We start from the raw sequence: 233140 nt of genomic DNA, 5'->3' as shown, positions 1-233140 counted from the left end.
TGGTTTTTATGGCTTCTCTGAAAATTAGGACCGTCTTTACTTGCCATGGTAACTTCCTGATGCAAAATGTTTTTTTGTCTTTCCATTCTTTTTTTTTTCTTTTTTTTTTTAATGTAGTCTTGCTCTGTTGCCCAAGCTGGAGTGCAGGGGCGGAATCTCAGCTCACTGCAGCCTCTGCCCCCCGGGTTCAAGCAATTCTCCTGCCTCAGCCTCCCAAGTAGCTGAGAATATAGGCCTACACCACCATGCCCAGCTAATTTTTATATTTTTAGTAGAGTTGGGGTTTCACCGTGTTGGCCAGGCTGGTCTTGAACTCCTGATGTCAAGCAATCTGCCTGCCTCAGCCTCCCAAAGTGCTGGGATTACAGGCATGAACTACTATTCCCAGCCTTGTCTTTCCATTCTTACTGACTTCTCCTGATTGTCCTGAAATCCCACCCATTAGTCATTCCTCGCAGTTAGTGGATATAAGTAAGTTTGTCTAATAGAGATCATACCTTAGTCAACACCTCAATGGTATGAAGAAGAAAAGGGAGGAGGTTTGGTGTGGTGGCTCATGTGTGTAGTCGCAGCTACTCAGGAGGCTGAGGCGGGAGGATTGCTTGAGTCCAGGAGATCAAAGCTACAATGAGCTATGATGCTTCATGGCACCACTACACCAGCCTGGGCAACGGAATGAGACTCTATTCTAGATTAAAAGAAATATAAGAAATACAAAAATGCAGCATGGATGATTTTAGCAAACCAAATATACGAAGACTTTTGTATACAGGAAAATTGTATTATGTATTGGGCATTAGATGATACCAAGGAATGGCATTTTTGTTCAGTGTAAAACATGATTATGTAAGAAAACCCATTTTTTAAAATAAAGATGCAAAACTGACAATAGCTGCAATTTCCTTTAAAGTAGGAACTAAAATCTTTTTAAAAAGTAAATAATGCAGCCACGCACGGTGGCTCACGCCTTGTAATCCCAGCACTTTGGGAGGCTGAGGCAGGCGGATCACCTGAGGTCAGGAGTTTGAGACCAGCCTGGCCAACATGGTGAAACCCCGTCTCTACTAAAAAACAAAAAATACATGCAAAAATTAGCTGGGCATGGTGGCAGGCAGCTGCATGGGAGGCTGAGGAAGGAGAATCACTTGAACTCAGGGGGCGGAAGTTGCAGTGAGCCAAGATTGTGCCACTGCACTCCAGCCTGGGCAACGAAGAGTGAAACTCTGTCTCAAAAAAAAAAAAAAAAAAAATCAATAATGCACATTACCAATGAAGGTTATTTACTCTTCCTACCAACAATTAGCGAGTAGGTGTCCACTGGTATATCTGACCTCAAGGCAAGGGACCGTAGTAAAGAAAGCCCAGGGTATGAGCAGTGGTAACTGCTGCAGCCATCCCTGAATGATTATAAATTCTGGACTGGGAATTACAAAACTAGCCCTGCCATCTTTATCAACTACCTAGGCCTACCCTGCTCATAAGCAATAGGGTACATTCTGACCTCTTGCGCTGAAACAAAAAAAAAAAATAGAAATTTGGTTTTTATGCCCATTAGTGCTTCAATCCCAATAACCAGCTAATCTTCAGTAGTTAATTAGTAAATCCCCTTGCCTTGCAGCAAGATGACTCATTCAGTAAGTGGCTGCCACCCTTATTTGGAACACCTGCCATACAAAAAGGGGACTTGTCAAATACCCACTGAATACCCATTGAGTATTTGCTAAAGAAATGTATTGAGTACTTCCCATATGCACAGCCCTGTAGAGGACAAAGAGTTAGAAAATACTGGCTCCACCCTCAGTGAATTTTAATTCTGGAACTTGACAGAACACTAAACAGAATTACCAAAGAATTTTTCAACCACACTTGTCCTCAGAAGAGCAAGGAGCAGTGAGATGGTATCCAAGGAAGACTTAACCTTGCCTGGCTGGTCAGGCTTTCCTGAGGAAGTTGCATTGAAGATAAAACTTGAAAAATGGGGGAGGGGGAGAGAGGTGTGTGGGAGACAAGAGACTTGGTCAGAGAAAATAGAATGTGTGAATTCTCTAAGAGAAGAAAGCCTGAGGTGTGGAAACTGGAAGTTCATTAAGACTAGAGGAAAAGGAGTGAGACAGTGGCTTGAGATGCACAGCCAGATAGATCATGGAGGCCTGTGGACCGTGCTTAAGTGTTTGGATTTCATTCTGAAAGTAAAGGGAATGCAAAGAAGGGTAGTAAGCAGTGGAACGAAGGGCCCAGATTTATGCCTCTTGGGAGCTGATCATAATCCCAAAAGACAACCCCAAATATTGAAATTCTTAAAAAGGTCTGGGCGCGGTGGCTCGCCCCTGTAATCCCAGCACTTTGGGAGGCCGAGGCGGGCGGATCATGACGTCAGGAAATCGAGACCATCCCAGCTAACACGGTGAAACCCCGTCTCTACTAAAAATACAAAAAAAAAAAAATTAGCCGGGCATGGTGGCGGGCACCTGTAGTCCCAGCTACTCGGGAGGCTGAGGCAGGAGAATGGGTGAGCCCAGGAGGCGGAGCTTGCAGTCAGCCGAGATGGCGCCACTGCACTCTAACCTGGGCGACAGTGAGACTCCGTCTCAAAAAAAAAAAAAAAAAATTCTGAAAAAGTTCCAAAGATATAATTTTGGGGAAAAAACTTTAAATTCTTTAAAAGACTTTTATTTATTTATTTATTTATTTTCTTCAAGACGGAGTCTGGCTCTGTCGCCCAGGCTGGAGTGCAGTATTGTGATCTCAGCTCACTGCAACCTCCGCCTCCCGGGTTCAAGCTATTCTGCCTCAGCCTCCCGGGGCGCACGCCACCACCCCTGGCTAATTTTTGTATTTTTAGTAGAGACGAGGTTTCACCATGTTGGCCAGGATGGTCTCAGTCTCTTGTCCCTGTGATCTGCCCGCCTCGGCCTCTCAACGTGCTGGGATTACAGGCCTGAGCCACCGCGCCTGGCCCTATTTAAATTTTTAAAAGGAGATTTAGGGCCAGGAGCCGTGGCTCACGCCTGTAATCCCAGCACGCTGGAAGGCGGAGGCGGACGGATCATCTGAGGTCGGGAGTTTGAGACCAGCCTGACCAACTTGGTGAAACCCCGTCTCTACTAAAAATACAAAATTAGCAGGAAATAGTGGCACATTCCTGTAGTCCCAGCTACTCAGGAGGCTGAGGCAGGAGAATCGCTTGACTCGGGAGGCGGAGGTCACAGTGAGCTGAGATCATGCCACTGCACTCCAGTCTGGGCGACAGAGCGAGACTCCGTCTCAAAAAGAAAAAAAAAAGGAGAAACAGGAAAACACGACAGCCTGGGCAACAGTAAGACCTGTCTCTACTAAGTGTGGTGCATCCCTGTAGTCCCAGCCACTCGGGTGACTGAGGCCAGAGGATCACTGAGCCCAGGAGATGGAAGCTGCAGTGAGCTATGATCACATCATCACACCAGTGCACACCAGCCTGAGCGATAGACTTGAGACCCCGTCTCAAAAAGAAAAAAAAAAGACAATACTTCATAGGTCAATTTACATAATAAAATAGGCAATGATATATTTTTATTTAACAAACACGGATATAATAACAGTCTCATGGATGTAACAGTTAAGAGCAGACGAACCATGTTTATAAGTAGGTCAAAAAGCAAAATGTATAAACGCATATCACTGGATGGTTATGCACCCAGCATTATAATCGCAGTCATATGAAATATAGTGGCAGACGACTCTAAGAGTTGACAAAATCAATCAAAAACTACAATGAGCTGGGTGCAGTCGCTCACATCAGTAATCCCAGCACTTTGGGAGGTTGAGGCAGCTGGATCACTTGAACCCAGGAGTTAGATACCAGTGTGGGCAACATAAGGAGACCTCGTCTCCATAAAAAATAGAAAAATTAGCTGGTCGTGATGATTTGCGCCTATAGTCCCAGCTACTGGGGAGGCTGACGCAGGAGGATTGCTTGAGCCCAGGAGGTCGAGGCTACAGTGAGCCGTGATTGTGCCACTGCACTCCAGTCTGGGTGACAGAGTGAGACCCTGCTTCAAACACACACACACAATGGGTCACCACTGCACATACAGCTGCCCCAGAAGCTGAGATCTTGAGAAATTTCACCTTTCATAAATACGGATGTACAAGAAAACCTCTTCCTTTATCAAAGAAGTTTCAACAGTTTTACATTGAGAACCAGGGAAGTGAGAGCCTCAAGACCTAGAGGGTCTCTGGTTTAAGTCCTGGAGTCCAAAGGCCTGTGAGCTTGAAGTGTTTTTTTGTTTTTTTGACTTTTTTTTTGAGACAGAGTCTCGCTCTGTCGCCAGGTGGACTGCAGTGGTGCCATCTCGGCTCACTGCAACCTCCACCTCCCAGGTTCAAGCAATTCTCCTGCCTCAGCCTCCTGAGTAGCTGGGACTAGAGGCGCCCACCACCACGCCCAGCTAATTTTTGTATGTTTTTTTTAGCAGAGATAGGGTTTCAGCATGTTGGCCAGGATAGTCTCAATATCTTGATATCGTGATCCGCCCCCCTCGGCCTCCCAAAGTGCTGGGACTACAGGCGTGAGCCACCGCACTCAGCTGAGCTTGAAGTTCTAATGTCCAAGGAAGCAGAAGAAAAGTCTGTCACGGCTCTCAGAGACTTCACCTAGTCCACTCAGACTCACAGACAAATGTCCTTGGGAAACACCCTCCCAGACACACCCAAAATAATGCTTTATCAGGTTTGTAGGTGTTCCTTTATCCAGTCAAGGTGATACTAAATTAAGTCCACAAGTCTACCTATTGTCAGCCTGGCACCCATGATGCATCTCCTTAAACCATACTTAATTTCCTGCAGCCTCAACCTCCCAGGCTCAAGTAATCCTCCTACCTCAGCCTCCTGAGGTAGCTGGGACTACAGGAATGCGCCACCAAGCCTGGCTACTTTTTTGTTTGTAGTGACGGGGTTTGGCCATGTTAGCCAGGCTGGTCTTGAACTCCTGAGCTCAAGTGATCCGGCTGCCTCGGCCTCCCAAAGCACTGGGATTAGAGGCGTGAGCCACCGCATCCAGCCTCCCTTTGCTATTTTTCTTTCACCACCTACAACTCCCCAAACTAATATAAAAGCAACAAGCTTTGACCCCACACAACTCTCTGTTGCTCATCCTCCAAAGAATACCCTTGCCCAATGTTTCCGTTCATACGAAGTGTCAATTCTTCTGGATGAGTAAGCATTTTTTACCTTACTTGATAATCTAAACTTTCTATTTGGGAGGAATTTAAAGTGCTATATTTCCTGTTATTAAGTTAGCAGAACTACTCTGGACCTGGATTTTTTTCAAACATGAATGTTTATCAAGTACCTGGTACATCCAGGGCTCCGTGCCGTGTGCACAGGACATGTTCAATAAATATTTGCTGTTTTGATTTGGTTTCCCTGAAGCCAAAACTGAACTTCCTAACAGGAGGATTTGGGCAAATTCCAATGAGATGCCTTGAGAGCCTCAGCTAAATGTTGCCAAATGATAATGTAGAATTTATTTTGGTAAGTTTAATTTCACCTTAATTACAATGTCATGTTCACCTAGTAAACTGGGAACCCAAGGGAGCTGGAGACTGCTGTTTGTACTAAATGTTTTGCCAAATTTCCATGGAAGGGTTAAGCTTTGAGTTATACAATAATCACGCAGGAGCTGGGTCCTATCTCTTTCCTGCCAAGTTCTTACTCTTGAGTCCAAAGGAAAGAACAGAACAGCCCAGGGTATGAGGCAATGGACATGGACTTGCTGAGTTACCTGCTCATAGAAGTTACTACCGAACTGGAAGCAGGGCTAGAGAAAGAGGAATTTTATCACTGATCTTGAAGGAAGAACTAAAAAAAGAGAGGGTAATAAAATGCTATGTTCTCTCCTCTTCATGGTTCCTCGAACCTTCTCCTGACACAGCAAAGCACAAGCCTTCCAATCTTGTTTTCACTCAGGATTGAGAAAAACAGTGCCGCACAGAAGTAGGGAGTCCTTTTCAAAAACTAATTTTTTTGTGATAAAAGTTCTTAAGATAGCTATCTCTTTCTAATATTTCCTGTTCTAGAAATATTAGAAATTTCCATGAAAATATTAATTTAAAGAAATATAAATCATTTTTCTTTCTTTTTTAGAGATAGGGCCTTGCTCTATTGTGCAGGCTGGAGTGCAGTAGTGCGATCATAGCTCACTGCAGCCTCAAAATCCTGGACTTAAGAAGTAGTTATGGCTACAGGTGCACGCCACCACACCTGGCTAATTTTTTAATTGTTTGTAAAGATAGGATCTCACTATGCTGCCCAGGCTAGTCTTGAACTCCTGGCCTCAAGCCATCTTCTAGCCTCAGCCTCCCAAATCATTACAAGCATGAGCCACCACGTCCAACCTAAAATGTCTTTATTATATTTAAGTATACACAAAAGTACTTTTCAGAATACCTGTGTGTGTGTAAACACACACACAGTCACAAATTAGTTTGCCCAGCATACAAGCTCTTTTTTTCTTTCCCAGTCTAACTGGTCTAAGATGAACCAAGAGGAAAGGGATCTGGGATCATCCAAACCTTGACAGTATAATAAAAGCCAAGGCTGTGTGCAGTGAGTACCAGAGACTAGGATGGTGGTAAAGACTCCCAGAGACCAATGAGAACTCTTGGGAGACCTGCTGGAGCAGGGTAGTGGAGAGGGCAAGGCAGCCTGGGATCCAGCAGATGATCGCTGCACCCACTGTCCCTTGACTGTTTCCTGACTGTGTCTTCTTCCAAACCACTGATGGCAGTGTTGGATAGGACAGAGTGAGGCACATTGCTTCTTGGTCGGGAAACATGATTATAGGTCTGTTTCTTTCATTCCAGGGCATGGGATCTCAGTTTCCCAAATGTGCTGGGTCCAAGAGGTGAGAGGCAGGGAATAACTGGGCTGATAACTTCCAGGGCTTAGGATCAGCCTCATCTTCATCACGTGGCTTATAGACTGACCTATGGAAAAAGAAAGAGCTAGTGTGCCGAATGCCCAGGCTGAGCTGTGAGTATGCTCATTTGGGATGTGCATCAAATAAAATATGGATAGACCAGCCAACTGTGGTGGCTCATGCCTTTAATCCCAGCACTTGAGGAGGCAAAGGCAGGAAGATTGCTTGACACCAGGAGTTCGAGAGCAGCCTGGGCAGCATAGTGATTTTGATTCTACAAAAAACAAATTAGCCATGTGTGGTGAAGCATACTGTAGTCCCAGCTGTGGAGGCTGTATATGTATTTTATGTAGATAGATAGATAGATAGATAGATAGATAGATAGATAGATAGATAGATAGATAGAGACAAAGAAAAGGTGGTAGTTCCTGGGTTCATTTCTGGGCACTGGTTTTGGAGGGAATTGTGAACAAGTTTGACAGAGACTACCCAGAGGAGAAACAGATGAAAAGCAATTGGACACTGGGTTGTAACATGGAAAGTCCCGGATATTTCTTTCCTATCTATCATGCTGGGACACAAGAGCTCTGAGAAAAGCAGAAGGAGGTTTGAATCTCAGCTCTGCTAGCTTTGCGATTTGGAGCAAATAACCCTTGTGAATAGTAGTGTTCTCATCTGTAAACTGGGCATAATTATTATCTTCCTGGTAGAGTTGATGAGAGAATTATATAAGCTAATGCCTGGGAAGCATTTAGTATAGACCCTGGTATATAGTGTTTTTAAATAGCACCTATTAAGATGGCACCTATATGATCATAAATCATGTTCAAATATTTAAAGAGTCTGACCTAAGCTAATGTCTAACACTAAAGTAATGGTTAAGTTATAGACTATTAAATATTATACAGCCATTAGAAATTACTTTCCCAGGTAGGGCACACCTAAACACCTCTTTCCACCTGCAGACTCATTCTCCTTTTCTCCCCTGTCACCAGCCAGGCGCTCAGCCTGCCTCAGGTTCCTCTTTGGTACTGCCACTGCCCTCATCCTGCCCTGCTCCTCTTCTCTCCCTAAGCCTCTGTGTAAATCCAACACTGACACCCTTGTGTCATAAAGTCAAGACGTATTGAATAGGTGATACATGGACATGTTCAAAATTAGAAAACTAAATGAGATGGTACATATTGATAAGTCTACTCCCACCTGTGTCTCTAGCCACCCCTCACCCCATCATCCTCACTTTGTGTCACAAAAACCGAAGCATACGCGGGCGCGGTGGCTCAAGCCTGTAATCCCAGCACTTTGGGAGGCTGAGGCGGGTGGATCACGAGGTCAGGAGATCGAGACCATCCTGGCTAACATGGTGAAACCCCGTCTCTACTAAAAATACAAAAAACTAGCCGGGCGTGGTGGCGGGCGCCTGTAGTCCCAGCTACTCGGAGGCTGAGGCGGGAGAATGGCGTGAACCCAGGAGGCGGAGCTTGCAGTGAGCTGAGATCGCGCCACTGCACTCCAGCCTGGGCGACACAGCGAGACTCCGTCTCAAAAAAAAAACAAAAAACAAACAAACAAAAAAAACCGAAGCATACTGTGAACACTTTCTGCAGCTTGCTTTTCCCCCGCAGAATTCTCTTAAGGACGCTTCCACATCAGTACATCCATATAGAGCATCCTCATTCTTTTACACAATGGCACAGTCTTCCATTGTGGGGATGTGCCTTGGTTTATTTAACCAGTCTCCTACAGATGGAAGTGGTGTCCAACTTTTTGCTATTCTGAATCAGGTTGTGACAGCTAACCTTGTTGAAACCCACGCAGGTGTAGCTATAGGATGAATTTCCTGAAGTGGAGTGTCCGATTCACAGGGTACATGCATTTGTCATTTTGGTGTTTCCACATTTCCCTACAAAGAGTTATGGCACTTTGTACCCCGAAGAGCAATGGATGAAACAGCTTGTTTCCTCGCAGCCTAGTGTATTGTCTAACTTAATCTCTTTTAATTCTAATGGTTTTTGTGAAAATCCTTTTTAGAGAAACACGGAAATAACAGGGAGGGAGGAGTGCTTTGAAAGTCTTGCAGGGTCTGGATGTGGTGGCTCACACCTGTAATCCTAACAGTTTGGGAGGCCAAGGCAGGCAGATCACTTGAGCTCAGGAGTTAGAGACCAGCCTGGGCAACATGGCGAAAACCCATCTGTACAAAAAGTTTTTAAAAATAAATAAATAAGGCCGGGCGCGGTGGCTCATGCCTATAATCCCAGCACTTTGGGAGGCCGAGGCAGGCAGATCATCTGAGGCCAGGAGTTCAAAACCAGCCTGGCCAACATGATGAAATCTCGTCTCTACTAAAAATACAAAAATTAGATGGGCATGGTGGCGCATGCCTGTAATCCCAGCTACTTGGGAGCCTGAGGCAGGAGAATCGCTTAAACCCAGGAGGTGGAGGTTGCTGTGAGCCGAGACTACATCACTGTACTCTAGCCTGGGTAACAAGAGTGAAAATGCCTCTTAGAATAAATAAATAAATAAATAAATAAATAAATAAATAGCCAGACACAGTAGCACACACCTGTAGTCCCAGCTACTCGGGAGACTAAGGTGGAAGGATTGTTTGAGCCCAGGTTGTTCAGGACGTCAGTGAGATATGATGGTGCCACTGTACTCCAGACTGGGCAACAGCGAGACCCTGTCTCAAAAAAAAAGATGAATTTAAAACAAATGTTTAAGTCTTGCAAAGGGATCACTGAGGCATGCTTAAATTAGCAGGTGAAAATTTGATGGAAAACAATGTATTTGCATAGTCTCAAGTATGTGAAGTATTCCCACAAGACATTTAACAAAAGGGGGAATATTGTAGTTTTACAGCAGAGAAACTTGGCAGACACAATCCTGTAATCCAAGTTAATACCAGTGATAGGACAAATTACTGTACCTCCTGATGCAATACACTGAGAAGGATACAGTATTACCTCTGTTGTATTCCCGCCCCCAAAAGGATAACTTGAATCTAATCCTGAAGACATTTTAGACATACCAAGTTGAGAGACATTCTTCAAAATTAATTGGCCTAAATCAAACAAGCCAAACAAGCCAAAATCATGAAAGAAAAAGAGAGAAACTCTTCCCATCCAAGTACTAACCAGGCCCGACCCTGCTTAGCTTCCAAGATCGGACGAGATCAGGCACGTTCAGGGTGGTATGGCTGTAGATGAGTGGAACTGTTCCACGCCTCAGAAGATGACAGAGACATGACAACTAAATGCAATGTGTGCTCCTGCCCCAGAGAAAGGAGAAAAAAAAAACTTTTCTTTCTTTTTTTTTTGGTTATAAATCAGTGCTTCCCAAAGCGTGGTCCAGGGACCCTAGGAGATTCAGAAAACCTGTCAGTAGGTATATGAAGTCAAAAGGATTTCATTTTATTTATTTACGTTTTGAGACAGGATCTTACTCCATCACCCAGGCTGGAGTGTGGTGGTGCCATCACGGCTCACTGCAGCCTCAACCTTCCAGGCTCAAGTGATTCTCCCACCTCAGCCTCCTGGGTAGCTGAGATTACCGGCACATACCTCCATGCCCAGCTAAGTTTTTGTATTTTTTTTATAGAGATGGAGTTTAGCCATGTTGCCCAGGCTGGTCTTGAACTCCCGGGCTCAAGCAATCCTCTTGCCTCAGCCTCCCAAAATGCTAGGATTACTAGTGTGAGCCACTGAGGCTGGCCAAAACTATTTTAGTACATAACTATTTTAATAATAATATTTAGATGTTCTTTGGCAAGACTATAAAAGGATTCTGAAACAAAGAAGGTGAAAACCACTGCTTTGATAACCAGGTGTGGTGGCTCCTGCCTGTAATTCCAGCTAGTGGAGAGGCTGAGGCGGGAGGATTGCTTGAGGCCAGGAGTTTGAGACCAGCGTGGGCAGCAGAGCAAGACCCCCGTCTCTAATGGCAACAGAGTGACAACCTGTCTCTAAAAACATTAATTGGATGATTGGCAAAATTAGAATAAAGTTTAGAGATTTTAAAATAGTACTATATTTGAAAATAATGCTGGGCGCAGTGGCTCACGCCTGTAATCCCAGCACTTTGGAAGGCCAAGGCTGATGGATCACTTGAGGTCAGGAGCTTGAGACCAGCCTGGCCAACATGGTGAAACCCCATCTCTACTAAAAATACAAAAAAAGTTGCAAGGCATGGTGGCAGGGGCCAGTAATCCCAGCTACTCAGGAGGTTGAGTCATGAGAATCGCTAAAACCTGGGAGGCAGAGGTTGGAGTGGGCTGAGATCAGGTCACTGTACTCCAGCCTGGGCGACAGAGTGAGACTCCATCTCAAAAAAAAAAAAAAAAAAAAAAAAAGAAGAAGAAGAAGAAGAAGAAGAAAAGAATATGGGCCAGGCACAGTGGCTTACACCTGTAGAGTCTCATTCTGTCATCCAGGCTGGAGTGCAGTGGTGTGATCTCGGCTCACTGAAACCTCCACCTCCCATGTTCAAGTGATTCTCTTGCCTCAGCCTCCCAAGTAGCTGAGATTACAGGCGCACGCCACCATGCCCAGCTAATTTTTTTTTGTATTTTTTAGTAGAGACAGGGTTCCACTGTGTTGGCCAGGCTGGTCTCAAACCCCTGGCCTCAAGTGATCTGCCCACCTCAGCCTCCCAAACTGCTGGGATTACAGGTGTGAGCCGCCATACCTGGCAGAACACTTTAAAAAATACATACAATTTAATTTTTAACATTTGAGACAGGGTCTCACTCTGTCACCAAGGCTGGAGTGCAGTGGCGTGATCACAGCTCACTGCAGCCTGAATTCCTGAACACAAACAATCCTCTCACCTCAGCCTCCTGAGTAGTTGGGACTACAGAATCAGGCCACCATGCCCAACTTATTATTATTATTTTCCGGAGATGGGGGTCTCACTGTGTGGGGTCTCACAGTTGGTTTTGAACTCCTGGCCTCAAGTGTTGGCCTCCCAGAATGCTGGGATTACAGATGTGAGCCACTGCATCCAGCCTGGATGAACAAATTAAACCCAAACCCTGATGTTATAGTTCTTAACTCCTTGACCTGGTAGTATCTGCATCCTAATCTTTTCCAGCAGATGTTCACCAAATCACCTATATTTCTGCAGGGCCCCTCATCTGCCCTCCTCCAAGGACCTTCTTGGCAAGACACAAACCTCACAAATCCTATAAACTGGAACAGTAGGTCTCAAGAGCATAGTCCTGAAACCTCAAGGTCTTTGTATTTCTGATTTCTTCTATGGATGACTCTTCCTAAGGATATTCATATGGCCCCCTCCATCATTTCATTCTGGTTTCCTAACAACGATTCCTAAGGGAGGCCTTTCCTACCACATGTTCTCAGATGGTTCCCTACCCATTTCCTCCCACTGCTTCCTATATACCCTTGCCCTGCTATAGTTTTCTCTATGGACCTTATTAACATCTGACTGGCACGATACATATTTATTTTTTAAATACTGATTTTTTTGTTTGTTTGTTTTTTTGAGACTTGTTCTGTCACCCAGGTTGGAGTGCAATGGTGCGATCTCGGCTCACTGCAACCTCTGTCTCCCGGGGTCAAGTGATTCTCCTGCCTCAGCCTCCTGAGTAGCTGGGATTACAGGTGCCCGCCACCATGCCCAGCTAATTTTTGTATTTCTAGGAGAGACGGGGTTTCACCAGGTTGGCCAGGCTGGTCTCAAACTCCTGACCTCAGGTGAACTGCCTACCTCAGCTTCCCAGAGTGCTGGGATTACATGTGTGAGCCACCACGCTCAGCCCAAGATACTGATTCTTTAAGTGATTGCTGCATGTCTCCCCTGAATGGAATCCCAACTCCAAGAACAGTGTCTGCTGGCACAGGTAGCACTTATATGTTTGTTGAACTCCAGTGGTTGACCAGGAGCCTTTTCAATAGTCTTTAATCTAGGGTGACAGATGAGCCTCTGGGCATTCTGGGGCCCTTTGGGACAGTTCTCGGCAACTGTTCACACAGCACATGGAGGGCTTCAACCGATCCAGGGTCTGAATCAGCCAAGAACTTAGACACGGCTTCAGCCCAGGAGAGATGTCCTCTCTCATGAACGAAGAGCTCTCTAAAATGCCTATGACTGCAACAACAACAACAAGGAGTCCTTGATCACACAGCAGGAGGCATACGCGCCCTGTGAACTCGGTGGCTGCAATCCTTGTGATGGTGCTTTTGGCTATTTCAGAAGAGGGAAATGTAAACAAACCTGCCCTTTATCTCCGTTAGTTTGAATTTACCCAATATCCCTCATAACTAATAAAAATAACAATACACATAAATATAATTTAGTTTGTTTTTATTTCAGCAGTTGTATGTGGGTTTTTTACCTGCCCCACATTCTGTCTCCCGATCCCCCAATAGAGTTTTGCTAAGTATTTCTCAGCTGCTCACACCCCTTAGAAACACACTTGGCATGCACCCCCAGGCCCTGCTCTTCTGTCCCTGTCCCACCACTTCAGGGCTGCTGGGGAATGGGTCTCTCTGTGGGCCACAGGTATAACCACTGTATTTTCCTTGTCTGCACCAGGGACACCTTGGCGCTCAGATGTCTGAAGGTAGCAGCTTGTCCCTCTTCGCCTCCTCTAATTAGATATTTCTTTCTTTCTCTCTCTCTCTCTCTCTCTCTCTCTCTCTCTCTCTCTCTTTGTCCATAAAGAAAACTATGAGAGAGGGAATTACAGGTAGAGGGCTAGAAGTTTTTGGACATTAGCTATTTCTATCTTCTGATATGGTTAACCAGAAAGAAAAAATCCTGCAGACAAATTTCTCCTCAGTTAGGTATTTCCTAACCAAGTTTGAGGGGATGAACATGCTCTCCTTTTCCTTTTCTATAAAGCTGAGGAGGAGAGTGAGGGAGTGTGGGCAAGAGAGGTGGCTCAGGCTTTCCCTGGGCCTGACTGAACTTTGAAACTTCTCTACTAATTAAACAACACTGGGCTCTACACTTTGCTTAACCCTGGGAACTGGTCATCAGCCTTTGACCTCAGTTCCCCCTCCTGACCAGCTCCCTGATGCACCCTGGCCTCTGAAACCTCTGTGAGATTAAGAGGAAAGAACCAGTTTTCAGACAGATTGCCTCAGACCAACCATCTCCACTTGCCCAGCCCTGTGGAAGATTAGCGACCATGTATTCCAATGTGATAGGAACCGTAGCCTCTGGAAAAAGGTAAGAGGGGTGAGCTTTCCCCTTGGCTGCCCTCACTGGGTTTTCCAACCTCCAAAGGACTCACAGGAATGACCTCTAACACCTTTGAGAAGAACAGGCCCTCTCCCTGGTAGTTACAGTCAAAGACCTGTTTGGAAGACGTCATTTCAAGCGCCCTCCCTCCCACCCCCCTCTTGGGGTAAGGCCTTTCCTAAGCCACACCTTGGGTCCCTAGCCTAAGAAACAAGGGGGATGTCATCCCTGGTGTAAAGATGCTGTGCAGGACGCCAGCACTCACAGAATCCAGGGAATGCTACAAGGGGAATCCCCAGGGCCTGCCGTAAGAGAGCAAATCTAGGAAGAGAGCAAATGTTACCCACGAGGACCTCCTCACTCCCTTTTTGCTCCTTCTTCCACTCAGATCCACTCCACTCTGCCCCCACCCAAGATCCCAGTGACCTTTGACTAAAGGGCCGAAACTGCTTCCTTTTCTCACAGTGAGAGCTGTCCCTCCCTCAATGCCACACACACTCCCTTCTTCATCTGAGTTGTCATAGGAGGCTAGAAATGGGGTGGTGGCACAACTGTCTTGGTTTTAATTTGTGCTTCATAGCCCTCCCAGGGTCCGCTCAGCCTCGAATTGTATTTCCAAATGTCGCTGAAGGACAGAGTGGGCAACCGAAGGCAGTGGAGATGGGAAGATGAATGGCAGGGTCCTCTCCTCTCTCTCTCTCTCTGCTACTTCAGCCTGCCTTCCACATCTCCCTTGGTGCCTCTGCTTCTTTCCCGCTTTGCACCTCTGTTCTTGAAAGGGCTGCAGAACTGGACTGAGACCACGTAAGAAGGCAAGTACCCCTCAGCTGCCCCAGCTTCCAGCCAGTCCCACGCTTGCCCAGCAGACCACATCTGTGAATCTGCACTGGGCGCCTCTCTTTCTCTCCCAGGAGAAGATGGGAAGATCCAGTACCCACAGACGGACTCCCTTCTGTACACCCAGGGACCCTAAACCAGTTGGAGGCAGCCCACCCTTGTCTTATCTACAAAAAATATGACAAGAGACTTTATCTCTTGATTTGCTTCATCCAGTGTCCCAACTACCTCATTTTTAAAAAATGTGAAATTAACTTAGTTTACCTTCATTGAATCCATGTTGGAGACTATTAAAACTTCCAGGCAATAAAAAAGGATGAGAGCCTGAACTAAAGCAGTGGCAGTAACTGGTGAAAGAGTAAAAAAACAGAACTGATTGACTTTGGGGTTTGACTAAATGAGGAGGAGAGAGAGAGGAATCCAGGGTGATTCTCGGCTTTCTGTACTGAATTCACTGAGCCCATTCACTGAGCTGGAGGACACGAGGAGCAGGCACCTCGGGGAGAATTAATTACCAGGTCACTTTGTCCCTGGTTCCCTAAAGAACTTGTAGGAGTTTCTGGTGGAATTGTCCAGCAAATAGTCAGTCTGGAGCTCAGTGGAAGGGTTAGGGCTGGAGCTAGATATGTGGGAATCTTCAGCACACAGATGTTGCCATTGTTTTGTTGTTGCTGTTGTTGTTGTTTTGAGACAGAGTCTCACTTTGCCCACCAGGTTGGAGTGCAGTGGTGCAATCTCAGCTCACTGCAACCTTCGCCTCCTGGGTTCAAGCAATTCTCCTGCCTCAGTCTCCCCAGTAGCTTGGGACTACAGGTGTGCACCACCACACCCAGCTAAGTTTTGTATTTTTAGTAGAGATAGGGTTTCACCATGTTGTTCAGGCTGATCTTGAACACCTAACCTCAAGTGATCTGCCTGCCTCAGCCTCCCAAAGTGCTGGGATTACAGGCGTGAGCCACCGCGCCTGGCCAGATATTGCCTTTGCTCCATCCGTTTCTTCTTTCCTCTCTTGTGTTGCTGAAATCTCTCTGTTGCATCTATCAGAGCCCTTCCCCAAACAGTTTCTGTAGGTGGCACCCCCTACCGCCCTGACTCTTCACTGGGCACTAAAGTTCCCAGCCAATTTTTTAGGCACGTGTGTTCCATGTCACAAACAGGAAGCTTCGCATTCTTTTTCTCCCAGCATGGGGAAATTGAGCACATAATAATACTTCAAATAACTGTCAGTTGATTCTAATTCCAACATGACCATGTCCAGGCAACTGAACTATCCCCTGGCAAGAAGTCTAGGACTGAACCTGTTCTAGGTTCAGTCTGGGCCCTTGTACTTGGTTCAAAGACTTTAGCCCTTCTCTTGGCCACACCAGGTGGGCTGGAATCCTCTGCTTTACTGAGGCAACCCTGTGGTGGGCAGTGGGGCTAGGGGTTGCAGCCTAGCTTAACTCGGCATTTTGCTCCCTTGCAGGAAGGTTTATCTTCTGTCCTTGCTGCTCATTGGCCTCTGGGACTGTATGACCTGTCACGGGAGCCCTGTGGACATCTGCACAGCCAAGCCGCGGGACATTCCCATGAATCCCATGTGCATTTACCGCTCCCCGGAGAAGAAGGCAACTGAGGATGAGGGCTCAGAACAGAAGATCCCCGAGGCCACCAACCGGCGCGTCTGGGAACTGTCCAAGGCCAATTCCCGCTTTGCTACCACTTTCTATCAGCACCTGGCAGATTCCAAGAACGACAAGGATAACATTTTCCTGTCACCCCTGAGTGTCTCCACGGCTTTTGCTATGACCAAGCTGGGTGCCTGTAATGACACCCTCAAGCAACTGATGGAGGTACGACCCAAAGGTCTTCTGCCCAGCCACCTTGCTAGGAGCACCTTTGGGGCTTGCATAGGTCCAAGTCCAGTGACTTCTCAACCAACACTGCAGGCCACTAAGGGCGCTCTTTATGCATTACGATTCCTTTTGAGTCACTACTTCATGTGTTATAATTCCCTTTGAAAACCATTTTTTAAAAAATTAGCCAAGGAATTACCACCTGGATATCTGCTTTTTAAATCCTGGTTTCCTCTTTTGAGCGACCTTACAATGGGGGAGGGCTTCTATCTCTTTCAACTTCTCTCTTTAGTAATTTTTTCATCTATATGTTTGCTCATTAATTTGTTCATTTATTTATTCATTCATTCAGCACTTCCTCTGTGCTGGGCAATGTGTTGTGCCAGTCCCTCCTCCGGCAGAAGAAGGGGAGCTTTACCATCTGGTGACATCCGGCATATGGGCTTTTGTGGAAAAAAATTCTAGGATATTATTATGAGTATTATTATTTTTTTGAGATGGAGTCTCACTCTGTTGCCCAGGCTGGAGTGCAGTGGTGCAGTCTCGACTTACTGCAACCTCCGCCTCCCAGGTTCAAGCAATTCTCCCACCTCAGCCTCCTGAGTAGCTGGGATTACAGGCACACGCCACCACGCCCAGCTAATTTTTGTATTTTTAGTAGAGATGGGGTTTCACCATGTTGGCCAGGCTGGTCTCAAACTCTTTTTTTTTTTTTTTTTTTTTTTGAGACGGAGTCTCGCTTTGTCACCCAGGCTGGGGTGCAGTGGCGCAATCTCGGCTCACTGCAGCCTTCACCTCACAGGTTCAAGCAATTCTCTGCCTTAGCCACCTGAGTATCTGGGATTATAGGCGCCCAGCACCATTTTGTATTTTTAGTAGAGACAGGGTTTCACCATGTTGGCCAGGCTGGTCTTGAACTCCTGACCTCGTGATTCATCCGCCTCGGCCTCCCAAAGTGCTGAGATTATGGGCATGAGCCACTGCGCCTGGCCTCAAACTCTTGACTTCAAGTGATCTGCCCGCTTTGGCTTCCCAAAGTGCTGGGGTTACAGGTGGGAGCCACCACACCCAGCCTAGGATGGTATATTGAGACCAGGGGCCCAGGAAAGCCAAAAGAAGCCTCAAGGACGTGAGAGTGTTTTCTGGCTCTGGGAAGTATGGATCATTTCAGCTCAGTGACTTAGTTCCCACCCCCTTTCCCCCACTGCCTTTTCTGGAAGGGAAGTAGGGCATGATAAGATGAAGCGTCATGGATTGATTGATCACTATTGGCCTCTGGGGCTATGATAAGTCATGGATGGAAACCCTAGATCTTTAATCTGTCCTTGGCTTGGCTGCCTGACAGTCTTTCTTCAGGTTGGATCACACTTTGGAAGCAGAGTTCATCAATAGGGAGGCATGAGTCCCTTCAAGATGGTATATGGTGCTTATTTGGACCTTGGACACTAAAGTCTGTGGGTCTTAGAAGGGTTCCTTCTATTCTAGTGGTCAGTTTCCATGGAACTTCATCACCTTTGCTCAGGGCTCTGGGATGAGTTAACCCAAGTCTTCACTCTCCGAAAGAAACTGTAGGTTTAAAAACCCCTAAGACACTTAGTACTGCCTTCTCTGGGCCCTTCAGTCATTTTTGTATACATTGGTACTGGTCTCAAAGCCCTTCCATATCCCTCATGTCTCTGTCCCGAAGTAAGATCTTAAATGTAACCCTTCCTACAAGAAGAGCAGAACACTGCTTCCAAACCACGCATATTCCTTGGGTCCTCCCCTCTACACAAACGCCATGTGTTCGAAAGCAGGGTGAGACTGAATCTCTCTGGAGAAAAGAGAAATTCAGCACCAAGCTTTTGATCAAAAGTATAACCCCCCCCCCCAAAAAAAAGTGCCTGTTGGAACAAAATCAGGAAAACCAAAGGCAGAGAACAGATAAAACCAAAAGGCCTTTTGTAGCCTGAGGAGAGAGCACGGGAAGGGCAGGAGGGGAACAGCCTCACCCATTTGCCTTGGGGATGGTGAAGGTGGGCACTGGGGGATTCCATCTTCAAAGCATGGATGACTTCTAAGTCGTTTTCAACCCTGAGACTCTTGGGTTCTGGGCCTGTTTAATCCCTTGCTGATAGATTCACTCTTCCTTTTTCACCCCTACCACCAGTATCCCAGAGCCTCCATGAGCAGCTGGCCCCAAGAGATGCCACAAAAGTGTTTGCTACAAGAAAGGACACTGTCCTGATTCTCTTCTCTGTCCAGAATCACCAAGAGGACTTTTCCCATTCCAGCAAGAAAACATCTGTGTGTTGATCTAGAGCCCTTTAGAGACTTTAGGTGGTGACCTAGTCTCTCTTTTTCCCTTTATCCTTCCTACCCTTCATTCTTCTTTTATCCCTTTATTCATCAGAACACAAGGGTTGAGCATTTATGCTGTCCCAGGTACTGTGCTTGAAGGAGTTCACAACTGAGGTGGCTATTAGTCAGAGACTGACCAGTCTATGCTCAACACCCATGTTAGCCAGGCTGCCCACCAAACCCACCACCATTTTTTTTGACTTCTGTAGGTATTTAAGTTTGACACCATATCTGAGAAAACATCTGATCAGATCCACTTCTTCTTTGCCAAACTGAACTGCCGACTCTATCGAAAAGCCAACAAATCCTCCAAGTTAGTATCAGCCAATCGCCTTTTTGGAGACAAATCCCTTACCTTCAATGAGACCTACCAGGACATCAGTGAGTTGGTATACGGAGCCAAGCTCCAGCCCCTGGACTTCAAGGTGAGTTGCAGATGTTACCCCTGACCTCTGAGTTCTTCCTTTCCACTCAGAGATTGAGGAGGGGGAGAAACAGCACCCAAATTCACACTGCTTTGCTGCTGAAGACTGTCGGAGGGCTGGCTACAAGTCAGCACCCCGGGAATAGTTATTCTTACTGGAAACCTGTGAAATCAATGGTATCCATGCTTAGATTGTAGTGACTGCCCAGGAAAACGTGAACAAATAATCAATTCTTCATTCCATCCACCAACTTCAAATATATACCAAAGGATGTTTTGAAGGTGCCAGTCCTACAAGATATCTTACTTAATTTGAACAGTTATCACGGTCAAATAAAGTTGGTACATGATGCATGTCATATTCTCCTTTTGGAGATTCATGAAGAACACGGGCCTATGAAGTTTCAGAGAAACTCCGCAACAAAGAAATCTGTTGGCGTTATTCAATCAGCATTCCTCAAATGTATTTGACTGCATGGCCATTTCTCTCCTCCATATAACCTGCCAACCCCGTATAACCTGCAATCATTCATTGCTTTCCCTGGAACATGCCTTGGAAACTCTACTTTTGTGAGTTCAGGTTTTCCAAAGTCAGAGAAAATAATATTTTATCTTATTTTTCCCAGACTGTTTTCATCTTCCTTCTTTTCCTTGATTTCTTCCTATTTCTTTTTGTTCTTTTTCTTCTGATAATATTTATTAACTACAGGAAAGATTCATGGAACTACATTAGATATGTGAGGTTTCCCCAATTTGGATTAGAGCGATGGCTTCTTAATCAAATTGTGGGAAAGGGCAGAGGGATGGTGAGAAAAATAAAACGCGGCCTGGGAAAATGGGGAAGCCAATCGAATAGCACAGGTGAGTAGGTTTATTTCCTGTTCTCCTCAGGAAAATGCAGAGCAATCCAGAGCGGCCATCAACAAATGGGTGTCCAATAAGACTGAAGGCCGAATCACCGATGTCATTCCCCCGGAAGCCATCAACGAGCTCACTGTTCTGGTGCTGGTTAACACCATTTACTTCAAGGTACTCAGAATGACCCTGGGGAGACCCCGGGGACCTCCTCTTGCTCTTCAGCTTACACCCCCCCCCTTTTTTTTTTTTTTGAAACACGCATCTCGGCTCAGTGCAAGCTCCGCCTCCCGGGTTCCCGCCATTCTCCTGCCTCAGCCTCCCGAGTAGCTGGGACTACAGGCGCCCGCCACCTCGCCCGGCTAGTTTTTTGTATTTTTAGTAGAGAGGGTGTTTCACCGTGTCAGCCAGGATGGTCTCGATCTTCTGACCTTGTGATCCGCCCGCCTCGGCCTCCCAAAGTGCTGGGATTACAGGCTTGAGCCACCGCGCCTGCCCCCGCTCCCGCCTTTTTTTTTTTTTTTTTTTTTTTTTTTTTTTAAAACGGCGAGACCGAAGCCCTGAGAGGGCAAATGGACTGCCTGAAGCTACACAGGTCAGCAGGGCAGGTCAATCTAAATGGGTAAAAAAAGCCTAAGGACTACATGAACAGATTCCGACAGTAGAAGGCAGAGAGCTGAACCAACTTCTCCAAAGCGCCTGCTTCTGCCTCCTTGTCCCTGCCTTATTTCCTCGTCGCCTCCATTTATTTTATTTTATTTTGTTTTATTTTATTTTATTTTATTTTATTTTATTTTATTTTATTTATTGTTTAAATACAGAACCCCACTCTGTCACCCAGGCTGGAGTGCACGGGCACAATCACAGCTCGCTGCAGCCTTGACCTTCCAGTGATCCCAGCCATCCCAACGATCCTCCCACCTTGGCCTACCGACAGGTGCATGCCATCATAGGAGGTGAAGTTTTTTATTTTTTTGTATGCCACAGCCCAGGCTGGTTTTGAACTCATGGGCTCAAGCAATCCTTCTGCCGTAGCCTCCCACAGTGCTGGGATTACAGGCATGAACCACCATATGCGGCCAGCTCACCCTCTTTAACACTACTGGGCATGTGTAGGTAGATCCTTTCTGAGAAATGGTCCATGCATAGTCTGGGCAGACATAAACATTTGCTGAGAGCCCAGAACCGTTTGAACCATGGCTGCTGGGCTACCGTCCAGGGAGGTGTGGTAGTGTCCCCAGGCTGATGGCAGAGTGGGCATGCAAACAAACCCATCATGTCCCACTGCAAGGTGTGCACAGTGACAAACTCTTATATATATGTGATTCTGCTGTCCACTTAACTCCATTTTGAAAACTGGAATGAAATGACAGAGTCAATGTGTTCACAATCTTCAGCCCTGCAATTTTTTTCCCATCACCTGGAGCAGCTTCTACAATGAGTCAAAGTTCCCTTTGCCTAAATTTTAGTTTTTAAGGCCGGGCGCGGTGGCTCAAGCCTGTAATCCCAGCACTTTGGGAGGCCGAGACGGGCGGATCACAAGGTCAGGAGATCGAGACCATCCTGGCTAACACGGCGAAACCCCGTCTCTACTAAAAACACAAAAAATTAGCCGGGCGAGGTGGCGGCGCCTGTGGTCCCAGCTACTCGGGAGGCTGAGGCAGGAGAATGGCAGGAACCCGGGAGGCGGAGCTTGCAGTGAGCTGAGATCTGGCCACTGCACTCCAGCCTGGGCGACAGAGCGAGACTCCGTCTCAAAAAAAAAAAAAAAAAAAAAAAAAAAATTTTAGTTTTTAAAATTTATTTTTATATATTTTATCTTTTGTTTTTTGTTTTGAGACAGAGTCTCGCTCTTGTCGCCCAGGCTGGAGTGCAATGGTGCAATCGGCTCACTGCAACCTCCGCCTCCCAGGTTCAAGCAATTCTCCTGCCTCAGCCTCCCAAGTAGCTGGGATTACAGGCGCACACCACCATGCCCAGCTAATTTTTGTATTTTTAGTAGAGATGGGGTTTCACCATGTTGGCCAGGCTAGTCTCGAACTTCTGACCTCAGATGATCAGCCTGCCTCGGCCTCCCAAAGTGCTGGGATTACAGGCGTGAACCACTATGCCTGGCCTATTTTATCTTTTTAAAAAATGTTTTCTTTCCTGTAAAATCCAGTTTTAGCTTAAATCTTCTGAGCTTCTAGGTGACAGGCTCACCTCAGACTTAGGGGAGGTGCTATTATTTACCGATGCAGAAGGCCTTGTTTTCCTCAGAGTAATGTTCTGAAGACTGTGTCAACTTGATTACATTTGGGAAGGAAAAGGAAGAGGGGAGTGGGAATAAGCAGACCGCTGACACTCAGGAGACCACCAGTTTAAGGCGGGTAGAATTGTGGCATATTTTGCCCATCCTGGGATGTGCCTCCCGGTACATTCTTCCCTCCCACAGGGCCCAGGGGACTAGCCAGTCGCTGCTGCTGTCAGTCGCTCTGTCTCTTACGGTTTTCCCCTCTCCAAGGACAGAGCAGACTGTATTTCCACCACGTGAATTTGCCCTTTACAGTTTGCAGAACAATTTGACATTTATTAGCCCTCTTGATTCTCACATCACAAATGAAACCTGGGCCACTCGGACAGATTACTTAATTTTAAATACTGACTCTTCCATTTCTGACCATGTGAACTTGGGTGAGTTACCCGAGATCTTTCTATGCTCCAATTTCTGCATCTATAATGTGGTAATAATGATACATCTACCACATAGGGATACTGAGGTAGCTACTGCATGTAAATAAGGTATAAGTTAATACGTCCAAAATGCTTAGAAAAGTGCCTGGCATGCAGTAAGCATATTCTATAAATATTAGCTATCACCAGCTCTTAGTTTTACAGATAAGAAACCACTACTCAGAAGAGTTAAATGGGCCAGGCATGATGACTCACACTTGTGATCCCAGCACTTTGGGAAACTGAGGCAGGAGGATCACTCAAGCACAGAAGCTCAAGATCAGCATGGGCAGCACAGGGAGATCCCATCTTTACAAAAACTAAAAAAGTTAGCTGGGCATGGTGACACACACCTGTAGTCCTAGCCACCTGGGAGGCTGAGGTGGAAGGATAGCTTGAGCCTGGGAGGCTGAGGCTGCAGTGAGCCATGAGCTTGCCATTGCATCACTCCAACATGGGGCACAGATTGAGACCCTGTCCCCCGACCCAAAAAAGAAGAAGAGTTAAATGGCTTGTCCCCAAATTACAGAGCTAGAAAGTGATAAAGAATGGTAATGTTCAAAAGTGTGTCTTCTATCTCAGGGTCCCTCCCAGTTTGAAGAGGAAGTCAGTCAGGGCGCATCCTCTGTTATCTGTGTCTGTGTCTGGCAGAGCCCAGGACTTTGGAGGTTGGCCCTTAGAAAAGAGGTTGGTGGGGCCAGGCGCAGTGGTTCAGGCCTGTAATCGCAGCACTTTGGGGGTGCCAAGGAGGGTGGATCACCTGAGGTCAGGAGTTCGAGACTAGCCTGACCAACATGGCGAAATCCTATTTCTACTAAAGATACAAAAAGTTAGCCGGGCGTGGTGGCAGGTGCCTGTAATCCCAGCAGCTTGGGAGGCTGAGGCAGGAGAATTGCTTGAACCCTGAGGCGGAGGTTGCAGTGAGCCGAGATTGTGCCATTGCACTCCAGCCTGGGTGACTAGAGTGAAACTCCATCTCAAAAAAAAAAAAAAAAAGAAAAGAAAAGAAAAGAGGTTGGCGGAAGGCAGACAGCACAAGGCAATTAGATTTAAACTCAAGAAGAGACTTGCAGAGAGGACTGTAGATTGTTCTTGGTTTTGGTTTTGGTTTTATTTTTCTGATTATAAAAGCAAATACTCACTGCTGAAAATCTGGGGAATACAGAAAAGTACACAGAGAAAAACCTACTCATAATTCCATCATTCTGACACAGTCATTATTAACCTTTTTGTGCATATTCCTTATATATTAATGTAACACTTATATATTAATGTAACACTATAATATGAATATATCTTGTGTCAATAAATATCCTCCTATGAAGGTTTTTGTTCTCACTTTGTGATTCTCTTCCAGGGCCTGTGGAAGTCAAAGTTTAGCCCTGAGAACACAAGGATGGAACCGTTCTACAAGGCTGATGGAGAGTCGTGTTCAGCGTCTATGATGTACCAGGAAGGCAAGTTCCGTTATCGGCGCGTGGCTGAAGGCACCCAGGTGCTTGAGTTGCCCTTCAAGGGTGATGACATCACCATGGTGCTCATCCTGCCCAAGCCTGAGAAGAGCCTGACCAAGGTGGAGCAGGAACTCACCCCAGAGGTGCTGCAGGAGTGGCTGGATGAGTTGGAGGAGATGATGCTGGTGGTTCACATGCCCCGCTTCCGCATTGAGGACGGCTTCAGTTTGAAGGAGCAGCTGCAAGACATGGGCCTTGTCGATCTGTTCAGCCCTGAAAAGTCCAAACTCCCAGGTTTGTCTAGGAAGGCGTTTCCTCCCTGCTCTACCCACAAGGTAGTCTGACCGAAAGTGGAAGAGTTGGAGAAAGAATAGAAAGGAGCAACAAGTCAGGACTCCTGGATTCTGATCCTAGTTTCTACTGCTCACTTGTGGACATCTCTTTTCCTTTTGAGGCCTCCGTTTCCTCTTCTGTAAAAGGGAAGTTTGTTCTTGGATCTCCATGGGCCCAGCCATCACTGGTGCCCTGTGAGTCTGTATCAGGTACAGGAGACAGGACCAGGTGGAGAGGAATTTGAAAGGGCATTGGAATTCAGAGCAAAGACACAGATATTAAGAGCTGGGGAAATTTGGTTCCCATTACACAGGCCTCACTGACGTTTATTATTATTATTATTATTATTATTATTATTATTTGAGACAGAGTCTCACTCTGTTGTCCAGGCTGGAGTGCAGCAGTGTGATCTCGGCTCACTACAACCTCTGCCTCCCGGGTTCAAGCAATTCTCATGCCTCAGCCTTCTGAGTAGCTGGGATTACAGGCGTGTGCCACCACGCCTGGCTAATTTCTGTGTTCTTAGTAGAGACGGGGTTTTACCATGTTGGCCAGGATGGTCTTGAACTCTTGACCTTGTGATCTACCTGCCTCGGCTTCCCAAAGTGGTGGGATTACAGGCATTAGCCATGGCGCCCGGCGCATTAAAGTATCTTTTAAAGAAGTTGGCTGGCCACGGTGGCTCACACCTGTAATCCCAGCACTTTGGGAGGCCGAGGTGGGAGGATCGTCTAAGCCCACGAGTTTGAGACCAGCCTGGACAACATAGTGAGGATGGTCTCTACAAAAAGTAAAAAAAATTATCCAGGCACGGTGGTGCACACCTGTAGTCCTAGCTTCTTGGGAGGTGGAGCTGGGAGGATTGCCTGAGCCTGGGAGGTCAACGCTGTAGTGTACTGTGATCACACCACTGCTTTCCAGCCTGAGCAACAGAGTGAGGCCCTATCGCTAAATAAATAAATAATATAATATAATAAGCTTCTGATGTTAAGTAATTAGATTTATCTTTTTTTTTTTTTTGAGATGAAGCCTCACTCTTGTCCCCCAGGCTGGAGTGCAGTGGTGTAATCTCAGCTCACTGCAACCTCCGCCTCCTGGGTTCAAGTGATTCTCCTGCCTCAGCCTCCCAAGGAGCTGGGATTACAGGCGCCTGCACCATGCCAGGCTAATTTTTGTATTTTTAGTAGAGACAGGGTTTCACCATGTTGGCCAGGCTGGTCTTGAACTCCTAACCTCAGGTGATCTACCCGCCTCGGCCTCCCAAAGTGCTAGGATTACAGCTGTGAGTCACTGCGCTATTGGGCTCTCTCTAAGCTAGTTTAGAAAACTAAAAATGTTGCCAGACTGGAAAGAAAGATGTTCCTTCTGGATGGAGTGAGTTTTTTTCTGTAAGAAAAGAGTCTTGCCCTTTCTCTCTCCCACAAAGAGCTGAAGCCTGAGAATGAATTATCAGGAGCCATGCTGAACAAGCCCAAAGTAGTTTATTATTATTATTATTCTTGTTTTTTGAGATGGAGTTTTGCTCTTGTTGTCCAGGCTGGAGTGCAGTGGCGCGATCTTGGCACATTGCAACCTCCGCCTCCCAGATTCAAGCGATTCTCCTGCCTCAGTCTCCCAAGTAGCTGGGATTACAGGCATTCGCCACCACACCTGGCTAATTTTTGTATTTTCATGGTAGAGACAGGGTTTCATCATATTAGTCAGAGTGTCTCAAACTCCTGACTGCAGGTGATCTGTACGCCTTGGCCTCCCAAAGTGCTGGGATGACAGGTGTGAGCCACTGCACCTGGCCCCCAAAGTACTTTATTATTTTTAACACATATTCATTGTGAGAGTATGATTAGGTGAATATTTAGGATTTCTTCTTATGTTTCAAAAAGCCCCAAAGGATCTCTTAATTCAAACTGAATTCCCATCTGTGAGTTGAAGCCAACTTTCTCCCATCTCACAAAGCCTTCTCCGGCCTTCCTTCCAGGTATTGTTGCAGAAGGCCGGGATGACCTCTATGTCTCCGATGCATTCCATAAGGCATTTCTTGAGGTGAGTACACCTCCCGACTCTCTCTTCCTATGCTACTTTTCTGCCACTTTATTATCCAGTATTTCATGTGATTTCTAACTCTGGAGTTCTTGCTCCACGAGCTCTTAGGGTACAGACAGGAGATGCATGAACAACAGAACACACATGTGGAAAAGGCCTGTTTCCAGCGTTAAGGCCTGCAAAAGGCCTCCACAAGGCCTGCTATAATACAGCCCTCCCCGAAACCCTCATGGTGTGATTGTTCTGCCTTCCCTCCCACTACCTCTTCTGCAGCAGGTCAAGCGGGAACACAAATATTTAGGAGGGTGATATAGGAAAAGAAGCCAGCAAAGCCCATCAAGAAGGAATTTACAGGATGGGGGTCGCAGAAACCCAGGGAGAAGGTTTTTTTTTTTGAGACGGAGCTTCGTTCGCTCTTTGCCCAGGCTAGAGTGCAATGGCGCGAGAGCTCACTGCAACTTCTGCCTCCCGGTTCAAGCGATTCTCCTGCCTCAGCCTCCTGAGTAGCTGGGATGACAGGCATGCACCACCATGCCTGGCTAATTTTTGTATTTTTAGTATAGACAGCGTTTCTCCATGTTGGTCAGGCAGGTCTTGAACTCCCGACCTCAGGTGATCCACCTCCTTGGCACCCCCAAAGTGCTGGGATTACAAGCATGAACCACTGCACCCAGCCAACCCAGGGAGAAGTTTTAAGAAAATGGATAGCATCTAGTAAGAAGACTCCAGGGCTGGGCATGGTGGTTCACACCTGTAACCCCAGTACCTTGGGAGGGTGAGATGGAAGGATCACTTGAGCCCAGGAATTCGCAACCAGTCTGGGCAACATAGTGAGACCTTGTCTCTACCAAAAAGTCTTAAAAAAACTAAAAAGTTTGGAGACTGCCCATAGTTTACCTTTCCCTGACGACAGAATAGTGTGATCACATGCCTAATTGTAATGGATGAAGAGCAAATGGAAGGTAAGAAAGGGAAGCTGGTGAGTGTGCATCAGTGTCTTAAAGTGTGCTCCAGACAACTAGAGCACTAGACTACACTGGAGGCAATGAAAAGGTGGTCAAATAAATGTATATCCTCTCGTGAGAGATGAACAGTACACACTGGCAGGCTGAGGTCTGAGACGTCCCACAGTAAAGAAAACGGTTGAACATCACTTAACCTAGTGTTCCCCCAGTTGAGGTGTGCATGGAACCCTGTGTTAGAGTAACAGCTGTGTACAGCCTGTGGAACTTCTGGTTCTAGTTGTTCTCAAGCAAACACTAAACTACGGACCAACAGCAGCAGTCATCTGGGGAGCTTTATCTTTGGAGATTCTGGGATGGGCCCTGAGAATCCGTGTATGTACTAAACTCCTCAGGGGATTCTTATGCACAATGAGATTTGGGAACCACTGGTATAGACTATTCTTTGCGGGAGCCAGGCTGTGAGGGAAAGGAGATGGGACGATGGTAGAGAAGTTTCTAGAATTGAAGAAATCGAAAAGAATGAAGGTTGTAGTCAAAGAGAAAGGTTTCGGAGGATGGTGCTAGTAAATATAGAGCCAGGGATCAAGCTCAGTAGGAAATGCCTGGTTCAGAGGAAAGTGGAATTTCAACGGGAGTGAGGAAATGTGATAACTTGAAAGAACACAAGGTTATAGTCTGAGAAAAGGATGCTATTAATATAATTTCAAAGGTAGAGCAGTTCTGAGATGGCAAGTCCAGGGTGTAGCCATGGACAGGTTTGCTTACGTGGTAATGCTCATTAGGTGTGACGAGATGAAAGAAATGGGAGGCTACGGTGTTGAATGGGTCTCCTACCGAGATTTTTTTTTCTTTTTTTTCATTGAGATGGAGTTTTGCTCTGTCGCCCAGGCTGGAGTGCAGTGGCATGATCTCAGTTCACTGCAACCTCCGCCTCCTGGGTTCAATGGTCTCAAACTCCTGACCTCAAGTGATCCACCTGACTCGGCCTCCTAAAGTGCTGGGATTACAGGCATGGGCCACCGTGCCCAGCCTACTGCGATAATTTAATTGTCTCAAATGATAGCAGGAGTTGGGGTGGACAGAAAGGCTATGTGCAAAAATCCTCATTGTGGGCATATAATCTATAAGACAATGAATGTCAACGACCTTTAAGACAATAGCAAGAGTAGAGGTATTGAGATCAGAACAAGGGATTTTACCAGTGCTGCATTAATGGTTTTGGAAGTTAAGATGACACTGCTCACACCCTCTTTCATATGGATTTTTGGAAGAAAGAAAGGAAGACTGCAAGGGAAATTGAGTCCTCAGGGTTTTAACTCTCATTGAATATCCCCTTGTAAGGACTCCAATTAGAAGTGTCAACTCAGACCTCGAGGGGCTTGAGTTACTATTAGGAAGAAGCAGAGGTCTGGATTCATTTTATCCACCTGAGCCCAGTACACAATGATGTAGATTTTTCTGTGGTTCTCACAACAAAGCCATTTTCTTTGAAAACCCTGGCCCTTAATAAACCCAACTAATTGTAGATCTGAGAAGCCATTAAAAACCAGACCTGATTTGAATAAAAGGATCCTGGTCATGCAAACACTCTAGAGTCTGCTAATAAACTTAGTCCTGGAATGAGCATGAAATAGACATTATTGGGAGAGAGAGGGTAAGGGAGGGAGGAACAAAGGAAGCGGAAGGAAGAGTGAGAGGGAAGAAGACATCATTAGCTCCAGAAAACCCAGGCAGCTGGTTAATCATGTGCTTTCATAAGAGCAGAAACAGAGTTCTAGTGATATTCTGGGTCCTGAGGCAACATTTTCTGAAGGTGTTTCCCTCTAGACCTGCTTATCAACCATATTCAAATACCACTGTTTCAGTCTGTTACTCCAAAAAAATGGCATCTCGTCCAGCCAGACAACCCACCTCTTTTCACAGGCCCGAGGTCCTGAGTGGCTCTTTGGAGTAGCTGTATCTTGGATCTTGATGCTCCAAGAGTGAAACAGTTTCAACTATGGAGTTCAGATCTTGAGCCAAAAATCTTTCAGCAGCTGGTACAAAAAAATCTGCTGTAAAACCATTTACAATGGTACCAGCCAGAAATGTGATAACTTGTGTACATTAAGATTTCTGGGTTACCTTAATGGAACTCTTACACTTACTACCTAGCACAAGGCTTGGACAAACACAAGTACCTTACATTATCTGCATAAAAGAATGAGTAGAAGTAGAATTCTGGAGGGAATCCAACCTGACCCAAATGTACTTTTTACTGGAAAACAAAAGCATTTGAGGAAATGCTGTGTCTGTGGATGATTTACCTGCCAATAATGAACGGCAGAGTAAATAATGTAGTTTTATTTCCCATGTGACCTGCAGGTAAATGAAGAAGGCAGTGAAGCAGCTGCAAGTACCGCCATTGGGATTGCTGGCCGTTCGCTAAACCCCAACAGGGTGACCTTCAAGGCCAACAGGCCTTTCCTGGTTTTTATAAGAGAAGTTCCTCTGAACACTATTATCTTCATGGGCAGAGTAGCCAACCCTTGTGTGAGCTAAACTGTTCTTATTCTTTGTACCTCTTCCTATTTTGGTTTGTGAATAGAAGTAAAAATAAATACAACTACTCCCATCTTACATTATAAATGGACTCTGCATCTTAAATGAAGACAAGGAAAGGGGAAACATGCTATTGGGGCATTTGGTAAAATGATGCCTTCAAGTTGTTCTTTGCCCAGTAACCACATCTGGATCAAGAAAATGAGGGAGACAGCGATGAAAGATGGTAGACAGCCAGAAAGGAATGGGAGAGTGAATTCTCAGGATTTCCACGACACTAAAAAATATCAATAAAAACAAATTTAAACAAATTGTTTCTATATATGAAAAAGACAGATTCAAACCTGAGTATTAAACCATTTAATTCTCAAACCACTCACATGCATAATGTTCTTTTACACAGTGTTAAAATAAAGAGGAAAATGCATTTTTATACAAACAGAATTTCAAGTATACATTAATAGACTTTTCAGATTACTAACCAAGTTGCTAAGATTTCATTCACATTGTTCTTAAAGCTGTTCAACGAGAAAGCTTTTGCTAAACTGTTTTAAATATGTTTATATAAACCCATATTTTCACTCTTTCTTTGAATCTCCCTCCCCCAACCCGAGTCTCTGCCCACCCTCCTGCCCTCCCCCCTTCCCCGACACGACAGGGGTCCTGGGGCTCTAGGAGACATGCAACCCCACCAAGAACTATTGGCTCGTCATCAGGGGAAGGACAGAATCTTACAGGAGGAGAGACTGAGAACATCTGTCAAATGCAGGGAGAACAAATCTGATACTCAGAAATGACACAAATCAGGACCATATTTTAGATCTTTGTGTTTTCACTTGATTTTTAATTTAAAAAATCTCAGCCTCCCACAAAACACCACCAAAGTTTCTGACAAATTGCTAGCTGTGAAAATGATCTTAGATAGTTTTTCCTCAGTGAAACTTCCAAAATCAGGACAGGTACTTAGAAATCTTTTTTGATTTGGTGGTTCTTTTCCCCTTTGGCATGGAGTGGGGGCCACTTAAAAGTGGATGCTATTACTTGTGTGTTTACATTAAGAAATTTGGTTAATTTCACAGGGTCTGGCAAGAGTTCTCCCTCCTTAACTCTCCTCCTGAAGTAATCTGGCTTCAGGGCCAGGAACAGCCACTCTCCTTAGGAATTAAAGTGCATTTTTTTTAAGTAAAGGAAAAGAGGGGGAGGTGGTGGTTTACACTTAAGTGATAATGATTAAAGTAGGGTTGGGTGAGAGAAAATCCTACTCCTATATATAGGTATTTATAATTAAGGTCATAATAAAAACTGATATTCTTAGGAAATAAGATGCACAAAGCCAGTCTAGCACCCTCAGTGGTGCAAGAGCACTATCCTGCTTCACTGACTTTTCCGAGGCATCTTTACTATTAATGGAGTAACTGCTTCAGATGAAAGACACAAATTTCAAACATTAGTTTTTTCAAAGGGAAAAAACAGACTGGTAGGTTCTTATAGCTAAAAATACTCTATTCCATTCCCTTTCAGGGATAACATTTTAGAAACTGATTGTCTGTTTTAATATGAATCCTCCTTGATTAGCAAGTTGTAAAAAATGTTAGATAAATTTGTTGCTTACAAATATTATGGTAGCCTTTAAAAACTTAGGAAGAGGTGGGCGTAGTTGATCCTTGCTATCAATCAATATCAACTGAGAGGAAGTGAAATTTTCCTATCATCTCTTTATTTGATCGCTACCATCAGAATCTTATTTTCTGACTAGTTTAAATGCTTTACAATTTCTTCTTGGGTTAAAAACCCAAGAGTTTCCCATAAAGAAGTAAATGCTACATTAACAGCTATACAAAGACGTGATGGGCTCAAGATGAAAAGGGGGATTTTGTCCTGGATTCTGGCCTCTGAGTCCAGTGTGATTTGCTTTTCACAGTGACCAGTGGGAAGGCACAGTGCCAGGGACAGGTAGATGGGGACAGCTGTCACCCATCATGTAAGCACCATAGAGAACAGTTGGATAGATTTCTTTCAGACTATGTCCATCTGAAGGAAATCAAATTTCTGCTACATTGACTTTTCTATATTTGAACCCTCAGCCTTTTCTTCTTTCAGAGGCAGAGCAGAGCGGGTCCCCTTCAGAAATTATGAGGAGCCTGGAAACCTAATGTTCTTCCAATGTACTCATTTAGAAAGAAATGCCAAAAATAGAGTTCTAGGCCAAGCACAGTGGCTCACACCTGTAACTCTGGGAGTCCTAGGTGGGAGGATCACTTGAGCCCAGGAGTTTGAGACCAGCCTGGGCAACATAGTGAGACTCTGTCTCTAAAAGAAAATAGAAAATTTAGCTGGGTGTGGTGGCACGTGCCTGTATTCCAGCTACTTGGGAGGCTGAGGCAGGAGGATAGAGTCTGGTAGGTGGAGGCTGCAGTGAGTTATAAGTGTGCCACTGCACTCCACCCTGGGTGACAGATCAAGACCCTGTCTCAAAAAAAAAAAAAAAAGTTCTAACTTTAAGGTTTCTTAAAGGGAAGGAAGCCATTAGTTCCTGATGTTCTGCTATCAGATCACAAAATAATGCAATGTGCTAAAACTGTGAACACAGATCATAGCAGATGAAAAATTAATGGACTGAGATAGAACACATTTCTTTTGCCTATAGTTTGGGAATGCTTTTCTTTTGTTGAGAGTAGGGGGATGGAGCAGGGTGGTGAAACAGTACTCAAACTAACGTTTGTTTTGCCGTTTTAGAAAGGATTTCCTAGAGGTTTAAGAGGAATCAGCAAGCCAACCCATTAGGCCGAACTTGACCAAACTTCACAGTGCTGAGAGGGAATTCCTGCGAGGGAATTTGTTTCATTCCTTGCTTAAAATATAGTACAAGTTTACGTATTTATCTTTTGTCATTACTTCCCCATTCTCCTCTACTCTCTCCCCCATAAAATCTTAAAATCCAGTGCAGTATAATTTGCATAAAGTTCAACAATGTTTCACAGTACTCCACAAGGTTCTTCAGTATGAAAACCCTAAGGGGGCTACTCTCTTTGGAGTCTCAAAGGCTACTGCTTTTCTATTCCACCAGTAACAGGGAGCCTTCAGCAAATTTTCTAAGGCATAAGAGGCATTTTCTCTGACACTGCAGCACTTACATGCTAAGCAAACACCCAGGCCTTAGTGCTACTTTAATGAAATTTCAGACTGATGCTAATTCAGCCCTCTGCACTAACCAACTTTCTCCTTGACCTACTTTTTCTCTTTGCACATATTACCTACTGAAGTTCAAATTACCAATTACTTGTAGGCAATATATAAGTGAAACTTTCCGTGGTATCCAGAATACTCTCAGAAGAGAGACTACTACATTTGAACTTGCTCTTAAATACAAATTTTCTTCATGAGTTAGAAGTCTCTTGGTAGCTAGTTAGTTTGAACAGTGGTTCTCACTTTTTTAGGGTAATAAAACAATTCTCCCCTCTCTATTACCATGTGTGAGGTTGCCATGGGCAAGTAACAAACCCACTGAAACACCTTTACTACCCTGGATGAGAAGAATGAATCTGGAACCTCATTTGGGAAGTACTTGGTTAGGTCTTTGACATTCCAGAACAAAGATCCTAAAATGACTCATTTCATATTTCATATATTATTCAGAAATACTTAAGCCTTAGCTAGTTCATTTCATTCACAAAAAAACAAGCCAAGAAAAGTGAAGTGAACTGACACTGAAATCCCACTTAGAAGACAGGCTAAGAGACAAATAATCAAACATATTACCATCACCCCAAGCAGGATCCTTCCTTTTCTCCGTTAACAATGCTACCTGTTTATTTTACAAATAGAAATTGCTGTAAGCAGTTTGGGATCTTTTAATAAATTCAAGTTCTCCATTTCAGCTAGTTGAGAAATCTCCACTGAAATTACATATACAAAGGAACAAGAATTCTAGAGAAGGATCTTTGAAAATTTGTTTTGCTTACTTATGTGTACTTTGTATTTGGTATAGAGAGGAAACTGGACGGATGACAGTATCTCCCTCCAGAATTACTCTGAGGACAAATGGATGATCCATTTTACTACCTAAGCCTTGGCCCACTGTACACTTTGAATTGAGAGCCTTGCATGGAATATCAATAAAGATATTTTCAGGTCAAAGAGAACTGCATTGATGTTATCCTGCTAAAGACCATTAGGGATTTCATAGGGAGCGATTCTCAACCTTGGCTGCATATTAGAATCATCTAAAGCCCAGGTAGCACAACAGAGCAATAAAATGTAAATGTCTAGAGGGGGTCCTATACAATTCTAATGTGCAACCAATATGAAGAACTGGGTCAACTAGTCCTGTAATAGAAAGCATAAGGCCGTTGTTCATCCAAGCCAGACAGAGAAAAGGTAAGACTTCATGGCTTCTGTCCAGATTTATGGGTTTAGCATGCTGCAATCAAACTACCTAGGCATTTTTTCACTTTCTTTCTAAATAAATAACTGGCAGCAACACCAATAGTAAAGTATTGATTTAGGAAAGAAGACTGCACCTTAAGTATATGTTATAGCAAAAGATCAGGGGACAGGCCTAGGACAAAACTCTGGGCACAAACAAAAGATAAGCCAGAAGAAAAAATTTTCCTAAGCAGGAATTAATTCCTGGGTCTAGGATATTCGCATGGCTTTATAGGCAGAGAACTATGCTACAGTTAGGAAAAAAAAAAAAATAGTCATGGTAAAAAGATTCATGTAATTTTACCACTTTATCTCCCTACAAGATTCTTACTGCATTTGGGCAGAAATTACTGCATAAGTTGTCATTTGTGAGTAATGCTGGCCTTATTATCTGGAATTTCACATTCTCTGTATCTCCACTTGCCCTATCCAAAGTTACCAGGAAACTAAATACTTATCAGCTAGTACCTAAAATATGGGAGCCAACCTCTAAAAATCTGAAAATGGATCACTCTCTCATTTCAGTTCTAACCAGAGAATCCCTGTTTAGACATTTAGACAATATAATCCGTGTATTAAGGTGAAAAGCATTTCCACAAGGTAGAAAGCATTCTAGGATATCAAAGGACCAACAGTTCCTCCTTAGCTGTAAGAAATATTAGAAAGGTGGGCAAGTTGACTTGGCTCAGTGCACTAGTGCCGCAAACAGAAAGTAAATTGAGTGCTACAACTGGATTTAAAGATTAGGTGGTCTGCCTAGTGGCATATTACTACTGAAACAATTTCTGACACCTACAACATTCAGGTGAGGCCATCTTGACTATTATAACAATCTTGACATTAAAAACAAGAATCTCTCTCTTTGGAGAGACTAAAAGCAAAAGAGGTCATCTGAAAATCCATCATGGGCCAGGAGTGGTGACTGGCGCCTGTAATCCCAGCACTTTGGGAGGCTGAGGTGGTAGGATTCCTTGAGCCCAGACTTTCTTTTTTTTTGAGACGGAGTCTTGCTCTTGTTGCTCAGGCTGGAGTGCAATGGTGCGATCTTGGCTCACTTACAACCTCCACCTTCTGAGTTCAAGCGATTCTCCTGCCTCAGTTTCCCTAGTAGCTGGGATTACAGGTGCCGCCACCATACCCAGCTAATTTTTTGTATTTTTAGTAGAGACAGGGTTTCACAATGGTGGCCAGGTTGGTCTCAAACTCCTGACATCAGGTGATCCGTCTGCCTCGGCCTCCCAAAGTGCTGGGATTACAGGTGTGAGCCATTGCACCCAGCCAAGCCCAGATGTTTAAGACAAGACTGGGCAACACAGGGAGACTCCATCTCTACAAAAAAAAAAAAAAAAAAGAAAGAAAGAAAAAAAAGTTGGGGATTCAAACAAATGTTACATATCATTAAAAGGAATTAGGTGTTTTAGTCTTTAAAAACAGACTTGACCTCCACTGGCTACTCCTGCCAAACAGAAGCCAGTGGATAAAAGCACTAAACTAGAAGTTTGTGGGAGAGAGGAAAAAAAAAAAGCACTAAACCCAAGTGTTCTGACATTGTTTGATTTGGGCAACAAAATCAAATATTATCTGAACATGATAAGAATTTCAGATACTGCAGCCTCTATATTTTGGGTCTGGCTTTCCTTTGCTTGCTACAGAAAGCTATACTCTTTCTTCAGCCAAGTGCTCAGAGGTAGAGGAGCTGAAGTGAGTATAGAGAAGAAGGGGGTAGACAGTGGCTGAGGAATCCAGCTTCCTGCCCAAGGGATTACACAGCAATCTTGAATATGCTGTCTCTAGTGGGAGGTAGGATATTCTACACTGACTTTTATGCCTTCATGAAATACCTTTTTCTCACATACACACATAAACTTACAGACACATAGCTGGCAACTCACAGCAATACTGCGATTCACAGCAACAGTATACCTATCCCAACAGCTACTTTTAACCTAAGTTTTATATTAATCCCCAACCCTACTCAGGTAGATGGCAAGCGAAATTTATTTTTTTGAGGTCCCTCCTTTTGCCAGGTTTTAAAACATACATTTCACTTTTACACCTACATCTTTTTTCTCTAAAGAAAAGCTACACTAAGTGGGTGCATTGTATTATAACATCTTTATAAATAGAAAGTGCAAGAAATAATTTTCTTAGCCAAAATACAAAGTAACAAAAAGCTCTCATAGCCTACTATGCCAAGAATTTGATTTTTAGAATTAATGATACAGCTAACAAAATGCTTCTGTGCTACCAAGGTCACAGTGGATGACTAAATATATTTATAAACATATATTTATGAAAAAATAGCCAAACTTCCCATAAGTTATTTGCATGAACTATCTTTAGTATACCCACTCTGGGTTCAATGCACATGCATATACAATTGAATTATATTAGTGTTATTTTTTTGGTGCCAGTTTTCCAAAAAGAAAACAGACTTAAAAAAAAAGATTCGACTCCGTCTCAAAAAAAAAAAGAAAAAAAAAAAGAAAAAAAAAGATTCAAGTTACATGATTTAAAATTATTTTTGTAAAAATATTAGAAATGCCATATACATTCTAAATACTTCTGCTATCCGATAGCCATTCTAGAGGTGGACTTCAGTCACACTTTAGTGACCCCTTTTTTAGCATCTTGGCTTCCAGAGGAAACACATTTTAAGCTTTGTTCCCTGCACTGCAATTCTGTTTTTTCAGTGGTTCTTAAAGAACCACTATAGCTAGGATTCTATTACTTTATAGGAAACTCAGTGGATCATCTTCAAATAAGTCATAAACATCCGCTTCAAGATGTGACTAAAAGCAGAAATCTAAACCTTAAGGAATTTCTACTCACTCAGGTTGTTGTATTAGCTTGAAATGGTTTAGATTTGTGATGCTGAAAATAAAGAATAAATATTTGGTCAATCTACAAGGTTCCCTTTTTTTATGCTTTGTTCTCTCTTGCAATTTAAGACCACATTTAAGAATTATTTAAATGAATAGTAAGAATTATTTTTCATGCAAACACCAAATGATTTCAAACTTAGATTCACAGAGAATCTACAGGAGGGCCCAAAGGGCTATAATAAAGAATGAGAGACATTTCCATAGATGATCATAAGATTTTTCATTCTCTGGGACAATATTTTCAAAGGCTTTCTCTGTCATAAAAGGCAGACTACACCAGAGTGGATTATACCAGAGTGGAAATGTGAATCCAAAAGAAAGTTTTAAGGCCTTTAAATTTTTATTCATTAAAATTTGCCCCTTAACATGTTAAGAATGAACTAGAAAAAAATAAATTAATTTGCCCTAATCTTTATATGATAAAATCTAATTAATATTTACGCCTAAAAGCCTCAAACATTCCATCTCTGGTTATTCAACTACAAATGCCAAGGTCTTCTTTTTCCCTTCCCAGGATTTTGTAGGTACCCTAAATTAAGTCTTCAGCATTGAGTACCCCTTTATTTCCTGTATTTGCAATTGCTGAGGCCTGACCTAGGAACAGAGATCTCTTTACTGTGATAACTGCAGATGATCAGTAGGAAGCCCATACAGCCAATGCTCCCAGAATTCACTGTACATGGATTGGATAATCTCAAACCTTTCTTAAGAAGTGTATTGATTTGGGGTTCATCAATATGGACAGTGAAATTCATTCTCTGTCCATATTTCTTCTCAGAGCAGAACAGTTTAGTAAGTCAGCACGAGTTTAAATCAGGCATCCTAAATCTGACACATCTAACCAAATATCAAAAGACTTCAATGATCTGTTAAACGAGAGAGGCTGGTAACAACTGCCAATTTTAAAAGATTAACAACATATAAAATTGGGCAATGCATTTTCCTGTGTGAAAGGTAACAAGAATGAAAGGAACTGATTCATCTTCTAGCACAAAATCATACTGGAGGAAGTATGGCAGAGGTAGAGATGGGATTAAGTAGGTAAAACTTTTCACTATCTCAAGAATATGATCCATGTAGCCACCAAATAGAAACTCCTGTTGAAAGAGATTCAGTAGCCATGTAATGTTCCCATACCGCAAGAGTATTTACCTATTTGTACACTTAAAATACAACTGACATCTCTAATAAATCAAATTATTTAATAGTAAGCTTTTGGGGCCAGGCACGTTGGCTCATGCCTGTAATCCCAGCACTTTGGGAGGTCGAGGAAGGTGGATCTCTTGAGTCCAGGAGTTCAAGACCAGCCCAGGCAACATGGTGAGATCCTGTCTCTAAAAGTATACAAAAATTAGCCAGGTATAGTGGCACACGTCTGGAGTCCCCGCTACTTGGGAGGCTGAGGTGGGAGGATTACTTGAGTCCAGGAGGTTGAGGCTGCAGTGAGCTGTGATTGCACCACTGCACTCCAGCCTGGGTGACAGAGTGAAACTCTGTCCTTAAAAAAAAAAAAAAAGGCCGGGCACGGTGGCTCAAGCCTGTAATCCCAGCACTTTGGGAGGCCGAGACGGGCGGATCGCAAGGTCAGGAGATCGAGACCATCCTGGCTAACATGGTGAAACCCCGTCTCTACTAAAAAATACAAAAAAATAGCCGGGTGAGGTGGCGGGCGCCTGTAGTCCCAGCTACTCGGGAGGCTGAGGCAGGAGAATGGCGTAAACCCGGGAGGTGGAGCTTGCAGTGAGCTGAGATCCGGCCACTGCACTCCAGCCTGGGCGACAGAGCGAGACTCCGTCTCAAAAAAAAAAAAAAAAAAAAAAAAAAAAAAAAAAAAAAAAAAATTAGCTTTTTAGTCCCTCTAGAGTATTTCTGGCTCCGCATGTAGTTATAGTGGCTTCAGAGCAAAAACAGGCAACTGTTCGCAACTTGGAACACAGTACAAAATGAAAATTTTGCTGTAAGATAAATGAAACTTGAGAGGGCAGGGAATGAAATATGCTCCAGGTATTTGTCTCATTCTCCTTCTAGCTCCTTTAGTGACCCATGGTAGACATAATAAATGGTTTCTACAGCACAAACAACTGACGAATAAACACCAAACAGTCAAGACAAAAAATAAATAAAAAATAAAATAAAATAAAAAAACATTAACACATTAAAAATAGCCCCAAGTCCTGGACATGCCTTCCATAAAGTTGCAGGGTATTTCTTCTCTCCTTAGATTTGGGCTGACCATTGAGTTCTTTTCTCCCCCCTCATTCTTGCTGTCATCTTACCATTAAGTTCTTTGACCAAGAGTACAGTGGTGACTATATGATAGTTCTAGGCCTGGCCGTTAAGTTGACTAGCATCTTCTGCCCAGCCTTTCAGAGGCCTTAGTTATCCTTGTAATAAGTCTGACTACCTTGATGAAGAGAACACATGGAGAGTCCTTGGACTTCATGGAGAGAAAGAGGAGCCCTGCTGAGCCCATCCTTTTAGTCCCCCCACCAAAGTGTCAGGTATGTAAGTAAGGTCATCTTGGACACTCCTTCCAGACTTGTCTAACCACCTGCTGAATACCATTAGGTGACCTGAGTCATTGCACAGGGAGCAGAATTGCCCAGACAAGCCCTTCCTGAATTTTCTGATTCACAAAATCATGAGATACAGGAAATAGTTGATTTTAAGTAATTAAAATTACTTAATTTTAATTAAGTTTGTTACACAGCAATAGGTAACTGGAACTCTATCTTCAATTTTTGCCTTGATAGTACCTCACTCACTATTAGACCTAACCACACGGGTGACTCCTCTGAATCAGTGGGCAACATCCACTGAAAATATTCACTATTCAACTCTGCTCAGAGATGAACTGCATCAGCTTTTGAAGAACCTTCTAATCACTTTCTCTTCAATTATACATTCACTAAAAGCAGTACTGCTCCTGGCTACTGTATATTCCAGTCAACCTCAACTCTTAATAAGCAAATGGAGTCAATATGATATCATGCAGATAGTCTGGGCTTTGGAATCAGATTGGTAAATACTGGCTCTGTAATTTACCAGTTATGTAACCTGGGTTTCATCAGTTTCCTCATCTATAAAATGTGACATAATTACACCTACTAGAGGCAACTCTAGTGTCAGACTGCCTGAGTCATCTGTGTCTGTTTCTTCCCCTCTAAAATGAGGATAATATGTTATCCACCCTCATGGGATTGTCATAAGGATTAGATGAGTTAATCAATGTGAAGCACATAGAACTGTGCCTGGTACATAGTAAGCACTCAAAAAAAAGTTAGTTATTTTTAACATTACTGTTATTACCTCATAGTATTATTATATTAACTGCAGTTATGACAATAAAGCACTTAATACAGCTAATTCTGTCCCCTTTTTGATCTTTTATCTCTACAGTAAAAAGTGGAGGCTTTTCAAAAGCAATACATCCCAGACGCCAACCAAGTAGGCTTAGGACTCTCAAGTATAGGAAGACACATTATATCTAAACTACGTCTAAAGCCAGTTTTATTATACAAATTCCAAGCATGTTGTCTGGTATCAAAAAGTACTTAATATTTACTTAATGAAACAGATTCTCCTATACATTACCTATCACTGCAGACAGGTGATTTCATAGAAGAGGAAACATGTTCCCATGAAATACTTTAACTCCTGGCATTATGGATTAACTGAAATCCTAAGATTTGCAGTATATTAAATCATGGTGTAGTCCATATGAGATGCTGAACATAAATCTCTCTTAACTGAGGCTGGGTGCAGTGGTTCATGCCTGTTAAGTCCAGTACTTTGGGAGGCCGAGGCGGGAGGATCAATTGAGGCCAGGAGTTCAAGACCAGCCTGGCCAACATGGTGAAATCCCATCTCTACTAAAAATACAAAAATTAGCTGGGCATGGTGGCACACACCTGTAATCCCCGCTACTCAGGAGGCTGAGGCACGAGAATTGCTTGAACCAAGGAGGTGGAGACTGCAGTGAGCCAAGATTGAGCCACTGCACTCCAGCCTGGATGACAGACCAAGACTCTGTCTCAAACAAAACAAAACAACCCCTTTCTTAACTGGATGGTGTATTCTAGCATCCTCAACAGGACCTACTGAGTAGACATGAAAGAAGCAGGCAATAGACAAAGTCTTTTTCATTAACTGCTTTGCTTTTGTAACTTACTTTGTTGTTTGAAGCTTCCAGTATTTGAGCTAATGGGCTTCTTCTATGTTAAGATGCGAGCTACTGATACATTGATAATGGGAAAAATGTCAGGTAGGAAATTTATTTATATACGTACCCTCTATAAAGATAATGTGGGTTTCAAGTAATATTTGCCTTCTCAAGTCACTGCTGTGTGTCACAATTGAGGAGAAAGATAGTCTGCCTACACAACTAAACTGAATAATCTGTACCACTATCTTTCAGGTTTTGATAATACTATCGTTATCAGTAATTACATACTTTGGAATGTAACATACTCAGATGTTTCAAAGTATTCATAATATCTAACTCTGGCTTATCCTGAACAAAAAAGCCTGCTTGCTTAGAAACTAAAAAGACTGGCCCTGGGAAAAGCACCATGTAAGAGGAAGAAGACTAAAGACAGGGAAAGAGACTAGAAAATAAGAAAAAAGATAAGACTGAGACTTATCAAGGATGTCATAATGCTTGGAAAACTTCATTGCTTTCAATAGATTCATATTTAAATTGACATCTATTATTAAGACCTCAAATAGAGTGGGATGCAGATGATTCATTAGGCTAACAAAATCCAATTCTTTCATAAATCCTACATTCCAGCTTAATCAGAATCCTAGGTTAATCAGAAAAGTAATACTCCAAAATCTCAAAAACCTACTGTTACTATAGGTATAACTGCTCTAAGCCAGGGCAGATCTAACCTAGGCAAATATTCCGAATTTTATAGATGAGGAATATCTATTATTCAGGGGGTATATCATATAAAACTTACTAATATCCAATTAGAAAGAGGCAACTTTAAAATACCTAGTGAAGAGAGTCCTTATTATAGAAAGCTAGTTACTCACCTGAACTTTGTCTATGTTGACAGAGCTCACAACAAAGAATCAAACTCCCTATACTGTTATCAGCACAGCCTAGACGACTTTGTCAAGACAGATCTAATTCAAAAGTCCCTATATCACTTCCAAATGGGAAGCAATTATTCTCTCCTCTTGCAAGGATTTGTTTTTTTGTCTTAGAGATGAGGTCTATGTTGCCAGGCTGGTCCTTCAACTCCTGGCCTCAAGTGGGACTCTCAACTTAGTCTCCCGAGTAGCTGGGATTATAGGTGCCTGCTGTCACACTCGGCTTCCTGCAACGATTTCTGTTTATTAAACCCCTAACATTTCCCATTTTCCCCACATTAAATATAAGTAGGCTATTTGAACACTAAGAGTGAACATTCACAAAGCAAACATGTTCCAATACATATTTGGAAGAATTATACACAATAACAGAAATGGGAAGATATGTCTAAAAAGAATTTGAAATCCTCAGATGTTTCATTATGTTTCAAAACATCCAGGAAAAAAGGGAGAAAAACTTGGCTTTTTACTGCTCTACATGGAACAGAGTGAGTTTAAAGAAGTTAAAATTAAGAGGGAAAAGGTAGGGGTTCTAATCTAGAAAAACAGTACTTTGGATATGAATCAAAATACTTCTTCATAATGAAATTAGTTTTTAATCCACTTGGGAAAAAATTTATTCTTGTCACCATTATGCAAACCAGTTCAAGTTAACTCAGAGTAATGGCAACACTTACTTATAACTAAACTTTAAAATACCTGCACCATTAAGGCAAGGACAAACCATAAGGCCAATTCTAAATGATTTTAAAGCAATGGGAATCATGAAGGAGCACAAAAAGAGTTATGAGAAGAGGATGTAGAAAATGTTGGCAAACTCTTTCAAGAAACATGCGTATGTGCCAACATGAATTTAAAACTTCAACTAAACTATTGTAAAGGCAAAATGTGAGGAGTAACAACTTTAGGAGGTAACTCTTTCTTGGAGTTGGCAAATTTTTTCTAACAGATACCAGACAGTAAATATTTTCAAGCTTTGCAGCCACGTGATCTTTGTCACAAGTACTCAATTTTGCCAGTATAGTAGAAAGAAGCCATAAACAATACTTAAGTAAGTGCAGCCCTATTCCATTATAATTTTCTTTACACAAGCAAGTAGCCTCAGCATTTGGCCTGCAAACTATTGTTTGCTGAACCCTGATCTAATTCAGTAAGTCCTAGGGGTATATTTTGCTGAGGACATCTTCTCAAACCTAGGGATTTGCCTGACAATTGCTTGTTCCTTTTCTAAATCTGCTTAGCAACCAAAGTATTTCAATAAACTCTTTCACATATAGCCTAAATAAAGAGCTCAATTTCCAAAGACTAAGTTCAACTAAGACTCATTTGTTACTCCTTGAACTAATAAGTACACAGATAAGGGGAAGAACATTTTAGGAAGAGAAAAAAAATGCCTGTTGTACCTGAAAAAAGAAAAACTTCCAGGATTCCAACTTCTTCCTGATTAAATGCCTTTCCACTATGATGAACAAGACTTTTGTCTTTGTTCAATTTCCTTTCCATTATCCACTGCTTTCATTTACATTAATTAGATCGTCTAGTCAAACAAAATATAGTTTTCACCAGTTAAAAGAAACACAATTAATGTCAAGTAACAGCTAAAACTCTGGAAAAGTTACTTCTTGACCAAAGATTATTCAGCTATTAAGAATGACATTTACAGCCAGGTGTGGTCACGCGCCGTCCCAGCTCCTTGGGAGGCTGAGGAAAGAGGACCACTTGAGCCCAGTAGTTTGAGACCAGGCTGGGCAACATAGTGAGACCCTGTCTTTAAGAAAAAAAAAGAAGTTCCCTATTTCACTCTGCCACCAGACCAATTCCAACCAATGCCAGATGTCAACTATGAAGCTAGGGGGGAAAAGTTTTTTTCTATCTTCAAACCATCTTTGGAAAACCGTTTCACTGACGTAGAGGGAACTGGAAACATTTAAAAAATGACAAAAAACAAAATTTTCCTTAACTGCTCTCTTCTTTCCCAATTTTTATCCTTTATGAACTAATTTACCTTTATGTATCTGAGGTTAGATTTAACCCTTTAGTATAATAAAAATGGCATGGGGTAGTTTGCAACTTGAATAAAATAAAATTCAACTTGGTTCAGAGGTAAATACGGTTCTGAGTAAAGAGAGAACAAGTCATTAGAAAGAGCCTTTCTGCCTAAGTACAGCGTTAACTGTTCATGCCAATGCTATATTTTATACTGGTATTAGAGTTCAGAGAGAATAAAGGAACATCTTAGAATGAAAATAGATTAATATACTTCCGTCTCTCTTCTTTGCTGAGAATACTGGATAGCTCCTTTGCTACTAAGTGCCACTCAATAAATGAAAACAGTCCCAGTGTTTGCAATCTCATGGCATTAAAGTACTTCATGATGATTTAGCTCTCATTGCTAATGCAGTTCCCTTCACAAGGTAACATGTGCAAGTTAAGATTTGGTAATGAATTTCCAGCATCAGCCAAAGTCCATTTAGTACATCCTTAAGAGGTATCCTCTGTGCACACACCAATAGGCGTTCATTAATGTAGATAGAACATCAGTAACTCCTATGACCAACACATCAGTGTTGTTAGCTAAGAACTAGGACAATGTCACAGTGTACCTGGGTAAGAATCTTGGACAGTTTTTTAGAATAATGATATCTCTTCTAACTAAAAGGCTGAAATTGTTTTCAGAAGTTTTAATTTGTTTAAAAGCTAGCCTGCCTTAAATTTTCATGAATTTCATGGCTCTGGCTAGGCCAATTGAGAGAACCAGCAAACATGATTGTGCTAAAGTGGTCCTAGATGACCAGGAAGCACCCTATTCACAGTATCAATATAGGAAAAAGCTATTTAAAGTGAAAGAAAAGAAAAGGGAGGGGAAACCCACCAAACATTCATAGCATTTCCACATGAATGAGATAGTCCCTACCTCATTTGTTTGTTGCTAACCCTGGATGGAGAACTGACAAATGCTGTAAAGTTTCTCTTTATAGAAATTACTGCACTTCACCTTTAAAATTTGGTAATAGTTTAAAAAGCTCCATTTTCTCACATACAATCTAAAAAACTAACAAAGCAACAAAGAATTTTCCAGGCCACGTTCACTGGCTTATGCCTGTAATCCTAGCACTTTGGGAGGTCAAGGTGGGAGGATTACTTGAGGCCATGAGTTCAAGACCAGCCTAGGCAAATTTTGTAGAGACACTGTCTCCACAAAAAAAATTTAAAAATTAGCTAGACATGGTGGTGCATGCCTATAGTCCTAGCTACCTGGAGGCTGAGGCAGGTGAATCGCTTGAGCCCAGGAGTTCAGGATTACAGTGAGCTATGATTGCACCACTGCACTCTGGTTTGGGTGACAAGAGCAAGACACCATCTCTAAAAAATACAAAAAAGAAGAAAAAGAAACAAATAACTTTCTAGCATACTATTTTCAAAAGTAGGATGGACTTAACGTTTTTTGGTAGGCTTAAAAGCTCCATCCAAAGCAGCATAATCTGTACTTCTCACCTCACAGTAATGGCAAAATCTGTCCACTGAAAACCTTACCAGTTGTTCCCCTAAGGATTTTAGTGTAATTCAACTTTACCTTTTCTATGCCACAGACCATAGCCAGTCCCTAAAGACGGCTTTAGAAGACAGTTTTTTTCCTTATCATGCTGTTGCCCAACTAAAAAGGAGGATGCACCAGTCTATGTCTTCTAAAGACAAAATAGTTTCAATGCTGCCTTTAAGGGTAGGCTCTTATTAAATGGTAGCAACATTATCTTCCCATAAAAGATGCATTTCTATGCTTTTTCAGAAGAGAAAATAACCTTTCTCTTGTAAGAGGGTGCAACTTTATGCACATGTACAATTTTCAGATTGCTTAGGATCTACCCTTTGCATTCTAATTTCTTATCTCAAAGAAATTTCATTCTTTTCTACCCACCTTTTCACATACCACAAAGCAATCTCAGGAAAGGAGCACATGACTAACATTCTCACAAATGGTTCACCAGTACAGGTACAACCTGCCCCTCTCCCAAATCTCTTTTACAATCATCTATGCCTCTGCACTGAAACAATTTCTTAAACCATTACATACTTAAATACTTAAAAGAACCCCAACAACTAGTGCTCCATCAAGAGAAGCTAGGGATTTTTCAACTTGCACTGTAAGTTATAAGCATCTATTTGCCCACAACCCTTAATATTCCTCCTTCTCTCACTGCATGAAAAGACAGGGTATCTAAATCTCTACATGTTTGGTAAGTTCTTTCTCTCAGTGCTGGATTAAGAATCTTAGAAATACCCAGAACTACTAAAAGGGTCCCTTGAAGTTTTAAAAATCTTAGGAATGACTAAGTAACCAAACCTGATCAAAACTGATCCTTTGATCATTTATTGCAACATGATTCTGCATGATGTTTTCTGATAAGTGCCCTGTAGTATATTATTAAAAAGCAAAGCTCTTGGAGTCACCAGCTAGTTGCTGATGGTTGGTTTATGAATTACCAGGTTTGCAGACCCGAGACATAGGTTTAAGTGAGGTTCTTCTATATGCCTGAAAATATAAACTATTACATATGTATAAGGAAATGAAATTGTGGTTGCAGTAAGAACCATAGTGTTGAATTTCTTCAACCACAATACTGCAGAAAAAACATGTTTAAAACTTCATATAAAAGTTATCAAATATGACCTGTGGATTTAAAAATACAATCCAGGCTCATTTCACTGGAAAGTGACATTTCTGATGTACAATATTGCTGAATGTGAAAACAGGAGCCAAAGAGACTGGATGAAACTTTGGTAGTCAGCCTAACACATTAATTCACCTGAACGAGAGCCATTACCCAAGGATGTGTAGCACTATGGTTTACAAATACCAGTCAGGAAGTTGCAGTACGGCTCTGTGCTGTTTGATATTTGCAAAACATAAAAACACTTCCCTCCCTGCTCTTCTCTTCCTCAACACAACACTCAAGCCCCCAAATGTAGCAGTACCTATTGCATACATTTTGCTGCTCATTTTACTTCCAGTTGCCAAGTGCTTCAGGTGATGCTGTCTACTAGAATACTGCTTCAAGATGGCTGATTATATGAAATAATCAGGCAAAGTATTATATGCCTAGCCAGGGGAAAGATAAAGTCTAACCTTTCAAAATAAGAACCACCAGTATTGATTTGTTTTTTCTTGAAACACAAAAATGCATGTTATGGCAGGGAAGGAAGAGGAGAAATTTCTCCTTTTCATCACCATCATGACTACCTCCTTCTGTCTTGTGGCTGGCTGCTTCGGATGGTCAAGGCTCCTGCTGCATTTTTTAGATCTGGGCAATTATAGCCACCAAGATGATATAGACCAAAGTACAGTGTTCAAACATGACTGGTGGATAAATGACCACGTATCATCATTTTGTTAAAAAACCTTTTTTCTTATAAAGTTAACAAACCAAGGCTGTTGATCCCTGAATTAGAAAGTTGATTTGCTTGATTATTTTCCAAAGTGTGAGGCGGGCAATAAGAAGGGAAGAGCCTTTAGTGCTTTTGTGTATGTTGCTGATCCTCCAGTTTGGCAACATCTTGGGAGCGTCTTCTGGCCTAGTGATGTGGCATTTTGTGAATCTAAATATCAGCCCATGGCTCTGATGCTGGCTGCTTATGGCTCAAAGGGGAAGAGGGTCAGCCCCCTCCCCCGGATGTTTCAATCTGGCCCAGTGGTGGACACAGAGCCCTGGGCAGCTTCCCCAGGAGCAAGTGTCTCTTCCTGTGAAGGTGACTCTTCCTCGGCTTGTCCTCGAGATGTGACAGTTGTTTCCGGGGAGATGCTGTGAGGCCCCTCCAGAGGTATACAGCCAGGGTGGTTTTTGCGAAAGTGCTGATTCAAGATGGCCTGGAAGGGGAAACTTTTGCCACAAACATGACAGTGAAAGGGCTTGTTGCCTGTGTGCTTGCGGATATGATACTCCAGCTGATCTTTCCGGGTATACTTCTTGCCACACATGCGGCAGACGAAAGGTGTGATCCCCATGTGTAGGCGCATGTGGCGGTCCAGGCTTCCCTTCTGGTTGAAAGATTTGGCGCAATAGATGCAGGTGAGACGAGGGTTGTACCGGAACCACCGCTCAGATACTTCCTGCTCTCGGAGATACTCCACATAGCCACTTACTCCCATCATTGCTGATTCTTCTACCTGTACCAGGTAAGGAAAATAAACAAGAAAGAACAAATATTATTAAGCATACATATTAAAAGCAATCAAATCTATTTTTACTTGTTACTAAGATATATGTATATTTTCAGTGGAGAACTAAACAGAAAATTATTACCAAAAAGTAAAGATATTACCATAATAATTTTTTAAAAATTGAGAATACTCTATTCCATTACTATAAAAGAACAACACAGTAAAGTTAATGTCTGGCTAACAAACTGGATGCTTATTAAACCCCTGCTGAATGTACTACTTTATAGTAATCTGAGGAGAAACTGAGCCTACTTACACCACACCCTGGATCCTAATCTTACAATTATATTCCAGACAATCAAGTACTTAGGCAGTGCTGGTCTAAAAGAACTATGTTTTTGTTTTGTTTTGAGACAAGGTCTCTCACTCAGGCTGGAGTGCAGTGGTGTGATCACGGCTCACTATAGCCTAGACCTCCCCAGGCTGAGATGATACTCCCATCTCAGTCTCCTGAGTAGCTGGGACCACAGGCACGCACCACCACTCCGAGATAATTTTTGTACTTTTTGCAGAGATGGGGCTTTGCCATGTTGCCCAGGTTGGTTCTGAATTCCTGGACTCAAGCAATCTACCCACCTCAGTCTCCCAAAGTGCCGAGATTACAGGTGTAAGCCATGACTCCCAGCCAGAACTATCTAGGATGATGAAAATGCTCTATAACCTACCCCATTCATTACAGTAGCCACTAGCCACCTGTGGCTATTGAGTATTTGTAATATGGCTAATACAACCGAGTAACTTTTACAATTTTAAGTGCTTTCAATTAATTACAATTTACATTTAAATAGCCACATGTGACAAGTGGCTAACGGCTACCATTTACTATATCAGATAGTATAGAATATATAATGGCAACATATTATAAATTATGACGTTCTCATTAATACCACATTTTAATCTAGCAGTAGGTAGCTTTATAAAAATGTATACAATTTGTAAGTGACAGTATTCCTTTTTATGTAAAATATTTCAGTATCATATGAACATATTATTTTCACTCTGAAGACTACTGAAAGTTTAACTGACTTTAGAGTAAACTGTTTGAGGGCATGGGTGTCTTTTATCTGAAAACTGGGAGGCAGTATGAACATATTCCTTTCAATAAATTACTTAAAAATCTTGGATTTAAGGCCAGGTGTGGTGGCTCATGCCTATAATCCCAGCACTTTGGGAGGCTGAGGTGGGAGAATAACCTGAGCCTAGGAGTTTGAGACCAGCCTGGGCAATATAGCAAGACCCCATCTGTACAAAAAATAAAAATAAAAAAATTAGCTGGGTGTGATGGTGCGCACCTGTAGTCCCAGATCCTTGGGAAGGCTGAGGTGTGAGCATCACTTGAGCCTGGGAAGTCATGGCTGCAGTGAGCTGTAATCATGCCACTGCACTCCAGGCTGGGTGACAAAGCGAGACCCCATCTCAAAAAAACAAACAAAAAAATCTTTGGCTTTAGAAATGCTTTTTGTTCAAAATTCTATATTTTAAAAAATCAATTGGAAATTGTTTTTTTACCCTGACTTAATAATGACTGACTTCTGAAGTCATTATATTAGGGGGATAAAAACCTTTTTAAATATGTAGGAGGGAATTACACGTTTAACAAAAGATCAAGTCCCGGAGAGAAGAAAATGTCAAAGTTGACTCTGGAGTAACTGGAGCAAGATTCATCTAGTTAGCAATTAATTTTGTTGCCTGTGCTTTTCCCCCTAAGATAGACACTATAGAAGATCTTTTGCTCTTTTAATTTCTAAAGATGTTTTGTCCCCTCCTATGCTGACGGTGCTATTCAGCATTTCCAACACAGGCAGTTCTCAACAGGTTTGGGAGGCAGTATGTAAAGTCAAGTGCTGAATACTAAGACTGAGGTTTTAAGACTATTTTATTTGTTTTATATCAATATTTCTTTCTGCTTCATTTCCCTGGATAATAAAAACTGAATTCAAATAAAGAATGAGGAATCTTCCCACTAAAAGTCTTGGGTGACCAAGGACAAAACATCTAAGGCTGTCTTCTCATCCATAAGGTACAAAGGTTATCATATGATTTGCCAGCTTTAGAGGATTCTCATGAGAAATGAACATGATAACAGTATCCTTTTTTTTTTTTTTGAGACGGAGTCTCGCTCTGCCACCCAGGCTGGAGTGCAGTGGCCAGATCTCAGCTCACTGCAAGCTCCGCCTCCTGGGTTTACGCCATTCTCCTGCCTCAGCCTCCCAGCCTCCCGAGTAGCTGGGACTACAGGCACCCGCCACGTTGCCCGGCTAGTTTTTTGTATTTTTTAGTAGAGACGGGGTTTCACCGTGTTAGCCAGGATGGTCTCGATCTCCTGACCTCGTGATCCGCCTGTCTCGGCCTCCCAAAGTGCTGGGATTACAGGCTTGAGCCACCGCGCCCGGCCAAACAGTACTCTTTTTTCTAAACACAATGGTAACTTTTAGGACCTTCAATGGTCCTAAAATATTATGCAATGAATGCATAATATTACATAGCAATTAAGGATGCTGGAACCTGTGTTCAAATGTGAGTTCCATTTATTGTGTGACTTGGAGCAAGTTAGTTAACACTTCTATTCCTCAGTTTCCTCACCTGTAAAGTGAATATAGTAACAGAATTTCCCTCACTAGTTGCTCTGAGCATTGAATGAGTTAATACACTAAAGTGCTGAATAAATGTTAGCTATTATTAAACATTACAAACTCATATTATTTATAACCTTGAGGGTAAAAATACCCTAAGAAATCCCCCCAACTCTGAAAGGATTGCCTATTTAATAAGTGGGGCTGAGAAAACTGGCTAGCCATATGTAGAAAGCTGAAACTGGATCCCTTCCTTACACCTTATACAAAAATTAATTCAAGATGGATTAAAGACTTAAATATTAGACCTAAAACCATAAAAATCCTAGAAGAAAACCTAGGTAATACCATTCAGGACATAGGCATGGGCAAGGACTTCATGACCAAAACACCAAAAGCAATGGCAACAAAAGCCAAAATAAACAAATGGGATCTAATTAAACTAAAGAGCTTCTGCACAGCAAAAGAAACTACCATCAGAGTAAACAGGCAACCTATAGAATGGGAAAAATTTTTACAATTTACCCATCTGACAAAGGGCTAATATCCAGAACATACAAAGAAACAAATTTACAAGAAAAAATCAAACAACCCCATCAAAAAGTGGATGAAGGATATGAACAGACACTTCTCAAAAGAAGACATTTATGCAGCCAAAAGACACATGAAAAAAATGCTCATCATCACTGGTCATCAGAGAAATGCAAATCAAAACCACAATGAGATACCATCTCACACTAGTTAGAATGGCAATTATTAAAAAGTCAGGAACAACAGGTGCTGGAGAGGATGTGGAGAAATAGGAACACTTTGACACTGTTGGTGGGACTGCAAACTAGTTCAACCATTGTGGAAAACGGTGTGGCAATTCCTCAAGGATCTATAACTAGAAATACCATTTGACCCAGCCATTCCATTATTGGGTATATATCCAAAGGATTATAAATCATGCTGCTATAAAAACACATGCACACGTATGTTTACTGCAGCACTATTCATAATAGCAAAGACTTGGAACCAACCCAAATGTCCATCAATGATAGACTGGATTAAGAAAATGTGGCACATATACACCATGGAATACTATGCAGCCATAAAAAATGATGAGTTCACGTCTGTTGTAGAGACATGGATGAAGCTGAAAACCATCATTCTGACCAAACTATCACAAAGACAGAAAACCAAACACCGCGTGTTCTCACTCATAGGTGGGAATTGAACAATGAGAACACTTGGACACAGGGTGGGGAACATCACACACCGGGGCCTGTCGTGGGGTGGGAGGATGGGGGAGGGATAGCATTAGGAGATATACCTAATGTAAATGACGAGTTAACGGGTGCAGCACACCAACATGGCACATGTATACATATGCAACAAACCTGTACGTTGTACATATGTACCCTAGAACTTAAAGTATAATTAAAAAAAAAAAAAAGAAAAAAAAGAAAAAATATCTCCCCAACTCTAAGGAAGGTAATGTTGTATCAGTATTGTCCACATGCAGAAAGTAAATGCATTTTAGTAATCAGTGATAAACTGTAAGCACAAACATCACATATTATGACCAGCCTCATCCAAAAAATTATTACAGTGAAGTTCCAATAGAAGAATGAACACCACAAAATGTAATTGGGTCCTTGTTAATGGCAGCAATATACTTTTTATAGTTTCATTGTTTTAAACTTTAAAAAGAAGCAAAGGCAAAAGTCGCTTCCTCCTGGTTCTCTCTGTTGCCAAGAGGTGGATTATTTCATTCCTCTCACTTGGCAATTACCTATTCGATTGTAAACTCTGCTGTAAGCACAGGGACATTCTGCACTGCCAAATATCTAGGAATTTGATCAGTGCCTGGCTCAATAGCTATTTCTTAATGAATTATTCCATATAATTTATATGAAACCTCCATATACACGGAAGGTTTCCAAATTTTCTAAAACAAACATCAGTCTAGATTGCTTACATGGACTTCAAAGCCTTCTACCATTCTAATTTTCAGTTACTAACCACATACCCAAAGTTAACTGAAGGGCCTTAAAAAGTCATCTGATTTGGTGTATTAGTATTTTTGAAGGATCTCCAAAATTAAGGATTTTACAAGTAACTAAATAACTCCCTATTTAGTAGGTGCCTATTTATTGGGCAACTACTAAGTAAACTTAGTTACTTAGGATTACTTAGAGATAGCCGGGCATGGTGGCTCAAGCCTGTAATCCCAGCACTTTGGGAGGCCGAGACGGGCGGATCACGAGGTCAGGAGATCGAGACCATCCTGGCTAACATGGTGAAACCCCGTCTCCACTAAAAAATACAAAAAACTAGCCGGGCGAGGTGGCGGGCGCCTGTAGTCCCAGCTACTGGGGAGGCTGAGGCAGGAGAATGGTGTAAACCCGGGAGGCAGAGCTTGCAGTGAGCTGAGATCCGGCCACTGCACTCCAGCCTGGGCGACACAGCGAGACTCTGTCTCAAAAAAAAAAAAAAAAGAATTACTTAGAGATAAAACTCCTATTAATTAGGCACCTAAGAAGATAATGTCAGAGATACAAAGAAGGTAAGAAAACATGGTCTCTCAAATGCAATAAAACGCACTTGGGTTGTGTGTGTCTGATCCCGTGTTCTTGTTTCCCCTAAATGCTTTCCCCTACACCCCGTTAGTCATTGTATTTGTCTGGGCTTTGGAGGACTTCACTGAGTTGGTCATTGCTAAGTGGCCTAGTTTGTGTAAATATAATGTGCTGGTCTTTCTTCATGTTCTTTTTTGAGACAGTCTCGCTTTGTCGCCCAGGCTGGAGTACAGTGGCATGATCTCAGCTCACTGCAACCTCTGCCTCCCAGGTTCAAGTGATTCTCCTGCTGCAGCCTCCCGAGTAGCTGAGATTACAGGTGCCCACCACCATGCCCGGCTAATGTTTTACTTTTAGTAGAGATGGGGTTTCACCATGTTTGCCAGGTTGGTCTCGAACTCCTGACCTCAGGTGATCCACTGACCTGGGCCTCCCAAAGTGCTGGGATTACAAGTGTGAGCCACCTCACCCAGCCGATAGTTGGAAATTATTTCTCCATGTTCTTTTGGGGTCTACAAACTTCTTCTTGTATTGAGAGAAAAACTGGCAAAGCATCTTTGACAGAAGCTTCTGTACCTGGTAAAAAATCTGAAACATTAGATTGGGGAGCTCTCTTCTTAAAAGTGGGGATCTTGAACCATCCTTTCTCTTGTGTTCTCCTTTCCCTATTACCTATTGGGCCAGATCTTCTGTCCTAAAAACTTGTCCCCTACCCTTCTCCCTCTATTCCATTGACCCCCAAAAGAAAACCTACACACCCATGCATATACATATTTAATTTTTAGGGCATCTCCACAACTCTGAAATGATTTATGCAAAAATCCTGAAGAAGCTAGGAACTTTCCATCCCTTGTTTGCAATCTCCTGAGTCAAGACCACTTTTCTTGATGTGATTCATGCTAAACCTTTAAGACACTGTGGATTTTGGATGCATTAAACCTACTTAATCTTTAATCCTAAAGTACAGAGAAGCAATGGGGGGCTTTTCATGTAGAAAGTGGGGTCAGGAAGCCAAGAAAGAGAAAAAGTGCTGAATTTTTTTTTTGAGATGAAGTTTTGCTCTTCCTGCCCAGGCTGGAGGGCAATGGCATGATCTTGGCTCACAGAAACCTCCGCCTCCCAGGTTCAAGCGATTCTCCTGTCTCAGCTCCCAAGTATCCGGGATTACAGGCACCTGCCACCATGCCTGGCTAATGTTTTTGTACTTTTACTAGAGAAGGGGTTTCACCATGTTGGCCAGGCTGGTCTTGAACTCCTGATGTCAAGCAATCAGCCCGTCTCAGCCTCCCAAAGTGTTGGGATTACAGTTGTGAGCCACTGCACCTGGCCTAAATGGTGAATTTATATCCAAGTAACTCAAGAACTTTTATACAGGCGCAAGAAATTTATGTCAAAGTGGCCACAAGATTGCTTAATAGGAGATGAACAAATGTAACTTCATGTTTACCACTAGAAACTAAAGCTTTATGTGAAATCTTGAATTTATGAGAGGGAGGGAAGGTAGGAAAGTCTGTACCTGTCTGTTCTTTTCCTGGTCCCTTCCCCTCATTCCTGCACTGCAGGAGACAGAGCCTCTTTGGGCATTGGTGACCCCATCACTGGGGTGTGTTTATTTGATGGTTGATTTTGCTGTACTGGGTACTTCCTTGCCCATTTTCTAATCATTCTGTAACACATGCTGACTCTTTCCCCTTCCCTTCTCCTTTCCCTGGGAAAATACAATGAATAAACACTTATTGGTACTAAAACTGTCAAAAGACAAAAACAAAAAGAAGAAAGAAAATGTGGTCTCTGCTCTCAAGGAGATTTCAGTTTAATAGGAAACACAAAACTAATGCAAATAAAAAAGGAACAATATATATGAATCTAGAGAATCAGGAAAAATTGTACTGTACCATGCTATAATAGTATCATAAAAAGGAAAAATCAAAGAGGACTGGAGCAGTTAGGACAGATAAAACTAGGAGTTGGGCCTTGGCCGAACCCAGACACCTGAAAACAATGAGGCATTCAGAATTTAGATGCAGAGAGGGAAATAAGTTTAATGTGGTTCTGACACAGGGAGAGTCTGGTTGTTTGAGACAGTGAATGCTGATGAGCAGTGGGAAAAGTTGGGTTAAAAAGACTGTAAGTCACTTGGAAAATTAGACCAAGTATATTAACCTTCATGTCACAGAAAAAGTTACAGAATGTTTTTAAGTAAAGGAGTAACTTTATTAGTGTGTTCCAGTTTAATCAACCCCATAATCAGGAAGTTCTTCAAGTCTATCAATATTCATTCTTACTGTAAGTCCTTGCCCTGTTTTAGTTCCCTGTAGTAGCGGAAAAAAACGGGTGAGTAGACTTACCATATTAAACTTTCATATCCATTAAGGCATATATATCACCCTTAATATCATCTCCACCTAATCTTACTTATCTCCTATTTCATTATAGCCGGTCTGTACCTTTTGCTTCAAGAAGGTAAATATTCTTACAGAATTCTAATTCTTACCCCTATTCTATCTATAAATGGAATAAATTATCCCTTCCTAACTTATTTAAAAACTGCATTTAAAATATCCTTGAGGCTGGACGTGGTGGCTCACATCTGTGAGGACTGCACCTTGGTCTTCTAAGTGCTGGGATTACAGGTGTGAGTCACCATTGGAACTCAGGAATTTGAGATCAGCCTGGGCAATACAGTGAAACCCTGTGTCTATAAAAAACAAAAAAATTAACTGGGTGTGGTGGCACATGCCTGTGGTCCCCACTACTCAGGAGCTGAGGTGAGAGGACTGTTTGAGCCAGGGAGGGCAAGGCTGCAGTGAGCCATGATCGTACCACTGCACTCCAGCCTGGGGGACAAAGCAAGATCCCGTCTCCAAAAAAAAAAAAAGAAAGAAAATCTTGATAACACTTTCCTTAAGTGGACACTGATTCCATTGTGTTTTAAGCAATCCTAGTCCCACAACACTGTCACTGAAGTTTATACTGTATAGTCTTACATTTTTTTGTGTGTATTTGTTAGTCTGTCTTATGCCCCCATTGAGTTGTAATGTCTGTCTCATTACTGAATTTACAGTTATGTACCACATAACATCATTCTGGTCAATGATGGACCACATATGTAACTGTGCTTCCATAAGACTATAATGCAATATTTTTACACTATCGTTTCTATGTTTAGATACACAAATATTTTACTATGACTTTATAACTGCCTACAGAATTCAGTACAGTAACATGCTATACAGGTTTGTAGCCTAAGAGGCACAGGATATATCATATAACCTAGGTGTGTAGTAGGTTATACCATCTAGATTTGTGTAAGTAAACTCTATGTTTGCACAATGACAAAATGGTCTAGCATTTCTCAGAACATACTGTCAATTAGTGACACATGTCTGTATCTGCATAACAGCCTCCTCTGCATTGTTATCATACCATATTTGAGAGACGAGGAGAAAAAGGGCCCTAATAATATGAGTGAAATTACTTTTCCTCCAAGCTCCTAATATTTTATCTAACATCTTATCAAAACTAAAAAACACAGTTTGTAACAATGTCTTACTGCTATTACTACACCATGCACACAATAAATATTCAGTGGTTTAGGCTGGGCGTGATGGCTCATGACTGTAATCTCAGCACTTTGGGAGGCCGAGGCAGTTGGATTACCTGAGGTCAGGAGTTCGAGACCAACCTGACCAATATGGTGAAACCCCGTCTCTACTAAAAATACAAAAATTAGCTGGGTGTGGTGGCATGCGCCTGTAGTCCCAGCTGCTTGGGAAACGGACACAAGAGAATTGCTTGAACCAGGGAGGTGGAGGTTGCAGTAAGCCAAGATTATGCCACTGCACTCCAGCCTGGGGGACACAGCGAGACTCTGTCTAAAAAAAAAAAAAAAAAAAAAAAATCAGTGGTTTAGTTAAAAATTAGACAAGATACTATCAGTGTAATGCAGAGGCTAAAAACATGAGCTATGTAGTCTTAATTCAACAGTGTTTATTTTTTAAAGACAAAAATGTTCACAATTTATTGTCTTCTACTTTGTGAGTTCACGAGCTTTAAAAAAAAATCATTCAGGCCGGGCGCGGTGGCTCAAGCCTGTAATCCCAGCACTTTGGGAGGCCGAGACGGGCGGATCACGAGGTCAGGAGATCGAGACCATCCTGGCTAACACGGTGAAACCCCGTCTCTACTAAAAAATACAAAAAAAAAACTAGCCGGGCGAGGTGGCGGGCGCCTGTAGTCCCAGCTACTTGGGAGGCTGAGGCAGGAGAATGGCGTAAACCCGGGAGGCGGAGCTTGCAGTGAGCCGAGATCGCGCCACTGCACTCCAGCCTGGGTGACAGAGCCAGACTCCATCTCAAAAACAAAAACAAAAACAAAAACAACAACAACAAAAAAAATCATTCAATCAGACCTGTGAGAAAAAAACAAAAATATCAACCAACTACTCATACTAGCTGCTAAGGAGAGTTGTAAAGAAAATATTCATCATTCTTATCCTTTCTAGAATGTGCTAGTCTAACAAAATATTCAGGAAGAAAATAAATGACAAGATACAGTACATGAAATAGCAAACACAAATAAAAATGTGTAAGCAAGTGGGCACAGTGGCTCACGCCTATAATCCCAGCAAACTGGGAGGCTGAGGCGGGCAGATTGCTTGAGTCCACGAGTTTGAGACCAGCCTGGACAAACTGGTGAAATGCCATTTCCACTAAAAATACAAAAAAAAAAAATTAGCGGGGCATGGTAGTGTACACCTGTAGTTCCAGCTACTCAGAAGGCTGAGGTGGAGAATCACCTGAACCTAGGAGGTTGAGGCTCAAGTGAGCTAAGATTGTACCAGTGCAATGCAGCCTGGCCAACCAGAGTGAGACCCTGTCTCAAAATAGAAAAAAAAAAAAAAAAAAGCATAAGCAATAAGCAATTTGTTTACAAATATATAATGCAGGCTGGGCGCGATGGCTCACATCTGTAATCCCAGCACTTTGGGAGGCCGAGGCGGGCAGATGGCAAGGTCAGGCATTCAAAACCAGCCTGGCCCACATGGTGAAACCCTGTCTCTACTAAAAATACAAAAATTAGCTAGGTGTGGTGGCGGGCGCCTGTAATCCCAGCTACTCAGGAGGCTGAGGCAGGAGAATCGTTTGAACCCAGGAGGCAGAGGTTGCAGTGAGCCGAGATCGCACCACTGCACTCCAGCCTGGGTGACAGAGTGAGACTCTGTCTCAAAAAAAAAAAGAATATATATACACACACATAAATAAAATGCTATAAATTAGTAACTTGGCAAATGTGTGTGTGTATACTACACATAGTATATGTAGTGTGTGTATACTATAGTACACATAGTGTGTGTATACTACATATACATAGTACACATGCGCGTGCACACACACACACACGTATAAAATCAGACTTTCCATTCCAGGTCCTAAATTACCTGCAAATTACCTGCATGTAGTTTTCTGGGGTTATTTTTTATTATTATCAGTTGTACAGTGTGGTTATTATAATCAGGAAAGGGTTCCACAATCTTATTTTTTTATACTTCCCAAACTCTGCTGACACCAAAAGTGTATTTTCCTGCACGCCCATAAGCAAGAAAAAAAAAATAATCAAATACAGTATTCCACTTTGCATTTTTTACATAACAAGTCAGGCTGTCTACTAATAACAAAAGTTCTATTTCTTTCTTTGTTATCCTTATGCTATAAATTTGTATTTCTTGCTTTATTGCACTGATTAGGACTACAAATAAAAAGCTGGGTAGAAGTAGTGGTAGCAGACATTCTGTCTCATTCCCAATCACACAAGGGAAGCTTTCAATAACTTACTATTAAAATATTTTCTCTAGATTTTTTAGACAGATACTTTCAATCAGATTAGGAAAGTTCCCTTGTATTTCTTTTTTTTTTTTTTTGCCACGGAGTTTCGCTCTTGCTGCCTAGGCTGGAGTGCAGTGGCGCGATCTTGGGTCACAGCAACCTCCGCCTCCTGGGTTCAAGCTATTCTCCTGCCTCAGCCTCCGGAGTAGCTGGGATTACAGGCGTGCGCCACCACGCTCGGCTAATTTTCTATTTTTAGTAGAGATGGAGTTTCTCCATGTTGGTCAGGCTGGTCTCGAACTCCAGACCTCAGGTGATCCGCCTGCCTTGGCCTCCCAAAGTGCTGGGATTACAGGCGTGAGCCACCGTGCCTGGCCAGTTCCCTTGTATTTCTTGTTTGCTAGGAGTTTTAGCCAATTGCTCTTTTCTGAATTGCTCTTTTCTGTATCTATCAAAATTGCCATATGTAATTTATCACTTTTTCCTTATTAATGAAACAGATTACAACGATTAATTTTAAAATGTTAAACCAGCTATCACTGTTAATTTGTTAATGTTCTTTTCAAGATATTTGCATCTACGCTTGGGAGAAATACCAGTCTGCAATTTTCCTTTCTGGTGATGTCTCTGTATAATTTTAATATTAAACTTCTGCTACCCTCAGGGAAAAAAAAATACAGTATTTCTTTAACAGGGCCACTGTTACCTCTCCTACATCTTTCCTTTTTCATTATTTTCTATTCATACACAGTAGCAATTCCTTCAACACCACAGCAATTCTAAATCCACAACTCCATACCTGGGAGCTGGGTTGCTTAGGCTCATCCATTCTCCCAGGAGACTCACTTCTGGCTCTGTGTCTCTCTGTCAAGGGAACAACACTGCCGGAGGGGCTAAATCTGTTGGAAGAGGAACATAAAGGGGACTAATAGAAAAGCAGCATCAAAGAACCTGAAAAATGGTGATGTCGCCCCTCTTTATTCTATGGCTAAAGAAGGGGGAACAAACCATGCAACAAATAACTGAGAAATACTTTCATGGAGTTAATACATAATCTGATTTGAAATAATAGGTTAGCCCTAGTAAATTTAATGAACACAAAATGACATAACAGACCATATGAGCTGGTGAAGCTAAAGCTAAATATAAGCTTTCTTCCTTAAATAAATACTGGGAGACCATAAAGGAATAAATTAAAACAGGGCCTATAATTTTGTTTCTTCTATGTAATTGCCAGGTTTTTGGCTGTTTCTTCTCCAAGGTCCCATAATAACCTGTACTTTAGACTACTGATACAGATCATGGAGATTAAAAAATCTTTGCATTTAAAGTTGATATTACTTTTTTTTTTTTGGAGACAGAGTCTCGCTCTGTTGCCCAGGCTGGAGTACAGTGGCGCAATCTCAGCTAACTGCAACCTCCACCTCCTGGGTTCAAGCAATTCTCCTGCCTCAGCTGCCCAAATAGCTGAGACTACAGGCGCGTGGCCACCACGCTCAGCTAATTTTTGTATTTTTAGTAGAGATGGAGTTTCACCATGTTGGCCAGGATGGTCTCGAACTCCTGGCCTCAAGTAATCCACCCGCCTCAGCCTCCCAAAGTGCTGGGATCACAGGTGTGAGCCACCACACCTGGTTCTGCTATTACTTCTGATAGTTTTGTTTTTTTAATTTTTTTTATTTCCGTAAGTTATCAGGGAACAGGTGGTATCTCGTTACATAAGTGAGTTCTTCTGTGATTTGTGAGATTTTGGTGCACCCATCACCCAAGAACTTCTGATACAGTTCTAACATAGGAGGACAAGTTCTATGCTCAAGATTATTTTAATAAGGACACAGGAAGACAATACTCAAATCAAGATCACCTGAGGCCAGGCACAGTGGCAGGAGAATCACCTGAACCCTGGAGGTGGAGGCTGCAGTGAGCCGAGATCACACTACTGCACTCCAACCTGGGCAACAGAGTGAGACTTCGTCTCAAAAATAACATAACATAACATAACATAACATAACATAACATAAAAAGACCACCTGAAATGGATACAGTATACACTAACTGAATCTCTGTGATATATTTGTTTCTCAAGACCAAACCAAAATAACAGTTCTTTAGTTTTCTCTGCTCATAGTCAATTTAATTTTTAAGAGAGAAAAAGAACAAATATTACCAATCTAAATTAGTAATATTTCTTTCTTTCAATTGAGACTTTCTCTTAGTTGACTGAAACTCATGGTATTTCTACCAAAAAGAAATGTTCTAATAAATACAACATATTAAAAGAGAAAAGTGAGGTGAAAAAAGGGAGATTGTCAGGCCTGTGGTAGCAGCAGTCATCCATGAAAGACAACAGGGAAGATACCATCACATAACAAGGGAAAAAAAGAGATGAGAAACATCAGTAATGCTTTTCTTCAGAATTACTATTTTACTAATTTGAAAAGAACAATTACTGCTGGTACCATACTTCCTCTAATTTGGTAGTTGGGGGCAAAGAAAAGGAAGCAGTGCCACAAAGGAAAGTGAGGCTTCCGGAGGCCACCTACCTGTGTGATAACACACCAAGGAAGGGCAATGCTGCCAGGCTCCCAGCTGATGATCGGCTCCCTGCCTGGAATCCCGAGGAAGCCCTGGCAATTACTGATCCTATCCTAGTGTGGCTGCAGATGCTATTATGATTCATGGAAGTGTCTAACTTTACCACAGTTCTCACAACACTGTGAATACTTCAGGAATGGAGCTTCCTGCTTTAAAAAAACAAGAATGCAAGTCTTTTGGCACACCTCCCGTTTCCCCAACATCAACTTATTTTGACCAAGGAAATCAGGTAAGGAAAATGCTCTCTGTACTACACAGGACCTATTTTAGTGATGTCTACACAATAGCCATTACATGGGAAAACAAAATCAAACCAAACCTACCTGTCAACTTCACTGCTTGTTGGCCGAGCCACCTTGGCTCCTGAAGATCCTAAAGTGTAATTTTCCTGTCCTACAGAACCATGGCCTGTGGTATCAATTACCATGGCTGTTACTTCCTCTGCACTACTCCCATCTTCTCCAGAAGGCTGATTCTCAGGCCCAAGCCACTCCTCCAGATTTTCAGTTTTGATGTGTACTGCTCCAAGAACTCTAACTTCATCATCACTCCGACTCCCACGGTCTGCCACTCCTGTCTCCACATACCACTGTCCTGCTCGGTTGATCCGAAGAATGGGCTCCCGGCTCTCTACATCAGAACTTGGTTCAATGATCTGAGGGCTGGTGGACTCCTCAGGAGGACTTAGCTCTCTGATATCCAGCACAGCACTAACCTGACCTCGCCGGTTTCCCTTTGGGGTATTATGTCGTGGGCTAAGGGAGCGGTTGAGATTTGGTGTAACCCTGTGAGACTCTGGAGGTCTCTCTTGATGCTTTGTCCTTGTTTGACTTAATTCTGCTTCAACCTCAGATACATTAATTTTGAAATGAATGCCCTCCAGGATCTGTGTACATTTGTCTATAATATGCTGCATCTGCAGAAAACTGGCAGCTGTTAGGTAGCTGATGATATCTGCCAGTTGCAGGCATATCCGCCCTGTGTAACAGAAAGAAAGGAGCTGTTCAAAAACAGTAGGGTTCTTGATGACTGAAATGGAGACTGTACTCATCTCATTCAAGGACATGTGATCCCGGAAATAGGGGGAGCTGGCAGCCAGCACCACTTTGTGAGCCCGAAAAGCTTGTCCTTGCACATTGACCACAATATCACAGAGACGGCCCTGCATGCGCAACTGGTTTAGATGGCTCAAGACAGAGTTGCTGAAGTCAGGAATCTCCAATTGTATGTTCCCACCTTTCTCCATGATCGTGCCTGAGGGTACATTCAACCCTGCTGAAAAAAACCATATTCTCATTAATAATTACAATATTACTTCCGGGACGTTTTCAATTTCAAAAGTATTTAAACATAGTTATCTGGTAAAATTTCAAAATTTTCAGGTAAAAGAAATACCTTCCTTATGTTTAGATGTGGAAACAGAACTACCAACAGGTTTTTAGTTTAAGTTTCACAGGATTATACAGTTAAAACTAAAAAGTGATCTGCAGACTCCTAAAAATTCATGTTATGACCATGCTTTCCTTACTAATAAGGTATATAACATCAAAATAAAGTTCAACAGAAGGTAGTGGGAAGCACTAAGTGTTAACTATAAGGTATTTGCAGACTGAACATAAAATCTCATAACAACTTTACAACTTTTCTCTGGAGGAGGAAAGCTTTCTGAATAAATGCAATTCTACAGAGATGGCTTGATATCCCTCTTAGTATTCTACTACCTGCTGCAAGAATTACTATTTTATAGAGGGACTAATATTACACATGAATGTAGGCTAATATTTATAAGCTTAAGAGTCAGAGCCCGCCACAAAAAGACTTTGGTTATAGGGCTGTGAGGCAAACTCTAGGTTAGAAAAAATCCCACAGTTGTGCCAGGATTCAACCACGATGCAGAGAATGTGAAGTTCAGTTGTCAAAATTAGCAAAGCTGGGTATCTGCCAAAATCGAAGTTGGCAATTTCAAGGTGGTGGTGATACTTCCATCCTGAAACTTAGTTCTCCAGATCCGATGAAAAAATCCAGCATTTACCAAGTATGCCCAACATTTTTCCATTATTTTTTAAGAATGGTTGAAACACTAAACCTGAAGCTGTATACAAGAGAGCTGAAAGTACAGTTTCAACTACTGAAAGTAGTTTGTATAAATCCGAACAGGAAGACATTTACTTGAGCCCAATGTGCATCCACTTATCTATATATTACATAGTTACACCACACCTGAAACTTCAGGAACTTATTCTGCCAAGTTCACAGTACTGCCCCGCATTAACAACACACTTATTAAACAGGGAAGTGTATACACTGTTTTCAACAATCAACTTTAGCCAATCTGACCTTTTTCCAAAGCGTTATTGTTTGTTTTGAAACTTTTAATCCAATAAGAGCCTCTGTCGATGCCATCATGAATTCAGATGTGTTTATTTTGGAGCCTACACCAGCGCCTTTTTTGTTTGCTCTTTCCGGCAACTCCCCAGTGAGGAAGCCCCTGGAGTAAAGTCTTTCGCTACCGTCGGCACTGGAGGGGTGAGAGCTGTAAGAGGGAGAATTGGGAACGGCATGGGGTTGGCCACTCCAGCACTTGAGCAGTTTTCTTCTGCGTTAGGAAGCATGAGGAGAGGGGAACTAACTAAAGGGTAAAATGTCACTGAGGAACTTTGGAGAAGAGGGGGACAAGACGTCGGGCGGGGGAGCCAGCGCTCAGGTGAGAACTAAGAAGGGGGCGGCGCCCGGGGACCGGCTCCAGGCGGCGGCGGGCGGGGAGCCGCCGCGAGGTGGGTGTGCGTATCTGGGTGTGTCCCGTCTGCGGTGGGGGAGGGGGCCACCCATCCCGGGGTCCTGAGGGAGGGGCCCCGCGAGGGGGCGGGTCCGGCAAATCAGCCCGGCCGGGGGCCAAGGGGGTGGAAGGTCGCCCGGTGCCTGGAGGCGGGATGAAGGAAAGTAGCTGAGCGCCCCAGGAGCGCGCTGCGGCGGAGGGCGGGCGAGGTGACCCCGGTGCAGGGAAGTGGCACTGGGGTGTGGGGCCCGAGTCCAGTCAAGGAGCAGCACCTACCTCCGGGGGTGGAAATGGGCCGGAATGGGCCGGAACACCGTCCCGGAAGTGAAACCCCCCACCCCCTCCCACGGAGCGGGCGACGTGCCGGAAGGAAATCACTCAGCCTTACACCGCCCCCCTTCCCCCACCCCCAGAGCTTTCCTTGCCTCGCGCCCCCTCCCCTCTCTGCTCTTCCTCCTCAGTCGGGAGGAGGACGGGAGCACGGCGTCACGTGGGCGGTCATGTCTCCGCCCAAAATGGCGAGGAAGGGCGGGGAAAAGGGGCGGGCTTAGGGGGCGGGAAGAAGGTGGTGCTGGAGGAGGGAAAGATTGAGGGGGGTTAGGGGGAGGAGCCGAAGCGGACGCCGCCGGGAGCGTGCGTCGTGACGTCATCACAAGAACTCTTATATGCGGGAGCCCAGGCACCATATTGTCTTTTCGAGGTGGGAGCCGACTGTTGTGAGGTATGTTTTATCTTTGCGAATGTTGCGGGTTTTGGGGCCCTCCATCCTTTGTCAGCTAAGGTCACCCTGAACTGACTGGGCCTTCTAAGCCAGTCGTGCGCCTTTGCAGGGCGTACAAGTTGAGGATGGTGGGGGATTGCACGTTTGGTGCATCCGTGACCTAAGCTGCGACTATGTTGTTCGGGTAGAACTGCGGAGAAGCCTCGGCTCTCGTGCCCTGCCTGTGATGAAGCCTGTGTTGGTAGGGACATCTGAGAGTAATGATGAATGCCAACCGCTCTGATGGTGGCACATGCCGAGTCACCCTAGTAAGCTATTGTTAAGGGCCGTGACCCGAGCCTCCATCAGCCGCCCGCCCTCAGGAAAGGCTGGCGGTGGGAGTCCACGTGCTTCTCTAAGTGCCTGCATTCCGAGATGCCGTCCACGTGCTTCTCTAAGTGCCTGCATTCCGCGCTGCCACCAATATTTCCATTAGTGTTTCTTTTTCCTTTTTTTTTTTTTTTTTTTGAGACCGAGCCTCATTCTGTCACCCAGGCGGGAATGCAGTGGCGCCATCTCGGTTCATAGCAACCTCGGCGTCCTAGTTCAAGTAGTTCTGCCCCGCCTCCCAAGTAACTGGGACTACAGGCGCGCGCCCCCAGGCTAGGCTTTTATATTTCTAGTAGGTCTCATCATGTTGGCCAGACTGGTCTTGAACTCCTGACTTGGAGTGATCCACCAGCCGTGGTCTCCCAAAGTGCTGGAATTACTAGGCGTGAGCCACTGCGCCTGGCCGTTAGTGGTTCTTAACTGCGGGTGCAGTGCTCCTTTGTAACATTAAGTGTATTCTATACCTGTCGCTAGATAATGATATGTTACCTGCATCATTGATTTAAAAACGACATAAAGAAGCGTGGAACAATGAATGAAAATCTGTACCCGATCTCTTTAGGTATGGTGCTGGGTGTAGATGCAATGTGGCTCTCGATAGCACCTTATGGACAGGTAAGAATCGGGGAAAGTATGGTGGGAGAATGAAATCTAAGAGATGGTTTTAGCCTGTGATGCTTTAAGAGTAGTGGACAGAAGGGATTTCTGAAATTCTATTCTGAGGCTTTAATATTAACAGCATTGATATTTAGCGTGACTGCAGTAAGGTTCATTCTCACTGTTCTGCTTGCATCTTTTTGTTTTCTAGTTGTGTCCCAAAGGAGGGATGACAATAGCTACTGAAGTAAGTTGAAAATTCCTTCAAAAAGATTTAAAGTCACTGGATGTGCCACAATGATGACAGTTTATTTGCTACTCTTGACTGCTAGAATGATGAGGAGCTTAACCACCATTATCTTAACTGAGGCACCCAAAATGGTGATTTGGGGAACATAGAGAGTACACCTAAGTTCACATGAAGTTTCTTCCCAGGTCCTAAAGAGCAAGCCTAACTCAAGCCATTGGCATACAGGTGAGAAACCTCTATATTGTACTTCTCACTTTTTGAGGGATTAGAAAATAGCCAAATGAATGATTTTATATATATTAGTGTTTTTCTCCCCACTTTTCAAATGAGAGTTTTGCTCTCATATTGATACTAAATTTAATACTGAGGAAAACGTCAAACCAGATACTATGATGGTTGCATAGTTCAGCAGATTGAATCATGAAGAAATGTACTGTGTGTCTGATGTGTCTGGGGTGGTTGCGGTTTGCTGTTACTAGTTAAGCAGTGTACCACCAATCTACCATTAAAATATTCTTTACTGACAATTTTGTATTAAAATTACAGGCATTAGACAGAAAATTAGAAGAAGTTGAAATGGTAAGTAAAATTATATCCAAGTAAACAGGTAACTGGGCAAACTGCCTACGGCACAAATGGCTTTTTAGAATTACCTCCTACCATTGCTAAATGCATTAAATAAATGGCGGGTTCTTGTCCTGTTAATGATTAATAAGAAAGTTTGTAAATGCAGCCTAGATGATGATAAGCAAATACTGACTGAACATGAAGGTCTTAATTAGCTCTAACTGATTAAAGGCATTTGTTAGTTTTGGCAGGTGGGGGGAAACTCATCTGTGGCTATTCTAAGACCACTCTTAATTTTTAGGTGGAGTCCAACTTGTCTGGACCAGCTTTATTTTTCTGGTAAGTATTAATGAAAATGCTGATAGTGATATGCTTACTGCTGAGCTAATGGTGTAAGGCTTGGCTGATGAATACTGACTGTTTTCCTTGAACATGTTTGGAACAGTGTGTATTTTCCTTGAGCATGTTTGGAACGGGGTTTGTGTAATGATGTTGATCAAATGTCTGACCTGAAATGAGCGTGTAGACAGAAGGTAACACTGAAGAACCCTGTGACAGACAACTTTGAAAAGAGTTTAATGATGTTTAGCATTTTAATAGAAGGCCTCATTTGTATTCCACCTCCCGGTAACATTTTTATTTGTGGATGGCTTGCTTGGGTAAGGACATGAAGATAGTTCCTCTAGCTTGTTTGTTTCTGAAATGTGGTCTTACTAATTGATGACTGTTACACAGAGTCGTTTTGTTAGAAAATTTTGAAAAGTAGGCAGTATGAAAGTACTGTATTAAAGCAGTTATTTAAAAGCATTAGATATTTGAAAGTAAATATTTGAATATTGTTTACTTTGAAAAGTAAATGATATTCAGTGTAGGAAATGGTGTGAAACTTTTTCAGGTGCCGATGTTTGGAGACCTTTTAAAGGTATGTTTTATTGATGTTAACATGTTTATTGAGTGAGCTACTGTTAGTGATGATTTTAAAATTAAAGCAGATGGGAATCTCTCTGAAAGAAAATGGAGATTAATCTTAAACTGAAACAGTAGTTGGGAAATCTTTTAGAAATCCACCTATTCTACCTGTTGGTAAAGGAGATTAAATTTCTGCAGGTATGGAGAGTTGACTTGACTACACCGTGTGGAGCAAGTTTTAAAGAAGCAAAGGTACAGCAGTCCCAAGTTGTTGTTGTTTTTTTTTTAATTGAGGCCAGAGTCTAGCTCTTGCCCGGAATGGAGTGCAGTGGCACTATCAGCTCACTGCAACCTCTGCCTCCCGGGTTCTAGGGATTCTCTTGCCTCATCCTCCTGAGTAGCTGGGATTACAGCCATGTGCCACCACGCCTGGCTAATTTTTGTACCGCCATGTTGTTCAGGCTGGTCTCCAACTCTTGACCTCAAGTGATCTGTGCGCATTGACCTCCCAAAGTGCTGGGATTACAGGCGTGAGCCACCGGGTCCCACCTCAAGTCTGGTTTTTCAAGTGTTGTAAAGCCGATACAATGATGATAACATAGTTCAGCAGACTAACGCTGATGAGCAATATTAAGTCTTTCGCTCCTATCTGATGTATCTGGCTGTAACATTCTAGTTTATGCCCTGAAAAGGAGAATATAGTCATTCTACAGTGTTTGGAGATTTTGGGTTACCCTTAATTGTATGCAAGTTGTCTTACTGTGTATTGTCCCTTAATTTCAGGACTCAGAATTCATGCTTGAAGAAATGCAGGTTAGTTTAAACTTTTAAGGAAATTTTTAAGGTGGCAAAAGGTTTTAGTGGCATATACACCTTAATCTGTAGATGGGAGTGATTAGCTGTTTGAAAGTTGAAATGTGACTGAAAAGGAAATTGAGTAGGGAAATTTTAAATGGGATTATTTTTCATCTTCAAACAGGCAGACCTGTTATCCTAAACTAGGTGAGTCAGCTTTTGGTACATGTGATAATTTTCAACGTAACCAATGATGTAATGATTCTGCCAAATGAAATATAATGATATCACTATAAAACCGTTCCATTTTGATTCTGAGGTTACTCTACTAACAAGCATCACACGTTTGTTTTTTGCCGTGATTAATATGTTGTCTTTGCTTTCAGGGTTTTTAATGACCACAGCAAGCAAGCATGTAGCTTTACCACTTGAAAGGTGAGGATTGGAAATATTGGGACTATTATAATTGCAGAATACATGATGATCTCAGTCCAGCTTGAACTCTCTCACTGATTACCTGATGACAATAAAAGATCTGATATTCTGCATTCCCATGTAGCATTTTAATTGAAGTCTGGAAATGTGGCTAAAAGTCTGTCTTATTTTTTGAGACAGGGTCTTGCCTCATCCAAGCTGGAGTGCAGTGGCCCTTTGAGGCTTACTACAGCCTCAGACTTCTGGGCTCAAGTGATCCTCAGCCTCCCAATGGTCTTTGTAGACAGCCTGATGGAGTCTCATGGCACAAGAAGATTAAAACAGTGTCTCCAATTTTAATAAATTTTTGCAATCCATTTGGAGTGTATAGTATTTACTTTAAAAAGCACAGTGCTTTTCATCTGTTCATTCGTTGTAAGCATAAATCACATTCAAAGGCTATTATAACTCCATGGCATTTAACACTGCAGCCAGTTAAAATTTTATGGGTGTGGGGAAAAGAGATCAGACTGTTACTGTGTCTATGTAGAAAGAAGTGGACAGAGACTCCATTTTGTTTTGTTCTAAGAAAAATTCTTCTGCCTTGAGATGCTGTTAATCTGTAACCGTACCCCCAACCCTGTCCTTGCGGAGACTTGCTGTGTCAACTCAAGGTTTAATGGATTTGGGGCTGTGCAGGATGTGCTTTGTGAAACAAGTGCCTGAAGGCAGTATGCTTGCTACAGTCATCACCATACTCTAATCTCAAGTACCCAGGGACACAAACACTGCAGAAGACTGCAGGGACCTCTGCATAGGCAAGCTAGGTATTGTCCAAGGTTTCTCCCCATGTGATAGTCTGAAATATGGCCTCCTTAGGAAAGGAAAGACCTGATCATCCCCCAGCCCAACACCCATAAAGGGTCTGCCTGTGCTGAGGAGGATTAGTGAAAGGAAGGCAGGCCTCTGTCTCCTGCCCGTCCCTGGGCAATGGAATGTAAAACCCAATCGTATGTTGAGGTGGGACGTGCTAGCAGCAATGCTGTTCTTTATGCACTGAAAATGTTTATGGAGGTGTTTGTATATATGCACATCAAAGCACAGCACTTTTCCTTACTCATGACACAGATCTTTATTCATACGTCTTGCTGATCTCCCTACTATGACCCTATTGTCCTGCCACTTCCCGCTCTCTGAGATGGTAAAGATAATGATCAATAAATACTGAGGGGTCCCCGCGGGTCCTCCATATGCTGAGCGCTGGTCCCCTAGGCCCACTTTTCTTTATACTTTGTCTCTGTGCCTCTCTTAAGTCTCTTGTTCCACCTGATGAGAAACACCCACGGGTGTGGAGGGGCAGGCCACCCCTTCATATGGGTATTTTACAAGGTGTCTTATGCGTTAAAGTGCAGTATTTCCTAATTCCCCATATGAGCAAATTGTCAGGTTTCATAGGCCTCTGTGCTAATTGGTTTTCAGCTTAAAGTATTGATGGAGCTACTTTTGAGAAAGTCATGGTGAGTCTGAGACTGGGAAAATAAGCTATAGAAATGCCCAACTAGTGATAGGAATTAATGGAATTGGGAAAATCTACAATGCATAGCCATGGTGATAGGTTTTTGGCAAGCAAGTGTTTAGGGATGCCAAAAGTGGGTATAAGGGGCACAACTGGTGTTTAAAGCAATCTGCCTCAGGGAAATGTAGGACCAAGGGGCCAAAATTCCAAGGTGGGTGGATTTTTGAGTGTCAGTACAGCTGTGGTTATAATGATGTTAGCAGTAATGGTTTTACAAATCTGAGTTTCTGGACTAAAGCGCTTTAGTCCCATTAATGATAATAAAACTTGTTTCCACTTACCCTCTGAATTCCTTTTTTTTGAGACTGAATCCCTGTTGTCCAGGCTGGAGTGCAATGGCGTGATCTCAACCACTGCTCACTGCAACCTCCACCTCCTTGGGTTCAAGCGATTCTCCTCAGCCTCTGCCAATTGCAACAGGCTCATTTTGGTATTTTTAGTAGAGACGAAACCCCGTCCTCCCAAAGTGCTGGGATTGCAGGCCTGAGCCAGTGTGCCTGGCCTCTTCTGGCTTTTTATACTTGATATTTTCTTCAGGACTCTCCCCATTGTGGTCATTTCACAATCTCATTGAAATGTCAGCTTATGCACTAAATGCATATAATTTTTGTAGATGGGGAATACATGTAAATTTTGTCTAAGAAAAAAGGCCTCCCCCTTCCCCAAATAAACATTCTTTCATTTCCTGGGGCCCACTCAAATGTTTCACACAGGTTGTAAAAAAACTAACACCTGGCTTGGTGCTGAGGTGAGCGGATCACCTGAGGTCAGGATTTCAGGACCAACCTGGCCAACATGGTGAAACCCCATCTCTACTAAAAAAAATTACAAAAAATCTAGCCGGGTGTAGTGGTGGCCTCCTGTAATCCCAGCTACTCCGGAGGCTGAGGTTGCAGTGACCCGAGATCGTGTCACTGCACTCCGGCCTGGGTGACAGGGTGAGATTCCGTCTCAAAAAAGAAAAGAAAAAGGCTGGGCGTGGTGGCTTATGCCTATAATCCCAGCACTTTGGGAGGCCGAGGCGGGTGGATCACATGGTCAGGAGTTTGAGACCAGCCTGACCAACATGGTGAAAGCCCCATCTCTACTAAAAATACAAAAATTAGCCAGGTGTGGTGGTGTGCACCTGTGATCCCAGCTACTCGGGAGGCTGAGGCAGGAGAATCGCTTGAACCTGGGAGGTGGAGGTTGCGGTGAGCTGAGATCATGCCACTGCTCCAGCCTAGGTGACAGAGCAAGACTGTCTCAAAATAAAACAAAAAACTAGCACCACCTACCGCAAATGGTTACCCTTTACTCTTCATGCGACCACCATTATCTGTGTTTTTTTCTTATTTCCCCCACAAGAATGTAAGCGCTTCAAGTTTATTCCTTAATGTTGAAAAAGATGAATGAAACTGCAAATGTGGTAGATCAGTTTTTGGGGAGGTACCAAAGACTGAAATTGGTAAAATACCTTGATTTAGAAGTGAAAAACGATGTTACATTTCAAAGTATCTTTTCACCAGGTGTGATGGCTCAGGCTTCGATACCAGCCTGGCCAACATGGCAAAACCCAGTCTCTACTGGAAAAAAACGAAAATTAGCCGGGTGTGGTGGTGTGGGCCTGTAGTCCCAGCTACTCTGAACCCTGGAGGTGGAGGTTGCAGTGAACCAAGATCGTGCCACCTCACTCCAGCCTGGGCCTCCTAGGCTCAAGTGATTCTCGTGCCTCAGCTACCTGAGTAGCTGGGATGACAGGTATGTGCCACCACACCTAGCTTTTTTTTTTTTTTTTTGTATTTTTAGTAGAGATGGGGTTTCACCACGTCAGCCAGGCTCGTCTTGAACTCCTGGCCTCAAGTGATCCAACCACCCCACCATCCCAAAGTGCTGGGGTTACAGGTATGAGCCATTGCGTCCAGCCAAGTTCTATTTTTGTTCCCTCTTTTTTTTTTTTGAGATGGAGTTTCGCTCTTGTTGCCCAGGCTGAAATGTAGTGGCACAATCTTGGCTCACTGCAACCTCCGCCACCCAGGTTCAAGCGATTCTCCTGCCTCAGCCTCCCGAGTAGCTGGGGATTACAGGCGTGCGCCACCATGCCTGGTTATTTTTGTATTTTTAGCGGAGAGGGGGTTTCACCATGTTGGCCAGGCTGGTCTCGAACTCCTGACCTTGTGATCTGCCCACCTAGCCTCCCAAAGTGCTGGGATTACAGGCGTGAGCCACCACATCCAGACTCTTGTTCTCCCTTTTATATATAAGTGTGATTTTCTGAATCAGAAAACTTTGACAGGCATATTAAAGGATTTAAGTTGTATGTAGTGGCTCACGTCTGTAATCCCAGCGCTTTGGGAAACCAAGGCGGGGGGGATTGCTTGAGTCCAGGAGTTCAAGACCAGCCTGGGCAACATAATGAAGCTCTGTCTCTACAATTAAAAAAAAAAAAAAAAGTGAGCCGGGCATGATGGTGCATGCCTGTAGTCCCAGCCACTCATGAGACTGAGGTGAGACAATCGCTTGAGCCCAGGAGGTTGAGGCTGCAGTGAGCTGTGTTCACACCACTGGACTCCAGCCTGAGTGACAGGGTGAGATGTTGTCTCAAATAAAATAAAATATTTAAAAATTGGATTACCTTATTCAGCAGTTGTTTAGCAGTTTTGGAATTTTAGTTGTTAGTAGACCTTGAGTACATGTTATTTTGATATGCTGTGTGACAAAATGGGAAGTATGCATGAAGCACGTCTGCCACAAAGTATGGATTTCTAGATATTTTTTCCCCTAGAAAAAGTAGTTACAATTGTTTGAGATACAAGCTGAACTAGCTGCTTTTTTCACAGAACATTTTTAGTTGAAAAAAATCTGACAAATTACTCATATTTTAGGGGTAATTTTGGCAGAGACTTGCTCAAAAAAGAACAAGTAAGCTTGGAAAAAACTGATGGTATTTGTTGCCAATGATAAAACTCAAGCTTCCAAATGAAACTTAAAATTTTGGAAGGCTTGTATACACCTCTGTGCCCTTATAGCTTCCTCAGACTTAAAAGATTTTTGTAATGAGATTGATGATAATATTAATTAATGGCATTTTATTTTAGACATTGTATATCCAAATGTGTCAACATTTGGAAGATTTGCATAACTCAGTGAACCAATTATTTTCCAAATGATCAATGACTGGACTGGTGTTACAAATATCACACATAGGTAAAAATTATATTTAAATATAAGGTACACCAATGGGCTTTAGAAAAGCTCATCAATATGATTTCAGAATCCACATTGCAACTAACCTTTAAGGAACTCTACTACTTGTCATATTTTGGTGTGGTATCAAAGAGAATATCCATAATTATCAGAGAAAGCTATTAAAATACTCCTCCCTTTTCCAACTTTATATTTGAGTGGGGCGAGATTTTCTTCATATACTTCAACCAAAACAGCATATAACAGATGGGATACAGAAGCAGATATCAGAATCTAGTGTCTTCTATTAAGCCAGAAAAAAAATATTTGCAGAAATACAAAACAATGTTACTCTTCTTTTTTTTTTTTTTTTTTTGAAAATACTTATTTTTAAAACAAAAACATGGCTGAGTATGGTGGCTCACGCCTTTGTAATCCCAGCACTTTGGGAGGCTGAGGCAGGCAGATCACCTGAGGCCAGGAGCTTGAGACCAGCCTGGCCAACATGGCAAAACCCCATCTCTACTAAAAATACAAAAATTAGCCAGGCGTGGTGGTGGCCACCTATGGTCCCAACTACTCAGGAGGCTGAGGCAGGAAAACTGCCTGAACCTGGGAGGTGGAGGTTGAAGTGAGCCGAGATCGCAACACCGCACTCCAGCCTGGGGAACAGAGTGAGACTCTGTCTCAAAATAAAGTAAAAACTTGCTATTTGTGTTAACATGTAATGGGTTATTTTAAAATGAATTAAACTTTTTAAAATCATTAAATCAATAATTAATTAAATAGGCTGAGGCAGGAGAATCACTTGAACCCAGGAGGCAGAGGTTGCAGTGAGCCAAGATGGCGCCACTGCACTCTAACCTGGGCAACAGAGTGAGACTCCGTCTCAAAAAAAAAGAAAAAAGTTATAAATCAAAAGAATTTCAAGGCAGAAGTGAAGACTGAGTAGAAGAAAACAATTTCAAAATCACTGATCAAGACCTTGTTCTCATTTTATATATTTTTTTGAAATGGAGTCTTATTCTGCCGCCAGCCTGGAGTGCAGTGGCGTGACCTCGGCTCACTGCAACCTCTGCCTCCTGGGTTCAAATGAGTCTCCTGCCTCAGCCTCCTGAGTAGCTGGGACTACAGGCATGCGCCACCATGCCTGGCTAATTTTTGTATTTTTAGTAGAGATGGGTTTCACCATGTTGGCCAGGATAGTCTCGATCTCTTGACCTTGTGATCCATGCGCCTCAGTCTCCCAAAGTGCTGGGATTACAGGCATGAGCCACTGCACTCAGCCTCATTTTATAATTATTATTAAAACTTTTACGTGTATGATTAGAACTTAAAATCACAATGAGTTTTGGTGTTCACTTTTTTGCACATTTGAGGTTAATCTAAGGTGGATTAGAATTTTCAATTACTTATAATTGAGATAAAATAGTGTTCAGTGATTAATAATATCTTTGTTATCTTTTTTTTTTGAGATGGAGTCTTGCTCTGTCACCCAGGCTGGAGTGCAATGGCACCATCTTGGCTCATTGCAACCTCCATCTCCCAGGTTCAAACAAACCTCACGCCTCAGCCTCCCGAGTAGCTGGGATTACAGGCATGCGCCACCATGCCCTGCTAATTTTTGTGTTTTTAGTAGAGACAGGGTTTCACTATGTTGGCCAGGCTGGTGTTGAACTCCTGACCTCAAGTGATCCACCCACCTCGGTCTCCCAAAGTGCTGGGATTACAGGTTTGAGCCACCACTCCCGGCCAATAATATCTTTAAAACTAAAAATGTAAACAGAAAATTGGTAAGTAAAATGACTTTGACTATTGATGTCAGTTTTGTTTAATCTGAAACTAAATATATAGAGATATATCTACCTATTTATGGATGGATAAGATCATCTCACATTTCTGGAATGCTTTATAGTTTTTCAGAGTACTTTTATTCACTTATCTTCCATATATGTTATCTCCTCTGATTCCAGCAATAAAAGCCCTGTGAGGTAGCCAGGGCAAGTATGTATTTTACACATTAGCAGGAAGAGAGGCTAAGAGAGGTTTATGTAACTTGCTCAGGCTGAAAAAAAATTTGTGACTCTCATTTCAGTGATGTTTTCTGCATTATTATAAAATATGCTACTCATTACATTATGTTGATGGTTGAAATGTCATTATAAAGCTTAATTTATATGATTCTCTTGATGAGGATTATGAAGCAAACTATCAACTCACTAGTTTACAGGGGCAAGCATTTTCCCACATTTCACACATGATCTGATTACCTCTGTCGTAAGTGAATAATCTACTATCTGGGTATGAAAAACATGATTTGAAAACACTAAACCACTATATTATTCCAACAAAGAACCATCTTTCACACCTAAGTAAAAAGGAACTTCAAAAAAAAGTCCTAACCAAAAAAAAATCCGAATGATGCATGAGATCAAGTCAAAATTGGGTATCTTCTGTTTCTTCATTGTGGCGAAGAATGTTGCCTGGATTCCTTCCATCTAAAGACTTGATTGTCAGACCTGTGGCAGAACTCTAGATCTGATTTTAGCCTTGGGGAAGCAAAGAGGACAAAACCTAAAAGCTCAACTTCCTGCGTGGTATACAAAACCTAAAAGCTCAACTTTTTGGATGGTATGCATGACTCAATGAGCTCTTTCTGCTTTGGAGTCTGTTGGCCAGGAGACTCGGATATGATAGGGCTTCAGTTCCTCAGAAGGGATAGAATCTGGGGCATTACTCATGAGGTCATGTCCCCGAAAGGACTTTGGGAAGGCTATGACATCTCTGATGCTTGGAGATCCAGTGACAAGGCATATCAGTCTGTCTAACCCTGTAAGTAAAATACAAAGATAACAGATGAGAAATGTAATCTAATGTTGGAAATAACTTAGTTTTCTGTAAAAGTTGTAGAGAACTTTTAAATAAGAATATTTAACAAACTGTAGTCAACCATAGTTCCCTACCTTTTTAGAGACCTTTTGTTTGTTTGAGAGGTTCTTTTCTATCTCATTCTGGAAAAGTATTCAGGACTAATGTTCACATGCTACTTGGATTGTCACAGTGATTAGCGTTCCTAGCAAAGGCTTACTAAGGGCCCTAAAACAGATTCAACAATATATTTGGTGCTTGGCAGGGAACTCCATAAACACAGAAGGAAGTCCCTATTGTTGGGGCCTACAATCTAGGTGAGCTTTCTAGAATTTCTTACTCTTCCTTGCTTTGACAAAACAAGCAAAGTGAGTAACCGTGGCAATCAGAAGGACACTGGCATATTCCTGTTTTCATACAAGCTGAACATTACGGAGCAGTGCTTTCCAGACTCGAATGAGTGCGTCTGTGAGGCCATGGGATTTGAACAATATTGACTTAAGATCTGCAGTTTTAAGCTATTAATGATCTTTCAAATGCAAATTATCACTTAAATTATATCTTTATAACTGTTAAGATATATTTTAAAAATATATTACTGAAATTTCAACAGAAACTTACATTCTCATAGAACTCTTGGGCTCATCCCTCCACCTCTACCAACACAAACTGAGAACCTGAATTTGAGACAGTGCAATGGAATTCAGTTTAGCTTATAAGAGGAAAAGTTGTTTACCTAAGGCAATTCCTCCATGAGGGGGTGCCCCATAATCTAAAGCCTGGAGCAGATGGGAGAGCATTTTCACATCCTCCTGAAAGTCAGAAGATAATTCAGTGTAAATATATTTTGAAGGTCCACTAAGTGCCACCATGTAGGCTTAGATGATAAAGGGGAAACAAAGTTGAGTTTTAAAACACCCAAACCTGACTTAACCAGTCATAAAAACTTACTGGAAAAGTGTAAAGAAAAAAATTACCTTAAGTGATTTACAGGTTAGCAAGGGAAAAAGACAAGTCATAGATGATTATAACATGTACAAAAATGCCTGGTGTTCAGTAAATGCAGCTTTTACTGTATTCACAATGCGAACAGAGTGAGACCAAACGAGGACATGGAGATGAAAAGCAGGAAACTCTCCTGTCACAGAGACCAAGGGAAGAGAGCATTACTAAGTGGGCAACATTGTCAAATGCTGCTGGGAGGAAGGAGAGCTTAAGGGCCAAGAACAGGACACTGGATTTGGTGATTTTGTGAGTAACTTTTGTGGGGCAGTATGTGTAGAAATGTTGAAAGTGTGTTTGGAAATGGTTCTCCAACCAGGCTACAAATCAGGATCAAGTGGGAAGCTTCAAACAGAGGCCAAAGCCTCATGCTTAGAACTTTTTTATTCAGTTGGTCTGATGTGTAGCCAAGGCACCAGTGGTTTTTTTTAATGCTTTCCAGGTGATTTGATTGTAAGGTGCAGCAGGGTTGAGAACCACTGTTTAGGGAAGCAACAGAAGTAATGTATTCTAGGCCAGGTGCAGTGGCTCACACCTGCAATCTCAGCACTTTGGGAGGCCGATGCAGGCAGATCACCTGAGATTGGGGGTTCAAGACTAGCCTGGCCAACATGCAAAACTCTGTCTCTACTAAAAATACCAAAAAAAAAAAAAAAAAAACAAAGCTGGGCATGATGGTGTGTGCTTGTAGTCCCAGCCACTCGGGAGGCTAAGGCAAGAGAATCACTTGAACCTGGGAGGCGGAGGTTGCAGTGAATCAAGATCACGCACTGCACTCCAGTCTGGGTGACAAAGTGAGACCATCTCAAAAAAGTAATCTTACTGACTCTTGAAAAGTTTGACAATGAGAGGAATGAAAAAGATAGGCTGAAAACTGCTGACTGGAAGCTGGGCTGGGCAGGAGGAACGCTTGATCCCAGGAGTTTGAGGCTGCACTGAGTTATGATCATGCCATTGCACTCTAGCCTGGGTGACAGAGTGAGACTCCATCTTTTTAAAAACAAACACACAAAACCCAACGGGTGATCGGAGGCTTTGACTTGGCAGGAGAAAAGTTAACAGATTTCAGCTGGGTGAGGTGGCTCACACCTGTAATCCCAGCACTTTGGGAGGTCAAGGCGGGTGGATCTCTTGAGGTCAGGAGTTCGAGACCAGCCTGGCCAACATAGTGAAACCCCGTCTCTACTAAAAATACAAAATAGCCGGGCACGGTAGTGCGCACCTGTAATCTTAGCTACTCAGGAGGCTGAAGCAGAAGAATCGCTTGAACCCAGGAGGCAGAGGTTGCAGTGAGCCAAGATTGCGCCACTGCACTCCAGCCTGGGTGACAGAGCAAGACTCTGTCTCAAAAAAAAAAAAAAAAAGTAACGGATTTCACAATGCACATCAACTTTAAGGACACTGAAGGCTTAAAGCTAAAGGAGTCATCTCATGGTCTGAGTTCCCCAATCCTGCTCTTACATGTGAAGTTCTATCCTACCTCACACTTGTCAGTTAATCCCACAAAATGATCTTTCAGGACCAGACTCTCTCAGACCTTTCCCTTTCTGAAACCTACCCAAGCCTTCTACAGCATCACCAACAAACTTCAAATTCTTAGGTCTTCCCCTGTACAGACTCCTCTTTTTCTTTTAAAAATCCTGATTACTCCATTATCACTAAAATATATCCCTGCCTTAAATATAGCTAAAGTAGTATCTAATTAAGTGATATAAAATCTTTTCAAACGTCTCTTTCTCTAACATTATCAACATTTTTAGTTACTTCAGACTGCATGGTTTTCATTTGATTTGATTTTTTATTTTTTTTAAGCTGCATGGTTTTTTTAAAGCAGGGTAGTGGTTAGGAACATGGGCTTAAGAGCCACCCCGCCTGGATTCAAATCCTGACTCTGCTTACTTTTGTACTGTCTACTGTCGCTTTGGCAAGTTAAGTAAGTTGCCTCAGTAAATCTCATCTTTAGAGTGGGCAGAAGAAAGATATTTATGTGTTCTATTATAATAAGGGTATTTAATATGCACTATTAATTAGTACTTAAATAGTGCTGTTTAATAGTGCTATGTGCCAGATACTATTTAAGCATTTAATATTATTATTTACTTTTAATATTATTTACTTTTCCAAGTCCTACATTTACGGTAGAGAGAGCTGATGCTTTTTGTATCTTGTGAATCCTCCATTCATAACAAATGTTTAATAAAATAGGCCAATTTAAGTCAGATGCAGTGGTTCATGCCTATAATCCCAGCACTTTGGGAGGCCGAGCTAGGAGGACTGCTTGAGGGCAGGAGTTTGAGAGCAGTGTGAGCAACATAGGGAAAACTTATCTCTTCAAAAAATTAAAAAAATCAGCCAGGCATGGTGGCATGTGCCTGTAGTCACAGCTACTTGGGAGGCTGAGGTGGGAGGATGGCTTAAGCGCAGGAGATTGAGATTGCAGTGAGCTATGAATGCACCAGTGGACACCTGCCTGGGTGACAGAATGTCTCAAAAACAAAAACAAACAAGAAAACAACAACAATAACTCAAAACTGAAAAATATTCTGGTAAAAAAAGAAGCCCAGGACAGCAGATGATGTTTGTTACCTTTAGTAAAGTTGCCAGGATATAACGCTGTAGCTCTGCATTGTGAATTCGAATCGAACCACCTCCTATTTCATTGCCATTTAAAACCAAGTCATAGTGTTGGCTACGGGCCTAGAAGATTCACAGAGACTTTATGTTAGATAAAATGTCTGGTTTTTTGTTGTACAGGTTAAAGACCCTGTAGATTCTTAAAGACAATGTATTAACTACTAATTCAACTCCACAATTTCTTCTGGGGCTTCCAAAACTAGGTCCTATCTTTCATCAGACCTTGAAGACTGAAGATCTTTGCCTTTATATACACATTTCCTTTTAATTTGGAAGTATAGATATACCTTTTTGGGCTCAGTGTACAGGAGGTGTATGTCACTGGGGTGGGGAGCAGTAAATGGGTGGTGGGCCGATTCCAGCTCTCTGGGATTTTCCTCCTTGGGGAGGAAGAGTGGGAAATCTACCACCCAAAGAAAAGAGAACAGAGTGGGGTCACGGAGCACCATTCCTCTTGTTTCTAGAAGGTCAGCACATTCCAGTCGTAATTTTCCCAACAAAGAGCACTGCAAACAGAAGACATAAACATTGAGTTAACTTCTTTACAGAGCAGGCAGGAAAAGACACAGCCTGGATTCTGAAGCCAGGCCATTCTCTAGGAAAGGATTAGCCAATTAACAGGATGCCCTTTGCCTCTCAGGACACAATGATCTGAGGATGAGTCTGATTGCAACAAGGTTGAGAACAATCATCAGACGCAACTAATTGGGTGAGTACCGAATAACTCGGTGATTAAGAGCACAGGGAACAGCACTTCGTAGACCTGGGTCTGAATCTCAGTGTGGCTGATTACGAACTTCTCTGTACCCTTTTTCATTGTAAAATGGGGATAAAAATATCAACTCCAAATGACTGCTGTGAAGCTTAAGTGAGATAATGTACATAAGGTGCAGGACCTGACAAAGTATGTGAGTGGTAGTCATTCTGATTATTCCTCACTTCTCTTGAAGGAGTTGGTAAGTGTCTGGCACACTGTTAATGTTCAGTGAAGGCTGGCTATCACTACAGGTAATGCGGATTAGAGGTCCATTTAAGAGTGTGGCTGGGTGCAGTGGCTGACACCTGTAGTCCCAGCACTTTGGGAGGCCGAGGTGGGCAGATCACAAGGTCAGGAGTTCGAGATCAGCCTGATCAACATGGTGAAACCCCATCTCTACTAAAAATACAAAAATTAGCCAGGCGTGGTGGTGTGCACCTGTAATGCCAGCTACTCGGGAGGCTGAGGCAGGAAAATCGCTTGAACCTGGGAGGAGGCGGAGGTTGCAGTGAGCCTAGATTGTGCCACTGTATTCATGGGTTAGAAATCCGACTCCACTTCCTAGCTATGTGACTGTGAGCAAAATTTTAAGCTCTGTGCTTTACTTTTCTTATTTTTAAAATAGCAACAGTATCAGAACTTCTTTCATAGGGTTGGCATGAGGATTAAATGAGTTAATATATACAAAGTGCTTAGAACAGGGCTTGGCAAATACTAAGTGCTTAATAAGTGCTACCTATGTGGTGCAGGACGTCCCTGAGAAAGGACAGCTGGTTAGAACAGTGACATATGCCTAGAGACATGATAGGGTGTTATCTTGCAGCCCATTCTATCTTACATTTATGTCTACATAAGGGACCCTCATTGTGACATTTTCAGAATGTTAATGTTATTCCTCAAAAGTCTGGTTTCTAGCTCTCTTTCAAGGAGGGCCTTGTAGGAATCAGACCTATAACTTCCTGAGAATGAAACACCAGCTTGTTTAGTTCATACCAAGAGAATGTTTAATAATCAAATCAGTTTAGAACAAAATCTCATGTTCTTTTTTAAGAAATGCATTCATGGCCGGGCGCGGTGGCTCAAGCCTGTAATCCCAGCACTTTCGGAGGCCGAGACGGGCGGATCACGAGGTCAAGAGACCGTGACCATCCTGGCTAACGCGGTGAAACCCCGTCTCTACTAAAAAAAATACAAAAAAAAAACTAGCCGGGCGAAGTGGCGGGTGCCTGTAGTCCCAGCTACTCGAGAGGCTGAGGCAGGAGAACGGCGCAAACCCGGGAGGTGGAGCTTGCAGTGAGCTGAGATCCGGCCACTGCACTCCAGCCTGGGCGACAGAGCGAGACTCCGTCTCAAAAAAAAAAAAAAAAAAAAAAAAAAGAAATGCATTCATAATAAAATTTGGAAATAAATAGCTTTCTTCATTTTACTATTGTAGGGGAAGGGGAGACGGGGATTACATTTAGCTTTGAAGATGAACTCTGAAACTTTTTCTTTGCAAGAAACAATGATAAATGAAAATATAGATTAGAAGAAAGAACTTGATGAAGTACTAGTTAGACACACTATCATTTGGAAAAAAACTATATACTAAAGTGAAAAAATAAATTTATATCATGCTTGATCTTTACAGTACTTTTTTAATATTCACGTTTGACTTTGTGCTATACTTTTCTATATTTTACAAAGATTCCTAAAGCTAATTCAGTCTTCCATATCCCCTGAAGACTCATGACTCAGCCAGTGCATGATAGCACTCACCACCTACAGCTGCTGTTCTTGAGGAAAAAGGGGCCCACTTTGACCAAGTTGGTCCGGGGTGTCTGCCAGCCCACCAGCTCTCCAGTGGTCTGATCTGTCCTTCCACAATTTAGGAATGTATTATGTATAAAAGTTTGAGACTCCTAATTTTCTTCATTTGTGAAATCTTGACTCTGAAAATATTTTTTCATGATTATATGACTAATTTCACTACCCCTTAATCTAAGTGGCTTTTCTAATTAGAGTCAGGTCTAATCTATTTAATAAAGTAATGCCAATGGAGGCTGGCAGCTAATGAAAAAAATCCTTAGTGTTTTTTTTTTTTTTGAGACAGAGTCTGGCTCTGTCGGCCAGGCTGGAGTGCAGTGGCACGATCTCAGCTCACTGCAACCTCCGCCTCCCAGGTTCAGGTCATTCTCCTGCCTCAGTCTCCCGAGTAGCTGGGACTACAAAATACAAAAATTAGCCCACCACCATTCCTGGCTAATTTTTGTATTTTTAGTAGAGATGAGGTTTCACCACGTTGACCAGGCTGGTCTCGACCTCCTGACTTCAGGTGATCAGCCCACCTCAGTCTCCCAAAGTGCTGGGATCATAGGTGTGAGCCACCATGCCCAGCCAACCCTTAGTTTTTATACAGCGCATTATAAAGTACTATAAGATTTATGCAGGCTGGGCGCGGTGGCTCACGCCTGTAATCCTAGCACTTTGGGAGGCTAAGGCGGGTGGATTGCCTAAGCTGAGGAGTTCGAGACCAGTCTGGGCAACACAGTGAAACCCCGTCTCTACCAAAATACAAAAAATTAGGTGTGGCAGTGTGCGCCTGTAATCCCAGCTACTCAGGAGGCTGAAGCAGGAGAATCTCTAGAACCCGGGAGATGGAGGTTGCGGTAAGCCAAGATCCCACCACTGCACTCCAGCCTGGACAACAGAGTAAACCTCTGTGTCTTTAAAAAAAAAAAAAAAAAAAAAAAAAAAAGATTTATGCAGAGCAGCTTCATTTTATGAATTAACAGTCTATAGTTCAAACATATACTATATACATAGGAGAGTAAGGCATTGGTCAGCATCAACAGCACTGATGGTTGGAAGTAATTTTTCTTACTGCTTTATTGTGCTCTCCAGCAGTTAGTAGGACCACATCTTCCTCTTGGGTGTCCATTAGTCTTATTAATTCCAATCTTTGCGATTCCATTATGAAGCTAGCAACTGGAGAATTCCAGTTTCTATTGGCGTTAAGGAATACAGGTAAGATTTCCTGTGTAAAAGAAAAAGACATATTTGTGTTTGTTTTTTTTTTCTTTAAACAGTAGGATTAATTTATCTTCTTATAGTACAAAGATTTCTGGTTCCCAATAGAAGAGAATTTAAAAGGGATTATCTCCCTGAACCCACTCAAAATGATACTAAGAGAATTTTATAAAGTGCACAGTGGCTGATGCCTGCAATCTCAGCACTTTGGGAGGCTGAGGTGGGTGGATCACTTGAGGCCAGGAGTTCAACACCAGCTTGGCCAACATGGTGAAACCCTGTCTCTACTAAAAATACAAAAATTATCTGTGCCAGTTGTATGCGTCTGTAATCTTATCTACTCAGGAGGCTGAGGCATGAGAATCACTTGAGCCTGGATGGTAGAGGCTGCAGTGAGCTGAGATTGGGCCATTGCACTCCAGCCTGGGTGACAGAGTGAGACTCAAAAAAAAAAAAAAAAAGTCATTTCAACATAATGAAAAAAAGGGGGAGGGGATGAAGAATGGAGAGTAATAGCACATGATGGATTTCTGCGAATTTTTGGCAGATTGCAAGTGAACTGAGTAGGAATGATTAAAGAAGCAAGGTGCAGGAAGGTCTCGCATAAAGAACAATGGAGGTGGCCTCAGCACAAGAAGGAACTGATTTTACGCTGCAGAATTCTGGAGAGGCTCAGGACTCTTAAGCCTTGAGTGCCTAGGATAACAGACAGCGGCCTTGCTGCTCATGCTAAACTAAACCTAACCATTTACAAAGTCTCTGTAAGGATCTCGCGCTTCCAACCAGCTTTTTATTCTTTTTGAGATGGAGTCTCGCTCTGTCACCCATGCTGGAGCGCAGTGGCCTGATCTTGGCTCACTGCAGTCTGCCTCCCAGGTTCAAGCAATTCTCCTGCCTCAGCCTCCCTAGTTGCTGGGATTACAGATGTGTGCCACCATGCGCGGCTAATTTTTGCATTTTTAGTAGAGACGGGGTTTCACTATGTTGGCTAGGCTGGTCTCAAACTCCTGACTTCAAGCGATCTGCCTGCCTTGGCCTCCCAAAGTGCTGGGATTACAGGCATGAGTCACTGCACATGGCCCCAACCAGCTTTTAAAATGCCCCATTCTTGAATATGTACAGATAACCAACAATCACTGCACATTGAAGAAACTCTGCAGCATTAAAAAAAAAAAAAAAAAAAGACCAAGATAAACCCAAAAAATTAGTCCCAGAGAAAACATAAGTTAGGGACCAAAAGAGAACTTGAATCCTCAAAGGTACTCAAAAAGATATTTTATGAATAAAACCAGAATAAGATGCAGTGAAAAAAGCTCCTGGGGGGAAAAAAAAAATTCAACAGAAGAGTTGAAGAAATCTCCAGGAAAATAGAACAAGACAAAGAAAATGGTGAAACATGACATGCCAAAGAAAAGAGGTTAAATTGGTTCAACATACAACTAGTAGAAATTCCAAAAAGAGGCTAGAAAAAATGATGAGGTCAAAATAGTTAGATAATAAAAGAATTTTCTACACATAATAAAAGAATTTTCTACACATAAAAAGACATAAACCTTCATACTGAAAGGGCTCTTCAAGTGTATAACACATTGAATGAAAAATGATCAAAAGGCAAATGAACTCTGAAATTTCAGAACATAAAGAATCAGAAGGCAAAATCTTCCAAAGAGAAAAAATCAGGTCTGCTATAATGGAGTAAATTCACACAAGCATCAGAGCATCAGACTTCTCATCAGTAGCAATACACGGGAGAAGAGAGTAAAGCAATGCCTTAAATGTTCTAAAGCTGTGCTGTCTAGTGATGCACTGTGGCTATGTACATTTAAATTAATTAAAATGAAATAAAGTAAAAAGTTCAGCCCTTTAGTTGTACTATCCTATTTCAAGTGCTCACTAGCTACATTGGCTAGCAACGACTATACTGAACAATGCAGACATAAAATGTTTCCATCATTACAGAAAGTTTTATTGGACAGCACTCTTCTAAGATGATATGGCTGTCAATTCAAAATTTTGTACTAAGCCAAATTATTATTAATCAAGTGTGAGGTTTTAAACATAAAGACATTTTGTAAGAACTCAGTAAGCTGATCTCTCACATGCTTTCTTAGGAAGTTACTTGACTACATACTCCAACACAAAAAAGAAAGAGGAAAACCTGGGATCCAGGATGAGTTAGTTCAACTCAAAAGAATGAAGAAAAGGTTCAGAAAGACAGCTGAGCAGAAGGTACAGAGTAACTAGGTGAAGTCTGTTTATGTGAGCCTTATCTCTCATCACAGGAAGTTAACAAGGTTTAAATGAATTAAGTAAAAAGAAGAAAGTATGTAGAGATATTTCCAAAAACAGAGATACTCTGGCAGAATACTAGGATGGATGTGGCAGGCTAGAGCAAATGATTATTGCATTTCATCATTAATGCTTCTTTATTTTTTGAACCATGTCTATGCCATATGTTGCTAAAAAACACGTAAGATCTTCTAAAAGCAATCAGAAGCCAAATCAAGTTAAAACATTAATAAAAATAGTAGTAGTAGTACCCATTTCTTACATAAAAGTTCAGGGAATTAGGAAGGAAAAAGAAGAAAGAGAACAATGAAAGAAGAAAATGTAATAATAGTCCCATCAACTGAAGGCTGCCAAAGTTAACCTTCAGGCTTATTTCCTGGTCCTATGGTTCTTAGATGCAGATTTTATACACTAATAAAATAAAAATTGGAAGATAAAGGGTTGCCAATTTTTAATTTTATAAAGAAACGGCATATTTCATCCCCCCACTCCCCCCACCACCAACAGAGAGATAAAGGATAGTTCTTTAAATTTGTTTAACTTTATGAAGCTTTATAAAGCTTGTTATATTGCCCTGACTTTTCTGATTTTGTCTCAACCCATTTTGGAAACCACTATCCCAATCTTTTTTTCTTATATAAAAATCTACTTATTGTTCTTTGTGCTTGAAGTATGAGGCTTGGGAAATGGTGGTAGAGGTAGGTAGTCCATTTTCAATATACAAATATAATGTTTTTACATGGTTATAATCAGTATAAATATAATTCTATAGCCTCCTTTTCTTACATATCATTATAAGAGCATTTTTCCTCTATTAAGTCTTAGAAAACAAGATTTTAAAAAGGAACTTTAATATTAATTCCTTTGATTATATCATACTTTATTTAATTACTCCCATATGGTTTCATTTTATTCCTGTTATCATACCTAAGATTCTTTCCTTTTTTTTTGAGACAGGGTCTCACTGTGTCACCCAGGCTGGAGTGCAGTGGAATGAACACAGCTTACTGCAGCCTCCGTCTCCTGGGCTCAAGTGATGGGCTCAAATCCTCCCACCTCAGCCTCTCAAGTAGTTGGGATGATAGGTGTGTGCCACCACGCCCAGCTAATTTTTTTTCTGTTTTTTGTAGAGACGAGGTCTCACTATGTTGCCCAGGCTGGTCTCAGACTTCTGGGCTCCAGTGATACTCCCACTTTGGGCTCCCAAAGTGCTGGGATTACAGGTATGTGCTCCCATGCATGGCCGGATCCTTTCTTTCTTTTTTTTTTTTTAAGAGACAGGGTCTCACTCTGTCACCCAGGCTAGAATGCAGTGGCATGATCATAGCTCACTGCAACCTTGAACTCCTGGGCTTGTGAGTCTCCTGCCTCAGTCTCCCAAGTAGCTGGGACTACAGACAGACATGTGCTACTATGCCCAGCTAATATTTATTTATTTATTTAGAGACTGTGGCCCAGGCTGGAGTACAGTGGTGTGACCTCAGCTCACTGCAACCTCCACCTCCTGTGTTCAAGTGATTCTCCTGCATCAGCTTCTCAAAGTAGCTGGGATTACAAGTGTGCACCACCACACCTGGCTAATTTTTTGCTTTTTTTTTTTTTTTTTTTGAGACAGAGTCTTGCTCTGTTGCCCAGGCTGGAGTGCAGTGGCCCAATCTCAGCTCACTGTAAACTCTGCCTCCCGGGTTCACGCCATTCTCCTGCCTCAGCCTCCTAAGTAGCTGGGACTATAGGCCCCTGCCACCATGCCTGGCTAATTGTTTTGTATTTTTGGTAGAGATGGGGTTTCACCGTGTTAGCCAGGATGGTCTCGATCTCCTGACCTTCTGGTCTGTCTGCTTCGGCCTCCCAAAGTGCTGGGATTACAGGCATGAGCCACTGCGCCTGGCCAATTTTTTTTTTCCAAGATGGAATCTTGCTCTGATGCCCAGGTTAGAGTGCAGTGGCACAATCTTAGCTCACTGTAGCCTCAAACACCAGGCTCAGGTGATTCTCCCACCTCAGCCTCCTAAGTAGCTGGTACTAGGGGTGCAACAGGGCAGCATGGTGGCCTGAGCCTGTAGTCCTAGCTGCTTGAGAGAGAGGCAGGAGCATTGCTTGAGCCTAAGAAATCAAGGCAGCAGTGAGCTATTATGGCACCACTGCACTCCAGCCTGGGCAACAGAATAAGACCACATCTCCAAAATAAATATATAAATAAAATAAAAAATAAATAAAGGCAGAAGAATGATCTGAAATAACAAGATGCTCAAAACTAATGATAATGATAGTTTAGTTAACAATAGTTAAAAATATTGAATCTCTATGAGGAAAAAAACCGCTCTAATTAACTCCTTACCTGATTAAAATGGTCAGCTGCAAATTTTCTGATGGATTCAATGTCTTTCCTTTTTAAGTATTTCTGATGAAAGAAAAATCAAAGTAAACTTGTCATTATGACACTTAGCTTCATAAACATGGTTATGCGATCAAATGACAAACAAATATATTTTGTGTCTTCCTATTACAATAGTAAGATTTAATAAAAATTCAATGTCTGGGCTGGGCACGGTGGCTCATGCCTGTAATCCCAGCACTTTGGGAGGCCAAGATGGGTGGATTGCTTGAAAATTGGGAGTTCAAAACCAGCCTGACCAACATGGTGAAACCCCATCTCTACTAAAAATACCAAAATTAGTTGGGTGTGGTGGCAGATGCCTGTAATCCCAGCTACTCGGGAGGTTGAGGCAGGAGAATCACTTGAATGCAGAAGGCAGAGGCTGCAGTGAGCCGAGACTGTGCCACTGCACTCCAGCCTGGGTAACAAAGTGAGATTCTGCCTCAAAAAAAAAAAAAAAAAAAATCAATTTCTGCTACCAAATGACACATTTTTAAAGCTTGTTACAGTGCTTATTTTTTCCAGTTATGCAACTTTTTTTTTTTTTTTTTTTTTTTTTTTGTGATAGAGTCTAGCTCTGTCACCCAGGCTGGAGTACAGTGGCGTGATCTCAGCTCACCGAAAACTTCACCTCCCAGGTTCAAGTGATTCTTCTGCCTCAGCCTCCCAAGTAGCTGGGATTACAGGTGCCCACCACCACGCCCAGCTAATTTTTGTATTTTTAGTAGAGATGGGGTTTCACCATGTTGACCAGGCTGGTCTTGAACTCCTGACGTCATGTGATCTGCCCGCCTTGGCCTCCCAAAGTGCTGGGATTACAGGTGTGAGCCACTGCCCTGGGCATGCAGCTCTTATTGCAAATAGCTGTGAATGTATTCCACAGAAGACCCTTTATATCTAATATGCAGGATAAATGTTCAACATGAATGTTTACAACTGAATTGTGAAAGAAAACTTTCAGATCAATAAAAGGATTCAGAATTTGATTATTTGAGGTTTCTTAAAATTCTATCTTTTTTGAAATTATCTCAATGTCTTTCAAATGAGACATTATGGTTATCATGTTACATAACTTGGAAGCGATCCAAACACTTACACAGTTTGATGTTTTGGGGTGTATTCCCCCTCCCTTCGAGAGCATGATGTCTTATCAGATCCCCTATGTGAGAACTTGGAGTCAACTCCCTCTTCCCCCCAGGAATGTTACCTCAAACCTTATCATAATACCCATGTGTGAATTACTGACCTCAACTACTGGACTTCAAAAATACATATAAACTTAAGAGTTCCACAGACACTTTGATAGCACATGCTGTGATGGGATATACTCTGTCAACTGCTTCTCCTACAGCCAAGAGATGGGTGACACCGTTAGCCTTGGAGGTAATCTCTGAAGCCTCGCCCACCCACACTGGCACTGCCCTCTAGCATCGAGGGACCTTAGGTGTAGTCTATACTGTGGTGGTCAAACCAGCTTCTCCCAAGAACTGCTCATATAAGAGTACACCTCAAACTTTAATTAGACTTTACTTTCCCCAGAGGACTACTTCCATCCTAATAGAGCAAGTGGACTTCAATAATTTTGGAACTCACTCGCTATGTGATTAATGCCCCTCAGCTACTGTTTTCCCTGTGAGGATTGTTCATGTTATTCTCTTTTTTTTTTTTTTTTGAGACGGAGTCTCACTCTGTCGCCAGGCTGGAGTGCAGTGGCGTGATCTCGGATCACTGCAACCTCTGCCTCCAGGGGTCAAGTGATTCTCCTGCCTCAGCATCCCGAGTAGCTGGGACTACAGGTGCCCGCCACCACACCTGGCTGTTTTTATATTTTTAGTACAGAGGGGGTTTCATAGTATTGGCCAGGCTGCTCTTGATCTCCTGACCTCGTGATCCACCTGTCTCGGCTTCCCAAAGTGCTAGGATTACAGGCGTGAGCCACTGCGCCTGGCTCTTATTTTCTCTCTTTTAAGTATTGTGAACCTAAGAAAATATTTTCTTTGTATGGCAATAAACCATGTGATTTGTGAAATCATATTTTAATCGTCTTATTTCTACCATAAGCCATGCATCATTAACTATATTCATGCGGCATTTAACTAGGTATGGGAGGTATAAAAAGATGAAAACATGATCCACACTCCTGCAGTTCTTATATGTACTTGAGAAAGAACAAACTTGAAATGGTATACATAATAATAGGCAAAATATCATACTGAGCTTACCTGAACATATTTCTTATGCTTGGACTATAGTATGCACAATAAATTACTCTTTTTTTTTTTTTTTGAGACAGAGTCTTGCTCTGTCACCCAGGCTGGAGTGCAGTGGTGTGATCTCGTGCTCACTGCAACCTCTGCCTACTGGGCTCAAGTGATTCTACTGCCTCAGCCTCCCAGGTAGCTGAGATTACAGGCACCCACCACAATGCCCAGCTAATTTTTTTATTTTTAGTAGAGACAGGGTTTTGCCTTGGCCTCCCAAAGTGCTGGGATTACAGGCGTGGGCCACCGTGCCCAGCATGACAATAAATTACATTTTACTGGATATGTGAAGTAAATAAAAAGTAATGAGAGGCCAGGCATGGTGGCTTACACCTGTAATCCCAGCACTTTGGGAGTCTGAGGCGGGTGGATTACCTCAGGTCAGGAGTTCGAGACCGTCCTGGCTAACATGGTGAAACTCCATCTCTACTAAAAATACAAAGAAAACTTAGCCAGGCGTGGTGGCATGTGCCTGTAGTCCCAGCTACTCAGGAGGCTAAGGCAGGAGAATCGCCTGAACCCGGGAGGCGGAGGTTGCAGTGAGCCAAGATCGCAGCGCTGCACTCCAGCCTGGGCGACAGAGCAAGACTCCGTCTAAAAAAAAAAAAAAGAAAGTAATGAGACTGAGTTCTTACTCCGTTCTGAATATACTGCTTACGTATCCAAATGAGTATAGACTTTCAAAATCACAATCTTATTTAAAATATAACTGGAATGCTTCTTATGAAATTACTTTTAAAGCAGATGTACTACCTACAGAAAAGAGGTGTGTACCATTGCTTTAGTCAATGCTTGCTCAGCCCAACCATTCTCTCTCTCCCTTCTACCCCCTCTTCCCCTTCCTTTTTGCTTTTTTAGCTCCATCTCCTTTTATTTCCCTGTTATTAATGCAATTGAGATGAGAACTCTCAGAAGATCAAGAATCAACATAGAATGGCCATGCTGGCACTGATACAGGGCTAAGAGATAGACAACTGAGGCTGCAGACAGAATACTACGTATTATTTTATGCTCACACAGTATCCACAATGAAGTACAGGAGTACTACATAGCATCGTTTATTACATATTTTAATTTTTTTTTTTGAGACGGAGTCTCTGTCGCCCAGGCTGGAGTGCAGTGGCGCGATCTCCACTCACTGCAAGCTCCACCTCCGGGTTCACGCCATTCTCCTGCCTCAGCCTCCCGAATAGCTGGGACTACAGGTGCCCGCCACTGCCCCCAGCTATTTTTGGTATTTTTACTAGAGCGGGGTTTCACCGTGTTAGCCAGGGTGGTCTCGATCTCCTGACCTCGTGATCCGCCCGTCTCGGCCTCCCAAAGTGCTGGGATTACAGGCGTGAGCCACCACGCCCGGCCTATTACTTATTTTTGAGACAGGGTCTTGCTCTGTTATCCAGGTTAGAATGCAGTGGCACAATCATGGCTCACTGCACCCTTGAACTGTTTGCCTCAAGTGATCCTTCAACCTCAGCCTCCCGAATAGCTGGGACTACAGGTGTGAGCCACCATGCCAGGTAATTTTTGTAGAGACGAGGTCTATGTTCCCCAGTGCAGGGGCCTTTGAAAACAGTATGCTGAGAATAGATAGGGCTCAAGGACAGTATCTCCAATTGAACTTTTAATGAACTCCCGTAGGCGCCAAGAAGGCGGGCAGATAAGGAAGAGCATAGAAACAAGGAACTGAGTAGAAGGTTACATCTGGGAAAAGAAAGTTTGTTTTGCATTGCATTCTTTCTGCTGACGTGGGGTTTATGGGGTATAAATAAAGTGAGGCGGAGGCTCTGAGTGCGGCCGCCATGTTCTCTGTGTGTCTTTGTCTTTTGTGTGTTCTTTCATTCTCCACCACCCCCGGCACGGACCCCAACAAGTGGCACAGCGAGCAGGGTCAGCACGGGTGAGTAGGGGAGAACAAGAAGGGGAACCCCCTAGGGGCGGGTAAGGCTTGGATATTGTTAAGGGGAACCTTCTTAAGCTTTCATTATGGGAATTCCATCTCTCTGGCCTCAGAATATTTACGCCTGTTTTAAGGACTGTTGCTGTCTATAGGAGTAGAAGTGAAAGAAAAAGACTTTGAAGTGATTGTTTGCCCATGTTGAACAACATTGTTACTGGTTTCAGTATCAGACTAAAGTGCAGCTGAATCGGAGAGAATGGTTACAGGTAGTAAAAGCTCTGCTTAGAGCTCTCCAGTTAGGGGATATTATGCCTCTAAAATTGTGGACCTTGTGTAACTCTATCACTCAGACATTTGAGTTACTTGAGACTGATTCAGAGTGTGGTAATGTAGCCACAGGAGGAAAGGTATCTGAGGATTTGGGAAAAAATAAATCTGAAATGGAGCCCATTTGTGCCAGGGTAACAGAGGATGGGGGGGTAGCAAAAGGGGGAGAAGAGAAAAAGCCAGTTCTTCCTTCTTCTAAGGGAAATTCTGACATGCAGTGTATTATGGAAATGCTTCAACAAATATTACAGATACATTCTTCTAATTCACCTTTGCGAGCTTTCCCTGTTTCTTTTCCTTCTGCCCTGTTAAAAGAGGATTTTCCAGTGCCTCCAACCCCCTGGCTTCCTTACCTTTACCTTTGTCTGGCAAAGTTTTCTCAGTGCCTTGCCCGCCATTGGGGGACGGAGAAGAGGAAAGATAAAAAAATTTAAGGAGCTGGATCTGTTTCCAATTATTTGTGCTTCTTTTGCTCCTAATGCTCAGTTTTTAAATGGTGGCAATAATATCCAATTTAATCCCTTACAAATTAAATTTTTAAAAGAAATGAAAGCTGCCATTTCTAACTATGGATCTCAATCTCCTTTTATCCTTGGTCTTCTTGATGTGTTTCATCAGAAAATTTGATGATTCCTATAGACTGGAAGACTTTGGGGAAGGCTTTTCTTGATCGTTCTCAGTGGTTATAATTGCACAGCTGGTAAATGGACAAGGCGCATGTACAGGCTAGAAAAAATGTTATGTGTGATCCCCCAGGACCTACTGAGGAACAACTCACAGGCACGGGCCAATATGCTACTCTTAATGCTCAGGCTGGTTTAGATGATGTTGCCCTTACTCAAATCAAGACTTTGTTTTTAAGGGCCTGAAATAAGGTAGAGATAACAGGAAAATCTTCCCTTTCCTCTGTGAAGATTTTACAGGGCACAAATGAACCATATCCAGATTTTGTAGCCCGTCTTCAGGATGCCGTATTGAAAATTGTGAGTACTGACCTTGCTTAAAAAATTTTGTTACAAACATTGTCTTTTAAAAATGCTTATGCTGACTGTCAAAAATTGTTAAAATCGTTAAAGGCCAATGGGGCCAATTTAGATAAATATATTAAAACTTGTGTTAGTGTTGGAGGGGCTATTTATAATGCTCAATTATTTGCTGGAGCTTTGTCTAAAGCCTTAAAAGGAAATAACAAACAAGGTGTTTGTTTGCAGTGTGGTAAACCTAGACATTTCAAAAAAAGAATGTCATAAAAATTGAACACTTTTATCCCTCAAGGCAGAAAGCTGCCTTCAGAGGTGTACAAATGTTGTGGTAAAGGTCGACATTGGACAAATAAATGTCGTTCCAAAACTGATAAAAGTGGAAATTTACTGTCTCCTCTCCTGGGAAACGGGAGTTGGGGCCCACAGGCTTGGGGCCCCAACAATTACAATATAAGTCTACTACAATACCCAGTGAGCAATGACCTACAACATCAAGGAATAAATTCAAGTCCTCCTTAAGGATCCTACACCTTACCCCCGTTTCTCAGCTTTATGCGGCAACTAAGCAGAGCGCCGCTGCTGACTTAGCTATTACTCAGCCTTATACTTTGTCTCCTAATAGAGGAGTATATAAATTAGCTATTCGAGTGTGTGGCCCTTTGCCAAAAGGACATGATGTTACTAATAAAATTCTTATTATGGTACAAGTCTCACAATTTATACGCCTAGAGGCAGGGGAACGTATTCTCAATAGGGAGGGTTTGATAGCACAGGAAAAACTGTTTTTTGGGAAACTTTAGTTTCTAATCAAAAGCCCTTATGTTCATTGCGTATTAATGGAATAGTTTTTAAAGGGTTAATTGATATGGGGGTGAATATATCTATTATTTGTTTAAATTAGTGACCTATACAATGGGAAAAAAGACAAGTTTCAGTTATACTCACTGGCTTGGGTGCTGCTTCTATGGTTTATCAAGACGTAGAACCTTTAACCTGTGTCGGTCCTAAAGGTCAACAAGGTCAAGTTTTTTTTTAATATTATTCCTATCAATATTAATCTTTGGGGACAAAATCTTTCATAACAATTTGGTGCTTTTTAAAACGTTCTTCATATTTCCTCAGCTGCCAAAAATATGATGTTCAAAATGGGCTACAATCCTTTAAACTCACAGCCACTGTTCACCAGCCTCAAGTTTTATAATTAAAGTGTAAAACGACCACTCCTCTTTAGGTGAAACAGTGGCCATTATCTAAAGAAATACTTAGGACTTTAAAAGAGTAAGTCAAAAAACAAATGGCTGAGAGGAATCTAAAGCCACGTACTTCTGCATGGAATTCCCGTCTTTGTCTTGTTCTTAAAACTGTAAATGTTTACATTCAACCTAGGGAAAGTTTACAGCCTGGTCTTCCTAATCCTGCCCTTATCCCACAAAGTTAAAAATTAATGGTCATAGATCTCAAAAATTGTTTTTTCTCTATTCCATTACAACCTCAAGATTGTAAAAAGTTTGCCTTTATTATTCCTAAATATAATAATGGACAACCTATTCAGAAATATCAGCAGAAGCTTCTTCCCCAGGGTATACTTAATAGCCCTACTATATGTCAAAAATTCGTACATAGGACTTTAAATCCTGTAAATAATCAGTTTCCAACTGTGTTAATTTATCATTGTATGGATCTTCTCTGTCCCTGTTTTTAATAATTTTCAGCCACTTTTTCGATATCAATGGAAAGTTTTACTTCAAGGTATGTTAAATAGCCCTACCTTGTGTCAAGAATTTGTCCATAGAGCCTTGGATCCTGTTCGAAAGCGTCATCCTTCTGTTCTTTTATATCATTATATGGATGACATTCTTCTTGCTGCACCCACCAGAGAAAAGCAGCAAGATGCTTTTGTATCATCACAAACTCAGCTTTTCTTTTACTCACTTAATATTGCTCCAGAAAAAATTCAACTGGATTTTCCTGTTCAATATTTAGGTTATACCTTAAGAACACAAAATATTCGACCCCCAAAAAACTCAAATTCGACGTGATCATTTAAAAACATTAAATGGTTTTCAAAAGCTTCTAGGAGACATTAATTGAATGCGTCCTGTTTTAGGAATACCAACATATCAGTTACAACATCTTTTTTCTATTCTAGAAGGAGACAGTCACTTGGACAGCTCACGCCATTTAACTCCTTTGGCTTTACAGGAACTCCAGCTTGTAGAAGAGCAACTTCAAAAGGCCCATTTACATTATCTCCTTCCCGATGTTCCCCTTTCCCTTTGTTTATTTCATACTTTACATTCTCTTACAGGAATGATTCATCAGACCAATCGGCTGCTAGAATGGATCTTTTTGTCCAATAAAATATCTAAATGCTTGGCTACTTATATCGATCGTTTAGCTGAGCTGATCATCAAAGGACGACATTGTTGTCGACAACTTTAGGGAGGAGATCCTTCCTTAATTATTTCTCAATTCACTCATAATCAGATCACTTATCTTCTTGCGACTTCTGATTCTTGGCAAGTTGCTTGCGCTTCCTTTGTTGGACAATTTTCTACCAAATATCCTAAGTCTCCGATCTTTTCATTTTTTAGACAACATTTTGTGTTGCCTTTCTCACTAATTTCTGTATTTCCTGTTCAAGGTCCTACCTTTTTTACCGATGCTAGTAGCAATGGTAAGGCTGGATATTGGAGTGTTCATCAATCTCGAGTTACAGTTTATCCTTATCCCTCGGTGCAACAGGGAGAACTGTTTGCTATTCTCATGGTCTTACTTGATTTCCCTACTACTAGTTGTAATATTGTTAGTGATTCTCAATATGCCGTTTATGTTACTTCTTATATTTCTCAGGCCACTTTACCTCTTTGTGCTACTTCTTCTCTTCAAAAACTCTTTTCCTTATTATCTTCTACTTTGAGCCAACGTCGAGCTCCTTTATTCATCACTCATCTTCGTTCTCATTCTCAACTTCCTGGACCATTAGTTCATGGTAATACTCAGATTGATTCGCTTTTAATCGGCCACCTACATGCTGCAGAACAAAACAAGCTCGTTCTCTTATTCGAGCTTGTCTTTCCTGTGCTCCTTTGAGCATTCCATCCTTCCATCCTGGGCTTAATCCATGAGATGTCCCTTCTTTTGGACGATTAAAGTATGTTCATCATACCATTGATACCTTTTCTCATTTTCAATGGGCCACTCAGTTGCCATCTGAGAAAGCTGATTCTGTTATTACACATCTCTTAGCTTGTTTCGCCATCATGGGCATTCCTCTTATACTTAAAACTAATAATGCCCCTGCCTATGTCTCTCATAAATTACAAGTTTTCTTACAGCAATACAATATTCAACATATCACCGGTATCCCGGGCAACAGTCAAGGTCAAGCCATCATTGAGCGTGCAAATTTAACTTTAAAAACTCAACTACTAAAACAAAAAGGGGGAAATGAGCCCCCTAGAAACCAGATTTTGAAGGTTCTTTTTACCTTAATTTTTTTGAATCAATGGAGACAATTGCAAGACTCTGCTGTCGTAACCCATCTTTCCTCACCTCCCTCGGTGATAGTCCCCACTGACAATTTAAAGGTTTGGTATCCTAATGAAGAAGGTAAGTATGTTCAAGGGCAAGTTCTAAAACAGGGACGGGGCTATGCTCTTGTCCTTACAGGGAGCGGACCTGAGTGGTTTCCTACAAGATGATTGAAACCCTGTTGAAAAGAAAACTGGATTCAGCATGCATTTCTTCCTTTGTTAGATGTGCCTCGGCGGGGGACTTATTTCTCTTAGTGAGGCTTTGTATGAATATTGGACTTATATTCCCTTTCCGCCCTTGTATCAGGGAGTCGCCTGGGGGGAGGCGGAAATTAAGGTTTTCACCAATGACATTACTTGGATGCCGTCCCCCTATATAGACAAGGACAATATAGAACGGGAAACAGGAATTATAATCAGCACATACCAATTTGGAGAGGAAGGACTTCCAATATGTATGGGAAATAGTCCTCATTGTCTCCGAAAATCGCATGAAGCTTGGGCTATTCACTATAACCATAGTCATGTGGCTGCTAATACTGTTATTATTGTAACTAGAAGCTTTCAGTATAATCATACTGTATATAGTAATGAAACTATTCCTAGTTCTTTACCTTTTTGTCCTATTCCAGAGGTTTCTCCTAATATTGAGGTCCAATATTTCTCCAATATTGCTAGAGTGGCAACAATGTCGGGGAACTAAACCCTGGATTTTATTAGAATATAATGGGATGCAAATAACTGATTGGAGTGTGCACGGTGATTTTCAAATAAAATTTAGTCATATACCTTTGAAATGGCACCGGGTAAATAAAAGTATTGCCGCTAATAGTAATGAAACCTTGGTATGGCGTGAAGGAGGCCTGAAGTACAGAGTCATCTTTGGAAGTTGTTAGCTGCAGGCGATGCCATTAGCACTTTTGTGGGGAATATGTCCCTTAATCTTTCTAACCCAAATAACTCCTTTCATATTCAGTTATATCGGAATACCTCCCGATATATTATTGCTTGTGTCCGTAAGCCCTACCTATTATTAGCGGGGAATTTGACATGTGATAATAATACGGGAATTGTTAATTGTACAGATACGTGTACATTTTTGTCTTGCCTCAATCATTCTTGGTGGCACAACTTTACTGGGGATATTTATATCCTCAGGGCTCGTAAGGAAATTTGGCTACCTGTTAACCTTACGCGACCATGGGGGGCATCACCTCTTGAAACTTATATTTGGACTTCTCTCCAGCGAGCCCACCGTGCCCTTGGACTTATAATTGCCTCGGTGATGAGCCCTGTCACAATCATCTCCACTGCAGCCATAGCAGGGCTCACTCTACATCAAAGTATACAAAATGCTGAATTTGTGCAGCAATGGCACGAACAATCTCACCGGTTATGGCTTCAACAACAAAACATTGACTCTCAACTTGCTGAAAAATTGGACAACATGGAGCAAGCATTGACATGGCTTGGAGATCAGCTCACTGTACTCAGTACTCGGATGACATTACAATGTGATTGGAACTCCACTCAATTTTGTATAACGCCTGTGCCTTTTAACATCTCTCAAAATTGGACTGTAATCCGAAAATTATTAGTAGGCCATCAAAATATTAGTTTGGACATCCAAGAGCTCACTCAGAACATTTCCGAAGCATTTCGACAACAATTACATGTGTTGTCTGGAACCGTAACCCTGCAGAAGCTGGGTCAGCGCCTTGCTGCCTTTAACCCATGGACCCAGATGAAAACATGGATTTCTACAATCTCTGGAAGTATATTGCTTTGGGCACTTGGATTGGGTCTACTTCTTTTGGTGATTCGATGCTCCCTCCGTCGCCTCCAAAAACAAAAGAAAACACAGGAACAAATATGGGCTACCTTTTTAGGATTGAGGCAAAACAAAAACAAAAAGGGGGAAATGCGGCCGGGCACAGTGGCTCAAGCCTGTAATCTCAGCACTTTGGGAGGCCGAGACGGGCGGATCACGAGGTCAGGAGATCGAGACCATCCTGGCGAACACGGGAAACCCCGTCTCTACTAAAAAATACAAAAAAAAAAAAAAAAACTAGCCGGGCGAGGTGGCGGGCGCCTGTAGTCCCAGCTACTCGGGAGGCTGAGGCAGGAGAATGGCGTAAACCCGGGAGGCGGAGCTTGCAGTGAGCTGAGATCCGGCCACTGCACTCCAGCCTGGGCGACAGAGCCAGACTCCATCTCAAAAAAAAAAAAAAAAAAAAAAAAAAAAAAAGGGGGAAATGCAGGGGCCTTTGAAAACAGTATGCTGAGAATAGATAGGGCTCAAGGACAGTATCTCCAATTGAACTTTTAATGAACTTCCGTAGGCGCCAAGAAGGTGGGCAGATAAGGAAGAGCATAGAAACAAGGAACTGAGTAGAAGGTTACATCTGGGAAAAGAAAGTTTGTTTTGCATTGCATTCTTTCTGCTGACGTGGGGTTTATGGGGTATAAATAAAGTGAGGCGGAGGCTCTGAGTGCGGCCGCCATGTTCTTTGTGTGTCTTTGTCTTTTGTGTGTTCTTTCATTCTCCACCACCCCCGGCACGGACCCCAACACCCCAGGCTGGTCTTGAACTCCTGAGCTTAAGCAATTCTCCTGCCTTGGCCTCCCACAGTGTTGGCATTATAGGCATGAGCTACTATGCCTGGCTGATAGCACCGTTTAAAAGGGGGGAGGGGGAGAAAAACACCCTGGGATCTGGAATGTAAACTCACATTCATAAGATTTTATTGTTCTCTACTTATAATTTTAGAAACGCTTTTTGACTCTGTATAAAAATACCAATTTTTTTTTTTCCCAGAGTTTTGCTCTTGTTGCCCAGGCTGGAGTGCAATGGTGTGATCTCAGCTCACTGCAACCTCCGACTCCCAGGTTCAAGCAATTCTCCTGCCTCAGCCTCCCAAGTAGATGGGATTACAGGCACCTGCCACCACGCCTGACTAATTTTTTAGTAGAGATGGGGTTTCACCATGTTGGCCAGGCTGGTCTTGAACTCCTGACCTCAAGTGATCCACCCACCTCGGCCTCCCAAAGTGCTAGGATTACAGGCGTGAGTCACCACGCCCAGCAAAAATACCTATTTTTATTTAAAAAGAATTGTTCTTTCTGAAGTTTAAATATGACAGTATTGAGCAAAGTTACTTCCAAAGCATACATTCTAGAGAAACACAGAACTTCACTTACTGCTCCTTCAGGGATACATATGGCTTTCACAGTTCCAAGGGGCTTACTAAGTGCATCTTGAAGAAATCCAATCTCTGTGTTTCTGAACACATCACTGATATCTATAATCTGGAAAATGGGTAACAAAAAGAGATAACTAAATATGAAGTAATTTTTATCTGAAAACATTTTACAAACAAGATTTTAAAGAAGAGAATAGATCTTGATAATTTAACATTTATAGACTACATTCAAAGAGTGTTTACCATGGGTAAAGCAATATGACCAGTGTTTTACATATACTCATTCATTTAATCTGCATAAAACTATGAGGTTAGCACTCTTTATTATCCCTATTTCATAGATGAAACCAAGACACAGAAATAAGGAACTTGCCCAAGATGGCATAGCTAGTAAGTGGCAGAGTCAGAATTTAACCCAAGCAGTCTGATTTAAGAACCAGATTAAGATTCCAGGCTTGGTGCAGAGGCTCACGCTATAATCTCAGCACTTTGGGAGGCTGAGGTGGGCAGATCACCTGAGGTCAGGAGGTCAGTCTGGCCAACATGGCAAAACCCCATCTCTACTAAAAATGCAAAAATTAGCCAGTGTGGTGGTACGCACCTGTAGTCCCAGCTACTTGGGAGGCTGAGGCAGGAGAATCACTTGAACCCAGGAGGTGGAAGTTGCAGTGAGCCAAGATCTCACCACTGCACTCCAGCCTGGGCAACAGCGCGAGACTCCATCTCAAAAAAAATAAAAAAAGAACCATTATTCCATATTACAAACGAAGGAACAAGAATTAGTTGAGTTGGCAGCTATAAGTTGGTAGTTATGACTTTTTGTGTATTGTATTTTTTTCATTCTAAGAATTGAGCACTGACTATTCACAGACCAGGCAGGACTCAATTTCTAAAGAACGTGCACTGAGAACTGAGATATAGAAATGTCACCGGCATTATGAGGATCAAGGGATATTGCTCTTTAAGAGCAAACAAGTAGAGGTCTGGTAATGAAACTGTTCTATATAAATTCTACCCCTGCCTTAAATACTTACAGATATTAATAATTTGAATAAACATTGTCATATGTTTGAGATTTTTATGGACCAAGGAAACTTAGTAACTCCTTGGCTTTAAAAAAAACTGAAAAGGAAAGAATAGTTATTTTTTCTTTCAAGTTACCATTCATATCCATATAATCAGTAACTTGCAAGTAATAAAAACTTTATAGCAAGAATGTTGCTCTTGGAAATGGATCTTGGAACATGATAGATAGAAAGCACTGTATTGCTAACATGCTATTATTCTCTCTTGCTCTAGCTCTGTAACAACAAAGGTAACAAGGTTACAAAAATATCCTCTAACAGTGTGTAACACTTGTCAATTTCAAAGTGGTTTAAAAAGACTGCAGGATTATTTGGGGACAGAATCCTAGAAAAGTGAAGATAAGTACCTTCATTCCAAAGCGAGTGTCGGGTTTATCAGTTCCATAGGTGGCCAGCGCCTCAGTAAAAGTCATAGTGGGAAAAGGAACAACCACAGGATCTTTGTCATTGGGCCAGGAATATTGGAGCAAACCCTCAATTAAACTCTGGATCCCAGTCTGGTCTACAAAAGACATCTCTATGTCAATCTGAAACCAAAGTAACATATGGAAACTAATTTAGCCACAGTATATACACGTTTATGTATTTTTCTGCTTTCAAGTTACTATAGAATTTTGCACATAAATAATACATGCGGAGAGTATAAATATTATTGTACATCTCTTTTATGTCAGACACTGTGCTAATGGCCTTACATACATTAACTTGTTTAGTTCTCACAACTATTGCATGGCTGAAGGCTCAGAGAACTAAGTTACTTATTTGCGTATGTGCAATTAGTAAGCAGCATAGCTACATCTGATCCCAGGTCTGTCCAACTCCAAAGCTCATAATTTTTTCACTTCAACACATGATTAAAATGCTATTGGCCAGGTATGGTGGCTCACGCCTGTAAACCCAGCACTTTGGGAGGCCGAGGCAGGCGGATCACGAGGTCAGGAGATCGAGACCATCCTGGCCAACATGGTGAAACCCTGTCTCTAATAAAAACACAAAAAATTAGCTGGACATGGTGGCACACACCTGTAGTCCCAGCTACTTGGGGGGCTGAGGCAGTTGAATTGCTTGAATCCGGGAGGTAGAGGCTGAAGTGAGCCAAGATTGTGCCACTGCACTCCAGCCTGGGAGACAGAGCAAGACTCTGTCTCAAAAAAAATAAAATAAAATAAAATAAAATAAAATGCTATTATACAGAAAGCCAATCATAATAGCTTTGGTAAGTCCACATATTAGATTAAAATATCAATATATAAAATTATTCGTTCTTAATATATAAGAGATTTGTTTTAAGGATTTTATCATGAACACTAGAACATGACTTAAGGACTTTATCATGAACATCAGAACACTTTAGGAATTTCTGGCATTCCTTAGTTGCTGACCACATTCTTTATGAAAAGGACATATGCTCGCTTTAGCAGCACATATACTAAAATTGGAATGACAGTGTGGCCCCTGTGCTATCCAAGGAAAGAAAAAAAATTTTAAAAAAGGACACATGCAATGGATAAAAAAACTGAATAGTTTCTCAACTGCAGGTGAGTTTAATTAACTATCTGATGGATAAAATGTAATGAGAAGTAAAGTATTAATACTGCACTGGTCTTGAAAATATTATTTTAGGCTGGGTGCGGTGGCTCACGCCTGTAATTCCAGCACTTTGGGAGGCCAAGGTGGGTGGATCACAAGGTCAGGAGATAGACACCATCCTGGTGAATATGGTGAAACCCCGTCTCTACTAAAAATATAAAAAATTAGCCAGGCATGGTGGTGTGCGCCTGTAATCCCAGCTACTCAGGAGGCTGAGGCAGGAGGATGGTGTGAACCCAGGAGGCAGAGCTTGCAGTGGGCTGAGATTACGCAACTGCACTCCAGCCTAGGTGACAGAGCAAGACTCTGTCTCAAAACAAACAAACACACAAAATAACAAAAAAAACTATTTTCAAAATAGTAAGCCTGAATTTTAAGAAACAAGTGAATATAACTTTGTACCTGAGTAAATTCAGGCTGTCTGTCTGGTCTTGAACCTTCATCTCGATAACATCGGGCAACCTGAAAATATCTACAATTAAGAAATAGCATTAATTGAGTCATGATTCTAGGAAGACATATACACTTTTTCCCAAAAGTTTAAGGCAATGCAAGTTATAAAACAATGATACTTAAAAAATGTAAGAAGGGCCGGCCATGGTGGCTCATGCCTGTAATCCCAGCACTTTGGGAGGCCGAGGCGGGCAGACTGCAATGTCAGGCATTCACAACCAGCCTGGCCAACATGGTGAAACGCTGTCTCTACTAAAAGTACAAAAATTAGCCGGGCGCGGTGGTGTACACCTGTAATCTTAGATACTCGGGAGGCGAAGGCAGGAGAATCACTTCAACCTGGGAGGCAGAGGTTGCAGTGAGCCAAGATCGCGCCATTGCGCTCCAGCTTGGGTGACAGAGCAAGACTCTGTCTCAAAAAAAAAAAAAAAAAAGTAAGAAATACTTTTATTTTTATGACACTTTAATAGAATTAGATATACAGCTGACCTATGAGAAGTTGTTCTATATATTGTTTTCAAAATAAACACTGGCATCTCTGGATGTTCGTACATTAGACTGGCATGCAAATCAGTCCATGCCAGTTCTTTTTATTAAAACATTTTTTTTAGTCCATGCTTCTTCATATATACTCTTTTGCTTTGACCAAAGTGAAATACTTACTGTACCATGGATACACATGAGACTTTCTGTGCTATGCCATTCCAACTCTCATCTTCAACTGCTGAAATGTAGCTCTGTCCTCAAAGGTCTAGCTCACAAAGTTTTCTAAATTTCCTCAAACAATATAATTTTAAAGCTCTTAATACCTAATTTGCAAATCTCAATACATTTATATTTGGTTTATATCACAGTTGGTTTTATTCATTATCCTATTCTGGCTTACTAGCCTTAACGCCTTGAGAGCAGAACCTATTTTTTTTGTTGTTGTTGTTTAAATCCCCTCTCACATCTACTAGCACAGAGCTTTGTATGTGGTAGCCACCCAATAAACCTTTAATAAAGGATTATTACGAATTATGAGGGTATTTTATAAGTATTCTCCAAACTCTCAAAAATTTTCTATCCTTCTCTTGAGAACAGAGAGGATTTTGTGTTTCCTTTTTTCCCTTTGTTTTTCTCTTTTCCTTCTCTGACAACTGCTACCATAAAAAAAAGCTCACCTGTCTAAACCGCCAACCATCAAAAGTTGCTTAAACTGTTGAGGACTCTGAGGGAGAGAATAAAACTTTCCAGGTTCCCTGGATGGTACTAAAAACTCTTTGGCACCCTTTCAAAGAGAGAGAGAGAGAGAGAAGACAGATTATTAAAAAACAAAAACAAACCCAAGGTATAACTGACTAGTAGAAGCTGTTACTTCAGTTTATCATTGAATGACTAAAGAACAAAGTTCCTACAATGACAGAGATAATTTCCCACTTATCTTTGAGTCCCTAAAAAGACTTGCACATAATAGGCTTTAAACACCATTATATATTGTAGGTGTTAAGTTTATACTTGTGGAATTGAATTTCCAATTCTGTTACTAGATGAATGAATTTTGTGTATCATTTCCTATCCAAGTAATTCCTAATTGCATTTCCAAATTAAACTGTAGTTTTATAATTTCATAGACTGTATAAATCGAGTAAATATTAATGTTTAGAAATGTCATTTTTTTTTGAGACAGTCTTGCTCTTGTCGCCCAGGCTGGAGTGCAATGGCACAATCTTGGCTCGCTGCGACCTCCGCCTCCCGGGTTGAAGTGATTCTCCTGCCTCAGCCTCCCAAGTAGCTGTGATTACAGGCATCTGCCACCACCACACCCCGCTAATTTTTGTATTTTTAGTAGAGACAGGGTTTTGCCATGTTGGCCAGACTGGTCTTGAACTCCTGACCTCATGATCTGCCCACCTTGGCCTCCCAAAGTGCTGGGATTACAGGTGTGAGCCACTGCCCCTGGCCAGAAATGTCCATTTTTATTTATTAAAAAGAATTTCTTTTTGAGAGAGAGTCTTGGTCTGTCACCTAGGTTGGAGTGCAGTGGTACAATCTGGGCTCACTGCAAACTCCGCCTTCTGGATTCAAGTGATTCTCCTGCCTCAGCCTCTCGAGTAGCTGGGATTACAGGTTCCTGCCACTGCACCTGGCTTTTTTTTTTTTTTTGAATTGTTGTCTCACTCTGTCTCCCAGGCTGGAGTGCAATGGCATGATCTTGGCTCATTGCAACCTCCACTTCCTGGGTTCAAGCGATTCTCCTATCTCGGCCTCCTAAGTATTTGGGACTACAGGTGCCTGCCACCATGCCTGGCTAAATTTTTTTTTGTACTTTCAGTAGAGACGGGGTTTCACCATGTTGGTCAGGCGGGTCTTGAACTCCTGATCTCAGGTGATCCACCCACTTCGGCCTCCCAAAGTACTGGGATTACAGGCATGAGCCACAGTGCCCGGCCTAATTTTTGTACTTTTAGTAGAGACGAGGTTTCACCATGTTGGCCATGGTTGGCCAGGCTGGTCTCTAACTCCTGACCTCAGGATCTGCCTGCCTCGGCCTCCCAGAGTGCTGAGATTATAGGTGTGAGCCACTGCGCCTGGCCGAAAAATGTCAATTTTTAATATATGAGAGACTTATTCTTCAATTTTTTTTCCTCTTCCATTTTTTTTTTTTTTCTTTAAAGAGAAAGGGTCTTGTTGCCCAAGCTGGTCTTGGACTCCTAGAATCAAGTCATCCTCCTTGCTTCAGCCTCCCAAAGTACTAAGACTACATGTATGAGCCACTGTGTCTGGCCAAGAGATTTGTTCTTAAAGAACCAATTCATTGGCTGGGTGTGGTGGCACACACCTGTAATCCCAGCACTTTGGGAGGCCGAGGCAGGTGGATCACCTGAGGTCAGGATTTTGAGACCAGCCTGGCCAACATGGCAAAACCCCGTCTCTACTAAAAAAATACAAAAATTGGCCAGGCACGATGGCTCATGCCTGTAATCTCAGCATTTTGGGAGGCCGAGGCGGATGGATCATGAGGTCAGGAGATCGAAACCATCCTGGCTAACATGGTGAAACCCCATCTCTACTAAAAAATACAAAAAGTTAGCCGGGCATGGTGGTGGGCGCCTGTAGTCCCAGCTATGCAGGAGGCTGAGGCAAGAGAATGGCATGAACCTGGGAGGAACAGCTTGCAGTGAGCTGAGATCGCGCCACTGCACTCCAGCCTGGGCAACAGAGCGAGACTCTGTCTAAAAAAAAAAAAAAAAAAAAAAAAAGAAAAAATACAAAAATTAACAGGGCATGGTGGCACACACCTGTAGTCCCAGCTCCTTGGGAGGCTGAGGCAGGAGAATCGCTTGAATCTAGTAGGTGGATTCAAGTGACAGAATGCTTTTTTTTTTGGGGGGGGAGGGGGGACGGAGTCTCGCTCTGTCACCCAGACTGGAGTGCAGAGGCGCAGTCTCGGCTCACTGCAAGCTCCGCCTCCTGGGTTCACGCCATTCTCCTGCCTCAGCCTCCCGAGTAGCTGGGACTACAGGCGCCCGCCACCACACCCAGCTAATTTTTTGTATTTTTTAGTAGAGACAGGGTTTCACCGTGTTAGCCAGGGTGCTCTCGATCTCCTGACTTCGTGATCCTCCCACCTCGGCCTCCCAAAGTGCTGGGATTACAGGCGTGAGCCACTGCACCCGGCCTGACAGAATGCTGACAGAACGAGACTCTGTCTTAAAACAAACAAACAAACAAACAATTTATTAATGATTTACATCTTTAAACCTCAAACAAGACCGGGCAAGGTGGCTCACACCTGTAAACCCAGCACTTTGGGAGGCCGAGGTGGGTGGATCATTTCAGGTCAGGTGTTCGAGACCAGCCTGGCCAACATGGTGAAACTCTGTCTCTACTAAAAACACAAAAGTTAGCCGGGCATGGTGGTGCCTGCCTGTAATCCCAGCTACTCAGGAGGCTGAGCCATGAGAATCGCTTGAATCCAGTAGGCAGAGGTTGCAGTGAGCTGAGATCATGCCACTGCACTCCAGCCTCATGATGGAGTGAGACTCTGTCTCAAAAAAGAAACCAAAAAAACAAACCCCAAAACAAACCAAAAAACAAACAAACAAAAAAATTCAAAGGAAAGAATACTTATGTGGAATAAAATGATTCTGACTCAAAATACCCAAATAATTTTCTCAATTCTTCAGAAAAACCTAGTTAATATGACCATCCTGAGGCAGTAAATAAAATAAAAGTGGACCAAGTGAATATAAAGGCAAAGTGGTCTAGCTTTATAACTAATAGAACATATTTAATAGACTGATTGAAGGAATATACATACCCCTGGGGTCCTCTTAAACAATGTGGGGGTTTCTATATCCACAAACCCTAAAAAGAGAGAAACATTATCACTTAGTAGATAGGAATGTGAAATTTGTCATATATGATGTCCACAATATAGTACAACAAATCTGAGGCTTCCCTTTAATTAAGAATTTTAGCAGAAATAAGCTACCAAGTCTACTGGTGCTGGTTTCTACAAATCTAAGAAGGAAGCTGAAGATTTTCATAAATACTATTCTGTTCATAAAGCATACTGTCCACATAAAATAATTCTAAATATTTAATGGATTCTTGTCTACTGAACTATTCTGATTTTTAAAATGTTCTATTAGTGTAGAAATAATACAAATGTAGCAGAAAAAGTCCAGGACTGAATGAGATGTCTAGTTTAACTCACATGACATTTTGAGCTCCCAATAAATGATGTATGCACATGATAAAGAATTAAGAAAACTGGCTGGGTATCGTGATTCATGCCTGTAATCCCAGCACTTTGGGATGGCTAGTGGGAGGATTGCTTAAACCCAGAAGTTTGAGACCAGCCTGGGCAACATAATGAGATCCTGTCTCTACAAAAAATTTTTAAAAGTTGGCTGGAGGCTGGGTGCGGTGGCTCACACCTGTAATTCCAGCACTTTGGGAGGTGGATCACGAGGTCAGGAGATGGAGACCCTCCTGGCTAACACGGTGAAACCCCATCTCTACTAAAAATATAAAAAATTAGCCAGGCATGGTGGCAGGTGCCTGTAGTCCCAGCTACTTGGGAGGCTGAGGCAGGAGAATGGTGTGAACCTGGGAGGCGGAGCTTGTAGTGAGCCGAGACCATGCGACTGCACTCCAGCCTGGGTGACAGACCAATACTCCGTCTCAAAAAAAAAAAAAAAAAAAAATGGCTGGGTATGGTGATGCTTGTCTGTGGTCCTAGCTACTTGGGAAGGTGTGGCGGGAGGATCACTTGAGCCTAAAAGGTTGAGGCTGCAGTGAGTTGTGGTCATGCCACTGCCCTTTAGACAGAGCAAAACTGTCTCAAAAGAAAAAAAGAGAAGAAATATTATAGAAAAAGCCAAAGGGCTGTCCTGCCTTTGATAATGATGGGAAATACTATCATACATTAATCAATGTAATAGCCACTATCATCTTTAAAATAATGTTAACTTTTCTTCAAAAACTATATGACACATTGAGTGAATTCCAGACTTCTGGCAACATCTGACCTGATGCTAAGGAAAATATACAACAAAACTGCTGAATAAAATAGAAGAGATGCTAAAAAGCTCCAAAGAGCATCCAGGCATTTCTCTTACCATGCAGATTACAGAGATATTCCCGCATCTTCATGACCATCTGGGACCTCAGTCGCAGGTTATATTGCATTTGGAAACTACGCAAATCTAAGTAGCGATACTGCAACCGAAGAGCCTCTGTTTTCTAAAGAAATTGAAAGATTTTTATATTTAAATATTTTTCAATATTAGAAAGGTATTATCTTTAGAAATAGAGTTTGAATTTTCAAAAACTTTAGCTCTGTCTTTAGTTTCTATCATCAAGTAGCCCACTGTATGCTGTTAATTCCTACAACTTCTAAGTTTGTCAGTAGTGCAGATTTTACATTTTTTTACTATTCATTATTATTAATATCACTCTTCACTGACTTGAATTTGCCTACTTGACTAAAAAGTAGCTCCATCAACCCCTTAAACTTTGGCAAAGAACATTCTAAATTATAGTAATCCTACTTATATTTATATGCTTGGGAAGTCAAGAGTTGCTCTAAGCACACATTTTATCACTTAATAGGTACAGGATTCCCTGTCCCATTTGGCCATTTCTAAGCTAGACATAATTTCCTTTCAAATGTTAAACAATAGCAACAAAAAACCTGAATAATATAACACCTCAAGTTTTAAAGAGAGAATCACATTTTAATCTGTCGGAAAAAACAGTCTAGGTATTTAGGGACTGCAACAGTTTATTGAACCGTCACTATTTCAGAACAGTTTGTCAAGAGGTTGTACAACTAAGCGAACACTTCATGATGTGTCTACAATAAAATGTTTAATTTTGTAGAAGTTCAAGTTTTCTTTAAAAAAACTCTGAAAATACTTGACTAGTCATCAACATTTTCTAGATACTCTATTTTATTAATAACAGAGGATGGTACCTTCATGAAGTCCTTAATTTCAAAGGGCAGCTTCTTGCAGGCATTCAGAAGTTCAGCTGTTTTAACTTTGATTTCAATCTCACCTGTTGGCATTTTCTTGGAGAGTGAGAAAGGAAGTGTTTTAAAAATTACTCATTAGGATATATACAAAATACACATTTGTAGAACATATGCATTTATTTACATATGGAAAATGTGCAAAGTCCTTCTAGTGTATAGTGTATAGTATGAAGTATACGTGTCTGTGCATGATTTTGACATTCTTATGCATGTCTGTGGCTGATGTGTTCAGACATCAACAAATGTCATGGCATATCCTTGCAGTTTGATACTTGGGAGGCTGAGACAGGAGGATCACTTAAGCCCAGGAGTTCAAGAGCAGCCTGGGCAATACTGCAAGACCTCTGTCTCCAAAGAAAAAAAGGGCGGGGCACGATGGCTCACGCCTGTAATCCTGGCACTTTGGGAGGCTGAGATGGGCAGATCATGAGGTCAAGAGATGGAGACCATCCTGGCCAACATGGTGAAAGCCTCTCTTTACTAAAAATACAAAAATTAGCTGGGCGTGGTGGCACGCACCTGTAGTCCCAGCTACTGGGGAGGCTGAGGCAGGAGAATCGCTTGAACCCAGGAGGCAGAGGTTGCAGTGAGCCGAGACTGTGCCACTGTACTCCAGTCTGGCGACAGAGCAAGACTTAGCATGCATATTTACATAGATGTGTGTGTTTATAGTCAAGATTTTGAAATTTGTCAGTTCATTTGTAGAATTTATTCAACTTTAGTGCCTAACGTCCAGTCACGTGTTGCCAGAATGTGTACACAGACAGTGCAAATGCATACAACAAAAATTACACAGTTATCTTCGAAACTACTTACTGGATTCTCCTGTCCTGCAGGACGGGAAATGACTGTACCAGACACTTGCACCACAGATTCCACAGGGGCTTCACATAAAATCTTCCTCACAGAGGCTGCCGACTACAGAACAAGGGGGAAAAGAGTTCTGAGAAACAAATGAACTTACAGGAATCTTCAGTAATTGTAAGTCCTTGGTTTTTTTTTTTTTTTTTTTTTTTTTGAGACGGAGTCTCGCTCTCTCACCCAGGCTGGAGTACAGTGGCCGGATCTCAGCTCACTGCAAGCTCCGCCTCCCGGGTTTACGCCATTCTCCTGCCTCAGCCTCCCGAGTAGCTGGGACTACAGGCGCCCGCCACCTCGCCCGGCTAGTTTTTTTGTATTTTTTTTAGTAGAGACGAGGTTTCACCGTGTTAACCAGGATGGTCTCGATCTTCTGACCTCGTGATCCGCCCGTCTCGGCCTCCCAAAGTGCTGGGATTACAGGCTTGAGCCACCGCGCCCGGCCTAGTCCTTGGTTTTAAAAACGTTAATAGTCACAGCTTAATTACCATACAGGCTGGGACTGCTCCTTAATGACTTTATTACCAAATTTAGTAAAAATTGCATCCCCATTTTGACTCTATATAATACAGCAAGTAAAGCTACTAGTTAAGAGCTTTAAAAACTTTCCTTAAAGGAAAATAAGGATAAGAGTGACTGTTATTAGTGTAAACAAGTCCCAGATACTTGAAAAGCAATTGTCTCCAGGGTTAGTCTTACGGACAGTGAAATCCAATAGCAATAATGAGTCAAAGTCAGAGGAGTTCTCCAGGGTTAGCTATACTCATCTCTGGATGTTGATCCCTAAAAGATAATTCACTGCTCTTTATTTATTTCAAAACTTAAGAGCTGAATAATTAATATTTTTCTTAGGCATACAAGCATTAGTAAAAATTACAATAGAAACCAACTTTGCCCAGTAAGTGTGATAGAAGTTCCTTATTTTATCTAATTCTTTAATTTTTTTTTTTTTTTGACACAGGGTATCACTCTGGTTGCTGAGGCTGGAGTGCAGTGGTGTGATTTTGGCTCACTTCAGCCTCAACCTCCTGGGCTCAGAAGATTCTCCCAATTCAGCCTCCCAAGTAGCTGGGATTATAGGCGCACGCCACCATGCCCAGCTAATTTTTTGTATTATTATTATTGTTTTTGAGATGGAGTCTTGCTTTGTCGCCCACGCTGGAGTAGAGTGGTGCAATCTTGGCCCACTGCAACCTCTGCCTCCTGGGTTCAAGTAATTCTCCTGCCTCAGCCTCCTGAGTAGCTGGGGTTACAGGCGTCCACGACCACACCTGGCTAAATTTTTGTATTTTTAGTAGAGACAGGGTTTCATCATGTTGGTCAGGCTGGTCTTGAACTCCTGACTTTGACATACACCCGCCTCAGCCTCCCAAAAGTGCTGGGATTACAGGCGTGAGCCACCGCCGGGCCAATTTTTTGTATTTTTAGTAGAGATGAGGTTTTACTCTGTTGCCCAGGCTGGTCTCAACTCCTATACTCAATCTGCTGGCCTCGGCCTCCCAGAGCGCTGAGATTACAGGTGTGAGCCACCACGCCTGGCCTTGAATTTTTTAACTAAAAAAATTGTTTTTTCATAATATCACTCTGTCATATTGTATCTAATTTCAATGGTAATTAAATTAAATACTTTTTGAGCAGTTAGTACCTTCACATGGCTTCAAATTCAAAGGGTACAAAAAGATACAGTGAAAAGTTTCCCCCCATCCTTGTTTTCAAGGCCCTCAGTTCCTTCCCCCAGTAGCACCCAGTGTTACCAGATACTTAGGTATCCTTCCAGAGACATTTCATAACATATATACAAGCAAATACACACACACACACACACACACACACACACACACACACACACACACACAAACTGAGTATATATTCTGCCTCCTTCCCCTAGTTTTTATACAGAAGACAGCACTAGAGTGCTGGAGTTTAATAGCTGCTCTTCTGTATACTCAAGAATACCGGTTCTTCACTTAACAGTATTCCTTGAATTTTTTTTTGCTATTAGAATAGAACTTCTTCATTCTTTTTTGTATGGCTGAGCAGAGTATCTTATTGTAAGAATATACATTATTTTTTAAGCCAGTCTCTTATTGGAGGACATCTGGGTGGTTCCCAATTTTTTCTATTAAAAAGAATCCTGAAATGAATATCCTTGTACATATGCCATTTTGCATCTGTATAAGTCTAGATATAAGATAATTTACCAGAAGTGAAATTAATGGCTCAAAGGATATATGCATTTATAGTTTTGATATTGCCAAATTGCTCTCCCTTCAGCTAGTGCCAATTTGTATTCCCTCCAGGAATTGAGCACCTGCTTTCCCAAACACAGTGTGTTGTCAATCTAATGTGTTAAAAATGACAATTACATGCAGTTTTAATTCACATTTCTCTACCTATGAGTGAGGCTGGGCATATCATTATGTCTACAAGCCATTTATATATTTTTTTCCTCTAAAGTTTTTGTTCACATCCTAGGTTCATAATTCTACTGGGTCACTGGTCTTTTTGCCATGTCTTAACATTGCTTATGATATTTTTCAGTTTTCATTAACAATAAACTTCTGAATTTAAAACCTCTAACATATTCATCTAACTACTTAGCTTACCCTAGGCACAGCATCAAAGAGGCTTTTAGATAATAACAGGAAATTTTATATTACCTCATCCTGGGGAATGACAACTTGAACAAGCCCATGGAAATCTCTTAGGACCAAGAATGTGTTTTGCCTGATTAATGGGAGGGGGAAGAAAAAGGAACATTTTAAGATAAAATCTCTAAGTCCAAAGTTTAAGCAGACAAAATAAAAAACAAAAATCCATGCAATTTTTCATGTTTCTTTTTTATGATAATTACAATTTTTCATGTTTCTTTTTTATGATAATTATGTATTTTCTTTACATTCATGCAGTTGTTATCTATGTAGCTCATTGATGAAAAAATATTGTTTTTTATTTCAGTTTCAATTTTTATTGTTTACTTATCTGAAAATTAATCTTATACAGATGGCTTATTAATGAAAAATTATTATAGATGAACAATTAAAAAAATTTTTATTGGCTTAAGTCCTTATAAGAAAATTTTATTAAATTTGGAAACTTTGCACATAGTAAAATCCAAAGATAATATTTTAGCATAATGGAAACATCTGATGGATCATTTTTGAAATACAGCAATATAAAGTCTTTTTCTAAAAAAAGATACAATCTAAAATTTTCTGGAAGAGTTCCAACTACTAATTTAATACCTCTATGAATCATCAAAAGGTCCTAGAAATGCCAACCTCTATTTCTCATAGTGTCCTCAGCACCAGGAACAGGTACAGAAACCCTCTTCAGATTTGGGTTCAGGAAACAAAGTCACTACACTTACGGGAAAACTATCCACCTACTTGGGACAAACTCCTTTTTTTTTTTTTTTTTTTTACCTGAGACGGAGTCTTGTTCTGTCGCCCAGGCTGGAGTGCAGTGGCACGATCTCAGCTCACTGCAACCTCTGCTTCCTGGGTTCAAGCAATTCTCCTGCCTCAGCCTCCTGAGTAGCTAGGATTACAGACGTGCGCCACCCCTCCTGGCTAATTTTTTTGTGTTTTTAGTAGAGATGGGGTTTCATCATGTTGGCCGGGCTGGTCTCGAACTCCTAGCCTCGTGATCCGCCCGCCTCGGCCTCCCAAAGTGCTGGGATTACAGGCTTAGGCGCCAGGCTGGGACATATTCTTTAAGAAGGTCATTGGCCGGGCGCGGTGGCTCAAGCCTGTAATCCCAGCACTTTGGGAGGCCGAGACGGGCAGATCACGAGGTCAGGAAATCGAGACCATCCTGGCTAACACGGTGAAACCCCGTCTCTACTAAAAAATACAAAAAACTAGCCGGGCGAGCTGGCGGGCGCCTGTAGTCCCAGCTACTCGGGAGGCTGAGGCAGGAGAATGGCGTAAACCCGGGAGGCGGAGCTTGCAGTGAGCTGAGATCCGGCCACTGCACTCCAGCCTGGGCGACAGAGCTAGACTCCATCTCAAAAAAAAAAAAAAAAAAAAGGTCATATAACCTATGTATTTTGGATCTCTTCCATGTGAATTAATGTACTATTCAGGAATGTTCTGGAATAGAGAGATGAACAACAACAACAACAAAAAATGGGCTCTGATCTTAAAGAATCACTGTTTCTGGGCTTGTTCTCTACCTAAATGGAATAAAACGAGCTTTCTCCCCCATGCTATTGGAGTTTAACAGCTGGTTTATAGGAGACTGGCCCATTTTTAATTACTGGTCATAGGAACTCTTCAGTCTTAGTAAGCCCAGTATCATTTCAGTCCATTTGGTGGATCAAGCTTCATTGTTATACCCTTCAACAGATGTTACTGGTACCTACTGAGAATGACACTTGGGCCTTTCAAAACAAAGTTGAAAATTCAGTAAATTCTTAAACCTGCAGGAGTTGCAAAACGTTTTATTTTTCGGACTGGTTGTAAATTAGTAAAGGTTTAGAATTGCCCTGGGAAAACCACCACCATGCATTCTTAGACTGTCTTCCTCAATTTACCTTCGGTACTGAATCCATCCACACAAGGTTACTTCTTGGCCTAAGTGAGACGAACGCAACTCTCCACATGTGTTGGTCCGGACAGCAAAGCTACTGAATTCTTTTTTTTTTTTTTTTTTTTAAAAAAAGAAAAGAAACTTTAAAAGGCAAGATTAAAAATACATCACTTGCAGGTTGCTTAACAATAAAAATTCTCAAAATACATCTTAGTTATGTCAGGGAAACAGGTCATTCACTATTAAATTTACCTGCAAATGTGTCAAAAGCCAAGTGAATAACCGTAAATTTCTGTCTTGTGTTAGGAAATCAAAATTTTTTTTGATCTTCTAGTATTTGCATTTACCTAACATCCTAATTACCAATTCTTAATACTGCACATTTCTTCCCCAAATGAAATAGGATTTTAGAAACTGTAGAAATGGATGGTGCAGGAACTATTTAGTTTTAATATGAATCTACTGTTTAACAGCCACTTGTACACTAGAAAACACTATTATATTCTGTGAAAAATGATTTTTCTTTTTTTTTGAGACGGAGTCTCGCTTTGTCGCCCAGGCTGGAGTGCAGTGGCGCGATCTCAGTTCACTGCAAGCTCCGCCTCCCGGGTTCACGCCATTCTCCTGCCTCTGCCTCCCCAGTAGCTGGGACTACAGGCGCTCGCCACCACGCCCGGCTAATGTTTTTTTTTTTTTTTTTTGGTATTATTAGTAGAGACGGGTTTCACTGTGTTAGCCAGGATGGTCTCGATCTCCTGACCTCATGATCCGCCCGCCTCGGCCTCCCAAAGTGCTGGGATTACAGGCGTGAGCCACTGCGCCCGGCCGAAAAAGGATTTTTTAAGGTATCAACCAAAAGCAGAGTATTCTATATATTACGTGGTTACCTTTTTGTGGTCTTTCTAAAAACTCAGGGAAAAAATCTGCCTTATAATGAATGAAAAGAGTGAATGATCTGCTTCTACACATAAGGCTATCCAGTTAAGAATGGGGGGAAATATGGAATAAAAGCTCTCTGGTCGTAGATAACAGGTTGAAGTACTGTTCACAGGACAGATCTCTTCGCTATTTTCACCTGGATTTCTCCTCTGTGAACTCTGCACCAGACTTCTGTAGAGAGAACCCCAGATCGGTTGGGTGGTTCTTCGGATGGGTCTGGATAAACCCCTGCACAGCTGACTTAACCAAGAAGGGAAGGTCATGTTGGAGCCACACGATGGCGAAAAACAATCACGAATCCCACGCTGCCGGTAGTTAAAAGTCAGCTTTGGAAATACACAGAAATCTCTTAAAATTCCAGGAGTTCCCACTCTCTTCTCGAATATTTAAGTCCTCCGCACAACATTCGAGTACACGTGTCTAGAAACAAGACAAATCTCTAAGGTCTCTGGGGTGCTTGATGGGGTGGAGATAAGGGAAAGACCTTTCCCCGAGTCTTAAAGCATCAGTCTGCACTTCTACTCAACAAGTCTGCAACCAAGTGACGAAAAGAGAGCGACTCCACGTAGCGGCGCCAGCCGCGAGCCCGACAACCAGAGGCGGTCACTAGGCATACGCCCTACCCTTCTTTCCACGCTTCCCGAGAGGCTCCCGCGGCCAGAACCGGAAAACAAGGAGTAACAGTCGCGTTTCAAATCTCGCAGACCTGCTGGCCGATCTCGAGTCTTCTGAAAGAGGAAGGCGAGCAAAGCCAAAATCCTCCCAGAGTCCGAACCCAAACACAGATCGACGTGGGGGTCCAAGCGCCCTTCAACTCCGCCCTCTAGTGCCCAAGATTACGAGGAAAGAATTCAACGAATCAGTGGTGAGGTGCCGCCGCCATGCTTACTACGGGCGGAAATTTGAGAGAAAGCTTCCCACCGGTAGGGAAACGGACGAGCAACCGAGCACGGTTGGAAAGGTTGACGATAGCGGTTAAGTGGCTCGGCCTTGCCCTCAGTTAAAATGGCAATTTTAGTTGCTTCACTGATACGGAATCGGCGAGGCGCTAAGGAGGCTTCCTGCGTGGAGCCGCAGAGCGAGTCGGGAAACGATTTTAAACTGAAGAGGCGGCGGAGGACCGAATTGCCTTTTCACAGCGGCGTGATTTCAGAGCTGGGCTGGTCTCTGACAGGCTCAGCTGAAGAGGGACGGGTTGGGACGCACTGTCCTTTTGCCCTTCCCCCTTCGCCAGCAGAAGCTGACTCGGCAGGAGCGAGGGTCGCAGAGCTGGGTGAGCGGAAATGTCCCTCCCAGAGTGAAGTCGCAGGGCCCGCCCCGCGTCTGAAGGAGTGGAGGTCTTCCTGGGTGCGTTTGTGTCTCTTGTGAACCCACTTGTGGTGGAGCGAGAGGGAATTTGGGAGGGCCAGGGGTTAGTCTGACCTCTCTCTTAGCTGTCATTTTGGCGGGTTTTTTTTTTTTTTTCTTTCTTTCTTCAGGGGATTTCAGTCTCGACATAGTTTTGGAGCCGGACTTTTGAAGAATGATTGATGAATCCGGAATGGGTGACAGCGTCATCACGGCATTTTATTGGTAAAAATGCTTTGTATTGGTTCCGGACCTGCTTTAACTTTGTATTTGCCCTGCTCTGTGGTCATTATCTTCACAATACTTGTGTGTTGAGGTGTGTTTAAGCACTACGTGCATAGTACCCGACCAAGTATTGGCATTAGGGCGGTTGGATTTAGGTATTGGTGGCAATGTAGAAAAGTGATCAAGTCAGAGCCCCTTCACGGACTAACCACTAGAGAAACAACAAAGCTTTACTTGTGTGCTGTGAACTACAACTGCAAGTGGAATTGTCAAGAGAACTAGCTCTGCCAAGCTCTGGAAAACTTCTGAGGAGATGGCACATGGAAAATGGATAAGATTTGCTCAGACAAACGGGAGTAGAGAAGTATTTTTAATTGTCGATAAGGTGAATAAAAAGGCAGGGAGAATAGTAGAGTGATCATCTCTCTAGAGTAGGGGGTGCATGTGTGGCTATACGGCTGTGATTTAACCTTTTAAAGAATTGTCTACTGGAACTTTCTTCACTCCCACCTCCCCTCATCCCCCAATGTTGTATACAAAACCTTAGAGGAAGTGTATGTAGAATGTTGGATTTTGGAAAGGCTACTTAGGGTAAGAACTGAAGTAGTAGAAAATGAACCTGGATAGGATCAGATAATAAGATCAAATACAGTAGTGCCTTGAAAACCAGACAGGAATTCTGATTCGACTTCATAAAGCTGTGTGGGAACTGTTATGGGATCTCAAGCAAGGTAATGATAAAAGTGGTGACAATGAAAGACATGATGGATTAGGGAAAGGGGCTAAGATTGGGAACAAGATAAGTACCTATAATTGAGAATGAGAGTGAAGCCCACATCTAAGAGGACAAGTGTATATCTTTTTAAGAAATATGTCAGAGGCCAAGTGTGGTGGCTTATGCCTGTAATCCCAGCGCTTTGGGAGGCCAAGGCAGGCAGATCATCTGAGGTCAGGAGTTCAAGACCAGCCTGGCTAACATGGTGAAACCCCATCTCTACCAAAAAATACAAAAATTAGCCAGGCATGGTGGTGCACGCCTGTAGTCCCAGCTACTTGGAGGCTGAGGCAGGAGAATCACTTGAACCTGGGAGTTGGAGGTTGCAGTGAGCCAAGATCGCACCACTGCACTGCAGCCTGGGAGACAGAGTGAGACTCTGTCTTAAAAAAAAAAAAAAGAAATATGTCAGAATTTGATGATAAAGTTAACAAAGTAACAAAGTTAACTTTTTAGATGTAAAGGTGATGTTGAAGGAAGAGTAAAAGATGATGAAAGTATTTTTTTAGTGGGGAAAGAAAACGGAAGAATGGAATTATTACTGAGCAAAACAGAGTACAGTAGTTGGCAAAGAAAGATTGAATGAGATGTGAAGAGATGATTAGTTTTGAACTTAATGAGTCTGACAACATGAAAGTTTAACATCTTATAGGAAGTTGGAAATGCAGGACTGGGTTGCAGCTGTAATGGTCTGAAGGTAGAGATTTAGGAGTCACAGAGAATGATTATTTTCCTATGTAGAATGAATGATTTTCAGAGTCTGGGGCCACCTATTATTGGAACATGAGGGGAAAAAAGAATCAGTAAAGAAATTGGAACTATAAAAAGTAAGGAGGAGAAAAGCCCCTAAAAAATGGAGTGTCAGGAAACAAGGTCCCAGAAAGTTTAGAGGAGGAAGGATGAACAAACTTGATGAACAAAGTATTTGGCCATGGTTTTGGCAAAAATAATAATCTTCAAAAGTGCAGTTTCTTTATAGTGATAGATGGAAAAAAGAGATTGCTGAAGATTTCTAGTAAAATATTTATTAGTAACTGGAGGCAATAGGTGTAGACCACATTTCCAGGAGATTGGTCTCAGAAGGAATGAGAGGAATTGGATTTAAACACAAATTTTTAATGTTAGAAATACTAGAATATGCTTGGCAATGAAAGAAAAGGATCCTGTATAGGAGTGATTAAAGATAATAGAGAAGTGAAGTACAGCCTGGTGTGGCAGTGCATGCCTGTAGTCCCAGCTACTCAAGAGGCTGAGGTAGGAGGATCGCTTGAGCCCAGGAGGTTGAGGCTGCAGTGGTATCGGGCCACTGCACTCCAGCCTGGACAACAGAGTGAGACCCTGTCTCAAAAAAAAAAAAAAAATTGAAGTACACAAAGGAGATGGTGTCTAGGGGAGATACAAGTAAGAGGACCTTTTTGCTTCTGATTGGAAGGAAGAGTATTGGGACAGTAATATATTGATTCAAGGTATATTTATAACATCTTGATTATTGTGCTGGGCAAAATTATACATTCTTGAGTGTGAGATGAGAAGGTAAAGTAAATATAACTCATTTGCTAATCTTTAATTCATGGATTGGGCTATTTTATTTTACTTTAACATTAAATACTCAACGGACATATTTTTTCAAAACCATCCCTCTTAGTGCTGATAGTGTTTTTCTCATCTCATTTATTGCTAGACTTTTTAAAGTCACCTAGACTTTAAAATCTTTTTGGAATTCATAGCATTTCTCTTTTAAGGAGTCAAATTCAGCAGGGCTTATATTGCCTCATAATTGATCCCTGTTTAAAAGGCAACGTGAAAGAAGTAGCTAAGTGCACTCATTGCAGAGTTAGACTGTCTGGATTCAAATCCTAACTCTTCCACTCTAACTGGCTGACTTTGGTAAGTTACTTAACTTGTCTGATTTCCTGTTTGTCAGCTGGGAGCATGATCTACTTCATGGGGTTGTTTGAAGATTAAATGAGAAAATATAGAGAGCTTAGAAGAGTACCTGAAACGGGATGAATGCTCAATAAGTGTTAGCAATTATTGCACCAAGTAACAAATTTGAAGGAAACATTCTGTGTAAGTAGTACTGATTAAAATTCCCTTTGAAATAGGTAATTCAATGTGCATGTAAAGCTAGGATGCTTTAGAGTAGCTGCTATTTAAATTGTGTGGTGTCTAATGTAGACTCCTGTATTCACCACAGTGAAGATACAGTTCCATCACCACAAGGAATTCTTGTGTTGCCTCTTTATAGTCACATTTATGTCCCTCCCACCCTCTTCCCTTTCCCTAATCTCTGTCAGCCATTCATCTGTTCTTCATTCCTTTAATTTGTCATTTAAAAAATGTTAAATGTATGAAATTTTATATGTGACCTTTTTGGATTGGCTTTAACATCCAAGTTGTTGCATGTATCAATAATTTGTTTCTTTTCATTGCAGAGTACTATTACATGGTGTGGATGTACCACAGTTTATTTAATCATTCACCCACTGAGTCATTTTCAATTTTTGGCTATTATGAATAAAGCTAATATGAACATTTGTAAAAATAAATAAATAAATTGTGTGATATATGAACTTGCTCTGGACATTATTTGAGCTTTAAGGACAAATAATGCTACATGTTTAGTTTATGTATTTATTTATTAATTAGAGAGGATCTCACTCTGTTGCCCAGGCTAAAGTGCAGTGGTGTGATCATCGCTCATTACAGCCTTAAACTCCTGGACTCAAGCAGTCCTCCTGCCTCAGCCTCTCAAGTGGCTAGGACTACCACCATGCTAGGCTAATTTTTTTCTTTTTTTTTTTTGAGAGATGGGGTCTTGCTATGTTGTCCATGCTAGGACTACATGTTTAATTTATGGAGTTTTGTGCAAGATATAAATGGTGTCCTAGTCTAACATATTGAAATTGAAGATACAGGTTGAGCATCCCTAATTAGAAAATCTGAAGTCTGAAATGTCCCATAATGTGAATCTTTTTGAGTAGTGACATGATGTTGGAAGGAAATGTTCACTGGAGCATTTTGGATTTCAGATTTTTGGATTAATGATGCTTGACCAGTGTGATACAAATATTCCCAAATTTGACAAAATCTGAAATCCAAAAACACTTTTGGTCCTAAGCATTTCGGATAAGGGATGCTCAACCTGTACTATTTTAAATATAATACTATTTAAATATGGACCGAGTGCGGTGGCTAACGCCTGTCATCCCAACACTTTGGGAGGCTGGTGGATCACCTGAGGTCAGGAGTTCAAGACCAGCCTGGCCAACGTGGTGAAACCCTGTCTCTACTAAAAATACAAAAAAAAAAAAAAAAAATGAGTGAGGCGTGGTGGTGGGCGCCTGTAATCTCAGCTGCTTGGGAGGCTGAGGCAAGAGAATTGCTGGAGCTTGGGAGGCAGAGGTTGCAGTGAGCCGGGATCGTGCAGTTGCACTCCAGCCCAGAAAACAGACTCCATCTCAAAAAATAAAATAAAATAAAATGAGTAAATATAGTAATATAACTTTTTATTCATAAAAAACTTTTCAAAGGGGTAATTGTGTAGTAGTTGAGACTAATCATAACTTTGTTGTTGTTGTTGTTGCTGAGATGGAGTCTTGCTCTGTCTCACCTAGGCTGGAGTACAGTGGCGTGATCTCGGCTCGATGAAGCCTCCACCTCCCAAGTTCAAGAGATTCTCCTGTCTCAGCCTCCTGACTAGCTGGGACTACAGGTGTGTGCCACCATACCCAGCTAATTTTTGTATTTTTAGTAGAGACAGGGTTTCACCATGTTGGCCAGGCTGGTCTCAAACTTCTGACCACAGGTGATCCACTTTTCCTTGGCCTCCCAAAGTGCTGGAATTACAGGCGTGAGCCACTACGCCTGGCCGAGACTAATCATAACTTTGAAATGATAATTCCTTTTAATGAAAATTTGTATTTTAATTTTGTGTGTCTTTTTTTTCTTGAGAGGGTCTTGCTCTGTCACCCAGGCTGGAATTCAGTGGCATGATCACATCTCACTGTAGCCTCGACCTCCTGGGCTCATGCAGTTCTACTTCAACCTCCTGATTAGCTGGGACCACAGGCCTGCACCACCACACCTGGCTAGTTATTTTTCATTTTTTGTAGAGATGGAGTCTCACAGTGTTGCCCAGGCTTGTCTCAGACATCTGGGCTCAAGTGATCCACCTGCTTCAGCCTCTCAAAATGTTGGGATTACAGTCATGAGCTACCATGCCTGGCCCTAATTTGAAAGTTCTATGAAATACTTCCATTTAATTGAACCAATACTTGTTTAACAATTAAAGGACACTCAGCATTGTATTTGGGTAATTATACATACATTGGGAAATATAAAGCATGGTTTCAGTGACAGTAGCTTAGTATTACTGGGGATACAAGAAATACACACTAAAAAATGGTATAAGGAAGTATATGAACAGGGGCTAAAATGAGTGGTACAGACTGGGTGATTGAGGAAAGTTGTGTGTGCTGATATATCTCCAAGGATGTTGTAGAACATTCTTGAGGGATTTTTTCAGACTTAGAGATGAGAGCTCATATAGCATACACACACATGCATACTCTGCTTCCAGGAATGAGCCACTGATAACAGATAACAGATAAAAGTCTATGTCATAGGTATTTCAGGACCGAAAGGTTAAAAACACCCTATTTTGAAAGGGGATCAAATTTCTAGCATGGTCTTAAAGGAGGTGAGATGGGAAAAGGATGCTTAAGGTAGGGAATATAGTTGAGAAGCAACCACATGAAGATAAGAATATGTTTATGTCCCAGGTTGGAGAGGAGAATTAGGAAGATAAGGAGAAGCTGAATCAGAAAGACCTTAAACCTAGCAGAAGAGTTTAGGATTTGTCTTGTTACTGTAAAGGTTGTTGCACAGATAAAAATCAAGTCTATTTCTGGAAGAATGGATTACTCTTAGATACGGAAAACTCTTAGTTGTGGCTAAGGAATTAGCTTTGTGAAGGGATGACAGATTTTTTTTTTTTTAACATTTTTTTAAAATTTATTTTTTTGTTATACTTTAAGTTCTAGGGTACATGTGCACAATGTGCAGGTTTGTTACATAGGTATACATGTGCCATGTTGGTTTGCTGCAGCCATCAACTTGTCATTTACATCAGATATATCTCCTAATGCTATCCCTCCCCCAGCCCCCGACCCCCTGACAGGCCCTGGTGTGTGATGTTCCCGCCCTGTGTCCAAGTGTTTTCATTGATCAGTTCCCACCTATGAGTGAGAACATGCAGTGTTTGGTTGTCTGTCCTTGTGATAGTTTGCTGAGAATGGTGGTTTCCAGCTTCATCCATGTCCCTGCAAAGACATGAACTCACCCTTTTTTATGGCTGCATAGCTTTCCGTGGTGTATATATGCCACATTTTCTTAATCCAGTCTATTATTGATGGACATTTGGGTTGGTTCCAAGTCTTTACTATTGTGAATAGTGCTGCAATAAACATACGTATGCATGTGTCTTTATAATAACATGATTTATAATCCTTTGGGTATATACCAAGTAACGGGATTGCTGGGTCAAATGGTATTTCTAGTTCTAGATCCTTGAGGAATCGCCACACTGTTTTCCACAAAAGTTGAACTAATTTACACTCCCACCAACAGTGTAAAAGCATTCCTATTTCTCCACATCCTCTCCAGCATCTGTTGTTTCCTGTTGTTTTAATGATCGCCATTCTAACTGGGATAAGATGGTATCTCATTGTGGTTTTGATTTTCATTTCTCTGATGACCAGTGATGATGAGCATTTTTTCATGTGTCTTTTGGCTTCATAAATGTCTTCTTTTGAGAAGTGTCTGTTCATATCCTTTGCCCTCTTTTTGATGGGGTTGTTTGTTTTTTTCTTGTAAATTTGTTTAAGTTCTTTGCAGATTCTGGATATTAGCCCTTTGTCAGATGAGTAGATTGCAAAAATTTTCTCCCATTCTGTAGGTTGCCTGTTCACTCTGATGGTAGTTTCTTTTGCCGTGCAGAAGGTCTTTAGTTTTGTTTTGTTTTGTTTTGTTTTGTTTTGTTTTTTCAAGACGGAGTCTTGCTCTGTCACCCAGGCTGGAGTGCAGTGGCACAATTTCGGCTCCCTGCAACCTCCACCTCCCTGGGTTCAGCGATTCTCTTGCCTCAGCCTCCCAAGTGGCTGGGATTACAGGCACACGTCACCATGCCCAGCTAATTTTTGTATTTTTAGTAGAAACGGGGTTTCACCATATTGGCAAGGTTGGTCTTGAGCTCCTGACCTTGTGATCCGCCTGCCTCGGCCTCCCAGAATGCTGGGATTACAGGCATGAGCCACTGCGCCCAGCCTGGTCTTTAGTTTAATTAGATCCCATTTGTCTATTTTGGCTTTTTTTGCCATTGCTTTTGGTGTTTTAGTCATGAAGTCCTTGCCCATGCCTATGTCCTGATTGGTATTGCCTCGGTTTTCTTCTAGGGTTTTTATGGTTTTAGGTCTAACAATTACATCTTTAATCCATCTTGAATTAATTTTTGTGTAAGATATAAGGAAGGGATCCAGTTTCAGCTTTCTACATATAGCTAGCCAGTTTTCCCAGCACCATTTATTAAACAGGGAATCTTTTTCCCATTTCTTGTTTTTGTCAGTTTTGTCAAAGACTGTCAAAACAGCATGGTACTGGTACCAAAACAGATATATAGATGGTTGTAGATGTGTGGTGTTATTTCTGAGGCCTCTGTTCTTTTCCCTTGGTCTATATATCTGTTTTGGTACCAGTACTATGCTGTTTTGGTTACTGTGGCCTTGTAGTATAGTTTGAAGTGAGGTGGCATGATGCCTCCAGCTTTGTTCTTTTTGCTTAGGATTATCTTGGCATTGTGGGCTCTTTTTTTCCATGTGAACTATAAAGTTTTTTCCAATTCTGTGAAGAAAGTCATTGGTAACTTGATGGGCATGGCATTGAATCTATAAATTACCTTGGGCAGTATGGCCATTTCACAATATTGATTCTTCCTGTCCATGAGCATGGAATGTTCTTCCATTTGTTTGTGTCCTCTTTTGTTTTGTTGAGCAGTGGTTTGTAGTTCTCCTTGAAGAGGTCCTTCACATCCCTTGTAAGTTGGATTCCTCAGTATTTTATTCTCTTCATAACAATTGTGAATGGGAGTTCACTCATGATTTTGCTCTGTTTCTCTGTTATTGGTGTATAAGAATGCTTGTGATTTTTGTGCATTGATTTTGTATCCTGAGACTTTGCTGAAGTTGCTTATCAGCTCAAGGAGATTTTGGGCTGAGATGATGGTTTTTCTAAATATACAATCATGTCATTTGACTTCTTTTGTTCCTAATTGAATACCCTTTATTTCTCTCTCTTGCCTGATTGCCCTGGCCAGAACTTCCAACACTATGTTGAATAGGAGTGGTGAGAGAGGGCATCCTTGTCTTGTGCCGGTTTTCAAAGGGAACGCTTCCAGTTTTTGCCCATTCTGTATGATATTGGCTGTGGGTTTGTCATAAATAGCTGTTATTATTTTGACATACGTTCCATCAATATCTAGTTTATTGAGAGTTTTTAGCATGAAGGGCTGTTGAATTTTGTCAAATGCCTTTTTTGCATCTATTGAGATAATCATGTGGTTTTTGTTGTTTCTGTTTATGTGATGAATTACATTTATTGATTTGCATATGTTGAACCAGGCTTGCATCCCAGGGATGAAGCTGACTTGATTGTGGTGGATAAGCTTTTTGATGTGCTGCTGGATTCAGTTTGCCAGGATTTTATTGAGGATTTTCGCATTGATGTTCTTCAGGGATATTGGTCTAAAATTCTCTTTTTTTGTTGTTCCTGTGCCAGGTTTTGCTATCAGGATGATGCTGGTGTCATAAAATGAGTTAGGGAGGATTCCCTCTTTTTCTGTTGATTGGAATAGTTTCAGAAGGAATGGTACCAGCTCCCCTTTGTACATCTGGTAGAATTCGGCTGTAAATCCATTTGGTCCTAGACTTTTTTGGTTGGTAGGCTATTAATTATTGCCTCTATTTCAGAGCCTGTTATTGGTCTATTCAGAGTTTTGACTTCTCCCTGGTTTAGTCTTGGGAGGGTGTATGTGTCCAGGAATTTATCCATTTCTTCTAGATTTTCTAGTTTATTTACGTGGAAGTATTTATAGTATTCTCTGATGGTAGTTTGTATTTCTGTGGGATTGGTGGTGATATCCCCTTTCTCATTTTTTATTGCATCCTTTTGAGTCTTCTCTCTTTTCTTCTTTTTTAGTCTTGCTAGCAGTCTATTAATTTTGTTGATCTTTTCAAAAAAACAACTCCTGGATTCACTGATTTTTTTGAACGGTGTTTTTGTGTGTCTATCTCCTTCGGTTCTGCTCTGTTCTTAGTTATTTCTTGCCTTCTGCTAGCTTTTGAATGTGTTTGCTCTTGCTTCTCTATTTCTTTTAATTGTGATGTTAGGGTGTTGATTTTAGATCTTTCCTGCTTTCTTTTGTGGGCATTTAGTGCTATAAATTTCCCTCTACACCCTGCTTTAAATGTGTCCCAGAGATGCTGGTACATTGCATCTTTGTTCTCATTGGTTTCAAAGAACATCTTTATTTTTGCCTTCATTTTGTTATTTAACCAGTAGTCATTCAGGAGCAGGTTGTTCAGTTTCCATGTAGTTGTGTGGTTTTGAATGAGTTTTTTAATCCTGAGTTCTAATTTTGATTGCACTGTGGTCTGAGAGACAGTTTGTTGTGATTTCTGTTCTTTTACATTTGCTGAGGAGTGCTTTACTTCCAATTATGTGGTCAATTTTAGAATAAGTGTGACATGGTGCTGAGAAGAATGTATATTCTGTTGATTTGGGGTGGAGAGTTCTGTAGATGTCTGTTAGGTCTGCTTGGTGCAGAACTGAGTTCAAGTCCTGGATATCCTTGTTAACCTTCTGTCTCATTGATCTGTCTAATATTGATGTTGAGGTATTAAAGTCTTCCAGTATTATTGTGTGGGATTCTAAGTCTCTTTGTAGGTCTCTAAGGACTTGCTTTATGAATCTGGGTACTTCTGTATTGGGTGCATATGTATTTAAAGTTAGTTAGCTCTTCTTGTTAAATTGATCCCTTTACCATTATGTAATGACCTTCCTTGTCTCTTTTGATCTTTCTTGGTTTAAAGTCTGTTTTATCAGAGACTAGGATTGCAACCCCTCCCTTTTTTTTGCTTTCCATTTGCTTGGTGGATCTTCCTCTATCCCTTTATTTTGAGCCTATGTGTGTCTTTGCATTTGAGATGGGTCTCCTGAATACAGCACATTGATGGGTCTTATCTCTTTATCCAATTTGCCAGGCTGTGTCTTTTAATTGGGGCATTTAGCCCAGTTACATTTCAAGTTAATATTGTTATGTGTGAATTTGATCCTGACATTATGATGTTAGCTGGTTATTTTGCCCGCTAGTTGATGCAGTTTCTTCTTAGCATCGATGGTCTTTACAATTTGGCATGTTTTTGCAGTGGCTGGTACCGATCGTTCCTTTCCATGTTTAGCTCTTCCTTCAGGAGCTCTTGTAAGGCAGGCCTCGTGGTGACAAAATCTCTCAGCATTTGCTTGTCTGTAAAGGATTTTATTTCTGCTTCACTTATGAAGCTTAGTTTGGCTGGATATGAAATTCTGGGTTGAAATTCCTTTCTTTAAGAATGTTGAATATTGGCCCCCACTGTCTTCTGGCTTGTAGAGTTTCTGCCAGGAGATCTGCTGTTAACCTGATAGGCTTCCTGTTGTGGGTAACCCAACCCTTCTCTCTGGCTGTGTTTAACATTTTTTCCTTCATTTCAACCTTGGTGAATCTGACAATTATGTATCTTGGGGTTGCTCTTCTCGAGGAGTATCTTTGTGGTGTTCTGTGTATTTCCTGAATTTGAATGTTGGCCTGCCTTGCTAGGTTGGGGAAGTTCTCCTGGATAATATCGTAGAGAGTGTTTTCCAGTTTGGTTCCATTCTCACCGTCACTTTCAGATACACCAATCAAACATAGATTTGGTCTTTTCACATAGTCCGTTATTTCTTGGAGGCTTTGTTTGTTTCTTTTTACTCTTTTTTCTCTAATTTTGTCTTCTCGCTTTATTTCATTAATTTCATCTTCAGTCACTGATATCCTTTCTTCCACTTGATTGAATTGGCTATTGAAGCTTGTGCATGCATCATGAAGTTCTTATGCCATGGTTTTCAGCTCCATTAGGTCATTTAAGGTCTTCTCTACACTGTTTATTCTAGTTAGCCACTCGTCTAACCTTTTTTCAAGGTTTTTAGCTTCCTTGCGATGGGTGAGAACATGCTCCTTTAGCTCAGAGAAGTTTGTTATTACCGACCTTCTGAAGCCTACTTCTGTCAACTTGTCAAAGCCATTCTCCGTCCAGCTTTGTTCCGTTGCTGGCGAGGGGCTGTGATCCTTTGGGGAAGGGGTGCTCTGGATTTTAGAATTATCAGCTTTTGCACTCTGGTTTCTCCCCATCTTTGTGGTTTTATCTACCTTTGGTGTTTGATGTTGGTGACCTACAGATGGGGTTTTGGTGTGGATGTCTTTTTTGTTGATGTAGATGCTATTCCTTTATTTTTGTTAGTTTTTCTTTTACCAGTCAGGTCCCTCAGCTGCAGTCTGTTGGAGTTTGCTGGAGGTCCACTCCAGACCCTGTTTGCCTGGATATCACCAGTGGAGGCTGCAGAACAGCATTTTGCAGAACAGCAAATACTGTTGCCTGATCCTTCCTCTGGAAGCTTCATCCCAGAGGGACACTTGCCTGTATGAGGTGTCAGTTGGCCCCTACTGGGAGGTGTCTCCCAGTTAGAGTACACGGGGGTCAGGGACCCACTTGAGGAGGCAGTCTGTCTGTTCTTAGCGCTCAAACGCCATACTGGGAGAATGCTGTCTTCAGAGCTGTCAGACAGGGACATTTAAGTCTGCAGACGTTTCTGCTGCCTTTTTTTCAGCTATGCCCTGCCCACAGAGGTGGAGTCTATAGAGGCAGTAGGCGTTGCTGAGCTGTGGTGGGCTCCACCCAGTTTGAATTGCCTGGCCACTTTGTTTACCTACTCAAGCCTCAGCAATGGTGTATGCACCTCTCTGCCACCAGGCTGCTGCCTGGCAGGTCAATCTCAGACTGCTGGGCTAGCAGTGAGCAAGGCTCCGTGGGTGTGGGACCTGCCGAGCCAGGCACGGGAGAGAATCTCCTAGTCTGCTGGTTGCCAGGACCATAGGAAAAGCGCAATATTTGAGTGGGAGTGTCCCGGTTTTCCAGGTACAGTCTGTCACGCCTTCTCTTGGCTAGGAAAGGGAAATCCCTGGACCCCTTGCATTTCCTGGGTGAGGCAATGCCCCGCCCTGCTTCGGCTCACCCTCCATGGGCTGTACCCACTGTCCAACCAGTCCCAGTGAGATGAATCAGGTACCTCAGTTGGAAATGCAGAAATCACCCGTCTTCTGGGTCGATCACTCTGGGAGCTGCAGACCAGAGCTGTTCCTATTCAGCCATCTTGGACAGTGAGAATTTGACAGATTCTTGAAAGAAAAACTGAGTAGAATGTGCTTAATGACTGTATGTTAAAGAATGAAGGTGGGAGACTACATGAATTTAAGTTAACTTAGCAAATTGACAGGAATTTGAAAATGGATCAGTTAGCTTTTTGTTTGTTTGTTTGTTTTTTTGAGACGGAGTCTCGCTCTGTCGCCCAGGCTGGAGTGCAGTGGCGCGATCTCGGCTCACTGCAAGCTCCGCCTCCTGGGTTTACGCCATTCTCCTGCCTCAGCCTCCTGAGTAGCTGGGACTACAGGCGCCCGCCACCGCGCCCGGCTAATTTTTTGTATTTTTAGTAGAGACGGGGTTTCACCGTGGTCTCGATCTCCTGACCTTGTGATCCGCCCGCCTCGGCCTCCCAAAGTGCTGGGATTACAGGCGTGAGCCACCGCGCCCGGCTCAGTTAGCTTTTTGAAGCAGGAAAAGAAGTTGAATTTAGTTTTGAACATACACTGTGTTTGAGGTGTCTGTAAGATATACGTAAAAGTGGGCTATAGCCAATAAGGAATATAGGACTTGGTTTAAAACTGGGAATAGGGAGGGGAAAAGAAAGAAAGAGAAAGGATTCCTTTAGAGTGAGGAGAGGAATCAGTGAAACTGAGCATCAGTTAACTTTTTAGTGCTTAGAATTCTGGTTTTATTTCTTCTTTTGTAGACAGACCATGGATTCTTATGATGTACCAGAGTCAACTCCTAGTGCATCCTCAAGACCTGAAGATTACTTTGTAGGTGCCACTCCTCTGCAAAAACGATTAGAATCAATCAGGAAACAGACTTCATTTATCCCGACTCCACCTCGGAGGAAAGTTCCCCAGTGTTCACAGTTGCAGGTATGCTTTTTGTATCCCTTTGTGTTAGTCAATAATTGAGAATATCTGTGAACAAAACATTTCAATTTTTGTAACTATAGTATTCTTAGTATCTTCTTAACCCATCAACTAATAAAATAAATGAGAAACAAAGAAACAATTTCATAATGACCAGTGCTACCTCTTTTATGTCTTTTATTTGTTTTTTATATTTGTATTTATTTATTTATTTAGAGACAGAGTCTCGCTCTGTCGCCCAGGCTGGAGTGCAGTGGCGCAATCTCTGCTCACTGCAAGCTCCGCCTCCTGGGTTCATGCCATTCTTCTGCCTCAGCCTCCCCAGTAGCTGGGACTATAGGCACCCGCCACCACGCCTGGCTAATTTTTTGTATTTTTTAGTAGAGACGGGGTTTCACCATGTTAGCCAGGATGGCCTTGATCTCCTGACCTTGTGATCCGCCTGCCTCGGCCTCCCAAAGTGCTGGGATTACAGGCGTGAGCCACCAAGCCTGTTTATGTTGTTTATTTATTTTTAAAGTAATTTTCAAACATACAACCCATATATATACCAGGAATTTTTATGTATTCTGACCTCCTTTAATCTGAATCATGTCCACGGTATTTTTTTTAACTTTTATTTTAAGTTTAGGGGTATATGTGCAGGATGTGCAGGTTTGTTACATAGGTAAACGTGCGTCATGGGGGTTGGTTATACAGATTATTTAATCGCCCAGGTGTTAAGCCTAATACCCATTAGTTATTTTTCCTGCTTCTCTCCCTCCTCCCACCTTCCACTCCCTGATAGGCCTCAGTGTGTGTTGTTCCCCTCTATGCATCCATGTGTTCTCATTGTTTAGCTCCCACTTATAAGTGAGAACATGTGGTATTTGGTTTTCTGTTCCTTTGCTAGTTGGCTAAGGATAATGGCCTCCAGCTCCATCCATGTCCCTGCAAAGGATATGATCTTGTTCATTTTTATGGCTGCATAGTGTTCCATGGTGTATATGTACCACATTTTCTTTATCCAGCCTGTCATTGATGGGCATTTAGGTTGATTCCATGTCTTTGCTATTGTGAATAGTGCTGCATTGAGTATAGCATGCATGTGTCTTTATGGTAGACCGATTTATATTCCTTTGGGTATGTACCCCAGTAAGGGGATTGGTGGGTCAAATAATATTTCTGTCTCTAGGTCTTTGAGGAATTGCCACACAGTCTTCCACAGTGGTTGAACTAATTCACACTCCCACCAACAATGTATAAGCATTCCTTTTTCTCCACAACCTCACCAGCATCTGTTATTTTTTGACTTTTTATTTTTCTCCACAACCTCGCCAGCATCTGTTGTTTTTTGACCTTTTAATAATAGCCATTCTGACTGATACGAAATATCTCATTGTGGTTTTGATTTGCATTTCTCTAACGATCAGTGATGTTGAACTTTCCTTCATATGATTGTTGGCCTCATGTATGTCTTCTTTTGAGAAGTATCTGCTTATGTCCTTTGCTGACTTTTTAATGGGGTTGTTTTTTCCTTTTTTTTTTTTTTTTTTGAGAGAGAGTCTCGCTCTGTCACCCAGGCTGGAGTGCAGTGGCATGATCTTGGCTGACTCCACCTCCCAGATTGAAGCGATTCTTCTGCCTCAGCCTCCCGAGTAACTGGGATTACAGACATCCACCACCATGCTCGGCTAATTTTTTTGTATTTTTAGTAGAGACGGGGGTTCACCATGTTGTCCAGGCTGGTCTGGAACTCTTGACCTCAGGTGATCCACCCTCCCTGACCTCTCAAAGTGCTGGGAGTCTTGCTCTATCAGCCAGGCTGGAGTGCCATGGTATGATCTTGGCTCACTGCAACCTCCGCCTCCTGGGTTCAAGCGATTCTCCTGCCTCAGCCTCCCAAGTAGCTGGCACTACAGGTGCCCGCCACCACACCCAGCTACTTTTTTTGTATTGTTAGTAGAGACAGGATTTCACCATTTTGGCCAGGATGGTCTTGAACTCCTAACCTTGTGATCTGCCCGCCTCGGCCTCCCAAAGTGCTGGGATTACAGGCATTAGCCGCCACGCCCGGCCTGGCCCATTTTTTTCTTGTAAATTTGTTTAAGTTCCTTACTGGTGCTGGATAGTAGACCTTTGTCAGATGCATGGTTTGCAAAATTTTTCTCCCATTCTGTGGGTTTTCTGTTTACTCTGTTGATAGTTTCTTTTGGTATGCAGAAGCCCTTTAGTTTAGTTAGATCCCATTTGTCAATTTTTGCTTTCATTGCTATTGCTTTTGGCGTCATTGTCATGAAATCTTTGTCTGTACCTATGTCCTGAATGGTATTGCCTATGTTGTCTTCCAAGGTTTTTATAGTTTTGCGTTTTACATTTAAGTCTTTAATCCACATTGAGTTAATTTTTGTATATGGTATAAGGAAGGGGTCCAGTTTCAGTTTTCTGCGTATGGCTAGCCAGTTATCCCAGTACCATTTATTGAATAGGGAGTCCTTTCCCCATTGCTTTTTTTTTCAGGTTTGTCCATAGTATTTATTTGTCTTTAATGACATTGACATTTTTAAAGAATACAGTACAGCCTTCTTTTCCTCTTTAAAGTAGAATATTCCTCATTTTACATCTGTCTGGCGTTTTCTCATGATTAGATTGAAATTAGTATTTTTGGCTAGAATATTGCATAGGTGCTGTTGTGTCCTTGTGAATCACATCTTGAGGCACACAGGCGACATTAATTTTGATCATCCTGTCAAGGAGTTCTCCAGTTTCTTTACTTTGTTTATGTACTGTTTTTTCCCTCTCTGCAACTAGTAAGCAGTTTGTGGAAAGACAACTTTAAGGCAGATATTCTGTTAATTGTCAAAATTTCTTCTTAGACTTGGTTTACACTAGTAATTTTTTCCTGTTCTCATCTTTATGGTTTTTCCTGTTCCCATCTTAATGGTTTTTTTTCTGTTCCCATCTTTTCATTTTTTCCTGTTCCCATCTTAATGGTTTTCCAACTCCAGCACTCCTTTCGTGTTTACCAACCAGCCTTTGATATTCTATTGTAACCCTTCTCCTTTTTTCTTCATTTATTTATCTATTTATTATTGGTATAGGCTCATAAATTCCTTTTTTTAAGGATTTTTAATTTATTACTAAATTATTTTGGTATTTAAATTGTCCCAGATTTGTCTGGTGGCAGCATGCTCTGTTTTGATCATTTACAAACAACCCTGAAGGTATATAGCATTAATAATTTCTAATTTTACTGAAGCAGGAAATAAAATCCTATTCAATAAAAGTTTGGTGTGTGGTTTTGAATCACTTAGCTAGGGGCCTGGCTGATCAGTCACTCTCATTGTAGCTTTTTCTCTGGTCAGTAGTCTCATATCCCAAGATATGGTTGTATACGTAGTACTGGGGATATGAAACAAGTTTTATTTCTTTGTGACAATTTTCTTTTTTAAAAAATTTCTTCTTAGAGACAGGGTCTTGCTTAGTACAGGGCCTCACTCTGTCACCAAGGCTGGAGTGCAGTGGCACAATCATAGCTCACAGCAGCTTCTAACTCTGGGGCTTAAGTGATCCTCCGAAGTATAGCTGGGAATAACAGGCACGTGCCACCATGCCTGGCTAAGTTTTTAAAGGTTTTTTTTTTTTTTTTTAAATAGAGATGAAGGTCTCACTATGTTGACCAGGCTATTCTTGAACTCCTGGGCTCAAGCAATCCTCCTGCCTCTGCCTCCCAAAGTGGTGGGATTACAGGTGTGAGCCACCATGCCTGGCTTTCTTTGTGACAATTTTCTTAAAGAAAAATTTCAATTGCTGGTAATGAAAGTGTTGATTCTTAACCAGAAAACATAAATTTTATATAAATTGAATATTGGAATGTTCACTTCATTGCTTCCTCATCTCTATGTATTTTAGTCATAATAATAAAACAACTTATAACATTTCAATGAATGCTTTAGTCAGAACAAACGTTTTTGTCAAGTAGACAACTGTAGTGAAAGTTCTAAAAGGTTGTTGGAGCTGTGAGACTATGTTGGGAAGTATGGACTCTATAAAAAAATTCGGTTTGGAAGGAAACTAGGAGCCTATATGGCGGCATATATGAAGGCCCTGAACGATGCCATGGGGCCAATACAAATGAAGTGTTTTTGTTTTTAATGGTACCTGTGGTTCTAATAGAGCATAGCAAAAAATATTCCCAAATATCTTTTTTTTTTTTTTCCAGGCTAGTCTAGCACAGTAGTGAGAAGGGGGAAGTGGGGAAGAGTAGAACAAGGAGTTGGAAACAAGGAGTTTGATCTATAACTGATTGTGTACAATCAACTGAGATAACTCATTATCTTTGGACAAGCCCCCAAGTATCTTTTTATTTAATCTGTTGAATTGGGCATGGTGTCATAGAGTAGATTTGCTGCCAAACAATTTTTTTTTTTTTTTTAAAAGACAGAGTCTCGCTCTGCCATCCAGGCTGGAGTGCAGTGGAATGATCTCAGCTCACTGCAACCTTTGCCCTCCAGATTCAAGGAATTCTCCTGCCTCAACCTCCTGAGTAGCTGGGATCACAGGTCCACACCACCATGCCCGGCTTATTTATTTTTGTATTTTTAGTAGAGATGGTGTTTTACTGTGTTGGCTAGGCTGGTCTCGAACTCCTGACCTTGTGATCCACCTGCCTCAGCCTCCCAAAGTGCTGGGATTACAGGCATGAGCCATCGCGCCTGGCCCAAACAATTTTTTTAAATTAGGGCTAATCAAATTAGATACTTTAGGAATGGTTACTATTTTTGAAATCTATAATTTGAAGTTTCTAAAAGTGAAACATAAATTTTATGTTAAATATTTATTGGACACTTGTTCTAGATAGCTTTGTTCTAGAGAGAACTAAATAGACAAAATCACTGCTGTCATCAAGCTTATACACCAGTAGACAGATAATAAAAATACAAAAAAATTGCAGACAAGAATATAATGTTGAGTAGTAATAAGTGCTGTGAAGAAAAATAAATCTGGGTGAGGTGATAAAAACTTGGAGTGCGTGCAGGTGCTACTTTAGATCGAGTGGCCTCTTGGATTACATCTGGGTAGAGAACTGAATGAAGTGAAGGAACTTGCCGTGTGAACACTTGGGAGAAGAGCATTCTAAAGAGAAGTTACAGAAAGGTAAAAGTCTGTTCAAGGATCTGCAAAAATGAGTCCTGCAAACTCACTTGGTTGGAGTGCAAAAATCAGGTACCCTATAATATATTTGTATTAGATGTTTTAAATACTGTGATTAAATTCTTATTAATGTTTCCTCATTCTTAAACTTCTTTTGTCTTGATTTTTTTTTTTTTTTTGTAGGAAGATGTTGACCCTCAAAAGGTTGCATTCCTTCTGCATAAACAGTGGACTTTATATAGTTTAACTCCCTTATATAAATTCTCCTATAGTAATCTCAAAGAATATTCTAGACTTCTGAATGCTTTTATTGTTGCTGAAAAGCAAAAAGGACTTGCTGTGGAAGTGGGAGAAGACTTCAACATCAAAGTGATTTTTTCTACTCTCCTAGGAATGAAAGGAACACAAAGGGATCCAGAAGCATTTCTTGTCCAGGTATAGTACATAAACAATACTTGCTTCCTAGGAGAAAAGAATCTGCATTTTCTTTGTTTGGAAATTGTTGTGATATTTTCTTAACTGTTTTAAAAATTTCTAAGTTTGTGATTTATAATGTATTTTATGTCTTGTTTGACTAAACTATAATAATTAGATGTAATCAACTTAAAAATTTTTTTCCTGCGTATGTAGGTAGTTTGTGTACAAAATCATATTTATTTTTGAAAACTGAGGAAATACATGAAAGTACAAAAAAAGTTAAAAATTATAGTTTTAACATTTTGGTATATATGTTTGGTTATCTGTATTTATATAGTCTTGAAATTGGGATCATATTGCCCATACTTGTACATTATATTTTTACTAATATTGTAGATAATTACTCATGTCATTAGGAATTCTATATTTTTGTGAGTTTTTCTGGGATTAAATTTCTATAAGTAGAATTTTAGTATAAAAATATGTATCATTAAATATTGTGATACTTCATGCCAGGTTACTTTCAGAAATGTAACATTTTAAAGCCGGGTGCAGTGGCTCACGCCTGTAATCCCAGCACTTTGGGAGGCTACGACGGGCAGATCACCTGAGCCTAGGAGTTCGAGACCATCCTGGGCAACATGACAAGATGCCATCTCTACAAAAAATACAATAAATAAATAAATCTGGTTTCTTAATCAATCAAGATAGTTCTATTGCTCTTATATACTACTTACAGAAAGGAATATAAAATGTTGCATTTCTTTTTTTTTTTTTTGAGATAGCGTCTCATTTTGTCACCCAGGCTGGAGTGCAGTGGCACGATCTTGGCTTACTGCAACCTCTGCCTCCTGGGCTCAAGTGATCCTTCCACCTTAGCCTTCCAAGTAGCTGGGACTACAGGTGCATGCCACCACACTCGGGTAAATTTTGTATTTTTTGTAGACAGGGTCTTGCCATATTGCCCAGGTTGGTCTCGAACTCCTGGGCTCAAGTGATCCACCCACCTTGGCTTCCCAAAGTGCTGGGATTACAGGCATGAACCACCACACTCAGCCTCAGATTTATTTTGTTTATTATTCATGCCTGCTGCTTCTGTTTCTTTTGAGCTAACTAATCTTAATAATGGATAAGGAAATTAAGTTCTCAAGCAGTTGAAAAGGACTGACTTTTTGTTTGTATGGATTAGGGGTCAGTAAATCATAGGCCAAATCTGACCTGCTGCTTGTTTTTGTAAATAAGGTTTTATTGGAACATAGCCCCTTTTATTTGCTTATATATTGTCTGTGGCTGCTTTTGTGCTGCAACAGCAGAGTTGAGAAGTTGCAACAGAGACTATATTGCCAGCAAAGTCTGAAATGCTTACTAATTGGCCCTTTACAGAAAAAAATTGGTGACCCCAGATATAGGTCGTGGTATTGGCAAAGATCTCAAGATGTTCTAGGATTAGGGTTAGCCTAAAAAATAGTGAATTAAACAAGATAGTGGTATACTGTCTTCTTTTTTTTTTTTTTTTTTTTTTTTTTTTTTTTTTTAAAGTGCATGGATGTAAGCTGTCCAAGGCTGGTATGATGCTTGATGAAATAATTAATAATCTAAGCTCTTCCTTCTCCTTAGTGCATGACTTTCATCCTAAAAGTTACCTTATGGTCTAACATAAGATGTCTCCAGCAGCTCTAAACCTTATATTTAAGTTCCAGGCAGAAAGTAGGAAGAAGATGGGAAGGACAAACAGAACCTGATGCAGAGTAAATCTTGCTGAGACCCAACAACTTCTGTTTACATCTTAGTTGGAAGGGAGACTAGAAAAGAATGTTTTTTCAGTGAGTACTCTGCCAACTTAACTAAAGAGACTTTTTTTTTTTGAGACAGGTTCTCACTCTGTCACCCAGGTTGAGTGCAGTGGCACTGTCTCGGCTCACTGCAACCTCTACCTCCTGGGCTCAAGTAGTCCTCCCGCCTCAGCCCCCGAAGTAGCTGGGACTATAGGCATGTGCTGCCATGCCAGGCTAATTTTATATTTTTGTAGAGACAGGGTTTCACCATGTTGCCCAGGCTGGTCTCAAACTCCTGGGCTCAAGTGATCCACCCGCCTCGGCCTCCTTAAGTTCTGGGATTGCAGGCATGAGCCATCTCGCCCGGCCATAAAGGGACTATTTTATTGTGGAAGGAAAAATGGATACTCAAGAGACAACTAGCAGTTTTTGTCAAGTGAAGCACCTGATGCACAGAGAAGTTTTGTGACTTGCATATTATGAGGCAAGCATCTACCCTTGTGAGGATTAGAAATGACCTCTTGAATTCCTGGTATAGTGTTCTAATAGTTTTCAAATTAAATCTCATTTCTTGATAGGATTACAGGACTCTTAGGTCATGAAAGTGTGATAAACTTAATATATCTAAGCTTCCAGGTATTTGAGGGTGTTTCAAAATTTCTTGAATAAGAAGGAGAAATATGTTAAAAGGACTGTGTAAATGATCATTTCTGAAAGGGTGTGATACAAAGCTGTGATCTTAACCTTGGTCTGCTTAATGCTTTAACAGAGTTCTTTGAGTATCTGGAAGGCATGTTTGTCATGTAACTTAAAATTTAAAGTTTGAGGGGTTAGGCAATCAGCTAAAAATATAATAAAAGATCCTAAATTATCTGAATGGATTGTCCAATGAGCCAAATTAGAAGAGATTAAAATTTTAGTAGGAATAAATTTACAGCCTCAGTATAAGTTGGGAGAGATTTACCTATAAAGCAAACATGAATATACAGGGCTAGTTTATATAAAGCTGTCAACTAAAAACCAGAAAACTGCAATCTGAGATTACATTAATAGTATAATCTAGGTTAAAGGTGGTGGTTAGCCTTGCAGTCAGATGTTTTCCCCCCCTCCTTCCCCGAATCAGACCTTTTTAAAGTAATTATGTTCACTTATGAATGATTCCTATGCAGAATAATTTCAGGGAAGAGTGACTAGAATAGTGAGAGAATGTGAATGTATGTCTTAGGTGAATGGCTGAAGAAACTGGAAATGTTGAACTTAGTACTATGTATGATGGGGATCATCAAATATCTGAAGGACTTTTCCTGTAGAAGAGAGATTAGATATGATTATATTCTACATGCCCAAAAGGAAGAAAGCATGACCAGTGGGTAGAAAATGTAGGGTCTAACATATAAAAGAACATTTTTTTTTTTTTTTTTTGAGACGGAGTCTTGCTGTGTCGCCCAGGCTGGAGTGCAGTGGCCGATCTCGACTCACTGCAAGCTCCGCCTCCCGGGTTCACGCCATTCTCCTGCCTCAGCCTCCCGTGTAGCTGGGACTACAGGCGCCCGCCACCGCGCCCAGCTAATTTTTTGTATTTTTAGTAGAGACAGGGTTTCACCGTGTTAGCCAGGATGGTCTCGATCTCCTGACCTTGTGATCTGCCCGTCTTGGCCTCCCAAAGTACTGGGATTACAGGCGTAAGCCACCGTGCCTGGCCATAAAAGAACATTTTAAGTTGATAGTGCTGCCTTAGGAAATATTAAAGTCTTCCTTAATGAAAGAATTCAAACATGTTGGATTTTTTGATCTTTCACAGTTCTTTCTAAAGTTGAGGGGTTTTTTTGTTTGTTTGTTTCAGGGTACTACACCTAGTTATGCCATATTTGGTAGCTCTTATTTTGCATTTTGGTTACACCAAGGTCTTGCCATACATCGTGTTTCCACTGTATAAGAATATTGGGGGCCGGGCATGGTAGCTCACGCCTATAATCCTAGTACTTTGGGAGGCCAAGGTGGGCAGATCACCTGAAGTCAGAGGTACGAGACCAGCCTAGCCAATGTGGTGAAACCCCATCCCTACTGAAAATACAAAAATTAGCCGGGCATGGTGGTGCATGCCTATAATCCCAGCTACTTGGGAGGCTGAGGCTGGAGAATCACTTGAACCCAGGAGGTGGAGGTTACAGTGAGCTGAGATCGCGCCACTGCACTACAGCCTGGGCAACAGAGTGAGACTCTTGTCTCAAAAAAAAAAAAAAAAAAAAAAAAGGCCAATTATTTTTATACGTCCTGTTAATCATTAGGGAGACTATTCCCTCTATGTTTTTTTGCAGGTATTACATTGGCTCGTCTTATTTTTAATGAACTAATTTTGAGAAGATGGAATTTAGAAGTAAATGTACTTTTGAATTTAAGGGACCTGTTTACTTTCTTTGTAGATTCTGTCAAAATCTCAATTACCATCTGAGAATAGAGAAGGTAAAGTGTTGTGGACTGGCTGGTTCTGCTGTATTTTTGGAGACAGTCTTCTGGAGACTGTTTCAGAAGATTTCACCTGTCTGCCCTTATTCCTTGCAAATGGAGCAGAGTCTAACACAGCCATAATTGGAACTTGGTTTCAGAAAACCTTTGACTGTTATTTTAGTCCTTTAACAATCAATGCATTTAATCTTTCCTGGATGGCTGCCATGTGGACTGCATGCAAAGTGGACCATTATGTGGCTACTACTGAATTTCTTTGGTCTGTACCCTGTAGCCCTCAAAGTCTGGACATTTCTTATGCAATACATCCAGAGGATGCAAAAGCTCTATGGGACAGCATCCACAAAACACCTGGGGAGGTTACCCAGGAAGAAGTTGACCTATTCATGGACTGCCTTTATTCACATTTCCATAGACATTTCAAGATTCATTTATCAGCCACAAGATTGGTTCGTGTTTCAACATCTGTAGCTTCAGCACATACTGATGGAAAAATAAAGGTTAGTTTGAACAATCTAGTTAAGTAATTTTTCCTCATTTTATGGTTTTAAAAATGTATGATGATTGTATTGTCCACATTGAAGAAACATACTTGAATGTATTCAAGACAACAGAGAGCTTTTATGTTATGGTTTATGGTTTACTAAAGTCTTTAGCCTTCTAGATATAGCCTTATAATGGAAGGACACTATATGCTGTGTGCTTCAGCCTTTGGTAATAATATGAATTATTATTTCGTAGTAACTTTGAAACTTTGAAAATTGTTTCTTGTGAAATTTTGAATTAATTATCAGAGTAATAGAGAATTTTGTATGTTAGACAAAATTATAGCCAGAAACACAGGACTAAGATGTCATCTTTATATTCTAGGCTTTTCTATCCTTATTGGGAAAGAAATAATACAGACATTGTTTTATTCTCTGCAGAGTGATTTCTGATAAGAAGTATCAGAAATAGGGCAGGCACGGTGGCTCACGCCTGTAATCCCAGCACTTTGGGAGGCTGAGGCGGGCGGATCACGAGGTCAGGAGATCGAGACCATCCTGGCTAACACAGTGAAACCCCATCTCTACTAAAAATACAAAAAATTAGCCAGGTGTGGTGGCAGGCTCCTGTAGTCCCAGCTACGTGGGAGGCTGAGGCAGGAGAATGGTGTGAACCCGGGAGGCAGAGCTTGCAGTGAACCGAGATTGCGCCACTGCACTCCAGCCTGGGCAACAGAGTGAGACTCTGTCTCAAAAAAAAAAAAAAAAAAAAAAAAAAAGTATCAGAAATAAACTGAGAATTGGCTCCCAAAATGTGTTAAAATATACAGCCATAATATACATTCAGTAAATGTTTCCTGTGATCTTGTTACCGTGCCAAGAGTTTAACAGACCTTAAATTCTAATCTTTAGAGCAACCCTGTAGTTAGGTGTTTTTTGTGTGTTTGCTTTTTGTTTTTTTTGAGACAGAATCTTACTCCATCACCCAGGCTGGAGTGCAGTGGTGCGATCTCGGCTAACTACAACCTCTGCCTTCTGGGCTCAAATGGTTCTTGTGCCTCAGCCTCCTGAGTAGCTGGGACTACATGTGCCTGCCACCATGCCCAGCTAATTTTTGTATTTTTAGTAGAGTTGGGGTTTCACCATGTTGGCCAGGCTGGTCTTGAACTCCTGACCTCAAATGATCCACTTGCCTTGGCCTCCTGAAGTGTTGGGATTACAGGTGTGAGCCACTGTGCCCGGCTAGTTAGGTTTTATTATTATTATTATTATTTTTCCTTTGAGATGGAATCTTGCTCTGTCTCCTAGGCTAGTGTGCAGTGGTGTGATCTTGGCTTACTGCAGTCTCCACCTCCTCGGTTCAAGCAATTCTCCTGCCTCAGCCTCCCGAGTAGCTGGGATTACAGGCGCCCACTGCCATGCCTGGCTAATTTTTGTATTTTTAGTAGAGATGGGGTTTCGCCATGTTGGCCAGGCTGACCTCGTGATCCAACCGCCTCAGCCTCCCAAAGTGCTGGGATTATAGGCGTGAGCCACCGTGCCCGGACACTTAGGTGTTTTTATCCATATTTTATTTTAAAACAAGGAAACTGAGACTAAGACAGGTTTAAATGACAAGCAAGATAGCTTATCAAGAGGAAGAATCAAGATTTGAACTCTTATCTCTTAGATCCAAGAAGTCAATACTCTGTAAGCACTATATTCATGCTTTTCAAACTGGAGGTCACAGTGCAACAGTAGGTTGGGAAATAATTTTGATGAGAAGAGACCAGCATTAAGAAATAAAAAAGAAAAGAAATAGAAAATATAAAAATGAGAGGTTTGTTTTTTGTTTTAGAGACAGAATCTCACTTTTTCACCCAGGCTGGAATGCAGTAGCGTGATTATAGCTCACTATAACCTTTAACTCCTGGGCTCAAGTGATCCTCCTCCCTCAGCCTTGTGAGCAGCTGGGACTATAGGTGTATACCACCACACCTGGCTGTTTTTTACATTTTACAATTTTTTGTAGCGATGAGGTCTCCCTTTGTTGCCCAGGCTGGTCTTGAACTCCTAGGCTCAAGTGATCCTCCTGCCTCAGCCTCTCAAAATGCTGGGATTATAGGGATAAACCACTGTGCCTGGCCAAAAATGAGTGTATTGCATTTGTTAAACTTCATGAATTAAATCCAAAAGTTAGACCAGTATAACATTGATTAGTCAAATATCAATCTGCTTTGTTATAATTAATACTATTCTAATTATAAATGTCTTCTTCTTTTTCTTTTTGCAGATTCTGTGTCATAAATATCTTATCGGAGTGTTAGCATACTTGACAGAACTGGCAGTTTTTCAAATTGAGTGAAGCCTTATGTGGACTATAAGTTATAGATTATATACTCTTTTTCTTATTGATGACTTGCCTAATTGCTATGCTGAAAGAGACTGCAGGAGACATAGGCATCTATCTCTGCATCTGTTTTCCCCACCATGCCTTTGGAGTTGCCAAGATGGAAGCCAAGAAGGATCTAGAAGTACAAAGAATATGGTAGTAGATGAGCCACAGCCAGGTGCCCATGTACTAATCATGATAACCTGGCATGCCAGTCTCAAAATGCTGAGTTGTTAATTTCTTGTCATCTTTAAATATATATATATATATAGGCTGGGCTTGGTGACTCACACCTGTAATTCTAGCACTTTTGGAGGCTGAGGTGGGTGGATCATTTCAGGCCAGGAATTCTAGACCAGCCTGGCCAACATGGTGAAACCGCTGCTCTACTGAAAATACAAAAATTAGCTGGGTGTGGTGGCGCATGCCTATAATCCCAGCTACTGGGGAGGCTGAGGCAGGAGAATCGTTTGAACCCAGAAGACAGGCTGCAGTGAGCCAAGATTGCACCACTGCACTCCAGCCTGGGCAACAAAGTGAGACTCTGCCTCAAAAAATAAAAAAAATAAAGTAAATAAATATAGTGTTTATTGTGTTTAAACTCTTAGGATTCAAATGAGATATATCTAATGGATATTTCTGATTTGAGTCTTTAAAACCTTTAATCTCTTTTAAGCATTTTAGACTTGCATTCAGAAAGAATTCTGTCTTCTAAAGACATTTTCCTAGCATTTCACTGCAGAGAACTGGCAATCAAAATCCCCTCAAAAGGGAACTAAGGATTAATGTACACATTTTTTTTAGTCACTAATATGCTTCTGTTTTAAATACAGTTCAACTCCTGTTGCAATGTTGAATTAAATGTTCGTTTTAAAGTGAACCAATGTGTTTATCAATGTCTTGACATCTTTTAATTAACATCTCAGTAGTGGAAATTGGTAGGCTTTTTCTATTAACACAGAGGGTGTGGACTAACAATTATATAGAATCATGCAAATTATAGAGTTGAAAGGCACCTGTGAGCCCTTTTTGAGGTCAGAAATTATCTTATTTAAACTTCATGTCCCAGTTTAGCATAATGCTTGATAAATATCTGTAGATTAAATCAATTTTTATCAACCCTTTCTTTTTACAGATGAAAACTGAGATCGAGCAACTTAAGAGTCTTGCCCATGATGTTTTATCCAAATCTCTTCTTTTTACTTACTGAGCGTAAGATTTTCTTTTACTTTAAGAATAATTTTTGGCTGGGCGCGGTGGCTCAAGCCTGTAATCCCAGCACTTTGGGAGGCCGAGATGGCGGATCATGAGGTCAGGAGATCGAGACCATCCCGGCTAACACGGTGAAACCCCGTCTCTACTAAAATACAAAAAAAATTAGCCAGGCGAGGTGGCGGGCGCCTGTACTCCCAGCTACTCGGGAGGGTGAGGCAGGAGAATGGCGTGAACCTGGGAGGCGGGGCTTGCAGTGAGCTGAGATCCGGCCACTGCACTCCAGCCTGGGCAACAGAGCAAGACTCCGTCTCAAAAAAAAAAAAAAAATAATAATAATAAATAATAATTTTTTTAAAATCTTGATTGGAAGAAAATTAATAGGCTATCATTCTCAAAAAAACAAAGATTAGCTACTGGAATGGGATATTATTTCAGATATACTAGGAGCAGCAGATGTAATGGGAAAAGCATGGGCTTTGGAGTGAGACATTCATCCATTCAACTAATATTAAACTCCTACCATATGCTTAGAATTGTATTGTGTAATAGGAATATAGCAGTGAAGAAGTGAAAAAAAGGTCTTTGTTCTGAGGAAATTATATTCTAGTGAAATAAAGCAAAAAGTAAATAATTTCAGAGACAAATGCCATGAAGAAAATAAGGCAGTGCAATATGAAAAAGGGTGACTGGGGTGGGGCCTACCTTTCATACAGTAGTCAAAGATCTATCTGAGGAAGTGACCTTTTGAACTGAGTCCTGAATGATGAGATGGAACAAGCCATGTGAAGATCTGAGGAAGGGTGTGCTAGGCAGGAGAAACCTTGAGATAGGTAAGAGTTTGGCAGCTTTGAAGAACAAAGGAAGTTTTTTGGCTAGAGCATAGTGAATAAAGGGTGTATGGCCTATTATGAGCTGAAACTGAACAGGTTGTGCAGCAGAGCCTTCTTCCATGGCATAATATCTCCCAATTTTTGGCTGGGGCACCTGGCTGCCCAGAATAAAGATGATATTTTCCATCCTTCCTCGTAGGTAGGTATAGTCATATGAATATGTTCTGATTTGAGATACAAACTGAAGTGTCATGTAGAGCTTCCAGGAATCTTACCTATAATAAAAAACAGCTGGCATCCCCCTTTTCTTACTTTTCCCTTCTTCCCACTTTGCTGCCTGGAACATTGAAATTATGACTAGTACTATAGCTATTCTCTTAGGTCATGGGGATGAGGAACAAGTCCTAGGGATGACAGAGCATGGCCTGGGAGGAGCTTGTGCCCTGAGGTTTTCTTGAAGGTGAACTCCAGTGCCGGCCTTGGGCAGTCTTCCTCTAGATTTTCTTGTCAGAGAAGTAAACTTCTGTCTTGTTTTAGCTGTTGTCATTTTGGGTCTTTCTTGCTGATAGATCTAATTCTAACTTGATACAGAGGGAGGAGCTATATCACCTAAGTTTTTATAGTGTCAAGAGATTGGATTTTATTATAAATGCAATGGGAAGCCACTGAAAGATTTTAAGTAAGACAGTAATATGATTGAATTAGTATTTTATAAGATAGGAGGGAGAATGGGTGTAGGTAGACAAGAGTGGAAGAAGGGAAACAGTTAAAAGGTTATTGCAAATGATATAACCCTAATGGAGAAGAAGTTAGCAACATTGAACAAAAGTATATGTGCAGTCATCCTTTGATTAGCAATTCCACTTCTAGGATTCTGTCCCAAAAATTCACTGGCAAAAAATTACGAAATGAAGCATGTACACGGTTACTTATTACAATAGTATTTGTAATAGCAGGACTAAAAACAACTCAGACGCTCATCAGGCCTGGTATAGCTGCAAAATGAATTACTACTATGCAACTATAAAAAGGAATGGGGAAGGTATCTCTTTACTCCCATGGAGTGATCTCCAGGATATATTGTTATGTGAAAGAGCAATGTATGTGGACAGAATGTAGAGTATTGTACTTTTTATGTAAGGAATGAGGGAGATATGAGTGTGTATTTCCTTATGCTTTCAAAAAACAATGGAAGGATAAACCACAAACTTATAAATGTATTTACTTACAGAGAGAAGGAAGGAACAGAGTAGAGGGGACAGGAATGAGAGTTAAGATTTACCTGAATGTTCCTTTTTTATAGTTTAGAACCATGTAAATGTTTTGTATAATTGGGAGACAAAATTAGAATCAAAGGAAAAAACAAAGCAATCCTTAGCAATTAAAAATAAATGAGCCTAACTATATTAAGTTCATGGCATAATCACACAAGTTTTTTTGTTCTTTTTTGAGACACGGTCTTGCTCTGGAGTGCAGTGGCACAATCACAGTTCACTGCAACCTTGACCTCCCTTGCCCAAGCAATCCTCCAACTTCAGCCTTCCAAGTAGCTGAGACTACAGTCATACTGCCACCACGCCTGGATAATTTTTTAATTTTTGTAGAGGTGGGGTCTCCCTATGTTGTTCAGGCTGGTCTTAAACTCCTGGGCTCAAGCGATCCTCCTGCAATGGCCTCCCAAAAGTGCTGGTATTACAGGCAAGAGCCACTGTGCCCAGCTCACACAAATTTTTTTCAGTATCTATTTTTATTTTATTTTGTTTATTTCATTTCATTTTACTTTATTTTATTTTATTTTTTATTTTAGAGACAGGGTCTGGCTGTGTTGCCCAGGATGGAGTGCAGTGGCACGATCTCAGCTCACTGCAGCCTCTGCCTCCTGGGCTCAAACCATCTTCCCTCCTCAGCCTCCCAAGTAGCTTGGACTACGGGTGCATGCAATAAAGCCCAGCTAATTTTTTGTATTTTTGGTAGGAATGGGGTTTCACTGTATTGCCCAGGCTGGTCTTGAACGCTTCCCACCTCAGCCGAGGCTCAAACAATCCTTCCTTGGCCTCCCCAAATGCTAGGATTATGCGCATGAGCTACCACACCTGTTCTTTATATTTTTATTTTATAGATGGGATCTTGCTATATTGCTCAGGCTGGGCTCAAACTCTTGGGCTCAAGTGATCCTCTCGCCTCAGCTTCCTGAGTAGCTGGGGACTACAGGTGTGTGCCACTATGTCTGGCCTTTTTTCTTTTTTTTTTGATAATTTTTTTTAGAGTTGAGGTCTTGCTGTGTTGCCCAGGCTAGTCTTGAACTCCTGGGCTAAAGTGATCCTCCCCTCTTGGCCTCCCAAAGTGCTGGGATTGCAGGTATGAGCCACTGCACCCGGTCTGGAGTATCATTAAATTTGTGTATCTTTAAATTTTTAGTATCTTTAAATTTGTGGTATTCTGGTTGTATATTCTAGCAGGCTCCATCCTAGAAAAAGAAGAGCAGCAAATAAATTTTAAATCACATTCAGTTGTCTTGTTATTAATAATATGGCTATTATTATTTTGGCACTATTTATATTATGGTAACATGTATGTAATTATTCAGATTTTCAGTGTAGGCTGGGCATGGTGGCTCATGCCTGTAATTCCAGCACTTTGGGAGGCCGAGGTGGGTGGATCATCTGAGGTCAGAAGTTCAGACCAGCCTGGGCAACATGGCAAAACCACCGTCTCTACAAAAAACACAAAAAATTAGCCAGGCACGGTGGCACGTGTCTGTAGTACCAGCTACTCAGGAGGCTGGGTTGGGAGGATCACTTGAGCCTGGGAGGTGGAGATTGAAGTGAACCAAGATTGTGCCACTGCAATCCAGCCTGGGTGACATTAAAAAAAGAAAAAAAAATTATCAGTGTAAAAGATACACAATTATAAAATCAAGTAAGTAAAAAATCATATTACATTTAATTGGGAATATCAGAATTCTTATTTTTGAAGTGCAAAAGTTTTAAATTTTCATGAATTCTAATCGATCAATTTTTGTTCTTTTATTACTTGTACTTTGGTGTTTAATAAATCATTGATTAACCTCAGGTCCTAAAGGTTTACTTTTGTTTTCTTCTCAGGATTTTCTAATTAGAAAATTAGGTCTGTCATTTTGAGTTAAATTTTGTGTATGGTGTGAGGTAGGGTTCCAAATTCATCCTTTTGCATGTGGATATTCACTTGCTTCAGCACCATTTGTTGAAAGTACTTTTTTTCTTATTGAATTGTCTTGTCACCTTTTTCAAAAATCAGCATTTCATGGATGTTTGGGTTTATTTCTGGACTTCCTATTTCATTGTACTTGTCACTTCCTATGCCAGTATGACACTGTCTCAATTACTATAGCTTTGTAGTGAATTTTGAAATCAGGAAGTGTGAGAACTTCAACTTTGTTTTTTCCCAAGGTTATTTGGCTGAGTCTTTTGCATTTCCATAAGAATTTTAGGATCAACTTGTCAATCGTTGCCAAAAAAAAAAAAAATTTGCTGGGATTTTGATAATGATTGTGTTGAATCTATAGAGCAGTTTGGGGAGTGTTGCCATAATGATAGTAAATCTTCTAATCTATGAGCAGGATGTTTTTCCATTTATTTAATCTTCTTCAAATATTTTATTCTTTTAGATCTATTGAGAATGGAATTGTTGTCTTAATTTCATTTTCAAATTGTTTGTTGCTAGCATATAGAAATACAAGTGATTTTGTATATTGCTCTTGTATCCTGTGACTTTGCTGAACTTAGTTTTTTTTCACTGAATTCTTTAGGAGTTTCTACATATAAGATTCATATCATCTGTGAATAAAGACAATTTTCTTAATTTTTAATCTTTTGTTTCTTTTTCTTGCTGAATTGCCTTGGCTAGAATCTCCAGTACAGTGGTGAATAGAACTGGTAAGAATGTACATTTTAGTCTTGTTTTTAGTAGGAAAGCATCATGTCTTTTACAATTAAATATGATGTTGGCTGTAGGTTTTTTCATAGATGTCTTTTATCAAGTTAAGAATGATCCTTTCTATTCCTAGTTCAGGGGTTTTATTATGAATAGGTGTTGCACTTTGTCACCATTTTTTTCCTGCATCTATTGAGGTTATTCTTGATTTGGTTTTCTTTTGCCAAAAAATACATAGCTTTGTTTACTGGAGAGGCCTGGAAGCAGTAAAAAGCTATTTACAATGAACATTACTAAGACACAGATTATGTTCTGTATTTCCCACTAAAAGGAGCTAGAACTTCTTGAGGAAGGGCTGATTTCAGGTTTGGGACAAGAAATGTATAAAAATATTTTTCATATATCAGAAAAGCAAGATAGCTATCAAAAGTTGTGTCAAAAGGATAGTCAAAATGAAGAGGGACCCTACTTGCCAAAGGTGAGACAATTCAGATATCAAAAGGAAAAAGTGCAACTGACTGAATATATAAAAATTTATTTACATCAGAATATTAAAGTAAAAAATAATTTATGAGCTCGTACTAATACTAAACAAAATTTTAGAAATTGGTGAGTTACTTTTGGAGGTTGCTGCAGAATCAAGTTCTGAAAATTGGTAAAGGGGAGAAGCAAACATTTTCTACTTTCTAGTATAAATTGTATTTCAAGATAATCAAATAGCTGATCAAGGCAAGTTTTTCAGATATATTTCAGCTGATAAATCCAAAGGAATGATAAGGCATCATTTATAACTCAGTGAAATAATAGATGTAAGCATCGATTATTAGTATCTGCTTAACCCCTTAGGTGAAAGATTGATGAAGTGTTTTATAATGGAGCTAGCCGATAACACCCGAAGCCACTGCCCACTCTTAGACCTCTAAATATGGGCTAAGTATCACGTATGTTACGACTGATGCTTTAGAGCACCTGTGAAGTATTTCTAACAGCCTCTTTTTTTTTTTGATTTTTTGAGACGGAGTCTCCCTGTCTCGCCCAGGCTGGAGTGCAGTGGGACTACAGGCGCCCGCCACTCTGCCCAGCTAATTTTTTTTTTTTTTTTTTGTATTTTTAGTAGAGACAGGATTTCACCATGTTAGCCAGGATGGATAACAGCCTCTTAATGTGAGTATCTTCGTAGAGAAATATGTTTAAATATATCTGTTGTAGTGCAGATACACACACACACATAGAATAGAAACTATAGAAGAATTTCTAAAATTAAAGGGCAAAGGAACAAAATAGAAATTTGACCACGTGAGCAAATGAAGGGACAGGAAAAAAAGAAAACTTCGAAGTATAATAGTAAACAAATTAAGTGGTAACTAGGGGAATTTTAACATTGGGTATTAGATGATATTAAGGAATGTTAATTTTATCAAGTGTGATAATGTTGTTATAGTTAGACCTTATCTGTTAAATATTCAAATGTGGGTGAAATATAGTCATGCTTCACTTAACAACAGGGGTATGTTCTGAGAAATATGTCCTTAGGTGATTTCATCTTTGCATAAACATCACGGAGTATACTTACATAAATCTAGATGGTATAGCCTACTACATACCTAGGCTATGTGGGATAGCCTGTTGCTCCTAGCCTACAAACTTGTACAGCATATTACTTACTGTACTGAATACTGTAGGCAACACAGTGGTAAGGATTTGTATCTAAACATATCTAAATATCGAAAAGGCACTGTAAAAACAGTATTATAATCTTACGAGACCACTGTCATATATGTGATCTGTCAATGGCGAAAACGTTGTTATGCATGAAGTGCATGACTTTAAGGTGATGCCTGGGATCTGCTTTAAAATACTTCAGTGGTGATGGAGAGGTGAAGTAAGAGTGAGAGGAGACAGATAAAACAAAATTTGCAAAATCTGTTAATTTTTGAAGCTGGGTGGTGGGTATATGGAGGTTCATGGGTTTCTTATATTTTTTTATGTATTTGCATTTCCCAGAGTGTGAGAGATGAGAGAAAAACACCCAAGACAAAAAGCTAGAGTCTTTTTAAGCCTAATTTTGGAAGTGACATACCATCCCCCTACACTTTTTTTAATAGAGTTTATTTTTTAGAGTAGTTTTAGGTTCACAACAAAATTCAGTGGATGTTTACAGAGATTTCCCATGTATCCTTTTTCTCTACTAATGCATAGCCTCACCCATTATTAACATTCCCCACCAGAGCTCCTAGCATCGCTATTAGGCACACAGACCAGACCAACCCTGGTGCATTTTGGGAGAGGATTACACAAGCATGTGAATACCAGAATGCAGGGATCACTGGGGCCTCTTAGAGCCTGACCACACCCTCACAGAACTTACTAGAATTAAGCATCAGAAAAGAAAGGTGAGAGAGAAAACTACTGGGATATGAGGCCCTTATGATGATACCTGGTTCTCCTGTCTTATTTCTGGACATAGGCTTTTTGTACTTTATTCTCCTGAAAGCAGACTGCTTTGATTTCCCTGAACAACCCATACTGTCTCACTGCCTTCCTTCTGTATAGCTTACATATGCTGCTCTGCCTGGACTGTCCTTTCGACTCTTGTCCACTTAGCAAAACTATTACTGTCTTTCAAACCTTTCTCAGGCATAACTTCTTTTCTAATCATTCTTACAGTCCACATCAGGGCAGACTATTGAATCGCTTCTGCTGGGTTATGTAAATAATTCAATCATTGCATGTTTTATACTGAGATGCATTATGTAAAACATTACCTGCCTTATTACTTGAAGTTTAGTGGTTTTGTTTGTTTGTTTTTAAAGAAAGGCAGACTGCCACATGCAGCAACTCATTCAGATGTGTCTGGAGTCTTGGAAGCTTGACTACCCTACGTTCTTTTACAAATGGACCTTGAGAGCTTGTTTGGAGGTTCTAGCAGGGGAGTGCAGCTACTTGTATACCCTTGACTGAAGATGGCATCCTCTTTCACTGAGTGCACAGCTTCAAGAGGGAAGCACATGGAGTGGTGAGGGAGGAAGGGGACTCCTGCCTAGCTAGCTAGATCAGCCGAATCAACCCTGGCGATCAATAGAGTGACAGATGTCACAGTCAGATCGCCCTCATATCTGGTTGACGTTTTTTGAGACAGTGCCTTGCTCTGTCAAGGAGGCTGTAGTGCAGTGGTGTGATCATGGCTCACTGCAGCCTGGACCTCCCTGGCCCAAGTAATCCACCTCAATCTCCCAAGTATCTGGGACCAGAGGCATGTGCCAACACACACAGCTAATATATATGTATATATAACATATAAAAACTATATATAATACATAAAATTATATAAATTATATGTATTATATATATAAATTATATATATGTATATTTTTTTGTAAAGACGGTCTCTCTTATTTGCCTAAATTGGTCTTGAATTCCTGGGTTAAATCGATTCTCCCACCTTGCCCTCTGAAAGTGCTGGGGGATTTTATTAATAGGTATGAGCCACCGCTCTAGGCTGATGATATGAGTCTTAAATTCCTTTTATTCTGTCAGTTTCTCCCTCTCCACTTTCTTTTCTTGCAGTTCAATTTTTGGAGAAGCGAAGTTATTTGTCTTGTAAAGTTTCGCACTTTTGAACTTTGCTCATTGAATTGCTATGAAGTTAACACATTCCTCTGTTCCTTTGTATTTCCTGTAAACTGGAAGATTTAGAGCAGCAGTTCTCAAACATTTTTGCCTTGAGATCCCTTTAAAGCCTCAAAAACTTGAGGACACAAAGAGCTTCTGTTTACATGCATTATATCTAGTGATTTACCATATTAGAAATTAAAATAGAGAAATTAAAAAAAATAGTGCATCAAAAATAAACCTATTTACATGCCTTTTTTTTTTTTTGAGACGAAATCTTACTCTGTCACCCAGGTTGCAGTGCAGTGGCATGATTTCGGCCCATTGCAGCCTCTGTGTCTCAGGTTCGAGGGATTCTCCTGCCTCAGCCTCCCAAGGAGCTGAGATTACAGGCATGTACCACCATGCGCAGCTAATTTTTGTATATTTAGTAGAGACAGGGTTTTGCCATTTTTGCCTGGCTGGTCTCAAACTCCTGATCTTAAGTGTATCTGCCGCCTGGGCCTTCAAAGGTGCTGGGATTACAGTCATCAGCCACCATGCCTGGCCCAGGCTATCATTTTTAAAACAATTTTTTTTATTTCAAAAGCAAAAAAATTAGTGATGTTTTCTTTTACATTTTTGTATGACTCTTCAATTTCTGGCTTATTAGAACTCAATTGAGTTCTTACCTGCTTCTGCATTCAATCTTTTGCAATGTTATTTTGGTTGAAGTATGTCAAGAAAATATGGCTTACACAAATATGAAATTGGAAGGGGGAGGATTTTAAGAGCTTTTCTGATAATTATGGATACTCTTGATATTACATTAAAACTTGACAAGTGACTGCTGAAATCTAAAACCATATCAATAGACCTTTCATATTGTTCCCATAAGATCTGTTGGTCTGTCTTGTGCTTTGGATACATCTTAACCTGTGCATTAATCATTTAGAAAAACTGATTCCATGAGTTATACAGATCTTCCACATGTTGACACGCTTCACTATACAATTAAAAAGGCATTCATCGATGTCATCACCAGTTTCATCAGAAAAGTTTTTAAGTAGCTGTCAAGTTCATAGTTGACATAGCCTTCTCAAAATTGTAATTTTTCTCTTGAATATGGTTGACAATAAGTACTGTCAGTTGTGTTCCTTGAAATGATAGCCTCACTTTGTTCATTTGAGAGAAAATGCCTGCTCAACACCCAAGTCTAAATGACCTCAATTTGTGTGTCATTCTTTCAAAAAGTAGGTAGTTCAGCTTGCATCTTAAAACAATCTCAAAAGATTTTCTTGGGACAACCACTGTATTTTGGTTTGCAGCAGTGTTTTATGCATACTTCCCATTTTGTCATAAAATATTGAAAAAAGATGTATGTCCACAAGTTGAGATTTAGTACATTAATAATTTTTGTTGCTTCATCAAGGACATTTTTAAGCAAATTTTTAAAAATCCAGGCCACGCACAGTGGCTCATGCCTGTAATCCCAGCACTTTGGGAGGCTGAGGTGGGCGGATCGCTTGAGGTTATGAGTTCGAGACCAGCATGGCCAGCATGGCGAAACCTTGTCTCTACGAAAAATAAATTAAAAAATTAGCCGGGGGTGCTAGTGGACGCCTGTATTCCCAGCTACTTGGGAGGCTGAGGTTGGAGAATTGCCTGAACCCAGGAGGTGGAGGCTGCAGTGAGCAGAGATCTCACCACTACACTCCAGCCTGGGTGACAGAGCGTGACTCTGTCTCAAATAAAAACATGTTTTAAAAAAAAAAGGTCCTACAAGTCTATGGTGGTGAATACCATGTCTAGTTGTACAGTTTGATTTATGCTTTGATTTATGCCTTGATTTATGCTAAGACACCAGCAGTTTTACCCACCATAGCTTTTGCACCATTAACACAAATGCCACTACAGTAAAAAAGGCAGAAAACTTAGTTTTACTAAGAAAATAGTTTCAGCCGGGCGCCGTGGCTCATTCCTGTAATCCCAGCACTTTGGGAGGCTGAGGTGGGCGGATCAAGAGGTCAGGAGATCGAGCCCATCCTGGCCAACATGGTGAAACCCCGTCTCTACTAAAAATATAAAAAAGTTAGTCTGGCATGGTGGCGGGCACCAGCTGCTCAGGAGGCTGAGGCAGGAGAATGGCGTGAACCTGGGAGGCAGAGCTTGCAGTGAGCTGAGATTGAGCCACTGCACTCCAGCCTGGGCGACAGAGCGAGACTCCCTCTCAAAAAAAAAAAAAAAAAAAAAAGTTTCGACTCATGGATACTTTGAAAGATATTGGGGACTTGGTTGGGTGCAGCGGCTCACGCCTGTAATCCCAGCACTTTGGTAGGCCAACGCGGGCGGATCACCAGAGGTCAGGAGTTTGAGACCAGCCTGAACAACATGGCAAAACCCCGTCTCTACTAAAAATACAAAAAAATTAGCTGGGCCTGGTGGCACATGCCTGTAATCCCAGCTACTCAGGAGGCTGAGGCAGGAGAATCGCTTGAATCTGGGAGGCAGAGGTTGCAGTGAGCCGAGATTGCAACATTGCACTCCAGCCTGGGCAACAAGAGGAAGAAAAAGAAAGATATGGGAGACCTCAGGGGTCCACAGACCATACTTGGAGAACCACTGATCGAGAGGCTTGATGAAACCAAGGCTTAAAACTAAGCTTTTTGAAAGCAGGGGCTGTTCCTGTTTAGGAGAAGTCCAAGGGTTCACTGATCTAAATTCACACTGAAGATATGTGTCCTCTTTTCCTAGGAATTCGGGCTTAAACAGTCTTTCTAGGATAGGGGTATTAGTAGGTTACTGTTACTGGAATAACCCCAAATATTTTATGATAGTTCAGTGAATAACCATCCTTTCTTTTTTACATTTAAAATAATCTAAGTTCCTAACCTTACACAGCTAAATAACTGAAAGATCAGTATAAAGGACATGTAAGACAACTTAGTTGAAGAGTTTTGTCATTTCTTGGGACCATTCTTTTCCATCACTTCCAGCAGGGCCCTCAAAGCAATTTACAGAGCCATTTCTCACAATTGGGCAGACACACTCAGGTTTAGTGGGTCATTTTTGCCTCCTGCTGCTGCTTTCTCTCCTCTTCTATATTTCTTTCCTTCTTGCATTTTTTCTTTGCCCATCTGTTTCCCCAGTTAACACAAAGTTTGAAAGGTTCGTCCCCTACTCCCTCACATCTTGTACGGGAAAGACCCCTTTTACACAGTAGTCAAGAAGTATTATCTGCAGTGTGAGTATCTAGAGGTAAAACATTATGGAAGAGAACTGGGAAGCAATCAAAAACAGGAATGTGGGAATGTGTATAGAGCACAAAGGATTTACAATCAGGGGCTACAGATTTAAGGTTCAGCTCCTACCATGTCATTTCAACTTTTCTAAGCTTCAGTAGACTTACTTATGAAACGAAAATGACTGCCAACCCAACCCCTATTCCAAACTTGAGTTGTGGAAAAAACTATGCACACAAATTAATAAACATTCTATTTTACAGCAACACCTTTAACAGAATACATTTCAATCAATAATAAAAGTGGAGTGCCTTCACTGGAGGGGGAAAACAAACCCCTAACAGTCTCCAATGAAGACTCTGGCCAGTGCTGTTAATTCCTGGGTCTCTACTCTTGAATCAGTGCCGTATGAATTGCTCCCACTGGGGACTTCCTGACTAATGGAGAGTCTAATCCCTAGTTTTGTTCTTGCTATTATCACTCTCTTTTGCCTCAGATGTATGAAATAGTAGAGTCTTGGGAAATACATGGTTTTGCCTTGAAGACTGATTGTTAATGATGTACTACAGTAAGGATCTCATAAAAGTTTTTATACTTTTTACATGTTCATACCAGACTTAGTTAAAATACCTAAGGTCTTTTATTATATTTAGTTTCAGGTAAACCTGCAGTGGCAGTGTGGCATAGAAGGAAGAATGGACTGGGAATTGAGGAAACTGACTTCTAATGTTGGTTCTGTCATTAACTATTTATTCTTAGGCAGACTTCTGTGGTTTTCAGACTTGGATCAGTGTAATAAATAGGTTTGGACTAGATGATTGTTAAAGAGTCCTTCCAGCTCAAAATTGTATGATTCTAAGTTCTACCTAGAAAATAAGTTTATAGGTTAGGTAATATAACATATAAAAATAGATAATGAAAATTCCTATTAATTCTAGCTGGCAATCCTTTTATTCCTTCAAGTTGAAAGCACTTGTAAGTTTACATACAGGTAAAATAAATTATATAGAAACAGAAATTCCAAATTAAATAACAAAAGTACAAGGATAAAAAGCATTAGCTAAAAATTTTTTAATGGTAAATACTACCTTTATTTAAAAAAGTTATACATGCTAGAAAAAAGCATAAATGATACATGTAAACAACTGTTTACTCAATACTTTTTTTTTCCTTGAAAAAGGTGCAAATGATCTTTAAATGTAAACACAAAGTTGCCAAACATCTTTGTAGTTGGGGAAAGGAGGTTATTCCTTTTAAATGCAGTTAGTCTTATTCAAAGATTTTTCTTGCAAAATATATTGAAAAAAATTTGTCTATGAATACAATGAGGAAAAAAAACTTTAACCATTGAAATTATGTTTTTTCCTAAAAATTTTTAACTTTTTACCAGAAAGTGCAATTTGAGAGAAATAGTAACAATGGTCTTATAGAATGAAGATAATGATACATTGTTTGTATAAAAGAACCAAGATATTAATAAAATGCCTCAATTGATTTTATACTCTTTAATGTGTGCTATTACATGAACTGAATAATTCATTCCCTTGGAGGCTGTTATTAAAGGTAAGCCTCAGCTTAACTAGGCCTGAGCATCAAGAATAAATTGCATAACAGAATTCACTGCTGGGAGAAGATATTTCTCCCTGCTGGTCCTTGGTAGCAATAAGGAAACAGGAAGGACAGTTGCTTTAGTTGGTAACATTTTTGAGCAAAAACTGTTGCAGAGTTGCATGTGATTCTCTTGGATTCTCAAGACAGCATATGAGACATATATTGTTTTTATAAGAGGCACTGAGCAGAGCTCTAGATCTAGCAGAAACTCTATGAGAATATTATGAAAAAAAGACTAAATAAACAAATTCATATAGAAACAAGACATAAAATTACACTGATGAAAACTGTAGTGTCTGAGTCCTGGTTTTTATTGATTTAGTATCCCTTCTGAATTGTACTATTTAAAATGAGATGTTGCCTTTTCTTGGTTTTTTTTTTTTTTTTTTTTTTTTTTAGATTTTCAAGTGTTCTGGTGGTTAGTGCAAGAATAATGGCTAGCTAATACATTTTGCATACCTACCTTAATTCCTGGTAATCCTTGTTAGGGGAATCACGTGGATGGAGTGTCTAGATATAACAGCCAAATCATATATAGCCCTTATGCCCTTATTAAATAGTATTTTCAAACCTAAATCAATACCTTATAAACAAAGTAAGTTTTGCTGCTTGGAATTTTTTTCTTCTTTTCTTTTTTTTGTAGGAGGAAGGATAAGTTCAAAACGAAAACAACAAAAAACCATGATAAATTAAAACCAAAAATAAATATTCTTCTGCACAGAGTTGAAAATTATTGTGCATCTTGCAGGTGAAGTACTTTCATTTGTATTTCCATATGTTGAGGCACCGGCAAATAATAAAATTTGTTCTAAGGTTTTCTCAAGCTGTACAAAGCTCCAAGGTCAAAGCTCCCCAGAATACAGAGGAATATGTACAAGACTCTGTCTTCTCTGTGTTCACCAAATATGGGATTCACAATGTGTCATTTTAATAACTCCGACACCACCCCCTAGCCGACGGTAATTCATCCCGCCATATAACCTGCAAAGAGAGAAACATAATCATATTTTCTAACTGGAAAAAAAGCACCATTTCTTCCACAACTAAGATGTTATTAACACATTTCTATGTTTTATATTACAACTAATATTTTCAGCTTCACACTAATACTGTCTTCATTCTAAAAATTAGAAGCTGCAGTTGAGCACTGTTGAGTAGCAGGACTGTTTCAGAGATTGACATGCTCTCATAGGAGGCTGTGTGAAGAATAAGAGAGCATCATATTCACTTTTTGCATCAGAACTTTACAACTTTATACCTCACTGACTTCTAACAATTACACAGAATTATATATTCTACATTTTTGTAATTTTGCCCCTGGCTATATTATTGTCCCACCTATGTTTTCCCTTTGCCTAAAATTCTTTATTTATTTTTATCCCTTTGTCTTATATGTACTCTGTAAGCCTCCTCAAGTCTTTTATAGAACAAAACTGGATTTGAGTAAAGTCGCACCTAGTTTGTGACAAGATCATCTTCAAAATTAAGGACCTTCCATGGAGAAGAATACTAGACCCTTATCAGCTATGAGGTTGAGTTGGTTTTTAAGTCTGGGATATGTAACTGCAAATATTTAGTTATTACTCTTTCAACAGATGATCCTCAAGAATTTCATGACTATTACTTTGTCATCTATTACTAATTCTATTTAGTGACAGTTACTAAGAAGTCCTCAGATAAGATTATAGTGATTAAGTGACAGTAAATTTGGCTGTCTTCAGAAATTATGCTTACTCAAAATTCTTAGTAAAAATAGAAAGCTGTATATGGAAGAAAATATCCTGCCAGTGAGAGGCCCAAAGCTGCCATTACCTATCCTTTACCGTTATTAGGTTTTGCTAAAATGTTACCTTTCCAATGAGGCCTTCCCTGGCCACCTTTAAAAACAGATTCCCCTCCCTGTACTCCCTAGCCTCCTCCCCTGCTTTGATATTTGCCATAGCACTTCCATCTACTGGTATGGTACTGTTAGTCTCCCTCAATACAATTGGTTAGCTCCAGCAGGGCAAGAAATTTTTTTTTAGATGGAGCCTTGCTCTGCCACTCAGACTAGAGTACACTGGTGTGATCTCAGCTCACTGCAACCTCCACCTCCTGGGTTCAAGAGATTCTCGTGCCTCAGCCTCCTTAGTAGCTGGGATTACAGGCGTGCGCTCAGCAGGAATTTTTTGTTGTTGTTGTGTAGTTTTGTATCCCCAGGGCTCAGAGCACTTAGTAAATTTTTTTTTTTTTTTTTGAGATGGAGTCTCACTCTGTCACCTAGGCTGCAGTGCAATGGCCCAATCTCCACTCACTGCAACCTCTGCCCCCCAGGTTCAAGCGATTCTCCTGCCTCAGCCTCCCAAGTAGCTGGGATTACAGGTGCCCACCACCCATGCCTGGCTAATTTTTGTATTTTTAGTAGAGACGAGGTTTCACCATGTTGGTCAGGGGGTCTCTAACTCCTGACCTCAGGTGATCTGCCCACCTTGGTCTCCCAAAGTGCTGAGATTACAGGCATGAGCCACCATGCCCAGCCATTAGTAAATCTTTACTTAATGAACAGGACTGTAAAAATGTGATGTAAGAGCAAAAAGTACTATGCTGTTATTAGCTTGACTTTAGTTTGTGACCACTGAGTCATATGGAGCTGTGAGACATATGGAGGATCCAAAGCATGTCACTTAAATCTCTGTGAAGGTTGTGGCTTTCCTAGAGATAGACTATAGTTGAATCTAATAGGGTGATGAAAAAACCCAGGTGGATAGTTGCAGGCTTAAAATTAGGAAATGTATTAGAAACACAGTAAGAATGGACTACAAGACTGCCTCTTTTAGAACAGTAACAATAAAACAGAGCTCAGCTTATCCTTCATGGTCATAAGAAAAATTTCCCAGAATGTCTGCTCCTCAGCTCACATGTCCAGCCTGATATTTCTGGTTGATGTGCAACCTTAGCCACTGAGATGGTAACCCTAAACTTGCTTAGGCAAGTAAGCCCATTTTATTGAGAAGGAAATCCCAAATTGCTTAGAAGGCAAAACTGTTTTCTTAGAAGACTAGTATTTAGAATTAAGTACAGATATGCCATACATCAAACCCATAGTACCGTTATTTTTAAAGTTTGAGAATCAACTATATGTTTGGCATTTTAAGTTCTTATACTGTTTAAGAGAATTTGGCTTTTTAGAGCATCTATAAGATTACTCTTGTGATTCCAGTATAAAATATGATTGAGTAAAGATTTAGACTTAATTATTTTAAGTTTAAAGGTTTAAGAGAATTTTGCTAAGTTTGTAAAGGTTTTGAATATTTAAAATAAGTGTAAAAGTCACCTAATTTATGTGAAATTATAAAAACTACTTAACTACTTAGGAAAGCTTTATTAGACAATTGAGGATTTAAAAGTAAAGTAAAATTAAACCTAGATATGAAGTTTAAGTTAAGCTCTCTTAAATAAGATGTAGCCTCCTCCCTAAAAGTTAAAATGGGTTTAAAAATGAAATATTCTTTTTTTAAACATTAATTTTTCAAAAGTAATTGCAATTTGTTTTTCCTAAGCATAGGTTTCCCACAAGAACACCAAAAAATGGCATGGACAGATTTGGAGCCAGACCTAGGTTCTAATTCTAACTCTGTCACTAAGTCAGTTAGGCAAGTCATTTTATTTCTCAGTGCTTTTGTTTCCTCAGCTGAACATGATTGGACCAGGAAGGATATTTTTTCCCCTATTTTACCCATCTCTAATTATAAAACTGGACAGTTACTGAAAAGGAGAATTTTGTAATATATCAGCCACTTTAGAGCAATCAAGTCAAAATGAGCCATAAATATGTGTAACTTCAGCCCTCTTCAAAGTACTCCAGTGTACTGACCATCCCAGTTCTGATGGTCATGGGCTATCTCAAGCCCATGATTTCCAAGTCAGTAGTAAGGTGATTTGCTACACAGCTTAAAAGTTACCTCCATGTATTGGCATCAGGATCAAAAACTTCTATGGTCTTCAAGTATGTTGTGCCATCAAAACCTCCTACTGCCATGAGCTGTCCATTGACCACTGCCAGGCCAACCTACAAAACCAAAATATAGTAAGCTGCTGAAGAAACTAGACAATCATTAAGGAAATTATAGACTGGTTTCTAGATAAATCTGTTTACAAAAGATAATTCTTTATGGCCTTATATTCTGGTTTACTGAAACACAGAGGGAAGATATAACAACAAAAGTCTATCAAATTATGGGAACTATAAAATTATATATTCAATTAGAATATTCACACAGAATCGAAAACATGTATTTCTTAAATTAAAAAAAAAAAACTGCTCACTAGGAGTGAGCAAACAACCTTCAAACTGCTCTCACTTCTTTTGGTGTTTGCCTGCTCTAATCTTTCTAAATTGCTACTAAAATTCTCTTTTAAAAATACAAATCTAGGCCAAGCATGGTACCTCATGCCTGTAATCCCAGCACTTTGGGAAGGCCCAGGTGGGAGCATCACTTGAAGCCTAGAGTTCAAGACCAGCTTGGGCAATACAGTGAGACCCCTATCTCTACAAAACTAAAGTAAAACAGAAAAACAGAAATCTAATCATATTGTCACTTTCCTCTTTAAAAACTTTCTTACTTTGGGAGGCTGAGGTGGGTGGATCGCTTGAGCCCAGGATTTCGAGACCAGCCTGGGCAACATAGTGAGACTGTCTTTACAAAAAATACAAAAATTAGTTGGGTGTAGTGAGGCACACTTGTAGTCCCAGCTACCTGGAGGCTGAGGACGGCTTGAGCCTGAAAGGTCGAAGTTGCAGTGAGCTGAGATTGTGCCACTGCACTCCAGTCTGGGCAGCAGAGTGGGACCCTCTCAAAAAAATCTCCTAAAACCAAAACAACTTTCTAAGCCTCCCTACTACTTAAGGAAAAGTTTAAAGTCCTTATTATGTTACTCAGGCCCTCCAGAAATCTATCTTAGCCCACTATTTGAGCCTCACCGCCTATAGTTTCCCTTTACTCCTACTAATGAATCCTATGCTGCAGTAAAACTGGATTAATTGCTAGTCCCTGAAGATAACATACATTTTTCACACCTCCACACTTTTGCACATGTTCCCTGGCTGGTGTTTTCTCCCCGCCCCCCTCTCTCTCTTTCTCCCTCTCTCTCTCTTTTTCCCTCTGTCTCACTCACAGGGTCTCACTCTGTCACTCAAGCTGCAGTGCAGTAGCAGGATCACAGATCACCATAGTGAAACCGTCTTTACTAAAAATACAAAGAAATAGCCGGGCATGGTGGCACGCACCTGTAGTCCTGTAGTCCTAGCTACTCAGGAGGCTGAGGCAGGAGAATCACTTGAGCCTGGGAGGTGGAGGTTGCAGTGAGCCAAGATCGCACCACTGCACTACAGCCTGGGTGACAGGCTCAAAAAATAAAACAAAAAAACAGTTCACGATAGCGTCCACCTCCTAGGCTCAAGTGATCCTCCCACCTCAGCTTCTTAAGTTGCTGGGACTACAGGGATGCACCACTACATCTGGCTAATTTTTAAATTTTTTGTATAGATGGGGTCTCATGTTGCCCGGACTGGTCTCAAATTCCTGGGCTCAAGTAATCCTGTCTCTGCCTTTCAAAGTGCTGGGACTACAGGGATGCACCACTACATCTGGCTAATTTTTAAATTTTTTGTATAGATGGGGTCTCATGTTGCCCGGACTGGTCTCAAATTCCTGGGCTCAAGTAATCCTGTCTCTGCCTTTCAAAGTGCTGGGATTACAGGCATGAGCCACCGCACCTGGCCCTGGCTACTGTTTTCTGTCTTTTAGAAAAGCTTATTCTTCCTTCATGAGCTAGCTTACATGTGATCGTCTTTGGTAGTCTCTTCACTGCCCCAACTCATTCTTACTTCCCCAAAGCAGTAAGTGCATTCTCCTATGTTCTTCCATAAAATACGTAACACCACTGTAGGGTTTATTTATTATAGTTAGCTGTAAACATTTCAATTTCCTTCACTAAATTGGGAGCTACTAAAGGAGAGGAATCATGTCATACTCATTTTTGCTTTCCCAACACATAGCAAACACTTAACAGGAATATGACTAAGATGCTGTTAGTTGTCAGTAACAAAAAGCCATTGATATGTGAAGGCTTTGACTTGCTGACACCTTCCAGTGGTGTTCCTTGATTTATGCCAACCAGAATTCACTCTCTTTTATCCTCAGATTGTGGAGTGCTTAGCTACTGCTTGCTTCTCCTTCCTGTTATGGATGCCTCGATAAACTCCTGCCGTGATCAGTGGTTAATGGGTTACATTTTGCTCTGAGCAAACATTCCAAGATGGATGAATTCTATACTTCACCCGGAAGTCTCTTGTAGTCACAGGCCATCCATGGTCTAGAACATGTCACAGGGGAGTCTCATCTGGTCTATACTATACATAGGATAGACTCAAACTAGTTTGTGGAGACTGGGGGTGGGGCCAGATGTATTTTTGCCTAAACATTTGTATTAGTATGCCAACTACTTAGACTATTAGCTAGAAACATTAGGTTGCAATATATAGATCTAATATTAATTTAGGCAAGGTAGTAGATAATTTGGGGAGATTGTTTCAGAAAAGCAATGGATACAGGATAAATCATAAAAGCCAGGCACAGTGGCTTATGCCTGTAATCCCGGCACTTTGGGAGGCTGCGGGGGATCACCTGAGGTCAGGAGTTCGAGACCAGCCTAGCTAACATGGCGAAACCCCATCTCTACTAAAAATACAAAAGTTAGCTGGACATGGTGGCACGTGCCTATAGTCCCAGCTACTTGGGAGGCTGAGGCAGGAGAACTGCTTGAACCTGGGAGGTGGAAGTTGCAGTGAGCTGAGATTGTGCTACTGCACTCCAGCCTGGGTGACAGAGTGAGACTCCTTCTCAAAAAAAAAAAAAAAAGAGAAATCCTAAAAACTTATTCTCTAATTAAAGATATGACTGGACACAAAAATTTTAAACTACATGAGATAAAAATAATCAAAAGAAATTCATTATTTTCTAGTGTCAAATTAGCAGGGCTTGATTTACGTAAAAGCATCCTGAATGACCAGTGGGTCAATGAAGAAATGAAGAAATTAAAAATTTCTTGAAACAAATGAAAATGGAAAAACAACATACCAAAACCTATAAAGTAGTTTTGGACATAAAGTGAAAGTAAAAGGAAAGTTTATAGCAATAAGAGCCTACGTCAAAAAAGTACAAAAACTTCAAATAACCTAACAATGCATCTTAAAGAACTAGAAAAGAACCAAATCCAAAATGAGAAGAAACAATAAAGATCAGAGCAGAAATTAATGAAATTCAAGTGAAAAAAACACAAAAGATCAATGAAATGAAAAGTTGACTTTTGAAAGGATAAACAAAATCAACAAACCTTTAGGCAGACTAAGAAAAAAGAGAGAAGGCCCAAATAAATAAAATCAGAGAAGAAAAAGGAGACATTACAACTGATACCACAGAAATTCAAAGGATAATTAGAGGCTATTATGAACAAATATATGCCAATAAATTGGAAAATCTAGAAGAAACAGATAAATTCCTAGACACATACAACCTACCAAGATTGACCCATGAAGAAATCCAAAACTTGAACAGACCAATAACAAGTAATGAGGCTGAGTGTGGTGGCTCATGCCTATAATCTCAGCACTTTGGGAGGCTGAGGTGAATAGATCGCTTGAGCCCAGGAGTTTGAGACCAGCCTGGGCAACATGGCAAAACCCCAACTCTACCAAAAAACAAAAAAACAAAAAACAAAAATTAGCTGGGCGTGGTGGTGTGCACCTGTAGTCCCAGCTATTGGGTAGACTGAGGTGGAAGGATGGTTTGAGCCTGGGAGGTGGAGGATTCAGTGAGCCGACACTGTATCATTGCACTCCAACCTTGGCGACAGACCCAGACCCTATCTCAAAACAAAACAAAAAAGTAATGAGATCAAAGCTGTAATAAAAAATCTCCCAGCAGAATTGAACAATGATATCACTAGACACAGGGCGGGGGACATCACATACCAGGGCCTGTCGGGGAGTGGGGGGCTGGGGGAGTGATAGCACTAAGAAAAATACCTAATGTAAATGACGAGTTGATGGGTGCAGCAAACCAACATGGCACATGTAGACCTATGTATCAAACCTGCACACTGTGCACATGTACCCTAGAACTTAAAGTATAATGAAAGAAAAGAAAAGAAAAAAAAATAATCTCCCAACAAAGAAAAGCCCAGGACCCAATGGCCTCACTGCTGAATCTTATCAAATATTTAAAGAAGAACTAATACCAATCCTATCAAACTACTCCAAACATAGAGGAAGAGGGAACACTTCCAAACTCACTTTAGGAGGCCAGTATTACCCTGATACCCAAACCAGACAAAGACACATCAAAAAAAGAAAACTACAGTCCAATATCCTCCATGAACAATGATGCAAAAATCTTCAACAAAATCCTAGCAAACTGAATTCAATGACACATTAGAAAGATCATTCATCATGACCAGGAAGAAATTATCCTAGGGATGCAAGAATGGTTCAACATATGCAAATCAATCAGTGTGGTACATCACATCAACAGAATGAAGGACAAAAACCAAACAATCATTTCAATTGATGCTGAAAAAGCATTTGATAAAAGTAAGCATCCCTTCATGATAAAAACCTTTAAAAAAACTGGGTATAGAGGGAACATACCTCAACACAATAAAAACCATATATGACAGACCCACAGTAGCATCATTTAGAATGGAGAAAAACGGAAAGCCTTTCCTCTAAGATCTGGAACAAGACAGGCATGCGCACTTTCACCACTATTATTCAGTATAGTACTGGAAGTCCTAGCTAGAGCAATAGGACAAAAGAAAGAAATAAAGGGCATTCAAATTGGAAAGGAAGAAGTCAAGTTATTCTTCTTTGCAGACAATATGATCTTATATTTGGAAAAACCTAAAGACTCCACCAAAAAACTATTAGAACTGATAAATTCAGCAAAGCTGCAGGATACAAAATCAAGATACAAAAATCAGTAGCATTTCTATATGCCAACAGCAAACAATCTGAAAAAGAAATCAAGAAAGTAATCCTATTTACAATAACTATAAATAAAATAAAATACCTAGGAATAAACTGAACCAAAGAAGTGAAAAATATGATGAAAACTAGAAAACACTGATGCAAGAAATTGAAGAGGACACACAAAAATGAAAAGACATTCCATGTTCAAGGATTGGAAGAATCAATATTGTTAAAATGTCCATACTATCCAAAACAATCTACAGATTCAATGCAATCCCTACCAAAATACCAATGACAGTCTTCACAGAAATAGAAAAAAAAAATCCTAAAATTTATATGCAACCACAAAGACCCAGAATAGCCAAAGCTATCTTGAGCAACAAACCAAAACTGGAGGAATCTGACTTCAAATTATATCTGACTTCAAATTATACTAAAGAGCTACAGTAACCAAAACAGTATGAGACTAGCATAAAAACAGACACATAGACCAATGGAAAAGAATAGAGAACCCAGAAATAAACCTATACATTTCCAGCAAACTGTTTTTTTGACAAAGGTGCCAGGAATGTACATTGGGGAAAGGACAATCTCTTCAATTAATGGTGCTGGGAAAACTGGGTATCTATATGCAGAATCAAACTAGACTCCATTTTTTGCCATATACAAAAATCAAATTAAAATGAAGTAAAGCCTTAAATCTAAGGCCTCAAACAATGAAACTGCTAAAAGAAAACACTGGGGAAACTCTCCAGGACATTGGTCTGGGCAAAGATTTTTTTCAGTAATACTCCACAAGCACAGGCAACCAAAGAAAAAATAGACAAACGGGATCACATTAAGTCAAAAAGTTTCTGCACAGCAAAGAAAACAACCAACAAAATGAAAAGACAACCCACTGAATGGGAGAAAACTACCCATCTGACAAGGGATTAGTAACTAGAATATATAAGGGCTCAAACAACTCAACAGAAAAAAATCAAATAATCCAATTAAAAAGTGGGCAAAAAGATCTGAATAGACCTTTCTCCAAAGAAGGCATAAAAATAGCAGACAGGTATATGAAAAGGTGCTCAACATCTGATCACTAGAGAAATGGAAATGAAAATTACAATGAGATGTCATCTCACCCCAGTTAAAATGGTTTTTAACCAAAAGTCAGGCCATAATGATTGCTGATAAAGATGCAGAGAAAAGGGAACCCTCCTACACTGCTGGTGGAAATGTAAATTAGTACAACAGTTTGGAGGTTCCTCAAAAAACTAAGAATAGAAATATCATATGATCCAGCAATCTAATTGCTAGGTATATACCCCAAAGAAAGGAAATCAGTATATTGAAGAGATATCTGCACTCCCATGTTTATTGCAGCACTATTAATAGCCAAGATTTGGAAGCAACCTAAGTGTCCATAACTCCACTTACTCCACTACGGCGTGATGTCATGGCCACCACCGGAGACCACTGGTTGGTTCTGGGGTTGTATCTCTCAGCACTGCTCAGCTCTGTAGTGTCATCTCTACCTCCTACAGCATAGATCATGTCCTGATACACTGCACAGCCTAGGTGTTTCCTCCGGGTCCCCATAGGGGCTATAGTGTGCCATCTGTTTTCCTGAGGATTGTAACGTTCCACTGTAGGGAAAAGAAAAACCAGTAAGTGAGCATTCAACCGTTTCCTCTCACCTCCAGTTTTCTTTATAGCCACTGATATTTTGTGATAACATATTTTCAACACATGATCTGATTTTTGCTTCTGAGAAGGATTTGTATACCTCTGGACAATACCACATATACTCTCATCAGGGGCTGGTTTCTTCTAGGTATGGTACAGTGGAAAGGGCATGTGTTGGGATCCAGATACTCTGGTTCTAGTTTTAACTAAATGACTAATTAGCTACATGACTCTCAGCCTCACTCTCCTTATCATTCAATGGGGAGCCTGACTACATGATCAATAAGCATCATTCAGTACTAATAATTTATTATCATAATCAGACAACTTCTGTACTCCTATATTCCCTTCCCTATAGCATAGTGCATTTTAAACTTCTGAAGAGAAGACATGTGACAATGAATCTGGTGTGACTGTCATATCGACAATATCCTTAGGCAAAAATACCCATAATATCTAAATAGAAAGGAATAACAAACCAGGCCAGGTGCAGTGGCTCACGCTTATAATTCCAGCACTTTAGGAGGCTGAGGTGGGTGGATCACTTGAGCTCAGGAGTTTGAGACCAGCCTGGGCAACATGGCGAAACTCCATTTCTACTAAAAATACAAAAATCAGCCAGGCCTGGTGGCACACACCTATAATCCCAGCCACTCGGGAGGCTGAAGTGGGAGGACTGCTTGAGCCCTGGAGGTAGAGGTTGCAGTGAGCCAAGATCATGCCACTGGACTCTAGCCTGGGTGACAGAGCAAGACCCTGTCATAAAAACAAAAACAAAAACAAAACCAAAACCCAAACAAACGAATTTGTAGTTCTAAGCTTTTATTTATTCTTAGATTATAATATAGAGTATGTTGTGGGTTTTTTTGAGGAGAAGTTGTGATGGAGGAAAAGGAACTACTTATATGAGAAAGTATATAAGAAAGTAGTTTTTAAAATTCATTATACATTTCCAGCAGCTTGTAAAGCAGGGGAAGAAACAAATATTTGGGGAATGTACTCAGAATATGACTACAGTAGGAGCTGAGGAAGAGCTGAGAGCTGCACTCTGCTGGAGGGAAAATCAAGCATTTTCCTAGTAAATTACAGGATAACCTGGAGTTTCTACACTTTTTGTAGGAGGACTCTCCAGGAAAACGTTCTGCTTTTGGGTAAATGATTGCCTTTGGGAGGGACTAACCTGTGTTGAGTGGAGATGTCCCGTCAGAGCCACCTACAGCATATAAGAACCCTCCTAACACAGCCACAGCCACACCTAGTCTTCTGGTACTCATAGAAGCTACCCGAGTCCACTTGTTCTCCTTCGGATCATACCTGTAGTGAGGGAAACCAGATTGTATGCTTGTTCTTATTAAGTGAAGCCTTTTTCATAAGCTCTGAAATCACACTAAAGATATACTGAGTACACAGACTTGCTATAGTCAAATGCGCAATGAAAATCTAACATTTTACTTAGTCATTAGAAAAACATCTTAGAATTTATATCTGTGTCAGCTATTAAGCTATTTTCTACACTCAGACTTGGAAAATGTCCCAAGGAAAGAAGAAAACAACCTATGACCTCAGTTCACATAACACAGGCTCTTTCTTTCTTTTTTTTTTTTTTTTTGAGATGGAGTCTTGTTCTGTCGCCCAGGTTGGAGTGCGGTGGCACGATCTCGGTTCACTGCAAGCTCCACCTCCCGGGTTCACGCCATTCTCCTGCCTCAGCCTCCCGAGCAGTGGGGACTACAGGTGCCTGCCACCACGCCTGGCTAATTTTTTGTATTTTTAGTAGAGATGGGGTTTCACCGTGTTAGCTAGAATGCTCTCGATCTCCTGACCTCGTGATCTGCCCGCCTGGGCCTCCCAAAGTGTTGGGATTACAGGCATGAGACACCGCGCCCGGCCGGCAATACAGGCTCTTTCTTCAGTGGAATTTTAGTTCATCTGGTCATCTTTGAAATGCCTCTGATGTATTTTAAAATGATTTTTGTAATTTGTCTTTTTTTCCTAGTTGTTGTAGTGGGGGTGATGGCTGTTACTCTCTACTATATCCTATTTGGAAGTAGAAGTCTTTTGCATAGTTCTTTGAAACAACCTTTTTATTATAAAATAAAGCTCAAATACAGAGAGCCACACAAGATAAATGTATAGTTTAAGAGTTATTATCAGGAAAGCCCCCTTGTAAACAACACCCAAGCCAAGAAAAAGAACTTTGCATGCCACTCTGGAAGCCCTGCAATGTGTCCTTTTCCAGTCTCTTATCTTCTCCTCTCCACAAATAACCATTATCCTGACTTTTAACAGTTATCACTTCCTTGTGTTTATTGTTTTATCACTCAAGTGTCATCCCTAGACACTTCAGTCTTACTTAACATTACATTTAGAAAAATTTTCATTAATATTTATTTAAAAATAGGGGTCTTGCTGTGTTGACCAGGCTAGTCTCAAACTCCTGGCCTCAAGCAATCCTCTCACCTCAGCCCCCCAAAGCACTGGGATTACAGGTGAGTCACTGTGCCTGGCTGAGACTTAAATAAATAAATAAATAAATAAATAAATAAATAAAAATAAAATTAAAAAAAGGCTGAGTGGGGTGGCTCATACCTGTAATCCCAGCACTTTGGAAGGCCAAGGCTGGAGGACTGCTTGAGGCCACGAGTTCGAGTTCAAGACCTGCCTGGTCAACACAGAGAGACCTTATCTCTATAAAAAAATTGGAAAAAACAATTAGCCAGTCATGGTGGTGTTCACCTGCAGTCCCAGTTGCTTGGGAGGCTGAGGCAGGGATTGCTTGAGATAGTTGTGAGCTATTATCACACCACTGCACTCTAGCCTGGGCGACAGAGTGAGACCCTGTCTCTAAAAAAATTAAAGAGTCTCTTATTGTCTACAGGTTTTCCCTCCATTCCTTTTCCTCCCTGCAATTCATCTGTTTTAGAACCTAGAGTGTATGACAGTTTTCCCCATAATATGGATTTGGTTGACCGTACATTCATAGTGCAGTTCAATCTGTTGCTCTGTCCTTTTTATGTTGGGCAAATTGGTAGTTGGATCTAGAACTTTGATCAGACCATGTTTGGTTCCTTAAGACTACAGAAAGTGGTATGTTAGCAGCTGTTTATCAATGTCTGGATACACTAATTTACTGAGTGTTTCAAAATGATAATATTCTATCACTTATTTTATTTTATTGGGATAATTTTATAAAGAAACAATCCTTTTATCTACTATTTGGTTACTCAATTGATATAATAATACAGTTCATATAAGAAAGGCAGGATATATGCTCTCTCCTTTCACTTTATTTACATGTTTTGAGATAATAAATTTGTTCCCTATGATCTTCCAAAGGCAACCAATTAGTCTTAAAAAATTTAACATTAAGAACTCATAGATTTAAGTGTATTTATTGGATTTAAATCTATTGCAATTATCCCTTTTAAAGCTGAAATTATCTTATCTTTGGTCAGTGGGAACATCTTCAAGTTGGCTGAGTCTTTTCGACTCTTAGCAGTCTCTGACAGCTTGCTTGCTATTTGGTATGACAAGAGGGTACAGACTCATCTGCACATTTCCTGTTCTAAACCTAGAATCAGACATTTTTCCAATAAGGCTCTGGTTTAAGTGGGAAATAATATTTCAAGATACAATCTGGGAGCAGAGATGTTCACTGACACTTTATTTCTAGGCTTTCTCAGTTGACAAGCTAGAATATATAGAAATTTTTTCAAAAGAAGAATTTAGTTCAAATTCATACTCAGGACTACGAGATATTTTATTTAACTTCTATTTTACAACCTTATCTTCTTCTACCTCCACACTCTGGTTTTCAAGGACAAAGGAGAGAACAGAATTAGAATAATCCACACTCATTTCCTTTATTCTAAATTTATACACATAGCAGAATAGCAATATTATCACTAATATCCCTTAGAACAATTAAAATTCCTTTTTGCATACCTCTTCTTTGTACTACATTTACATGGATTGAGTACATAGCTAGAGCATGCTACACTCTCTCCCTTTTATTTTTATTTTTAGAGACAGGGTCAGTCTGTCACCCAGGCTGGGGTACAGTGGTGCAATCACAGCTCACTATAATCTTGAACTCCTGGGCTCAAGCAATCTCCTGTCTTAGCTTTCTGAGTAGCTGAGACTACAAGTGCGCACCACCATGAATGGCTAATTAAAAAATATACATATATACATTTTTAAGATATAGGGTCTTACTATGTTGCCTAGGTTGGTCTCAAACTCCTGGCCTCAAGTGATACTTCTACCTTGGGCTCCCAAAGTGCTGGAATTATAGGTCAGAGCCTATAATCCAAGCACCCAGCCCTCCCTTTTAATCTTCATTTAGTCATAGTTCTACAATTAACTGTATTTATTTATTTGAGGCAGGGTCTTGCTCTGTCACTCAGGCTAAAGTGCAGTGATATGATCATGGCTCACTGCAGCCTTGAACTCCTAGTCTCAAGCGATCCTCCCACCTTGGCTTACCAAAGTGCTGGGATTACAGGTGTGAACCATGTGGTCCAGCCTTTCTGTCAATGTCTTTCTAGTAATTTTGTCCGAAGTTTGTTCTCCTACAGGGCTCAAGAGAACAAGACTCCTTAATCTCTTACACGTTGATAACAGTTGTCTGTGCCCTTTGTACTTCAAAGTCGGTTTCTCAAGGTATAAAATCCTTGGCTCACATTTTTCTTGAATATCTAAAACATGCCATTCTATTTTCTTCTGGCATGAAGTACTGCTTTTAAAAAGCCAGATGATAATCTAAGTTTCTTTTCCTTATAAGTAACATGTACTTTTTTGTAGATACCTAAATAATTTTTTCTTTAAGGTACAGTCATATTATTGCATATGTCTTGGTGTTCTGGGTCAATATTTGAAGGATATAGTGTATTCTTTCAAAAAAGTTTCAATTTTTTTTAATTACAGGAAAGTAATTTTGAATTACAGTTCTTAGTATTCGTTCTGTTTCGTCACTTTGGTTTTCTTCTTTAAGGACTGCTATGATCTGTATAATAGATTTTTACCTATTTTCAATATTTGTTACTATCTCTCAAATGCTCTCTTGATTTTTTTCTATTTATTTATTTATTTTTTGAGAGAGAATTCTGCTCTTGATGACCACGGTGGAGCTCAATGGCGTGATCTCGGCTCACTGCAACCTCCACCTCCTGGGTTCAAGCCTCCCAAGCAGCTGGGATTACAGGTGCCTGCCACCACATCTGGCTAATTCTGTATTTTTAGTAGAGACGGGGTTTCACCATGTTAGTCAGGCTGGTCTTGAACTCCTGACCTCAGGTGCTCCACCCCCCCTTCAGCCTCCCGAAGTGCTGGGATTACAGGCATAAGCCACTGTGCCTGCCCTTGATTTCTTTTTGACCTTAAAATATTTCCTCTTTTTGACTTCTATTTGTCTTATGGCATTATCTGTTTTCCTTTTTCTCCTTTAATCTTCATTCTGAAATGATTTTTCCTTTCATTTCTAATACTTTTCTGAGTTCTGTCGCTTCACTTCTGAATTTTTCTACTTCTGATTTATGTAGTTTCATATCTTGTATCATTTCCTTAATGTCTTTTATCACATTTTGAAACAGTTAAGGTTTTAATGTGTAGGTGTGTCTTTCTAGTGTGCTTTTATTTTCTGTAGAGATGTTATTCTGCTGCTTATTCTCTCTTCTTATATTCACTTTGTATGGAATCTAATCTCAATACTTCGCTATTTCATTTTTACATGAAGTGAGTTTTCCTGAACTTTTAGAAATAGGAGTGAGTGGTTTGGTTTGTGATAGTTTTTCTAACTTTGTGGAGCTCCTTCTTTTTTTAATGTAGTATTAAAAAATATAGTGCCTTGCCTTCAGAGATTATTACTTAAATTTTTTTATTTTTAATTTTTGTGTATATATTTATGGGGTATATGAGATGTTTTGATATATGCATGCAATGTGAAATAATCACATCAAAAAGAATTGGGTATCCTTAAATTTTTTTTTTTTTTTTTTTTTGAGACAGGGTCTCACTCTATTACCCTGGCTGGAGTGCAGTGGAGTGATCATGGCTCACCGCAGCCTTGACCTCCCAGCAATCCTCTCACCTCAGCCTCCTGAGTAACTGGGACCACAGGCGTGTGCCACTACGCCTGGCTAATTTTTTTATTTTTTGGAGAGACAAGGTCTCACTATGTTGCCCAGGCTAGTTTTGAAATCCTGGACTCAAGCAACCCTCCCACCTAGGCCTCCCAAAGTGTTGGGATTATGAGTGTGAGCCACAGCGCCTAGTCCAGTGATTTACTGACTATTCACTGCCTTACTTTTGTCTTGGCTTTCTCTTTTCAAGGAAAACAAGGGCATCTGTTGCCCTCATCCTGCTTAATTTTGATTCTACTCCCAGAAGTTTCTCCTCAGTGTAGAGTCCTGACCTGGAAGGTTATCCTGGCTGCTCAGTTTTGAGAGTTCCCAGGGACTAGATGGTTCTAACCCAGCTGGTTCCCAACCAGGTGTTATTTTTTTCCCCTTCATCCCCCCTTTCTCATCCCCTAGGTAACATCTGGCAATGTTTGGAGACATTTTTGGTTATCACAACCAGGCAAGTGCTTCTGGCACTTAGTTGGTAGAGGCTATGGATGCTGTTAAATATCCTACAATGCACAGGACAGTCCCCCACAACAAAGAATTGTCTGACCCAAAACGCCAGTAGTGCTGAGGCTGAGAAACGCTCTTCTAAATCCTTCAGGTCTTATTGAGGTCTTACACTCTCTGGCAGTGGACAAAACTGGTCCTAGTTTCAGTTGCTGATAAATTTTCCCCTTGTGATTTCTAGTGACTATGTATTAGCTAGTTTGAGGTTCTTTTGTTCTTAGATCTGTCAGACATCCAGTTGCTTCTTTCTGATTTCTCCTGAAGATACTAATACCATGCAGGTCTTGTGGCTAAAGGTAGTTTGTCTTTGCCCATTTGTGTTTTGGAGTTTGTGAGGATATCCTTTCCTTTAGTTTTGTCTTTAATTTTGTTCACAGGTTCTGATTTTTAAATTGTAGTAAAATACACATAATATAACATAAAATTTACCATCTTAACCATGTTTTAACTGTTTAGTAGTGTTAAGTATATTCACATTGTTGTGTAACTCCAGTCTCCAGAACTAGTACATAGGTTTTTAGCTTTGCTATCTATTACTTTATCTGTTTTTACGTGGGCATTTGGAGATATTAAAAAACTATGCCATCACTGCTGCTAACCTCCTGTACTGAGTTTTGAAAGTGAAAAAATCTTGACAGAGAGATAAAAGGGAACTGGCATAGCTTTCAAGAGTTACCTTCTATTTTATCTGTACTGACAACAGTTAAACTTTTCAACATATGCATGGTAAACTAATAAATGCTACCTCAAAAATTTTAGAGTCATGACTCATTTCTTTTTAAGAAGGATGAAATATATGTTCTTATCAGTAATCATACCACATGAGACTCTAAAATCTAATGACGAAAAGCTGACAGAAGAAATTAAGAACAAAATCTGTTCCACCAAAATTAACTATTTGTACACTAGTATAAAGTGACTATGGCAGCCCACCTAGATTTCCCTAAGCATACTTCAATGATTAATGAGAGTCTATATACAAAATACTTTAAGCTTTTTATCAGATGTCCTATACAAAGTATTATTACTTAATCATTTCTCTGAGGGAAGTCTGAGTAGAGTCATGCATTAAGTATACTCCAGGTAGATTCGGGAAAAAAATCAGAACAGATTTCACAAGTGGTATGCTTGATATATATAGAACGTAATCTGAAATACATTTCTAACATTTCAATGTTAGGTACAATCAACGTGACAGTTGAAAAACTCAGGTTATGTGCCCCAAAGCATAGGCAACAAAAGCAAAAAAAGTAAGATTATGTCAAACTAAAAGTCTTCTGCATGGCAAAGGAAACAATCAACAGAGTGAAGAGACAATCTACAGACTGGGAGAACATATTTGCAAACCATACATCTTATAAAAGGTTAATACTGAAAATATATAAGGAACTTAAACAACTCAACAGCAAGAAAACAAATAATCTGATTTAAAAATGGACAAAGGACCTGAACAGATATTTTTCAAAAGAAACACATACAAATGGCTAAGTATATGAGAAAATGCTCAATGTCACTGATCATCAGGGAAATGCAAATTGAAATCACAAAGAAATATCATGTCACACCTGTTAGAATGGCTATTATATAAAAACAGAAAGATAAATATTGGCAAGAATATGGAGAAAAGGAAACCCTTGCACTCTATTGATGAGAATGTAAACTAGCATAGCCATTACAGAAAACAGTATAGAGGTTCCTCGAAAAATTAAAGATACAACTATCATATGATCCAGTAATCCCACTACTAAGTATATATTCAATGGAAATAAGTATGTTGAAGAGATACCTGTACTTTCATATTCATTGCAGCATTATTTACAATAGACAAGATATGAAGTTAAGCTAAATGTACTTCAACAGATGAATGGATACAGAAAATATGGCATATATGAATAGAATACTATTCAGTCTTAAAAAAGAAGGAAATCCTGGCATTTGTGATGGCATGGATAAACCTGGAGGACATTAAGTGAAACAAGCTACACATAGACAAATATTGCATGATCTCACTTATATAAAGCATCTAAAAAAGTTGAACTCATGGAAGTAGAGAGTAGAATGGTGGTTACCAGGGGCCGGCAAGGTGAGGGGCAGTGAGGAAATCTTGGTAAATGAATACAAAATTTCAGTTAGAGAGAAGGAATAAATTCAAGGACTCTAATGTACAACATAGTGACTATAGTTAATAACAATGTATTATACACTTGAGAGTAGATTTTAAGTGTTCTCAGCACAAATAAATCATGAGTATGTGAGGTAATAAATATGTTAATTAGCTCTTGATTTAGCTATTCCACCAGCTATACATATTTCAAAACATCATGCTGTACACTATGAATATATACAATTTTTGTTAATTAAAAAAAAACTTTTTTTAGATCTTTCATTTTCCTAGACTTTAAGATCAACTGAAGACTTTTTCCTGAAAGCCTATGGGAAAGCCACTGAATAGTGGATCCTCCAATGTCCTAAATTCAGTTGCACTTGTTTCTTTTCTTTATTTTTCCTTGATATAGGGTCTCATTTTGTACCCAGGCTGGAGTGCAGTGGCATGATCTCAGCTCACTGCAGCCTCAACTTCCTGGGCTCAAGTGATCCTCTCGCCTCAGCTCCACAAGTAGCTGGGACTACAGGCATGCACCGCCTTGCCCGGCTTATTTTTTTGTGTTTTTTTTTTTTAATCTCACCATGTTGCCTAGGCTGGTCTTGAACTCCTGAGCTCAAGCAATCCACCTGCATTGGCCTTCCAAAGTGCTAGGATTACAGGTGTGAGCCACCATGCCCGGCCTGTACTTGTTTCTTTTAAAGAGCTCTATGTTCTTTAAAATAAAAATACAGAAAATGACTTAAAAAAAAATCACCTCTCAACAATGTTGAGGCAAGACACGCCATCCTGGCCACCCACAGCATAGAGAAAGCCTCCAAGTACTGCTACACCAACACTTGTCCTGCAGGTGCTTGTAGGGGCCACATCACTGCTCCACTGGTTTGTTTTGGGGTCATACCTGAAAAGAACATACCAAGAGGAGAGTCTGTATTACACAAAGGATGCTTGGCTATGTTTACATATTCTAAATCCATGGATTTATACGATATATATTCTTTCCCCTAAGTATGAGCTGATTAATAACAACTAAAACATTTGAAAATCTGGTTTGTGTTTTTATTTTTTGAAATTTATGTATGAATATATTTTCTTTTAAAAAATCAGAATATTATTGATAAAGCTAAATCCTTCCTTGAGTTCCACCTGAATTCTGGTCTCTTCCCATTTTGATTTGGCATATATCCTTCAAGACTTTTCAGTAAAATATATATACGTATATATGTATCCACATATATATATTTCTTTATATGCAAGCATGTTTTCTTCACATAAATAATACCACACAGTAGGCACTGCTTTTTCCCTCAACATTTTTTGAAATCTATTTATGCTAATATAGCTCCAGATTTTTCTTTTTAATTATTGTACTATTATATGTGTTATACATTATTTAATTATATTCCTACTGATATACCCCTTAGGCTGTTTCTAATATTTTGCAATTAAAAACAATGTTCATCCTTGTACATTTCTCTTTGTGTGAATGGGTGATAGGTAGAATTACTGTAGCAAATAGTATGCTTAATTTTTTTTTTTTTTTTTGAGATGGAGTCTGGCTCTGTTGCACAGGCTGGGGTACAGTGGCACAATCTTGGCTCACTGCACGCTCCGCCTCCTGGGTTCACGCCATTCTCCTGCCTCAGCCTCCTGAGTAGCTGGGACTATAGGCGCCTGCCACCACACCTGGCTAATTTTTTGTATTTTTAGTAGAGATGGGGTTTCACCGTGTTAGCCAGGAAGTTCTCTGATATTTCTAATGTTCTTATCCATTCTGCGGTTCTGTACCTTTTAAGTGGAGCATTTAGGTCATTTACATTCAATGTTAGGATTTAAATGTGAGGTATCGTTACTTTCATTGTGCTCTTTGTTGCCTGTGTACTTTGGTTTTGTTTTTTGTTTTTGCTTTTTAACTTGTATTTTTGCATTATAGGTTCTTTGTGATTTATGCTTTAAAGAGGTTCTGTTTTGATGTGTTTCTAGGATTTGTTTCAAGATTTAGAGCTCCTTTTAGAAGTTCTTGTGGTGGCGATTTGGTAATGACAAATTATCTCAGCACTTGTTTGTCTGAAAACGGCTTATCTTTCCTTCATATATAAGGCTTAGTTTTACTGGATACAAAATTCTTGGCTGATAATTGTTTTGTTTGAGGAGGATGAAGATAGGTCCCCAATCCCTTCTAGCTTGCAGGGTTTCCGCTGAGAAATCTGCTGTTAATGATAGGTTTTCCTTCATAAGTTACCCAGTGTTTCTGTCTCACAGCTCTTGATTCTTTCCTTCATCTTGAGTTTGGATAACCTGATGACAACGTGCCTAAGGAAAGATCTTTTTGTGATGAATTTCACAGGTGTTCTTTGTGCTTCCTATATTTGGATGTTTAGGTCTCTCACAAGGCTGGGGAAATTTTCCTTGATTACTCCCCCAAGTATGTTTTCCAGGCTTTTAGAATTCTCTTCTTCCTTGGGTATACTGGTTATTCTTATTTTGGTTGTTTAACATGATTCCAGACTTTTTGGAGGCTTGTTCATATTTTCTTATTCTTTTTTCTTTGTCTTTGTAGGATTGGGTTAATTCAAAGACCCTGTCTTTGAGCTCTGAATTTCTTTCTTCTACTTGTTCAATTCTATTACTGAGACTTTCTAGAGCATTTTGCATTTCTAAAAGTGTGTCCCAAGTTTCCTGAATTTTTGTTTTCTCATTAAGCTATCTATTTCCTTGAGTGTTTCTCCCTTCACTTCTTGTATCATTTTTGGATTTCCTTGCATTGGGCTTCACCTTTCTCTGGTCCCTCCCTGATTAGCTTAATAACTGACCTCCTGAATTCTTTTTCAGGTAAATCAAGGAATCTTCTTGATTTGGATCCATTGCTGGTGAATTAGTATGATTTTTTGGGGGGTGTTGAAGAGCCTTGTTTTGTCATGTTACCAGGGTTGGTTTTCTGGTGCCTTCTCATTTGGGTAGCCTCTGTCAGAGGGAAGGTCTAGGGATGAAGGCTGTTGTTCAGATTCTTCTGTTCCACGAAGTGTTCCCCTGATATAGTATTCTCCCTCTTTTCCTATGGATGTGGCTTCCTGTGACCCAAATTGCAGTGATTGTTGTCTCTCTTCTGGGTCTAGCCACCCAGTGAGTCTACTCGGCTCTGGGCTGGTAGTAGGGGATGTCTGCAGAGTCCTGTGGTGTGAACCATCTATGGGTCTCTCAGCTGTGGATACCAGTGCCTGTTCTGGTGGAGGGTGCAGTGGACTCTGTGAGGGTCCTTAGTTTTGGTGGTTTAATGCTTTATTTTTGTGTTGGTTGGCCTCCTGCCAGGAGTTGGTGCTTTCCAGAAAGCATCAGCTGTAGTAATATGGAGAGGAACTGGTGGTAGGTGGGGTCCTAGAACTCCCAAGATTATATGCTCTTTGTCTTCCACTACCAGGGTGGACAGGGAAGGACCATCAGGTGGGGGCGGGATTAGGCATGTCTGAGCTCAGACTCTTTTTGGGCAGGTCTTGCTGCGACTGCTGTTGGGGATGGGGGAAGAGATTCCCAGGTCACTTGAGTTGTGTAGCTAGGAAGATTATGACTGCCTCTGCTGAGTCATGCAGGTTGTCAGGAAAGTGGGGGAAAGCCGGTAGTCACAGGCCTCACTCAGCTCCCACACAAACTGAAGGGCCGGTCTCACTCCCACCGTACCTGCCTCACAACTCTGAGTCTGTTTCCGGCCACGGGCGACAGGCTTGAAAACTTGCCCGAGGCTATCCACCTCCCAGCTGCAAGAGAAAAGGGTTTTAGTTCTCTCCCTGCCAGTGAAGTCTGCAGGCAGGATTTGCACCCTCCCTTGCGTTCTGGTCAGGAGGCTTTTCCCCCTGTTCAAATTGTTACAAAGGTCAGCTAGAGAATTCCTTCTCCCTGGGGAGTTTTATCCCCTGCTCCTCTGGCCACCCTCCCGATGGATCCCAGTGGTGCTAGGCCTGCTTGGCCACCATTTGGACCCAGCGAACTCCCAGGGCCTTTCTGCTGCTTCCTCTACCCCTGTATTTCGCTTGGCTCTCTAACTAACTTGACTCAGCTCCAGGTAAAGTTGGAAATTTCTCCTGTGAACAGACCTTCAGCTTCTCCAGTGGGGGTGTGTGTTTGGAAGAGGAGGGTCTCCCTTTCCCACTTCTGCAGTTGGGGCACTCACAGTATGTGGGGTTTCTCCCGGGTCCTGAAGGAGCAGTCTGCTTTCTTCAGAGGGTCTGTGGGTCCTCTTGATATTGCTGATTTTTTCTTGCAGTCAATCTGGAGCTAAAATTTACAGTCAAGCCGGAGCTTCAATCTAGTCCTGCCTCCCGTCCGCCATGATCCCTTCCGCGATGCCATCAATTTATTTTTCCCTTCTGTGATGTCATCAATTTATTTTTAAGTGTGTGTGTTGTTTTATTTTATTTTTGAGAGAGTCTTGCTTTGTCACCCAGACTAGAGTGCAATGGCGCAATCTCATCTCATGGCAACCTTTACTTCCCAAGCTCAAGCGGGCCCCATGCCTCAGTCTCCTGAGTGGCTGGGACTACAGACGTGCACCACTACAACTGGTAATTTTTTTGTACTTTTTGTAGAGATGAGGTTTCTCCATGTTGCAGTTTTTTACTTCTATGGGACTGATCCCTCTACTTTTTTTTTTTTTTTTTTAAATTTATTTATTATTATACTTTTTTAGGGTACATGTGCATAACGTGCAGGTTTGTTACATATGTATACTTGTGCCATGTTGGTGTGCTGCACCCATCAACTCGTCATTTACATCAGGTATAACTCCCAATGCAATCCCTCCCCCCTCCCCCCGATCCCTCTACTTTTTAAGATTTTTTTCCCCAGCTGCACAATCTATACCCTTAAAACTGCAGCGTTTCATAGATATGTTATGGAAATTAAGAGTCACTGTTAATCAACACAACTTCTTGAGAGCTAAAAGCTATGGAAACATCAGTTACTATAGATTCCCAATGTGCCCAGTAACTACGATAGATATTATAGTGAAATACATTTCAACACGTACAGTACAATGTGATGGATATGTACAAACAAGTTCAAAATACTTATGGAAGGCAAAGGAACAAGTAAGTAGTAACTAACTCATCTATATGGTATCACAGAAAGTTGTATGTAATAAGTAACATTTGTGTCTTGAAGGAAATGTTAAGTCTTTTTTTTTTTTTTTTTTTTTTGAGAAGGAGTCTCGCTCTTTTGCCCAGGCTGGCATGCAGTGGCGCGATCACAGCTCACTGCAAGCTCTGCCTCCCGGGTTCTGGCCATTCTCCTGCCTCAACCTCCTGAGTAGCTGGGATTACAAGCGTGAGCCACCGCGCCCAGCCAAAGGAAATGTAAGTCTTAAAATGGCAGAAGCATCCCAGGGAAAAAAGAACAGCATGCATATGTAAGGAGAGAGGTATGAAGGAAGACAGCATGTCCAAGGAACTGCAGGCAATTTGATATGTCTGCAGTGGCATGCTTAGGGAGGGGTAGTATGTCATGGCAGACAGACTAGAGAAATAGGTGGAGACCAAATCATAAAGAATTTGTGTATCATACTAACTTGTTTAGGTTGCCAACTAGTGCCACAGATGCAATACTAAAGCATTAAGTCACATTTGATTCCTAATTAAAATCTCAAATAAAACTATATGAATAGTAGAGAGAAAATTACAGATTGACCTTACTCACCTTTCAACACTGTTGAGATAAGAGGATCCATCATGGCCTCCTACTGCATATAACAGATCATCAAGAACACTGACCCCAACTCCGCATCTCCTTTTACTCATTGAAGCCACCATTCTCCATTCATTGGTCTGTGGATCATATCGTTCAACACTGGAAATGGCATCTCCACTGCACCAACCACCAACTGGGGAAGTAACAGAAATGGTCAAGAGAATCCTATCCTGAAGCATAGAATGTAACACTCACTATGAACTTCACTGTGACCTAATGCTCAGACTCACCAAATGTCTCTAGCAGTAAGCCAAAATGCAAGTTATGACTTTAACTCATTCCCCTGGGATTGTTATAATCTTTAATTAATTCTGTAAATAAGTGAGTATTACATCTATTTTACAAAGGAGGGCAATGATACCAATTCAAATAGGATTACGACATAATATGTATATATGGATAGAATGGAGAAATTACAGATGGATATGCATAGAAAGGAGAAATAAATTATAATTGTTTAATATGTTTTTCACAATTCCATGTAATTATGAGATGAGCTGCACATTGATATATAAATTAATGCATGTGACTCATTTCAACAAAACATCTACTGCATGACATTTTTATTTTTTATTTTTTGAGACAGGATCTTGTTCTGTTCCCAAGGCTGGAGTACAGTGGTACAATCACAGCTCACTGCAGCCTTGACCTCCTAGGCTCAAGCCATCCTCCTGTCTCAGCCTCCCAAGTAGCTGGGACTACAGGCATGTACTACCACATTCAGCTAATTGTTTTTCTTATTTTTTTGTAAAGATGGGGCCTCCCTATATTGCCCAGGCTGGTCTCAAACGCCTGGCCTCCCAAAATGCTGGGATTATAGGCATGAGCCACTGTGCCCAGCCAACATTTTTCAATTTATATAATAATAGATATTAAAGGTGTTGAATGAGAAAAAAAATAGAGCACTCTTTTGGAGTATATCAGTGTTGAATCATGGGTTAAGAGTCAAGCCACATGCTGACTTATTATTTGTTTCTTATGACAGTAAATATCACAATTGTCCAAAGGATTATTCAAATGATAATTTCTCACATGGGAAAATACTCAATTTACTAACAGTATGACATCCAAACCTGCAAAGAGTACTTCCCCACATCGGATAGGTTTCCGTGGTCTTGTCCTTGGTCCTTGCATTAGTGGTCGTTCTTGCGGCAACAGGAGGTAGTTTTTAGCCTCATCTACCAAGTCTCTGTAGAAAAAATTCTCCCTTTATTCCAAATATCTAAATTACATTGTTAGTTAAGTCCCAATGTAGTTTAGGAATATATAGGTTGGCAAAGGGAAGCAAGCATAAATCAAACCAAATCATGAATGCCAGCCAATATTAAAACTGGCACAAACATGAAAGCAATAATGCCAGTCAAACTGAGTTGTGAATAGATTGTTATTTCCATCATGACTCATATCTCACTGCAAATTTAGCCTAAAGCTCAACATGCTTACAGCCAACGATAACTTACAGAAAAGTAAAAATCACAATTTGATTACCACACTGCAGAGTTACTACTTTTTAATAAATTTTATTAGATTCTGCAAGATATTAGCAAGGTAGCACATCAGCCAGGGCAAGAGTTATTTGCTAAATTAGTTAAAGTAATAAAATGGGGTCAAAAATCAGATTGCTAAAAAGAAACACTGTACTGTCACAAATTCACTATCTGGTAACATATGAATGGTTTACTCTCAACAAGTCTACTGAGACAAATTTCCTGTCTTGTTAAGATACTTTAAGAGAAGAATCTAGTAATTACACTTGTAATTACTTTGCCATGGCTCACGCCTGTAATCCCAACACTTTCGGAAGCTGAGGGGCGGGTGGATCACGAGGTCAAGAGATCAAGACCATCCTGGCCAATATGGTGAAACCATGTCTAAAATACAAAAAGTAAAATACAAAAAGTAGCCAGGCATGGTAGCGCACACCTGTAGTCCCAGCTACTTGGGAGGCTGAGGCAGGAGAATAGCTTGATCTTGGGAGGCGGACGTTGCAGTGAGCCGAGATTGTGCCACTGCACTCCAGCCTGGCAACGGAGTGAGACTCCGTCTCAAAAAAAAAAAAAAAAAAAAAAAAGACTTTGACCTCCTAATAGTTTGTTAGGTCATTTGAGGGTTCCTAGAAATAATACTATAGAGTTATAATATTGAGCAAACCAACACAAAATTAATGGTAGCAACAAGACTTACAGCTATACGCTAGTCATGGTTTTAAGTGCTTAATATATATAAACTCATTTAATCTTCAAAACAGCCTTATGGAATAGGCACTATTATCATCCTCACTTTATAGAGGAAGAAACTGCAGCACAAAGAAGTTAGGATATCAGGAAGGGTCTTCTTTTAAATGTGACTTCATAAGTACCTTTACTTTCTGCATCAGAATCAGTACAATCTGATTTACGTTTAATGGAGGAGGGCATCTATGTATTATTTCTTCAGATTTCAGCATGTATAATGTATATGGTTTTCCTTTTTGCTACGGCAAATATTTAGGGAGAATTAATTACCATTTGTCTGTGTTTTAAATATAAAAGACAAATATCTAGTTTAACTCTAGTCCACGGTAAAGGGAAAAACAATGATTAATATAAAAAAGATAAAATAAAATAGAAACATCTAAAATCCCCTCCAGCCTCTCCTGTTAAAAGAACAGGCTTTAGTTTATAGAAGAAATGCAAGTGAATCTACATGTCCTACCACCATTCTAAAATCAGGGATCATTCTAAATGTCTTTAATCACCAAGGGAGGTCCAAAGGTCAGTGTAGTTTAAAAAGTTCTGAGTATGGATTTTCTCTTTCACTTTTTTTTTTTTTTTTTTTTTGAGACGGAGTCTCGCTCTGTCGCCCAGGCTGGAGTGCAGTGGCCGGATCTCAGCTCACTGCAAGCTCCGCCTCCTGGGTTCACGCCATTCTCCTGCCTCAGCCTCCCGAGTAGCTGGGACTACAGGCGCCCGCCACCTCGCCCGGCTAGTTTTTTGTATTTTTTTTAGTAGAGACGGGGTTTCACCGTGTTAGCCAGGATGGTCTCGATCTCCTGACCTCGTGATCCGCCTGTCTCGGCCTCCCAAAGTGCTGGGATTACAGGCTTGAGCCACCGCGCCCGGCCCTCTTTCACTTTTATATTTGGGACATGCTGGGAAAAATGGTTAAAAATCGCAGATTTCAGATTTGAACCTAAATCTTAAAATCTGTCAAATTGGGAATGTAATTTATTACATTTTGTATATACTTTAGAGACAGCCTAGTAAAACAGGTTGCCTTTTTCCCCCCCTTTGTAAAAGTAGTTGGAGTTTCTTTTGTCAAAAAAATTCTGGAAACTGCTTCACCTAGTTCTAGTGAAAATCTTTCTACAGCTATTTTAGAAGGTGGCAGATCTTTAACTCTGTCCACAATTTAGAAAGCAAGGCTGATTCTATTCCCCAACCAGACATATGTGATGGAAGGAAAAAATGTTCACTGACAGAGTCAACATTTTCAATTATCTCAAGGAAAAAAAAAATATTAGCAGAGAATTGACTCTTCAAATTCAAGCCTGCATCAGAATCTTGGAAATCTACCTCTTTATTGCCACTTCTACACCAATAAGCACCACACATAAAAAACTAACGGAATGGAACACTGGAAGTTTAGTTCTCTCTTCTTCCTTTTCCTCCTCTTGACCCTAGCTCAGAAGAAAGTCTTGTTAAATTAATGCCCTGATTTCAGCTCTACAAAATACAACATTTAGGAAGCAATATAAATAAAGAAATTAGGAAGAAATAGGAATGCTTAGTTGTTGATTTTTCCCATCCAGGGTCACTCATACCTGCATTCTTCATCACTTTTGATGAGGGGATCAGAGCCTACTGTGCCCACGAGGAACTTGGGACTAAGCAAAGGCAAACGAACATGCTGCAGCACCTATGAGAAAATAAACACCATTATTTTAATTAATTAATTTTGAGATAGGTCTTACTTTGTTGCCCAGGCTGGAGTGTAGTGGTGTGATCATGGGTCACTGCAGCCTCAACCTCCTGGGCTCAAGTGATCTGCCTACCTCAGCCTCCAGAGTAGCTGCAACTACAGGTACATGCCACCATGCCCAGTGAATTTTTGTATTTTTTTTTTTTGTAGAAACGGGGAATCACCATGCCGCCCAGGCTGGTCTCAAACACCTGAGCTTAAGCAATCTGCCTGCCTTATCCTCCCAAGTGCTGGGATTATGGGCTTGCACCACTGCACCCAACGAATAAACACTATTAAAGGCATGAGCTCTCATCTATAAGATATTTAAGAGAATACATGACCCATGGCACCCTACTGTGCTTCCAGCTGTTTTGGGATCTCACTGAATACCATAAATAAGGAAGGTGGGAAGGCGTAACTACTAAAAATGTTCAGCAATACATTATAAGCTGGACTCAAATTAATTCACAATCCGGAAGAATATCTTGTTGAATTGCTAAAGACTATAGTCACAATAACGAGAATGGGTCTGAAGTGAACTACTGATCGCTCAGTGACGACTGATGCATCATCTCTTTACTCTTGAAAGTGTGGTACTATTTCCAAGTTATATTGAAGGAAAACTGTGGTAGGATTTTCAAGCTATAGAAAAGAAGCATCCTTGCTTTCTTTTGTTCATTTTATACAATTTAAGTTTTGAATTGTGCTATCATTCAAAAGTAGAAATATGGAGAAAGCAAAGGAGCAAAAAGCCCACATTAATAAGCAACCAAAATGCTTCTAAATACTTATTTCCTTGATTATTTGGAAACAGATGGACTTTCTTACAGACAAATGTAGAGTGATAACTTTTATGTTTGCATGACAATACATATTATCTCATCTAGTACTAAGTAGTTTCTTTTTTTTTTTTGAGACGGAGTCTCGCTCTGTCGCCAGGCTGGAGTGCAGTGGGGTGCAATCTTGGCTCACTGCAATCCCTGCCTCCTGGGTTCAAGCGATTCTCCTGCCTCAGGCTCCCAAGTAGCTGGGACTACAGGCGCCCACCACCACGCCCAGCTAATTTTTGTATTTTTAGTAGAGACGGGGTTTCACCATGTTGGCCAGGATGGTCTTGATCTCTTGACCTTGTGATCCACCTGCCTCGGCCTCCCAAAGTGATGGGATTACAGGCATAAGCCACCGCGCCTGGCCAGTAGTTTCTTAGAGAAGCATTTTTATCATTACCTGGGGTAACTGAGGACGTCTTTCCTGAATACTGTATTTGACCCAGGCCATCACTGCATTGAACACTTGTTCTTCACTGCGAACGTTTAGTTCATCACTGGATATTATATCAATGAGTTGATTGGCTGGAAGCAACATGAACTCTTCACTCTCCATTACCTGTTCAAAGTTAGGTAAGAAGAAAAAAAAAATCCTGTGATCACATTTATTGTCTCAATGTTTTTCTTCAGGGTTATGGGACAAAGCTGTATTCCACAATGCACTGAAGTTTAAAACGATACCAGAGGAAAAGAAAAACTTATAAAGAGAACAAAGGAAGGTACAGAAGACACCATTAAAGTTTAGTAAAAATAATCATTTGTGATTCAAGCAAATTAGGAAAAATGACTTAAAAAATAAATGATCAAAATAAAAATTTATATTCAAAATAAGCGAAATTAACTATACCAAACTATAACTCCAGATATATGAGGCATATAAAAAGTCAGGAAAAGCTTTCAAAAGAAGATTAGTTGCTGAATAGGCAGTGTCTAGGGCAGAAAAACCAAGGGGTCAGTTTAAAAAAAGAATAAGAATGTTAGCAGTTCTGTAAACAAGAATGAATATAATGAGAGTATTAGACCAGTGAAAAAACTCTGAGGACCAAACTCTCTAATATATATGCTAGTGAGAATCTACAAACACCAATAATTTGTCTTTACCTAAGGCTAGGCAACTGTCAGAATGGAGACAGAACGGCAACAAGATATTACCTTGTTGAGAAGGCCAGCCACCTATTCCAAGGCCTTGTAATTCCATTCATCAGGACATAGAGTAAAAGGGACAGGGTGCAACGCAGAGGAAAGAAACAGTCACTGCTACCCTTCATACCCTTCACGTGGTTTGTTATATTATTACTCAGGAGACTATACTACATGTGATGTCTACTAGTGCAGGCAGTACCTCTAATGACGTTGATGGATTCTCTTGGGACAGGGTTATATTCACACCATCAAAAAGTCAGAATATTTAGCAGAATATGCAATAGGCTACAAAAATACTTTAAATATTTTATTAAGAATGTTTTGCTTAGCCAAGTGTGGTGGCTCATGCCTGCAATCCAAACAATTTGGGAGGCGGAGGCAGGAGAAAATATTTGAGCTCAGGAATTCGAGACCAGCCTGGGCAACATAGTGAGACCTCATTTCTACAAAAATAAAAAATAAAAAAATTAGCTAAGGCTCGGTGTGGTGGCTCATGCCTATAACCCCAGCACTTTGGGAGGCTGAGGCAGGTGAATCACTTGAGGTCAGGAGTTTGAGACCAGCCTGGCTAACATGGTGAAACCTTGAGGCAGGAGAATCACTTGAACGCGGGAGAGGGAGGTTGCAGTAAGCCAAGATTGCGCCATTTCACTCCAGCCTGGGCGACAGAGTGAGGCTCCGTTTCAAAAAAAAAAAAAAAGAAAAATTAGCCGGACATGGTGGTGCGTGCCTGTAGTCCCTTCTATCCCAGGGGCTGAAGTGAATGGATCACTTGGGCCCAGGAGGTCGAGGCTGTAGTAAGCCGTAGTTGTACCAGCATCACAGCACTCCGGCCTGAGAGACAGGCGAGGCCCTATCACCAAAAAAAAAAAAAAAAAAAAATCTCGAGAGCATTAGGAAAAAAAATGCAAATCTTAAAATAAAACAATAAAGGGCCGTAAGGCCCGTTATATTTATAGCAGAAATAATAACAAGCACTTCAATTTTTATGGCCTAAGTCTTCAAATGATCTGAGTGACTTTCTGAGGTTCAGGAAATTAAATAGTTAACCTTTAAATTTTAGCTGAGGTTGCTTACGTAATTTAGTAATTAGAATAGTTGCATTTTTTTATCTGTGGTAGGGCTGCTTAGTTTGGCAAACAAAAATACAAGACATACTTATACTATAAATTACTTGTTTATCTGGAATTTAAATTTAATTGGGTGCCCTGTATTTTATCTGTTAACCTTGTGTTGAGGGACTACAAACTCCAGGGCTAAATTTGGGGCCTAGCTCTAGTAAGTGTGTGTTGGTCTTCACAGCATGCAAAACTTTAGTCATGGCTGCATCTTGCTTTCCTCTTCCTTTTCTCTCTGATTTCTTCACTTAAGTATGGTATTGTATATCTTTGTGAAGTGCCTAAACATTTCTTTTTATATTTCATCAGAGTATAAACCAAATGTTATAAAAATATCAATGATCACCAAGTTTGAAGTTTATGAATAATCTACTAAGGTGTTAACTCATTTTTTTTTTTTTTTTTTTTTGAGAGGGAGTCTCCCTCTGTCTCCCAGGCTGGAGTGCAGTGGCGCCATCTCGGCTCACTGCAAGCTCCGCCTCCCGGGTTCACGCCGTTCTCCTGCCTCAGCCTCCCGAGTAGCTGGGACTACAGGCGTCCGCCACCACGCCTGGCTAGTTTTTCTGTATTTTTTAGTAGAGACGGGGTTTCACCGTGTTAGCCAGGATGGTCTGGATCACCTGACCTCGTGATCCGCCTGTCTCAGCCTCCCAAAGTTCTGGGATTACAGGCGTGAGCCACCGCGCCCGGCCGGTGTTAACTCATTTAATGGAAACGCAAGATGACAGGAAGATTTGAAAATTTGTGTGAGAAAATATTTGGCACTAAGAGCAGAGAGTAAAAATAATACTTTTGATAGACATGCCTGACTAAAATGTCACCTCTCTTTTTCCCACAACCAGTAAAAGGATATTAATGATCTAGCACTAAAGTCTATCCTTGAATCAAATAACCAAGTTAAGAAAATAATGCTTCACAGTATCTACTCTTAAGTAAGAGTTTAGAGGAGATCTGAACTGTAAGCCCCACACTATTACGGTAATCAGCTTACTTTTAGTTTCTTCAGATGAATGTAGATGCTATTTGAAGAATGAATAAAGCTGAAAACAAGCATGAATGAATAAGCAGTCATCTGGAATTGTTCTAACAAACATATGGTGAACTTTGTTGTTAAGTTCAAAGACAATTTAAAAATGTATTATGAGCAGAGTAACAATGTATGAATTAAGCTAGGTCTAATGAAGTAGGAGAAAATTAAATACAGATTTGATTAAGTTCAAAAATAATTTAAATGAGTCACAAATGTTAAGCTCCAAATGACTTTTTTTGCACCTACATGGAGCCATGCTAGTCCAATAAACAAGGGTAAGATTTCCTCACTGGGATTTCAATATGGTATGTATCAGGTTCACTTCAGAGGCAGGATTAGAACTAAAAGGGACTTCAGAACTTTCTCTACTGTCAAGAATATTCTTCAGATATTTGTGAATACCTTAGGTCTAAAACACAACTTAGAGCAGGACATTAAAAAATAAAAAACTTTAAGTGTACAGCTCGATGAGTTCTGATAAATTATATACTCATGTAAACAAGACCACAATCAAGATACAGAAGATTACCATAACCCAAAAACGTTCTGAAGCAGAGAATTCTTAATGTGGGGTCCAAAGCCTTTAGCATATTGTTTTGGAGCTCCTCAGTGATGGCAAATCTTTATTTTTGGAAAGTGGATTTGTATTTGAAAACAGTGGGAAGAAATGAAGAGACAAGTCTGTTATGAAGGCATCTAAAGAAGTTAGATTATTTTCAATGAAAAATTAAATGTGACTATAAAATAATGATTCTATCAACATTAATTAATAATATAAACCCCATTTAAGTCATAGAATTTCCCCTTTTATACTTTACTGGAACTAATTTACTAATAGTTTGTTAAGAATTTTTGTATCTAAGATCATGAGAGATACTGATCTGTAGTTTTCTTTTAGTGTCTGTGGTTTCAATCAGGGCAATTCTGGCCTTATAAAATGAGTTGGTAACTTCATTCTCCTTTTCTGAAAGACTTTGCATAGGATTAGTGTTATTTCTTCTTTACATGTTTGATAAATTCACCATCTGGGACTGGCATTTTCTTTGTGAGAAGGTTTTTAAATTATTAATTCAATTTATTTCATAGATATAGGGTTATTCTGTTTTTCTGTTTCTTCTTAAGTTAGTTTTTGTAATTCGTATTTTCTTCAGAGAATTCGCCTATTTCATCTCAGTGAATTTATAGGTAAAATGTTGTTCATAATATTTCCTTATCATCGTTCTTATGTATAAAGGATTTGTAGTGCTATCTTCTCTTTCATTCCTGTTACTGGTAACTTGTATCTTCTTTCCTTCTTTTCTTGATCAGTATGGAGATGCAGGTTCATCTTTTTTTTTTAAAGAGCTCTTGGTTTTTATTCTAATTTTTATTATTTTCGTCCTTCTACTGTGGGTTTAATTTGCTCTTCTTTTTCTAGTTTGTAAAAGTAACCAGTGCAACAAAAATACAAACTTTCCTATATACTAAAAGAAATTAAAATAAAAAGCAAAGATTCCACATAGAAAAAGAAATACAGTAAATATAACTGAATCAGCTATTATTGATAAAAATATGACAGAGTTGAAAACAAATGTATCAGTCAGAGCAATCAATGCAAATGGGTTTAAACTGCCTATTTAAAGAAAAATATTTCAAATCCGCTCATAAAGCAAAACTCAGTTCCACACTAATTCAATAAAAATACTTAAAACATCGTAATTTGAACAGGCTAAAAGTAATGGGAAGGACAAATACCAGTCAAATGGAAACAATAAGAAAATGAGTTGAAATCCAGATTATCAGACAAACTAGAACTTAGACAACAAATGAATTAAATCTGACAAGGGGAACACTTTACGAAGCTCAAACTCACAATTTATAATCAAGACATAAAGTTATGATTATGCATAAGGCAACACAGTAACTACCTATAGATGATATAAAGAGAAATAGACACACTAGTAATAAGAGACTTTAACACACAGGTCCAAGGACAAAAAAGGAATACAGAAGAGCTAAGCAACATAATCAATAAGGTAGATCTTATGCATACACATCCAATACTATGAGAATAGAAACTAGAAAATACACATTTTTCTCAAGCACACATAAAATAGGAAAATTGATCATATATTAGGTTACCAAGAAAGAAGAATTATTACACTTATCAAAGTGCACTAAAACTAGCAATTAAAAATGAAATTTAAAAAACACAAAAAATCTTTCCATCTAGAAATTGGAAAAATTTATTAATTAGTTTTTGAGTTAAAGAGAAATATAGTTAAAATATAGAAATGAGTTAAAAGAAATATAAACAGAATTTCTATAAAACAATGATAATGAAGCACTAAAGAGCAGAATCAATTAAATATATTCAAAACAGTGATCTGAGAATAGCTTTAAATACTTACAGTAGTTAATATGAAAGAATGAAAATAAATTAATTCTCAACTCAAACAGCTAGAAAAAGAATAAGCGAAAATAAAGTACAAGAAAGAAGATAATAAAGGTAAAACCAGAATGAAATACAATCAAGCAAAAAGGTAGTAGATCTAATTAATAAGTAAAAAATCCTGTTTGAAAAAAAGTTAAAACGGATTACTAGTTAACTTGTACAAGGAAAGAAACATTAAAAACACACATACAAAATCAAAGTATTAAGGGTAAATAACCACTGATACAGAAATTTAAAAATTAAAGAGATTACTTTGTGTACCTCTATACAGATAAATTTGAAAACCTAGATGAAATTGGTAATTTTCTAGGGAAATACAGTTTACCCAAACTGATCTCTGTAAAGAAAGAAAATTTCACAGAAGAAATAGAAAAACTTATCAATAAATTACTTTACAGAAAAGCACTAAACCTAGATGATTTCAGAGGGAAATTCTATCAAACTTCTACAGACCATAGTCTCCATAGTATATTTATTGTTTCAGAGCACAGAACATGAAGAAAACTTCCAACTCATTTTCATGGTGTAACATTTATACTTAACTTGACAAAGACAGTACAAGGAAATTAAAGATTAATATCATTTATGAATATTGATGTAAAAATACTAAATATTAGTGAGTAGATTCTAACATCACCATAATAAAGAGGTGTATGCTAATAATTCAAAGATGTTTCACTTGTAGGATTCCATTAATGTAAGTTACATTAATGGGTTTAAGGAGAAAGTTCATAGGATTATCTCCATAAAAACTGAAAAAGTCTTCGACACAATTCAACACTGCTCCTAATAAAAAGTATTCAAGAGAATAGGAATTGTTGGACATGAATACTTTTTTTTTTTTTGGAGACAAAGTCTCTCTCTGTTGCCCAAGCTGGAGTGCAGCGGCGCAATCTTGGCTCACTGCAACCTCCAGCTCCTGGGTTCAAGCGAATACTTTCTAAACATGATAAAATATCTACACCTCAATCCTAAAGCCAATATAGTACTTAATGGGAAAACACCAGAGGCATTCCTACTAATGTCAGCAACAAAGGAAGTATGTACAATATTTCCATTACTATTTAACATTTTACTAGAGTTATCAAGCAACTAGACAAAAGAAAACAATTAGAAGCATTAACAATTGGAAAGGAAGAAATAAAACTACTAATATGCAAGTGATATAATAGGATTCCAAAAAATCTCTAAAGAATCAATGGTAAAAGTAACTCAAAGAATAAAAAAATTCAGTGAGGCAGCTTTCATACACATTAATGATCACCAGTTAGAAGATATAATGAGGCGAAAAACCTATTTTTGATAGCAACAAAAAATACTAAGAAGTAAATTTTAAAGGAAATGTAGGCTGGGTGGGGTGGCTCACACCTGTAATCCCAGTGCTTTGGGAGGCCAAGGAGGGCAGATCATTTGAGGTCAGGCATTCGAGACCAGGCTGGTCAACATGGTGAAACCCTGTCTCTATTAAAAATGCAAAAATTAGCCAGGCATGGTGGTGCATGCCTGTAACCTCAGCTTCTCGGGAAGCTGAGGTGGGAGAATTGCTTGAACGGAGGTTGTGGTGAATGGAGGTTGTGTCATTGCACTCCCCACTGGGTGACATAGCCAGACTCTTTCTTAAAAAAAAAAAAAAAAAGAAAAAAAAGAAAAGAAAAAAGAAATGTATAAAACTTAGATGAATAAAACTATAAAACATTCCCAAGAGATACAAAAATACAATTGAAGAAATAAAATCTTGTTATTTGATAGGACAACTCGACATCATAAAATGACTGTTCTTAAGTTTACTTATAAATTAATATGATCCCAATAAATATACCAATAAATTATTTTATTGGAACTAGATAAGGCGACACTAAAGTTCATCTGGAAAAATAAATAGCAAGAAAGCTTGGAAAACACTGAAAAACAAGAGTTACATGGTGGGGAGGGGGTTACTAGCCCTACCGCATACATATTAAAATTCATTATAAAACTTTAGTAATTAAGCCATAATAAATAGAAAACAGTATCATACTGGTATATGGCCTAGAACAGAGGGTCGAAAACCAATTACATACAGAAATTTAGTGTTTAATAAGGATGCTATCTGAAATCACTGGGGCAAAGAAAGGCTTTTAAATAAACGGTATTTAGACTAGATAGCCATTCAGAAAAAGATAAACTTAGGTCCATATTTCACACCATACACAAAGATGAACTAAGACCATTTACATACTAGAAAAAATATTTGTAAATTTATCTGTAACCTGGGTTTGGGGACACCTTTCAAACTCTGCCTCAAAATCTAGATACAATAAAAGACTGATACATTTGACATTAAAAAAACCAAAAAGTTTTGCATGATCAAAAATACAATAAGCAAACTTGAAAGACAAATGCAAACTGGAAAAAATATTTGTGACATGTATCATGGATAAAAGGCTATCACTGTTAATATATGGAGAACTTTAAAAAATTGAAGAAAAAACAAAAATCTAATAGCAAAATGGGCAAAATAGATTAAAACACAATTCACAAGAATTATACATATGGTGCTTAAAAATAGAAAAGATGTTCAACTTATTTTAAGAGAAGTATAAATTAAAATGATACTGAAATTCCCTTCTCATCTGTTAAATTAGCAAAAATTCCAAAGGCTGGCAATACAATCTGTTGGTGAGGCTGTGGACAGTTAGCCTCATATACTATTGGTTAGAATGATTCAATCCCTATGGAAGGGAAATTGGTGATACTTAAATGAAGTTAAAGTTAGGCCCTGCAATCCTATTTCTAGGAATTTATTCTAAAGATAAACTTCCAACAATATTGATATATTCATACAAAATGTTATTCATTGCAGCATTATTTGTGATGGCAAAATATTTAAAGCTGCCTAAATGCTCAAACAGTGGAGACTGATTGAACAAACAGTGGTACATCCACACAAGGAGTACAATGCAGCTTTGAAAAACAAGGACGATCTAAATCAACTAATATGGAATGAATTCCAGAAAATATTAAAATGCAAGGTGCAACAAAATATATAGCATGCAGAAAAGAAATGGCAATAGGAAAACATACACATATTTAATTTTGCAAAAGGAAACACAAGAAGTATAAACCAGAACCTACCATGCATCAGAATAATAAATAGCAACAAAGGACTATAATCTACTGAATAGAATAAGCCCATAAGTCCACAATACTAATCAATCAATACGGGTTAAGAAAAATTCTATCCTATAGCAGAATGTAGACAGAAACTGGAGGTTTTTTTTTTAAAAAAAAATCACCACTTTGCAACCATCATAGTAAGTGTTCAGGAATAAAGGAATATGAAAGTAAAGGAGTAAAGGAATATAAAAGGAGTATAGGAGTATTCAGGAGTAAAGGAATATGCTGTTGGCAATATACTCCCCAATTACCCAGACAAAAATATTTACAGAGCAAGGAGAGAATGATAAGGTAAATGAGGCAAAATGTTAACAATTGGTGAATTTGGACAAAGGGTACATAAAAGTTTTGTCTTACTCCTGTGATTTCCTATAAATTTGAATATTTTTCAAATAAAGTTTAAATAGTATTTTTCCAGTCTGATAAGGCTAAAAAAGTGGTATTTTGTTTTGAAATACGTTTCTTCAATTATAGGTGAGGCTGAGCGTCCTTTCACGTTTATTTTCCATTTGACTATCTTTTTTTTTTTTTTTTTTACACATTCCTTATTATATACCCTTTGCTTATTTTTCCACTGTGTTTTTCATGGTTTTTTTTTTTCTGATTAAACTTGGATGAGCTCATGGGAATTAGCATTTTTCTGTCGTGTATGTTCCAAATAGATTTTCTGAGTTTGACATCAATTTTTTAGTTCATGATGCTTTTTATGTTGGAAAGAACAAAAAATTTTAACTTTTATGCAATCAAATTAATCTTTTTATGGTGTCTGAATTGTATCCTGCTTACATTCTTCTGTAGTACCAAAATGTTTGTAATGTTTTAATGTTTCTTAAGGCCAATGGACCTAATACTATTAATAACTTTTATTTCAGCATATATATATGCTGAGATATGTGTGTATATATACATGTGTGTACATATACATGTGTATATATGTGTGTATATACGTATATATATGCATATATATACACGTATATATCCTTCTTAAAATAATCCCGTCCTTTGCATCTCACAACCCATGCTTGCTCTTTTCTTCTATCCTCTCTAAATATTCCCTGTTACCACTGCCAGTCACTTATCCCTCAATATTGGAAACATTTTAGGGCTTTTTTCTTCTCTCTCCCCTCTCAGGTGATCTCATTGGTATTGATTTGTTGACCTTGTTTATGGTGGCAAACTGTTCCATTCTCCAGTACACCTGTAGTACAAATTTCCAGAAGTAGGAAGCTGAGTCAAAATAGTGTGTGTAAAAAGTATGTAACTTTGACAGATACCACTGTAGTTCCTCTCAAAAGGGTTGTACTAACTTATACTCACACTAGCAATGATCTTATTTCCCCACAGCCTTGCCAACAGGGTGCATAAAACTTCTGGATATTTGTAATCTGATAGAAAAAAAATGTTACTTTCATGTAGTTTTGTGTTTTAGTTATTTTAAACAAGCAGATTTCATATGTTTAAGGGGAATCTCAATTTCTTTTCTGTTTATGGCCCATTTTTCTGTTAGGTCATCAGTTTGTGTTATCGACCAACAGGAGCTCTTGACATAAGGAGATTAACATCGTCCATGATACAAGTTACAATTGTTGTTTAATCCAACATGTGTTTATTGAGATGGTTTCCCACTCATCGTGGTTCAGAGTGCTTTTAGTGCTGCTTTCATATGAAGGAACATCCTTCTGTAAGCCTTTCCTCCTGTAGGCTGGCAAAGGACAGTGGAGCAGCCAACACACAAAACTACGGTTTGTGCATGGCTAAAGACCATGGTGATTTTATAGCATCCTGGGCATTTCACATCCATGAAGTAGGAACTGGGGCTCTGCACCCGGCGTTTCTTCTTGTGTTTCCTCTTCTCCTCTTCCGGAGAAGGATGAAGGAGATCCTTTGTAAGAGGCACGTTCTCGTGGGAAGGTCACCACCACCAGAAAGGACGATTTACAAATATTTTTCCCCAGCTTGCCTTTGACTTTCGTCTTGTAATTGTTGTTTTGCTTTGTTTTACCATGAAGAAAATTTTGAATTTTATGTAGTCAAATCTATCAATTTCCTCTTCTGTCTTTTCTGGGTTAGTCAATTAGAAAGACCTTTTTCACTTCAAGATTGTAAAGAAATTGCTCCATGTCATCTTGTAATATTTTCATGGTTTTATTTTGTGTGTTTAAATGTTTGATCCGTTGGAGGTTATCCTGGTGGACAGAGGGTGGTATTAAAGCACAAAATAGAAAATATGTAAAAAACGGCAGATAGGAGGCAGGACTAACTTGCACGTTCCAATTGGACAGACAGAACAGTGTGTGGAGATTCACATTGTGAACTTTTACTCCAAGAACCACCAGAGGAACACACCAGGAAAACTGAAAAGAATTCACAGATCCTTTGACAGAAGTGGCTTGCAGCTGCAAAATCTGAGCCAAAAAACTGTGAGTGCCCAAAGTATGAGAGGGGCAAAGCCCACCTCCGAACACACATCCTCACTGGAGAACCTGAAAATTCAGATTATGGGAGAAGGATTTAATCTTGCCTAGAACTGAAATGAATTTAGTGACATATGAAAGTAAAAGCAGCAGTAGGAAGAGCCCTGTAGGCAGTCCTGGTCCCCAGGGAAGCCATTTCCGACTTTATCTCACAAGGGTCCTTGGGGAGAACAGCCAGTGGAACTGGGGAAGGGCCACAGAAAGAAGGAGACTTCCAGGTAAACTGTGTAATAATTTTGACTGAGTGCAAATTTTCCTGGGCAGAATCCGGGGTGGGGGAGCAAACGAGAAGTGCAGATACAACATGGAAGCTGAAGCCATGGCAGGCAGGGAGGGGCAAGGCCTGAAAGCCCTGCCTGCCTTCTCAGCAGGGAGAAATCAACTCCAGAAGGAATCTCAAAACCATGTAAATACATGGAAATTACATAATCTGCTCCTGATTGATCTGTGGGTCAACAATGAAATCAAGATGAAAATTTAAAAATTCTGTAAACTGACAATAATAGTGATACAACTTATCAAAACCTGTGGGATACAGCAAAAGTGGTGCTAAGAGGAAAGTTCACAGCATTAAATGCCTACATCAAAATTCTGAGAGAGTACAAATAGACAATCTAAGGTCAAACCTCAAGGAACTAGATAAACAAGAACAAACTCAAACCCAGCAGAAGAAAAGAAATGATAAAGATCAAAGCAGAACTAAATGAAATTGAAACAGAAAAAACAGTCCAAAAGAGAAATGAAAGAGCTGGTTCTTTGAAAAGATATACAAAATGCATAGACCATTATCAAGATTAACCAAGAAAAGAGAGAAGATCCAAATAAGCTCAATTAGAAACAAAATGGGGCCTGGCGCGGTGGCTCACACCTGTAATCCTAACACTTCGGGAGGCCAAGGTGGGCAGATCACCTGAGGTCAGGAGTTCGAGACCAGCCTGCCCAACATGGCGAAACCCTGTCTCTACTAAAAATAAAAAAATTAGCTGGGCGTGGTGGCAGGTGCCTGTAATCCCAGCTACTCGGGAGGCTGAGGCAGAAGAATTGTTTGAACCCGGGAGGTGGAGGTTGCTGTGAGCCGAGACTGTGCCACTGCACTCCAGCCTGGGCGACAAGTGTGAAACCCCATATCAAAAAGATAGAGAAAAAAAGGGAGACATTACAACCGATATGTGCACAAACTAGAAAACCTAGAGGAGATTAATAAGTTCCTGAAAATATACAACCCTCCTAAATTAAACCAGGAAGAAACAGAAACCCTGAACAGAGCAATAACAACAGTGAGATTGAAATGACAATTAAAAAAATTGCCAACAAAAAAAGTCCAGGACCAGATGGATTCACAGTTGAATTCTCTCAGACATTTAAAGAAGAATTGGGCCAGGCGCGATGGTTCATGCCTGTAATCCCAGCACTTTGGGAGGCTGAGGTGGCGGATTGCCTGAGCTCAGGAGTTTGAGACCAGTCTGGGCAAAATGGTGAAACCCTGTCTCCACTAAAATACAAAAAATTAGCTGGGTGTGGTGGTGGGTGCCTGTAGTTCCGGATACTCAGGAGACTAAGGCAGGAGAATCCCTTGAACCCAGGAGGCGGAGGTTGCAGTGAGCTGAGATCGTGCTACTGTACTCCAGCCTGGGCGACAGAGCGAGACTCTGTCTCCAAAAAAAAAAAGAATTGGTACCAATCCTACGTACACTATTCCAAAAGACAGAGAAAGAGGGAATCCTCCCTAAATCATTCTATGAAGCCAGTATCACCCTAATACCGAAACCAGGAAAGAACATAACAAAGAAAACTACAGACCAATAACCCTGATGAACATAGATGCAAAAATCCTCAACAAAATAATAGCTAACTGAATCCAACAGCATATCAAAAAGATAATCCACCATCATCAAGTGGGTTTCATACCAGGGATGAAGGGATAGTTTAACATATGCAGGTCAATAACTGTGATATACCACATAAACAGAATTAAAAACAAAAATCATATGATCATCTCAATAGATACAGAAAAAGCATTTGACAAAATCTAGCATCATTTATGATTAAAACCCTCAGGAAAATCGGCATAGAAGGGATATACCTTAAGGTAATAAAAACCATCTATGACAAACCTGCAGCCAATATTATACTGAACAGGAAAAGTTGAAAGCATCCCCCTGAGAACTGGAACAAAACAAAGATGCACACTTTCACCACTTCTATTCAACATAGTACTTTAAGTCCTAGCCAAAGCAATCACACAAGAGAAAGAAATAAAGGGCATCCAGGACCGGGTGCAGCAGCTCACGCCTGTACTCCCAACACTTTGGGACGCCGAAGCAGGTGGATTGCCTGAGCTCAGGAGTTTGGGAGCAGCCTGGGCAACATGGCAAAACCCTGTCTCTACAAAAAAATACAAAAATTAGCCGGGCATGATGGTGTTCACCTGTAGTCCCAACTATGTAGGGGGCTGAGGCGGGAGGATCGCTTGTGCCTAGGAGGTCAAAGCTGTAGTGAGCTGTGTTTGCACCAAAACACTCCAGCCTGGGGGACAGAGCAAGACCCCATCTCTTAGAACAAACAAACAAATGAAATAAAGGGCATCCAGATCATTAAAGAGAAAGTCAAACTGTCGCTGTTTGCCGACGATATGATTGTATACCTAGAAAACCCTAAAGACTCATCCAAAAAGCTCCTATAACTGGTAAATGAATTCAGTAAAGTTTCAGGGTACAAAATTAATGTACACAAACCAGTAGCACTGCTATACACGAAGAGCGACCAAGCTGAGAATCAAATCAAGAACCCAACCCCTTTTATAGTAACTGCAAAAAAAAAAAAAAAAGATAAAATACTGAGGAATATATCTCACTACAGAAGTGAAAGTCTCTACAAAAACACTGCTGAAAGAAATCATAGGTGACACAAACAAATGGAAACACATCGCATGCTCACGAATGGGTAGAATCAATATTGTGAAAATGACTATACTGCCAAGAGAATCTATAAATTCAATGCAATTCCCATCAAAATACCACCATCATTCTTCACAGAAATAGAAAAAACAATCCTAAAATTCATATGGAACCAAAAATGAGCCCACATACCCAAAGGAAGGCTAAGCAAATCTGGAGGCATCACATAACTTGACTTCAAACTATTTTACAAGGCTATAGTCACTAAAACAGCATGGTACTGGTATAAAAATAGGTACACAGACCAATGGAAAGAATAGAGGACCCAGAAATAAAGCCAAATAGTTAAAGCCAACTGATCTTTGACAAAGCAAACAAAAACATAATGTGGGGAAAGGACATCCTATTCAGCAAATGGTGCTGGGATAATTGGCAAGCCACGTGTAGAAGAATGAAACTGAATCTTCATCTCTCACCTTATACATAAATCAACTCAAGATGGATCAAAGACTTAAATCTAAGACATGAGGCCGGGCGCGGTGGCTCAAGCCTGTAATCCCAGCACTTTGGGAGGCCGAGGCGGGCGGATCACAAGGTCAGGAGATCGAGACCACAGTGAAACCCCGTCTCTACTAAAAATACAAAAAATTAGCCGGGCGCGGTGGCGGGCGCCTGTAGTCCCAGCTACTCAGGAGGCTGAGGCAGGAGAATGGCGGGAACCCGGGAGGCGGAGCTTGCAGTGAGCCGAGATCGCGCCACTGCACTCCAGCCTGGGCAACAGCGTGAGACTCCGTCTCAAAAAAAAAAAAAAAAAAAAAAAAAAAAAAAAAAAAAATCTAAGACATGAAACCATAAAAATTCTAGAAGACAACATTGGAAAAAACCCTTCTAGACATTGGTGTAGGCAATGAGTTCATGATCAAGAACCAAAAGCAAATGCAACAAAAACAAAGATAAATAGATGGAACTTAAACTAAAAAGCTTCTGCACAGCAAAAGAAATAATCAGCAGAGTAAACAGATAACCCACGGAGTGGGAGAGAATGTTTGCAAACTACGGATCCAACAACAGGCTAATATACAGAATCTACAAGGAATTCAAACAAATCACCAAGAAAAAAAAACAATTCCATCAAAAAGTGGGCTAAAGACCAATAGACAATTCTCAAAAGAAGATATACAAATGGCCAACAAACGTACGAAAAACTGCTCAACATCACTAATGATCAGCAAATCAAAGCCACAATGTGATACCACTTTACTCCTGCAAGAATGGCCATAATTTAAAAAATTAAAAAATAGGCCAGGTACGGTGGCTCACGCCTGTAATCCCAGCACTTTGGGAGGCCAAGGTGGGTGGATCACCTGAGGTCAGGAGTTTGAGACCAGCCTGGCCAACATTTTGAAACCCCATCTCTACTAAAAATACGAAAATTAGCTTGGTGTGGTGGCAAATGCCTGTAATCCCAGCTACTCAGGAGGCTGAAGTGGGAGAATCGCTTGAACCTGGGAGGCGGAAGTTGCAGTGAGCCGAGATCATGCCACTGCACTCCAGCCTGGGCAACACAGTGAGACTCTGTCTCAAAATTAAAAAAAAAAAAAAAAAGATGTTGGCATGGATGTGGTGAAAAGGGAACACTTTTACATTGCTGGTTGGAATGTGAACTAATACAACCACTATGGAAAACAGTATGGAGATTCCTTAAAGAACTAAAAGTATATCTACCATTTCATCCAGCAATCCCACTACTGGTTACCTGCCCAGAGGAAAAGAAGTCATTATATGAAAAAGACACTTGTATACGCATGTTTATAGCAGCACAATTCGCAACTGCAAAAATATGGAACCAGCCCAAATGCCCATCAATCAATGAGTAGATAAAGAAAATGTGGTATGTACATATACCACAGAATACTACTCAGCCATAAAAAGGAACGGTGACTCACACCTGTAATCCCAGTACTTTGGGAGGCTGAGGCAAGCAGATCATTTGAGGCCAGGAATTTGAGACCAGCTTGGCCAACATGGTGAAACTCCATTTCTAATAAAAATACAAAAATTAGCTGGACATGGTGGCATGTACGTATAGTCCCAGCTACTTGGGAGGCTGAGGCAGGAGAATCACTTGAACCCAGGAGGCAGAAGTTGCAGGGAGCTGAGACTGAGCCCTGCTGCACTCCATCCTGGGCAACAGTGAGATTCTGTCTCAAAAAAAAAGAAAAGAAAAAGAAAAACAAAGATATAATGGCATTTGCAGCAATCTGGATGGAGTTGGCTGGAGACCTTTATTCTAAGTGATGTAACTCAGGAATGGAAAACTAAAAATCCTATGTTCTCCCTTATAAGAGGGAGTTAAGCTATGAGGATGCAAAGTCATAAGAATGACACAATGGACTTTGGGGATTCAGGGGGAAGCATGGGAGGTGTGTGAGGGATAAAAGACTACACACTGGGTATAGTGTACACTGCTCCGGTGGTGGATGCACCAAAATCTCAGAAATCACCACTGAAGAACTTATTCATATAATCAAACACCACCTGTTCTCCAAAAAATGATTGGGGGAAAAAAAAGTATGGTCCTGAGCTGATCAGTTTACTGCAAAATAAATAAAAATATGATTTTTTAAAAAGTTGTAAAACAGACAATGTTTTTCCTTTGATTAAAACCCTTTAATGGTTTTCTAGCACTCTTAGGATCAATCTCAAATTCTTTTTTTTTTTTTTTTTTTTTTTGAGATAGCGTCTGGCTCTCTCACCCAGGCTGGAGTGCAGTGGCACGATCTTGGCTCACTGCAACCTCTACCTCCTGGGCTTAAGCCATCCTCCCACCCCAGCCTCCTAAGTAGCTGGGACTAGGGGCGCACGCCACCATGCCCGACTAATTTTTGTATTTTTTGTAGAGACAGGGTTTCGCCATGTTGTCCAGGCTAGTCTTGAACTCCTGAGCTCATGCAATCTGCCCGCCTCAGCCTCCCAAAGTGCTGGGATTACAGGCATGTGCCATTGTGCCAGGCCAATCTCAAATTCTTAATGTAGTCTATCAACCTCAGTGTTATTTAGCCCTCTTCTTTCTGTGTAATCACTATGTAACATCCTCTAACCCCCTTGGTCTCTGGGTCTCACTGGTTTTTTTTTTAGGTCTTCAAACTAGTGATGCTTTTTAACGTCTCAGGATTTTGCACAAGTTGTTCCAGAACCAAAGTTAAATTTCTCTGTAATACACTCTTAAATCATCTAGGGCTGCTGCTTTGTAACACCCATTAACTGTAGTTAATTATTTGTATAATTAAGTGTTTAATGATTACCTTCCCTGCTAGATTATAAACTCCACGAATACAGAGACTCTAGATTTCTAGTTCACTATTGTAGCCTATGTTCCCAAGCACAGTGGCTGAAACATAGTAGCCTTACAATTATTTGTTAAATAAATAAGGGAAAGATAGCAGGTTTAATGAAAAGTCTTTTGATAACATCTAAACTCATCTTTTCAGATTATTAGTTTACCAAATAAGCTATAATCTATAATTTATTCTGAATAATCCACATAATCAGGAAGGAAATATCTTATATAAATGATGATACCAGGTATCCTATCAGGCATAGATCCTCTTAGGAATTAAACTCTATTTTGGCTTATAATCTTTTTTTTAAAATCTTCTTTTTTTTCCTTTCTTTTTTTTTGCTTATACTTTTATGAATACAGTTACGGAGAATCAATCCCTAAATCTTAACTTTTGCTGGTAGAACACAAAATTGGCCTCTAAAATAAAAGCTAGGTTTAGGATTTATAATAACTTACTTCTTTGCTATTATAAGTTAGAATCAGCAGGAAATACCCAGGCAATTTAACAGAATGTGAACCTATATTGCTCTCTGACAAATAGATCATAAGTGCATTGGAACACCAAGTGCAACTCACCTCTTGAAAGTTATGTTGGGTGAATTTGTCTGCTATCCTTAGCAACTCACGACATGAATGTGTGTCAGCAAAAGCCCGAATGCCCAGGCAGTTAGAAGGATCTAATTGTCTCTTTAAGAATTCACAGCAGGCTTCCTGTATTTCTGCCAGCTGGAGGAGGCAAGCAGCTGGCAGAAGAGTCTGAACATTGCCCTCTTCTACTGTTATCTGGGAGGTATATGCAAAGTCAATCAGTAATTCCATAGCCCTCTCATCGATGTCGCGGATCACTACTTCTGTCTGACGGCTCTCTGCCAATTCTCCTGTAAACATAGCTCGGAAGTAGGGACTACAGGCTGACAAAATGACTCGATGGGCATATATCTTCTTGGCGCCCACAACTAGCACCACATCACATAGCTCCCGGTGCTTTCTCAGAAGGTTAATCACTTCCAAGGTTTGTCGAGGGTGCTTGTCTGAGATATAGGGCATGCGGGCAGGTTGGGGAACCCCTTCTGGTAGTTTGTTGGGGTCTCCAAGGGTGCAGCGGCTTGTTACATCCATTCCAGTCTCTCCTGGTCGAATGTTGGTACACCTATAGGAATGATGGGGGAGAGAAAGAAGATGGCAGTATTATTATAAACTCTTTTCTCCCCTTAAATGTTTGTAATTCAAGCGATAAGGAAAAGTAATTAGCTTGGTGATTTTTTTTTTTTTAATTTTTTTGTAGAGATGATGTCTCACTGTGTTGCCCAGATTGGTCTCAAACTCCTGGGCTCAAGTGATCCTGTTGCCTCCACCTCCCATAAGCCAACATGCCTGGTCTACATAAACCATTTAAATTCCAGCTACTATGGTAATAAAACTTTTAGATAAGGTGGTTATGCTTATCCATTTTAAAAATTAAGCCCAAGTTAACATGCTTCAATTAATAGTTCAATTTTGAATTAAAGACAATCTAAAAAGTTTGGATTGACGGCCAGGTGTGGTGGCTCATGTCTGTAACCCCTGGGAGACCAAGGTAAGCTGATCACTTGAGGCCAGGAGTTTGAAACCAGCCTGGTGAATGTGGCAAAACCCTGTCTCTACTAAAATTACAGAAAAATTAGCCATGTGTGGTGGCACATGCCTGTAATCCCAGCTGCTTGGGTGGCTGAAGCACAAGAATCACTTGAACCCTGGAGGCAGAGGCTGCAGTAAGCCGAGATTGCATCACCGCACTCCAGTCTGGGTGACAGAGAGAGACCCTGTCTCAAAAAAAAAAAAAAAAAAAAAAAAGTCTGGATTGAAATTTATCTTTACATAGAATCTTTGCAAGTTTACTGAGATTAAAATAGTAAAGAAAGGCCGGGCGCGGTGGCTCAAGCCTGTAATCCCAGCACTTTGGGAGGCCGAGACGGGCGGATCACGAGGTCAGGAGATCGAGACCATCCTGGCTAACACAGTGAAACCCCGTCTCTACTAAAAAATACAAAAAACTAGCCGGGTGAGGTGGCGGGCGCCTGTAGTCCCAGCTACTCGGGAGGCTGAGGCAGGAGAATGGCGTGAACCCGGGAGACGGAGCTTGCAGTGAGCCGAGATCCGGCCACTGCACTCCAGCCTGGGTGACAGAGCGAGACTCCGTCTCCAGAAAAAAAAAAAAATAGTAAAGAAAATGGCAAGCTAAATGATGATTTAGCAGGACTCCAAAGAGCCTCCAGGTCGATTTTGTTAGACTAATTTGGGTCTAATTTCCTATTAGAGATATTAAATATGATAAGCCTCAATTAAAAGTACTACATATGTCAAACTGCTGTCAAATTGGTCTGAATCACTGAGGTTTCGGTATGATTATAAAATAAATGAATAAGTTCATAAACAGACAGTCTTCAATTTATAAGTAAGTAGTATTTAAAAGTTGATTCTAAAAGTTTATTTATTTGGAGGTTTGTATTTTTCTATGATAAGAGTGCTGTAAATGGGGACTAGGTTTAGTTGTAAAATTCAGTGCATCATAAGAAGCATTAAAAAATGAAATAGAAAGTAACAGCATACATTTCATTAAGTACGTTCAATTGCGTGTATGTACACACACAAATTCGTATAGATATGCATCACTGGTTCCCTTTGTAAACTGCAGGTTATATCAAAAAAGTTTAAATGCCACTGCCCTGAGTCTTGAAGTCCCAAGACGCAAGGAACAATAGGTACAAGAAGGGAGAAGGAAAAGAATCTCTCTCTTTTTCAGATTATTCTACAATTTGTTGTTGCTGGGTTTTTATATTTATTAATTTAAAAAAAATTTTTGAGATGGGGGTCTCACTATGTTGCCCATGCTGGTCTTGAACTCCTAGGCTCAAGCAATCCTCCTGAGTAGCTGGGATTAAAGGCACATGCCACCATGCTGGGTTGGTTTTTTTTTTTTTTTTTTTTTTGAGACAGAGTCTGGCTCTGTCGCGAGGGCTGGAGTGCAGTGGCACAATCTCGGCTCATTGCAACTTCCGCCTCCCGGGTTCAAGCGATTCTCCTGCCTCAGCCTCCCAAGTAGCTGGGACTACAGGTGCGTGCCACCATGCCTGGCTAATTTTTTTGTATTTTTAGTAGATACGGGGTTTTCACCGTGTTAGCCAGGATGGTCTCGATCTCCTGACTTCGTGATCCACCTGCCTCAGCCTCCCAAAGTGCTAGAATTACAGGCATGAGCCACTGCGCCTGGCCGTTTTTGGTTTTTAAACAAAAGCTTTAGAGAAGCATGATGGCTCGAGCTAGTATACATAAACTGTAGAAGTCTATAAGTTGGGCATTTCCTGTACATTTAGGTATGTGTTGTCTAAACTTGTGTTAAAGGACGTATTTTTTAGAAGCTGCAATAATTAGGCCGGGCGCGGTGGCTCAAGCCTGTGATCCCAGCACTTTGGGAGGCCGAGACGGGCGGATCACAAGGTCAGAAGATCGAGACCATCCTGGCTAACATGGTGAAACCCCGTCTCTACTAAAAATACAAAAAAACTAGCCGGGCGAGGTGGCGGGCGCCTGTAGTCCCAGCTACTCGGGAGGCTGAGGCAGGAGAATGGCGTAAACCCGGGAGGCGGAGCTTGCAGTGAGCTGAGATCCGGCCACTGCACTCCAGCCTGGGCGACAGAGCGAGACTCCGTCTCAAAAAAAAAAAAAAAAAAAAAAAAAGCTGCAATAATTATTTTCCTTTAAAATGGGTTCTGGACAAAAAGGTGGTGGAGTATCTGTAAATTGCTCAAATTTGATGAACACTGCCTTACAGGATCAGAGTATATATGTATGTGTCTATAAATCTTACAAGTTGGTGTTCTTCACAAGTCTTCAAATATGAAAACTGCCCCTTCTTGCTTGTGTGGAGATCTAGATATGGAATGGAATGGATCATCGGATCATGTAGCATAATGCCCTCCTTTTACAGATGAAGAAACTAGTTTGGTTACGTGACTTACTCAAAATCATGAAGCTCTCAGTCTCTGGATGCTTTAGGGTAAACCACGCATCTCCTGAGGTACTGTGAATATTTAATAACTGTAATTCATGTGAGTACTGGGAGGTGAGGAGAGGGAAGAGTTTCTAGGATGATTTAGCAATTCAAAATAAGGTTTTGTTTTGTTTTTTCTTATGGATTACCCAAATTTCTGTACAACTGTTTTTAAAAGCCCAAGAAACTACACCAAATACAGACTTTTTTTTTTTAGATTCGGTCATCATGAAAAATTTCATCAGTGAAATATCAAGAAGAGTCAAATAATTTGGTAAAAGAAGCCTATAAAATGCATTTCATATTTAAGGGAATAAGCATAACAAAGTGAACTTACATCATCCCTTTTCTAACTAAAATTAACTGGATGGTATAAGAAATTTTCAGAATTACTTTTAAGTATTGATAAAATACTTAAAATACTTTTATTATCTTTAAAGTCATTCCAGATAATACATAAGATACAAATTTGTATCTTTTCTTTGCAACAGGGTCTTGCTTTATCACCCAGGCTGGAATACAGTGGTTTGATCATGGCTCACTGCTGCCTCGACCTCCCAGGCTCAAGTGATCCTCCCACCTCAGCCCCCCAAGTAGCTGGGACTACGGGTGTGAGTCACTGTGCCTGGCTTGAAAATTTGTATCTTATATTCATATTTCATATGTGGAAATTCAGGTGTGAAATTACTAGGTAAAAGTCACAAATTACTGACAAATAATTAGAAATAAGATATTTGGATTTTTTTTTATCACATTACATAAGCATGGCAGAGAAAAGACAATCTATGACTCTTAATTAAAATAACTATTCTTTTAACAAATACTAATTTCTTTTAATGTACAAAGCATTTTGCTATAGACTGTGGGAAATTCAAAGTAATATAAAGAAGCAATCTCTAGAGGAGGAGATACATGAATAACCAGTAAGAGGGCAACCAGGACAAAAGATGTGGTTCAAACGTAACAATTTTTGGAGCTAGGCTGAGCCTAGTGGATCATGCCTGTAATCCCAGCACTTTGGGAGGTTGAGGTGGGGGGATCCCTTAAACCCAGGAGTTTGAGACATGCCTGGGCAACATAGTGAGGCCCCATCTCTAGAAAAAAAAAAACCAAAAAAACCCAAAAACATATAGATAATGTATGTGTATGTTTATATATATATATAAAAGAATTTTTGGAGGTGATACATATGTTTAGGACCTCGATTGTGATGATATCATGGGTGTACACATATGCCCAAACTCATCAAAATGCATACATAAAATATGTACAATTTTTTGTATATCAATTATACCTAAATAAAGCTTAAAAGTTATTCAGAAAGGCAAAATCTATGAAGTATTTGTTTAACATCATTCAGAAAGATTCCGGATCTGACAGGTGTCATCTATCAGGTTACCACAAGGGTGTGTGTTTTGTTGTGAAGTAGGAATATCACACTGGGTTTTCCCAGAGCTTAAGGGAAATATCTCACATCCATGCTCCAGATCGGTATATTTCTGTTTCTGATTCTTATTAAGCAGTCCTCTGATGGAAAATTCTTCCAAAAGTACCATGCTACTTAAAAGGGGGATGACTCAAGCATTCTGATCACAGAGTTCTAGGTCAGCCTCATGTGAGTCTCTCTCAGATACTAGTCATCTACCACTACTGAGAGAGTCTAATATCTAGCCTGCAAAGGACAGCATCCCTATCAGTCTTCTACTTCCAAAGCTGTAGCACTAACAGGAACTACAGTATAATAAAACACAAAGGTGTAAAAGGAGTCTCCTGAGAAGGACAGAAAAATCCATAAGGACGTTCTAGGAAGAAGAAATTGCTTGTGCATTGCAAAGATATAACACGAAAACAAAAAACATGGTTCTTCTTTTCTTCAACAAGTAGCAATTTTTCCAAAATACTTATACATTTGGTAAAAACATCACTGTTTGTGCTTGGCAATTTTAAAGACTAAAACATAAAGCTGAGCCGTTAAAGAATAATTTTTATCATCCACATAAACAATCAAGAATGCTTTTAACCACAGAGCTAAAATGGTGCCTTGTACATAGGAGCTGCTGAAAGAATCACATGATTAACAGTGGTAAAATCAAGCTTCTTTTTAAAAAAAGTAACAAAGACAAAAGACCAACTCAAAAATTCCTGGAATACTGACACTGAATGCTGAAAGTAAAGTATTATTGTCACAACCTTAGTTATGTACATAAAGATGCTACTGTTGAACTGAGATATGAACAATTTTTTATTTCACCTAAGTACAATGTGGGTAAACTAAGCTAATATCTCCGTTTTTCCTTTAAATATACCATAGTGCCAGGCGCGGTGGCTCACACCTGTAATCCCAGCACTTTGGGAGGCAGAGGTGTCTGGATCACCTGAGGTCAGAAGTTCAAGACCAGCCTGGCCAACCTGGTGAGGCCCCATCTGTACTAAAAATACAAAAATTAGCTGGACATGGTGGCGCATGCCTGTAATCCCAGCTACCTGGGAGGCTGAGGCAAGAGAATCGTTTGAACCCTGGAGGCAGAGGTTGCAGTGAACCCAGATTGCGCCACTGCACTACTCCAGCCTGGGCAACAAAAGCAAAACTCCATGTCAAAAAAAAAAAAAAAAAAAAGAAAAAAAAGCTCTTATTACTGCATTAGTATAGTAGAATCTTTTTTTCTTTTTGTTTTTTTAGAAATAAGGTGTTGCTCTGTCACTGATGATGAAGTGCAGTGGTGTGCTCATAGCTCACTGCAGCCTCAAGCTCCTGGTTGAAGCGATCCTCTCAACTCAGCCTCCTGAGTAGTTAGGCCCTCAGGTGCATAATACCACGCCTGGCTAAATTTTAATTTTTTGTAGAGACAAAGTCTCTCTATGTTTCCCAGTCTGGTCTAGAACTCCTGGCCTCAAGTGATCCTCCTGCCTCAGCCTCCCAAAGTGCTGGGATCACAGGTGTAGGCCACCATGCCCCCAGCCATTGGTGTCCATCCATATAATTTTCACTTTAGGAAATATCATTCATCTTTTGTCTTTTTTTCTCAACCTGTTAACAATGTAAAAACTAGCTGGGCATGGTGGCTCACAGCTGTAATCCAAGCACTTTGGGAGGTTGAGGCAGGAGGATCGTTTGAGCTTAGGAGTTTGAGACCAGCCTGGGCAATAAAATGAGATTCCATCTCTACAAAAAAATTTAAAAATTAGCCAGGTGTGGTGACATGTGTGACAGGTGCTTCTTGTATAGCTTGCAGAACCATAAGCCAAGATTAATCTCTTTTTTTTTTTTTTTAAATAAATTACCCAGTCTCAGGTACTTCTTTACTGCAATGCAAAATGAACTAATACACTATCTAAATGAACATTTCACCTTTCCTACTTCAAAAATTTTGTTTTACTTTGAAAATTAACAACTTGACCTTAAAAAAGATTCAGTTGCACTGACCCTCATTTATAGTCCTAAATATACTTGAATAGAGAGAGCTAGAGATTTGGGTATATAAACCCTCAAAACAGAAATACCTCAAAGTGCCAGTACTGCTTACTAGAAGGGGTCCCAATAGGCACTCTATTCCATACCTGATTCCACACCAGAAAGCCAAGCTATTAACCTCCTCATTTGAAAATTGGTTGTGAATGTTTTAGTCCCAAGGCATCTCATCACTGCTTATTGGATAAAATGAGCATAAGCCTTGGGAGCCTTGGTCCAGTGATTGAGACCAAGATGGAGCAGGAAGGGTAAATCCTCATACAAGCATGCTAGTTTCCCTTTATATCAGGATAGCAAAAGCCTTCCTAGAATACCCCTCAACAACTACTGTTGACATCTCATTGGTAGCACGGTGTCACACAGCCCTTCCCATATGCAGAGACAACTAAGAAATCAAGGAGAGTATTTAATTTTCTAGTGTCTATAGTAGGTGGAAGAAAGGAAGAGATGTGCAAGCTAACCTACAGTGCATGCCACACTAGGGAATAGTTAAATCAAGCAAGTGTATGTTTTACCACTATTTTTAAGCATACACTTTAGACTGACTAGAACAAATTGAAAATTTCAAAGATATGAGATTGGAAATTTTGTCTTCTGAAATTAAACTCAAGGAGTAGCTCAGCTATCCTTCAATGTGAGTAAAAAACTATCAATAAAAACTCTAGATACTGTTAAATAAAATAAGACCCGAAGCATGTAAAGCTTCTTACTCATTTTAGAGACTTTATGGGGTCTTCCTGCTAGGCCCCACTGTAAACACCCCTGGTACTCACTACAGTTCTGTCCTCAGCATTCTCCTTTTCTCTTCTACCATCACTTATGCCTACAGCTTGAAGAACCTTCTTGGTACTGATGACTCACATTTTAAAAAAATTTCTAGCCCAAATCTCTGTTCTGCCCCCGACTCATATTCCAATCACATGCTGGATACCTCCACCTGGCTGTTTCCCAAACACAATAGTATTAAAAGTATATGAAACAGAATCTATTCTTGGCTTGCTGAAACCTGTTCCTCTTCCTGTATTTTTCTTTTTAATCTTATCATGGCAGCACCTAGTTTCCTAAGTTTGGAGTCATTTATAACACTACCTTTTTCTCACTCCATGTTCACCAAATCCTTTTGATTTTACTATTATACAAGCTCTCAATTCCATCCTCTTCTCTCAACCCTCACTGCCATAGATCTACTTCAGGTTCTCATCTTCTTTCATCTGAACTACCACAACTAGTTTAAATTCATTTCTTTGCCATAATTTCTTCTCTCTTTCCAATCCATTCCCCATGTGCCTAGAAATCAGCTCAAAGAACAAACGATGTATATAATAATGTCCATTGGCTCTTAAATACCTAAAGTTTGAATTCTTTCCCATGGCTGTAGCCTCAATTTCCATATTTTCTACTTCCCCTTCTTCCCCAAAATACCCTATACTCCACATATACTCACTGTTCCATGCATGTCAGACAATTCTGGGTCTTGGTGCTCTCTCTTTTCCTTTTTTTTTTTTTTTTTTTTTTGCACAAGTTGTTCCTTCCTTTTATGGTGTCCTTAATTAACTCCCTTCTTTAGAAGTAAATTCTTATTCTTCCTAGAAGATCCAGCTCAAATATTGCCATTTCTGTGATGCTTCCTCATCTCCACAGAGCAGTTCCCTCCTCTAAGTTTACATCTCTATTAAAATTCTGTTAATGTTTGTTAGTTAATTAACTAATTACATTTTAGAGATGAAGTCTCGCCCTGTCATCTGGGCTGGAGTGCAGTGGTGCAATCATAGCTCACTGCAGCCTCGAACACCTAGGCTCAAGTGATCTTCCTGTCTCCTCCATCTCCCAAAGTGCTGGGATTACAGGTATGAGTCACTGCACCAGGCCAATATTGTATCATGATATCTGTTTTCATCACTTGATCTGTATCACACAATATACAGGTATACAGTGGTATTATATAAAGGTTTGACATATGAATAAACCAATTTCTACAATCAGGCTGTTTTCTACTAATATATTCAAGAAAACTTGGAAAAATTACATTACAAAATATTTGGTATCTCTAAATAAATGAATGATTAAAAAATAATACCTTGGGAAACAAACACATTGTTGGTAAAGACTATGGATTGGTATAACTCTAAGGGCAAAAATTTGTCAATGTCCACCAAAATTAAAAAATGTACATACTCTTTAGGCAATTCTAAACCTAAGACTTATTCTTTTTTTTTTGAGATGGAGGCTTATGCTTTCGTCAGGCTGGAGTGCAGTGGTGTGATTTTGGCTCACTGCAACCTCCGCCTGCCGGGTTCAAGTGATTCTCCTGCCTCAGCCTCCCAACTGGGACTGTAGCTGGGACTAGAGGCACACGCCACCATGCCCAGCTAATTTTTGTATTTTCAGTAGAGAAGGGGTTTCACCACGTTGGCCAGGATGGTCTTGATCTCTTGACTTTGTGATTCGCCCACCTCGGCCTCCCAAAGTGCTTCGATTACAGACATGAGCCACTGCGCCCAGCCAGAACTTATTCTATACTTACACATTTGGGCAAAAACCACCTACAAGGATATTCATTGCAGACAGAACTGGTTGTAACAGCAAAACGGTTGAAATAAATCTCTCTCAAATGGGACTGGTTAACAAAGGTGCATATAGACAATGGAATACCACATAACTATTAAAAGGAATAAGGTAAGTCTATATGCATTTGTTACAATTTACAAAACAATTTTTCAAGTGAATAAAGATACAGAAGAATGTGCATGATATGCTGACATTAGTGTCTTTTCAAATGCATTTTATTTTATTTTTATTTATTTATTTAAGAGATGGGGTCTCTCTCTGTTACCCGGGCAGGAGTGCAGTGGTATGATCACCACAGCCTCGAACTCCTGGGCTCAAGCAATCCTCCTGCTTCAGCCTCCTATGTAGCTGGGATTACAAGTATGAACCACTATGCCCTGCAACATTTGTGTCTTTTTTTTTTTTGTTTTGTTTTTGAGACAGTGTCTTGCTCTGTTGCCCGGGTTGGGGTTCAATGGTGTGATCACAGCTTACTGCAGCCTCTGCCTCCCAGACTCAAGTGATCCTCTTACCTCAGCCTCCTGAGTAGCTAGAACTTCAGGCATCTGCCACAACACTTGGCTAAATTTTTTTTGTTTCCTTTTTGTAGAGATGGGGTTTTGTCATGTTGCCCAGGCTGGTCTTGAACTTTTGGGCTCAAGGGATCTGCCTGCCTCAGCCTCCCAAAGTGCTGGGATTATAGGCGTGAGCCACTGTGCCCAGCCATCTTCTCTTTTTAAAAGCTACTAATGTTGGCCAGGTGCGGTGGCTCACGCCTGTAATCCCAACACTTTGGGAGGCATAGGCAGGCAGATTCCTTGAGCCCAGGAATTTGAGACCAGCCTGGGCAACATGGCAAAACCCTGTGTCTACAAAATAAAAATTAAAAAAATGAAAAGATAAGACATCTTTTTTTTTTTTATTTTTTATTATTATTATACTTTAAGTTCTAGGGTACATGTGCATAACGTGCAGGTTTGTTACATATGTATACTTGTGCCATGTTGGTGTGCTGCACCCATCAACTTGTCAGCACCCATCAACTCGTCATTTACATCAGGTATAACTCCCAATGCAATCCCTCCCCCCTCCCCCTAAGACAGCTTATATATATTTGTGTATGAACTACAATCCCTCTAAAAGAATGCATAAGAAACTGCTTACAGTGGTTGCCTCTGGAGAGAAGAACTGGGAACTGGGGTCAGCAATGGGAGAGTTAACTTTTCACTGAATATCCTATTGTATCTTTTAAATTTTGCACCGTGTATGCAAATGATGGTACATAAATGATGCAATGAAACTTTAATAATAAAATGCCAATTGATTTCATAAAACTTTATAATCAAAAATTAGAACACCTTTAACAATAATTTTCAGTCTTTTCTTGTTCATAGATTTTTTTTTTTGTTTTTTGGAGGGGCAAAGTCTGCAGAAACTGTTCAGTCCTATTTAAACAATTACTCAGTAATCATTAGGTGCTAGTGATGCAAATATAGGAAGACATGAGACTAAAAGAGCTCGCAATCTAGTAGGCAGAATGAACATGTATTCAAATAGTCTCAATATAAAAAGTTACTTCTCAAAGCTTCTTTAATAGCAGCTGAGTATAAACCCAGCATTACAGAGACTGCCTTCTGGGTTAAATCAGCAAAAATGATAGCCCAACAAGAAAAGGATAGGGAAGTGTGACCATGATTGAAAGTAGGAAGCAGGTAGAAGTAAGACCAGAGACCAATGTGAGTAGGCTAGGCTCTGGCCAAGTGACAGTGATGAAGAAGGAGCTGTAACTTAACAATTAACAGCACTAGAATTATCCAACATGATTTTGAATAGCTGACAGTATTATGTAATAAAGCAAGAAAAAAGGAGCAGGTATGAGTGATTAAGCAAATATTTTATATAGACTACTGATAAACCAAAAACATTCCCACGCTCTGCTATTCTTTTAAAAAATAATAAGCTCTTATTTTAGCAATTACATAAGACATGACATTTTATGGTAGCTGGAGATGAGACACAATCAGTGGGTTTTGCAATAAAGTTAGAATGAAGTGATGAAGCATTTAATATATGTTGTTAATTTTTTCATGTACATTGTGGTAAAATATTATTCCTGCCACAGAATAAAATATAAATAAGATAACAGTATTTTTCACCTTGGTAACATCTTTTCATCTGGAAAAAAAGGAGCAGGCATGAGTGATTCAGTAAGTATTTTATATAGACTACTGATAAACCAAAAATATTCCCACATTTAAAGCATTTGCAAATATCCATTAATCCCCAATATCCTGATTAGATACATTAAAGAAGTAAGCTGGGGTACAGAGAAGGTGAACAGCTCAAGGTCAATTGATAAATCAATAAAAGATTTGGAAAAAGATATACATTCTGGTTCTTGCTCCAAGTTCTGAGTTATAAGTCATATTCCCATTATAAAATGTTTCTTCTCTTAAAAGAACTGCAAAAGTTGTTTACCGTTGATGTTAAATAACAAATGATTAAATAGAGTTCAATAAATAGAAAACAAATGTAAAAACCAAAGAAATAGAACTGGGCTGATTTTGTATCAATAAAGGTTCTAGTTTCATTTGTTAGAACAGAATGAGAAAAAGCATTATTAAATTCTAGGGTTGGGAGGGCCTATTTAATTGTATTTTCCCAGACATTATTTTATTTTTCTATGGACTAAGTTATTATGTCTAATACCTATTTTAGTCGTTATACAATCTTCCCTGCAATGCAGCTATTTTAATTAACAGAACACATGTATTATTGAACATCAAGGAAATAACCAAAACCATAATTAGGCATGCAGTACAGTGTATTGTAAATAATTATGATTCTTACATGGGAACAGAATCCTCTACATTTTATAGGGAATTGAAGATAATAAATCCACATAGTATCATAATGAACTTAATGATTATTTACCTTAAAAAAAAAAATGAAAAAGGAAAATTAAGTGTTTACATACAATCCACGGCACTTTTCAGAAATTTAACTTCTGTATTTTATTCTATTAAAAAGCGATTAATTCTTAATATTACTTTTGATTTATTGTAGAACAAGACTCATTAGTTCCAAGCAGAATTTAGTAAGATTGAAACTCTTTTTTAAAAATTTTAATTATTACATGCTGAATTTTAATCAGTGAAACCAAAGGTTTTCTTCCTGAATGCCTACCTGCGCATTGGCTTTCCTTCCATGCACCATGAAAAGTACCCTTCACCACACTCTAAAGCCGAACCTAAGACAACAGAAAAGCAGGAACTTAATAAAAGCTATTTCTCATCTTTACAGTAACACTCTTTATCTAATCATTTCACTCATTTCGTCAGTTATCAAGAGTTTCATATTCTATATCACAGGCCTTTTGCAGATGCACAATAACTTAACCTAGTACGTTTCAGATTACCATCCTTACTCTGCATGCTAAAACGATTAAAGTAAAGGGGAGGTAAAGTATGCTAAATAGTCCCGACTGTTAGGTCAGTCTTGTTCCTCTTCAAAAAGTGCTTGGAGATATTTAACTGTGATCTCGCCAACAAGTATATTTACAGAGCAATCACCAGATACCCACAGCAGTACTAACCTGATAGATCACATAGAGAACACGCTGCTTTAACAACGAATCTGAAGGTTGTTAACTTGTCCCGAAGTGACAGGAGGAGGAGGCGTCGGCATTTGCCTTTACAAACAACTCCGCTTCCGACAGCCCAGGGAGCTTGAACAGGGCAGGGAAAGTATGGCTCCAGACTAATACTCTTTACATGCACTTCCTTCAGTTCCCGAAACAATGTTCACTACCCACGTAGCAGGATTTCGCCAGGTCCCGAGGGTTAAATGGGGGCGCACAGTACTTTCTTCCTTCCCTGAATTCCAAACACTGTCTGGGGAAGCTGTCCAGGGTGCGGAACCCCAGCACTACCAAGCAGGACACAGCCCAGGGCCTCCTCCGGCTTCCGAGATAGGCTGTCAGCCAGCGGGAGCGCACTCTGGCGCTCCGCGAGGCCCGGCCCCAGCGCCCCAACAGTCTCTTCTCGGCGCCGACAGACAGGCGACCGACGAAGCACAACCCTGACTGACCCCATGGGGCAGCTCAGCAACTTGGCACCACATATTTGCGAAGCGAGCCCTGGGGCGCTGTCCGCTGTCCCCTGCTCTAAGGCGGCTGGCTCACTTACCGGCTCTGACACTTTCTTCTCTGCCGCAGCCTCCTCCGTCTACTCCGCCCTCCACTCCTCTCTGCCTCCTCCTCCACCGCTGCTAGCTCAGGCAGGATGCCGCTCTTAAAGCTATTTCCTTTCCCTTCACCCGCCCATGTCCAGAAGCAGGAAGTAGTCCTATTCTTAAATCGTTCCCGCAGGAAGCCACATACTCCGCCAAGGGGTTCCGGTGCGGCTCCGGAAGTGCCCTTTGCTGGGGCATTCGGGTAACCTCAAAAGCTGTTTATCCTTGTGGGGGTTCTTTGCATCCCAAGAGTAACCATTTTTAGAGTTCACTACGGAACTGGCAGTGTTTGAATACTGAAGCCTCCTCTTTTCTTCTCTGTTTTCGTCAGCAAAGGCAGTAGTCAAAGGGTAGTCACAGAAAGCTAAGAATTTTTATCTCTTTTTAGTTGGTGGGTCTCCTTTTGGCACAATGTTCCTAATTGTGGATTGGATTATTGCATGCACACATGGGTTGTCGTGTATCTGTCAGGCCTCTACTATGTGCAAGGTGCAGAAGTTACATAGACAGATCAGAGATAGCCCTTACTCTCCAGATTTCCCACAGTCGAACTTTCAAGACACCAGGATTTTATCCAGGCTCTAAGGCTGTGTTAGTTTGCCCTTTCTACTTAGTATTCATCACCAGACACTTCACCAAACGCATCTTCTGTAGATTCACTTTAATGTTAGGGAGGGAAGAGTATATTTTCTTAAAAAAAATTTTTTTTCGGTAGCAAGCAGAGCCAAAAAAGTATATTTTTCAAGTTATCTTTTCCTCCAGATTTTCCCATAGCACACAGTCACCTGAATTTTACTGTATATTAATATTTAGAAAACAAGTGATACAAGTGTAAGGTGGGGATTACTATTTCAGGAACGTCAGAGAAAGACTGTTGATGATTTCCTGATAAGTATACTTGGCTAAGTATTAACCAGATTTTCTTTAACTGTTCTTATATGTAGAATCTACACGGGTTTGTCTAGTTGTTTCTGAGGGGAAAGGATACCTCTTGTTAATTAGCTTGTAGTGGAAAATGCATGGCCTTTAGATCCAGATGTAGTGGCCCAGTGGATTCTTCTTGCCTGCTGCCCGGATACAGATTATTTATCAAGGTATATGGATTGCAATAGAGAAAGAGTTTTACACAACATTGAGTGGAAAAATGGAAGAAGTTTTATTGTTACTCAAATCAGTTATATTATTACTCAAATCAGCCTCCTGGAACATTTGGGGGCTAGGGTTTTTTTCAAAGGTGGTTTGGGGAAAGGGGTAGGGATGGCTAGGGAATGGGTGCTTGCTGCTGACTGGTTGGGGGTGCAGTCATAGGGGTATGGGAGATGGTCCTCCTGCCTACTGAGTCGTTGCTGGGTGGAGCCACAGGAACAGTTGGTGGGTCTAGGTGGAGCCATCAGTAGTCAAACATGCAAAAAACTTAAAAATATACCCCCAAAGGCCAATCCTAGATTCTACAATAGTGATGTTTTCTGCAGCAGTAATTGGGGAAATTGCATATCTTGTGACCTCTGGAATAATGGCTGGCAATCACTTATGTCTACACTTAACAGAATTCAGGCTCATCTATCCCTCTAGTCTGGTGGTTTCTCATTAGCTTTACAAAGACAGTTGAGTTTTGGTGAAGGACTATAATTATTTAAACTATTAAACTAAATGTCTCCCAAAGTTATCTTGGCTTAAGCCCAGGAATAATTAAGGACAGGCTGAAAGCTAAAGGCAAGATGGGGTTTGGCTAGATCAGATCTCCTCCACTGCTATAATTTTCTCACTGATAGAATTTTTGCAAAGGGGGTTTCAGTTTGCAAAGGCGATTTCACGGATACACATAGGTATAAATCTTAGACCTGTAACTGACTAGCTTTGTGATCTTATTTGAAATTTTTACTGCATGTGTATATGTGATATATATACAGATGCAGCAAAATGATTTCTTTTCCACATTTTAAAACTTTAAATAAATTGTATCAAAGCATATGTATTCTTTCACAACTTCCATTTTCCACTCAACATTCTGTTTGTAAGATTTGTCCATGTTGATCAATGAAGGTCCAATTCGGTGATTCTCAAAGGGCGGTCCTGGACCAGCAACATCAACATCGTTTGGAAAATGCCAACCCTTGAGTCCCATTACAGACCTATTGAATCAAAAACTGAAGGTTGGCCCCAGTAATTTGTGTTGTAACAAGTTCTCCAGGTGATTATAGTGCATGGTAAAGTTTGAGAACTACTGCACTAATTTATTTATTTTCACTGCTATATAGTATTATATGAATATACCATAGATTTTAAAAAATGTTTTTTCTGCAGATTTTGACTATTTCCAGTTTTCTCTATTACAAACAATGCTACAATGTAAATTCTTGCATATACCGCCTTGTGTACACCTGTAAGTGTTTCTTTGGTGTGTGCACGCAGAAGCAAAATTGCTGGGTTGTTTGCTATGCACAGCTTCAACTGTATTAGCACTAGTCAAATTGCTCTCTAAAGTCATTATTCTATTTCAATAATAATAATACTAGCAAATACTTATGTAGCATGTTATAGTAACTCGTCATTACTCACACTAGTCCTCTCGAGGTAGGATCTATTATCATTCCTGTCTCACAGATGGCACCAAGATGTTATGTAAGTTGCCCAAAGTCACACAGCTAGTTATGAAGTAGAGCAAGAACTTAAAACAATACACAATGGCTCTAGAGTCTGTGCTTTCAGTTACAATGCTGTGTTGTCTCTCCATTACAAGTGTTTGAGGGTTTTTGTTGGTCTATATTATCATCACAGTTGGTGCTTTCCAAATTTAAATTTGTTTTTGCCAATTGGATGGGTATAAAATGGTAATTCACTGTGGTTTAGATGTTTATTTCTCTCATCACTGTTCAAACATTTTTCATATGTGAAAGTGGTATTCAGTTTTCCCTTCTATGAATTGCTTATTGTAAAAGATGCCTTCAAAGTGACTTTTATTTTTTCTGTAATATGAATTATATTTATAATTCATAGTATAGGTATGAAAATGTTACTATATGATATAAAAATGTTACTAAAAATGCTGCTAACCAAAGACTGATTTTAAAACTCCTGTCTAGCATAAGAGCAGTCCCTCCTATTTCCATAAATCTGTGGTTCACTCCCCAACCCACTGCAATCTGGTTTGTGCTTCTGCTACTCTGCTTCTTTTTAAAGTGGAGAAGTTCAGTGTGAATCAACCCTTTTTATTTATTTCAAGAACTAGAGAACTCCATTTAGAAATGTGTATATGGTAAACCTGGCATTTGCAGTAATTACAGTTTTTCTGCCACCTGAGTAAGACTATGCCCTACGGGAGCCTGAATTTCTAGTTGAAAATATACATAAAATAGATTTTACTTAGATTGGGTGTGTGAAAGGAAAATATCTTGGGCCCCCCAAATCACTAAGCTAAAGGGAAAAGTCAAGCCGGGAACTGCTTAGGGCAAACCTGCCTCCCATTCTATTCAAAGTCACCCCTCTGCTCACTGAGATAAATGCATATCTGATTGCCTCCTGTGGAGAGACTAATCAGAAACTTAAAAGAATGCAACAATTTGTCTCTTATCTATCTATGACCTGGAAGCCCTCTCCCTGCTTCGAGTTGTCCTGCCTTTCCAGACCGAACCAATGTTCATCTTACATATGTTGTTTGATGTTTCATGTCTCCCTAAAATGTATAAAACCAAACTGTGGTCTGATCACCTTGGGCACATGCGATCAGGACCTCTCCTGAGGCTGTGTCACAGGTGCATCCTCAACCTTGGCAAAACAAACTTTCTAAATTAACTGAGACCTGTTTCAGATTTTTGGGGTTCATGGGTGTGAGGTAGTGACAACAGCCAAATAATTCTTTTAAGGGGTTGCTGAGTTTACCTTATAGTTTTTCAATCAAAAATTATGTCTTGTTTCCAATGTATAAAATACAGTGGTTGAACCTAAGGTTTAGTTGTAGGTGAGATCCACAGGACCCATTGTTTGTGGAATTTTCATTCTTCTTCTTCTTCTTCTTCTTCTTCTTCTTCTTCTTCTTCTTCTTCTTCTTCTTCTTCCTCTTCCTCTTCCTCTTCCTCCTCTTCTTCTTCCTCTTCCTCCTCCTCCTCCTCCTCCTCCTCCTCCTCTTCTTCTTCTTCTTCTTCTTCTTCTTCCTCTTCCTCTTCCTCTTCCTCCTCTTCCTCCTCCTCCTCCTCCTCCTCCTCCTCCTCCTCCTCCTCTTCTTCTTCTTCTTCTTCTTCTTCTTCTTCTTCTTCTTCTTCTTCTTCTTCTTCCTTTTTTTTTTTGAAGCAGAGTCTCAATCTGTTACCCAGGCTGGAGTACAGTAGTGCAATCACAGCTCACTGTTGCCTCCGCCTCCTGGGCTCAAATGATCCTCTCATCTTGTTACAGTAGGTGGCTAGCCAGGCATGTGCGAGACAGGAGAGGGCTTCCCCCACGCCTCACCAGGAATGTCAGGCCAGGCAGTTGTCACATTGTGTCTCTAATACAATAATTGGTTGCAAACAGCACCAGGGAGAGGCAGTTTCCCAATAGATAAAAACACCTGAAACTGGTGGCAGCCTCTCAATAAGATCTCAGGAATTGGGTGAGTGGGCTCCAGCATGTGCATTAAAGGGCAAAATGGCAGAGTTTAGCTGGTATATGACCTTCCGGGGGCATTCCACCAGAATGGGAAGAATGCCTCAATTGAGCATGTGTACAGCTCCAGTAAACATACTCTGCATGCTCCCCTCCCAGGCACTAGCAGGCCATTGCACATGTGGACAACCCATCCCAAGGGAAGAATCAGGGCAGAAGGGATGCAAGACCCCAGAAGTATGCCAGCATATAAAACCCTAAGTCAAAAGGTCAAACTTCACACTTGTTTTCAAGTTGCCTGCTTGGACTTCTTCCAGGTGTACCTTCCTTCCTTTCACTCCTGCTCTAAAACTTGCCTCCGTCTCTTCTGCCTCATGGCCCTCAGTCAAATTCTTTCTTCTGAGGAGGAAAGAATTGAGGTTGCTGCAGACCCACACGGATTCACCACTGGTAACAACTTCAGCCTCTTCAGTAGCTGGGACCACAGGCATGTTCCACCATGCCCAGCTAAATTTTTTTTTTTTTTTTTTTTTTTTTTTTTTGTAGAGACGAGGTCTCACTATATAGCCCAGGCTGGTCTTGGACTCTTGGGCTCAAGTGATCCTCCCACCTTGGCCTCCCAAAGTGCTAGGATTAGAGACTTTAACCACCGTACCCAGCAACTTTTTGTTCTTGCGGAGACAGACAGTATAAAATTGAACCATGAATTACACAATTAGTTGTTCAATTATGATTGAGGTAATTGAAAGTGATCTACTGGGTGCTAAGAAAACATCTAGTAGGGTGGCTCATGCCTGTAATCCCAGCTCTTTGGGAGACCAAGGCAGAAGTATTGCTTGAGCCCAGGAGTTTGAAACCAGTTGGGGCAACATAGGGAGACTTTGTCTCTACAAAAAAATTAAAAATTAACTGGGAGTGGTGTCACACACCTCTAGTCCCAGCTCCTCGGAAGGCTGAGGTGGGAGGATCTCTTGAGCCCAGGAGGTTGAAGCTGCAGTGAGCTGTGATTGTGCCATTACACTTTACCCTGGGCAACAGGTAGTTTAGACCCTGTCTAAAAGAAAAAAAAAATAAAACATTTAGTAGGGTGCCCAGATATGGTCTAGAGGGTAACAGAAAGTATGGTGTGCAGCCTTTAAGATGGCTCTAAGTCTTCTCTGCCTCTTGGTTTTCATGCCCTCATGTAATCCCCTCCTTTGAGTGTGTGTTGGCTGAACCTATTGACTAACAAATGGAATATAGCAAAAACCATGAAATGGTACTTCTAACATTAGGTTATAAAAGGACTGTGGCTTCTGTCTCAGATGTCATCTCTCTCTAGCTTTCTCTGAGGGAAATAAGCTACCATGTTGTGAGCTGCCCTGTGAGGAGCCTTGTATGGCAAGAAACTGAGAGAGGCTTCTGGCCATCAGAGAGGAACTGAAGGTCTCAGTCTGATAGCCCATGAAGAGCTGAATCCTGCCATTAGCAACATGAGTGAGCTTGGAAGTGAATCTTTTCCCAGTTGAGCCTCTAGATAAAACTGCAGACTTTGCCGACAACTTGACTAAAACCTCATGAGTTGGAAGGGAAGGAGGAATGTTCTAGGGAAAGACACTAAAGCCAGAGAGGCAAGGACAGGTTGGCCAGGGTGCACTGGGGAGAGTAGCATGACAGAAAGCTGGTGAAATTAGAAAGTATTTTGGAAAGTTTAGGAACAGAGCAGGAAGAATGTGCACAAGTAAGACAATGTCAAAGCATTTTCCTAGTTTTCTTGATGCTGCTATAGAATTCTAGGGTGCTTATAGGATGCTACAGCAGAGAGCACTATGATGGGAGCTAGAAGACCGGGGTCCCAGTGCTAATCCTGTGATCTCAAGCCATCACTTGGTCATTCTTGTTCTCAGTTTTCTCATCTATAAGATGGAATCTAAATCCTTTATAATTTATCAGTCAAGAGTTATTAGTTACATGAAACCTATATGGGGAAAGCTATAAAACATTCCTGAAAAAAAAAAAAGTAGATTTGAGCAGATAGAAAGTCATTCCAAGTTATTGGATAAGTTGACTCAATTTCATAAAGATAACAGTGCCCCATAAAGTAATTTATAAATTTAATGCAATCCAGTGTCTTTGTTTGTGCTTCTATAGCAAAATACTTTAGACTGGGTAATTTACAAAGAACAGAATTTATTTTCCCATAGTTCTGGAGGCTGGGAGGCCCCAGATCAAGGTACCAGCATTGTCAGTGTCTGACTAGGGCTGCTGTCTGCTTCCAAGATGTTGTCCTGCTGCTACCTCCTCTGGAGGGGATGAATGCTGTTTCCACACATGGCAGAAAGGCAAGAGAATGTTCCTTCAAACCTGAGCCATAAGGGAGCTAATCCCATTCATGAGTATGGAGCCCTCATGGCTTAATCACCTTCCAAACACCATATGTCTTAATAATGTCACATTTAGGATTACGTTTCAACATGAAATTTGGAGAGGACACCATCCATTAGTCAAACCATAGCACCAAATAAAATCAACTTCAGAGTTTTTACAGAACTAGATAAGTTGATTATAAAGTTAATATGGAAGAAAAGACAAATGAAAATAACCAGAAATACTTACTCTAAAAATAGAAATAGCTGAGAGGAGGGTTAACCCTAAGAGATATTATTAAAACATGTTCTAAAACCTCAATAATTAAAACTGTGGTTTGGGCATATAAACAGATAAATACAACAGGGTAAGAAATCCAGAAATAGACCTTAGAACATATGGAAATTTAGTATGGGATCTCAAATCAGTGGGGCAATAGGGGTTCTTTTTTAAATGATGCTTGCCAAGACCAGCTTGGTCGGGGACACTCTAACCCAGTGGTGCTAGAGGAATTAAAGACACACATACAGAAATATAGAGGTATGAAGTGGGAAATCAGGGGTCTCACAGCCTTCAGAGCTGACAGCATCGAACAGAGATTTACCCACATATTTATTAACAGCAAACCCGTCATTAGCATTGCTTCTATAGATATTAAATTAACTAAAAGTATCCCTTATGGGAAACGAAGGGATGGGCGGAATTAAAGGAATAGGTTGGGCTAGTTAACTGCAGCAGGAGCATGTCCTTAAGGCACAAATCACTCATGCTATTGTTTGTGGCTTAAGACTGCCTTTAAGTGGTTTTCTGCCCTGGGCTGGCCGGGTGTTCCTTGCCCTCATTCTGGTAAACCCACAACCTTTCAACATGGGCATTAAGGCCCTTATGAACATATTATAGTGCTACAGAGGTTTTGTTTATGGCCAGTTTTGGGGCCAGTTTATGGCCAGATTTTGGGGAGATTGCTCCCAACAGTTGCTGATACAACTATGGAAACATATGAAATTGGATTTATTTCCTTATATAATGAGTGAGACTTCACTACAGTCTAACAAAGTCCTCTGAAGACGCTGTGGGAAGATCTGAGCCTGGGATGGTCCTTCATATTTGTCAAAAGTTGGAGTTAGAAGGCCAGTTCTTTATACCCCACATCAATCAAATGTATTTGAAATCTTAAGGTAATAATGAAGGTGTAAAAATAATATGAGAAAATATGGGTGAATTTCTTTATTAAGTGTGGAGAGGCTGGGCATGGTGGCTCATGTCTGTAATCCCAGCACTTTGGGAGGCCAAGGTGGGCTAATCACTTGAGGTCAGCAGTTCAAGACCAGCCTGGCCAACATGGTGAAACACTGTCTCTATTAAAAATGCAAAAATTGGCCAGGCGCAGTGGCTCAAGCCTGTAATCCCAGCACTTTGGGAGGCCAAGATGGGCGGATCACGAGGTCAGGAGATCGAGACCATCCTGGCTAACACGGTGAAACCCCGTCTCCACTAAAAACTACAAAAAAACTAGCTGGGTGACGTGGCGGGCGCCTGCAGTCCCAGCTACTCAGGAGGCTGAGGCAGGAGAATGGGTAAACCCGGGACGCAGAGCTTGCCGTGAGCTGAGATCTGGCCACTGCACTCCAGCCTGGGCGGCAGAGGGAGACTCTGTCTCAAAAGAAAAAAAAAAAGCAAAAATTAGCCGGGCGTGGTGGCAGGCACCCGTAATCCCAGGTACTTGGGAGACTGAGGCAGGAGAATCACTTGAACCTGGGAGGCAGATGTTGTGGTGAGCTGAGATTGCACCACTGCACTTCGGCCTGGGTTACAGAGCAAGGCTTTGTCTCAAATAAGAAAAAAAAAAAAAAAAAAGGAGAAACACTTCCCTGAATATGACTCAAAATCTAGAAACAGAAAGATTGATCAATTTGACCGCATTAAAAAATGTCCATGGGACAAAGATAAATAAAGTAAAAAAAAAAAATGACAATTAGGAAAAACATATTTGCAATATATTAGTATATCATAAAGGGTTCATAATGTAATATATAAATGGCTCCTAAAAATAGAGTAAGAACAAATAACATAAATGGGCAAAATATATGAACAGCCAGTTTACAGAAAAAGAAAATGTCCTTAATCATTTAAATATATAATGAGCAATCTTGCTCATAATAAGATAAATGCAAATTGTTTCTATTGAGACCCATTTACGCCTGGTGGCGTGCGCCTGCAAGCCCAGCTACTTAGGAGGCTGAGGCAAGAGAATTGCTTGAACCTGGGTGGTGGAGGTTGCCATGAGCTGAGATCATGCTACCGCACTCCACCCTCCTCTCATTAACTCCTGCTGAAAAACAGAATGCCTCTTTACTTGCTGCTCTGGCAAATATTCAGGATTAGCTTTGATTACACTTATCTGTGCCCCATGATTTTTCCCAACTCAATCACTGTGGCCAGGGGCATATAAAACATTGCTTTGCCAGCACTTGATCTGGAGTAAGATCTGCTGTACCAATACACACTGACAGAGAGTGTACCAAGGAGGTTCCCTTCATATGATCACCTCAATAGATGCAGAAAAAACTTTCAATAAAATCCGATATTGCTTCATGATAAAAACCTTCAACAAACTCGGCATTAAAGGAACATATTTCAAAATAAGAAGAACCGTTTATGACAAACCAACAGTCAACATTATACAGAAGAGGCAAAAGCTGGAAGCAGCCGGGCACGGTGGCTCACGCCTGTAATCCCAACACTTTGGGAGGCCGAGGCGGGCGGATCACGAGGTCAGGAGATCGAGACCATCCTGGCTAACACGGTGAAACCCCGTCTCTACTGAAAATACAAAAAATTAGCCGGGCGTGGTGGTGCGTGCCTGTAGTCCCAGCTACTCGGGGGCTGAGGCAGGAGAATGGCGTGAACCCAGGAGGCGGAGCTTGCCGAGATGGTACCACTGCACTCCAGCCTGGGCGACAAAGCGAGACTCCCAAAAACAAAACAAAACAAACAAAAAAAGCTGGAAGCATTCCCCTTAAGAACAGGAACAAGACAAGGATGCCACTCACACCACTCCTATTCAACATAGTACTGAAAGTCCTAGCCAGGGCAATCAGGCAAGAGAAAGAAATAAAAGGCATCCAAATAAGAAAAGAAGTCAAATGATCTTTCTTCTGGATGATGTGATTTGATACCTGGAAAACCCAAAAGACTTTGCCAGCAGGCTTCTGGCACTGATAAACTACTTCATTAAAATTTCAGGATGCAAGATCAATGTATAAAAATTAGTAGCATTTCTATACACCAATAACATTCAAGCTGAGAGTCAAATCAAGAACTCAATTCCATTTACCATAGACACACACACACACACACACACACACACACACACACACACACACACAAAATACTGAGGAGTACATTTAACCAAGGAGGTGAAAATACCCTGCAGGGAGAACTACAAAACACTGCTGAAAGAAATAATAGATGACACAAACAAATGGAAAAATATTCCATGCTCATGGATTGGAAAAATCAATATTGTTAATATGGTCATACTGCCCAAAGCAATATACAGATTCAATGCTGTTCCTATCAAACTACCAACCTCATTTTTCACAGAAATAGAAAAAACTATTCTTAAAATCATATGAAACCAAAAAAGATCCCTAACAGTGAAAGCAATCCTAAGCACAAAGAACAAAGCTCAAGGCATCACAATACCCAACTTCAAAGTATACTACAAGGCTACAGTAACCAAAACAGCATGGTATTGGTCAAAAACAGACCCATAGGCCAATGGAACAGAATAGAGAATTCAGAAATAAAGCCACACACCTACAACCATCTGATTGTTGACAAAGTCAGCAAAACAAACAATGAGAAAAGGGCTCCCTATTCAGTAAATGGTACGGGATAACTGGCTAGCCATAAGCAGAAGATTGGATCTGGAACCCTACGTTTCACTATAGACAAAAATTTACTCAAGATGGATTAAAGGCTTAAATGTAAGACCTAAAACTATAAAAATCCTAGAAGAAAACCTAGGAAATGCCATTCTGGACATTGGCCTTGACAAATAATTTATGACTAAGTCCTCAAAAGCAATTGTAACAAGAACAAAAATTGACACGTGGGACTGAATTAAAATACAGAGCTTCTGCACAGCAAAAGAAGCTATCAACAGAGTAAGCAGAAAACCTACAGAAGAGGAGAAAATATTCACAAACTGTGCATCTGACAAAGGCCTAGTATCCAGAATCTAGAAGGAAGTTAAACAATTCAACAAACAAAAACAACCCCATTAAAAATTGAGCAAAGGACATGAACAAACACTTCTCAAAAAAGGACATAAAAGTGGTCAAAAAACATGAAAAAATGCTCAACATCACTAATCATTAGAGAAATGCAAATCAAAATCTCAATGAGATACCATCTCACATCAGTCAGAATGGCTACTATTAAAAAGTCAAACAACAGATATTGGTGTTATTAAAAAGTCAAACAATAACAGATGTTGGGGAGAAAGGGAGTACTTATACACTGTTGGTGTGAATGTAAACTAGTTCAGCCAGTGTGGAAAGCAGTTGGAGATTTCTCAAAGGATCTAAAACAGAACTACCATTCAACTCAGCAATCCTACTACTGGGTATATACCCAAAGGACAATAAAACATTCTGCCAAAAAGACACACACACTCATATGCTCATTGCAGCACTACTCACAATAGCAGAGACATGGAATCAACATAGATGCCCATCATTGATGGACTGGATAAAGA

General features: G+C 40.7%; 6 protein-coding genes, 1 long non-coding RNA gene, 10 other non-coding genes and 1 pseudogene across 29 annotated transcripts; 13 read left to right on the top strand and 5 right to left on the bottom strand.

The window, feature by feature from the left end:
- Positions 1–13922: 13922 nt before the first annotated feature.
- Positions 13923–34866, top strand: LOC105484448 (serpin family C member 1). The gene is made up of 7 exons (XM_011746054.3): positions 13923–14095; positions 16410–16776; positions 19329–19544; positions 20435–20572; positions 24468–24858; positions 26873–26937; positions 30267–34866. The coding sequence occupies exons 1-7, from the start codon at positions 14055–14057 to the stop codon at positions 30441–30443; spliced, it is 1395 nt and encodes a 464-aa protein (XP_011744356.2). The 5' UTR covers positions 13923–14054; the 3' UTR covers positions 30444–34866.
- A 1009-nt stretch (positions 34867–35875) lies between these two features.
- On the bottom strand, positions 35876–65802 carry LOC105484445 (zinc finger and BTB domain containing 37). 4 transcript variants are annotated; one of them, XM_011746038.3, is made up of 4 exons: positions 65680–65802; positions 62951–63902; positions 60832–60931; positions 35876–49016 (listed from the first exon to the last, which is right to left on the bottom strand). In XM_011746038.3, the coding sequence occupies exons 2-4, from the start codon at positions 63871–63873 to the stop codon at positions 48528–48530; spliced, it is 1512 nt and encodes a 503-aa protein (XP_011744340.2). In that variant the 5' UTR covers positions 63874–63902; positions 65680–65802; the 3' UTR covers positions 35876–48527. The 4 variants fall into 4 exon arrangements, with proteins under 4 accessions (XP_011744340.2, XP_011744339.2, XP_070932009.1 ...); XM_011746037.3 differs by having other exon boundaries at positions 62951–63899; XM_071075908.1 differs by lacking the exon at positions 65680–65802 and adding an exon at positions 64965–65103 and having other exon boundaries at positions 62951–63899.
- A 328-nt stretch (positions 65803–66130) lies between these two features.
- LOC105484446 (centromere protein L) lies at positions 66131–146548 on the top strand. 9 transcript variants are annotated; one of them, XR_988953.3, is made up of 12 exons: positions 66131–67108; positions 67302–67337; positions 67526–67565; positions 67887–67919; positions 68209–68246; positions 68803–68829; positions 69015–69068; positions 69600–69629; positions 69796–69818; positions 69998–70046; positions 70227–81979; positions 87148–90223. XR_988953.3 is itself a non-coding variant. In XM_071075930.1 (8 exons), the coding sequence occupies exons 4-8, from the start codon at positions 123888–123890 to the stop codon at positions 145225–145227; spliced, it is 1110 nt and encodes a 369-aa protein (XP_070932031.1). In that variant the 5' UTR covers positions 119028–119166; positions 119372–119465; positions 122165–122310; positions 123858–123887; the 3' UTR covers positions 145228–146548. The 9 variants fall into 9 exon arrangements, 8 of the variants coding, with proteins under 8 accessions (XP_011744346.1, XP_011744349.1, XP_011744351.1 ...); XM_071075930.1 differs by lacking the exons at positions 66131–67108; positions 67302–67337; positions 67526–67565; ... (7 more) ...; positions 70227–81979; positions 87148–90223 and adding exons at positions 119028–119166; positions 119372–119465; positions 122165–122310; ... (3 more) ...; positions 142356–142898; positions 145156–146548; XM_071075931.1 differs by lacking the exons at positions 66131–67108; positions 67302–67337; positions 67526–67565; ... (7 more) ...; positions 70227–81979; positions 87148–90223 and adding exons at positions 119120–119240; positions 119372–119465; positions 122165–122310; ... (3 more) ...; positions 142356–142898; positions 145156–146548.
- Positions 66337–66416, top strand: LOC112427281 (small nucleolar RNA SNORD74). The gene has a single exon (XR_003018787.1). It is a non-coding gene; the product is annotated as a small nucleolar RNA SNORD74 (small nucleolar RNA).
- LOC112427238 (small nucleolar RNA SNORD75) lies at positions 67160–67219 on the top strand. Its single transcript, XR_003018749.1, has one exon. It is a non-coding gene; the product is annotated as a small nucleolar RNA SNORD75 (small nucleolar RNA).
- Positions 67381–67462, top strand: LOC112427273 (small nucleolar RNA SNORD24). Its single transcript, XR_003018779.1, has one exon. It is a non-coding gene; the product is annotated as a small nucleolar RNA SNORD24 (small nucleolar RNA).
- LOC112427285 (small nucleolar RNA SNORD77) lies at positions 67725–67792 on the top strand. The gene has a single exon (XR_003018791.1). It is a non-coding gene; the product is annotated as a small nucleolar RNA SNORD77 (small nucleolar RNA).
- LOC112427282 (small nucleolar RNA SNORD44) lies at positions 68074–68134 on the top strand. The gene has a single exon (XR_003018788.1). It is a non-coding gene; the product is annotated as a small nucleolar RNA SNORD44 (small nucleolar RNA).
- Positions 68389–68454, top strand: LOC112427286 (small nucleolar RNA SNORD78). The gene has a single exon (XR_003018792.1). It is a non-coding gene; the product is annotated as a small nucleolar RNA SNORD78 (small nucleolar RNA).
- Positions 68868–68950, top strand: LOC112427276 (small nucleolar RNA SNORD79). The gene has a single exon (XR_003018782.1). It is a non-coding gene; the product is annotated as a small nucleolar RNA SNORD79 (small nucleolar RNA).
- On the top strand, positions 69396–69477 carry LOC112427283 (small nucleolar RNA snR60/Z15/Z230/Z193/J17). Its single transcript, XR_003018789.1, has one exon. It is a non-coding gene; the product is annotated as a small nucleolar RNA snR60/Z15/Z230/Z193/J17 (small nucleolar RNA).
- LOC105484929 (aspartyl-tRNA synthetase 2, mitochondrial) lies at positions 69847–118706 on the bottom strand. The gene is made up of 17 exons (XM_071075879.1): positions 118030–118706; positions 116959–117058; positions 115082–115148; positions 112380–112481; positions 111504–111599; positions 110647–110770; positions 109341–109387; positions 106201–106307; positions 104987–105056; positions 103342–103521; positions 101908–102015; positions 89664–89726; positions 84891–85043; positions 81558–81776; positions 81223–81333; positions 78371–78446; positions 69847–77596 (listed from the first exon to the last, which is right to left on the bottom strand). The coding sequence occupies exons 1-17, from the start codon at positions 118154–118156 to the stop codon at positions 77409–77411; spliced, it is 1938 nt and encodes a 645-aa protein (XP_070931980.1). The 5' UTR covers positions 118157–118706; the 3' UTR covers positions 69847–77408.
- On the top strand, positions 69857–69933 carry LOC112427280 (small nucleolar RNA SNORD47). Its single transcript, XR_003018786.1, has one exon. It is a non-coding gene; the product is annotated as a small nucleolar RNA SNORD47 (small nucleolar RNA).
- Positions 70081–70157, top strand: LOC112427274 (small nucleolar RNA SNORD81). Its single transcript, XR_003018780.1, has one exon. It is a non-coding gene; the product is annotated as a small nucleolar RNA SNORD81 (small nucleolar RNA).
- On the top strand, positions 92278–101221 carry LOC139357650 (endogenous retrovirus group K member 7 Env polyprotein-like). The gene is made up of 2 exons (XM_071075929.1): positions 92278–93860; positions 98843–101221. Exon 2 carries the CDS (start codon positions 99638–99640, stop codon positions 100748–100750), a length of 1113 nt encoding a protein of 370 aa, XP_070932030.1. The 5' UTR covers positions 92278–93860; positions 98843–99637; the 3' UTR covers positions 100751–101221.
- Positions 146549–160017: 13469 nt separating the features above from the next.
- On the bottom strand, positions 160018–221558 carry LOC105484443 (kelch like family member 20). Of its 2 annotated transcripts, XM_011746033.2 has the most exons (13): positions 221406–221558; positions 220814–220945; positions 220405–220468; positions 207749–208322; positions 189978–190136; positions 188611–188705; positions 185882–185997; positions 184758–184941; positions 179830–179973; positions 171517–171650; positions 170088–170296; positions 163597–163703; positions 160018–160636 (listed from the first exon to the last, which is right to left on the bottom strand). In XM_011746033.2, the coding sequence occupies exons 3-13, from the start codon at positions 220425–220427 to the stop codon at positions 160552–160554; spliced, it is 1830 nt and encodes a 609-aa protein (XP_011744335.1). In that variant the 5' UTR covers positions 220428–220468; positions 220814–220945; positions 221406–221558; the 3' UTR covers positions 160018–160551. The 2 variants fall into 2 exon arrangements, with proteins under 2 accessions (XP_011744335.1, XP_011744333.1); XM_011746031.2 differs by lacking the exon at positions 220814–220945.
- On the bottom strand, positions 200106–204351 carry LOC139357658 (small ribosomal subunit protein eS27-like; annotated as a pseudogene).
- LOC105484444 (uncharacterized) lies at positions 218609–220398 on the bottom strand. The gene is made up of 2 exons (XR_988952.2): positions 220069–220398; positions 218609–219393 (listed from the first exon to the last, which is right to left on the bottom strand). It is a non-coding gene; the product is annotated as an uncharacterized lncRNA (long non-coding RNA).
- Positions 221559–233140: the final 11582 nt, after the last annotated feature.

The sequence above is a fragment of the Macaca nemestrina genome, chromosome 1, assembly GCF_043159975.1.
Source record: "Macaca nemestrina isolate mMacNem1 chromosome 1, mMacNem.hap1, whole genome shotgun sequence".
NCBI lineage: Eukaryota > Metazoa > Chordata > Mammalia > Primates > Cercopithecidae > Macaca > Macaca nemestrina.
Note: the sequence above shows the minus strand (reverse complement) of the source record. Positions and strands in the feature narration are given on the sequence as shown.

Bases quoted from the DNA above. Each gene is read 5' to 3' on its own strand.
- LOC105484443 (XM_011746033.2), bottom strand. From the start codon at position 220,427: ATGGAAGGAAAGCCAATGCGCAG. The intron at 190,137-207,748 runs GTGAGTTGCACT...AACTTTGAACAG, and splicing joins CCCAACATAACTTTCAAGAG to GTAATGGAGAGTGAAGAGTT. The intron at 163,704-170,087 runs GTAAGTGGAGTT...TTGGTTTTGTAG, and splicing joins TGACATCACGCCGTAGTGGA to GTTGGCCTGGCAGTGGTCAA.
- LOC105484445 (XM_011746038.3), bottom strand. From the start codon at position 63,873: ATGGAGAAAGGTGGGAACATACAATTGGAGATTCCTGACTTCAGCAAC. The intron at 60,932-62,950 runs GTAGGTTTGGTT...CTCTTCCAACAG, and splicing joins ACAAGCAGTGAAGTTGACAG to ATTTAGCCCCTCCGGCAGTG. The intron at 49,017-60,831 runs GTATGGAGTTGT...TACCTGGTACAG, and splicing joins CTAAGCAACCCAGCTCCCAG to GTAGAAGAATCAGCAATGAT.
- LOC139357650 (XM_071075929.1), top strand. From the start codon at position 99,638: ATGTCCCTTAATCTTTCTAACCCAAATAACTCCTTTCATATTCAGTTA.
- LOC105484446 (XM_071075930.1), top strand. From the start codon at position 123,888: ATGAAGCCTCCACCTCCCAAGTTCAAGAGATTCTCCTGTCTCAGCCTC. The intron at 132,611-137,923 runs GTATGCTTTTTG...TTTTTTTTGTAG, and splicing joins CCCAGTGTTCACAGTTGCAG to GAAGATGTTGACCCTCAAAA. The intron at 142,899-145,155 runs GTTAGTTTGAAC...TTCTTTTTGCAG, and splicing joins ATACTGATGGAAAAATAAAG to ATTCTGTGTCATAAATATCT.
- LOC105484929 (XM_071075879.1), bottom strand. From the start codon at position 118,156: ATGACCTTCCCTTCTTGGTTAAGTCAGCTGTGCAGGGGTTTATCCAGA. The intron at 109,388-110,646 runs GTAAGAGAAATG...CTCTCTTTTTAG, and splicing joins ATATCTCTGTAATCTGCATG to GGTTTGTGGATATAGAAACC. The intron at 81,777-84,890 runs GTAAGAAAAATT...TTCTGTTTGCAG, and splicing joins CTGGAGAGCACAATAAAGCA to TGCTCTTTGTTGGGAAAATT.
- LOC105484448 (XM_011746054.3), top strand. From the start codon at position 14,055: ATGTATTCCAATGTGATAGGAACCGTAGCCTCTGGAAAAAG. The intron at 14,096-16,409 runs GTAAGAGGGGTG...GCTCCCTTGCAG, and splicing joins ACCGTAGCCTCTGGAAAAAG to GAAGGTTTATCTTCTGTCCT. The intron at 16,777-19,328 runs GTACGACCCAAA...TGACTTCTGTAG, and splicing joins CCCTCAAGCAACTGATGGAG to GTATTTAAGTTTGACACCAT.